General features: G+C 45.0%; 11 protein-coding genes and 1 long non-coding RNA gene across 32 annotated transcripts; 3 read left to right on the top strand and 9 right to left on the bottom strand.

The window, feature by feature from the left end:
- Nucleotides 1-38,712: 38,712 nt before the first annotated feature.
- DTD1 (D-aminoacyl-tRNA deacylase 1) lies at nt 38,713-68,238 on the bottom strand. Its single transcript, XM_087773956.1, has 6 exons — nt 68,086-68,238; nt 65,649-65,739; nt 62,544-62,779; nt 53,325-53,422; nt 41,133-41,309; nt 38,713-39,319 (listed from the first exon to the last, which is right to left on the bottom strand). The coding sequence occupies exons 1-5, from the start codon at nt 68,126-68,128 to the stop codon at nt 41,154-41,156; spliced, it is 624 nt and encodes a 207-aa protein (XP_087630082.1). The 5' UTR covers nt 68,129-68,238; the 3' UTR covers nt 38,713-39,319; nt 41,133-41,153.
- Nucleotides 68,239-69,471: 1,233 nt separating this feature from the next.
- Nucleotides 69,472-71,219, bottom strand: SMIM26 (small integral membrane protein 26). Its single transcript, XM_087773955.1, has 2 exons — nt 71,048-71,219; nt 69,472-69,886 (listed from the first exon to the last, which is right to left on the bottom strand). The coding sequence occupies exons 1-2, from the start codon at nt 71,169-71,171 to the stop codon at nt 69,702-69,704; spliced, it is 309 nt and encodes a 102-aa protein (XP_087630081.1). The 5' UTR covers nt 71,172-71,219; the 3' UTR covers nt 69,472-69,701.
- Nucleotides 71,220-71,712: 493 nt separating this feature from the next.
- On the bottom strand, nt 71,713-90,677 carry SEC23B (SEC23 homolog B, COPII component). Of its 3 annotated transcripts, none has more exons than XM_087773953.1 (20): nt 90,565-90,677; nt 88,149-88,384; nt 87,020-87,077; nt 86,327-86,413; nt 85,881-86,117; nt 85,412-85,497; nt 84,465-84,609; nt 83,754-83,912; nt 82,813-82,928; nt 81,485-81,608; nt 80,934-81,014; nt 80,512-80,601; nt 79,568-79,674; nt 79,242-79,395; nt 77,771-77,848; nt 77,312-77,473; nt 76,363-76,449; nt 74,667-74,822; nt 73,352-73,417; nt 71,713-72,161 (listed from the first exon to the last, which is right to left on the bottom strand). In XM_087773953.1, the coding sequence occupies exons 2-20, from the start codon at nt 88,367-88,369 to the stop codon at nt 72,072-72,074; spliced, it is 2,304 nt and encodes a 767-aa protein (XP_087630079.1). In that variant the 5' UTR covers nt 88,370-88,384; nt 90,565-90,677; the 3' UTR covers nt 71,713-72,071. The 3 variants fall into 3 exon arrangements, with proteins under 3 accessions (XP_087630079.1, XP_087630080.1, XP_087630078.1); XM_087773954.1 differs by having other exon boundaries at nt 90,490-90,580; XM_087773952.1 differs by lacking the exon at nt 90,565-90,677 and adding an exon at nt 89,293-90,459.
- A 3,307-nt stretch (nt 90,678-93,984) lies between these two features.
- POLR3F (RNA polymerase III subunit F) lies at nt 93,985-107,609 on the bottom strand. Of its 4 annotated transcripts, XR_015708272.1 has the most exons (11): nt 107,493-107,609; nt 106,587-106,704; nt 104,419-104,486; nt 103,299-103,366; nt 102,404-102,516; nt 100,210-100,353; nt 99,333-99,440; nt 98,418-98,609; nt 97,313-97,821; nt 95,261-95,617; nt 93,993-94,804 (listed from the first exon to the last, which is right to left on the bottom strand). XR_015708272.1 is itself a non-coding variant. In XM_087774974.1 (9 exons), the coding sequence occupies exons 1-9, from the start codon at nt 107,546-107,548 to the stop codon at nt 97,744-97,746; spliced, it is 945 nt and encodes a 314-aa protein (XP_087631100.1). In that variant the 5' UTR covers nt 107,549-107,609; the 3' UTR covers nt 97,141-97,743. The 4 variants fall into 4 exon arrangements, 1 of the variants encoding a protein (XP_087631100.1); XR_015708271.1 differs by having other exon boundaries at nt 93,989-95,617; XR_015708273.1 differs by lacking the exons at nt 106,587-106,704; nt 107,493-107,609 and adding an exon at nt 104,801-104,848 and having other exon boundaries at nt 93,985-95,617.
- A 1,259-nt stretch (nt 107,610-108,868) lies between these two features.
- DZANK1 (double zinc ribbon and ankyrin repeat domains 1) lies at nt 108,869-135,746 on the top strand. Of its 3 annotated transcripts, XM_087776377.1 has the most exons (21): nt 108,870-109,149; nt 110,138-110,262; nt 110,924-111,077; nt 112,428-112,545; nt 112,912-113,008; nt 113,775-113,899; nt 114,466-114,551; nt 115,245-115,362; nt 116,329-116,442; nt 120,530-120,622; nt 122,557-122,679; nt 123,730-123,894; nt 124,536-124,764; nt 128,129-128,232; nt 130,312-130,386; nt 131,320-131,416; nt 132,623-132,711; nt 133,960-134,040; nt 134,623-134,750; nt 135,208-135,282; nt 135,540-135,746. In XM_087776377.1, exons 2-21 carry the CDS (start codon nt 110,154-110,156, stop codon nt 135,703-135,705), a joined length of 2,346 nt encoding a protein of 781 aa, XP_087632503.1. In that variant the 5' UTR covers nt 108,870-109,149; nt 110,138-110,153; the 3' UTR covers nt 135,706-135,746. The 3 variants fall into 3 exon arrangements, with proteins under 3 accessions (XP_087632504.1, XP_087632503.1, XP_087632505.1); XM_087776378.1 differs by lacking the exon at nt 120,530-120,622 and having other exon boundaries at nt 108,869-109,149; XM_087776379.1 differs by lacking the exons at nt 135,208-135,282; nt 135,540-135,746 and having other exon boundaries at nt 133,964-134,040; nt 134,623-134,747.
- On the bottom strand, nt 111,091-132,787 carry LOC148053160 (uncharacterized). Of its 4 annotated transcripts, XR_015708638.1 has the most exons (6): nt 132,690-132,787; nt 130,960-131,117; nt 128,940-129,152; nt 121,425-121,525; nt 113,021-113,167; nt 111,091-111,344 (listed from the first exon to the last, which is right to left on the bottom strand). It is a non-coding gene; the product is annotated as an uncharacterized LOC148053160 (long non-coding RNA). The 4 variants fall into 4 exon arrangements; XR_015708641.1 differs by lacking the exon at nt 128,940-129,152; XR_015708639.1 differs by lacking the exons at nt 111,091-111,344; nt 113,021-113,167 and adding an exon at nt 117,558-120,608.
- Nucleotides 135,747-135,805: 59 nt separating the features above from the next.
- On the bottom strand, nt 135,806-137,838 carry BIRC5 (baculoviral IAP repeat containing 5). Of its 2 annotated transcripts, none has more exons than XM_087776381.1 (4): nt 137,564-137,838; nt 137,361-137,470; nt 137,081-137,192; nt 135,806-136,823 (listed from the first exon to the last, which is right to left on the bottom strand). In XM_087776381.1, the coding sequence occupies exons 1-4, from the start codon at nt 137,687-137,689 to the stop codon at nt 136,740-136,742; spliced, it is 432 nt and encodes a 143-aa protein (XP_087632507.1). In that variant the 5' UTR covers nt 137,690-137,838; the 3' UTR covers nt 135,806-136,739. The 2 variants fall into 2 exon arrangements, with proteins under 2 accessions (XP_087632507.1, XP_087632506.1); XM_087776380.1 differs by having other exon boundaries at nt 136,084-136,823; nt 137,075-137,192; nt 137,564-137,829.
- Nucleotides 137,839-140,627: 2,789 nt separating this feature from the next.
- KAT14 (lysine acetyltransferase 14) lies at nt 140,628-160,388 on the bottom strand. Of its 6 annotated transcripts, none has more exons than XM_087776575.1 (10): nt 160,049-160,388; nt 157,535-157,653; nt 155,291-155,412; nt 152,520-152,701; nt 151,540-151,959; nt 150,083-150,654; nt 149,406-149,542; nt 148,717-148,892; nt 145,312-145,502; nt 140,628-140,702 (listed from the first exon to the last, which is right to left on the bottom strand). In XM_087776575.1, the coding sequence occupies exons 1-10, from the start codon at nt 160,320-160,322 to the stop codon at nt 140,652-140,654; spliced, it is 2,244 nt and encodes a 747-aa protein (XP_087632701.1). In that variant the 5' UTR covers nt 160,323-160,388; the 3' UTR covers nt 140,628-140,651. The 6 variants fall into 6 exon arrangements, with proteins under 6 accessions (XP_087632701.1, XP_087632698.1, XP_009459820.2 ...); XM_087776572.1 differs by lacking the exon at nt 140,628-140,702 and adding an exon at nt 140,762-142,697; XM_009461545.2 differs by lacking the exon at nt 140,628-140,702 and adding an exon at nt 140,762-142,643.
- On the bottom strand, nt 160,320-166,186 carry PET117 (PET117 cytochrome c oxidase chaperone). The gene is made up of 3 exons (XM_087776577.1): nt 166,031-166,186; nt 160,554-160,725; nt 160,320-160,457 (listed from the first exon to the last, which is right to left on the bottom strand). Exons 1-2 carry the CDS (start codon nt 166,124-166,126, stop codon nt 160,576-160,578), a joined length of 246 nt encoding a protein of 81 aa, XP_087632703.1. The 5' UTR covers nt 166,127-166,186; the 3' UTR covers nt 160,320-160,457; nt 160,554-160,575.
- A 13,795-nt stretch (nt 166,187-179,981) lies between these two features.
- On the top strand, nt 179,982-188,561 carry OVOL2 (ovo like zinc finger 2). Its single transcript, XM_087776979.1, has 4 exons — nt 179,982-180,277; nt 180,949-181,139; nt 183,375-183,564; nt 187,379-188,561. Exons 1-4 carry the CDS (start codon nt 180,178-180,180, stop codon nt 187,687-187,689), a joined length of 792 nt encoding a protein of 263 aa, XP_087633105.1. The 5' UTR covers nt 179,982-180,177; the 3' UTR covers nt 187,690-188,561.
- Nucleotides 188,562-192,236: 3,675 nt separating this feature from the next.
- Nucleotides 192,237-201,731, bottom strand: MGME1 (mitochondrial genome maintenance exonuclease 1). Of its 3 annotated transcripts, XM_087776975.1 has the most exons (7): nt 201,663-201,728; nt 200,737-200,924; nt 200,114-200,299; nt 196,086-196,687; nt 194,678-194,900; nt 194,082-194,214; nt 192,237-192,829 (listed from the first exon to the last, which is right to left on the bottom strand). In XM_087776975.1, exons 4-7 carry the CDS (start codon nt 196,621-196,623, stop codon nt 192,686-192,688), a joined length of 1,038 nt encoding a protein of 345 aa, XP_087633101.1. In that variant the 5' UTR covers nt 196,624-196,687; nt 200,114-200,299; nt 200,737-200,924; nt 201,663-201,728; the 3' UTR covers nt 192,237-192,685. The 3 variants fall into 3 exon arrangements, with proteins under 3 accessions (XP_087633101.1, XP_087633102.1, XP_087633104.1); XM_087776976.1 differs by lacking the exon at nt 200,737-200,924 and having other exon boundaries at nt 201,663-201,731; XM_087776978.1 differs by lacking the exons at nt 200,114-200,299; nt 200,737-200,924 and having other exon boundaries at nt 201,663-201,697.
- Nucleotides 201,732-202,030: 299 nt separating this feature from the next.
- SNX5 (sorting nexin 5) lies at nt 202,031-219,853 on the top strand. Of its 3 annotated transcripts, XM_087775756.1 has the most exons (15): nt 202,031-202,218; nt 203,114-203,209; nt 203,947-204,046; nt 211,274-211,378; nt 211,894-212,004; nt 212,593-212,714; nt 213,046-213,169; nt 213,813-213,908; nt 214,791-214,896; nt 214,976-215,051; nt 215,889-215,928; nt 216,028-216,114; nt 217,237-217,396; nt 218,163-218,248; nt 219,278-219,853. In XM_087775756.1, the coding sequence occupies exons 3-15, from the start codon at nt 204,044-204,046 to the stop codon at nt 219,323-219,325; spliced, it is 1,164 nt and encodes a 387-aa protein (XP_087631882.1). In that variant the 5' UTR covers nt 202,031-202,218; nt 203,114-203,209; nt 203,947-204,043; the 3' UTR covers nt 219,326-219,853. The 3 variants fall into 3 exon arrangements, with proteins under 3 accessions (XP_087631882.1, XP_087631883.1, XP_087631881.1); XM_087775757.1 differs by lacking the exon at nt 203,114-203,209; XM_087775755.1 differs by lacking the exons at nt 203,114-203,209; nt 203,947-204,046 and having other exon boundaries at nt 202,032-202,218.
- Nucleotides 219,854-222,770: the final 2,917 nt, after the last annotated feature.

Below are 222,770 nucleotides of genomic sequence, written 5' to 3'. Positions count from 1 at the left end.
ACTCAGATAAGCTAAAATAGACACATTTCTTGTAATGTTGCAGGGACAGTTTTCTTCTGTCAGCAGCTGCCACACTCCTTCAAACCCTCTTCCTCACATATGTTGCTTGAAAAAGGGGGTGCAGGTGCCCTCACCTCAACTGCTGAGCTCCAAAACTCGTCCCTCCTCTCCTTGGCCAACCCAAGAAGCAGCAAATTTCTGGTCATTGTCTACCCCATGATGTGTGCAGCACAGGCATTTCTTACCATGATAACCCTAGGATGTGTGCAGCATGGAGCACATAGGCCAGTCCTTCAAACTCAGTGTCTGCTAGTGAATATGTACTCTCCTGGTTTTAAAAAGCATGGGAGCCTTACGCTGTGGGTGTTCCACACCTTGGAAAGTCAAACAATTCATTGATGTCACCTAAAAATGGGCTGAAAAATACAAAATAGGAGGTTCGGACCTGCGTGATTTGTTCAAGATCATGCAGCCAGAGATGACGCCAGAACTAGTAAAGACTATGTCCTCTTCGAAAGCACTCTTGATTTAATGAAATTGCAAGTATTTGAAAGCAGTGACCAGAGCTCAGAGTAGCAAATTATACCTACAAAGGTGCCTTTATGAGCCCATCCAGCTCCCAGAGAAATCAATAGGGTCCTGCCCATGTTTAGCTCAGACCCTTAAAGGCAGATTGCCCTCCTAGCTACGTAGAGGTGATCCTTCACACCTAAGCTGTCTGAGCAGAGAAAAGAAGGGAGAAATTATTTCTCCATCAGACATGTTCCCTGGGCCAAATGCTCTAAGGCAGTTTCTGCTACATAGTCACAGCACAGCTGCCCTCTGGTTTCCAAAAGTTTGGTGTAGGTGTGCATGCTGCAAGTTAGCACAGTTTTCACCCCAATTCAGAAAAGTGCATCCTCCTTCTCTGAAAATACGAAAGGTCAAGAAAGAGAGGCAGAAAAATATTAACCTGGCATTTAAAAAAAAATAAATAGCAGGAACTCAAAGCCATTTCAGATTTCATGGATAAGAATGAGGTGGAGAGAGTGAAAGCAATGCACAGCCGTTCTGCTTAGCCTTTTGCCCTCCTGTCTGAGTAGGTGCTAATTCTTTTTTTCCAGTAAGGAACAATGCTGAGCTCCTCACCGTTTCTAGAATTAACAGAGCTCATTAAAGTTACCTCGAGTTAATGCTGCTGATCTTTAATCCTCTCTGCTCTATTTCATAACTGCTGTTGCATGAAAGCTGTTTGAGCTGTGAGTTCATTTTTGCTGTATTCCCCTGCAGACAGGCAGTGGCCCTGTTGTGGAGAAACCTGGAATGAACTCTGAGATCCTATTAGGAGTGGCAAAACCTCCCTGGATTTTAACAGGGTAGTGAGATTTCACTCGTGCTGCTCAGGCGGCACCTTTCTGTATGGCAAACCCACTGCAGAGTTTGGAGGCTTGAGCTAAGCCCCTCCACAGAATTGGATAGGTTCCTTGCTTAAGTCCCTACCTACAAATATTTCTCCTATAAGACCTCACTTCGTTTTGCCTGCTGCAGTTTGAACACCATAGGTAAGGGCCCTGTCAGCCTGTCTCTTTGAAGATTATTTTATTGTCGCTTGTCAGGACTGAACATTGTGTTGGACACCCTGCTCTGTGCTTGCTTGCTTTCTTATAGCATATGGCGGTATGCTTTAGTCCCTTCTTCTGCCCCCAGAAATCTTTCACTTTTGACCCCACCAGCTCTTCATAGGAGATAATTAGAAGCAGAACAAAGCTGTCTGAAGGTGCCCCATCACAGCTTGACGCCAGAGTGTCAGTGACCGTGTCCCTCCCTGACCATTGCCTTTCATATGAGCATTGTAGCAGCTGCTCTGAGAGCAAAGGCCAAATCCTACAGTCTTCATTTGAGCTCAGCTTGTGGGGCAGTCAGTTACTAAGGAGGGCAGGTTACCATCAGTAGGCTTTCTTGTTTCCCTTTTGGGCCCAGCTGGGGGTATAGGAAAGACTCCCGGTGAAGTTAGCAGAGCTGAACCGAACCCTGGTTCCAGGAGGGTTTACACACAGAACAACCCCTGCCTTTTAATAACACCCCAACTATATGGGCTCGTATAAATTTTGTAGTATGCAATTTGAACAGCTAACAAGCCGTAGCATTTTTATTACTGAGACAGTAATGACAGTTTTATTAGTTTTCAATGCTCCACTGGCCGGCAGAGGACTTTCCCTTCTGCAGAGCATGTCTTGCTCACAAAGTCTAATGTCTCTGCTGATAGGTAAGTGAGAGTTGCCCAGGTTTGGAGTGATCGAAATGAAGACATTGGAGACAACAAACAAGAAAAAAGTGAAGGTAGTGTCTCGCTTCAGAAACCTGGTCCAGCCCCAAATTAACTGTGCCACCCCACAGCTTTCCCCTGCACTCCCAGAGAGGCAGGCATGGTCCCACCACAGCCCCACCGGCCCCTCAGAGCTAGAGAGATGGTACCTGAGCTTACAGTCAGTGTCAAGTGACAGCATAAATGTGGTTTCCACTCTTTTTTCTAACCCTGAAACTTCTGCTGATATGTTTATACATTGCCAGGTTGTAACATGAGACATGACTTTTAAAATTGTTCTCTTCAGGCACAGACGTCAGACTTACCTCACAGTTTCTGCAACATCAGGAAACTCTACGCAACACGCTCTGAAGGTTAAAATTCTCCCCATATGGTTTCCGCCGTTCTTCCAGTCTTCCCACCTCTTCCCAAATCTGAAGCCCATGCTAGAGGAAAGCTGCGCTCATTGCGGTTCCTCCCCAGAGTTGTACCTCATTGTAAGATGACTGCTCTGTAGTTGCAAAGTCCCTCCTAGTTTGAGATGCAAATCATCTTTTGCAGGAAGACAGCTGAAGACTGAGAGAATAAAAACTCAGGACCCTCATGAGGATTAATAACAGGCTCAGGTGGAATTCCTCTAAGGGGTATCAGTAGAAACAGATTTTGCTTTTCGTTGGCTCCATAAGGTTGATATTGTTCTTTGTGACATTTGACTAGGAATTTTGTTCACATCTGCTGCCAATGCCTGCATATATGCATGTTATTTTTTTGTTGTCTACAGTAGGGTCTCTTGTTCATGTTGCTTAGTTTCTGCAGTGCCGCTGCCTGGATCGGCTTTGTTGCTTTTCTTCAACAAGGGAAGAAACCTCTGAACGATACACTGGGTTCAAACCCCGGGCAGCTGGAGGAAGAGAACTGAGCTCCAAAGAACATAGAGTGGAAAAAGAAACCTGTCTTCTGCTGAGAAACTACACAGGACTTAGGCATAGGGTAGACAGGGTCTACCCCATCCGAGTATCTTGAGTATTTTATTTTACCATCTTACTCTCCCCCTCCCTTCATCCCTGAGTATTTTTAATACATTTGTGTGGGTGTAACTCTCTTAAGATTTTCATAAGAAGTCAAAACTAAATTCCATCATTATTCATATGGGCAACCAGCAGTGTTGAAATCTTTGGACCCATGCCACAGACCTTTACCTGCCTGAGCCTTCCTCCTGTGGTATGTCCAGCAGCTTTTGCTTGCTTGGAAAGTTTCACTGAAAAGTTTCACTGAAACGGCAGGGGAGACTCCCTGTTTTCAGTTCAGAGCCACCATAACCACAGGAAAGGTCCAGCTCTGTCCCAACCAGAACATGCTCAGTGCAGGCAGCTCTTCAGGAAATTAAGCTCCTAAAAGCTAAACAGCCTCTACGTTATATTTGCGCTAATTGTGCTATTTCAAAGGCATTTCACTTTTTACGTTCTTGAAGGGTATCTTCCTCAGAGCAGAAAATCGTCCACCTCTGACAAAAACATCATCTTCCTGCCCAGAGCAAGGAGGAGGGAGGAGCCACCAGAGACATGCCACAAAATTTCAACCATGGCAAAAAGTTGGTTTTATTCCCACTGATTAACATGACCGAAGCAGAAACACAATGCAGCAGTTACCATTTAGCAAAACCCCACAAAACGAGAAACACTAGCCCGTATGGTGCCTTTGAGGCTAATGCCCCACAAGGAAGTGCCTCGCTGTTTCCCCTGTGGAGATAAACTGCTTTCCATTGATCGAGTCCGAGTACTGAGAAGGTCAATCCAATGCTGGGGATGAAGACACAGCTCCAAGTGCCGTGGAACAATGCACAATTTTCCCCTATTTTAAGGTATATTTAAATACCTTGAGGGGGATGTTGCTGAAAGTGAGTAGTTGGTGTGTTATATCTCTCCAAATGTGTGTACAAACTCACTAGCTGGGAAGAATATACAGAAGAAAATATATCAATGACAACCAGAGCAGCTCATTGTCTGCCCTGACATTGTTAAATGTGTAAAAAAAAGGTTCTGGGTATTTCCTTCAATACAGTCTTACAAAGTGAAGTTCAATTTATTCAGCTTGTTGAAAAGGAGGTTGAGAGGTGACTCAATCATTGTGTATAGGTAATTACATATGGTAACAGTATCTGATAGCAAGGGACTTCTTAATCTCACAAAGAGCCGGCGAAGTCACGTGGCTGGAATCAGAACAAGACGGCACCAATTCAACCTTGAAGTAAAACTGCTCCAGCCATTAGCTGTGTAATGGCAATTAGGGACTGGGAAAGATTATAAGGGGAAGCTTTAGAGTCATTCACTGGAGATGTTATGAGAAGATTAGGTATCTCTCCGACAGGGAGGTGTTTTATTCAGATTCTGAGGCACATTTTATTGGCTGCATATGTGGAGTCCAGGTGCCCCATCACAGCAGCACCATTTTGTCTTGAGACTGCCTTCCTGCACAGTCTACTTCTTTATGTTGTCCCTGATGTATTTGTAATACTACCATTAAGATAACTACCACAACTTCACATTTTGGAGCATCAGACAACCTGCAGGATTTAGAAACAACATAACTTCATATCCCCCACACACTGATTCTCCACTGATGAGGCACGTTACTTTTCTTGTTTTTATATAATCTTGCTTTAAAGAAAAAAAGGATTGGACAGATCGTCAATAAACAAGATAGATACAAAACACCCAAAAAGACCAATTAGAACTGCAAAGCAGCACAAGGAACATCTGAGACACATGCCTGATGTGCAGACAAAGCTTAGACCAGCCTTGGGTAACTAGGAAGGAATAGCCAAAAGAAATTTCCCTTGCTTTTCTGGCATCATATGTGGATAGCAGCATAGTCAAACAACAGAGCAAGAAGATAAATCAATCCATGAAATAACATTGCTAGTGATATTTCACCTCACTTCATGCATCTAGTAGTCAGGCATCCCTTCAACTAAAAAGGAATACCACAAGCAGGGAGTATTTTGGTCTGTCCTCTGAGACTGAGATGTCTCTTGGTTTGCCACCTGCTAGGGGCAGACGTAAGCAACTGGCTTGAACAGAGTGTGCATCTTCCAAAGTCAGGTTGGTTGGACAGGTTTCAGAGCTGCCCCTTTTCCAGTTTGAAATGTGAGGATCATAAAGTGAAAAACTGCAATGAAATAAAAATATAGTCCATCTGATAAGAGCTCTCCAACATGATTTTTTTTTCCTCTGGCGTTGCTTATTAATCAAGTGGTTGCTAGCACAATGAAAATTCATTTATGTCAATGACTGCAGAATGAGTATTATTCACTAATAATGAAAATTTGCAGTTTGGTACAGCTTAGTACATAAGCAAATATTTAAACATACAAAATTCACAAGTTAACCAGATTTTATGCAGCAATTTATACAGAGAAGAGGATCCTATTGATTCCATAATTCATTGTCTGTTTGTGAAGGAAGCAGAAACTTTGAACCGCCTTCTTCAGCAAACAGGAACAGAAAACTAAAGGTACAAAATACACCACTCTGTAAATTCACCCATGTAGCAAGTAAAACATAAACTGCTTTCATAAGCCTGGCAGAATGTATAGTTAGTTATTCTGGGACAGCCTTTGAACAGAACAAGCCGATCTTGGAAAATTTTCATAAAGCAGCCATTATGCATCTCCCAGTGTTTGATTAGTCTCAAATATCTCCCAGGTCCTGGTTCCTAACACTGTCAGATAATTCGATATTCCATATCTCAGATCAATTGTTTTCTCTTGAAGAAAAGGAAGATGCAGATTTGGTTTCTAGTCCTGCTTTGGGGCAGTATATGTGCGCGGCTGAACAACAAGGCGTTGTCTGCAAGTGTCAAGCCTTATAATCACGTTCTACTTACTGCACTTCTGAAATTCCTGGCCTGCCATCCCTCCCTTGCCTGCCTTGCAAAGAGAGGCACAGACCACAGCTATCATGGTGGGTACTGGGAAAACAGATTTTTTCTATATGAGGAGACCAACATTTTTACAGAAGTTCCTTTTATCGCTGGTATTTGCAATATACTGCAAGTCACATTAAAATTAAGTAACAAAAATATCACTCAGGATGAAAAAGACATTTGAAACTGGGATTTAATGTGAGTTACAAGGCTTAGTTCCATTTCTCCAGTTCACAAATGCAACTCATAGAGGCTTTGCTTAGAACCATAACTACGTATTTGAGGTGCAAACTGCATTCTTTAAAAAAATATTACTCCAAATCAAAGTTGTACATTTTCTGAATGCTTTATGATGTTGATATACTAGTCACTGAGTAACAGACAACGAAACCTCTTGACTTCAAGTCATGCTGATTTATAAATAATGTTCAAATACAATGATTTGCTCTTTGGTAAGTATAAAAATGTTGACAAAAAGCAATAGTGGAGTGAAACAAGCAATAACAGACATTACTTTGACAGGGATATAAGAAATTGGCTCAGTTTTTAACCTAATCAGAATTCAGAACACATACTGCAATTGCTATGAAGTTAAAGGAAAAAAACGTATCCAAAAGATTCACTCCTGTGGGTTGAGGTTTTTTCTTTGATATAAATGTATAGAATACATGTATGTACAGGTTGACTCATTATATAGGTGCTTCACTCTTTCAAAAAGCATTTAAATATCCTTTTTTTTTTTTTTTTTTAGAATACATAACTATGAAGTCTGAAGTCATTCTGTAACACTTAAATTCTTTTGTACAATCATTCCAAAACATCATTGGAGTAATTTTTAATTCAGACACTGATATGAGCATTGTTTATTCGACTGTAGTAAACATGTAAAAAGAAACGTGGATCAGGTTTATAAGTGACATGAGTTCATGTTAGAAGGACAAAAAAATTCCTTTCAGAAATAGAAAATATTTGCGGACTTGGAAAACTAGAGCAGACTTTTTAACATGGTACAACTTGCAATGAACTTCCAGACATGGTATAAAACTGCAGCATGAGAAGACGTATTACTGCAAACGGTTATTTCCAGTAGCTCTTCCCTGGTGTCTGCAAATTGCCATAATGACATCTGCAGCCCCAGCACTGGGTGACGGGCAACTGCCAAGAACGACTTCCTCCAGCCCCCAAAAACCCACCGCCTGTGGCCCAGCGCTCACGCTCGGTAAATGCCAGCGGGGAAGGCAGTCCTGGAGGCAAGCCGGGAATGGCAGCTCCCGGGCAAACCGCTCACCTCGTCAGTGCTCACTCTCTAAAATGGACCAGATAACAAAGAGGAGACAGGGAAGCAGTAAAATAAACATTTTATCTTTCGTCAGAAAGTTTCATCCAACCAGCCTAAAACAGCCAGCTGCCTGGGGAGAGAGAAGCCCATACCACTTAATCAGAAATCAAAAATAAGTAAGTATAGAAAGAAGCAAATCAAGCAACAACCACAAAAAAAAAAAATAACATGAGGGAAGACACTTTTAGAATAAATATTAAATAATAGCCAGAGTAATCTATTATTGCTCAAGTTATTTTAACCTAACTTCTCTTGATGTATTAAAACCTGCTAAGACTCCTAATTAGATTTTTGTACAGAACATGTATAAATCATGTTAGCTTGCATGCTTCAAGGTGAAATGAGAAACCAGTCCATCGGAACCTTTTCTGTCTCGGTCTTATGATATACAATGCCAGATGTTCTCATTCCATCTAACGTTGCTAAATAATTGGGCAAAGGATACACAGTATGCTAAAAAAATACACAAACATGTCTGTAAAGCTGCATTCACTCAAAAAAAAAACCAAACCCTTTAATATTCTGGAGTTGCATATCTTAATGCAAGCTTGACATTTTTGTCTCACATATGGTCAAAGAGACCTGACAGCAGATTTAGCAAAACTTCACCAGACTACAGCCTCCAGAAGGACTTCTCTTCCACTCGCACCTTTGACTGCTTCACAGAAAAGTCTCATTTCTCACTATTTTCTATGAAGTCTCTTACTAGACATCAATGTGCCCGGCCCCCATTTACAGAGATACCTCCTTGGCAGCCCTCTGCCTGTGTAGAAGGGTTGCAGTCACCCACAATAATATTGCGCCTTTAATAACCCAAGGGTTTAAACCAAATCAGAAGGATTAGGCCAAGCCTTTTTTCCCACTTACAGCACCAATATATTTAAAGGAATATATACCAAAGCAATTGTATCAAATTCTTTCTAAATGTACCTTGTAACGTCCCAGTCAAGCCTGATAACTTTTAGAAAGTTGATTTAAATTTGACTGCAGGAAGAAAAAAAGGCTTGTTTAAAAAGGAAGGCTTGCTTAAAACTTACCTACAAAGGAGATTTCTGTTTCTTTAGATGTTATAAGTGCAATACAATAACAAAGAACATAGATTGAACTAAAGTTTGAGCAGGCTGAAAAGCATTAAAGGAATCTGCTCCAGGCTTTCTGCCAACAGCATTCAATGGCACAGAAAAAAAGGGGAACAAGAGAACCAGCAAAAGGTGTCAGGGCTACCTTTCTGGAAAAGAGAGCCTGGATATAAGAAAAGTTCAAATAAGAAGGAAAGAAACTAGAGGAGAATGCATCAAAAGTAGCAGAGGACAGCTTCTGCCTTTTCGGTGAACTGACAAAGGGGCAAGTTATGGAAGAAAAGGTTAATTTAATTAACAAAATACTCAGGTGCAGACATTACTTCATGGTGGCTGGCCATCAGGAAAATAAAAATAATTTTTGATCAGAATTGAACATAACCTTTTCATTATTAAAATGTGGTATTTCATCTTCTTGTTTGTCTATTTAGCAACTTATGATCACACACTGCATCTTCACTACCCGTTCCCCTAAACGCCTGGTCTGCGGTTACGTGGTTTCCATAAGTAATTGGCTGACCTTTATTTCAAGAACAGGAGTGCAGCAGAGCAACAAGAGCATTTATAAAATACAACAATGCATGTAATTGAGAGCTTTAATTAGAAAACAAAATTGTATATATGTCCCCTATGCCCAGATAGAATGAGCCTGAAGTCCTTTCTATCTCAGAGCAGACTCAATCTATTCCTGTCAGGGTGCAGGGGGACAGCCCCTATCGTTGTCTCCGACATACAGCACAGGAAAGTAGAATAGTTAGAATAATCTTGCCTTTGGAGTTCTTTTCCCCTTTGCCACAACCTTCCCTTTAGTCTCTCTTCCCAAGATCAACGAGAGCTACACACACGTACTACCTTGTTGATGGCCCTTGGTTTGCCTGCTTACCTGGGTGGGGAAAGCACCTCCTCCCCTGACAGTGCGACAGCCCAAGGAAGTGGTCGTTCTCAAAAATGAACCTATTTTATGTTGATCATAGCAACTACTGAACAGCCAGGAGCCAAAAGGACCTGGCTGAGGAGGAGCGAGGGGAGCAGCCGCAGGTGGTCACTGCACCCAATTCCCAAAGGAGTGCGCTAATCTCTGCATACAAGCTATCATCCTCACAAATGCTCATCTAAGACCAAAATCATATATTATTTAGCCATTTTTCCCAAAATGATAATTAAAAAGAATGATCTAAAATTAAGAAGATTGATTCCTAAAATACTACTCCAGGCACGACAAATAACTTGCACATCTGAGCAAAAACTAGAGCATATGGTATGAGTCAAGAATAAACTGGCAGTCTTTAATACATATTCTCTGTTGGAAATGGCATCTGTGGTTTCCTATATATATATATATATATATACACATGCTTTTGTTGTGCACAAGCTTGACACTACATATTTCTGAGATCCTGTTAACACCAACAACCGCTCCTGTGCCTCCAAACCCTTCTAGAATTGCTTCCCTATTTAGGTTATCCCAAAGTGATCTAAAATATTTATTGCAATCATTTCTGCCTCACTGAAGAAAAAAAAAAAATCTAGTTTACTTTTTATATGGTTCAGGCTAGAGAGGAGCCTGCTATGGTTGAGCCAGTCCTTCCTCACTGAGTCAGAAAGCTCATCCTGTGGAACGAGCACCTTCAGGTGGTGATGCTCCCACAGCAAAGAGCGATTCTCATTGCAGAAGGAAACCTGGAATCGTTGCTTTGCAGATCTTCTTTCTAAAGGAAGCAGCATTCTTTCTTTATTTACTGCATTTTTTTTTTTTTTTAGATGTTAAACATGCAATATATTGCCTATGCTGGACAATCAGTTGTTCCCAAACTTTCTTTCTGTAAGTCCATATACCTCACCCATTTCTTTGAAATTCTAATTACATAAAAGAAACTGTGGTTGTAGAGGCTGCAACCACTCCCAAGAAAAGAAAAGACAAATTCTTCTGATATCCAAACTAAGTTTACCTATTGTATTGAAAAATCTCATGGCATTTATTACATAGAATCATAGAATCATTTAGGTTGGAAAAGACCCTTAAGATCATTGAGTCCAACCGTAAATCTAACACTGCCAAATCCACCACTAAACCATGTACCTAAGCACCATGTCTACCCTTCTTTTAAATACCTCCAGGGATGGGGAGTCACCCACTTCCCTGGGCAGCCTCTTCCAGTGCCTGACTGCCCTTGCAGTGAACATGTTATATAACATTTGGTATATACAATAGATAGATCACATGAGAATAAGTATAGTTCCTAGCATCAGAGAAAATGAAAATATAAACTATAAATATGCAAAGCATGAAGAAAAACACACTTATTTCTTCAATCCATTGTTTTAAAATCGTAATTTTCAACTAAAATGGCTTCTGTGTTACAAAATATTTCTGAATTTAAGACTGGTAGAGGAAGTGTGGACAGAGTTTATCTGCAGACAACACTGTGCACTAAGAACAAGAGTTCTTGGCAAGTAATAGTTTTGTACTTTGTGGAAAAGTTTACTGTTATCTACAGCTCAATCTATGCCATCATTCGAATGATGCAGAATTTAGACTAGTCTCCCTTTTTTGATGAAAATCTTTAACATTCAACAAAGCTTGGTGGCATTGTCATTGCAAACAAAATCCAGTACATAAATTATACCCAGCCTGATTTCAACAAGAACATTTTTTATTGCTACAGAAGCCAAAACACAATCAATGCAGCTGGCCAACAGCTCATAATCATGCTCCCAGGAACTAAGGCAGGGTCCATGTCATAGATCGGGACCTTTTCTAATACATAATTGAATACAATATTGCATACAGTCTTCATATAAAATACATGTGAGAATAGCCCTTAACAGTTGGACTTGATGATCTTAAAGGTCTTTTCCAACCTAAACAATTCTGTGATTCTGTATAGGAACTATATATTATGTGCTGCACATTTAATACTATGTAATAACTACAGATAAGTACTGGTTACTTTCCCATGTTGAACGAGGGGATTAATGCCGGAACTCCCCGTGTCAAACATCAAGTCATAGCACTTATCAATAAAGTACAGAGGTCTCAGCAAGAAGCGTAGGATAATTATACTTCTATCATACTGTGAATCAAAAGCTAGGGATTTTAGCACATTCTCACCAACAAAAATGTGGCTTCTTATGGTAGTCCCCAGAAAGCACTAAAGCACTTTTGTAGCTTTGATGTTGTTTTCAAACAAAAAGGCAATAGCTTTCCAAATGTAAATCTTAGCTCCAGCCTACCACCCTAGTGACCTGCATTCAACTTTATTCGCTGCTTCTACAAAACAATTCCATTCACCCATACTTGCAGTCAAAAACATGAGTAAAGGTTTTTAGAAGTGACGTTTGCTTCACTTACTTCAATTGTAATATTCATATGTTTTACAGTATGTTTTGCGTTGTAAAGTGAAAATCCTACTTTGGACTGCAGCAGAATTCAGCTTCTTGGGAAACACTTCCATTGCGCACTTGCTATTTCATATCATAATAGCGTACTTTGAAGACAACTGCATACATATCAAATCACTAAACACAGTTGTTTTAAGGCAGAAAAGAAGTTGGAGGTTGCACTGAAACTTTTCAATTTGTTATCAAATTTCAAGTACTGTGCAGCTCAAAAGTTACACTAAATACAAAGGAAAGAGATTCACTTTTTTTCTTTTCCTGTAAGAACACAGCCTCCTCTTCCTAAAAAAGCCCAAAGTCGAGAAGAAAATCGACTCATTCTTACAAGGACAATGGTGAGCAATGTAACAGCTGCAAGAAGTCAGTATCTCCTTAAAGCAAAACTAACTTTTTTTTTTTTTTTACAATATTGTAGGGGTTCAAAGAAAAAGCTTTTCTAAAAAAAATAAATTATTATGTCACCTTTTACCCTTAAACCTCACTGAATAACCTTCAGGATAGGGAAAGGCCAATATGAAGCATAGAGCAGCATACACATGAAACAAAATGGTGTTTTCTATTATAAAGATGGGAGTTCACTTCCAGGCATCTTGATGGAGAAGCAAAATAAAAGTACTGCATCCTCTGTAGTAACTTCCTTGTATTGTAAGACAAAGATTTATTTATCATCTCTGAAGAGCAATGCTAAGAGAGTCAGACTTCAAAGAAGAAAAGGAAAATTTAACAACTAGTAATATCACAGATAAATGCCCTAAATAGCTCCTGCAAATTGAGAAATCATATTTCTGAAATATTTCACAGTTCCTTACCTTTAGAACTTGATTTTTCCCTTTTTAAAATGGTAAATAATATTCAGTTTTAAATTTGGATGATGGCTTACTCTTAAACCCCAGCTGCACCGAGTTGTCTTTGGTACATACTCCAGTGCCTGCAAGCCACAAGCAACACCTATTTACTATTAACATGGACACCATATTCCAGAAATAAAAATATATTTAAAAAATTAGGCATCAGCATCACCATTCTTCTACGGGTTACCTTACATGTACTGATCCCCAAGTGAGCAACCGGAGAAGACCTTGCTTCTGCTGCGTGACAGAGGGCGAGCATCTGGCACTGCATCTGGCTAGCTGGGATGTTTGCTAACTCCACACATGCTTGCTGAAGCAGACATTCCGGGGTAGGTCTGAAGGAGCCAGGACAGGGATGTCAGTGTCCGCCACACTCCAGAGCTAACAAGTAACACAGGATCTCTGAGCTGGCTACGTGCAGAGCCAGTGGGCTCCTTAACTTCTTGGGGGACCCACATCTCCAGGGGTCACTGCCTTCCCATCATCCTGGGTGACAGGGGCTGGGTGCCAAGCCTGGGCAGAAAAGGCTGCAACAACCTGAAGCACGTACACAGAGAGCTGCAGGCATCCTCGCTACAGCGGAGCCCAGGCTGGCCATGAGCAACTTGGTCTCAAGCTGGTGCAAGGAGCTGGTGAACAGCAGCTGCTCCTGCAGCTCCTTCAGGGGTCACGACAGCAGGCGTGCAGCTCCGTCGGGCTGTAAATCCAGTATGCTGGGGATGCACGTCAGCTGGAGGTGTGAACGCTAGTTCTTGGACGTGTCAGCTTGAACCCTTCATTTTTAATTTCCTCTGCTCAGCCACATGTTGAGTTTACCTCGACTCAAGTGCTTAGTACTTTTCAAGTGGGAAAGGCTGTATCTCGGCACGGCAGCTGGCCTGCCTACCCTCATTGCTCTTGCCTGAAGGAATTAAAAAGTGAAAACTCTTTTGACTTTGTTTCCCCAACGCCTCTCTGCCTCCTCCTCTTTGTGTTTGGTTACTGGATACTGAGCCCACTGTACAAGGAGGCAGCTGCTCATCTGCTATAATTTCAGTAAGCCTACCAAGGATGGTTCCCAAAAGCTGGGCGATACCAGCTGCCCACCACATCCTTGTTTCTCGTAGAACACATTCCTTCAAAAACGTTAATTACAGACTCACTCTCACGGCTTTTGTCCACTGAGGTGGGCGACCTGCACGCACAAAAGAGATGAATGTAAATAATCATACTTTTCACATGTAGAGTTTCAAATTGCAAAGGAAACAAAGAAAGAACCCCAATTAAATTTCCCCAAGCAACCTGCTTTGTCACTTCAGTAACTTATGCTAATTAGCATTAAATATAATATCCCAAAGAAACTCTTCTTTAATAACATTAACACAATTTAGTACCTTTCAAAGAAGAATTTTGTTAGAAATGAGTCAGTACCAAAGACATTTGAGTGCAATTTTTCAATAACACTACATAAGTTGTATTGCAAAGCCTGTATGTTAAAGTTGTTTTCTAGAGGGTGGCATCTGCAGATGAACAGCTATTGAATTTTTTTTTGGCCAACCTCATTTTGTTTATAGGAGTGACAATAAGCTGTGAATTTTTATTATGATAATTTATGTGGTTTGTATTTTGATTACTATCAAGTGCTAACGTAGCAGGATAGACACTTTGTTGGAAATACAAATCAAATTCCAAAACTAATAAACAAAGTCAGCGGGATATTGTCTAGAAAATGTAATCAAATAATATTCATTATCTTCTCTTAAATCTTCCAAGGGGCTGAACGAATCATGTTAGGAAGGTGCAGTGCTAATTGACATTCACTGCCCGTACTTTGTGTTTTCCACTTGAAATCCTCCACCTAGTTCCCGGAGTGCTTCCGCAGCAGCGCCCACCTCCCTTGGGATATCAAAGGTAGCCAATAAAGAGCAAGGCCACATCACCGTCTCCCAGTTCCTCACCTCATCTAAGCTCAGAGAATTGCACTTGGAGCATAAGTTTGTGTACGTACGCGTACAGACATGCTTACAGTACGTGCTTACAACGACACCATCCCCTGGCGTTCCCACGCACGGGGGCTCATAAGACAGTGTCTCAGTGACTTTCCACAGCATTCAGCATGGTGCACACACATTAATTTGAAGTAGACACAATCACCCATATTAAAAATACCCCCTTGAAACATGCCAAATATGAATTAAATGCCACAATGAGTGAAATGCATTCAAATATATTTTTTTCTATGAAAGGTACCTACTGTTTCTGGGCATGAAATTACTGTTGACTATTTGATTTTCTGTTAGTATTGTGCATTAGCACAAAGAGCTGTTTCTCACTTAAACTCTGGAAACCAGTGCATACAGAGGGTTTTTTTGCTGATTGTACCACTGCTGGGCACCCCAGTGACATTCTCTTTGTGGCCTGAAAGTTTTTGCTCCACAGCTGTACAGAGTCCCTCCCAGTTCATTAACTCCAGAATGAAATTAAAGGCACCCGCATTCACGGGGTAAATCCTACATAACAAAACACTCCTTTAAAATTGTAACTTTTTACACAATAGCATAAAAATAATAACAGGAACAATACATAGAAAGCTTTGCTATTTTCTAACAAATCCTTACCAATCTACATCCTAAGGACAGAAAACCATCAAAGGCAATTCAAAAGTAGTTTTGACAGCATAACCTTTACTAATGCAATTAGATCTTCCTCTGGGACTTTTTAAAAGTTAGACTGAAAGAAGAGGTATCTGCTTGCAAATGTATATGTCTCAGTAGTAGGCAGCACTCTCCTCTGCAGTATGTTGTTATTCCACCTGTAAGGTCTCCTATTACCAGGGCATTATAAGTGTTTCCATCACATTTGGAAAAGAAAAAAAAAAAAGCGCCAGATCAAGTATATTTAGATTGGCGGGTTTTTTAATATAGAATTAACCAGTGTTTCAAACTCTCCTTCCACCAGAGATTGCATTTGTACATACTCAGAAATCAGTGTGACTTACATTTCAAACCTTTACAATGTGTGAAGAACTTTTAACGATAGCTTAATTGGGTAAGTGGGTAACATAGCAGGTATGAGCAACTGTTACAGTATTATGTATGATAAAAAGCCGTGTAATTTCCCAGAATAGCTTTCTGCCTAGATGTATACATTCCTGAATTTCCATCTAAATGGAAAACTAAATGCTCTAAGTGCACAAAAATATCAGACTAGAAATCTTTAATAATTGGCTTTTTTCAAGAGATTAATGTCAAAAGTTGTTCTACGCACTTTTGGTGCGGTTTTTAAAAATTGTTTCCTTTTTCAGCGTTAAGGGACTTCATGTTTAACTGCAACCAGCAGAAAATAATTTTTTATACAATTACCAAAGAACATATAGGGGAGGGATCCGATTGCCTAGCTCTCTTTAAGCAAATGGTGATTTTCCTTTGCCACTGGAACAGCACCATTAAAATTGTCAGTGCACTAGATTGACCAGTACATGATTATACAACTGTTTTGCACAGCGAGCCAGATACAGTTAATCAGCCACGTGCATAAATGTCATTTATCATCTATAATTGTGCTGTTATTTTCCAGGACGAAATAGCCAATATTGCAGTTGAGCTTACAAAAACATCGGTTTTCTAGATTATGATGTGATAAGTACTGTTTTAAAAAGCAGATTTTTCAACAAGGCAAGCAATCTGTATAAAAGGATTTGTGGATTACAAAACAAAATATTAAAAATCATTATATATGATATAAATAGGCAGCCAGGTATGTTTGTCATGGAATTGTAATTGTGTAGTATGTTTTCTTTTGCAATTACACTTAGTCTTCTATGTATAATTATGACCTACAGAGCTAAAGATATACCAAGCTTTAAGTATGCTCCCCTAAGTACTGCTTAGAAAAGCATGAATGCCAGTGAATGACAGAATTTCACTAAAAGCAATTAAAACTACAAAGAGCATAACATCAAGCTCTTATAAACATTTTTAAATGTTACTTTTAGCTGAAAAAGGTTTTATTGAAATACATTTTGACATCTTAATGGCATCTGAAATATAAATCCATATTTAAAACTAAGTAAATCTTAAAATCCTACCCTTTTCATATAGTTAAGTAATAATTTTAATGGCATTATACATCTTAAATTATTTCGGTAAAAGCTTATAAATATGGAAGTCTAAGCATCTTTTTCATGCATAATAAAAACCAGAAAAAAATACAAATACTCCATAATTTTAAATACAAATTTAATACTATAGGGCCTAATTAAGAGCTAGACCTTACCATACAGTTATTTGTATGCAGAAAAAATACAAAAAATCAGACTGGTATTTTTGCCTTGTTCTTTTGTTTCACACAATCTCTAACCGTACACATTTCCTTCCCTCCTACCCTTGGCACAGCTTCCCTTTACTTTCTTCTCCTATCTCTTCAGATCTCTTTCTATACATTTGAAATTATTCTTGTGGTTCACCAAAATTTGGGTACTAATACAAGATGTTCAATGTAAGAACAGAGAAAGGATGCTTTTCTCCACGGTAGTAATAAAACAATTTTCATTACTGCTTTCTTCCTAAAGAGGGGGAAGAAATTTGTTTTCCTGAATCCAGCCTTCACCCATTAATTTTTTTATTCCAGATTTTCTATAACCCTCACTATGCCTCATCATGGTAACTAATTATCATGTACCATCCTTTGAAAGCACATGTTGAACTAGCCAGACAAGAGCTTTGGAGATTAGCCTACCATATTTAAATAAGCAACATAGTATTATCTGCTTACCAGAATCTGCACAGTAAATGCACCATTAAACCATCCGACAGTAGAGAAGGCAGCCGTTTCTTGTGCTGCTCATGTGCTTCAGCTGCATAACTTAAGAAGCATCAAAATAGAGCAAAACTTTTCATGTTACAAGGAATATCCTAAATTAATCCAAAGTAGGGTGATTGCATGTTTCAGGAATATATTAATTAAATAAAAGACACCTAGAAACACACGGAACAGCACGTCCTGTTGGTGCATCACAGACAGCATCTGCCACTTCAGTTCTGCTAATTATCACCGAGAAAGATAATTTCCTTTACCAAAGATTCCCCCAAACCACAGATAAACCCACCAAGCCCTCATAACTGCAGTTATTTCTAGGCAGCATCAGCTTAAAATGAAAAACTAGTTTCAAAGACTCCATTGAACACATTTGTTCTTTTTTTTTTTTTCTCCCCCCCAAAAAAAAAAAAAATTCCCTTCGGTTCCTTGCCTCTGTCAGGCTGCGGCCTCCAGCTGTGCTCAGACGGTGTCTGAGCGGGGCTGTCCAGGTGAGCTGGAGTTCCTGAAATTCCCACCCTCCGCATTGGATGTGTGGAGAAGGGAAACAACATGGAGTCCTCCTTTACTGGCAAACCTCCATGTCCATAACCGAAGGATGCTACCGCAATCGTCACCTGTTGCGGGCTTGTCTTAGACAGACAACACTGCGCCTGCTTGCTTAGATTTCACCTTAAATCTGTGTCACATGAAATATCAAAGCGCTGTGTCTCAGAATTAGGGACTATCCTAACAATGGGAACTTTTCTAGGATTTACATTCAGTTATGTTCGTTGGAGGCTCTGCAACTCGCTGAACTTTTATAAAAAAAAAATTAATTGCTATTTTTAAAAAAATTGAAATAATTGTACAGGATGCAATGAAAGTGATGGTGTTTAAGCACTCAAGAGCTGTCAAGCAGGAGGTTGATTTTTGAGTACTATTTCTTTTTACCCTCAGTTTTGTAACCAGGCCTACAGAAGAGAAGGTCATACATACCCACAAGACCACTGAATCCACAGAGTCTGTTTCAACTCACATAGTAACTCCTTCCTTTGTGCCCAATAAAAGACAGAAGAACGTTGCCAAGATAATTTGCTTTCCTGTGTCCTCATTGCAATAAGCAGCAAATCATATTTCAACATTTTGTTCATTATTCTGCATTAATTATAATACAATAATGGATGAATTTGTGTAAACAACAGTAATTTGTGTTCATTTTTAGTTAACAGTTTGACTGCACATGACTTCTATGAAGTGATTTGGAAGCTACCTGCCTCATCTATAGCATATTTTTATACAGTTATCAGGTCTCTCTTTCCTAAATTTTATCATACACTAAGAGTAGGACAGGACGTGATATCCAGGGATGTTTAAAGACACTTTCTAGGAGTTTGCAGTGAAAATCATTAACAATAAATCCTAAGCCTTCACTTCACTGCAAATGTTATATATAATTTATAGCAGATGTGGTAAAGCCCATTCTGGTTATTGTCCAGATGTGTGATTTCACATGCGCAGCTCGGGATGCAGAGGAGCTCCTGCCTCAAGCAACCCACTGCCGCTCACAGCCTGACCCCTGACGTGCTGGGCTGTAATGGGCTCAGTCAGGGGGACATGCTTCATTTTAAAAAACAAAAAGCAAAAAAAACCACACTGTCCCCTTGCTGATTTTCTGCCTTGAAATAAGCCCTTTTAGTTGAAGTAGGAGAAATTCAAGCAAAATATGACTGCAGTTTTCCCTTTAGGAAAAATTGCAAAACTGGCAGGTTATGTATTAAATTCCGATATGATCCCTAGACTGATGGCCAATATTTGGTAGAGTTTTTAAAATATTTCCTAAACCACCTGTAAGAATATGCAATCCTATTAATTACTAGCAGGTAATTCTCAAGAATATCCGAGTGAAATGCAATCACTTTGCAAACGTATTTATTTATAAGCGTTTTGTCTTATTTAACATTTGAGATCAATACAGACTCAATATCCACATCCACTAAAGAAACTTCAAAAGCAACTGAAAAATTCAGCAAAGAATATCCCAGCCACGCTAATTCTTTCTATGGCTTTCCTCAAGACCACCATTTTTAATGGGAACAGGCTTTTTGCATACCAGGTAATTTCTCAAATAGCCTCTCCACATCTACTGCATTCAGACCTCGTTCGGTTATAGGAGTCAGGTCGCAAGAGGCACTTACTTTAAATTTTAGTATTTTGGCTAAGAAGCTTTGCAGGTAAAAACGTTCTGGAATCTAATAACGGTTAAAATGTTGCGTAATTTGATTTTTCTTCCTTAAATAAAGGAAATCAGAGCCAGTCACACGTGGAAGACAAGAAGAAAAAATGAGACGCTGAAATCGGGATTCATAAATGTAAGCCAGCCCTGAGAGCTATGTTTTTGGATCAAGTGGATAACTTGGTGGTTTTTTTATAAATGGTGGATGGATTAAATTCACTGCTATCAAAGATGTTAGAATTTGAATTTAAAGAAGATTTAAAAGCCTTTATGAAGATGTTTTCCTTCATGAGGCATACTAGCCATTTGCATTGCTTCACTTCATAATGCTGATGAGAACTGTCTGTAAAGGGTGAACGAGATTAAATTCTGGCAAAATATTAAATGAAAGACAGCCAGTAGCCAAAGACAAAAAAAAAAAAAAAAATTATTTTGCAGATGTGTTCTCTACCACATGAAAGTTCTGGGTTTCTCTGTTGTTTTCCAGCATAAAGTAGACTCAGGTGCGTTGACTCAATTCTCCAATAAAATCTGTAAACTCACTGGTGCTATAGCTCTAGACAGTATGCAAAGCTCAAAATTTCCAAGAAGTGGCTGAGATTTGATCCTACATCTTGATCTGAGCTGTGACAATATTTAATCCTTTGAATAATATTTTATGCATTGAACCTGTTTGGTTGGAGGACAAGGAGAGCTCAGAGACAGTAACAATTTTATTAGAATAATACTGCACTTTGCCATGAATTAATTCCTGTAGAGTTAGGAATCTGTATTATTGAAGGAAAAGTCAACAATAAGGACTTGAAGGCAGTTCACTGACCTACCATACGTATATATGTATATTCAAGAGTAATGTTTTTATATTCTATTAATTTTCCTCTGCAATTATAGGGTTTGCATTATAAAACAACCATTATTTTATTTTCTGTTATATAGCAGGGGTGTGTGCGTCACATGCCATGCAAAAAAATTATTTGGGCCATGATCTAAAAGAATTTATCATTCAATAATTTCAAGTCCTTGTTAGAGCTATTGTGTTGAACTGAAACACAATAGGGGGGAAACTTTAGTTATAAAACTTTAGTTATAAAAGTGTGTCTAAAATTTATGTAGCTTTGTTTTCATGCACAACACATTCAGAGAAAGTAAATCAGTATTTTCCAATAATTCATCCTTACTGAAAAGGATCTAACTAATTAAGTCTATTTGATTCAATTACAGCATCAAGCCAAGTTCCCAGAAGACAGAGATGGGCTGGTGAGGCCTTTTGAAACCACAAAAACTAGACTGCAATTATGCTCTACAAGACTCATCTTCAAAAAGCCAAGCTTCCCAGAGGCGGTTTCAGCAAAGTTGTTTAGCTCCTGCACGTGACCTCAACCCCGCGCATCATCCAGGTACTAAAGGTGTAAACTCTGTCATCTCAAGAGTTAAGGAAGGAGGGCAGGAAAACTCTGCACGTCAAACTAGGGGGGGGGGTGTTACATAAAGAAAGGCCAACACAGTAATGAATAATTTCAAAATGTAAGAGGTAAACTTACTCTTTTTGGAAAGCCACACACCTGAGCATGTGATCCGCAGCCAAATGTTAGGCACTTTCAAGCATCTGGGCTGTAGCCTTCTTTAAGTAACATTTCCAAACGATTTTCGTCACTACTGCTGAACACATGGGGATCACTTCATCTACTCCTTTGTCACAGATCCCATCAGCATTAGCAACTCCAGAATGCTGCAAGTATTTAAAGTCACTAACTATTTGTGAGGCATTATGAAACAATTACATTTTAATTTTCCGGTCATTTCTCATACAGTCATTAAGAACAAACTCCTACCTTAAGAACAAAATCCTACCTATTTTTTCCACTACTGAATTTCCTTAAAAGAACAGCATTATTATATATATCATATTCAATATATCATATTCAATAATATGATCATAACAAACAGTGTGCTTTGGCACTGATTTACATCACTGACTGGCTGTATAAATTACCTTGCTGCATACAGGCTCAGGTGCCTCTAAAATCTTGTATTCCCCTATTCTAAGTAGGCAAGCAATAAATGTGTTTTAATTAGAACCAGAGAGAGGTATTTTATATTACCCAGCAATCCCTTTTACGACAATACTGAGTGCCTGTGGCATGCATTTAGATCCAGGCTTCTCTGGAGTTTGGAGAAGTGAACATGTGAGCTGCAGACAAAATGAATATTTCCTTCTGTTGAACAGCGCTCATTGAAATACTGAAGCAGAAAAAATCATCTGATTTCATAACTCATCCCTCTGACCTCCATCCTTCCCAGCTAACCAGGACTGGCGGACAAACACTGGTTCCTTTGATACTCAGATTTATCAATGTTGCCCAGAGATTGCAAGCTACGCATTGTTGGAAGGGCTGTGAAGGCAGTATTTGATTTAAAGACGTTTCCAGTACTGACAACTTCGCCAACTCATTTTTCATTCCTGTTGAAGGAAAAAAAGCAGCGCTCTCAATACCTGCTGCAGCCTGACCTCCTCATCGGTCTGAGAAGAGTCCTCAGTCTGACACACAGCTTCAGTAACAGTTCAGCTGATGATCCCCTTTTGCTCACGGTTAAGATCAAGCATCTGCTGATAATTTTGCAGTTTTAAATATCTTTAGCCTGTCTTAAATATCTTTGTTCCTAAGTGCTGCCAGCCATGTGCAAATCATGGGGTTCCCAGGAAAGGCTTTTCTGCGGTGACCTGCTACTCTGGGAATTGCTTTCCACTCTTAGTTTTCTGCTGTAAAAGCTACCTATTTCATAGGCACTGGGCAAACCTATAAATAGAGCAGAGATCTGGGAGGTCTGGATCTGCCCCTTAGCATGGCCATCCCGTGCCACAGTCCGTAGGGTGGTGGCTTCTTCCTTGGCTTGGCAGTTGATGTTTGCACTTGAAGAAACAGCCAATACCCTGCATGGTAGATCCCTACCATTGCACAGCACAAAATAAACACCAAATTCCCCTTAATTGCTAGTTAGTGACTTCACCGAGTGACCTCACCATTTAGCAGTTTACCCATAGTAATAAGGGAACCATTAGTAGGTTCCTGCTGTTCAAGCTTTACTGCCATGACATACCAGCATAGCAAGCGACCTTCCTGACTTCTGTACATGTGGCTTGTGGCAGCAGTTTTCCTCTTCTCTATACTGGAAAGAATTAACTTATCTTCAAAAAAAAACAGTATTTTAAAGGCAGCTTCGGGCTGTATACCTTCTCCAGACCAGCACAATGGTCTGCTGAAGACACACCATATTGATCACCCTGTTTTTAAGTTAATCATAACATACTAAAAAATGCAGCGCAGCAAAAAAATGTAATCCTAAGGTAGTAGTTACTTGTACTGCACTATTAAAATTGCACTAAAATAACATACTACAGAGGAGAAACACTTTATCCACTGTAGTAGGCACTGCCATTATTCAATATGCCAATGATCTTCCTCAGCTGACAGATTGTTAGGTTCATATAGCTGCAAATTACTAGAAGTGTATTGTACGTTAACAATAAAAATATGTAAGAAGCAAAACTCATGTTCATTGCTTATTAGCATCTACAATCCTACTAAAGCATTACATGTGGTTTTCTACTCCTACTGTGAAAGAAGAGAGACCAGGGGGTCACCGGTCCAGCCCCCTGAAAGAAAAACTGGCAAACACACTGGAGGAAAGGCAACAGGATGGATGGTATTTTTTTGCCGTACTGTGTGTGTGTGTATATATATATGTGTGTGTATATATATATTTTCCCCCACAGGTATTGACAGACTTGTTCGTATGATTTCTCTGGTTAGGTTAAGGCACCCTCAAGTTTAATAGCAATACATTTAATTTTGGTTGAAAGGAATAATTGCACTTAACAAGTTTTGTATGTCTGTGTGAATGAAACTATTGCTGTCACTTAAGGACCAGAGAGAGATTATCCTCACTGAAAAATATCCTATTACAAGAGCGATGTCATCAGAATCAAACCGCTTTGTTAGTGCTACTGACGGTGATTAATAATACCGTGAAATTTGGTCTTTCATCTATTCACAGGTTTGATTTCCTATTTCTTGCTATTACTTAAGGGAAAATATGTCAAATTACTGAAAGAAAAATATTTAAATATAATCAATAATTGTTTTGCATACCTGCTTACAACTAAAATTAAATTGAAAATATTGAAATTTGACATTACAATGTCCAAAAGTAGAACTAAAACTGTAAAAGCGTATCTGATGACAATTCAATGCAAGTTTAAAAACCCAAGCTAAATGAATGACGACCATTACCATGTGATAGATGTTTTCTTAAATTCTCCAGCGTAAGCAGCAACAAACAAAGGCATAATTCAGAATCATCCTCACATTCCTTGCTTGCTCCTTTCTCCAGGAGCATTTTTATTTTTTCAGTGTATCCCTAAAATAAATGGGTTTGCTCTTAAAAAACACTGGGAACTGACACAGCCTATTTTTTCCCCACACATTCAAAACAGAAATCAGAAAAATGCAATATATTCAATACTCTAAATATAAGCTGAAAAATTAATGGTGGAACAAATTAGACAAATTTAATTTAATTTTTCACATTTGCTCATTTACCCAATAAATAGAAATGGAAATTGAATTAGTTTATTAGAAACATTAAGCTAATATATTTCTGTTCTGGAAATAGGTCATATATCTCACTTATGAAGAGATACTAAACAGAACTCTTTCTCAAAAAATCTCATAACAGATTCACTTCCCAAATATAATAAGTGAACTCATAAGTACATGCAATATTTATAATACTTAAATAATTATTGCTTCCTAACAGCTGATGTATTCTCAATACACTCTTTTAGTGCATTTCAACTCCATTAGCATTTAGACTGCCTTACGGCTGTCAGGATAGGTTAGGAAAAAAATCACCTGATAACAACACAAAAAGTATACAAATTATCATTCAGAATACAGCAGTACATGGAAATGAGAAGACAGACTTACGAGTTACCTGAAATGAAGCTTGGTGTAAAGAATTTCATCCATACCAAGGATGGTGTCCATTAATATTCGCTCCAAGTTGGAACAAAAACTTTGTAATGCCTGCACGCCCAGCACCTTCGAACACAACAGGGAAAAAAATAATAATTCCTAATAAGGAGATACAATTGATATAAAGAATTCGGTGCAGAACTCAATGGTTTCATCACTAAATTCTCGCTGCAATAATCATAATTCTTCTGCTTTTAGCCTCCCCTCTCAAAACCAAAACTAATTCATCCTAAAAGATCAGATCCAGCACTGATTACCAGGATGTTTGTAGTCTGATCTAAAAATCAAACACACCCCCACACCCCTACCTTCTTTTGTGTTTCACAGAAAACAAATTATTTGCTACATTGCTTAGAGACAAGACAAAATATTGAAGACTCAGAGATGAAAATTAAGGTATGGTCAGTGAATGGAGAAAAGGCAAGTACATTCCCCTTTCTTCAGGAGGCATAGTAATAGAAATCACAGTCAAGTAAATTCATCAGTACCTAATTTCTTACCCTCAGAATTAAGGCACTTGATTTTAAAAACACTCATTACCCACATGCACAAAATTTATGTGTGGAGGTTACTGCAGATAAAGAGAAGCAATCACTTGTGCAAAGCAGTCAGAATTAGTGTTAAACTTACCATTCAATGATATTTAAGAAGTACTTAGAAGAACATTATCTGTGTGGCTTCATAAAAATGCTATTTTTCTGATTAATTAGAATTTCGTCAGACCATGTAAAAAGTAATTTGAAACTGTAGGAACTTGCTTAGGCTTAGGTGTGGGATGTAATGGTCTGAATATGTATGTGAATAACCATTCAGATCAGCCAGCTTCCTCACGTTCATTACGCCTGACCCAGATCTTGCCAATGGAAACTGCACATAACAAGGGGTTTTACTTCTGATTTACATGGTAGGTGGTGAGCACAGAATCAGTCCTATTAGCACTAGAAATAATTGTTTACCCTCGTATTAAAGAGGATGTGTAAAATGTAACTACATGTGCTTACCAATACAAATTGAGACATAAATCAACATACGAGAAAACCCTGCTGACTGTTAAGTCCCCAAAAAGCGATCACTGAAAGAAGGGGAGACCCTTCTCTCATTAGATCTACTATTGATTCACCCTATCAGACACTGTGAATGTTAAACCTCTCTGCATTTTGCAAATTTAAGATGTATTTGTTGGTGCATAAGCTTAATAAACTCTGTGCAGCTTTTCAGAAGGCCTGAAAGTGGAAAGCAACACGACTTGTAAGAAGCCCACATTGGATGTCACAGGATCACCCTGTTAAAGGCCATCTCACAAGATGTACCTTTGTCTTAAAACACTCTGAACCCCAACAATGCTAAGACAGTTATCTTTCTCGTACCTCAGCTTATCAGCATGCATTACTATCAGGGAAAGCTAATATTTAAGGATTGTTAAAATAGTTGAAAGCTAACTACAGTTTTGGTTTGGTATGATGCATTTCTGGAATTTACATAAGCACATGTTTGGAAAATAAAACCTCTAGTAGAAGTGTTTATATTAGGAAAAAAAATTCAAAGTACTGGCAGCCAAAGCAAGCAGCAAAGAATTCACCAGAAGTAGTCTGTGAGGGAAGTTAAGAAATATTTGCATGGAAGAAGCCTTGTAACTCTAAGAAGTCTCTAGGACAGGTACCAAGGAAACTTAGGTTTCACTGTGGGATCAACAGAGAAGAATTAGAAAAAAATACAAGTGTATGCATAACCATCCAGAAATTATCTAAAGTTAATGTCTCCTGACATAACATTTCTCCTTCTTCAATTTTGCTTCCAGAAGCGTCTCCTCCCGATAGCTGGAGCTCCTGCAGGTGCTCTAGTGAAGCCGCTCACCCACGTGCCTACTAATGGGAGCCTTTGTCAAACACTTGTAAACCCAAGGAACAATTAACAGCGAAAAAGAATGAAGAACTATGTCATTTTACCCAGAGGTTTGTCAAAAAACATGCCTTGTGTAACACAAGGAGTATTAACAATTGCAAACAGTGACAGACTCCCCACTCCCACAGCCGTTCAAGCTCTCATGGACCTACTAGGAAAGATTAAAAAGGCAAAACCTGAGAGCTGAGGCAAGGGATCAGACTCTGTGAAGCCACAGCCTTCTTAAAGAGTCTGATAAGACCTCTCCTAGACACTGAAGGCTTTCCCAGAGAGACCAATAAAGACTAAAGGTATCGTTCATTGCATGAAAACATCATAACCCTCAGCCCACGAGTCTAATTTGAGCCTTACTGAGATGCCTGAAGAGGCATCAGTAGACAAACGCGACTAAGCACTGATCCCAAAGCCTTATATCATCCTGGCACAGTGCTGGGTCCAACCCAGCCAGCCCTGATGAGCAGCTCAGTCCAGTAGCCAGGGTCCACCACCATGGACCACAGCCTCCTAAGGGCCCATGCAACTGTCTTGGAAAGTGAACATGCAAAAAATACCCATTTTTATATGAAAAGGGCAACTGTTTCCTCAGTCGTTTTGAATCTCTCCCTTTAATCTGTCTTGTTGAATTGGGAAAGCAAGGGACCAGCATGGTTCACAATGCAGAGTCAAAAACTGACAGCCTGCCTTAGCAATACTAGCGTTTTAATGAGTGACAACCAGAATGATTATAAAATAAAACGAGATGTCACGAACTTTGATGTGCATTGCACCCCTCAAGGAGACCAAGTTCTGGAGCCTTTGGATTGAAGGAACAAGCAAAACTGCCCTTACAGCCTCTCCGATAAATGAAGCTACTACAGCAAAACATAAAAGGCCTAAACATATTCCATATATTCTTCTTTGTTACAGAAAAGGCTATTCAGTATTTCTGTAAACAGTGCTTTTATAGATGAAAATATAGGTCTAGGTCAAAATCTCTCAGAGTGTTATTATATTATATTACATTACATTATATTATACAGTACATTTTTGGATTCTCTTTGAGAAGCAGATAAGATGGGATGAGCTGAAGCCAGTGGTCCCAAGAAGTGAGCAGTGCAACTTCAGGGAAAAACCTGCGCTGAGCAACACACCTTGGGAGACTCCAGCAAGGGTGGAAGTAAATTTTCTTTGAGAGAGGATTTTGTTGGTCAAAACAGACTGGAAAAGAGAAACAAACAGAGTGCAGCACACCGTGTGAAGCAAAAACGTGCTGGAGCTGCTCATGTCTATTATACAAGCACACCTCTAATGCAGTCAGCACAAGCTGAAGCTGCCAAGTGATCTTTAAGGTTGTTCTTAATAAGAAAGTACCGGAGTATCCCTGCCTGGAGGTGACAGATGCAGATATAGATAGATAGATAGATAGATAGATAGATAGATAGATAGATAGATAGATAGATAGATGCATCTTCCAGCAAGATCTGATAGACGGAGAAAAGTTGGCAACTCAAACCAATCACAAAGAGAAATGCTGTATGAAACCCTGCTGCCATGAGGATCCAAGAGATACCTCACATTCCGTAACCCAAGCTGATTTGACAAAGGCACAGCATAATTCCTGAATGCAAAGAGTGGCTGCAGTTTCACCAGTGTCTCTGAATTTCCCCATCAGGAGCAACATTTTCATCTTATTTAAATTAATCCTCTGCCAACCCACACTCATGAAGCAAATCTCCACTTTGCCTAGATGCTGGTGACACAAGAAAACTGGACTAAATTAATCAGATGACCAGAAGAGCTAGAAGAATCATTATCATATGAATAACACCACGGCCCAAGAGGTCTTCATCAGCATCTCCTGTGCTTTCCGAACCAGGGAACAATAGCAGAACCTGTACTGGACACTGGGGATGAAAGGTCAGGATATGTATGTTCTTCCTCATCCCTCTGGCGTCATTGAGGAGTCACCAGTTCACCACCAGATTTTTAGCCTCCATAGGAAGCATACATGTCCAAAATAAGGTTGAGGCTTGATATAAAATAGACTTAACAAGAGCAGCATAGATGGGACAGCAAACGAACCTCAGAGCTCAAATACTACACTTCAGAGACATACAGTTACTGGGGACTGACTGCTGAAAATGATTGTATTGCATTAAATTAACATTCTAGCAAGACACAAAAAAATGCTGATGCTCCAAATTCTTGCTACATGTACATTTAGAGACTAACAGATGGTCAACCTACAGATCCCACTTCAGAGATCTTCAGACCACGGGTCAATGTATTTTATGCTTTATTTACAACAGCCTTTCTGGGAACACCATTATAGTGTATTTAATCCATCTCCTACGGCCTTTACACTTGACAGTACTGGGCACGCTGCCATTAGTCTAGAAACATTAAGTTCATACACGAGGCATCTTTTACTCCACTTGGTTCCCTCCAGGGAAAAACCTCATGCATACCACTTGAGCTTCCAGCTGCTTCCCTTTCCCTTTACTCCTCATTACCCCACTGGGGCATCGAAATGATTCATGACTGCACAGGTAAGTGGCTTTTCTTCCTTCACAGAGCCTTTTATGTTATTTTTATACCCTTCTAAATATTTCCAAAACAAACACAAAAACCACTTTGCAAGCTGTGCTGGAAATTGAGCTTATACAGAAGCCCCGGTGGGATGGATCCACCTTTCAGTGTGGGATTACAATAGATGCAGCACTACGGAGGAACAGGAGCCAATCAGCTTGATCCTGGGAAAAGAAGGGATGCTGGAAGGCAAGATAAAATGTACTCAAAATCAGTGCATCTGGGACCTTCCCTATGAGGCCCTAGGCATAAAACAGGAATTAAATGTATTCTGTGTTTATCTTTACCAATACAAGTATTTCAAGTAGGAAACACTTGAAAAAAATTGTTGACTGCCCTCATATTAAGACATGCAAAATCTTTCTGCCTTTTCCAGCACAGATCAGAGGATAACCAACAGTGGTACTTGCATCAGGAGCAGCACTACTTCTCCTGGCCCGAGATCCTATTCACCCTGAAAGGTTTCTAGAGCTGGTACAGGTGAAGAAACAAGTGAAACCACATGAACGCAGAGAGCAGTTTAAACACCAATGCAAACAGCAGCAAACAATTTTCGAAGTTGAAGTTAAGAGGTTGTAGCCAAAACTTCTGGGCTAATTTTGAAACCTTTTTCTTAAACCGTGTTCATGAACATAATCAATTCCAGTTTTAATCTCAGCATTTTTACTCTTGCACAATGCAGAGCACTGCTCTTCAAGACTGTTTTCTTATCAGCATATGACTACATGCTCCATGAACTTCTCAATGATAGTTTCTCTTAGGCAGAGGACATTAGTCTAGAAATAAATACCCTGATCATTTTTCTTTATGGATTTTTGATCAATAATGCATTATATGTCACCATAATTATTTCTAGGAGCATTCTGGTTAGCTCAATATACTTTTAACAAAGGAACATAATGGAAAATACACAATTCCTCCTACTATCCATAATATTTCTGATCAGTTTTTATAGCAGAGCAACATGGATTTCCCCGAAACAGGGGTAGAGGAATGGAAATTCAGTCATAAAATTTTTGCTAGACCTGTTAAAAATTTACCTACTTTAAACTTAGAGAAAATAAAAGTGAGTTTCTCACCTGTCTCTTCCCCTTGAAACACAGAGGCAGTTTTGCAGCAGGCAGACAGCTACTCGATGGTTGCAGTGGACACCTGAGCTTATGAAGCCCACTGGCTATGCTCCAACAAATTCCCTAAAACTTAAACTTTTCATTGTTATTCTTTTTAATAAATAATAAATCATAAATAAAACATCCCCATTGCTCCAGCCTCCCTCCCCTTTCATGGAGCCCTCACTATGCGTTAGCATATCAGGAACGATTTTAGCAGGTTTGGGTTTTTTGTTCAGGTTGCTTTTTTAAGAGCATTTATCAACTACTTTGAAATTTTCCACACTGGCCAGGAGTTCCTTGGTTGGGCCAGGCTTCGCAAGGTTGCTCCCCTTACTGCTCCACTGCCCTACAACATGCCTGCTTCAGGAACAGCAAACCCCAACGTTGTGAGACCATGACAAAACATCCCAAAGAAGATAGCGATTAACTCTCCATAGAGAGAAATATTCCATCTAGCTGCCTTTTTGAAGTATTATCCTAACTTTTAAAACATGAATATATTTTAGGATTAACAAGCGCATTTGGTCTTTACATTCCTGTTCTGTATCCTCCTAACCCATGGAAAACAAAAAAAGCACTTAAAGAACACTGATTTGCAGGTATCCCAAGCTTCTCTGTACATACAAATAAAATCCATTGTACAATGAACGGCGTCTGGCTTCTGAGTAGCAAGGGCATCTCAAACAAACAAACTCTTGAGCAACAACAAAGGACGTATTTGTAGCCTAATTTAAACTGCAATGCATCTGCACAAGCAGAGGGAAAATACAATGGCCAGAGAAGATTACCTGGAACAAAGGCAACCTCCTCCCCTGACACAGAACTTGTACACATGTATTTGAGTACAAGCTTATTCTGTTTTTATTCAAAAGGCACGCTCCTGTTGTTCTAGCCAGGTAATTTGTCAGTCACAAAGAGTGGTTACGGTATTTGTAAGCATCGAACTTATCTCAGGAAAAAACACCTCCTGCCTGGAAACCCGTGCCATATACATTGGCAGTGCCAAAATCACCGCTGTCTATCTTGATGAATGCTTTAAACCAAAGACAACCCAGAGTCTAAGGCTTTCATAAGGGTAGCAGAGAAAACGCTGGCACCAGCACCACAGCAGTGTAAATTATGGTACCGGGTAGCACCAGGCGCCTCTAATCCAGTTACTGCTCGTTCCCTCTGCGGCTTCCCTGCAAGGCTGAGGGGTTTCAACAAACGTAATGCAGATCATCCTGTGAATATGCAAAAAATGATTCTATTCTACAGTTTTTGAACAGAGCAGCTATCTGGAGAAGGATACAAATCCCGCGTATAGGCAAATACACACACTCTAAACAAAACAACCATCTAATTATCGCCAAAATCATTATTTTCCTTTAAGGAAGGGGAAGGTAATGAAAACCGCCTTAATCCACTGCAGTGATTTTCGGTTTCTTAGGTGTTGCTGACACCTGGTGGCAGACAGGGAAAGAGCCTGAAAGCAATAAACATCTACGTGCTCCTGCTCCACCAGCTGCATCGTACCTTAACCTCTCTGAATAACCACTTGGCATTTCTATTACTTTCTATTACTGCAAGCCAATATACTCAAAGTTTTAGAACAACTGCCATGGAAGTCTTTTACAGGTTCAGCCTTGACATAGTAACATCTACCACACAAACTATTCGCCCCCAAGTACCTCAATCTTTTGCATACACTTGTGTTAGCTTAAAAGGATTAAAAACCAGATATATATTCGCTCCCTAGAGCCGCAAGCTTTTCAACCACCCATATGAAATGAATCCCAGTTCTTAACAGGAAAAAAAAGTTTGCCATCATACTTCAGTTGGCACTGGTTAACATCCCCCAGATAACCTAAATACAAGAGGGGGAAAAAAGCTAAATAGGCACGGATAGCAAAGTACTCTCTTACCCAAAGAGTAAATCTCCTCTCCTTAGGTCGCGACTAAGCCACACTCCCCACACACCAACATTACAATATATTCGTTATATCAACAGGAGTATTTTGTTGTCAATGCAATAAATGGAGCAACTCTAAAACATTGTGGGTATGATGTTGACTGCAAGTATTAAAGTATTTATTAAAGCAGAGGAGCTCTTTGAAACAAATTAGCATGGAAAAATAAAATATTTGAGTATTATGAAAAAATATTTACTCGGTACACAAGTGCCTTCAGTAACACTGCGGTGCATTTATTCAACAAATATTTTATAAGGATATTTGCAGTGTATTTTTGTGTGATTCTCAACAACACATCCCAGATCACAAAACAGGCACTTGCAATTCAGCAATCTCATTGAGATTTCAGCAGTATAAGGGTTTATGAGCAACTCTGACATTATTCACAAAGCTTGTTTTAAACACCAATCTCAGATTTACTTTTTCATGTATACACTAATTTTTTCATTACCACATTTCTTGACAGGGCCTCCTGTAACATCCTGATTCATCCTCAGGGTTTTGCTGCCAGCAAATCCACCAAGACACATTTCTTGTGTAAAGACAAATGCCTACGACAGTGGCTGTAACCATCCATCCACGTCCCTTCCAGAGCCCCAGAGCTCACACAGCGAGCACCCCTGGCTCGTAGCACTGGGTGTCCATCACAGAGACGTGCTGCAGCCCAGAAAACCTGACCACACACTTTTTCCTTTTATAAAATCTCTTGGCAATGCAACCCCAGGACTGTTTCTCTGGTCCAGCCTGGCCTGTGTAAGCACTTAGTGTTAATTACTGTTACCAAGCATTCCTTTAACGAGGATTAGTAGGTTAATGATAATACACGCGGAGCGTACACAAATTAGAGATCAAAAGCCTTCAGAGAATTGCGAAGAGCCAGCTTGAGAGAGCACCCTGACAAGGGCATTCCGCTTTTCTGCTTTCTTCCCCCGAAAACCCAGCGCAGGGACAGGCTGGGGGGGGGGGGGGGGGGGGGGGGCAGCCCAGCTGCCGCTGACTTGCTCATGGCCCCCGAATCACCGGCATTTCCCTCACAGATCCACTGCCTCCTTCTCCCTAAATCCTGCAGTTTCACTGATGTTATCCTGACTCAAATACCAAAGCTGTCCCTGCTGTGCTGAAATTGCACCACGTCTCTGTTGAAACACTGGAAGTGATTTGTTTGAGCAGCACGGATAAAACCTGGAAGCTTTCAAGGAAGAGCAGGGGTCCTCAGCATCGGCGGGCCTGGCAAAGGTCCTTGCAATGGGTATCATGAGCACAGAGCACTGACAGGAATGTGAGCTAACGGGGGTGCGCAGGCACGAATAATGTCAAGTTACTGAGCCCACACCAAAATTCAGGCGTCCAGCAGCACACCCCGCTCTCGAGGGGCTGCAGTGAACACACAAGGCTGCACAGGAGGGTGACAGCACACATGGAGACGTCCTGGCCTCTCCACCTGCCCCAGGCAGCACAAGCAGAGATGCTCAGACCCCCCTAAGCCACGGGCTGTCTCCAGCCCCTGGTATCTGTTATCCACCAAGGCTATGCTGCTCTGATCTCAGTCCCATTTACATTTAGGCTTCCTAAAACATCTCGTGCCAATAAATTGAATGGTGTAGTTAAGGAAAACAGGGTTTTTTTGGCTGGGTTTATACCTGCTCCATCAGTCCTTTCATGCTGGGTGTGAGAATCCAAGGCCAGCCGCAGCTCAGCATTTCCATGATCCGTTCTCAGGGACAGGGACACTGTCATCAGCCCCCCAAGCTTCAGCCTGGCTCCTCACCCCTTTAAAAGACTTCAGCTTGGAGCTATTTATGCCAGGGTGAACAAGAGAACAGGAGGCCGGTTTTCATAGGAAGGATTAGGACATTGCTCATTCACCCTCGCAAACTGTGGATCCGGGAGGAGATAGGGTGCTCTCCTCTTACGGCACTGGGAATAGCGTTACTTGTGATAAAATTGAGGTTGGCACGGAAATGAATGGGTACTCCAGAATACGGAAAAGTGACTAGCCTTAGGATTTCACGCCTTATTTCAGACAACTGGTTGGTATTTTCACACCATCTGTTCTCTTTCCTGATGGGGTCTGCCATCTCACTTTCAGTGACAACCAGATACATGCAAAAAGTTTAGGAGGCTCTTTTTTGATTGTCAGCAAACCTTTGTTGCTTGCAGGGTCCATAGTTACCTGCAGCTGAGTTGACGACTAAGCATTTCTAACCACACAAGCACAAAATCAACTGAAAATGGGTGTTTCTAAGGACAGTGTGGAAATGCTCGGTATGGACCGGCAGCCAGGGAAGAGCAGACACCTTGCACCAGCTGAAAACCTGCTCTAGGAGGCCTGGCTCCCCATTGCTGGGCAAGTGCTGCAAGATGGAAACTCCGTTAGTCAGAGTGAGGGTGCTGGGTGGCGAACGGGAACTGCCGGGCTGCTGGCAGAGCAGGTTTCCCTCTTTCTTAGAGCCCTATATTTTTCTGTACCACACCATGAAAAGGTACTTCTGCCCTCCTTCCTGTTCTGCAAACGCCGCCGCTCTCTGCTCCATCGAGAGCACTTCAATCACTGAAAGGATTGCAAATCTGCTTTAACTGCAAGGCCCTAAATGCACCCGAGTGGTTTCCCTGCACCACTATCCAGCATTTTTGGCATGCTATTGAAGCGTGGTTTGCAATGGACTGGAACTCCCCCGGTCCTGTGGAAGAACCATAGGAAGGCGTATTTTAGCAAAGTGCAGTAAATTCTGTTGAGATTGAAACCCGTCATCACACGGCCACCAGATTGGAGCAGAGAGAGGGAGCTACTGCCAACATGTTCAGACAAGGATTCTCCAGGAACTAGCATCTCTGTAAATCAGACCATTTTTAATTCATTGTCCGCACTAACTTCTAAAATGGGAAACTGTGACCTTATCCATTGAGCATTGGCATCAATAGTTCTAAGTTATTTTTCCTCTAATTCATTTGTATTTACACACCAAATTAAAATTATCCAATCATTTTTCCAAATAGCTTTGTAGGAGCATCGCTTACTCTGACTGTTCCATTCTTAAAATCCTATTTTTTAAAGCAACGTAGTCCATCGATTCAGTATCTGAATGAAGATGATGTTTGCAAAATGCCTACAAAACAGTTTTTTACTGTTATAATTGTTGTATTTTCTGGTTATAGCAGTCAATGAAAATTAGCAGTAAATTTTCAAAGGAGTGCTAGCATAATTTCTGCTTACCAGGGAGATGTTCTTGGGGAGTCTTCTGTTGAGAAAATAAGGTTGGAAGAAAAACAGGACCTGCAGTGGAGTGTCTAAGTGAGCGTTTTGATACAGAATGGTTTGCGGACACTCCCTTGTTAGCTTGTACTTTATAAACACAGTTACGGAAAATATCTGTAATCAGATTTAGATTGTCTCAGATACCTGCTGGCAATTTCAAATGGGAAAACCCAACATTACTTTCTTGCAGACCTCGCTCACATACAAACACTACCAGGTTTGCGGAAATCCTACCAAGAATATTTTCTGCAATTTTACGCACATTTGTTGTAAAGGCAGAATCGACGTTGACCACACCGTAGGCGTATAGAGACTATAAAAAAAAAAAATATTGAATTGCGTACAACTGAAGCCACAACAAAACAACAGACTAATGGAGTTTCTCTGCTTGAGGACTGTAATACTGACCCTCGCTTGTCATCTTTATTATTTTCATGGCACTCAGAGATTCCCCAGGCATTTCCGTGAAGAGGAGGACTTTTGCCCAAGTTGACGAGGCAACGCGAGGCGAAGAGACACCAGCACCAACACAGGAGGAAGCAGAGAGGAATCTGAAAGATCTGACCAGGATCCTTGAAGCACTATCACAAAGACGAATGGCCACAGGACGTTGATTTTTGGGGCGCTCCCCAAAATGTCCACCCGATAGGTTCTCCCTGCAGGACTTTAACCTGAGGGCAGCCAGCATGCAGCTGGAGATCAGACATTGCAGGGCCTCTGAATCAGGAGCTGCTGTAGTATAGCTAGCAAACATTAGATGGTTATCTTCTGACTCTAGCCCATAAATCACAAAGAAGTGAACTCTGGCAAAACCGCTCTGTGAGCTGGGACAGGAAAATGGAGAGAAGCCTATAAGCCTAAATCTGTAGAAAAGGGAATAATGGGCAGCAACTTATCATTCATTAATATCGTCCCTTAACATTTTATAAACATATGAAGCAAACACGCCTTTTTGTTAAAATAAGGTAGTTTTCAGCATTTAGGAAAAACTAAGTAACATCCCTTCCACCTAAAAAACCTCATTTATTACAAACAGACAACAAAAGCTCACCAAGGCTCTAGAAACCAACCAAGCCTAAGAAATACCAGGCAGAGGAACAGATACAGGAATTCAAGTCTCCCGGTTTTTGCTTACAGCTCACTACGAGCAGAAAAAGCCATGGGACAGATACCAAGTTTCTAAGCCATGTAATGCACTTGGAAAAAGCAGCCTTTCCCAAGTTTTGCTGCCAGTAGAAAGGGCAATAACTTTTGTTAAAGTAACCAGCACTTTTAACAAAGTGGGCTTGGCTAGTGGCTTTTTTCTTGAATCCTGAAACAAATCATGGCACGTGAAAATACACTGGGCACAGGACAACAGGAAGCATCTGTCCGAAGCACACAGCTTCCCTGGGTATTTCCAGTTCCCACACCTCCACCACCACAGGCCATGACCAAATCCCGACTTAGGGTGAACTTTTCCTCACATCTCCCACGCAAGGCAGGACAATGCTATGGATTAGAGAGACTCAGAAAGACTATGCAGTCTGGTCACTCAAAGTGTGGTTCAGCAGGGAGCCAAGCATTAGGTCACCTCATCTTTGACCAACAGCCATCACTTCTTTGCCCTTTATTCTGCTTAAACATAGCTAGAATATCACCTCTTGCCTCCCCTGAGATGTATTTACACTACTTTTTCTTTTCAACCTTTATTATTCTTTTTTTAGTTTGACTTCTACCAGCTTACCTTTTAGGATGCAAAGAGACTTCTTCACACTCTTTCACACACTTTCTTCTGGGACTTTCTTCACATCATTACCTTCTTAAGAACAAATTACAAAGGAGAAGACAAGATTTCAAACATGCTGGAGCAAGCAGGAGAATTAAGCTAGATGAGATAGGCCTGAGGTCTGGTTGGTCAACGACCATATCAACACCAGAGAGGTATCCTCCTGACTGAATTTGCCCTTCGCAGCCTGTTAAGCACTAATCTGACAGCTGCCTATCAGGCTCCAGTCCCAGGTGAGGGAGACTCTGAAGCGACCAGATAAAACACCTGTACCTGGAGGTGAAAAAGCACTGCTTGTGACAAGGCTGTGGCTTCAGGCACGCTAAATTGCATGTAATGGCCAGATGAAAAATGATGTAAATTCTTAAAGGCGAGACTAAGTGTAACATTTCAACCTAACCCAGCTACTCGCTATTCTTAATAAATGCTAGGTGTGTGGCTTGCCAAATCTTTACTTAAGCTTCATGTATTTTAAAAAGCCATGTCAGGGTGCAGTTCTGAAACTCTCCTGTCTTGGTTTGACCAATACTTTACTAAACAAGGAGTTAGAAGCAAAAAGCTAAAAGAGAAAAGTAAAAAAAAAAAAAAACCAACACAGCGGTTGCACAGTCTGCAGTATTGTAAATATGATATGCATTTGGATTAAGAACAACTATCATCAGTGAGTTAGCCCTATAATCAGGTAAAGACAACCGTGCAGTAAGCATCCTGGCTCTGATGGTGGCCACAGCAGATGGCTAGTGAAGACCACAAGGCCAAGGCTGGCCTGGAGAGTACCCTGTATAAAATGTACCACCACCACCATCTCTGAAAGAAGTCAAAGGTGTAATATCTTCAGTCTTTCATTTCCCCTGAAACTTCCTTGGCTTTAACACCCACAGGAGAGCAGTTTTGCAGCTGCTTCTCAGCTCTTGTTGTTTGCCAGCAGCTTCCAAATGCTGTTCTGCTCCTGATGAATCTGACAGAAATGTCAGCAGGTGCATGATGCAGTATGTGGAGCACCTGCTGCGGCATTCTGATGGCCACCATAAAGTAATTAAAGGACTTAGATGTGTTGGAAAGAGCAAAGATTTGAGGTCAGCAACCTGACTTCCGAACTTCCAAAGGAGAGGTGGATGAGTTACGTGACTAGGTGTTTCTTGGCTTGTAACTTTTGCTCTGTGTCACTCACACTGTTAAACGCATCGCTGTATCTTAGGAAATGCAATACACAAACACCAACAGGCACTCAGCTAGCATCAATTGTTTAATAAAGTCTTTTCTGATTTTAAAAAAGTTTACAAGACAGATGTGTTCCACATGATAAACGACTAGCGGCTGATCTTTCCTTTTAATAACTTAATCCATGCAGAAAGACTGGACTGCCTAACTTGGTGTTACGTAGCAGCTGAACAATATACCAAAATATACACAGATCTATACGCTGCCATGGAAACAGGTAGCACATGACACCATAGAGTGAGAATCAAAATACAAGCCTGCTTGATAATTTTCAGAATTCAAGTGTAAGTTTAAGGAAAAACCCTGATTTATCTTTGAAATGGAACTTATGTAGTGAATGTTCTGCTACAATCTGCCTACGGTCACCCTTTATTCAGCAGTCATGTGAAAACACATACACAAAAATGTTACAAGTCCTTGTTACTACTGATACTACACATTAACAACTGAATCTGATAGCATTGCTTTGGTTGTTTCAATACAGAATGATATAGGTTTCTAATGTCTTAGTTCTGTTTTCCCATTTTCCATTCTTTCCCAAAGTCGTTGAAGCATGGTGCTGAGGTGAATGTCTGTTGGGTCTCTCTTCAAGAATCCAGTGTAGCTTTTACATGAGAAACTGTGGAAGGCAAACAAACAGGAACATTACTGTAAGTAGGGTAGAAATAGAGTATGATTCCTTCAAATCCCATAGAGAAAAGTATCTTTACTTATTGTCACAGCCTGAAAATTAATGCTAGGTTATCAGTGTATCACATTTTAGAAATGTTCAGCTCCCTAGAATTTCAAATGCTATTAGAAAGGTCAGACTGACCAAAGCACTCCAGAAGGCCTGCAAACTCCTGCTCTGTAAAATGTTCTTATTTCAACACACAACCCAGTAACAGTGGGGGAAACCTCGTATTCCTGTAGCGTAGCAGCAAGGCCAACTGTTGCTGAGAAATAGCACACCCTTGCTTTATTTTCTAGGAACATGTTCTCCTTCCCAATGTGCCTGCTCATCTCCAGTATGAAAACAGGACGGTGCACCAAGCATAAAGCTGAAGAGAGCAGAACTCATGTGATTCCAGCTGTTGTACGATACGACAATCCACTTTTGACTGCAACCCAATTAATGAACAGGACCATTTCACACCAGTCTTGAAGCTTCTTTCCATGAGGCCAGCGTAAAAAAGCTTGTGGACTTGAAAGTTTCTTTGATCCCTTTTCCAGGTCAAATCAGCATATTTCCAGAAATCTATTCAATGCCTTATGCAAATTCATTTATATTAGTACCACACCAATAATACAAACTTCTATAGAACAGAAATCATCCCCCAATGTCTGACCACCAGGGAAATTAATGGATTTTTTTTTTTTTTTAAAAAGCAACTTTCTGAGCAATGCATGATATTGAATTGTGTAAGTCACAAACCAGACTGAACTCTAGGGATGGGAAGATGAGGGAAAGGTTAGACCTTAACTTTGCAAAGCTGTTAATAATTAAACTGCATAGCCAGCTCAGGGCTTCAGTGTGAAGATGAAGGAAATAATACTTTCTTGCAAGCTTAGACATGTTTGAAAGTTCAAAATCAGCAATGTAGCTTTTTTGGGAGGCAGGGGGGAAGGCAGGCAATGAAAGCTGTGTCCTGAAGACTTAAAACTGACTGGAAGAGTATGATCAATACATGTCTACATATGTAGATAATCCACAACAAAGGATTCAGGTCTATATTCAGTCTAATTCCATTCACTCATGTCCAGGCATGTCCCGCAGGTCAAGTGCCTGAAGGGAGAGAAAATCCCAGTTCTCATACTGAATTCAAACAGCAAGTCTGGCTCTCAATGCCCGGCCTAATGTTCTCGTGAGATGGTGAAGGGATATGAAATAGCCTGTTATCAAGTCATCCTGGGAAAGAACAAACTGAGGAGGGAGGGGTAGGAACCATAATGGGAAGTTGCAGTTCTGGCCTGTCTCCAACTTCTGAAATGTTTTCCACTTCCATTGCTGGGGACTACGTGTTATTTGGGTATTACAAATGGTGGAGGCTGTTCCAGAGTGACCTGCCTGCAAAGTAAAGACAGAGAGAGAAACACAACCGTGTATCTCTGCTCTGAAGAATACAAAGCAGGATTCTGAGTACAGTGACTGCTGTGTTAGAAGACCAAAATTTTAGATTTCCTGAGTCAACCTGGAAACAGTCGTGCTGGGCCAGACTCACAGATACACACCTCCAGCCACGCACACAGCTGGGAAGAGGTTTTCACCCACTTCCACATTCTGGTGTGGTGACTGCAGGTAGAAGCAGAGGCTACCCACCAGCAAAATTATCAGAATTTCACCCCCCAGCACTTCTAATGCAACTCTGCATGCGCTGCTTCAGTAAAGCACCCAGGGTTAAAGACTGACAAGCAGGAGGACACAGCTTTACAGAGGAGTGAAAAAGCCAAACCTGAGGCCTGCCGTGGATGAGCTAAGGCTCTCTTTCTGAAGACACATCTCCTTCTGCTCCGCTGCTTGCGCTGGGGTCATCCTTGTTACGGGGGGCATTTCTTTCTCTACTTGACTCAGAGGGCACCTTGGTTCTGGTCTTCTCTTTTCTCTGTTGCTGTTTTTCAAGTTTTGTCAGCTATTCACAAAGTAAGGAAAGCGAGAAAACACTTCATGGAATAAAATAATTTCAGAAGACTATTTCTAAAAAATTATAAATGTGAGCATTTGCATAAAACTTGCAACTCAGATTCACAACACCAATACATATATCAATAAAACAGAAAAGAAAAAAAAAAAGCCCAAGGCTTAGATTTTCAGAAATTTGGAGAAGACAGTAAATTATCATCATACACTAACATCATCACCCCCTGAGTATAAAAGAGAAGTGCACATGCTCAGAGGACCTCAGCTTTCCAGGGTTCCTCCTCCGCCTAACACAATCTGCAAACATGAAAAAGAATAAAACACAAGGACCAAAAGGGGGAGCTGGATTCCACCAAACTCCTCTTCTGTTTTGGGTCTTAAGTGGCAGTTTTGTAGTTTCAAAGTTGCTGACAACAGATGTATCCCAAGTTCGGCCATCCAGCACACGAGAATAAATTTATTTTATTCTTTATGCAGAGAAAGAGATAGATGAGCCTTAGCAGCAACTAGGATATAGGTAACCATTTCAAATCAGCTTGGACAAAACCCTTGGCTAACACTGCCTTGCCACCTCTCAGTAGAAATGCTTTCAATGCTACAAAGAGTCAAACTAAGTTGCACGGAGCTGTCACTTCTACAACTCTTTCCCATTTTTCAGAGAAGCAGGTTGCAGTAAGTTTTGGGGACGCTACATATTGATAGCCACTTAAATCACTACACTTTGTGCAGTTTATCTGTTTGGATAATTTCTGTAATCTACTGATTTTCTCTACTGCTTCCACAATTTCCCCAAGATAAAGCATGCTAGTCATAAATCATAATTTCATGGCCAGAAGATCTCTTCTGAGGTGAAATCTTCATAGAATAAAATAAGCTAGATTATGTGTGTCGATTATGAATTAGACGGGCTCATGGAAGATGCATACAAAGATGTAAATCTGAGCTCCAAGTCAGTAAGAGCTACGAGTGCAGACTGCAGAGTCTTGGCGGGATGCACAGCATCCCCTTGTACCTTATCCCACATATACACACCCTCCCTGAACACCCGCACACAGGGACTTCTAGCCTAACACAGAATATTCTCAGCTGGCTATTCCAAAACTAAAAATAGTTTATTTTTACTATGTGAAATGACAGAGTATGATGTATCTGTTTGTCTAGCATGATCCAGTCCTCAAGTCACGTGCATAGATGTAACAAATGTGTTGGGCATGATACAGGCAATATTTTAACTCGCATGTCTGACAACATGCACACTACTCTTGTGCCAACAAGCCTATATACGCAGCACATCAATATTAAAAGTAGTCGAGAAAGTGAGTGCATCTGCAGGAAAGGAAACAAAAGTTTGTGAGCCCTTATTATTAAAGGTACTCAACATTAATTAATGGTACTCCTGTGGTCTCTATGCAGTTGGGTTTTATTTTTGCAAATGGTGTTGGGGTCATCCAGCTGCTGAAATCAAAATTGAGGTTTCAATGATCTTCATGGTACAGTAAGGTACCAGATGAGGGAAGGCACACTATATTAGCTGCAGGCTGCAAAGACACGAAAGCACAGTTCTTACGTTTCAAAATATAGATTTGTACACGTTTAAATAACTACGTGAGCAGGTAGCGTATATTCATCATTCCTCACTGGCCCTCAGCCTAGCAGACAGTAATTGCGAAGCACCCCCCAACACAACTACCCCCCAACACCAAGCCAGACCACAGTCAAACCTGCAGCAATGAACGTATAGAGAGCTGTTGCAATCTGTACCCCCTTCTTTTACTGCAGCATCGAGGCTCCTAGCAGTGACCTTTTTTTGACAATAACAATGCCGAAAAAGATTTCCATTACCTTGTAGTTCTGTAACTTATAACTCCACGAAACTTCATTGTTTCTATAAATAATGTGATTACTGAATGACATGATATCCCCTCTTCTCTAACTGGCGTGTCTTATTACTTGAAAGAAGAAAAATCCTAAAACGCATAACACTGATAGTTTAAATTGAGTTACCTTTATCTTTGAGAAGGCTGTGAAATAAGCCAATAAAGCTAACCCTGGATTTTCAAAACATGAAAAACAGTAGTGTATTCATGCTGCGAACCTTGTGTTATGCAACACAGAATCCACATCCATAATGTATATTTGTTCATATATAATTTGCATATAGAGGCAGAAATGGCTCAATATATGCTAGCATGTCATATTACCATTTCAAACATGCCTACGCTGGCCATTTTCCAACATGGTCTTGGGGGCAAATAGCATGCTCACTAAGACTTCTGAAGTATATCTAGTTATATATAGTTTTATAAATACATATATATGTGTACATATAGTCTGATGGACAAGGGAACCATATTCTCTGCAGAAATAGGAGCAGCATTCATATCCTAGAGTAAACAGTATGCAAGAGATGGTCTCCGAAGTTATGACATGTATATTTATCATGAAGGACCTCATAAGTTACCTCGTTCTGTAACTAATTAGTTTGAGAACAATGTAGTGCAGAGGGCAAACAAAACAGCAGATGTGCAGAGATAAATCCAGATCCATCTTCACATCTGGCTCTGCAGCAGACCCAAAGCTCTACTCATGACTACTCAACTACTTCTCTTTCTCACAGGGCAACATCTTCAATAAAGGGAGAAAAAACAGGAGCAAGAATAACCTTGGAATATTTAGAACAACTCCCAGGTTGGCATGATCTGACAGCAGTATTCACCTAGCTCAAAGAAAAATGGCACAAAAAGTTCATTTAGATGAGGGGAGAGGATAATTTGATAAGCTGTATTTATCCATGTCTCATATGAACAGGATTTTCTTTTTTTTTTTAAATTATAACAAATTAAAGGTAAAGTTCATTTATGAACTGTTTCATCCATCTAAAACTCAAATAGTACTGAAATAGATAAGGATTTGTGTGTACCTATGGACATAAACACACACATGCCTGGTCTCCAATCTGTGCGTACACCATGATCAATCTATAAATGAAAGTTCTGACACAAAGATTAAAATGCATTTCTTTCTACTGAAAATGTAGACTCATTGTTATTACGCAGGCAACAAAAGAATTACACATCTCTTATTTTTTTCATTTCTGTGCTTATAAGGTGCTTGAGTAATTCAAAAGGATGTGTTATAGGAGTACAGTCCACCACAAAAGACCTGCCAGTGAGTTGAGAAAAGTTACAACAGTTAACTTTTTGGTATTACAGTGAATAAATCTTCAGACACACAAGTCTGGTTCAATGAAACATATCTTTAATGCTTTCCATATAAGCACAGAGTGTGTTCCATACTCATCATCTCATCTGCAGAAATATCTTGAGTTCTTTGTGGCTACTGCCTTATGATGTTTGCTGGCTAGCTGTGGAGATGGTGCACCAGTACAGAAAGTGTCTAACTCAGCTTTACACCTATAAACTAAAATTCATTCTTTTCTGCGACATCTTGGAAGGCTCCTAAGGATTCAAAGTGTGCGCATCTTACAGCAGAAGCAGCACTGTCTCATGGCAAAAGCACTGTGTGTGCCTCAGATGTAATGCTGGGCTGGTCAGCAGCGTGTAGCAGTTACATTTGCGCAAGCGTTGAAATATTCACATTTGTAACACAAGACCAGACATCCTGCACAGTGAGCTATGACATACACAGGCAAAAATTTGTGCACAGGATTAATATCAGTGCCACTCAATCCATTAAAACAGCCTTAACTATAGACATAACAGGAGTAATTAAGCCTGAAAACTCACATGGAAAATAATGGAAACCTGTACATGTCAATCCTTTTATCTCAAGCCACAGTACCCTGGAATCACTTTGTGTTACAACTTTGGCCAGAACCAAAACCCACAAACCAATCGGCTGCTCAGAAGTCCTTTATGGTCCCTGCCAGCAGTCAAAATCTGTGCTTTGGGGATCAATACCTGGTCTGACCCAACTGCTAAATTTCAGAAGCATGAAAGAAGTCAGAAAAGTCTTGAAACATCTCAAGCGTTTAAGACCATCTGCCTCATGACAACGCACAAAAATGCAGGAGTCAGTCCACAGAAGGCAACTTTTCTCCCATTGTAATACCAGTATTTTACATTGCTGATACACTACCTATGAACTAATAAACTCAAACCATATGGACATTGCTTCATCCCCAACAGACTGACCAACATGTAAAGTAATAGTTTTGAAAAAGGCCAAAATTTACATTTGGGTTGACAACTTCTTTGACAAATTCTAGCCTGATGCAATTTAATAGCACATCACAGATATGAAACTGTAAAAATTGAAAAATCACAGTGGGAAGCTAGACTGCACTGTGAAAGAAGGTTTCACCAAGGGAGAAATGTCTGCCGTTATGTCAGTTGTAATACTACATCACATCACTTTTGCAATCAATTTGCTGTAGCAACAATATGCAAACAAACTGCCACACCAAGTCCCCTGCTTGAAAATGCTAGTAATTCTCCACATTGTTTGTTTTGCTGAAGTTACTTAATTTCCCACATTCAGAAATGCTTTAGTGTCAGCCTTCCTTGAAGTTCTACCTTCTTGAATACAGAAACATAGCCACTGTTTTCCTTTTTCTCTGTGATCAGTGTGTACACAGAGGTTGATTGCTGCTTTAGAGACAGCTTTTCCTTTTGGGATAGCCACGAATAACACCAGGAAGAAGTGAATGACACCAACAAGAGAATCATTCTGTTAGCAGTCTGCTGGAAAATCAGTGGCAGTGTTCATGTTTCTGGAATCTCAAACCACAACAAGATCTGCAGATGCATATTTTAAATTTCAGTAGTGGTGTGCCAAGCTGCTACAATCTCAAATAAAAAAAAAAAAAATCACAATAACTTTAAGGACAGGTTACATTTCAGGAAGAGGCCAATCCTTCGAACTGCTGTAAGGCTTTACAAATCTAGCAGTTTAATACTAATGCCACTAAGCAAATGATAGCACTGAGATAAAATTATTATCAGAGGTCTACCGCAAAAATAAATCAATGAAAGGTCATGACAGAAGAAGGGTAGTCTTCACAATCTCTTAAGGAGATGGCAGATCATCTGACTTTTTCCTTTTCCTTTCCACATATCTATACCTTAGACTTACGATCGAAGTGTTACTAGGAGCTTTTTTCTCTTTGAGAAGAGGACACAATCCTTTTGGCCAATGAGCAGCTCAGGCAAGGAATTATATACTTCATTTTGTTCCTAGAAGAAACATGAGCAGCACACAATGCAGTTACGCTATATAGGCCCAAAGCCTGAGGTAAGAAAAGTGCTACCAGCCCTTCATCAGTTAGCCTGGTCTAACTCGCTGCCCATGGCCTTGGAAAAATTCCCTAGCCGAGCAGTTTATCAGCTGCATGGCTTCCCCACTCATTTTCCTCAACCGCTCTTCATCACGACTGATAGAGATAACCAGTTGAGCTGCCTTTGGTTCATTTTCCTCACCAAAACTTTCAGTATAAGAACATGAACTCACAGGTTTTGGACTTGTTTCTTCAAAAATAAGCTCAAAAACAGTCCAACTGGAAGAAAAGAAACATCAAAACTGGCAACACAGCATCTAGAAAAAATGTCAGCCGATGGTGCCAAGGAGAAGACTGTAGTTTATTTCTCATAATAGTGCATATGTTCGCATGGGAAGGAAGAAAAACTAGGTGACAAAAAACAAATTCAAAGACAACAGTAAAAGTCCATTCGCTGCAGATGGAGGCCCTCACTGTACAGTCATTTACCATAGTTTAATATCATAAAATATTTGACGCCAGCTGCGTCAGGACTGTGCTACTGATCACACAATTCCAAAACAATCCCCATCCCTCCCTAAAATGAAAATGCAAGCTGAAGCAATGCCATACTTGGGGAACTTAAAACACCTTCACCTACATTATATTAAAATGTTCTAACTGAAAACTGATAGAAAAGTTAAAATACTAGAGTTGGGTTTTCTTTTGGCTACACAGTTAAGAGAAGTTTTTTAAGGCATAAATAACAGAATATTCATGTGGAATTCATTTAATGGATTTTCTATAATCAAGATCCTCCTGCCATTTAAAAATGTAAGTTACTTAAATGTCAGTCTTGAGAAGTTCCTCTCTCATTCAAAACACGGACATTTCCAAGGGGCATTTCATTATTATTTACTCCTCATATCGACGAAGCGTGTGCATGCTGCTTTACAGTACTGATACAGGCAGGCTCAGTAACAAAGATCTGCTCCAATGCTTTCATTCTTCTTATCCCTCCCACTACAGTGTCCAATTCCAAAATATGGTTTAAAATACAGTGATGTAGTTTATTTCCTTCTGGACAGTAATGGAACAAATGAGCCCACAGAGATCAGTTCAGCGTCTAATTAGAATATACGCATTAAACACTGAAACTGCTACGCCACTTCCCCTAGCAGAAGAAATAAAAATGCACAGAATATTTCCAATCTGAATTCCATAATTATCCATAATGCTTTCAAAGTTCAAGGGGCTTTTTTTTGAGTTGTCACCATGTCACCTCCCCAGGCACTCTCTAAAACCTCTTCCTGCTCCATTTCTATCTGGCTAATTCTACTAGCTAAAAAATCCTACAAAAAAATTCAAAGTACATCTTCCTGACCTTCCCCAAAACAGGATAAAAACATACAAAGCATTCTGGGCATAGCTAACCTAATCTGAGCAACTATCACAACAAACTTCATCAAGACAGCACAGAAGTTTGCTACACTCTTAGCACTGACCTCTGTAATTGTCCAAATGGATGCACGTAAGTTCAAAAGGAATTATCCAAAATTGCTTCACCGGTTAAGGCTGGAAACTACAATGCTTGTGATTTGTACTAGAACATTAGGAAAAATCCTTTTGTTTTCTGCATCATAGCCAAGAGTGAAGAGCAATACTTGATCTACCCTCACTCTCAAAGACTATGTAGCAAAAGTAGTCACCGTTATTGAACTCAGAACAGAATCACCACGTGTGTATATTGACTTTCTCCCATTTCATGCCTTTGTGTTTTCACATTTGTTACCCAGCTTCTAATCCATGGCTTTATTTTGCCTGTCAAGCAAAACTTCCTGTACATCAGACTTACCAAAAGGTGCTTTAAGAGCTCAATTAAATGCCAGCTATTTTTTCTTTTTCTGTTATTCTATTCACATGTCCAAATTCCAAAATAATCACAAGTCTTCAGAAAAGGCCCAGCAATCACTAACTACTGCTGGTGTAAGAATCGTCTGATTTACTTCATACTTTCAATTCATTTGCTTTCTATTAAATCAAGACGACAACAGAACTGAACAGTTCACAACAAATTGAACTGTACTAGCTTCTCCTGCTAGGGTTTCACAAACAGCTGGGATATTCTCTGCTTTTATATATATATATATATATACACACACGCATGTATTTTTTATATATATACACACACATATGTATTTGTTGTATGAGGAGGAAATTGATTTTTTTGATTTTTTTTTATTAATTCTGTAAGTGATTTACTTCTACCTCTCTAGTACAAGGAATATAAAAATACATTTGGATTAATTAATCCAAATGTACTTTTACTAATTACATTGCTAAGGAATTATAAAGATCAGATTACCAATTACAACCACAGACAATCACTCAAAAAAAAAAGAGGTATTTCACTGTCACGTCCAATGACATAAAAGAGCTATTCGTCAGCAATTATTTGTCTAATCTCTTTCTGTTAACATCACACTAAACACTGCAGGATGGTTTATTTATCTCTTCTTGCTAAAGCAGAAAGCAAAAAGATAAAAAACACCATCTCTAAGCCTTAGTTCCCATGCTACAAGGAAATCAACAGACTGTATGACAGCAAAAAAAAAAATGCAACAGGCAGGGAAAAGAGAAGAGAATGACAAATTCAAATTGTTTCTTCCTCATCCAACGTCTTGTATGATGGGTGAGAGATGATGGCACACATCAAATAATATCAGGAAAGGATGTTTTAAGAGTGTCAGAAACAGGAGTGCTCTGACAGTGTGTGTTAAGGTCCTGATATGAGGTGGAAAAGATACGCAGTAACAGTTAAAAGAGCTGCCAATTTTCAAGTAAATGGGGTTCTTCGAAACGTGGGATAGATTAAATTCTTTGTGCATCCAAAGCGCACACGGCTGGATTGCTTTATCCACGTCTGTGCCACTGTAAGAGCTCATCCATTTCTGTGACAGACAAGACACCCCCACATCAGGACTTGCAATGAGCTGGAACTGAGGGTGGCTCATGAATTGTGTGTGGACAACACAGTTCAGAAGGAAGGTAAGCAAATTTACATTACTCTTACTCTCATATAAGGACCGTCTGGAACCCACTCAGATAGCCCACAGAAGGACCCTGTCTGTCTTCCCTTTCACAGGGTCCAGACACAGACTCAGCAAGAAGATACTTGGTGTAACCTTACCTTAGGAAAAATGACAGTGCTCTAAGCACATGCTGCACAAGAAGCCTCATCTTTGCTGATGAAGAATGAGGTTTAAGGAGGAACGGACGGCAATCAGCAGGCAAGACTGAAGAAGAATCATTCACATGAAACAGGGAATTCATACCAGACGAAGTTTGAAAACCAGCATCCTTCCCAGTCTTCAGCCCCCGTTATGGTCACCAGGAAGGCGTTGTCAGGTGGGAAAAGCAGGCAACTGTGATGGCGAAACCCTTAAACAAGCCAATGTTCCGCAACAAAGAGATGGAAACTTGCAAAATCCAGCACGCCCTGGTGATTCTTCTTGGGTTATTTTACACCCACACACGGGACAGAAGGGGTAAAAGCTCTCTCAGTGCTCTCCATTTCAGTCAAACTGCACCGTGCCACCCTTCAGTGATCTACCTACCCTTACACCAATGATTCCCACTAGGCTGCTTGAGCAAAAAAGGCTGGTCACCAGCTTTTCCCTAGAGACCAAGACACCACAGGGCTCCATCTCATAGCCACAGGCAGCAGGACAAGATGCTGCCATCCATCCTGCCACTAATGCCCTCAACTGCAGGCTACAATAAATGCTGCTATAGAAAGGACATGGCCACCTGCACCCGAGACAGAGCCATGCAAGAGCATGGAGAATTTGTGCAGTAAACATTGCTTGGTGGCATGGAGGGAACATGTCCTCCTATTCCACAACGAGCTGGTGTGGCACAAGCAGAGGGTCAATTCTGCCACAAGTACCACAACTAAACCTCAGCCTTAACAAGTCTATACCATAAACATGGCACCTGAAAACAGTGGGCCTTAACTCTCTTGAGGGTTGATGAACAGTTCAAAGGGGACATCAAAGCACTCCGCTTCTCTGCCATCCGGCTTTCTGCAAACTCTGTTTCCCAGGCAAATCAGGCAGCAGCTCAATTCCTCCAAGTAGGGATGCGAGTGCTTACATCTACAATCCTTCCTCACTCCAAAGACAGAGCTGCTGCTGCTAATTATGCACGATTTGGCCTGAGAACTCTTTGTGCTAAAGCTGTGAGGGTACAGAAAGAAAGACCAGGACCAGATGTAGTTCTTTCAGGGGCTAAAACATCACAAAAGGATACAGAACAGAATTTGGAGATGAAACGAAACCGACTCCAAACCAAGATACCTTCACTATTTAAGGCAACAAGAGATGCTTCTTTAGGCTTTCCCATGCTCTTTTCCCAGTAGGCTACAAATGCCTTTAGTATGATATTTTGAGATATGCAGAACTCCCAGGAGATGCATAATTGCCACCAATTACAACCACCAGTTACACTGCAGTTAACACAGAACCTATAAGCAGGCTTTAAAAGAGCAGGTATAAACATACATGGCTGGCTGAAAAACCCAGATGTCTTGACTTTTAATTCAGAAGAGTGATGGTCAGATGGCAACTCAAGGATTGACCCAATCAGCAAAGTGATTTTATCTTGCTGGTCAACTGGTCAGGTAATTTGGTAGGATCACTGCACATGGGACAAACTGCAGCTAGAAAGACTGAACAGAACAGAAAACAACAGAATAGAATAGACTAGAATAGAATAGAACAGTTTAGTTCCAGTTGGAAGGGACCTACAATCAAGTCCAACTGCTTGACCACTTCAGGGCTGACCAAGAGTTAAAGCATATTATCAAAGGCATTGCCCAAATGCTTCTTAAATATTGACAGGGTTGGGGCATCAACCACCCCTCTAGGAAGCCTGTTCCAGTGTTTGACCACCCTCTCAGTAAACAAATGTTTCCTTATGTCAAGTCTGAACCTCCCTTGACCCAGCTTTGAACCATTCCCCCGCATCCTATCACTGGATACCAGGGAGAAGAGATCGGCACCTCCCTCTCCACGTCCCCTCCTCAGGAAGCTGTAGGGAGCAATGAGGTCGCCCCTCAGCCTCCTTTTCTCCAAACTAGACAAGCCCAAAGTCCTTAGCTGCTCCTCACAGGACATGCCTTCCAGCCCTTTCACCAGCTTTGTTGCCCTCCTCTGGACACATTCAAGGACCTTTACATCCTTCTTAAATTGTGGGGCTGCGAACTGCACACAGTACTCAAGGTGAGGCCACACCAACACTGAATACAGTGGGATAATCACCTCTTTTGACCAGCTGGTTATGCTGTATTTAATGCACCCCATGATGCGGTTTGCCCTCTTGGCTGCCAGGGCACGCTGCTGACTCATATTGAGCCTGCTGTCGACCAGCACCCCCAGATCCCTTTCTGCAGGCTGCTCTCCAGCCACTCCTCTCCCAGTCTATACTTGTGTCCAGCGTTAGTTCATCCCAGCTGCAGAATCCAGCATTTGTTCTTGTTAAATTTCATGCCATTGATGATTGCCCAGTGCTCCAATCTATTCAGATCCTCTGCTAGGCCTCTTTTCCCTCAAGAGAATCAACAGCACCTCCCAGTTTAGTATCATCAGCAAATTTACTAATGGTGCATTCAACTCCTGCATCCCGATCATTGATAAATATATTGAACAGAACTGGCCCTAGAATTGAACCCTGATGGGTCACCGGCCAGATGTAGCCCCATTCACCACAACCCTTTGAGCTCTGCTGTTCACCCAGTGCACCACGAACTTGCTCATCCCACAGCTGGACAACTTGTCCAGAAGGATGCTGTGAGGGACAGTATCAAAAGCCTTACTAAAATCCAGAAAAACTACATCCGCTGCCTTCCCTTCATCCACTAGGCAGGTGACCTTATAGAAGGATATCAAATGAGTTAGACAGAACTTTCCCTTTCTGAACCCATGTTCACTGTGCCTGATGATTGCATTGTCCTTTAAATGCCTTTCAATAGCACGCGGTATAATCTCCTCCATAAGTACCTCCAGGTACTGAGGTTACATTAACAGGTTTGTAGCTTTCTGGTTCTTCCCTCATGCCCTTCTTATAAACTGCAATAACAATTTCAACAAGGTTAAGTGAAGTGTTATACAAATAGGATCAGTGTGGCCTCGCTGAAGCACAGCTGGTAATAACAATGCCTCCCCCTTCTCTTTCAGCCTGGAAAAGTCGGTCACTGTTGTGTTTCAAGGATGAGAAAACCGCATCACTGCATTTGGTTTTCAGCATAGCTTGTGCTGTTCCTCAGCAGAGCTAACCCTCCTCTCCACTCCAGACTTAAATTCAGGACTTAAATTTTATGTTCTCTTGTTTCTGACAAAAAGGCAGCTCTCCAGTTCCATCCAGCCACCCACACAAAAGCTCCTAAATGTCAAGAAACTTCACTAAAAAAAAGGGACGGTCCAGACACATTAAAAACATCGTTAATGAGTCATGATTAAACAGCAGCTTTAATGATGAGCAAGAATAAACTGTAAAAAATCTGTTTTGCATTACACACGCACAACCTTTACCAGGACAGCAGGCAGCTATCAACAGGCCAGGGAACTGAAGAAGACAATGCAATTATTTAACTTTTCAGAGGCTGCACAGGAAGCACAAGGTCCTCATGCCTAAGGAAAGCTATACTGCTTCATAACAGGAATGCTACAGATCTGCAGAGGTGGCACAGCCTATACATCCATCCTTTCCAGACAGACGTTCTGGCTCACTTACCTGCTTAGGGTCGACAGTGGCAGCCGGGGACTCCAATTCTATTGTTACAGGACCATCGTTCTGGATGTGTACCTGCATGTAGGCACCAAACTTGCCATCTGAAAAGGGAAGAGACAAGAAGTGCTGAGGGCTCTTGGAAAGATAACACATACCAAAATCTTTATCAAATGTGCTACTAAAAAGAAAAAAAAAATACATAAAAGGACAGCCAACTAACAAACTGCAGAAAGCTACTAAGAAAAAAACTGTGTGCACCCAGCTATGTGGTCTGACATTCAGAGACGATAAATAGGCAGCTAAGTACAGAAATGTCCACAAAACAAACCAAGTCTACAGATAACCAAGATGCTCACAGTTCAGGATAGGCAGGATAGTTCTCACAGGCAGGAGATGAAATTTTAAAGGATGTAACAGCTAAGCCCAGGGATCCAGTCCCGCTAACCAGTTGATGTATTGAAGAAATCTTATATATAAGCAAAAGATAAAAAGACCTAAAGACTACTCTGGGACATTGAATACTCTATAGCAGGGGACACTGGTGTGCAACTCAGTCTCAATCTGCTACAGCAATTTCTACATTCCTGTTTGCAACCTAGGCCATTCTTTGACAGAGTTTGGTAAAAAGGGTGGGGAAAAAAAGACAGTATCTACTCCCTCAACCCTGCCTACTTCACAGGAATACACTTCTGAAATCAGAAATGTCTCTGTCATTTGTCATCAATGGCATTTATTAGCACACCAGCTGAGGCACAGACCACATTTTTGGTAAACATTTGAGAAGTTTCCATCACAACAGACCCATGACATTTTTATGCGGTATGATCTACAAAAGCCATCCCTTTGTATGCTGTCTTCTCCTCACATCTCATTTTTCTTTGTGCAAACTTCCTTGCTCCATTTTTCTAGTCCAGCTTTCTACTCCTCAAACTCATCCCACCCCTGGCTGAGCCTACCTGACTGCTCACTTCCACATATTCTCTTCTCCTGTCCTGCACACCTGAGTAGCCTTTCTAGACCTTCCTGCAGGGACAGCAACAGGAACAGATGCTACCATATCAATACAAATGCATGGAAAAGAAAAAGGTGTACTGCAGCAAGCAGACAGCAGTTATCCAAAGACTGGAACAGTCTCACTTACTGAGAAGGCAGGCCTGGAGCCTGGTCAGCAACACAGCCAAAACCACATCCAGTACCACCTCGGACAGTGAGCAAGAACACGCTGAAAGCCGTAGGTTCAAACTTCAGCAGAGCAATCACCCACTGGGAATATTTACATGAGACTTTGTATAGCTACACAGCAGCTTTCCATGGCAACATGCGATGTCCCTGCCTGAACCGAGGTCAAACCAAACCGTCCTGGTTCTTCACGAACATGTTACTGGGGACAAATAGCTCTGGAAGAGTTTTCAGTCTTTCCCTGTCAAGTCCTTTAAGTCAGATAGAAGTCTGGTATTTGCTTAAAAGAAAAAGGAAAAAGAAAAGGCATGTTCAGGCCTGTCCAACACATATGGGCCATATCACAACAGATCTACTGCCCAACTGTGTTTTCAAAGGCTGTATGCCACAAGCCACCCCATGAGCTAGAGATATAAGCTCTGGCAAAGCCAAAAACTATCGCACTGCACAAGAGTCTGCTGGCAATGGTCCAGCAGCCAAGGAAAAGGTTCCTGGACTGATCACTGAAGAGTCACAGCAACAGAAATGCCAATGGGAAGGAGACAAGAGCATGATTTGAGGAAGTATTTCTATGAAAAGGAATGTGATTTACTGAACAAAAAGCTGCACAATTTTACCAGCTGCACTCCTCAGACGTTTTCTACCCCACAAAGGAGGTGACAAAAGGGAATGCGTGCCCAGTGTCCCAGCTCGCTGTCTCTACACAGGCTCCTTTGATCAAATCGACCTTCTTCAGCGTTTCACGTGGGCTGAGAAATGTTATGGGTGTCGAATCTAGAAACCTGACAAAGGCATGGCTGCCACAGCTGCACACCCCCAGGTCCACACAGGAGCAAGGCTGAGCATGTATTCCCAGCAGGCACACACACACATATATATATACACACAGAGCCAGCTGCACAGATACCAACACAGACACACTCAGCACTCACATGAACACAAACAGCCTCACCTTGAACCCCTCACTGGCTGATCAGGATGAAGGTCCATTAGTGGGAAATATGGACATATATACAATGTGGACCCCTCCAGCAGCTGGGCTTAGACATTCCATCTGCCCAGTAGCTGCCCACGGATCTTGGCCTCCCCAGATGCTGGCACCTGGGGATACAAGTCCCTAAGGCCGGCAGCGCTGCTCCAGCTGCTGGTACTGACCCCCTCGCACACGTGCACACACACACACATCTCACCCCAGCTCTATGGCAGTTTGCTGTGTGTCGTCGTCCCCCCCCCCCCCCCCCGTCTTACCCTTATAGACACACATACGCGCACGCACACAGGTCTCATCTGTAGAGACCCCCGGTCTCTCCAGCAGCTGGCCAGGACTCCTCTAGTCCCCCCAGGAGCCAGTTCCTCCTGTGGTCTCACACTCATAGACACACACCCAGACTCAGCTCTGGCCACCGCAGCTTCTCGCCAGCTCATCCTGCCATGTATTTGCTCACTCACCCTCACTTGCAGACACGAGCTTTGGACCCATGGTCCCACTCCCATTGCTGCACTCAGACCCCCATTCACACACATACACACAAAACAGTGGGTCCCTTACCCAGGAAAATAATCAGAAATGGACTTTAGTAAGAAGACAAGGAAGACTGTGCTGATCAGGGGCAGGGCAGGGCCACAAGCATACTGACCAGTCATTACTTACATGTGGCTGCCCCTTTTTATACCCATATCCCTTTATTTTCCCATGCTTGTTCCTGCTGAAATCACCTAGATCCATCCCTTTCCCGGCCTTTGCTTCCTCACCTAAACATCCCATAATAAGTCTTGTGCGACCCTGAAATGCTCTCCTCTTGCATGTGTCCTGTATCCCTAGGCAGTGACCCCCCTCAGTCCGAAAGGTGCTCTGGAGAGCCACTCCTGTTGACTCCCCAGGATGGGCATCACACCCGGACCACGGGAATGAGGGTCCTCCAGGACGGCCCAGGGTTTGCGATCCTCTGAGTCCAGAATTTGGGTTCCCCTGCCTGCATCTGTGCTCCTTTGTGTGTGCAGACCGGTTTTGCATCGCATAACCTAAGAAGAACTACTACAGCAGGAGTGAAAACATCTTCCCATCTGTCTACTCCACTGTAGGGTCAGTACCCTCTGGAGGGAGGGGACAACTGAGCCTGCGGTGGCACCAAAGAATGGCACATCAGAAGTTACTGGCACACCAACAGTTACTGCTGTGAAAAGGTGCAGCTGACTTGATTGGGTAAATTGGGTAAATAGAGATACCATGAAGCTGTTGGTATTTCAGGAAAGGATCAGTGTGTTCTGAATGCTAGCTAATGGTGCAGGAGAAAAAAAGAGCGTTACTAAATAATCACAGAAAATAACAGAAAATTCACAAGATGAAAGTATTACAAAGCAAGAGAAAAAAATCAAAAAGATCTGTTCTCATTTTATAAAGTTGCAGGAGCCTGGAACATGTAAAGGGTCTCACTGAGAAAAGATGTCACAGTAATCAAAAAAATTGTGATTACTATTTCCTAGCACAGTTTTCAAACTCTTTGCCACCCATGATAGATCAGAACCTGCAGAGAAAACCCAGGTAGTTTTTCCCTAAACCTGTAGCTTATGGTTTCCCTGGTGAATCATGCAGGCATACATTTTCAGAAATGCCTGTAAATGACTCTCAGTTGAGAAATAAAAGCTTGAAGAATGCTTGCTTTTGATTAGCTGTATCTGCACACCTGAAGTCTAGCTACCATAATGTGTAAGAGTCTCTTAGAGAACAAATACCGACTACAGCGCAGGAATCTCACAGAATTGTTTCCTGCACAGAAACAGACAGTTTCTGCATCTGACAAGCACAATAAAACAAGACTCTATACCTTCATGCAAACAATGAGGGAAGGATCTACTGACGTGCTTACGAAGTGGTTATATAGCTTCTTTAGGAAGATCAAACAGACACTACTTGAGCTGATGCTCCTAGAAGGGTTTTTCTTATATTTACAGTGTATATGGAAAGAGATGTACCTATATGCTGATCACATAAACCAGTGAAAACTAATGCACCTTTCTTTAACAAAATAATAATAATAAAAAAAAACATCTTAAACGTTATTAGCGGGAGCACAACTTTTCAAATAGCTCTCTACATATCATCATCCCCCTGCTGTACTTTACTCACAGAAAAGGACTGCCTTTTGCACTCCCCATACATGTATGGAACTAAAAAAAAAAAACGTAAACTTCACAGGCCCCTTTTTTCAAAGGCTGATAAAGTGGTCAAATAACCCCCCACCTTTACCAGAACACTCAAAGCGCTCCCATGTCAAAAGCATTTTCTATCTTGTTTCGGCATCAGAACTACCGCCAAGGGACATCTTTCTGTAACAGCTCCCTCCCATCCTGCTCATACTTAAACTTGCAGTATTTTGACCCAAGGTCACCCCAGGTCAAGGTAAATCACAGCTCAGGAAGTTTAAGATTTAGAACTAATGGAAATAATACTTAAAACAGAAATATCTGTTAATGCTGCCCTCCCCTATAGCCTCTCTCTTCCAGACCTTCCTCTCCAAGACAGGAAGGGTCTCAGCGCCTTGCAACCACCACAATATGAAAGGCAGTGCAGGTTTCAGTCTCAGCAACCTCATTCTCTCAAAGGATTTAAAAAGCCAACTGAGGGAGAATTTCTTCACACATTCCAAAATCCCTTTATTGGTCTTAATCCAAAATCCAAAAGCATAGTATGCACTTTCCTCATGGGACACTTCTGGATTTTTGTGCTGGCAGCTCCCTTATACAACAAAACCAAAGGGTTCTAGCAGTCCATGGGTCCTCATAGCTCTTTTCAAGAAGTTTCCTCACTGTAACACAGCTTTTTTCTCTGCAGCTTCAGGGTCTGGTCTTGCCTGAAAGAACAAGGGAAAGCTAAAACCTAGTTTCACAAGTTCTTCTTAAATCAGTGCCTAATTCCTCCTTAGGAAGAAATGCTTCTTCAGCAGAATCTCCCTGTGCTGGCTGCCTGCCTCAAAAACATGCTCCTGCCTTCCTTGCCTTGTCCCAGTGTCTACTGTAGTTTCAGTATATGGCAATTCATATAACCATTCAGAGAATGCATTTTTCCTTTGTGCGTTATGGTTTCCTGAAGAGGTAAGTTGAGAGACAAGCCTGACTCCCCTCAAACAGATTGACATCTGTGGTACCACTGCATTTTGCATCACCTAAGAGCACACGAGTGGAACACATCACCTCTGCGGCGCTGGGGCAGACAGGCTGCAAAGGAGTTGATTGTTCTGTCCTTGAATGCAATTTCTGAAACTCTGAGGCAGACAAATCCCTCTTCTGAACAGGACTGCAAGGAAACTGAAGACATCATCTCTTCCGTCTCTCTGTCCCAAGAGTCTGTCTGGATTGATTTTCATTCTTCAGTCAGGAAAGGAGGAGAAAGAATCCACCCTCCTTGGATGTTGCTTGTTACCCCAGCAACTTTGGGTAAATTTATCACATGACCCTGTACTGTCCACTAGCAACTTACTTACCCTTAAATACTATTTCTTAACCTGCTTTTTATACCACAATGCTCTTCAATATATGTAGTAAGTACCTTCCCCCACTTTAAGACTTCTTGACTGATCAAGTCACCTCCTTGCAACATCCTCTGCAATAAAATAGCATCCTGCAAGTATAATTAAAGTGACAAGTTTAGGCTGCTGGACACCCATCTCTTTGAATTCCTTTTCCCTTAGAATCTGGCACGCATGCCTTCTTCAGAGGCAAAGAAGATCTTTATCAGAGGTGAGACAGACAAGCCACATCTGAGACGTGAAGACTTGAAAATGAGATATAATTTACTTTCAGGATATTTTTTGGACATATCTCAAGCCTCATGACCTAGAAGCTTCACACTGGTTTTATTCAGAAGTTACTGCTAAGCTTGTCTACTTGGAAAGTTATTCCTAATTAGCCCCATGCAGGTACTCCTGCTCCAGATAAGAGCACGTATTCCAAAGTGACAATGCTGAAGAAGGGAATTCATCAGAGAGAATAATTCTGCCAGCAGCTTGCACCAAACCTTAATCTGAATTAAACTCCTACTTGTGGAACAGTCCTCTCATATTTACTCAGATATTGCTAGTAAAGGAGTGAGATATTTCACACTCTTTGCCATGCTAATCCTTACTGCCTCAGAAGACTAAATCCACATTCAAGACAGAGAGCGAAGGCCCTGACACACAAGGAGAAGCCTTGGTATACCCAGATTTTGGATATTAGCTTGCGCAACAGAGTCCTCAGAGTGGAGTGAGGTGTTCAGGAATGAATGTCACAACAAGAAAGCACTGAAGCAAGACAAGCAAGGATTTCCGATGCAGCCTTCTCTTTCCCAGACATAGGTGTCCATCTGCAGTCTTAAGACATCTGTGTGAAACTAGGAACCATGGCTCTGAGCCTCCTCCAAGATTTTGTTTGTCAAACGTTCCCCTGCTCTGGGTGTGAGAGAATGGTTTGTGCTTCTCTTTGGGGAACACTTACCACTCTGAGCTCCTAGCTGGCAAGCTCCAGATAGACCAGATGTCAGATGGAGGAGCTGCCTGCCCAGCACCTACAACAGTGGCACATGTAGCAGCTCAACTTCAAACAGCCAAAGTAGTCTATTGAAAAAACATAGGGACTAGAAAACACAAGGCTCTTAAGCAATATGGCGAGACATTTATTGATCTGTCTTTGACTCAGGTACACAAATTCCACTTTAATTGATGAAATGATTCTTCTAAAATGCATTAAGCAATTTGTAAGATTAAAGGGAAAGGCATCTACAGCAATCCAGAGAATCTAACTCTAATCTCCCAATAACTACAGGCCTGTAGGTACGTATGTGTATAGGTAGGGCAAACACATGAGTACAGATTTTGAAGACAGAAGGCAGAGCCTCATGCTGATACACTAAAGGCTGTTATAATAGCCCAGCAGCTCATTCATCAGTGCTCCTTCCCAGGGCCCTCCCATCACCCTTTGGAACACAGCAGCACATAGGAGAGCCCCCAGCAGGGCAGGTTCTCACCTCATTAGGACTTTTTCAGGGCAGAATTCAGTATGTTTGCGTGCCACACGAAATCACAGCCCAGGTATTACAGTTTCACCAAGTTATACTCGCACTCAAGCAGTCTTGCTCACACACGGCCTGTCAGTGTGTAAAGGCTCAGTGTTCTAATCCACCTCAGCTCAGGGAAATTGTAAACTGTTGATGCTATCCATGAAACCACTGAGCTTCAGAAACTTCGCACGCACAAAAATAAATAGATAAAACACGCAAACAAACAAAAAAGCACTGGCAAAGCAATTGGCACAACAGAAACTTCAATCGTAAGAGTCTAACAGACTTGGCAGACTAGCACAGCCTAAAAAGAAAGCAAAATGATAAATTAACAGGTGGTTCCAGTGCTGTCAGCAGTTTCGAATGCATGCGTTATCTGACATAAGAGCACTGGCAGCCACTCTTGGGTTTCTAGATCTATGTTTTCAGCATGAAAAAAAGAAAATGCAGAAGTGAAAGTTCTTTTTGCAGGAAGCACTGGCGAACAACTGCCAAAATATGGGCACTTAACAGCAGTGGCTATTCATTTCAGGTATATAACTGTTATCCACTGAAAAGAGAAGTTCAAAAAACTGCCGTCAAAATAGCAACTGATTGAAAATATTTCAGAAACAGAGCATTTTTCAAAGTCCGAGGACAAAGATGCAGATATACAGAGATATGTACATTTTTCTGCACCTCATTTAAGTGAAAGAAGCAAGGCCATACTTGCTTTTAGTTTACCTAGACATAAGGATCCAACTCAATCAAATGTTATTAGAGCAAATGTTATTCCTATAGACTTCACAGGAAGTTCTGTTATCAATTTGAGAGGCACAGAAACAGGTTCTAACTTAGCCCATAACTCAACAAAGATAAAGATTCAAAAAGCACATACTCCGAATTCATTAGAACAGAAGTCGTCTTTGATGTTACGGACCAAAAGGGATGCATGGAAGGGGTATGAGAAGTGCATTCTGTATCATCAACAAATATTGATTGGAAGAATATTTCAAGCTACTGGAAAGTTGACACAAGATGGACATTTTATGTGTGCATTTCACTGCACCTCTTTGGAAAGCACTTCATGATATGGGTACCTGAGATAATTATCTTTCATCTACTGTCAATACAGAGATTAACCTCTAAATCCTTCCCCAGCTACCAGTTTTCTGCCTTTTTTCGTCTTTTTTTTTTCCTCATAAGGAAAGTAAGGCTGACATTATCATGATCTCTGTTTTTCCACTTCAGTCTATTAACAGCCCCCATTCAAAAAATAGTCTTTTCTGGACACTTGTCTTCTGGACAAGTGTATCAAAAATTCAAGTCTAAATACGAAAACAGCCAGAAAGTAAACAGAAAAGCAAACAGAAAAGATTAAGGGCAGATAGAGCACAAATGCAAAGGGAAGCCAGGCATTTTCTGGTAAAGAGAAAACTGTTGCATACATGGCACTGAGATGAGAAAAGATCGTCTAAATCAAACGCTGTTCTCAAGTAGCACATTACGCCTCCCACTATCATCATTATAATTTAACAGAATGTAAAACTGAAGTGACAGATGGAGCTACACTGTCCATCACACACTGTCGACGCCTTCAAGGCTGACTAACCACGTATGCCTCAGAAAAAATGCTCCTCCTGGGTTAATCTAGGTACACAGCACAAAACATCCAGCCTTTGAGAGAGCCTGACCCCCGAGCTTGTTCTCATGGCTGCAGCCTCTCTGGGTTACATTGTCAGAGTCATTGCTCACATTGTACAGCCAATAACAATACCAGACCATCTACATGTCAAACTATTCCAGAGGAACACCAAGAAACGGCTTGGCAAGAGGAAAGCTGGAGCGATCACCCTGCCGGGCTGCTAGTGAAAATACCATAACATCCCCTCACCTACTGCCGTGGAAAGACAGCTCCTTTGCAACACAGACAGAAAATCACAGAATAAAGAAAGTAACAATCAGGGAAGAGCACATAGAAACAAGGTCCACTGATCACATCAAGGACCTTACCAACCTTTTGCCCTTACCTTTAATAAGCTCTGGTTTGTAGGCTTTTCTTAGCTGCTCTAGGAAGTTGTTATAAAAACACTCCGCCTGCTCTGTGGGCATTGCCATGTGGTAGTCGGGCTTGTTTCCTTTCAGGATGCACTGGAGAGTAAATTGGCTCACACATAACACTTCATACTGTTTATCCATCACACTTTTGGACCAGTGTTTCCCACTTTCATCTTCAAATACTCGCAAGTTCAAGATCTTTCGAACCCTAGGAGGAGAAAAAGATAATTCCTAATGCAGGATCAACAGGTACAAGTTAATGCCTACCACACAGGATGAGACAAAAGGGAAGGCAGATGCATATTCATTCTGCCTCCACATAACAAGATCTCCCTTTGTCCCTTCCTTCCTAAACCATAGGAATCTTGTCACGTTAGGCAGAGCCACAACCAAGAAAGCCCTTACACATAACATTGTCAGACCATTAATTAACATTGTCATTTTAGAGAGCACGAGATCAGGACAGAATACCTGCAAGTTACAGGGTGACATAAAGATGGCAGAGGAAGTAAGAAAACTTACTCTTTACTATCTGATTTTATGTGTCACAACATTATTTAACATGTGACTAGCTTCGGGAATTTTAATCCTCCCACTGCACTGGGAAATAACACTCAGTAAGAAATGAGATCATCCTAAACTATGGTTGTTTCCAAACATGATTCACATATATTCCTCCAGCTTTGTCACCTCCTGGCACTCTTTCCAAACCAGGCCCCACAAGCCAGATGAGGACAGCATTTTTTCATCAGGATCATAGAATCATAATCATAGAATGGTTTGGGTTGGAAGGGACCTTTAAAAGTCATCTAGTCCAACCCCTCTGCAATGAGCAGGAACATCTACAACTAGATCAGGTTGCTCAGAGCCCCATCCAGCCTGTCATTGAATGTTTCCAGGGACAGGGCATCCACAACTTCTCTGGGCAACCTGTTTCAGTGTTTTACCACCCCCATTGTAAAAAATTTCTTCCTTATATCTAGTCTAAATCTACCCTCTTGTAGTTTAAAACCATTACCCCTTGTCCTGTTGTTACAGGCCCTATTAAAAAGTCTGTCCCCATCTTTCTTCTAAGCCTCCTTTAAGTACTGAAAAGCCACAATAAGGTCTCCCTGGAGCCTTCTCTTCTCCAAGCTGAACAACCCCAGCTCTTTCAGCCTCTCCTCATAGCAGAGGTGCTCCATCCCTCTGATCATTTTTGTGGCCCTCCTCTGGACCCGCTCCAACAGGTCCATGTCCTTCCTGTGCTGAGGACTCCGGAGCTGGACGCAGTACTCCAGGTGGGGTCTCACCAGAGCAGAGTAGAGGGGCACAGCCACCTCCCTCGACCTGCTGGTCATGGATGAGAGGAGGAAGGCAGGGAACAGTGCAGAACTGCAGGTGGCAGCAAAGTGGTGACTGGGACTTGTTTGTATTTGTATTAAGGCTGATTTTTGGATCTGAGGGGCAGAACTGACTGGTTTGAATACTCAGTGAGGACAAGGAGACTTTCACAGATGGATCCTGAAAAGCAGCAGGCAGACTTGCAACCCAGTCTGTGGCTGGACTTTGATTGATAACAAGACTGCATGCATGCCACTCTCCTGTCTTTGGTTTCTTCTTTTAGCTTCTACAAATCTGCAGCATCTATAAACAAGGGAGCGTATCAAGTGCACAGCATTTCAACTGCAGCCATCAGCCAGACATTTTACTCCGAACCAGAGGTGAGGGAGTTAGTATGAAATAAAGCTGAGACTTTGTTATAGCCACAGAACAGAATCATAGAATCATAGAATAGTTTGGGTTGGAAGGGACCTTTAAAGGTCATCTAGTCCGGGCCCTCTGAGGCACAGTCACAAAAACCATCCTTGCCAATTTGTGCAGTCAAAGACAAACAGAACTGACTCCTGAATGAAGTGGATGGTTAAAAGGCTTGGAAGGCCCCAGCGCACAGGTTTAAATCATCGTCATTGCTGTGTTTTAATGATAAAGATGTTTGTTGTTTCATTTACAGGATTACCAAAGTTTCCTTTAATAGGACTTGAAGAGCCTGGTTAAGCTGATTTCTTTCATTCCTTTTTTTCAGATGCTGGCTTCTTGCCTTTCCTGCGTCAGTGATCCAAACAACCTGGTGCTGAGAGCACAGTCGCTACGAATCACCTGCTTGCAATATTCAGAAGCATCTTTCACATTCACCAAAGTAGGAATGAGAACCAACAACAGAGCAAATGTTACACACTGAGGAGGCAAAGAGTAAGGCAAGCCAATGGAGCATGTCAGAATAAAAACACCTTCAGCTTTGCTGCAATTCTCTACAAGTTTCATGTGTTTCTGTGAGATCTTTGGTGACCTTTAGTTCATATTCCCACTCTCTACTTTCTCTTCCACATCTGCTAAGCGTTGTTTTCACCCTCGCTCACTTTCTTCTCTCTTCACTGCCCTTCCTCTTCCTGACATCAGTTAGTTCTATTACCTATTTCTTCTTTGCCTTCCTAAAAACCGAGGTCAGCCCTAGAACAATGAACAGTCCGAAGGAGACAGAAGTCGTCCCTGGAGAACTCTCTTGCATGTGTTTGCAGGCTGAATCACAATATTTTGTGGCCATGGGACAAATGGCCAGAGCCAGCTCTCCAGGCTGCCAAAATTGATTCACTTTTAGAGAAAAGTAACTGATGAGACTATCCAGCCTTTTGGAAGAACAAAAGTTCTCATGTGCAAGCTAAAATGAGAGTATGAGGCTTCTAATACATCCCATCCCTGAAGGATGGAGTCCTTCAGGGTAAATTCATACAGGAAAAAGGACAGACATTTGAAAAAGGGAGATCAGAAAAACCCAACATGTTGATTCTTCCTTTTTGAGTCTGTTCTTGATAAAAAACACATAGACAGGGAATGGATACAGATTTTTCTCAATGGAACATAAAAAGAAAACTCTAAGAAACCTGTATTCAAGGCAAAATCTGAACAGGAACTAACAGGCAAACCTGAGTTTCCCAACAGGAGTGTCCCATTTGTTTGGCTACTGCAGAGGTATCACTGATTCAGTGTCAGAAACACACAAATAAAAGAGTGCAAGGCAAAAGGAAATATGGACTTACATGTGCTCCAGCTCTCTTTGCGTATCTTCCAAAGAAATGCCCAGCAGCACACAGAGGCCTCGTCCTATTGAACTTATTTGTTCACCACCCACTGGGGAAGCAGGGAAAAAAGAAAAGTAAGGCAAAATGCACTGTCTCGTTTTATGACACAGGTTACCTGATTTCAGCTGGCAACCGTACAACCACCAGAGAAAACATCATTCTAAACCCCTCGCTGTCTTAAGTTTGGTAGAGAGTAAAGATCACGTAGAAGCCCTCTTTCAAAAGTCTTCCCAATGTCGTGGCTTATTTGTGAGGGACTAGCTCAAGATGCTTACTCCAGCGTTTAAAAACACTGTAGAAAGATTTTTTACTACAATTGGATCAGCAGCGCTAACCAGAGAGGTGGCAGAACTCTCTCCAATCCTTGTAAAAATTATCCACCTGGTTGATACCAATAACTGTACTCCGTTTCTCTACTCCACCAGTCCCTACGTACTCTGTGTTCGTTGTGAAAAGGTGATTTCTACTTGATATAGTCCTTATAGATTTTTTGAAACGAGACTTGCAACAACCTGCAAATTCTACTCCCCTAGTTGGGAACACAACCTCTTTAATGACATTTACAATAAAACACAAACCATCGCAGATCCACTGTGTTTTCCTAAGAAATGTTTTAAATTATCTTAACATAGTTGAGCCTGAGATGACTGTAGTGAGATTTAAATGAGGTCTTAAAACTGACATAAGCACCAGCTGTTAAAACTATATCCAGGCTCATGCAACTGGGAAAAAAAGCCCCAAACATCCTGTAAAATGACAGGAGAGCAGGTCCCCAGTGAAAGCTGAAAGCTTTTATCTGTGCACCAGTGACCAGATCTGGACTATTCCCAAAGGGCAGAAGCGAACCAGGGGGGAAAACTACTCCCAAAAACTCTTCCTTTCCATCCGATATGGGTACGAGCCTTCCAGCTCAGAAATCTATCCTCCTGCTAAGCACAGCACTACCTCCCTCACAGGGGGATATCTCAAACTCTTTAACAGCCAGAAACAACAGTTTAAATTCTACCCAGAAATGTGGCAATAAGTCAGCCACAATCCCAGTGCTGATGGGGTTTGACCACTATTGTACTGGCAGTACCAGCTGTGCACAAAAGCTGTGCTCCTTACTTATTCACAGGCATCCTCTTCCAGTGCTTACTGACCAGCGACACACAAGCAGAAGCTGCTTATTTAACGTGCAGGCTATCCCGCTGCACACCACCTTGCCCCTGGGCCCCACAGCAGGCACGCTTACTGCCTCACATACAAACTGCTTGGGGATTTTAAGCATCTTGAATGCAGAAGGTCCAACCGGTGCAATAGCAGGGACATACCGTCAGGACACACCATTCTTACCAGCAGCTAAGCAAGCACCAGGGGTACCACTGGCTTCCTTGACCCACACAAGCAATGCATGGTGGCAACTGGGACAGCACCAGTGACACACGCAAGCAACGCGAAGAGGTGAGTCAGGCTGCACTGCCAACACGCCTGCAATGCAAGGAGGCGACTGCGATTGTCGTGTTGACGCATGCAAGCCATAGGAGAAGGCAACTGGGATGGCACTGCCACCACGCACAAGCAATGCAAGGAGGTGACTGCGACTGTAGTGACAGCACACGCAAGCCATGCAAGGAGGCGACTGCAACCGCACTGCCTGCGCCCACAAGCAATGCATGGAGGCAGCTCTGATTATAGTGCCAACGCATTCAAGCCATGGAAGAAGGTGACTGAAACTGCACTGCTGACACACACAGGCAACGCAAAGAGGCAACTGCGACCGCAGTGCCAGCACGCGCAAGCCATGCAAGGAGGCAACTGGGATGGCTCCACTGACACACACAAGCAAAGCGCAACAGTAATCGGGACAGCCCTGCCAACACAAGCAAGCGATGCGAGGAGATGACTGCCATTATAGTGCCAATGTATGCAAGCTATGCGAGGAGGCAACTCTCATTATAGAGACGACACATGCAAACCATGGGCGAAGGCAACTGGGATGGCGCTGCCGGCACACACGAGCAATACAAGATGACTGTAGTGCCAGCACATGCAAGCAATGCAAGGAGGCGACTGCAACTGCGCTGCCAACGCACGGCAGCAAGGCAAGGAGGCAACTCTTCTTATAGTGCCCGACACATGCAACCCATAGAAGGGGATCGCGACTGCACTGCCGACACATGCAAGCAATGCGAGATGAGTGGGAGGCTGCCAGAGAGGGAAGGCGAGGAGGGGACGGCGCTGAGGGGAAGGCGCTGAGGGACCGTTGGAGGCCGCGGCGGGGGAGCGAGGCGGGGAAGGGAGGCCCAGCCCGGGGAAGGGGGAGGCGGGGGCGGGCGGAGCGTGGCAGAGCCACGCTCCGCCCGCCCCCGCCTCCCCCTTCCCCCGGTGGCCCTCCCGGTGGCGACACACTGACCTGTGACACTGGCCTGGGCCACCCGCTGGACGATGGCCTTCATGGTGGTGGCGCGGCCGCGCAGCGCAGGCCCGGCGCCGGTGGGGAAAAAGCGGCGGCGCTAGGCAACGGCGGCCGCTCCCTGCTGGCCCGCTCCCCTCACAGCGCCCCCTGGCGGCTGGGAGGTGTTGCCGCAGCCTCCCCGCGAGAGGACCCTATGGGGACGCGGAGCGCGTATGGCATAGCATGGGCACAAGCGGTGCCTGTCGGGGCTTCCCCTATAGGAAGCCTCTATAGAAAAGGGAGGTGTGCGTAGAGGCAGGCGAGGTGTCTACACATGGTTTGCGCCTGGAGGGTCTCCCTTCAGAGGAGCCTATAGGGTCTTTGATGGGGGGGGGGGGGAGCGCCTACAGAAAGGAGCAAATACAGGTAACCTGAGCAGTGTCCTCTATAGGAATGCCTATAGGGACACGGAGGGGGTGCTCATAGAAACTAGTGGCTGAGAGGAGCCTTCTGGAAACGGAGGTGGTGGCTGCAGGGACTACAGGAGCCCACAAAGGTGGGTCTATAGGTGCATGAGGTGGGGCTCATGTGGTATAACAGCCCCTATAGAAGTTGGGGTGTGTGGACAGAGGGGCTGGAGACAGCTTCCTATACAGCAAGGTGGTGTCTGCAGGGACTGTGGGACCTTACAGAAACCAGTGGCGGGGCTGGAGGGGGGTGTCCTAAAAAGGGCTATAGGGACAGCCCCTATAGAAACAGGGAGGTATCTGCAGGGGCATGCCCCTACAGAACGGAAGGTCTGCACAGGATCTGGGGTCAGCTTCCTCTGAAGGGAGGCCGTGTCTATAGGGACTGGGGGCAGCTTTCTAGAAGCGGAAGTGGTGGCTCCAGGGAGCCCCTATAGCAACGAGGGTCAGCAGCGAGAGAGGCTGGGGGAAAAACCTATAGAAAACAGTGGCCAGGAGCAGCTTCCTGTGAAAGGAGGTGACGTCCATAAGGACTAAGGAAAACCCTATAGAATGAAAGTTAGCTGCAGCCACAGCAGCTGGCGGGCGGTACCCTACAAGGGGAGGCAGCACGTATAAGGATCAGGGAAACCCCTATAGAAACAACGGCCTGGAGCAGAAAACTTAGTAAGTCTTCAGCTTACAGTAGTATTTCTGCACTTGTAATTCGTCTCCTGTAAGCTTTTATTCGAAGGACAATTAACAACTCTCATACCCCAAAGATTAAACTACGTTCCTTTCCATTTACTAGTTGTTCTTAAAGTCTCCGTGATGGATCTGATCCGTTGAGGAGGGGATGGCAGAGCAGCCGGGTACGTCCCGCACGCCAGCTGGGAAAGCAACTTCACAGCAAGGCCGCGACGGCCAGGCACGGGACAGCAGGCAGCACGCAGATTCGTTAACGTCTCACAACCCAGTCCGCGTTTAATAATTTGAATACACGTGCAAAGAACAGCAGCGATCCGAGCAGACGAGGAGGCGTGCGAGTTCTGCGAAGTCACGTCACAGACACAGCTGTCATTTCAGCAATGCAAGAGAAAGTTTTCCACCGATGGTCTGGTGCCAGGCACCAGGATGACTTTCTCAGACAAGCCAGCTCCAGCACAAAGTCCTGAGCTTCTGGACCACTCAGTTTTCAGAAGGAGGGCTGTCATCAGAATCAAAGAATGATTTCACACGCCTGAGCAGTTGAGTAACAGGAGGTTGAACGTCCTTGTATGTTATTACCGTTGTCACTCGGAATCCTAAAGCTGTTTCTCTAGTGTATACTTCCTTGTGGGGTCCTTGCTTTGCCTGAGGATCACTTTCATTCTCTAAGGAATAGGGGGGAGTAAAGGGGAAGAAAAAAAAAAGCATAGCAATAAAAAGGTTTTATCCCTTCATCATGGTGAAACAGCATCCACGTAGGCAATTTGGTCTTCTAAGAAATAGACAGCAAAGATCTGGTGACTGTGTAGACAGAAAAAGTGATTTACTAGGGTAAGTCAGGTTGCTGCACTGGTACTGAACTAGTATCAGTACTACAGAAGCAGCAATAACAACTGGCTTCCAAGTTATCTACAGCACAGCTCGCTCCACATTCCTACACCTTAATAAGCAAGAGGCTTATTAAGGAAGAGAAAGAGGAACACAGAGAGAGAATAGAACAGAACAGAACAGAACAGAACAGAACAGAACAGAATAGAATAGAATAATTTCAGTTGGAAGAGACCTACAACAATCATCTAGTCCAACCACCTGACCGCTTCAGGGCTGACCGAAAGTTAAAGCATGTCATGAAGCGCATCATCCAAACGCCTCTTAAACACCAGCAGGCTTGGGGCATCGACCACCTCTCTAGGAAGCCTGTTCCAGTGTTTGACCACCCTCTCTGTAAAGAAATGCTTCCTAATGTCCAGTCTAAACCTCCCCTGGTGCAGCTTTGAACCATTCCCACGCTGCAAATAAAAGGAACGAGTTGGAAAGGGTCTGGACCCTGTTCTTGTCACGAGAGATAAAGCACGTGCTTTTCCCATCAACACAGGACTTCTCTTCCTTCAGGGCGAGCCCCCTCGGGCTGCCAGCAGGCTCTGCGCGCACCCCGAGGCAGCGGGAGCCCGCCCCGGCTCACCCCTCCCATGCAGAGCCCCGGCACCCAGCAGCCGCACAGCTCCGAGAGCCCCGAGAGGCCGGCACGCCGGCTGCCAGGGCGGCTCAGCGCAGGCAGCACCCGGCGCTGCCTTCCTCGGCCGAGGGAGCCGCCGGACCCGGGGCTGGGGGGACCCCACCGGTCCCCCGGGCCCTGGAGGCTGCCCAAGCCCCGCCCCCGGGCAAGCCCCGCCCCGCGGCGTAGCCCCGCCCCCAGGCTCTCCCTCAGCCAAGCCCCGCTCGCCCAGGCCCGCCCTCCGCCACGTCACGCAGCCGCCACCGCCAGCGGGCCCCGCCCAGGTGACCCCCGGCGGCGTCCGCGGACTCGGGGCCGCGTTAGCCCGTACCGGGCCCGCCGTCGCTCTCGCCGCCGCTGCCGCGGGAGCTGTAGTGGAGCATGCCCCCCAGCATGGTCCAGCCGCCCAACGAGTACAGCAGCGCCGCCCGCGCGTTCCACACCGCCGCCCGCATCGCCCTCCAGCAAGGCGCGCGCTCATTGGTCGGGCCCCGCCGCCAATCGGGCGGCAGGCAGGGCGGGGGAGCGCGCGTGTGCGCGCATGCGCCCCGCCCGCGGGGCGGGAGCCGCCGGAAGATGGCGGCGGGCAGCGTGAGCAGCGGCGCTGCGTTCCTGCCGGAGGGCACCGCGCCCGGCTGCGGTGCGAGGAGCCCGGCAGGAGCCGGGGCCAGCGGGTGGCACGGCAGCGGCCCAGAGCCGAGCTTGGGCGGGAGCTCGGCGACTGACGCGGCGGAGGGGGCGTGAGGCGATGCGGCCCGCCGGGACCGGGTTAGCAACGGCCGCATCGCCGGTTTTCCCGTCAGTTTTCAAGCCTAGTAATGCTGTGCTCAAGTGAGAGAAGGGAGGGGCTGGCGTTCAGGCCCTGCGTCACGGTGAAAAGGAAAGGAAAGGAGAAAAGGAAAGGAAAGGAGAAAAGGAAAGGAAAGGAGAAAAGGAAAGAAGGAAGGCCAAGTCCATTGTGCACACAGCTGAATTAGGGATAGCACGGAATAGTAATGCTCTTACCCAGTTTTATTTTTCATTAATACAGTCCCTGGTTGCTAAAAGACACCTTTTAAGAACACACAACATTAAAAATTAAGATAAAGACTGTTAAAATCTATATGGGCTAAAACAGCCTTTAGCTCCAATTACAATGTATGAAAAATGTAAAGTAAACAGAATATAGACAAAAGGGAATACAAATAAATTAATATCTAGAAGGGCCAAGTACAAAACTCTCCCCGAATATTTATTTCATGTCATACTTAAAAACCTTAGTCTAAAAGAGAGAGAAGGAAATGTAAATAAATTGCTCCGCTTCTGTCATCAGCATGATCGATGTACCTCTTCTGTTCTTCTCGGTTAGATCAAAGTCATGATGCACTTGAAACTGCCAGCTTTTTTAGATGGTCCATGAATACCTGGAGACTAACATCATCTGTCAAGATGGGAGAGCCCGATTCCTGCAGAAAAAGAAATAACGAGCCTAAAATAGTGTTGTTAACACTGGGGACTAACTGAAAGCAAATCAGATGTCAGCACTCTGAACTAACTGCCTGCTGAATCAGCCACCTTTTTTTCCTGCAAAGGACAGATCTAGTGGAAAGATGCTACTCTGTGGCAACAGCACTGACGCTATCCTCTAGTGCAATCTGAACTACTGGAAAAAAGAAAGTCTCTTTTTTTCTAAAGCATTAGGAATTTTGCTGCCCAAAGCTCTACACAAACAAGGTAAAGAAAGAGGATATAAAAGTCTAGTAGTCTCAGATAAATTAGGTCTGTATGTATCCATATGCTAGTTACTTTTTCCAGAATACTAAGTACACTGTGACCTAAGAGTTTTAAATCCTACTTGCAGGGAAGGGTGAAGATAAATTTCTACATCAGGTCATCTGAAACCTTTAAGAGCATATTCTACATCAAATCAGCTGCTTCCTTCAGTAGCAGCCACCATAGAAAATCCTCCTGGTCCGCCTGTGCCCCACGTGCAGCTGGGATACAGGAAGGGAGCTCAAAGGGGCAAAGCAGGGAGCTCAAGGGTCTCCTTGTGGAGACCACTCATCTCCAGCCATCAAGCTGCTGAGGTACCGAGCTGTTGTGGCAGCACCTCTATTTGGACAGCCATTCCTTGGATCCATTGAGAAAAAGCCCCGAAGTCAACTGGATTTTGCTGAAAACGTGGGGGGATTCAGTACAAGAACAGGAACACGAGTTCAGTCATCCAGTATTCTGTAACTGTATTCTGATCATCTAGTGCTCCCCACCAGTACTGTTCATCTTATCAACAACCACAGACTTGAATCAGCAGGTTGAATAAAAATCTAACCTGCCTAAGCTTTAGAGACAAGTCTAATAAATCAGTTGTGTCTTTTAAAATGCTACAATTATTGCAGTCCCAGCTGGTTAATTCCATTATCGGATCCTTTCGTACATAGAAATAAGCTTGTTTCCTTGCACTGCAAAGCGCTGTAAGATTTTCAAATCCAGTCACAAAAAAATGTCTGCACAAACGCTCTTAAGTAAGAAAGAGGACAAACGTAACCTGCTCACCGTTTGTGGCCGTATGTTGAAACAGGATGGCTACTGCATAGACAAATATATAAATGTACATTTTACAGTAATCCTGAACACGAGCAGCTCTTCCATTGCTTACCTGTCCCCACGCATAGAGGTTATTGTGGGTCTGAGAAGGGTTCACTTTAGACAAGAGGAACCGGGCCTATTAAGACAAAACATTAGAGAAGTAGTTTTGTAAAATGACAGACCTGTCTGCTCCCTCAAGACTTCTTACTGCCTTAGATACATGACTAGTGATGTTCCTCTGCTTTTGCAAGCAAGGTACGAGTTTAACTTAAATAGGTTTCAAGTCCAGAAACAGCCCTGCTCCACAATTTTTTGCTGGACTTAAAAGCAAGCATCTGCTTACTTTGAATGGTCGTGTGTTCTGCAAGGATAAGGGATACTATGACTCCGCTGTGACTCCCACAGGGCAGAGACAACAGTATTGCTTGAATGGCTTATAATTTTACAAATTGCTTTGGAAGAAACAATATTCAGGAACCTTAGAACAGAACAAGGCTGAGGAAGAAACCTTGGGGGAGGGAAAGGGGGGAATCAAGTTAAAAACTCTGGGCATCCTCCTGTCCTCTGAAAATGAGAGCAGGAATTCATGCTGGTTGCACTCCCTTCCCTGCTATTACTTTGGAGTTAGTTTACCACGAGGTGGTGGCAGTACTCTATGGGCACCTCCATTTGGAAAAGGCAAACATTATCTCCCAGCCCTCTCCAAGGGGCACGGAGTGCTCTGCTACAGCAAGGGGCGCTCGCCTGGCAGGGCAGCTCTGGCTCCAGGCGACACCGGCACGTCGCCAGCACTGTTGCATGCCCCTATCTGCTCTTCGGAAAAGAGGTCAGTGGAGAACCAGCATTAACACTGTCGCATCAGAAATTAATCCTGAATGTTTGTTTTGGAGCATCAGTTCCTGCCTCTTCACTGCTACGAACAAGCCAGACACAGACAAGCACTGCACAACTGCAATTCCAGGAAGAGGAAAACTAGGAACTATTTTATATCCTTACTCAGCATCTGAGAATAAAGGAGCAGATGGTCAATCATTCAGCATAACTTACTGTCCTAGCAAGCTAACTGCACGCCCCATCTTGGGTAAATTTAGATAAATAGCCAAATAATTTCTTTCCCAGCTGTTTGGGGAATAAAATGATAATTAAGCTGACTTTTTCAGGGTTTTTTCCATCCTCAGATTTCAAAAGCATATCAAGCGAGTGACTGACTTATTAAAAGACAATGTTGTAGTAAGAGCTCATGAGAAAATACGCAAGCTCTGTACTTTGAAGAGCTAAATTACCACTGTATTTAACTTACAGAACCATCCTTTCAGTAAAACAGAAAAAGACAGGTATTTCCTCTATTCAACAACAGAAAGCGTTCCTCGATAAAACCTCCTTACCTGACTGCCCCCATGTTCAGTGTGGACGTAACGCGGCATTGGGAATCTAGTCTGCAAGATTTCCTGGGCGTCATCCAGCGGGGCTTGCAGTAGGTGCTTGAAGTTTTCGTATTCAGGCATGTCTTGGTAACCAGCTTTCTGCCACTGTGCAATAGTCTGTTGATGGGACAGGGAGGAAATGAAACAATAGTAGAGATCTCTGCAAGCCTCCCCTTTTTAACCTGCACGTCTTAAGGCAGCAGAACGTTACATGTACTTCTGCTTACAGAGCACAGGGCAAATGCACGCTTTCACTACTCTGGCAATAACATTATTGAGTTTCTGTCTGTTCCTTAATTTAAGAACAGGCACTCAAAACAGGAGCTGGTAGCAGTTTGTGCAGTGCAAGAGCAATTCGTTGAAAGTGATCTTCAAGCCTTTATGTTTCAGCCTGCACCAACATAGAAACACAAAGCATTTATAAATCACTCGCATTTTGAATCTGACTTGGTCTTAAATGAAGCAGCCATTGCCTTATGGTACCTAACAATTGCTCTGTACCTGTGCAGATCACACGCTTAGCTCTTCCTTTGTCAGAATTTTACTGCAACAGTAGGTAGAAACTGTTTAAGTTAACTCTGGAAGATTTATTGTCATTGTTGACTCAAGCGTTCAACTCCTGTTCACATCAATCCGGTATCCCTGCTCACTTCTCAAAGGGAACGAATCCTATATGGGGTGAACTCAGGAGCTAATAATGGAGCTGCCACAAACTATCACGCCAAACTTCGAGCACTCTAATAGCAGTCGTCAAATGAAGTAGCTTAGTTCAAAAACAAAGGGAAGAGTTAAAATGCTTCCCAAAAAGTTTTCAATAGGAATATCTGACCATAAACCAAGATGGGTTTATTTAAACTACTCCAATCTGATGCCATGTTTAGGTAGAAGAAATTGGATGAGGGCCACTCCCCAAGCAGGACTACAAAGGATACGAGGGGGAAAAAGGCATCAAAGAACAGCGAGATTTCCAGGGAAAAAAGCGGAAAGCCAGCTTCCTCTTCATCCCTTACCCCGTAACTACTTTAGGGCGTGAGACACTTCCATTCTGCAGCTACAGTAGTGTACCGCTCCCTTACAAAACCTGACAGGACTGAAATACAGACATACAGGTCTACATCCTGAAGAGGCACTGGAAAGCCAAGGCTTTGGATATTGGTATAAATCTGGATGTTCAGAAGCGGCCAGTGCCTAAGCACTTACCTCAGTCATGATGGAAGGAATATAGGAACAACTGTAAAAAACGTCCAATATTTAAAAGGAAAAACTCGTAACTGATTTCTTTAAGAGCAGCAGTATTTAAGCGTCAAAACCCAGCAACCAAGTACGTCACGTATCTGAAAATCAAACTGCAGCTCTCTGCCCTGATTAGTTTCAAGTTTCTCTGTCCTTTTCCAGGCATGGTAAGGCACCATGTTCATTACCAAGCTAAAATGACAGCTATTCCTCAGTGCAGAACACATCCTTAGCAACTCCAGTAGGAATTTTTTGTTAAGTCGGTCTGTGTGGTAATTGTATTACAACTGGCAGCATGTATACGATGTCATTATGCTAGTGTGGGCTTTGCCAGCAGCCTTTTTTATACGAACAGTGACACTGTCTACATGCGTGGCAGGAGGGAGGAAGTGCAAACAGAGAAAGAGAACGTATTTCACCCTACCTCACCAAGGTAGATAACGATCTGGAAGAAAGTATCCATCAGTAGGATTCTGTCAGGAAGAATACTGCTGCTGTCCAAAAGCACTGGCTGGGGAAAACAAAGAAGAAAGTCAGATACCGCTAAGCCCCCAGAGCTGTATTAACCTTCATGGCTAGCCGAAGCTTGCTCAGCCCTGCCCGTATAGACGCGACTCCATCAACGGCTGCTCAGTCCCCGTGGACACCTTGCAGAGCGCGGTCAGCCTCCTGCAGCACCGCTGAACGGAGCGGCAGGTTATCGGCTACTGTATGAAGCGCAGGATGCGAGCGAGCAATTTCTATGGCTATCCAAGTTTAATTTGAAATGATCTGGAACAAAAGTACCTCAAGAATAATAAGGAATAACATGTGAACTCTGGCAAATGCTGCCAAGAAGGTTTCAAAGTGTTACTCCAGCAGCTCATGCATTTCCTTCCTGCCATACACACCCCTTTCAAGGAAGCTGTCGGTATAAGGGAATCGGTGTCTGTCCACTGAATACTTGCACATAGTTAAACACTGCTGCATAAACTGAAAACAAGCAGCTGGTGGGAGATTATGACCTGGAAGGGCTGAGGCTTGTTGACTTACGCAGTGGAGATGGCAGCCTCTGGCAGAGAAGCAAAAGTGATACTGACAGCCGCAATATTCACTGGATGCTGGGGGGCAGGGGCTGTGGCTTGGCAGGGAGGGGAGGTTGTTTTTTGGGGCGTTTTTTGGTCGTTTTGGTTCTGTTGTTTTTTTTTTTTTTTATCAAAGCTGTAAGCTTACTGAGAACACAATTCATATTTTACATTGCCCCATCTCATCCTTTAATAACTACCCTGATTAAAAAAAAATATATAGGGGCCTCTTTGCTGAAATAGTGTTACTCTGACGAAATACTCATTATTTTGGATTGATCCACCTCTTTCTGTTAAACAGGGACTCACCTCAGGAGGTCCATGGAAAGAGTAAGCATAAAGGATGGGCTGGATCATAATAAGAGACTGGGTCAGATCTTGCCTAGCAAAGTGGTGACGGTAATAAGAAGATTCATCTGGACTGTTATTGAAGACCTGTAGGAACGGGGAGCGTCGCAGATGGAACATGAACTGCACCAGAAAGATGAGTGAGAAGAGAAACGTCAGCAAGTTGCCAAAACTTCTGCACCCAAGTCCAATCTTTCTGAACAGCAAGTTCTTTGAAAAAAAGTCTACCCCTTAGTAAATCCTCAGAGTTCTTCCCTTATCAGTCATTTGCAGGACTGAACCACAGGACCAGCCCACCAATTTAAAAAAAAGCATCTGTTCTTCCCCTCTTGAATTTGATAAATGGCACAAGATGTTTTATCATCACTCTCACTCACCCTTGCACACTTTTCCCATGGCTGTGGGAAGTGATGTGCTTACCTGGGGATACAAAGAAAATGATTCCGACAATCTGAAGGAGTTGGGATCATCTTTGTTGTATTGTCCAAATTTCTGACACTGTTGGAAGCAAAAATGGATACTTTGGTTATCTCTTTCTTTTTTTCCTCTTTTTTTTTTTTTTTTTTTTTTTTTTTTTTTTAGAATTAACACTTTTTTTTTTTGGAAGTGTGTTCTTTTGGCTGTTTTTAAACACAGCAACCAAGACATGAAAGTGACAATAACAAGTAATGTAAAATATTTTTTTTTTTTTTAAGTCAGGGGTTTCTGCATCTTACTAGAATGAGAATGATGATTCAATCTATTTATCTATTTTTTTAAATATATATTAAATCTAGATTTGAAATTATCTAAGAAGTAGTGCTTCTAGTACTGCCCAATTTTTTCCATTAAGTCAGGGATACCACGTTATACCTAAGCTGCTTTGTATGCTATGAAACACTTCTGCAGCAACTTTGCTTCCTTCTAGAGCAGCAGCAGCCTGGCATTTCACCAACTGCTTCACTGAAAACAAGAAGCATCAATGAGTTTAGCAATTTAACTATAAATTACTCCGTAATCATTTCAGCACGCAGCATGCCCGTGTGTGTTTTGGTGCTCAAACCTTTATTTGATACTGGCCCTGTTTTTTCAGTGTCTGATGTGCCATACCTGTTAGTATCAACTCCACATGGATGTCTGGACAAAGCCAGAACCAATTTAGGCAATTCAGGCTTGTGAAATTCATAGAAAGAGACAGGACGAAGTTGCGGAAGTGATTACTACCCTGAGCTTGGCACCAGTGAGCCCACATCTGAGTGCTGTGTCCAGTCTGGGGCTCCCCAGTGCAAGACAGACATGGATATACTGGAGTGAGTTTAGCAGAGGCCACCAAGCTGGTCAGGGGCTGGAGCACCTCATGTAGAAAGAGAGGCTGAAGAAGCTGACTTTGTTCAGCCTGGTGAAGAATGGGATCAGGGAAGCATATCACTATCTACAGCTACCTGATGGGTAGCTGGAGAAATGGAAATTCTGACAGGGATGAGGGGGAGAAAAGGAATAAAAAAAAGAAATCACAGTGACTGTGATCAAACATTGGAACAGGCTGTCAAGAGAAGCAAGAGATCTTCAAAATTCAACCGAACAAGACCTGGAGCAACCTGCTCTAACTTCAAAGCTGGCCCTACTTTGAGCAGGAAGGTTGAACTAGAGACCTCCAGAGGTCTCTTCCCACCTGCATTATTCTGTGTTTCACTATCACTTCTTTAATCTCAGGTTTAACCCTTTCAGCATGATAGGAAGTTTACCTGCCCTGATCATACTGGCCGTCTGAGCTATCACATACTACAACTATGTGACCATGACCAGAGCACAAACGAAGCTAGTCAATCTGGAAAAAGAACGGTGTTTTCATTTCCAGAGACCGTTTTTACTAAAATCAAGAATGCACCCAACTGCAGTCTATTGGTCTTACCAGTCTGATCAGCTGTCTGTCCAGCCATCGCAGAACATCAGGTCCCTCCTCAGATTCAGCTCTGTACACTCCCAGTCGTGCCATCAGCACGGCAGCTGCTTCCTGGTCAAACGCAGCTTCTATATGCTGGAGTTGAGTCTGTGCATCTGCCCAGCTATAGGGTTAGTAAAGTGTTAGTGCTATGTGCATTCACCTTCAGCAAAACCCAAACCAGATTCAGCCTCCCTCTGCAGCCAATGCATGCAACAAAAAGCTATCAAAATTTCAGCACCCACTGCGGCTTAAGTTTCTGCCATTCTGCCAAAGAACTGGCATGAGATACTCACTTTCTGGCTATGGTGGTGACACGAATGCGTTTCTGCGTACTGGAGTGCTGATACTGAGTGACAAACTGCACTGCCCCTCTGCCTCCCTGAGGTATTGGTGCGTTGTGCTACAAATGAAACAAGGTTAAGCCTTCAAAATGGGGTAGCTTTTCCATAACTCTGTGCACTACAGAGAACTCCAGGGCATTATTTAAGCAATCATAAAATAAGTACAAGCTAGAGATGGACCAGAGAAGAGAGACGTATCTGATAGTGTTGTGTTTTCCAGCAGAAGAGAGACATATCTGATAGTGTTGTATTTTTCAGCAGCCCTCAGAGTCAAGCATTGCTGGGCCCATTTAATATTGTGCCGGACACTTCATCAGGTTGTCCCTTAAAGGACAACTGCAACTTATCATCTCTATAGCAATGAACATAAGAATGGCAGTACAAGGTCTAAGCTAAGGTCCTGCAAGTCCACCATCCTGTTCCCAACAGTAAGAAGCCCACACAGCAGACAAGACAGACACATATGGAATAGAATTTCTTTGGGGTGCTCTACCTAGCTTCTAGCTGCCACGTGCTCAGAAACTTCCTCAGCCAAAAGCTGCTTCTGAGCCATCAAGTTATTACAACTTGAAGGACCAATTCTCTAAGAATTTGAAGGTATTTATACTTTTATTCTCCACAGCACCTACTGGCAAAAAGACAATTTGTTCTTTCTAAATAAATACCATAGGAAGAAAACAAGGGAAGAATGCAGGTTTTGTAGAGAACAAAAATATTAGGCAATTTATGCATATGAAAACAACCTCTGAGGCTATTTCTTTGGCACAAAACACTTGGTTGCTTTGCAACCATCCATCTGCAGCGCAGGGAATGTCATTGCATTTCCTGGCCCTGTTATAAACAAATACTTTGGTGTGTAAAAAAGATGACAAAAAAAAAGCAAAGCCAGGACTGACCTGATTTACCACTTCAAAGTAAATGGCCAGAGTTGTGCTGGGATCCAGACTACAAACTTTCCATTGAGATGTTCCTCCAATTCCAAGTTCCTGCATAGAATTGAAAAGGAAGCAGAGTTTTTGTCTCTAGCAGCACATAAAACAAGCTTACATTAAATTCTGATCAGAGGTACAAGTTACAGCAGGCCTTCTAGATTTCTTATGTTTTGGGTGCGAATGAAGTTACTGGAGGACATACAGTTACAAGAAAGCCTTATGGGACAAGAATTTAGTCTAGGAAAGACTGTCTTTTCCTAGGGGTGTTTCCAAATTGTTCTTCTCCTTGAAAACTCTGACATTCTAGCTGAGCTGTAAGTCTAGACAGAAACTTTACACTGTTTATTTACTTCTTTATTAAAGACTTTTCCATGTCAGAAACTTACGTTTTCAGAGACACATGGCCCTTTAGCATTCAGGGATATGCATGGTCCAATAGCTCCTGCAATCTTCAGCTCCCTAGAGGTCTAGAACAAGGTAAAAAAAGTTGTGGTTTGTTTTTTTTAAATCAAGTCAGTCAAATAGAATACACGCAGGCTAAATCAGCTTTGATCAGATGATGCGTACACATGGCTGTCAGGGAAAGTATCTCTGAGTACTTTCCCAGATCACCTACTGCTGCAACTAGAGAACATAAGAGAATCTACATAGTCACATTTTAATAATGAAGACATATTTATAGTGACCACGAAAGAGTATGAAATGTTCCTTGCTGAGGAGAGGCTGAGCTCAGCTGCCTTTTTCAAAAACAAAACAAAACACAAACGTAATAAGCTTTCAAACAAAAATCCCTCCACTCACTCCAGTACAGTGCTTCTCCCAAAACAGGCACTATGGCTGACCTCGAATTTTCTACACCCCAGATACTTAATTGACTTTTGAATGAACAGCACTTCTATTTCCCAGTTAATGTCATCCAATGAAACTAATCTCTCACCTTCACGTCCAAACTTGCACCAAAAGCCATTCGAAATTCCCCGTTGAACCCTTTGTTAAATACCCGCTGGAAGGTCTGCTTGAAGAGAGAAGTGTTGAAGGAGTCTCCCATCACCATGTGTCCTCTGGGAAAGAAAAAACAATACAAGGGAACTGAAGCAACTGGGAACTAGAAGTAAAGCACAAAGGATACATTCCTCCAATTCTCATGCATGCAAACACATGAAGAAACTGTTTTAAAGCATGCCTTTGCATAGGTAGAATTCACATCAGGGAACGCAGATTCACGGATGCCTCCTCCAAAGCCAGACAAGTTAATGCTCCATCTTTGCCAGCTTGCTTTCTCAACTATATTTCTAGCTGCCTTAAAAAAGCTCACGTTAGAAACATCTCAACCCAGAAAAGAGCTTTGCTCAGCCTGCTTCCCCTGAGCAGGGCTGGGCACACGGCTGGAACCACCCACACTACAGACAGGATGGCTGCACCGCTGCAGCACGAGGACGGGTGCATGGGTCTGTGCTGCGCCTCCCCTGAGCGCGTTGGTAAACCCAGGCCTGATCAGATGGGGCTTAGTAACACAACCAAAGGGTCAAACAATCTCTCTTCTGCTTACTGAGGATTATGTGATTATCTACAAATACCTTGCATGTGCCCAAACCGTTCTTTGGTCCCTAGACGCAGCAGATTTTAAATGGCCAATAAAAGACATGATGAGTACCTAAAAGGCCCAGTTTAGCACACAGCCTTCCTCACAGAGACCATAAGGTTTTCATCAATATAGAACACGGACATTTACCCCTTAGAGATGTCACTTAAAACTAGATCCAGGGAAGCCAAGAATCCATGGAGAAAGTCCAAGAGAGCCGTTAAGCAGAGAAAATCTGGCCCACACAAGGAAAGCTTCTACCCACTGTGCCTGAAGCTCTGCTTTTCTGATGGCACTTCAGTCATGCACACACCACAGAGCACGGCATCTCTATCCCATCAGTTCTGGAAAGGATACTTGCTATCTCCCAAGGAGGCAGAAGGCATTCACAAAATACATGTTGCACCATGCTTTAGAATACTTTTCTCAAAGCAGGACATCGAGTTTTCTACCAGCAGTGCTAATTCACATGCTGCTTTGAGACTTCAGAAATGTGGGCTGGGATCAGAGGAGGTTTGCCATGTAATTCCTGGCAAATTCAAATCACAGTTTAGAACAGAACAATAAAAATCTCACCCTTTTGCCCTGACAGCAAACTTAACTGCTTTCTGAACTGTTCTCCCGCTCCAAAAAAGAAAAAACAAACCAGGTGCCAACTTTGTGCTCTCCTGCTACGAACATACCCGGTGAGGTTTGCACAACATTTCATCTCTAGCAGTCCAGTCTGATCCAGGGCGCAGGCATAGATGTCGATGCAATGCCCGTTGGCTGCAGTGCGATTAGCCAGAGTCTCGTAGTGCTGGGGAAAACATACACGATGTTTAGGGTGCCGCAATGGGCAATTTTTCTTCTGCTCTCCAGCTGAGGCCAATACGTGAAACACAAGGTACAAATGAAGCAATTACCAGTGCTGTAGTAAGAAAACAGCTGTTTACTCCTACTACTCTGCTGGAGCACACTTCTCTCTAGGACGTTTGCACTTGGATAAGCTTGAGTTGCATGGTGCAAATACAGGGAGTGCATGAACTGCACGGGATCTTTGTCTGTGATAACCTAGTGGAAACCCAAAGGTTCCGGGTGACAGTTAAGAGAACAGGTGTCATACTGCTTCCTCTAAGCTGACAGGGACATTTCATGACTGACATTTTAACTATTTTAACTGTTGTTTCATATGCCAGGAAGACAAAGGAGGCTTTCTGGAAGTGACCAATTCTTGGAACACAGGTTTTTCCTTCTCAGAAGGAGAAACGACGATGTTGATGAACAAACTCTCCACCCACCACCGGCTAAGAAACAACACTGAAATACTTCTTTCTCTGAGAAGGCACAAGACTGTGCTGGAGAAGTAACTAGGAGGAAGTCTTTTTTACCCTTCCCTTGACCATTCTCACAATTTAACATACACAAAAGGCTCAGGCACTTCAAGGACTACTATGCAAATATCTGGACATACTGTTCCCACATCAAGAGAATGGGATATGTTTGTTCCCTGGGGAAGGACGCTGGACAGCTGTCAACATAGCAGTGTATGTAGCTTTGTGTTATGTCCTTTCCCTCCATTTAGTGTTCTGACACAATATGCAGTTTTTGTTTTTAAAGACACCCAGCAGGCACTAGCACCTACTTTAGTGGCCTTCTTCATGAACCTTGCGTTGTCCTTCTCTATGTCGTGCCAAGAACGGATGGGTGTTTTCAGTTCATCTCCTACCACCATGCCTGGTCCTTGTGTTGGTGGCCCACCTGTAAACAGCATTATTCTGGCCCCTGTGTTTGGAAATGTGCCCTGAAATAAAAATAAATACTTATATCAGAGAGACAGTGGGGAAAAAAAAGGGGAAAGAAAAAAGGGAGAGACTGATTAAATGGCAACAAGGCTTTCTTTAGAGAAGCATCTGAATGTTTCTGCAATGTCATTAGGGATCCGTCTCTGCTAGAGGCTGCCTTGATAAATAGCGATGCATTTCCTGACAGTTACAGCATTCTTAAGTTTAGACTCGAGCTAGGTCAAGCTTCCTGTCTTCGTAACAGGAAACAAGCAGTTTCTGTTCTTTTTACTTATGTCTTAGACGACCCTCAGATAAACCCAGTGCATAGTATCACCTCCACATGGCAATACACACAAGAATCAGAGACCTTTAAACACCTGCATATTTTACCATTTAGATGTAAACTCCCAGGCCACTCTACACCAGTTAGTGCTAATTCATGTCAAATGTCAGTAGAGACAAATGGCACCCCTGCAGCCTAAGCTGGACTGACACCTGCACATGTCTCGGCAAAGACTGCCAGGTGCCTACTTTGACCAGCTCATCTCAAACAACAGCACTAAGAGTACCTCCAATAAGCCGACAGCAATGGAAAGAGCTACTCCAGTGGAACGTAAAGGCCTCTTTCCCTGGGTCACTGGCCATGGGTCCCTTTGCAGTTCTCCAAGCAGATCTGTTAAATTCATGTCAATCTTATGTACTGGTTGCAGAAACCTGCAAAAATTCAAATAAAATGTTTTCCTGCTTATAAGTCCTTTCAGTTTAGAGAAGAAAATGCCTCTTTGTTCCTGGCACACATAAATTGCACTGAGATAGTTATCAGAAGCAAAAAGTCACATGGCGTGTTCCCTTCTTATATCCAAACTTTCCAAGATAATAGGCCTGTGCAAAATAAAAAATTTTGTCAAAGCAAGACATCAGGAACTGACAAGAAGGCAAAGTCACATAAAGCATAGGAAAGAACTTCAATGGTGATTTAGTCTACCAAAATGCACAAGAGCTGCCACTGAAAAAGAGGAGCTGAGAAAGAGAAAACTATATTCAACAGAGGCAAATGCATCTTTACTGTTCAGGGGTCACTGCTTGCCTGTCAATCATTTTTTGGACTTGCTGGGTCAGGGGGTAGGAGGTGGTATGTAGGATTGTTATGCATAGACCAGACCCCTGATTGGCTGGCTGGTCAATCAAAAAGACAGGCCCTTGCTCCAAACGACTCCTGAGCAATATGCTTTCTGAAGACAGCTACTCTCTGTTTTTCAAGCAGAAATCTAGCCTGAATGGCAATCGTGTTCTTGCAACTGCAAAACCAAGATACTATAGAAGTCTAACACATTGCCTGCAGCTCTAGTAAATCCTATCCATACCTATCACTTGATGTAGGGAAATAACTGTGACAAGACAATATCATTTAAATCTTCTTACAATGACTCCTCTTGGGAAACCCAGGTTTAGAAGCGTGACCCCAAAGGGGCATAAAACATCTGCCCTGCTCTTCTGCTGTCCTGGTGCAGCTTACCTGCTTGAAATAACAGGTTGCTCTGGAGTTTGAAGAGGTCTTCCCTGCTGAATGGGGACAGCTGGCCTTGAAAGCCCAAGCATATCCTAGAGAACAGTAAAGAGAAGGCAGAGAAGATGTACTATTCACACACTAAACATTCTTTGCTGTCAAGCAATATACCCTGAGGCCTGCAGTACTGTAGCATTAAATACATTAAAACCAGTGAAATTATTAATCTTTGAACTCCCATTAGGAATGGATCAATGGGTTCATTATGTGAGATACACAAACAAACTCTATTTTGGACAAGCTTCCAAGGAATTTACAAAGGCAAAAAGACAGGATGGATATTGAGAGGGAAACAGGCTAACAGTTAAGAGCACTGAACCCTCCTTCCTCCCCGAGAGCCCAGAGCTTGAAAGACCAGCAGTGGTGTCAAGAGAGCTAACAGGAACAACCCACTGGCCTAAGAGACGGCAGAACATACCTGTATTTGCTTAGCTGTCAGGTCCTTTGTGCCCCTAAACACATAGCTCTTGGAAATCCCTTCACAGCTCAGCTCGTGAACCTGGACCATTCTGCCAAAAGTGATAAGCCCCACCAGAGCATCGGCAGGCAGCAGACTTAGGGACATCTGCAGGGACTCCTTCAGCGCCTGCAAGTCCTCCTCTTCTAAGCACGTGTCGACAACGTACAGGAAGATCAATGGCGTCTGCGGACCTCGCTAATGCGGAAAGAGATAGATTTACTAAGCATGTGCATATGCCAGGTGACACTTTATAATGCCTCCAGCCAAGGAATAAAATGAGCCCTATCTTAAGCACCTTGCAGAAATGTTATTTATTTGCATTATCTTAAGTAAATCTAATACATACATAATCTGTCACAAACAAGACAATGCTGGGGGCTTCAAACTTGCTATGATTCATTTACCTGCACTATATATTCAATTGTTGAAAACTGAGGCATAAGCTCTGCTGGTTGATTGACTTCAGATATGCCTGCATATGCTGGAGGGAACTGAAAAAGAGAACAAAAAATTAGGACAAGGAAGTTGCAGGACAGAAATGTAGGGCCCTCCTCTGCAGTACAGAGGCTGCCTTGCTCACAGTGTGGTTATTCAACTCTTTATTTACTGCCACTGCACCAACCTGACTAATTCATGACAAGAGACCCATACTGCTGTTCTCCTAAGCACAGACAACAAGTGGCCAGCAGTACAGACAGCTGCTCGATCCAGTCTAAATAAAAGGTAGGACTAAAGCAGCGACTACGCGTTAGTTAAAATTCATTTAGCCATGCGACAGTTTCTGATGGCAAAAGTCTACTCAAACCTAATGAATTTCATACTCAGCAAGAACAGTAAACGTCAAGTGCAAAAAACACACTGGAAATATATGAGAGAAAATAGCATTTTTATCTCCTTCCTATGCCCTGCATGCCGGTAAAAATCACTGGCAAAACTGAACTGAAAATAGACAAGACATCAGGTAAAGCAGACCCATTAACAAGTACTCTGGCCTGGGTTCAGCAAGAGAAAAAGGCCAAGGGAAGGAATGTAGAAGGGAGGCCATCAATAAAATGTTCACTGAAAAGATGGAAGGGCTGATGCTTTTTCCAACTTACCTGATTTCTCTGAAAACAGAAGTTACAAGCCCAGAGCTTGGCCCGATAGTCAACTTGGCTGCAAGGGAAAGATGAGGCATTAGTATAACTATAGAAGCGATTTTACAGCACAGCTTCACAATTATCTATGCTGGTTCACAGCACTGAGGAAGAAACAGAATATCAGACACTCCAACTTGAACAACAAGAGTTTTAAGGATTCAAACTCTAGTTCTATTGCCAGTAAGTCCATTAGCTCATCCAGCCCTGCTACTTCCAGGCTTGTCAGAACAACAGACCACTGACAGCTCTCCGGAGCTTAGCCTTGGGCAAAGACTTGCGTCTAATCGTTCTTCCACTATACCTGGACTTATCACAGTCATCTTATTGTTTGTACAGCTGTAGCACTCAAGTACTTCAGTTACAGAGCAGCAGGAGCCGTTCACCCAGATCCTGCGCAAACACTGAACAAACAGGCCGTTCCCTGCCCCAAAGAGTTTACTCTCCTCAGCCCATTACGACATCCTGTAACTGCTGGTGCAGTAAATCCTGGCCATATTCTTATTTCATGGGCTTGATCTCTTCTTACTTCCTCTTACTGGCCTTCCCTGCTTTTTCTCAGCCTAATGCTACGCTCTGAGTATGTATGATCATCACATGATGATCATATGATTTTGGGACCAAGATTATTCCTCTTAAATTCTCAGCAAAACTTCAGAGAAAACCTTGATGTTCATACTGGAACTGACCTACAAGCAGTAGGATGTGTAGGAAGCAGGAAACCAAGTGAACGTCACAGCCCAGAGGACAATATCGGTATAATCGGCATCTTTGTTTATTTTAATTTTCATCATTCACCACAAAATTCTCTGGGATGGTAAGAGGACTGGCCGTTTCCATATCATCTCTGCCTTAATAGCGTCCCCAAAGGCACTCCTCTCTCCTCTGTTTCTGGCAGCTCTAGTAACGGGCTGGCATTCAACGTATCTCAGTAGGCACACATGGATTTTAACAAACCCACTACATCTAAATGAAAGAGGCTGCCAGGCACCGGGCAGAGAAAAAGGGGAATAAGGAAGTAGTGAAGTTCAGATAAAAACTAGGTACGATATCCAGCCTCTCTTAACAACCCCAGCCAAGACATTCATACCAGAGTGGGTTGAGCACTGCTTTGCAAGTCGGCCTGCTACAAAGCACAGGTTCATACTGCACGGGTGGCAGGTCAAGACGCTCCTTCAGTGGGGTCAGAAGACAGGCCAGGGGGACAACCATCCTCGTGGCCTCCAGCCTGCTGGAGGGCCACACGTTCCAGCTGAAACGCACTCCATCACGCTCCTCATTTTGCTGAATGAACTCCAGATACGTCGCCATGGGACTGCAGAAGCTCTGAAAGGATATAAGCAACACGCGTTCAGACAGCGCTTGCCTGTTTGGACAACAGTCCTGCAGAAGAGGTCACCAGATCAACTACAGGTAGGCACAAGATATTGCAGGACAAAGCCAATATGTTATAATGAGTTAATCCCATTATCAAATGAACCATGTGACTACATTAATCTCTTCTGTCCAGTGCTCTCATCAACATCCCAGACAATTAAACCCCACCAAATCCAAAGAAGAAACAAGAAAATCTGACATCAAAGCCAGAATGCAAGTTTTTGCTCTTGTGATCCACATTTAACATCCCAATCCCCACTCAGCCTCAGGCTGGCCTCAAGGCAATCCTGCCTGACTCATGTCAGTAAAGGAAAACAGGTCAGATTTGCAACACATCCTGAAGCCTTCAGCTGAAACCTTGGGGGGGGAGAAAAGGAGGCCAAGTCTGAGACCAAAACACTCAGCACAAATGTCATCTGCTTGCCAGCCTGCCCTGCTTACAGATGGAAAGAAGTACATGACAAAAAAGCCAAAAAAGGTCTTTGGTGATTTTAGACACCCTCTGTGCATGGCACGGTGTCCCAGTCACAGTGAGGGAGGAATTGAGAGTCCAGCAGACTTCAGAAAAGACATGCTATTCAATGAGGGACATGCCCAACACACCAGACAAGTCACTCGCTGTATTACTAAACTCTTCAGAGTACAATGTGAAGAAGAGCTCCCAGGCCATCGTTACCTTTGATGTCTCCGAGAAAGGGAAGGACAAGCCTACCGAAAAACTCACTTGTTGAATCCAGCCCACAGACACCACACAGCACTGGCAGCAACTCACAGAGCCAAGAGCAGCAGCGCTATGACCTGGTCCAGCCGAGGAAACTCAAGAGGTTCACCTGCGGCTGCAGATGCTCCAGGATTACCTTATTGCTGGTCCTCACTGCAGGCGGGAGATTCAGGAGGGCCACAGGCATCAGAAATCAGAAGCACCACCTCCTCCAAAGGAGGAAAAGTTTTGATGTAACATTTTCCTACAAATCTCCAAACTCCTTGCCTTTTTCTTTGTCCGTGCTATTAAGGATGTAAATCAAGCTCACGGGCATTGCCCTGGATTTCCACCCCCCACCTCTGCGCGGACAAACAGAAGGGTTCAGCAACGCATCCCCACCACAAATGGGTCTGTCAGGGTAAAAGGCAGAGCTGAGCCTCCCTGTAAAAGATCCCGCACATCAGAACAGCAAGATAAACACCTGCCACCTCGGGTATGCAGTGCGACCGCAGAGCAAATTTACTCCATGTCCCTCCAAGTGCAGCCCAGCATCACTCCCGGTTGCCCAGCTGGGTTTGGCAGGGGCTATGGCCCCGCTCTGGGGTCGGGAGAGCAGGAGGAGAGGCGTCCCCACCCCAAGGAGGGCTGTGTAGGGCCGGTTTAGGGCTGGGTGCCTGCCCAATCTGCCAGCCCCCCACCAGCGCAGGGCCCTCCGGCCCCAGTCCCCCAGCAACCCCCAGGGCCCGTCCCGGCGGTGGGGAGGTCCCAGGGCCCCCGTCCAGGAGAGGACGGACCCTCCCAAAGCCCCAGCAGATGAGCCGCCGTAGCATTCCCGTCTCCACATGGGATCTGCTACGGGGCACGCTGCTGACCCGCTCCCTCCAGCAAAGCTACAGGCAACGCTGCTGCTTCCTAGCAGCGCTATAGGGAACGCCACGGATCCCCCCGCGGCTGCGCTCGGCACAGCTATAGGCGACGCCACGCGTCCCCAGCCCTCCCCCAGGGAGCACACAGAGGCCACCAGAGATGGCCAGCGAAGCCACAGGGGCCGCTCCGACCCCCACGCCCCCGACCCCCGCAGGGCCAAGCGCGGCCCCACTCCCTGCGCCGCCGCGGGTGGCACTGCCGGCCCCCGCACGGCCCCGGCGACGCGGCTCACCCCAGCTCCGCCCCGGGGGACACCGCCGGGCCCCCGCCCCGGGCAAAGCTACAGGGGAGGCCGCGGGGCCCCGCGCTGCTCCGCGGGACCCTGCCGATCCCCGCAGCGGGGACCCGCAGAGGACGCCACTCGCCCCCCAGGCCCCCCTCAGAGGGGACGCCGCCGACCCGCCAGCCCCGCCACGGGACCCACCGCCGCCCGCCGTCCCCAAGCCCGGCCGCAGGGGACGGGGACCCACGGGGACCCGCGGGGCCCCTCCGCGCCCACCTGCCCGCTCCGCTCCGCGCCGCTCTCTCCCAGCAGGCCCCGCGCGCCCGGCAAGGCCAGCTCAGCGGTACCGGGCTGCCCGCAAGCAAGATGGCGGCACCAGCACGCCCCGCCCTCCCCCGGCGAGGCTGCGCCGACATCTTGGCTAAGGGCACCCTCCCCGCCTTTCTGAAGGCGGGGAAGCGGCGTGACCCTACCAAACATGGCGAGGCGGTGGCGTCAGGGAGGCCATCTTGACTAAGGGCGCCAGGTGCGGCGTCGGAATGGAGCCAAACGGGGCGCCCCTATGGGGGGGGGGGGGGGGGGGGGGGGCGTCGCCTTCCCGCACCGGCACAGGCCGGCGAGCTGCGGGGCGGGGGAGCAGCTCGGCTCTCAGGGTGCTCGGCAGCGAGGGTCGTCTTTGTAAGCGTAGAAACTCCTGGGAAAAGGTTACCGATAACAATTTACTAATAATACGGACGCTTTTTTAAAAAAATAAACTGCGAGCCCCAAGCGGCCTCCTCTTTGCCTCCGTTCTCAGCCCCCCTCGTCAGGCCAGCCACCCTCCCCGGGCAGGCTGGCGCTGGGAAGCGCAGCAGGCCAAGCCGCGAGGAGGACCGACGCAAGGTTCACCCGGTTTGGTTCGCCCTGAGGACACGCACCCTTCGACAGCACATCTCTCGCCATTCACGTACCTGGTGTTTGCTTTCAAATACGCCTGACCCCAGTAAATTGGATTGTCCTCCCTCGCTGTTCCCAGAAAAGACGTGGGAGCCAGCTTTACCCTCACGGCTGGCTTGAGGCCACAGTGGTTCTTCGCTCCGTGAGGAAACCCCTACCCCAGCCTGCTGGGAAAACCCCAGCACCCAGACCCTCTGGGGAGGAGAGATCCGGGGGTGGCCGCAATATCCAGAAATACAACATGCTGCCTGTGGACGCGTGGCAGAGGTTTGACCGAGCCTGACTTGCCCCAGAAACTTGTCTGCGCCTTGAAACTATGCAAATATGTTCCCTCTTTCGTTGCTTCCTTCTCTTGTTGCTTCCCACGGTCTCTCCTGAAGCCAAAGAGGCAAAGCCTCTTCCTAGCGAGACCAATGACATGAATCCTCCACTGCAGCTTCATGTAATGCCGTGTAAGTGGGGTTTCTCCTGTCTTAATGTAGGCATGCAAATCCATCTCTGAACGCTGCAAACTTCTACACATACTTCTAGGGGCAAAGACATTCTAGCGAAACATCTCAACCAGCCTCTAACAGTTCGGGTGCCTGCCTTAAATTCATGTAGTGGTCAGCCTATAAATATTTCCCAGGCTTCTGTGTGAGCATCACTCCCATCTTTCCTCAAAGGAAATTAATGGCCTGTGACCAAGTTCACTCACCTATGCACTGTTAAGCTTTGGGGTTTTTTGTTTTCTCTCTTTTAAATGCAACAGAAATCTATGAATATTTTATATTTTTCTTAAAGTACTTGATTAGAAGAAAGCCTAAAGTTCATTCTGAAGTTCCTTGGTAACACTCAGCTTAAAACAACGGGAGCAACATGTTTGAAATGCTGTCCAGCAGTGTGGTCCTCCACACAGGTTTGATCCCCAGGCTCCTGTTTTTCTCAGGTATGTCAGAACTCACCCAGCTACCATGTTGGTGTCTGCCTACAGCTCTGATACGGCAGATAAAAGAACCAAGAGAGGCAGTGGTACGGAGATCTACTCATCCAGGTGGAATTGCTTCCTACCAGTTAACTAGCACAAGAAACATAAAACCTGGCCAAACTGAGCTTAGATTGCCTGTAGAGGCTCTCTGTTGTGACCAGCCGCAGGGTGATGTTCATTCTTTCTACTCTATGAGCTACGTGGGACACATCTTACATGTTTATTAGCTATATGAAGGTTTTGGTGTGGCCAACTTTGACATATACTAAGCAATCAGGAATATAAATAAATACGTTTTAAATGTTACTGTACAGTCTATGATGGAATGCTTGGCTATAAAAAAAAAAAAATAGGCAATCTCTTCTGAGCCTTCAAGCACCTGTAAAAATCTGTGACTGCTCCCAGTTCGCAATCTGTGCTAAGAGTTTGTTTATACCAGAAATAGCAAGAAGTTAAACAAACCCTTGAGGAGAGAAAGACAAGGTTCTCTGTGCCGCTCAAGGTACTTCAACAGACCCTGGCAGTGGAAGAAGATCCAATGAAACTGCCATTGGGCTATTGTAGAGTTTGGATCCATCGGCAGGCCTTCTTCCCTTCTCTGGAAAGGGCAGAAGGAATTGGCTGACAGATAATGTGGCAGAACTGCGTAAGTACAGAGAAAGGAGCTATTTTCAGAACACTGAATTCCACAGGGAGATTGGCATTATCCAGGGAATGCTTGAGGAAACTGCTTCAACCAAGAGCCATTCATTCCTTCCTCCCAGGGCAGAAAAGGTGTATTTTCTACTGAAGCAACTAACAGCGGAGACTAATGTTCCAGGTCCAAAACAAAGCAAACCAAGATGCTCTCTGAGCTGAACATTAATACTGCCTTCCCAGCTTCCTAACATAAGGCAAGTTGTCTGCTCTGCAGGGGTCAAATTCACTTGTGTAAAGTCTGAACACAAGGAGACAGATCACAAATTCAGTGGGAATAAAAAGGAAGAAGCATGCTACCTACACTTATACGCTAAAGTGTATAAAATTCAAATTACTTTTCTACTATTGTTAACATCCTCAGACCCAGGACTTGCTCTCCAAGCAGTATGAGGAAGAGACAAAGTAAATCTGCTTTTCTGGAGCTGTTACTTTATCCTTCATTTTACCTCTTCCTCACATTGCCATGTCTCAAAAGCAAAGCACAGCACCTTACTGGGACCCAGGGCTTCAAGGCCATGCTGCGCCCACCCTGCTAGCATTAGATTAATTAAAACATTGAGCAACTACTGTGGGTTTGCAAGAGGAGCAAAATCCTTAAGCCCTGTGTTTCTAGACCAAATAACTAAAGTAAAAGCTTTCCCATTCTTCTGTTTTCCTGGAACAATTGCAAGCTTGCTCAAAAAGCGCAAGAGAGGGGGAAAAACACAGGCTACGTACATGAGCCCCAACTTGTTTTGTGTTTATCAGCTGAGAGAGGAGAATGCTTTGAGCTCCGCTTCTGCTTCTCCCCACTCCCCCCAGGATCTCCTGAAGAGTTCGAAGTGCAATAATTAGCTAAAATAATAATAATAAATAAATAGGAAGTGAACATTTTCAATAAGAACATGGACATCATCCGTGGAGCTTCTCACAGTACCTTTTTGTCCCCTCCAGGCCGCAGGCTAAGCTGGGCTCAGCACAGCTGCGGGCCTGGCTACCCATTTCTCACAGATGATATGGCAGAAAGTCCCAGCCACACGAAGCGAGAGGGGAAGGTGGTCTGTGCGTGGTGGAGGACAGCCCCGTTTAAGGTGTCTATACCCTGTTTCAAAGCATGAAGTGTTTGGCAGCAATAGGAGACCCAGCTGTCCACACTCGCTGTTGTTTCTTCCCAAAAACTGCTCTGCACGCGCAGGCAAAACAGGAAACCAGAGCGGGGTTTAAGAGCTTTCTCTTTTCTTTCTTGAGCCCTCGGGTAGCCATACCAGGACGAGACAGAAGATGGCACTCGAACAGCACCAGATGAACAACCATCATGCTTAACACCTCCAACAGGGCCCAGAGTTAAGAGTACAGAAAAAAACCAAAACCAGGAAAAACTGAACAGCCACTCAGCCGGGGGGTAAATGTTTTCATTATCAAAGCTTCAAGTTTACCATTAATGTTAATGTTTTAAACTTTGGACTGTAGAGGCTAGACATGTTAAACAGTAGCTGCTAGCTGTACTCTGGCTCAGTTCACAATACAGCCTGGTACTGTAGTTAATGTTTCTCTTGGAAATAAAAAGCAATCTTGCACTTGATTCCATGTGAAAATGCCATTTGGGTGTGACCACCCTCCAACTTGCCATTGTACAGTCGGTCACCACTAGTGAGGAAACTGCGCAGAGCAGCTGGGTAGGTTCACAGCCGGGTCTGAGCTCTCCCACCCAGGAGGTCCCTTGTGGTCCTGCAGCAGCTGGACTGTGACCTCTTGTATGAGGCTTGCATGAAGAAATGAGCGGATCATCCTTCCAAGTGGTCACCCATGTTCTGAGGATTAACTTTAGCTCTCAGCTTTCTACACGTAAGTGTTTTCATATTCAGTACTGGAGCTAGTATTACAACTTCCTCGAAACGTCACATGTCGTACCGCTTTGTAAAGGGGACAGCTTTGCTAGGTATAAGAGAAGACTGAAGGAACTCAGGGAGGAAAAAAAGACTAGACTTCTAATGTTATCTTTTAGCATTTACTCCCTTTTTTAAAAAGAATTACAGGTTGATAGATTAGCCAGGTTCATGAAGAACCAGAGTTACAGAAAGATCATTCCTCTAATGTGTTTAGAAATAGATCAGACAGATTCCTATTTTACAGATAGGAAAGTGAAATAGCTTTACTTTTCTCTATAGGCACATTTTTTTCCAAATTTGAGAACTCTTGTAACAGCTGCAACACTAAGAAGCTTCAGAGACCACAAAGGTCATCTAAACCAGATAAACCCAATACAAGTAAGCCAGAATTTAGAGAGCTTAATAAACCAGCTCTCTGTTTCCTAGAGCCGTTCACTGACGACAAGCTCTCTCCTTTTTCTTATTGCCAATGAATATGGTCATACTGCATAAAGCAACATACCTGCACAATAAAGACGTGTTCTTTCCCTGAAAGCTATCTTCTAGCTGCAGTAGAGCACAAACTGTGTTATCTCTGCAGCAGCAGGATTCAGAACCCCATTGTGTTAGGTCCTCTTTGAAGGCAGGAAGACAAAGCCCCACACCTCAATGAAATCACCTTTGGCCACATAACGGATGTCTGAAGCTGAGGTTAAGGCTCCCTCCAGTGAAGTGAGCAGCGTTTTCCCCAGGCTTCAGGGTGCTGAGTGGTTAAAGGGGGCAGAGAAAGAACAAACATCTGATCGTTCCACCCCCACATCTCTTTTGTAAGAGCTCTTCTGCTCCTGTAGAGATATGCATCTCTCGCCTGGAGACAACACTGCAACAAAAAAAAAAGAGCTGTGGGTGCTCACACTAGCTAATGCAATCAACCCCCTTCCACAGACATGCCAGCTTATCAGTACTAGTTGTTTGCTCCAGTCAGAGACAGCATGCCTACTTGCAAACAAGAAGCCTTTGCCTCTGTATCTATACCGTCCCTGTATGGGGCAGGAACTTTTTTTTTTTTTTTTTAATTCTTCATACAGCACTTACCACCATTGGCCTTCTGTCCATAACCCACACTATAATTAGGAAAAGGGGAATCGAGCAAGATTTGAACACTTCTATGGGATCCAGACTGCTTCTAGAAGGTGCAAGCTCCTGGACAGCACTGAAATAGCTGATGTAAAGTCTCCTACCCTTATTAGGTAAACTGTCTTCCAAAATCTCTTTATGTTAGCCCACTGTTTACTACTTGTGGTCAGATTACCTGGCATGCTGATAACTCAGCTGTAGAGGTGCTTGACCATTGCCCTCCCAACACGGTGTCCAGGAGGGCTTATTTTCAGACAGGGAATTTTGAAAATAGCTAGATGCAACAGGTCCAGCGTTGTGCTTGACCCGCTAATTGTTTCCCAGCGCTGGGAGGCTATCACAAAGATGCTGAGTAGCTGCGTAGAGATCCAGCCTGGACGCAGCAAGGCTAAGCCGCAGGTAGCAAGTTGTACTGGGACCAGACTGCCCCTGCGCAGTTCACATTGTCTACACTACCCTGCCTGCTAGTACTTCATTCCAGCCCTCTGTTATGCTGGAGGGTGGAGAGCTGGCTGTACCATATATGCACAATATTCTTATTTATGAAAAAGGAGCTTTTTTTTTCCTAGAGGTTGCTTGATTACAGGTTAAGGAAGAGGCTGAGTAACTAATTAGCATAGCACAGTTGGTACAAAAATCTGTTTACTTCCCGAGTGGGATTTGAACCTACGTTTTCCAAAGATGGTATTACCCCTCTAATACTGCCAGATGGACATCGATAGCCAGAGGAAACTAGACACAGCTCTCTCTTAAGAGGTCTGTGGCCCAGCATACCCTGGGCATGAGGCTTACAACACCACCACAGTCTATACCTTATTGCCAGTTCATCAGAGTCACACAGAAGGAGCCAGAGAGGTCACACTTAAGAGAAACACAAATTGGCTCCACATCACAGGAAGAGAAGATTGTGCTTTTTGATGATGTGCCAGTATCATGCCTTTCTCAGACCACAAACCAAGGCCAGAGTCCATATTTATGTACAGACAACTGTCACTGGCATCTTTTTCAACCCTGAGGGTATTCAGATAATCTATAAAAATCTTCCCTGCACCATCAGGCCAGAGGAACTCTTCTTCTACTCTGGAAAACACATCTTCCCAGAATACTTCTACTCACGATTTCAGCTGACCTATCCGTGTACCTGATGCAGCTGCCAGAACATGCTACCACATTTGATGATGATCTTATTCCTTCATCTGACAGCTACAAATACAACAGATGCATCACCAGACAATGGCATCGATGGAGGAAACAAAGCACAGATGTACGTGAGAAAAATCAGGGTTTTAATGATAAATTAGCAGGTAAGAAAGATAATAAAGAATCAGCGAGTTCTGTTTGACCTATTTAGGATCTTTCCCACGTCAGATCCTCAGTCTTCAATTAGATGGTAGCTATCATGGGAGAAAAGTGTCAGCTTTAGGACTTAAGCACTCACCAGTAGCATTAGTCTGAAAGCAAAGTTTGGGATCTCATTCTTGGCAACACTCAGCAATTTTTTCTGATCGGCTAATGACTTATTTTCTCTCATTCAGAATAAGTGTCTGTGGAGTACTCAACACAGTCCTTGGAAGCGATGCATCACCACCCAGCTGTTCTATGGCAGTTTTCAAGTCACACAACCAATTTTTGGTACAAGAATGGAACTACATTTCCACTTCAGCCTTGATCTTCAGTGCTGACTCGATTTCCAGTCCACTCTCAAGACTGCTCACGCAACTGATACGTTGCTGCTTTATGTTTCATTAAAAACAAAGTCACTCCGTGTCCTGAAGTTGCTTACAAATTTAGAAGTCCACTTTTAAAAAAGCAAGCTGCTTTGTGACCTTGGCTGTGAAGCATGAATCCAGTTTACAGTTTTCTTTCACTTTAAAACTCCAGCCACTCTGTCATATAAACACAATTTGATGGAGAAATCTCACCACCTTCATGGCAATCATCAAAAACCTGCAAAAGAAAGCCCTGTGTCAGTAATTATATACACCAAGCACGATCTAACCAGAAGTAACATGCTTGCATGTTTTCTGCTCCTTCCCCAGTGGAAAAGCAGTAGTCTAACAGAGGCCAAAATCTAGGAAGTCCTACGCCAGCTCTGAGGAAGAGAAGCAAAAGAGACCCCACTGTAGTAAATGATGCAAATGGACGCACTGGCAAGTTTTACCTACATATCAGTTTACAATCCAAGCAGGAGGGACCAAAAGCTAGACAAATAAATTAGCTTGTTAAAAAACATAAATAAGCAAACTTGGGATCAGAAAATATAGAAATATAATTTGGAACAGTCTACACTTGACAGCACCCTTTCCCATACAGTCCAGTAAAGAGACAGGATGTAAGTGGGAAATGTCCTGGTCTAAACTAAAGAACCTGCCTCTTGCACCATAGCTAAGGCATCACAGATAACACTTCTAAGCGTAGTTGGCTTAGAAAGCCACGAGGATCACTCACGGGCATAACCTGGCAATGTGCTGGCTGGCTGTTCGCAGGATTGTATTCAAAATTTGCATGCACCCACCTATTCATACACAGAATTAGTTACTCACGGGGCAGAGTCCACAGGGCGTCCTGACTAATCCAGTGGGTTGTATGAGAGGACTAACGGCTCTGTACAGCTTCATCTGTCCATCCACACTGCCTACCGTCCCCTCCTTTGCAGCAATAATAGTCATCTCCACTTTTCCATCATATATTAGTGTATTTAAGATGGTTTCAATGTCTTCCATTGACAACTCTACCTAAGAAATAATTTGTAAAATAAATATTAGGAAAGACGCATGCCAATAAGTCCTGCAAGGAGGAAATGAACAAATACCATGAGTAACAAATCCTCAGAGTTCTAATCTAGCCCAGATAAAGGCACCGCTCTCACTGGGCACTTTACACGGTTGTGCAGATACAAAAGGAAAAGCAAATACCAATACCTCCTACTTCCCAAGTACTTTTGGATTACACTATCCTTGGCTTGCCAAAAAGAACTTCCCTATGCACCTCCAGCGTCTACATTACCCTAGCATGATATGTTTCCAGTTTTACAGGAAAACAATTGTGAAAGAAGACAGACAGACTACTGAAGAGATGCCTGTTGATGGTGACCAATAATTGTGGGGGTTTTTTCCTCCTTTTTTTTTCCCCTCCCCTAAAACTGCTTGAGGTGCATAGGCAAACTTGAGAGAAATTAAACCGGTTGAGATTGTTAAAGGAAAACTTACGCCAGTTCCCATCAAGAAGGATGTGAATGCTAATTCTTCTATACGCCTTTGAAAACCCACATGTACAAACTACCCTGGAGTCCCATGCAGCACCAACAACCCTCCTCAAAAAGCAATAAAGCAGCAAAGCCCACTTCCAGTGCAGTAACTGTAGCACTTATCGGGCCCTCACCAAATTTTCAGGACCCAGACTCTGCAGCTAGTCATGCACTGAGAATTTTGAGAGTAGTAAGATGAATCTGTTCTGACCTTACTGATACCCAGTTCACAGATGTATTTCCACACCTCATGGGATGAGGCAAATGAGCTGTTCCTCTGTATCATGGGGTTCTGTTTGCTTTCTCGAGCTGCTTCTGCCTGAGAAAAAGCAAAGATGAGTTATAGTCAGTACTCACTGCCAAGAGCCTCCTTCGTGGTTCAGTTTCAGGCAGACCGAAGTATAAAAGCTGATTTCCAAACCATTTCTGGGACATGTTTTTTATTTAGCATTTAAAGCTATGCCCTTAAGACTGAAGTGCATGAGACAACACAGTGCACAACCAAACACAATTTTACACTACATATGACACAAAATTTACTCAGTGATTTAGATTAATATAAAGGAATACCAGCATCTGGCATTTTTTGACAAAGAAGTTTCTGCTATACCTAGTGCCAGTTAAAATATATTTTAATTGAATAGAGAAATGTTGCAATCTGCATAGGACTCATTTAACAGAGAACAGGCTTCTCCTCCAGTTATACTAGAGAAAATTGTCTTCTAGGCAGAGCTGACTGACTAGTGCCTTTCCACCCTCTCAGAAATTAGGAGCTCTGCAGGGAAAACCGTGACTTTTGCTAGGTTTTTTGGTCCTGTGCTCCTTGCTGCCTAGCTTGTCATTGGACTTTGGAGACGGAAGGCTTTGCTCCCGTACAGGATGTGAAAATATGTGTTATTAAAATGCAACACCATCACACTTGCTGTGACAAATACAATCCAGTACAGATTTGCCAATCCAGTTATAACAATGGCCAACACTTATGGAAAACACTAGGGAAAACTTAAGCCTTGCCTGTCACTAGTTTTACAAAGACAAGAATTACTTGCACAAAACAAACAGAAGGTAACTTTCATAGCAGCACTCACCTTGCTCTGTAGAAATTTAAAACACTGTTGATTTAACACCTCCACAAATTCAGACTCAAAGTCTTGGTCACTGTACCAAGCCCCACCAGTCACTGACCGGTCAGGCTGCAGGTTATATAGCATATACACCTTCTTCTTGGATGCCTGTTAGAGAAAAGCAAACAGCTCTTAACAGCTCTAAGTCTTCCATAAGAAAGAAAGATTTTAAAAGATATCTGCAAAAGAGATAGTTCATTACTCCTAAAACCTGGGGCACAGCAATCCAGCTGACTCAAGCTATCATTAACATGTTTGACCCACAGGTAAGACAGAGATAAAGGGAAGATCAGTACATTCAGATTCCTAATAATTTTGTAACATAGTGTTGGAAGAGAGAATCCTACTAGGAATGTGCACACAATACAAACCTCACTGAAGAAGATCTTGGAGTTTAACCTATTGACTGTAATCCCCCTCCACAGTTGAAGGAGGGCAGGAAAGTGTCTTTAGAAGACAGCAAAGACAAACTTAACAGAAAAGCTTACAACCGTTTCTGCAAGAGACAACCCATGCACTGATGACAGGAGAACCCTTACATGATTAAACCCTGCAGCTAAAGTTAGCCCTTGTGAGCCCAGTCCTTACTGCCACACCTAGAGGGGGTGAATGGGAATGCTGCTTCAGTCCTGATGTTGGCAGTCAGACAGTTAAAGGACAACGGTCACCCAAAGGACTACTCAGCAACCACTGAAGCAATTTTAGCAGCGTCACATCCCCTGTATGACTAGATGAAGCCAGCATCTCTCAAAAACATGAAAAAGCTACTGCTTCTTTATGTCCAACTTCTTTATCTCCATTTTATTTTTATTTAGGAAGTTACCCTCACCTCTCACTCCCCCTCAACCCCCCCAAAAATGCACACATAAAAGCCAAGGTATTGCCCTCAAGGTGCAGATGAGACTGCCACATAGAAAAAGCACACAACATAAAACTTCCAAGAGTTCACAAACAAGTGGTCTTCCTGGTGTACCAGGCCCTGCAACAAGACAGAATCTCTGCTGGAAACCAGGAGAATGTCCAAAGACTGTGCTAATACCAATGATTTGTAATGAAGTGGGTAAAGGAAAGCAGGATGCTGCATGAGCATTACAATAGAGCGAGAAAAAGAATGGAAAAGGATAAGCCCTACTCTGGTACGTGGACTGTTTGCACATAAGATAAGAAAGTACGTGAGTAATTAGAACAAAGTAGAGGAACCAAGACTAAAACAGAATCAAATGTCTTAGAAATTGTTTAAAGTAAACAATACAAATCCAGCATGAACCAGATAACTGAAGGGAGTTTCAGGATCTCCACGGGAGAGGAACGTGGCAAGGCCACTTGCAGCTAGGTAACCATATCACTAGTCCCATATAAAAGGCTGAGATTGCTTCAGCATCAGAAATACCCAATTGTGGTACAGCAACATTGGGACAAAGAAAAAAAGTAATTGAGAAACAATTGAGAAAAAGTAATTACAGGCAGGTTGCTTATTTGGGTGGAGACTGAGCGAAGAAAGGAGAAAAGGGTGGTAGGAAAGAAAGTTAAGAAAAAAAAAAAGAGAATAAGGTATAAAAATCAGAGAACAAGAGAGGGCAGGATCTGCAGACAGCAGAAGTGTGGATGCCTATGGACAGCAGAGAAGCTGACCTGTGGACCCAAGCCCATTGGTACTCTGGAGGGAAACCCACCAGACTCTTCCCTAGGTTTATGTCCTAAAGACCAGGTATGGAAGCGCAGAGAAAATGGTGACAGAATTGCAGATTAGTAGTAAGCAGTGTAAGAGGTAACAGAAGTGAAGGGTAACAGAACTATAACAACAGTTGTGTGCAATAAAGAATTAAGAGAACTAAACCTGCAATTTGATAGCAATGGTGTGTAATTAGTAGTGGTGGGAAGAGTGATAGAACTGTATATTAATAGTGATGTGTTTATGAATTACATTATTAATCAGTTTGTTAGTAGTATGTTGATTATTTAGTAAACATTATAGCCTCCCGTATCTGTTGCACCTCAAACCTGCACACTAAAGGCAGAGAGTCAAATGCTGGTGCATAGTCAGTGTGAAAGCTGGAGGCAGAACGAGGTTTCTCTGCTCCCAGTCTCCTGTTCAAACATACACAGCATGCAGCAGACATTTGAAATGGTTTAAAAAAAAATGTCACAAAATACTCACTGCCACAGATTTTACTGCTTTAATTAGTTTCTTGCTTTCCAAGTTTTTCAGTATCTTGTTGATCTCCGTTAAAGGCAAATTACTTTTGTATCTAATGTCCCTGCTCCAAATACCTGTTTTAAAACAGAGAAGTGAATGGAAATGAATAGAAGAAACCATTTGTTTTCGTATGTACTCACAAACCAAAAGTCACATCACAACATTGCTTGACTTCCTTGCCAACATAGGATGCATCCTCGATCCTACCACTCCTGGCAAAAGGGAGGGAAGGGACAGAAGGTGATGGGACAAAAAAACAACTGACAAAACAAGAAATGCATACCACAAGTATACTGTCCTTCTGCCCTTTACCTCTCCTCCGAGAGCTCTTACAAGTGGACCCCAATTCACGGCCAACATGAATATATCACAGAAATGTTCTTGCATTTTTAGGTAACTAGTGTTTGCTTCAACAAAAATACGACAGCCCATTCTACCTGCCATCTCTCAACCACAGTGTGCAACGACTGCTGAGAAAGCCCAATTAACTAGCAGTGGTTTCTGCTGGCAGTACACTTGTTAAATCCGATATAGATATTACATTTTCTTTTAAGCGGTAAGTGTTCTGGGGATGCCTCAGCTTGACAGTCCCATAGATAAATCGTAATTCATATTCCAAATATTCTGAAAGAGCCCCCCCCAAAAGCCAACCAGGTCAGGCTGTTACTTTAAGAGAGAAATATGTCATCTTCTCTTTTGTTTTTAAAAAGTGGACACATGGAACATTAGCTACAGACCTGATATGGGGACTCTAGATTTTATATTATTCGTATTATCTGGATAAGCATTTAAAAGTTTGGACAGGAATGGTTCCATAAGTAAACACAGTACCATTCACAATCATAATTTAAAGTACCTTTGTTGCCTGCATCTTCTATAATTTGGTAAACCAGCTTCTCTTGATTGTCAGAGCCTTTCATTTTACTGTAAAATAAGACAGACATCAGGATTTTTGAAAGGTCCAAAATTTGAAAGAAGTTTGATTTGTTTTAAACTGAAAACAAGTACCATGAATAAAACAATGCACAAAGGAGAAAAAAAAACAAAAAACAAAAAAAACAAAAACAAAACCCACACAATAAGCCAGCCATTGGCAAATATAATATATGACACTAAACCTCTCTGGATCAAGCCAAGCTTGCCAGTGAGAAGCCACAGTAAAGAGAAAAGAGCACAGTATGAAAGAAAAGTGACTCAGCAGGAGTCACTCAACTTGTCATAACAATGGGGAATTTGGAGTCATGTACTAACACAACTGTGGAAGGTCAAACACAGCATGGAGCATAATTTAGGATAATCCGTCTCTAGACAGAACATCTACAAAGGGATAGTAGTGTGCTCCCCACTCTAAAACATGCCTTTTCACTGGTCTGAGAAAGCCTGAACTCAGCAATCTTTTTCTAAAGCACTTGAAAGAGGATGACACGCCTGCGCTGAGGATAATTTTGAAGGCTATTTCTTTCCAGAAGTATGTCTAAGGCATCTTTTACTCAGATTTACATAGGCATCACAAGACATGGTTTGAAGGTACATTTTAATAAATCAAAGAGCATGAGTAGCAGTTCAAGTGGCCTCCTGGAACAGCTGTAAATATGAGCGCTGATCCTGTAACAGGAGCAGTGAGGAAGACCACAGAACCACAGTTTGCAGACGGTATGCTCGGGCTTCAGCTGGATTCCACCTGAGCATATACATATATATGTGTGCACACATCACTGTGCTGTCATCTGGACCAGGAACTCTGCTAGCAAGTTAGAGCTGTAGTCCCATGGCACCCTCTGTTCAGTAGAAACCACTATATCTAAAATAGTTTTCAGGATCAGCTTGGGGGGGTTAAATGTACCCTCCTGAAACAAGCAGTTATGTTCTGTAACATCCATGTTACAGAATCCATATTACATTGCTGTCTTCTCAGCAATGCTGTACATGTTGCGGTTGTGTTCCAAATATATTTTTCCAGCAAACGCCAGGCTTACCTTGCATTTTGAGACTCTTTGATTCTATATAGGAGACCTGCATTGCTCCTGAGAAGGTCCAGTTGCCCCTAGGAGAGATGGGCACAATGCATTTAGTTTCCTTCAAATAGCTTGTTTCAGAACGTGGCAAGAATCTTCTAAACTTCTAAAATAAAAACCTTATTTCATGTTAACTGAATAAAGAAAAAGGAAAACTAACATTTCTAACCACTGGAAGCAATAATACCCTTGAGAATATTTTTCCCCTGTAAGTACAGTAATACCCTTGAGGATTTTTTTTTTCCCCTGACAAGTATCCAGTTATCATCAGCTATGAAAAATAACAAATACAGTTCCCGACCTTCCCCACAACATCTATGCACTTCCTATTATTTCTCCTAACCTTCACCATTGCACGAGGGACATCAAGTTCTTGTAAACTTTGCTCTTCCTTTCCACCAAAACACTTCTGTGCACGGCTACCCAGGAATCATGTTGGAGCTCTACTGAACAAGTTTTGAACAATTCTGAGTTCCAGTAGCAAAGTTCTACTTTTTCACTAAGTAGAGATCATTGGAAAACTGCCAGCCAGGACTGACAGTGTCTCCGAGAGGCAAATTACTGGCATTTCACACACAAAAAACATTTGTCCTCCATGACTTGACACTTGTGCCTAGGCCAGGCAAATTCTTATTTCCTATTTTGAAGAGACAAGCAATTAGACAAGCCCAAGAGCATAACTGTGTACAAGTGCATTAACTAACATTCAGTCTTTCATTGCCACCTAATCCTTTCCCCATAGTTACCGCCTTGTTTCTTATAGATTTGCATTACGTGGTTGATTGGAGCTCACACCTCAGGATGATCCCCTTCAACGCTTTTCTACAGATGAAATACTTGCAGCTTATCTCAAGTGAAGTACCCGAGCCTTATTAAGGCTGAGGTCTCACTGCAGTTTTTCCCCCATATTTGAGGTACTTACTAGATCTCCCCACGCACTCCCCAAGGCATCATATTTTAAACAAATTCTAGATACCTAACTATCTTTGAAGCCTCATTGTGAAATTTGGCCAGCCCTTTCAAAAGTTATTGAACGCACAAGCTCACATCCAATGTATTGATAAACCTCACATCTATAAACAGAAAGACCAAAAAGAGACAGATTAGATTACGTCCACTGCCACCTAAAATGGTCCAAGCTAAAAAGTTTCAATTATTAAAAAAAACCCAAAACACCACACTACTCAGTTTGGATACTTTCCAACATCCTTCTTTTTGAGAAAGCAAGTGCCCCTCTTTTCAACAGTGCTCTCTTGACTGCACCACTCAGTCTGCTTTATTTCCTGACTTCACGCGCCCATGAAGCAGCTAGCTACGGAACCAAAAGGAATCTTGATCTTTAAAGACCCTGAACATTTAGCTGATACTCAAGTTTATGCCACACTGAACCAACAAGACTAAACAGCTACTATCTATTCCTGAACACGTGGCAGAAGTAGTTACTGTGATCCTCACTCTTATCGTAGGCTGACTCCTGATACAGTAAAGTGAGATGTGGGAAATTTACAGAAGATGCAAAAAAATCCCTTGAGATGTTTCACCTGCATATTATCAGAGTAATCCACAACTTCAGGATTTTGTGAAGGGTGTGGAGAAGACCTTCGCATATAAGAGCATGGGCTAACATCCATTCTTTTATCTCTACCTAATTCGTTCCCCATCATTAATGGGCCTTGTTATCACCTGTGGCCACCTTTCCACCTGCTGAACCACTGCAACTACACTTGCACCCAACTGTTAAATTAGACCATTGTATCACATTCTGCTTTACGAAGTAATACACAGGAAAAAGAAGACCAAAGAACTCTAGACACATCAAAAAAACAAACGTGGTACTTGTCGGTGGTAGCTTCCTCACTAGAAATCCACATAGATACACACATTCATGTCAACTTTGTATTACAAAATGGAAAGAGTAAGTTGAGGTACGTTTTAATTGGTTTTGGCAATCATAAGTGCTTATGGCAACCAAAAGTAAGTCAGGCTAACTGTACATTATGGCAAATGCCGCTAAATCAAAAAGGATTAATTTGCTAGCCCTGCCCAACAGGTTGCTACCATGCAGACTGTGTGTATGAAGAGTGCTCCAGGTTGGCTGAAGTAACACGAGGAAGCTGAGACCGCCCTACCATCGAGAGCAGCCTGTTGATCGCCATGGCTCGCTGCTGGGCTTCCATGTGAGGCATGTCATTTTGAATCACCTGGTCTGTGATACCATGAGGGAACTGATGACACAGTTCAATAATCCTGGGGGAGGAGAAAAGCAAGTTTAAAATCATGTTCTACTGCATCCAAAACCAAATCAAAACAGTATTAGAGCCAGAATAGAAGAGAGAGAAAAGAACTACTCAGGGGAAAATTATCCATGAACTGCTTCGCAGTCACGTCTATTGAGGGAACTTAGCATCTACTCCCTGTGCTGACAAATATGTTTTTCCAACTGCTGGACAAACTACCTTTGCTCTTTGTGACAACACTGAACACAGTGCTCCATTTTACTTTTATGTTGCTCTTATTATTCACAACATGGATTTAGAGCTCCCTGTACAGTTCCGTTATACAAAAGGTTCTGATGGGAAGGAATTGCTAGCTAGGCAGAGAATGCAGATACTGATGAAATACCTGTTAGGAAAAAATTACTTAACACAGAAAAGCCACAATTCCCCTTTCCAAGAACAGAAAGACACCAGGGGAGCCGAAGGTAACCTGACCCCGTCCCCCACTGCTACCGAAGCACCTCTCGGCCCCAGCACGGAGCAGACAGTGCCCCCAAAACAGCACACCTCTCCTTCAGGACCGGGTTCCTGACCAGCACCCCCCGGGGCACCGGCGCGCCCTGTGCCCTGCCTGCTCCCCTCGCATCCCTGCCGCCTGTCCCCCCCAGCCCAGGACACCTCCCTCGCCTCCCTGACGGCCCCCTCACACCCCAGCGCACCCCGCCCCGCACGGCCCTCTCCCCCCCGCCCACCAGGGCCCTCACCGCCCGGCAGCCGCCCCCCAACACACACAGTGCCCCGCCGCCCCCCGCCCCGCACCTGTTCTCGATGTCCATGGGGTCGGGAACCTCCGGCTTCACCTTCACCTCCGCCATGGCGCAGCGGACCCGGGCCGGCGGCCGCGACAGCAACACGGCCCCGGCGCGACAGCGGCGCGGCGAGATGACGCCAGAGCCGCGCGGCGGAGGGGGACGGGGTCGGTTGCTAAGCAGCGGGGCGCGGGCCAATGGGCGGCCGCGCTGGCGGGGCCAGGGGAGGGAGGGCGGGGGGGCGGCCGGGCGCGCGGCGTCTGTGGTAACGGGGTGGGGGGGGCGAGGGGGATCGAGTGGGGTGGGCAAGGGGCTCAGCAGCAGGGATCGGGCGGGGTGGGCAGGGCTGTGGGGTGGGATCGAGTGGGGTGGAAAAGGAGCTCAGTAGCAGGGATCGAGAGGGGTGGGCAGGGCTGTGGGGTGGGATGGGATCGAGTGGCCTGGGGAGGGCAGGGCTGTGGGGTGGGATCGAGTGGCATGGGCAGGGCTCATATAGAGCCCCCAGAGCTCATATAGAGCTCATATAGAGCCAGGGATCGAGTGGGGTGAGCAAGGCTGTGAGATGGGATCAAGTGGGGTGGGCAAGGGGCTCAGCAGCAGGGATCGAGCGGGGTGGGCAGGGCTGTGGGGTGGGATCGAGTGGGGTGGACAAGGAGCTCAGTAGCAGGGATCGAGAGGGGTGGGCAGGGCTGTGGGATGGGATGGGATGGGATGGGATCGAGTGGGGTGGACAAGGAGCTCAGTAGCAGGGAGCAAGAGGGGTGGGCAGGGCTGTGGGATGGGATGGGATCGAGTGGGGTGGGCAAGGCTGTGGGATGCGATCAAGTGGGATGGGATCAAGTGGGGTCAGCCAGGGGCTCAGCAGCAGGGATTGAGTGGGGAGGTCAGGGCTGTGGGGTGGGATCGAGTGGGGTGGGCAAGGGGCTCAGCAGCAGGGATCGAGAGGGGTGGGCAGGGCTGTAGGATGGGATGGGATGGGATCGAGTGGGGTGGGCAAGGCTGTGGGATGCAATCAAGTGGGATGGGATCAAGTGGGGTCAGCCAGGGGCTCAGCAGCAGGGATTGAGTGGGGAGGGCAGGGCTGTGGGGTGGGATCAAGTGGGGTGGGCAAGGGCCTCGGTAGCAGGGATCGAGTGGGGTGGGCAGGGCTGTGGGGTGGAGTGAGATCAAGTGGGGTGAGCAAGGCTGTGGTTGGGATCAAGCGAGGTGGGCAGGGGCTCAGTAGCAGGGATTGAGTGGGGTGGTCAGGGCTGTGGGATGGGATCGAGCAGGGTGAGCAGGGGCTGTAGGAATGGGTGTTGAGTGGGTGGGCAAGGGTCTGCCCTGGGACCATGTGGGGTGGGCAGGGCTGTGGGACAGGATCAAGCGGGGTGGTCAGGCTCGTGCAGTGGGACCGAGTGGGGTGGCAGGGGCTGTGCAGCGGGGATGGAGTGGGGTGAGGTGGGGTGGGCTGTGCCGTGAGGGGACGGGAAGCGAGGCCTGACCTGGCAGGGTACATGCAGGCAGGGACGGAGCCCACACTGGGGCAGGGGATGTCGGCAGGACCGGTTGTGTCCCACCACTGATGGGCTCCCAGAAAGCTGAAACAGGGCACTGTGCCTTTGGTCCAGGTGTGCCAAGAGGAGGAGGGTCCTTGAGGAAAAATACTCTCTGCCCCCTCACGTCAGGTAAAGATCTGATCCACCCATCCTTGTGTCTCCTGTGCTGCTGCGTGCAGCCCAAGGGAGTTTGGCTGCGAACTGCCCGCACTCCTTAACCGCTGTGTCGGGCAACTGCCAAGGAGATGGGCAGCTGCAGGCAGCACTGTGGCATACCTTGTCACAGCCCCAGTGAGAGCATGGGCTAACGAATACCTCCCGTGCTGAATCATTACTGTTTGCATTGATGAGTAGTGTAAGAGACGTTTCTGGAGGATTGAAGGGTTGGTTACAAACCCAAATCCTCCTAGTGTAGACATGTTTCCTGGCCCTGAGTATCAATTCCCAAGATCTGGAGTACATCTTTTGGTATTGTAAAATGTTATCGTATCCAAATGCAATATTTCACTCTTGAATTGTGTGACGTGATAATGACTATGTAAATTATGATAAATCATGTTTGGCACCTGTTTTATAGGTATATGCTTAATGCATACGATAGCTGAGATAAGCTTTAGGAATAGCTGTCTTGCTTTAGCCCTTTTCAGGACATCTTGTATGTATTCAGATGGCCACAATGAAACAAGAGGCTGGTTCTTCCTGCAGAGAAAATGACAAGACATCTACCATGATTAGGGTGAAGATACTTCGCTGTTACTCACTCTTACTGTGTATCACTGATGTATGATGCTAAAGCTGTTTCACTTGAATACATGGAAATCAGACTTGCGCAAGGAAGGCCAAAGTGAAATGAAAGAGACAGTGCTCATCTCAAGCTTTATTCACAGTTCTGAAACCAGAGAATAAGTCAGAAGTGTGATGGTCATTAGGATCTTGCTCCTTTTCAATGTGAAGATCATGCAAACATTAATGAGAACTAACGGTTTAAAGAATCCAGTGTTCTCTCTTTTAAGAGAAACAAATGAAGACAAGGAATCACATTAAAAGACTGTATTTCTCAATGCATTCTTCTGTTTAGAAAAATTACTGTCTGCCTTTTTGTTTTTCTTTTTTAAAGATCACTCCTGAGAAAAATGACAGCTGGCTCTGTCTCAGTTCCTCAGGTCATACCACTTCGAATTCCTCTTCCAGGGAAGGCTAAACATGAAATCGACACAAATACTCTCATAGAAATAAAATCAGGTATGAATAAGAGCTTTAACTCTATGTAAAACCTTTTCTTATGTGTTCATTTGAAACTTTTAGCCTCTATACTTTTGTTTGCCTTTAATTATGATTTTTATGAGTGCCCACTTCCTTAAGGAACTTATAAAATTAACCAACAAGTTTTGATACACCAAATATACTTGCACTTAATTTTATGCATTCAAACAATATCACTGACATAAGTTATGTCATATATGTTAGCAGTCTTAATTGCTTCCAAGATCAAGCTCTTAAGCTGTTGCATTTCGCTTTGACTGCAAAACCAGTGCTTGAAAGTATCATGTGCCAGGCTCACCCCAAAGGTTTTCCTTACAATTTTTGAAATGCCGCCTTTCACCATGGGAGAAAATATTTTTCCTGTCACTAGAACAGACAAGCTGCTGCAATGTTTTCATACAAAACCATTGCACAGCTACTTTATGATGAGAAATACTGCTTATAATGAAATTACGTTTGTTGAGTAACTAAGTTTTCATGGGAGAAACAGCTTTGGTCCCAAACATTCAATCATTTATGGAACTGCTTTATTTTGTTTATGTGAGAAAAATCAAGCACAGTAGTGAGTACTTTGAAGCTTAGAGCTTGTTTTTCACAGATTGAATACAGTTTGTTTAATTACTTTCTCTGTGTCTTTCAGATACACCTGAGGCCTCCATTTATTACACTTTAGATGGAAGTAAACCAGAACTGATTAGGAAACCAGGCTATGGAGAGCATAACACTTTTAAGTATAAGGGTCCTATCGTATTACCAGTTGGGAAAATAATGGTCAAGGCACTGGCAGTTACAAAGTAAGTATCCTGTTTTATTTTAGTCGTATTTTGACAAGGGAGAGATATCACAGTCATGGCTTGGAGCCATGCTGTTTAAAGCACTCCATACCTCGCAAATGAGAGATGCCCCTTTCCCCAGCCAGTTTGCAATCCAAGTGATCTTCATGGGTTGCATTGACCTCACTTTCTCCTAACACTTTTTATCCATTAAGTGTCTGCACGGATGGATTCTCTCTCGGATGTTTATCTCCTGGGCTGTGGATGTAGGCCAATGGTCTGTAGAGGCTGTGGGTGAGAAAATAACGTACTATACTTAGAGCTCATCCCTTTGACTGTGATCATGAAAAATGCCAGAGGAACTGTATGGTGTTTTCTGGGGTCACCCCGTGATTCAGCAGATTTATAGAAGTTGGTCTTCCCAGGAATCTGCTTCATTTCTCCTGAAGGAGCACAGAATGCTAAACCTCACAGCTTAAATACAACGTTAGTACAAGGGTAAAGTAAAAATACTATACACAGAAAGAAAACTGGATTTTGCTGCACAGCCACTGAGTTTCTCCAAACTAACTTCATGCTTAGAGACAGAGAGAGGACACGTGCATTCTCTGTCTGTACCCTATTGTATTGTCTTTTATTTCCAAGGGAGCAGAAGCTTCTACTCCAGTTTGGGATTTGTGCTTGCTGTTCCCTGCTATTAGCACCCGCAGGTAGCCTTTGCTTGTGTCTGCACTGGAATATAACAACAGAAACCTAGGCCCATGTGTATTTTCTGATATCACTACCTGGATTAACGCTTGTTCCCAGTGTGTTTTTATTAAGACATTTTCAGGTGGGCTAAATAGATGCTCTAGAATGACAATAAATCCTAAATGAATGGTTTGGTCATTTACAGCCATCTTAATGTTACTGCTGTAATTTAATAAATGGTAGAGCATGACAGTTGTTATGTCAACTGAATGGGATGCTACCTGCTGCTTGACTGGGAAAATGAATATGTTGTTATGAATGGAAGAAAAGTCTTGCTCTCCTCTATTTTCTGCGATGCTGGCAAACAGTAGTTACCCCAGAAAGCAGATACAGGAGTATCAAGAGTTTCACATGCAGAAGATGTTGAGGGATTAAGGTATTCATACATTTTATTAGTAACTTCTTAGTGTGCACATTTTAAACTGAAAATAAATTTAAAGAAGAACAAAACAAGGCAGTAGTTACTGGGAGTATTGCCCAGGATTATACTTATTAACTGAAATAATGACTCGCAAGCTTGGAAGAGATGTACCAGCAAACGAGCCATCTTCATCAGTGATTTACTTTTTGCTGCACGTGGGTTTGTGGCATGGATATAGCTTTATGAACATTGATTTTCAGGGACTCCAGGGAGAGTACAGTTGTAACAAAGGTATTTCTGGTAGAGTACAAGCAACCAAACATCCTCTTCTCTGTTGAAGACAATGACAAGAATTTCCTAAAAAACATCGCCACACAGGCAAGTTTTAGCAAATTTAACTCCTTGTCTGAATATAAAATGTTGTGTGTATGGTATTACGTAGAGATTAAAGCTTGATTGCCTATACTTTTTATATATTTTATTACCTCTGTTTGCTCATCTTTGCTGCCTCAGTCCTTTTTGTAATACTAACATTTCAAGGGGGCAATTTTTTTTCTTCTTCCCTGGTCTTTCATTACCAGTTCAGGTCAAATATTTTTAAAATACATTTATCATTTAAGATTTTCAAATGCTTGCACTGAAAATAAGCATCTACTTTTAAAATCATAACAAATCATGATAGCAAGACAGGATTAGAGCAAACCCAAATATTTCATTTGGAATTCAAATGGAATTACTTTTTAGGAGAGGGAAGGTGGGATGTTTACTACAAAACTAAAGAAGAATGCAGTGAATGTGGAAATCAAGCCTGCCTGGAGTGAAGCACCCCAAGATTTTCAAGGTATATTATTACTTCATCAGACTGAAATAGACTTCTGTCTTAGCTGAAAATAGGCAGTATAACGTTTTCCTCTTGTATCCTTGGTAAAATATGGGTAATTTCAAAACCATCTCAGAAGACAGAACATCCTCTGGGAATTCCAATTTCAATTGCTCAACACTGCAAATAGAGAACAAAAATTAACTTCCATACATATCACATTACCTCTTAAAACATACTAAAAAGTCATTAATTTCTGAGCAACATAACAAGGCCCAGTCTGTATTTCCCTTTGTGCCAGAAAATGCTGTTAAACTGATGGGATTGCAAATCCTTTACAGAGTTCTTTACTGATGTTTGCTTGCAGTAAGATTCCAAAATAAGTACACAAAGCAGAAATGAAAGCTTGACCCAGATTTTCTCTACAGATGAAGCCTGTTATTCCATGGTAACGGCAATGGGACTGTTTAAGAGCAGGGAATCGTATTAATGTTTACTCATTAATTTAGTCTTAGGAGCTGGGGTTTCTTTGAGCATGCAGGAAGGAAGAAAACCGTAAATAGAGAAAAATACAAAAGTAAGCTCTTTCAGAGAGGAATGAGGTTTCTTCTAGTTTAATTTCCTGTAATTCCATGCAGTTGATTTGAACCCAAAATCTGGATGTCAAATACATTTTTAAATATGCTTAGCTATTGGAATTTAAAATGCAAGTATGTAATATTCACATTATGATATGTGTTAACTGCATGAAGTCAATCACAGTGGAATAACAGGATTGCAATTTTAGACTTGGAAACAGAAAGGAAGACTGCTCACAGGTCCCTGCAAGGACCACAGCTCCTTGCCAGTCATTTGGAAACAACAGAGTACAGGGAGGGAACCATCTCAGCACCACCAATAGAGTCGTTACAGGTAAGCAAAGGGGTGTTGAGGAAAACTATAAAAGGCTGTTACCAGAACTGCACTCTAAAAAAAATAAAGATGAGAAGATTTGTGATCATTCTCATATAATCTCTCAGAAATTAATGCCTTTGGCTGTATTATATCGTACTAATTTTAATTTACTGGTAATGACACAGTGGAATAGGAATGCCCAAAGCAGTGCACAGTTATCAGTAAGGACAAAACCAGGCAAAGCGAATTAATGATGCCTGCATTTCTACTAATTCTCTTCTAGTACATTACTGAAGCTGCAAGTAGCAAATAATTATTGCTATAGGTTGGCAAGTTGATATTTAAAACTTAATATTCAGGAATGCTGTCTTGGAAGTAAGTAGCAAGACATTGATTTATTTTTATTGGAAGAATCTGTGGGTCCTTAATGTAGCTAATGGGGGAATCAAGTGTAGTAGGTGTTCCTTGAAGCAATGCATTTCAGTGCAGTTTGTCTCAAATAACATCTTTAGCTGATTTTGCTACTCTTATATGCATTTTGCAAGTATCCGCTTACTAAGGCTGAAGAATTACCTTTATTTCAGTTTGCTAGTTCTTCTGTGGTGACTAGCCGGAAAAGCTTAGCAAGCACACAGGTGGCAAGGATCCAGAGGGAAACAGATTTCCTCAAGTAAGTGACTTCTCCTTTTAACATATTTGTCCTTGGAAAGTAAATGAGCAATTGCCTTTTGCCATGAAGTTGATAATACTGTGGGGCTTTATAAAAACGAGGAAAGCAAAGACAGACACCGGCTCATAACTGGAGAATGTGATCTAGACAGGGCTTTGAAAATTCTTTCTCTTACATATAGTTTTATTTACATCTCACCATACACAGTTATCACCTATCTTATCATCCTTTAAAAAAAAATCCTTACACCTGTAGGATCAGAGGAAAAGCTGTCTTTTCAGATTACATTACAGCCGTCATTGCTGTAGGTGAAAACTGCTCACGGGAGTAGTCTCACAGAACATTAGTGCTTGTCAACATTGAAAAGGTTATGTGATCTACATCAGTGGTTCCCCATGTTGCAGCAGGGAGTCCTGATACAGATTGCGTGTCAGGAGACTTGTTTACCTCACATGGTGAGGAAGGAAGTATGAAACCCCATAGCAGCCAGAGAGCTTTCTACCTTGCAAAGCTGTTTAGAGTTCAGAACCTCACATCATGGACGCTGGGGCATGGTCTGGTGGACAACCATAGCTTGGAAACTACAGCTGAGAAACGAGTAGCCCAAGTCCTGTCACAACAGGTTCCAGATTAATCATTATTATGCAGCAGTATGTACCAAAACAAGCTCAGCCAGTTTGCTCTTATTTTCAGATGTGCACGCTGTTCTGCACCTCGCCTGTCTGACCCCTTGGCTCACTTCTGTCAGGAATGTGGATCTCCTATTCCACCTGTGCCAGTACGTCGCTTCCCACCCCCTGAAGGAGCGCAGGTCAGCAAAACATCATAACAACCAACAAATCCTCTTTGGAGAAACCAACTTCCTCAGCAAATTATACATTCAATGCTAGCAAAACCATTATTTAGCCACACTTCCATTTGGGAAGCTCTGTTGTGATTGTTTTATTTTGTTCAATACCTTTAGCAATGGACTCTATGTAATTCTTAAATGATGGGCAAAATTTACCATAGATTGCTTCAAGTGCCATATATTTTAATAAGGATAACAATGAAAAAGTAAATTGTGCTTTATTTACTTGTGCTAGGAAACATCACCAAATTCAGGTTTCTCCTCATCCTGCAACAACCACCACCAGATCTTCAGGACCTCCATATGTGTCTTATTCCAGTGCTAACTAGTGCAGTTTGTTAGTTAGTAACTAGTGCTTATGTCATAGCTGTAGAAGATCCATCTAATATGCCTGAAACCTTAAACGGTGTCATGTGTGGGCATATGTAAGACCACTGAGTTTTCACAGTGATGCCTGTAACTATCTTCTCTAAGCACTTCCCAAGAGATAATAACCTGATCTAACAAGGCAATGGTGTATTTTTTTTTCCTGTATTGTCAGAAAGTTGTCTTGTCTGGGGCGATGCAGTAGTTTCAAGTGACGAATGAGAATATTCAGCACCTCTTTAGATTAGGTTCATAATTAGGAGGATTTAAACTACCTGCGCACATTTTACAGTAGCATTTTAAATTTACTGAAAATTAACTTAGTACCCTTCTGGCATATTTTTAGCAGTCAGTAAAGCATTCTCTTTCCAGTTGTCTTCATATTTTCTCAATAGCCTTTGATCTTTCGGGATCAATATCAGCATCTGTTGCTGTCAGTTGCTATGTTTCCAGTGACTTTACTGCTGATGTAGACTCTAACCAGGAAAATATTGAATCTCATTATAACCTTAATGATCTCATTATGGTCCTTAACGTGATGTGATGTGGCTTTTTCTTCAGATGGCACCATGTCTTGAATGCGGACATCTTGTGCCAATGAATACACCCACTTGCATTGTATGTGAGTCGCCAATAGCTCCACAGCTGCAGCCCCAAACCAAGAACTGCGTAAAGGTACTTGAGAATAAATATAACAAAATAGCAATTTACCTCCTGGCATGCATTTTTCTAACAGATGACTTCATCACAAATATTTTGATCCGACTTGGGTTTGTGTAATGACATTATGACAGCTTTAAGAGTTAGTAGGATTAAAAACACCTTGAATAGAAATAAACATTAAAGGTAAACCACATAAGCTCAGGAAGGCATGCTGAAGAGCACATGATGTAGCAGTCTGAATTACAGAAATGCATGCACTTGTGTTCAGTAGAGAGATATTCTATGATTCTATAATTTATAGCCTTAGTATTACTAGGCATTTTAAGTTTATTAAATATGTCCTCATTACTCTGCTTACCTCATTTGATTCTAAGTGTTTAGTACAGATGAGCTGACAGGACTGGGGCAGCGGGTGTATGCCCAAAATGTTAGAGCACAGTCTTGATCAGTGATCCAAAAGTGCTGGTGGTCTTAACTAGACAAAATTTGTCCCACAAAAATACTCCCTACACAGGGGTACGGGGACCCAAGGAGGGGCCCTCCTCGATCCACCCAGTCAGGGGAAAGGGTGTGAGGAAGAGAGGACTGATACGGCATGTCTACAATTAGTTGCAGAGCTGGCATCAGCAACAGGGTTTTGGTTTTTGTGATAGCGGGAACCTGTTTGAGGCTCAACAGCTCCTTAGGAGAGACGGGATCCACCCGACAGGGCAAAGGTATCTTCGCCAGCAGGAGAGCTGGGCTAGTAAGAAGAGTTTTAAATGAGAAATTACAGGGGAGGGAAGGTTACCAGCAGCCCTGTGAGGGAGCGATGGACAGGACTGACAAGCAAAGGGTCTTGGGTGATGTGGACAAACGGGAACACTTAATCAACAGAACAGGGCTTAAGTGAGGTCGCCTCAAGGATTTGCATGTAAGCAAGGAAGTGCCTATACGGCAGTGTCGTGGTTTAACCCCAGCTGGCAACTAAGCACCACACAGCCACTCGCTCGCTCACTCCCCACCAGTGGGATGGGGGAGAGAATTGGAAGGGTGAAAGTCAGAAAACTCGTGGGTTGAGATAAGAACAGTTTAATAATTGAAGTAAAATGAAAGAGAATAGTAGTAGTAGTAGTAGTACTAATAATAATAATATAATAATACAATAATAATATACAAAGCAAGTGATACACAATACAATTGCTCACCACCTGCTGACCTATGCCCAGCCCATCCCTGAGCACCAATCGCCGCCCCCTGGCCAACTCCCCCGTTTATATACTGAGCATGACGTCATACGGTATGGAATAGCCCTTTGGCCAGTCTGGGTCAGCCGTCCTGGCTGTGCCCCTTCCCAGCTTCTTGTGCACCCGGCAGAGCATGGGAAGCTGAAAAGTCCTTGACTAAGGACTAAGTAAGCACTACTTAGCAACAACTAAAACATCAGTGTGTTATCAACATTATTCTCATACTAAATCCAAAACATAGCACTATACCAGCTACTAGGAAGAAAAAAATCAACTCTATCCCAGCTGAAACCAGGACAGGCAGCATGATGGGGGACACCCCCCCCCCCGACCCTTTCTGTGAAATCAGCATGCTGGGGTCCCTCTCTGAAGCGCCTGTACACTAACGCAGGCAGTATAGGGAGCAAGCTCAAGGAATTAGAGATCTGTGTGCAGTTGCAGGGCTATGATCTTGATGGGACCACAGGGACATGGAGGGATGGCTCTCATGCTGTAGACCACCTGACCAGGAAGAACCAGTGGATGAGGTCTTCTGCAGACAGCTAGAAGCAGAACCATTTTTGCAGGTCCTGGTCCTCATGGGGGACTTTAAGCACCCCGATATCTGCTGGAGGAACAACGCTGCAGGGCATAAGCAATCCAGAGGTTCCTGGAAAGCATTGATGACAACTGCTTGATACAAGTGATAGAGGAGCCAGTGAGGAAGGGTGCTCTGCTGGGTCTCATGCTTACAGAGAAGGAAGGGCTTCTTGGGGATATGAAGGTCAGATGGCCTTGGCTGCAATGACCACGAGATGGTGGAGTTCAGGACCCTGAGGGGAAGGAGCAGGGGCAAAAAGCAAGGTCACGGCCCTGGACTTTAGGAGAGCAGACTTTGGTCTCTTCAGGGATCTGCTTGAAACGGTCTAATGATATCCTGGGCTGCATTTCGGAAGTGTGGTGCCAGCAGGTAAAGGGAGGTGATCCTTCCCCTCTACTCAGCACTAGTGAGGTTGTGTCTGCAGTACAGTGTTCAGTTCTGGGCTCCCCAGTACAAGAGAAACATGAACATACTAGAGAGAGCCTAACAAAGAGATGCTAAGATGATTAAGGAACTGGAGCATCTGGAGGAAAGACTGAGAGAGCTGGGACTGTCTAGCCTAGGGAAGAGAAGGCCTGGGGGAACCTCATCAACCTATATAAATATCTGAAGGGAGGATGTAAAGACGATGGAGCCAGGCTCTTTTCAGTGGTGCCCGGTGACAGGACCAGAGACAATGGGCACAAACTGAAACACAGGAGTTTCCCTCTGAACATTGGGAAACACTTTTTTACTGTGAGGGTGACTGAGCACTGGCACAGGTTGCCCAGGGAGGTTGTGGAGTCTCCATCCTTGGAGATATTCAAAAACCATCTGTTCTGGATGGCCCTGCTAGAGCAGGGTGGGGTTGGACCTCCAGAGGTCCCTTCCAACCTCAGCCATTCTGTGGTTCTGTGATAATTGCAAGGGAACATTTTTGGAAAAAGAAGGATGCTGAAAGGAAACTATTGACTGAAGACTATCAGATAACAAAGGAGATTCATAATCTGAGGCAGTTATCAGCTTGATGTCAAAGTAGGTTATACACATTGGCCCAAATTTAATGTCTTATGATAACCTTCACATAGGTGCAAAGACAAACCTGAACTAATTGGTGCCAACAATCAAAATATCAGACTTATTATTCTTAGCCCTGGTAGAAACTGACTTGTTGATAGTGACCATGCTAAGATTTTTTAGGGCACCCTCATGGTATATTATTATTATTATTATTATTATTATTATATAGTTTATATATTTATATAGTTTAATAGTAATAATCTAGACGAGATGGCCAGCACCATGTCCAGCTGAGTCTTAAACGTGTTCAGCGTAGCAGAGTCAACCACTTCCCTGGGCAGATTATTCCAATCACTGACTGTTCTCATTGTGAAAATTTACCTCTCCTGTCCAATCGGAATCTCCCTGGGAGTAACTTGTACCTATTACCCCTTGTCCTCACCATGTGACTCCTTATAAAAAGGGAGTCTCCATCTTCTTTGTAGCTCCCCTTTAAGTACTGGTACATGGTGATGAGATCACCTCTAAGCCTCCTTTTCTCAAGGCTGAACAAACCCAGCTCTCTCAGCCTATCCTCATACGGCAGGCTTCCCAGACCCTGGATCATCTTGGTGGCCCTTCTCTGGACCCCCTCCAGCCTGTCCACATCTTTTTTGTATAATGGGGACCAGAACTGTACACAGTATTCCAGGTGTGGCCTGACAAGCGCTGAGTAGAGTGGGATAATGACTTCTTTATCTCTGCTGGTGATGCCCTTTTTGATGCAACCCAGCATCCTATTGGCCTTCTTGGCCGCAGCAGCACACTGTTCACTCATGTTGAGCTTCCTGTCCACCAGGACCTCCAGGTCCCTTTCCACGGAGCTGCTCTCCAGCCAGGTGGATCCCAGTCTGAGCTGCACTCCTGGATTATGTTTTCCCAGGTGCAAGACCTTACAATTGTCATTGTTAAATTCATAAGGTTCTTGTTAGCCCACTCTTCCAGCCTATCCAGATCTTCCTGCAGGCTGGCTCTCCCTTTCAGAGTGTCTAAAATTGTATTGTATTGTATTGATGCTGGATCCCATGAGGGAACTGTACCATAGTTTAAAAAAAATTGTCACCAAGATATGTAGATTTGTGATGACCAAGTAATACAGCCTAACTAAAGTCTGAAGCCCACAGCACAGACTTGAAGGATCTCTTCTATCTGCAGGGCTGAATAACCACAGCACTTTGTAAGATCAAGTCCTCTTCTTATTGTTGTTCACAGTTTTCGAATACCATGTGAAATATATTCTTTCTCTATTTAAAAGGGTAAAGTAATTTGTCAGGCGTGTGGCACAGGAAATCCTCTTCACCATAAACACTGTGTGACTTGTGAAAGCAAACTGCCTGAAATAGAGATGGTAAGGCTTGCATCAATCACACTAATCAAATCAAAGCATAACATTCTTTTTCTTTGGAAAACTGAAGTCATATCCCTGTGTGCCTATGTTACAAAAGCAGAGAATCCCTCCCCCATGCCATATTCAAGCCCAGTACTCCTACAGATGCTCCATCACAAATGTCCAGCTAAACATAAGTGTAATGTATACCTTCAAGTTTCTCCTGTGGAGGTCAGGATTGCAAATGCCGCTGTGAAAGCTCAGAAGGCTCTGAGAAAACGGGTACTCTTGGCTCCAAGGGAGTCTTGTATGTGTTCAGGTTATTTTCAATTGCAATAGAGAACTTGAGTATATACACCAGAAAGATCATCCTTGTTAATTTCAATTATTTTGTGAAAATAAAATATTCTGTTACATTATTTTTCTTGTCTCCATTTGCTGCTTCCTCTATGTGCATACAGCTACTATGCTTGTATTTGGCTGAGACTCTGCACAGAGGTGAGAAAAGCAACAGTAAATGTTCCCCCTAATATTGCTGTCTGTTTCAACTCCCCATTTAGCATTCTCATTTGGTTCCTTAGAAGAATTTTACTTTCACTTCTGAAGAGAAAAGTCTTGTATGAAAACCTTATGGTACATTTCACTTCTCCAGGTTGTGAGAAATACAGAAATGAGAGAAGAATAATGATTTGCAAGTTAAAATCTTCTGATTATATTGGCAACATCCTAAGTTCTAATACTGTCAATAGCTAGAGGCAAAGGTCTCTTGTATAGCCACTGAGGTGTCATTTCAAAGTGAATTTCAGTAGGAATCTGTACTTACCTAAGATGAACATATGTTTAACTGCTTCACTGAATGTAGATATTAATATGTGGCTGCATATGTAGTTAGGCATATGACTTGAATGGTGAGACCTGTAGTAGCTAAAAGATAAAGTCAAATGCTTACTGAATTATTATTAATAATAATCAGAAATGTCACTAATAATACTGATTAATTAGTGATAACAATAGTAATTCCTGAATAAATAATAATTAGTAATAATGCTGATATTACTATTAATAGTTATTAAATAATTTAGATTTTTAAATGTGTTTAGACTTGTGCTCTTGTAAATTTTATCTCCCAAATGAACCCCTAAGTTACATCATTCAAATTGCAATGCAGGCCATAGATGAAAATAGGGCTATCTCCTGTTTGCTTACGTGCTGTTGTGGTGTCTGTAATCAAAATAATTTTCCTCAGGTTCTGTTCCTTATGCATATTCCTGACTTGTAGAGAAAATAAACTGCATAAGCCCTGAGCCAAAACCTAACAAAACATTTTAAGACGTATTTGTCCTAACTAGGATCTATAATCAACCGCTAGAAGTTTCAGCTGAAAAATCTTTCTTTTGCATACCCATATAAGTTACTTGTAGCAGGAAAGGTAGGTAATATATAACTTGTAGGAGGTAAGAGTGCAGCAAAATATTTACGTAGCAAATATCAAACTGAGAGAAAACTCATTGTCCGAACACATTCTCCCTGCCATACTACTACAAAGAAAGGTACAAAGAAAAATAGCTTTTGTGTTCTGAATCTGAAAATATAAGTTTATCAGCAGAGAAACCTCCCTCTTAACTTTAAGTGTATTTATACATGGGGCCATATTAATAAATAGTCAGCGTAAGAGGACATGATCGATAAGGAAATTTTTTTTTTTTGCACTCAGTGCTGCTAAAAATATTTAAAAATTAATTAATGCCACATTTTACTGTGGTTTTGTAATTAAAAAAAAAATACAGGTTAGATCCAAGTCAGTCTGTTGCTTATTCTAAGTTGAAATAATTCTTTTAGGCTGAATATTACTTTATGTTATCAAAGTAGCTTGCTTTCCTCTTTCACCTTATTTAGCTTGTGAAACTTTCTTCATAGGAAGTATTTTCTCCCTAATGCTTTTTTTGTTTTATTAGCCCATGTTTGGAGGAGACACCCCCCTGCTTTATCCCAGCCAGCAAAGGAAAACAGTTTCTTGCTCAAAATGCAATCGTGTTAACCAATGTGACGCCCGTTTCTGCGACTGGTGTGGAGCCAAGGCACGTGCTCTCGGTGTTTGTGTTGACAAATCTGTTTTTACTCATCTGTGACCTGCAGCAATTTCAAACTTATCTTTGCAAAACTCTTGTCAGTTAGTACACAGCTTATTATTATCAAAATACTTGCTTAGAGCATATAGGATTATATATAAAGAAAAATTAAAGGCTTAGGTGACATCCTGACCCCACGTCAGTCAGTGACCTAAGGGTTTAGAGATGTGAACAAATTACCATGGGTCAATAAGCATCAACTCATTGCATCAGTTGAGATGCAATAGCTATGTACTCTGCCAAAGTAACTTATCCATCAAAGGTTAAAGTATAGGCTAACCTAATGCAAGTTTTCCCATATCTACTCTGGGCTATGATCACCTATACAGGTAATCACCAGAGATGAGATGATACATGCAATTTTTTTTGGCTGAAGGCCTCATTAACTTCACTGAAGACAAGTACTTTCTCTTAACTGCTGCTCGGTAGAGCTTTTGCATGGTACAATCAATGTAAACAATATCCTCTGCCATATACTTTTATAAGTACAGTGTTTCAAGCTAAGACCACACTTGGGGAGAATTATTTTTTTTTTCTGTGAGCTGAGTCTACATAAAATTTTAAACACTCCCCTATACGCATACACAACCGTTGGTCCTGTACCGTACCAGGGGACTTGCGGTGGTGGGGGTAGTGTTAGAATTGAACAGGAAAGAATTGCAGTCAATATTCAATATCGGAGCACGCACTAGTAATGACAGGGCTTTGCCAAAGAAAAGAAATATTTTTGAAAGCATACATTAAAAAAATAACATACCAAAATGCTAGATCTGTCTGAGAAAAATGTTTGCCTCCATAGCACAGTGCTGAGATAGCTGAAGATCTACTGTCTTGCATCTGCCAGTGTGTTAGCAGTCTGGTATCCTGGTGAATATTTCTAATCTAATAGCTTTAGGTAGTGCTACCTTATTTCCTTTTAATTCATGCCACTGCTTTTATCTTTCCTGAACCATGCATCATATCTTGCTGTAGTGACAAGTGTTTCGTTCAACTTTCCAGCCTGGACCTCCTCTATCCTACTTTACTTGTGTCAAGTGTGGTACAAGCAACCGTCCATACGCTCGCTTCTGTGGGTCCTGTGGTGTTTACATAGAGCCCCCATCAAGGATGGCTTCTCAGAACGGCAGTCTCACGGATGCTGGGGACTCACTGGGGTTTTCTGAGGTACAACACACAGTATTACAAAGCCAGGCTTGAACACAGCTAAAAGGCTAGTCCACTGCGAGTGTAGATCGGCACAACTCCATTCATTTCCTCTTTGAGGCAACGTTGTGGTCTGTGAGCATGCTGAGGGCAAAACCGAGGTTATGTTTATTCTGAGAACTGCTTTCTGCCAAAAAGTAGCCTTAGCCAAAGGCCTTAATCCAGCCTTATTCTAAATAGGAAAGTGAGAAACAATCAGCTTTTCAAAAGTCTTAGCTCTTTAAGTACTTTTATCTTATTACTTGTGAATTATTTGTGTCCTGCTGATACAAAGCATTCTTCCATGCATATGTAACAGTGCTTTGAAAACTCTGTTTTAAGAATGACCATAATACTTAGCAAGGCCAGCTTTTGTCCTACAAAAGCATACACGTCGTTCTGCTGTCAGTCATGAAGAGTTTTGCTTTTGCTTGAATATTTTTGATAAGTTGCTTCATTGTTACAGACTGGTAAATAAAATCCAGAATTGTTATTGGTTCTTCCCGCTAGCTTTTTCATTCCTTTACAATTTTGTATACTGTTCTAGTTAATTTCTACTTATAAGCCATTTAATGATACCTAATTATATTACTTACGCTTTTCCTTCCCTCCACTCCCCACAGGCTAAACGATTTCAAGCTCAAGCTGCCTGGCAGCCTCTTCCTATTTCCTTGCCCAAATCAAGGGCAGAACTAAAAGAAAGAGAAGATAAAGGAACCCAAACTATTGGACTTTTCTACCCATCTAGCAAACTGTTGGAAAAGAAGGAGCTTGAGCTGATTTCACAAAAAGAAAAGCTGGAAAGGATGAGTGATCATAAGCCTCTCCTGACAGCCATTAGTCCTGGAAAAGGTTAGGAGGTTTGATTTTATGTTTTCTAAACAAAGCAGCAATGTATGACCTTGCTTTTTCTTGAAAAAATTATAGTCTATGGAATGTGGCATCAGTAGGACACTGATTTACATCTTTACAAGTCTGTCTTCCCACCAGTCACTTGTAAATGAAGTGCCTTAGAATTCAGATCACTGATCTCCATCAATAGCTAAAAGAAAGCCTATCAGCAATATAAAAATTATGATTACTGACCCCTGTGCAGCCTTACTAATTTGCTAATAGTTTGATTTCCTCAGATCCTACAAGATCAGGGGCAGGTGTCCTATATTTGACTTGGAAACCAGTGAACAGCCACCCCATTTTCCCAACCCCTTCAATGTAAAGCTCAGTTAGTACTGCGGTAGTGCCTGCTGGGAGTATTGTTAAGCAAAACTCTGAGACATGGGATCGTAGCTCTTGAAAAATATGATAAGGCTTGTCTACGTGAGGAACGTGTTTGGGGTGCTGTTGTGGAATAAATTATAGAAGTTTCGGAAGCAAAGGAAACTAAGCTAGAGAAAGGTATTAACAGGATTACAAAACATAGGGTTGGTAGAAACCTTGAGAGCTCTTGTAGGCCCCACCTTCCATCCCCGCAAAGGTATCAGTACATCTACATCGCTCATTGCAGAGACCGTCCATGCACAGACTGCTGTATCAGTACTACAAACGATTTTGTTTCACAGTCCCTGGTTTGGTCAGCTAGCTCTTTGTGGAATCACTTGACTGTTTGCTGTCATTAAAAAGTCTGCAATTTTTAGAGATTTTAGTTTTACTATCCTGGGAAAACTCCAACTTCGGCTTTCCAGATCCCAAACCCTTGAAGACAGTCCACCAGTATTAATTAGGGACGTAATAAGTGGCCCAATTTGCAAAATTGTCTTTAATCTCACAGGGCAGTCCAGAGAATAAGTTAATCCTAAATCACTACAGCATCAAACCATGGTTACTTGTTTTGATCTGCTTTCCCATCTCGAGCTCTTTTCTACAATCTGAGGGTCAACCCCTCAGGCTGTTATCAGTTATTTATCTATTGGGCAGAAAAAGTCACTAATGAATGTTAGAATTTCCTGGTTTGACTCTGTGTATAAATATACAGATGATGCACTTTTTTTTTTAAAAATTATCACTAGGGAAATCTGTTTTCCTACTCCTTTGCTCTGAAATGTGGTGTGTTGTCTTAGACATCACTGTAGGAAATACAACACTTGACTCAACATGTCAGGGAGCTTAATTTAGTCAGATATAATAAAGGATTGGCCTGGAATAGTACTGAGAAAAAAAAAAAAAAAGTTACACTGAACATTCATATATCTCTATCAGAAGTACAGCTCTTGACTTGTGAGTGAGAGCTCCTTTCACTGGGAAAGGGTGGGAAGAAATTCCGAACCACTTCTGAACTGTGTTAATTTTCATCCATTTGGCAGAGGTAACTTTGTTGAAGTTGCACTGTGTAATGTATTCTCCTTTAGACCCTGCCAAGGACTGAGGAACATATTTCATTCTATAAATCAATAAATGTCTGTTACAGTCAAGTCTTTCATGCTGTTCCCTTTCCTTGATGCTGAGCTGTATATATGGCTTGAAACTACGCGTATCAACAAGACCATATGGTATCACCCAGGAAAATCCTATTTATATATGCCAAACATGTCCATTATTTCAATTCAAATAGTATCAGACACTTGATATTAAAGTTTTTAAATATAAGTGATTAAATAAGTTGTTTGTTTGTTTTTCATTTCTTGACCTATCAGCCATTAACTAACCTTCTTTTCTTTTGTGAAGATTAAAAAAAAAACAGTTAGGATAGGGGGAAAGAACAGCAGTACCAAAATACTAATCCTCTGATGTGTACTGTATTTCTTTTTTTGCTGTACTTTTAGTGTGTTTTGAACAGAAGCCAAGTCATTTACCAGGTAAAATTTAGACAGAAGCCTCCCTTTTCTACTGTAACAAACAGTAAATTAGTGTGCTATAGGTGTAATCAACTATTGACAGCATGAATTCAAGCATTCCATCAGTGCTGCCAAAAATCCTTTTAGATGTAATAAAATGTCAAACATGCAAGAATATGTTCCCAGACATCTGGATTTTTTGAAATAAAATCTGGGGATTTAGGCTAGTTATACCAACTTCTCTGGAGGGATCACTCACCAAGTAGTAGTCTAGCTTAGGTTTTTTAATTACTATTTTCAATTTGTATTAGCTTTTGCATGTGAGACCATAGCAGGGAACAATTTATGTTGCTCTGGGGATCCTTCTTTTTATATTTCTTTAAAGCTACCTAACAAATACGACTTGCTGTTTTAGTTTGTCATAGTTTCTGCCAGTTCGATCTTGGAAGAGTCCTCCAAGCACAAAAATCCTTGTGCACTTGCCTTTTCTTGTAAAAGTCAGAGCAGCACTTTTCTTCTGACTTGGCTTCTTTTCACTTTTTTGAGCTTCACTTAACATGAAGGGAAGGATAAGGTCAGAGCAACTTCATTGTGCAAGTTAAACAAGGTTACCAAGCCTACACAATTTATTTACAACAAAATAAATCATACTCCGTACTTTCCATAAGTATGCTCAAAAATAAAATTAGCCAGATCCTGATAACAATCACTTAAGAATGAGAACAAGTTCTTTTGTTTCTTTCTCTGATGAAAATACAACATCGCTTCGGAAATACTTGGAAATACTGCAAAAACTCTAAATGGCTTAAGATGAGTTTTGAATCCAGGCGCATTGAGCCCCTCATGTTTCATGCCCTGTACCAGCATAAAGGAATTGTGTGACTCTCCCAGAGATCCTGACAGGCAAAAGAACAGGAATGCTTAAGCTTTTAATATGCTCTCCCATATATAAGTGAAAGGCATTTATTTGGGGAATAATTTATACAGACCAGAATGCTGTACAGGTTGAGTTACTATGTCTGCAATTTTCAGATTTGGCTTATTGTAACCTGTCAGTGATCTCAAATCAACTGAAAATCAGTTCAATGATGCCCAATTGCTTAGTTGTAATATTGTGGGGGTTTTTTTATGATCTGGAATAGTGCAAGATTCTCCGTCACACGGGGCCAGTTTTGATTCCAAAGGACAATTCTGAGACATGGTCTTGTTGTGAATAGAGGTGCCCTAAGAATGACTTATAACCTATGGATAAGAAAGCATTTCACCTTTTTTTAGGGTATAACTTGCTTCTCTTTTCTTGATCAGATGAATTTTCTGAAGAAAAATTTGATTTTTTTTTTGTCTCAGTGAAAATACGCTATCTTTTAAATCATCCATCACACGAGCAGAAGAAATGTTAATCATAATTTCAGGGATTTTTCTCCTGCTTAACTCTCTCTGATCAGGTTACTGGAGGAAACAGCTGGATCATGTCTGCGCTCACCTTAGAAGCTATGCTCAGAACAACGTTGAATTCAGAACACTTATTGGAGAACCTCGAATGGGAAAGGTAGGAAGGAGCTTGTGAGTAATATCTTCTTATGCAGCCTGATGAAAAGATTATTGTGGCTGCTAGATAAACACTGGAAAAATAAATGTCTCCCTTTTTGTTATACCTTGACCTGTTTGTGTGTGTAATTTGTTTTGTTTTGTTGTTCCATTTTTGCTCAGTCTTTTAGTGAAGATTTTTTTCTGCTTTCTTTCCTGTGGCAGTTTCTATTCTTCTCTCACCTCACAGCTATTAGAGAAGTGATAGAAGCCAGAAAGCTCTTGCTCGGCTGCTTTTATAGCATCCCCCAGCAGGCAATCAAGAAAAAGAAGAGATCACTGACATCTATGTAGTTGGTCAGTTAAATAAGCCCTGCTAGAAATGGGATGTAATGATATGCTTGCCTCTGCTCCAGGCTGGATTATACCAGCAGATAGCAGCAATTCTCTTTGGCTACATAGTCTACTTCTAGTATAAACTATACCAGTATGATAGGAACAGGATATTGCTTTTCTTACTGGAGATGTAGTCTTCAGGATGTCACCAAACTGCATTAAAATGATTAAAGGGGTGACAGCAAGAAGGTGGAAACTGGAGATTCTTCCTAAAGAGTCCGAGAAGATAGGGCTGGTATGACTGAGAGATCATTTGGTCCCTGTCCTGGGGGAGGATCAACTCTGCCTAAACTGTTCCTGACAGATGCTTGCCTTGAAGCTTTTCAAACTCACCAACAATGGAGATTTCACAATTGCCCCAGGCAGCTCATTTCTGCACTCAATTATCCTTGCTGTTCAGCTGCAGTACTGTATTGCTGTCTTTAGCAGTCCTGATGGGTTAAGGAGTTGCATCCCCTCACGCTGCTTCCTAGATGCTGCCAGCACAACTGCTTGTGGCAATGTTCTGTGGACTGGATTGGCGATCGACCCACGCTAAAAATAGCTCTGGAGGGAAAAAAGGGCATCAGTGCTAGTAGAAAAGTAGGTTGGCAGTGAACAGCTGGAAGTAGGATGCAGGCAGAAGTAGGGTTGGGAACTCCTTGAACTGGCATAGCTACTGGGAAGCTTTTTCCCAGTGTCTGACCTAAGTCTCCGTTGTTACAGTTCAAGCTCACTGTTTCTTAGCCTGTCCTGACTGCTGTGACATACCAGTCAAAAAAAAACAGTTTTAGCACACAGAAACAACTACAGAAAAGTTCATGAATACTGGAGGTCGGCAATCTAATTGTCATTTGGCAGATCACACTTTTGGGAGGTATTTGGAACCTATTGGGTCCAGCAATATGTTCAGAAGCTGTAGTACAAGTATAAATACAAAAGATATTGATGGAGATGAAGTACAGGTCCACTGCAACTTGTTTCCTTTGCTAGAGGATTCAAAAAGATATGCCTGAAAAAATATTAAATTGCCTAGAGGAGGCTATTCCTGCTGCTTCTTGGCCTTTTGTCATCCTATTGTCTTGAAAGCGCTGCCCCCAAAAGTAACAGAAGTGATTCAGAGTAGATGCCAACTATCTGGGTTTAATGCTGCTCTTTCGGTTTTCCTGCCGATTAGAAATATAATTAACCTTATCTCAAAATTCTCAACCTGCTGCAATATAACCCTGTCAGCTGCATTCCAATTCTTTATAATCCCCTGTGCACTTATTTATGTGTAACTTCAATAGCCTTCTTGCCAGCACTGCTGTCTCAACGAATTGATACATGGTGCCCATGTTTTACTGCAGCCTGTGCTTCTACAGACTGGTACAACTAAAGCAGCAACCAGTTCTCCTGGAGTAGGGAGTCCTAAGGACAACACAGCCTTTCAGGCAGCTGCAAAATCTGGGTGGAGAATGACTGAACTTTCATGAAAAGTAGCATTATTACATCTTTTGGATTCATTTGGCATTTCAGTGATTCTGATATTTCCAGTTACTCAAAATACCACGTGCCTCTTGCTGAGTTAGATGGGAAGTGTTGGTACAATATCACAAGTAGGCAAAGGCCACATGTGTGATTTTGTGTATTGGCTCCATAATAAACAACAACAGCAAGACTTATTCCTAAAACTATTTCTGTGTACTTTTTGCAAGAGATACTAATGGCTGCTCTTTCCCTCTAGATTAATTCTGCTACCATCCATGAGGATGACTATGAAGTCACTATTACGTTGAATTACGCCCTTGCTATTAACAAGGTCAGTTCAGGGGATGAGGCCCGCTGTTAGGCAACTGGTCTAAAGCTGTCGCTAGACCAGTCAGTGTAATGCTGATATATTTTAAATTCAGGTCTAAACAAGAAATTCTTTTGTTCAGAGGGTCTTAACTCATCACTTCAGAGGAAGCAATCTTTTTCTTTTTCTGTTGGAGCTGGCTGAACAGGTACCTTTATCTGATTAAGCCAGACTTCATGGTTATGTTGCTATCATCTTGCATTTCACTAGTTTGCTATTGATACTAACATTCTTCTTTCAGCTGATATTGTTTGATCATTCTAGCACTCGTTAGCCCTGGACCTTAGAGCCTCCTTTTCTTCAGTCTGCATATTGTGCTCCTAAGAAACAAGCTTAGTAATTTTCAATAGTTCAGAGATAACGTTTGCCAGAGCTCCTGTTAACTGTATTCAAACACTTCAAATCCCTACCTCCAGAATTACCATGTTCCAAAAACCACCCACATATTCATTTCCAGCTTTTCAAAGAGGAAAGTCTACCATTTCAAAGATCCAAAATTCAAACTGTATCTCTTGTGTAGAATCTTTAAAAGCTTACCTTGCCAAGTGGTGCCTGAAACGGTGCATCGCGTCATTTCACAAGTGAGGAGTTAATCCGATCTCTCAAGTGGTAGACGCACTTTATTTGGATGAGAATCTTCATTTCATTAAGTGAGGTTGTTTCACTTTTTTCTTTTTTTAAATCAAAACAAATACCTAAAACAAGGTTTAGGAAAAAGTGCTACATTATTTTGCCTCAAAACAGAGTCCAATTACATATAATTTGTCTTGTGCGAATTTGAGACTGATATTAAAAGCCTATATATTTTTCATATGCAATACCACTGCTTTGTGCTACTAAGATTATAATAGCATTACATGCTATCTGATTCACTGCCTACATTTGATGATTCTACAGGATATTCATACTAATAAACCAGTGAAGTTCAGCAGGCATTACCTGAATACAGTAACAGAAGTTGGAGGTGGACAGGATGGCAGCCAGACTAGTTTTGGTGAGATTTTTTTTTCCCCCTGTCTTTATGATAGACCATAAATATAGTAGTCAAGAATACAGAAGTAGTGCTTGGAAGGTCAGACACTGAGACAGGCAAACGAATGCACTGGCACATTCTGCGCCTACTTAAGTTGATCTTTGAGTTTCAAAATGTGGCTGATTTGACATTCAAGCAATGTACAGACTCTGTCAAAAGCTCCTGGGAACGCTTCACCCCTAGAGGACAGCTGGAGAGGCCAGTAAACTACAGCCACAACTCACAGCAGTGTCTTCATTATAGTGATACAACTTTAGATGCTTCGCATATTCTTTTACAACAGGAGCTATAAATGTCAATATTATCTCTACTTTTGAGCTGTGCCAGGGACTTCAGCTTTGGCACATTGGGCAAAGATAAGAAATGATGAAATACATTAATTCTAGACCTAGTTTTCAGAGATGCTTCACTTGCATCTCCCATTGGTGTCAGTAACATCTTAGGCATCTCGTATTGGACTTTGGTTTTCATTAAATCAACTAGTTGTAAAGTCAGCATTAGAATTCAGAAATTCCTGTTATATAATTTGACATACTTCAATTCACATATAGGTTTCTGCCAGTTTGTGCTTCTAATCTGGGACTTGGCAAGTGGCAGCCACAGCCCTAGGAGCTGGTTTTCAGGAGCGTCAATAACGTGGCTGTGATTCCAGGCACTCTAGTAACACCAGCTCAAAGGGTCCCCACATGCTGCACAATTTCCTTATCAGCCCTCCTGCACATCGGTAGATTACGTCTCTTAAAAATAATGGATGTGCATATCTACTCAAGGTCCTCTAGTCTTGTTCTTAAGTATTTGGGAGCTAAAGAGCATTGAAAAATTGTAAGGTTTTTTAGTCAAAACAATTAATGAATCCAAGTCAAGCCTGTTGAATAGCTGCAGCTAGTTAAAAAAAAGAATCAAACGCCCAAACTCCATATTTCATTGAATCTTCATTTCAAAATAGCAAGTTTTTAAGTCTGCCTGAGTGTAAACCTTTTGTTAAAACCAGTCTGATGTGCAACAAATATTTCATCACTTTCTCTTGTAGAAAATTGATAAATATTGCTTTCATTTCAACACAAAATAAAATATTTTTGTGGATAAATTATTTCCAGATCTCTCCCCCAAGTTCTTGTTAGGATACTGACTTTGCTTTGAATTAACACTTGTTTCCCTTTCTGGTAGGCAAAGAAGATCATAATCTTTTCTATTCGAGAGGCAAAATAAAAAGAACAAAGTCAAGAACACTTACAGAAAAAGAAGACAAGCTCCCCGTACGTATCTTCTGCCAGTACAGGAAAAACTACCTATAGAGCAGCACCAACATGAAGAAGGGCATCCAAGTGTAAAAATAGAAGGCTTTTAACACTGATTGGGGTGTGGGGGAGGAAAGGGGACAAAAGTCCAGCTTAATATAAAACTTGAAAATTGGTAGCTGACATTTATTACAGAACTGGAAATAACCAAACATTGTTGCTCCTAAGAGCTTAATTAGATTGTTGCTTGCATTTTTGGACCCATTCTGTTTTACCAACACAGCATTAGGCCTAAAGACTGTTGCAGACTGATTTTGTTACAAGTTTTTCTCAGAAGCAACATCAGATGTAGGCATTAGTGTCTTCCCTTGCCCCTTACTACTTGGTTTGACTCCATAGGACGGACCCTTGGCTGTGCTAGAACTGCTGTTCGCACAGTCAGACTGCGAACTAGATAGGGGACGGTGATCTACACAACAAGCTTTTAAGTCAATTCAGTCTTCCCATCAAGCTGAGATGTCAGCACAACTGAGAGCTAGCTTGATGCAAGAAGCCAGGCTTTATTTCCACTAGAGACCAAATATCCTGGAAGCACTGCCTACTAAATGGATTGTCAGTAACGGCATGGAAAATTTCAAAGGGGAAACATGCATTAATCTAAGCTTGGATCAGTTAGCCAACTCAACAGGTGGAAGAAGATACAGAGCTTTGTGATGAGTCCAGAGACAAAAATGCTTGGTCAAGTGATTGGCCTTTCAAAAGGGGAGAGGAAGGAGGTGGAAGGCTGGGAAGAAATAAAAGGAAAAGGTTTTAGGTTTTGTTGTTTCTTTGTTGTTTTAAGATTTAGTAAACTAACTTTAGTGAGGCAAAACATATTCATTTTTAAAATAAATTACTTCCACAAGTTCTGGAAGCTTCAAACTTCAATCCTATAGCAAAGAACTTGTGCCCATGTCTAATTTTACTGTGGTGAGCAGATCTTTGTACAGCCCTGAAGAGCTGCATTGATGTAAAGCTAATAATTTGCAGATACATTTGCTGAAGCAAGACCTCAGTAGTGAGATATTAGCCTGGGTTATCCAACACTTGCTCACATTCAGAAAGACATTCCCACAGAAGGGTCATGGATTAGTAACACTGAGGCTCAGCTACACTGCCTTCATGCCACTGTGTGCATTTTCCACCTTTACTCAAAGGCAGAATACAGCCTACCTACTTGTATTTTCACTATGTGAAACGTTACTGGCTATTTTCTGTGTTTCACAGCCAGAGTCCAGACAACTACTGGATGAACTGGGTCCAAATGGGAAAGGAAGAATCACCTTGGTAGAACAATTGCTCTGTGAAGTAAGTTATTGCTTGCTGAAGTTTCCCTTTCCAACTCTTTGACCATTTACTGCATGAATATTAGCCTGGTACGCAACTTCAACTTTATGGTTAGGAGACAACATCCTTGCAATACAACTGACTGTTTTCAGATTGAAAGAGCATTTTAAAGAAGAAACAGCCTATTTTACATTTATATAAGTTCTCCCCAAATTTCTATTTTGCCAGTGTGTAAGGCATTCTCCTCTGGGTTTGTCAAGGCCGTACAGAAAGAAAAATATATTCATTTTGTGGTTCAGGGTCAAGTCCTCTGTATAGCAAAAGCAAGCATAACCTCTACCTTTTTGCTGTGTAGTAAGGTGACTCCTGACTGTGGGATCTAGTTTGACTGCTCTTGTTATATAAATTTACTCTTGCTTTGAGCTAGGAGACGACATTTTCAGAAGAAACATGAAGGAACAATACCACACCATTTGAACATTTCTATGTCTTGAGCATGAAGTCCATTTGCCAACTTAAATGGGCATAATATTAAAGCAAGGTGGAAGCTGAAGAATCTTTATGGCTTTTAACAGCTCACCTTCCCCTTCCTGTGCGTTCTAGGGAGCTGACCCAAACTGCATCAGCAACGAGGACCGTCCTGCTCTCACGGTTGCTGTCCTTAACAAGCACGCCGAAGTGATCTCCCTTCTTGTGCAGAAAGGTGCTGACGTTGACCAGCAGTCAGGGCCGTAAGTGAGCACTGATTTTCTGCCTCAGGTCTTTTGAAATTTTACCAAAAAAGCACTTGGGCTCCAATTTTAGAGAGGGCTAATCTCCTACCCCTGCTGCACAAATCTGTAGTCGAGGAGCTCCTTTCAAAGCCAAATTTAAAAAAAAAAAAAAAAAACACACCTGCAACTGAGCAAAGATAATAGTATTCACAGTCCTTCTTTCCGTTGCCAGCTTTGAAGATTTCTCATAATTTCTGCTAGGAAAAAAGCTGTTCTGTTCAACTCCTTCCCCCATCCCCTTCAACTTAATACAATAAACCACACTAAAGCCTCCAAAAAAAAAAAAAAATCACCATGACTCCTGTATTCTATATCCTGATATTCATATTCCTTAGTTTAATTTGCTAGACCACTTCTCCATGTACCAGCACAGTTTCCTTAGGTAATAAGTACATCGCTCCTTCCTCCTATGCAGGCACAACAACACTGCTCTCCATGAGGCAGTTCTGCTCGGATCAGAGGGAGAGGAGTGCATCCGAGCCCTGTTAGGGTAAGTACTGCAGCTGGGCCTCCGGCTTAGCTACAGGCCACCCGCAGCCTGCTTGCGCAGATCTAGCTGGCAATACTGAAGGGCCAGAGCCTGCCCGAGGCTCGGCGCTCTTACCTCACAGTTGCGTCCCTGCAGGAAGAGGCACCCAGAAATTCTGAAGTTACTCTGCATCAACGTTTACCTGCAAGCCACTTCACTAATTCCAGTATTTTGGAATGAATTTAAGTAGCTTAAAACACTCTGTTCTTTATTTACAGCTGCGATGCAAGCATAAAGAAGAAGAATGCAGAAGCACTATCAGCATATGATTTGGCTGTTACAGCTGGAAATAATGAAGTTATTTCATTGTTCACAAGTAAGCTTGGACAGGGAACACTGGACAAACTTACAAAACCCAGGAACGCTGGGCTCATCAGTGTGTGATCGCAGCTGCCTTTTCCCCAAGATGGAACTGGAGGTTCTTTGAGCTTGGGAGCACCTAAGCGCACACGTCCAGTTCTGCCTGCAGACTTCACAACCCCGTACAATCAACTCGGGCCCCGTAACAGCCAGCTATTGTGTACAAGATTCCCCCATTCCTTCCCAGCAGTTCACAGCACAGTTCTTCACTGTCTGCGTTCCGTTCTGCAAGATTTCTTTTCCTTTCCAAACCTGCGCAAGGAGAGGGACCAACCAAACCTTCCAAGGCACAAGGACATTTTAAGGAGACCTGATGAACACTGCTTAAGACAGTTTGACACTTGAGCAACAGCACTACAAGCTGTACTTTGATGAGCTTATTTTCCATTTTGAAGTTAAAACTGCATTCAGTGCAGCTCATTGCATTAAAGGTCAGATTCTTTTCCTCCAGAAAACTGAATAAGATTACTTTGATGTTTTGCCTTCAACTTTTATTTATAAATGCACCAACATGAGGCAGCAGCCAGCTACAAATAGAAGTTTACAAGGATGCCAGGCACACTCAGATTTGGTATAATTAGACATTATTAGCCACAATTCTAAATCCCTGAAGGAGCTTTAAAACTCCTTCCCCCTTTTATTTCCAAAAGTATCCAAAAGCATTGGTATATTCAGTATAAAAATGGAAGTGCCTGCCAGCTCTTGCAAGAAACACAAGTTCTTGCACCAGAGCTACCAGCATCTCCAAAATGGAAACAGCTGGGTTTAAAAAAAAAAACAACAAACAAACCAACAAATAAAACCACAAGCAGTAATCCTTAATTAAACCAACAGGAAGAACAGGAGAATCCCTGCAGAAAAAAGATTATGTAGGCAGTGCATCAAACCCCAGGTACTTCCCGGACAGACTCAGGTGAGCGAAGGAGAATTCAGTCTGCTTCTCCCAGAGACGGCCATTCTGAAAGCAGTCTCAGGAAACACAGTCATTCAGTCAAACTGGCAGCGCCAGTGCACACGTACAAGACCGATGTCACCGGCAAGTGAGAGGCTACAGTAGCCTAGGAGACCAGATTCTCTATTTCACGACGCACACTCTTGGCTGCATCTTCAACCTCGGTCACTTTCTGAGAAATTTCTTTTTTCTGCAAAGAATAAAAATAATACATTAATGTCTACCACTAAGTTGAGCATTGTTCAGCTTCAAGGGGAAAGCGGGCTACATCTCCCACAAGGCAAAGGCTGAGAACCAGGAGTCAGGAAGCAACAAACCACTTTGGCAGCACTGTGAGAAGGCACCAAGAGGCCAGCTAAACAATCCCAAGACTAGAAATGAAATAACTCTTCCAGAGTCATGGGGGTGTAGGAGAACATCAGAGCACCGACATATACGTACAATTACATTTTTCATGCGTTCTTTGTCCAGCTTCAGGAACTCCTGCAGTGTCAGGTTAGTAGGATCTTTCTGAAGGGAGAGAAAAGCGCAGCCCGCAGAGTGTTTTTTGTGTTCCTCCCTGAAAAGAGGGACAAAAAAAACCAAATAGAAAGAAAAGCCGCTCACGACGAGACACACGCAGCCGTTCCTCCCTGCCAAGCACCGCGGTGGGCAGCAGCGGCTCGGCCTCTGTCGCTGCCGCCCAGCCGGTCGGGGAGGGGGCCGGGGGAACCCCCCCGCTACTCACAGCGGGTCGTCCTCGGGCTCCCAGCCCTCCAGCTCCTTGAAGCAGAAGAAGCACTGCGCCACGTCGGGGCCGTTCTCGCTGGGGCGGTGCACGAAACCCGCCGCCGCCATCTGCGGGCAGAGGGAGGGCGGGAGGGCCCGTCAGCGCCAACCGCCCCTCGCCCGGCCCCGCTCCCCCGGGCCCCGCTCCCCCGCCGGGCTCACCCGCTCGGGCGTGCAGGCGCAGCCCTCGGTGAAGGGCCAGTTGCGGAAGGTGGCGGCGCGGGTGGGGACGAGGTAGAGCCGCCATTCCTCGGGCAGCGCCGCCGCCTCCTCCGCGCCGGCCGCCATGGCTGGGTTCAAACGGCGGCGGTTGGGCGCGCGGGGCAGGGCGGGAGCGGGGCGGCCGCGGGGGCCGGCGGGAGCTGTAGTCCCGGCGGGAGCTGTAGTCCCGGGAGGGGCCCCGGCCTCCCCTCACGACCCCGCCGTCAGAGGAACCACGCCGGCCCAAACCGCCCTCAGGGCCTTACGCCTCGCCGGACCCGGGTCTGACGTGCGAGCCTTGCTCTCGGCGTCCCTGGGCTCCCCTTCCCTCCCTGCAGAGGGGGGCCGAGCCCCACCACCACAGCACCCCACACAAAGCGGCATCAGCCGGGGCGCAGCCCTCACAGCAGTGCCAGTGAGGGCAGGCGAGGAGCTCCCTTGTAATTCCCGAGGAGCTTGAGGTACGGCAGGAAAAAAGATGCTTTTTTATTTAAATCCAAGGGGAAGGAAGACAAGTTTGCCAGTTTGACCTTTTTTTTTTTTTTAAATGACACCCATAAGGGGGTGCCAGGGGTTTCCGTGTTGACAGAGCTGGTAGAGAAACGCAGCGGGAAGGGCCCTGTTGAGGCAGGACCCGCACAGAGATGCTCCCGCTGCTCTGTGGCAATGGCCGCCTGCTGTTGCCACAGGCAGCTGCCCTTCCCCTCCCGCAGGCAGCAGGAGCGGCTGAACTCACCGTCTCTGCCTGACTAACGCTGCCTGCCTGGAGAAGGAAGCGGGACCTGGCAATCTGGCTGGCTGCCACAGGGGCAGGAGGCAGCTGGTTTTGCAGGGAAGAACCAGCTACTCATCCATCACAGCGGCAGGGGCTGTTTCCCGCACTGCCTGATGTGGCAGGCAACGTTTGCTCAGTCTTCTCCAAAAAAAATGCAAGGGCTAGAGGGAAGCAACCCTGTGTACCCGGTTACCTCCTGGAACAAGCTGATGTAAGCAAAATAGTCAAGAGACAAGGGATAAAGACGGCTTAGCTCAATCACTCGCTAAGAGCTTATCATCACAGGCAGGTGGGTCTGCAAAGCACATCCTCACAGCATAGGTGGCAACGAACGGACCAGGCAGACTTTGGCTTCTTCCCCCAGACCAAATCTCAAACCTGGAAAGAAGCGTTCAACACATATGTCTGCAGCATCAGGACTCTCAGGAAAGAGACTTCTCTTTCAAAGTAAACTGCAAAGTATTACTTCTACAAAATTACTGACCACTATGCAGAATGATCCCAGTATTTACCCAGCTCAGCCACTGTAGATAAACGGGCACGATAAGCCGACCATAGTGGGCAGCTTCCTGGTTGTGAAGTATCAAAGCTCAGACAGGCACGTGGAAAGGTTCAGGCTTTGCTGCTCTATTAGAAAAGGGTGAGGTTCCACCTTTATTCTCCAGGAAAACTTTGTTCTGTTGAACTGGGCTGCGTTTGGCAACCACAATCACCGCTACAGTCACCACGCAGCTCAGGGAAGCGTGGAGTAATTGTGTCATTAAGCAGGGTGGATGCTGGCTTTCTAATCACAGCTAACATAACTCATCACACTGGTCTCCAAGGCACAAAGAGGCAAGCAGAGGGACTAAAATCACACAGTTTGTTTCACTGCGTGCCTTGGAGGAGCCTCATCCGTGGCAGGGAAAGCCACCTGTGCGTGACCACTGAAGCAGTGGCCTTAAGCTGCTATGAGCCATTCGGGCTTCTCATTATTCAACATTTTGGAGAGGAAACCTTCTGTTGAGAGGAGGCTGGAAGTGATCCCTGTGCAGCCACAAAAGAGATGGAGCTGCAGCAGCTATTTTATAGCTGCTTCAAAGGCTGCCTAATTCTGGTGCTGACCTAGTGAGGGCAGGTAGAGCTCCCTGGCAACCCTGGTGCGTTTCCCCAGGGCTGCCAGCCCCTATCAGATTGCACTCCTGATTTCACATAGTGCCTGTTACCAGGCTGGCCTCAACCTCCTGTCCTCAGAAGACTCTTGCTGAAAGTGGGGGGTGAATTCCTGCTCGCCAAACAGCACCTCTGTGCTCACCCATATAGCCAGCAGAGTAAAAGAAACTCTTACAAATAGCTTGAGTTGCCAAGAGGAAATAATATACAGATACTGTGGGCTTCACCAGTGTCCTCAGACCTGGTTTGCTGGGATCCCTTTGCGAGTCAGGAAGGTCTTCCTGAGTCATGGCTATTCATCTTTGCCCAGACCATCAACAAAGTGATCCTCGAGCCAGCCATGCTTGCACCCTGTTCTCACCAAAGCCATTAGGATCAACAGGGAAGGATCTCACAGAAAGCAGTTCAAAGCCATGCCAGATTTTCACAGCCAGCACTAAGGAACAGGGCATGGAACATCCTCCACATAACACCAAGAGATCAAAACTTAAGCCTATAGCCCGTGGAGTGCAGGGATGTAATAGGTATAGCAGTCAACTGGCTGATTTTCCAAGAAAGGTGTGCAAATTAGCAAGTAACAAGCCATGTCCACATAAATGCTGGTGAACCTGTGAAGCTGCAAAACGATTTTGTGTTTCTGCAGCCTGCAGAGCAGCAATATTGATCTCCATCCCCTGTAACCTTTAATGAGCTCATTCTTACCAGTTTCCCTGAAGAAGGCAAATGTTGGTATTTCTACCTTTCCAGGTGACAGACAGATCCAAAGTGGCTGAGGTGCAAAGGCTCAAAGGCACTTCATTGCCTTTGAGGATCTGGGGGTAAATGAACCACCTGGATACAAGTCGTCTGCAGCACAGCAGGAATCCCAGGGCTGTTCTAACACCTTCTTCACTTGGCATCCTCCCTCTGAGGGACAAAGCCACAGAGGCATAAGCACAGAACAAGCAGCTCCTCAAAATCTTCACGGCCACCTTTGAGAACATGATACAGAACTGGTCGTCTTCTTCAGACTATCTTTTGTCTCCTAATTCTGGCTGGCAAGGCAACAGCCTGCTAGGGCCTGCATGCGTGCGGCTTCTGTGTGGATGCCCAGTAGAGAAATAAGGAGTTTCTTGCCTTGCTTCACTGCCCACACACAGGCTTTGCATCCTCTATCGGCCATACTTGAGTTTGCTAGATTTCAATGGAATGAGATGATAGAGAGACACCTTAACAAACAGTATGACTACAGGTACGCTTTTCCAAGGGAAGGGCTTTAATTCTATTCATAAAGACAGATATTTTTTTCTTTCCAAGTACAGCTAACTCATAACATCAGTAACATCAAAAATTTTCACATAGTCATAAAGCAGGCAGAAATGTGCATGGATTTTAGTGCACACAGCGCTTGGATGGGTTCTTTTTCCCTCCCACTAACGCTGTTTTTGTTTTGGTGATGATGTACATTGGCTACACAAAAACATACTTTGTGCCCATCTTTCTGCTGTTACCAAAATGAAGACTCCGTTAAGGCAACTACTACTATAGCCAGGTACCCAACAGGTATACACAGCGGATTAAGAACAAAGAAGTCACATTTGTTGTGTAGCGCCGTGTGGGGCTTGATGTGTAAGGAACAGCACAGTGGATGTGATTCGTATTTAAAACGCATGGACTGACTGACCTTTGGTCAGGCAGCAAACTGCCAGCTTACTGTTCATCTGCAATAAAAGTCAGGGAGAGAGAGAAGCTGCTGAACTGCGTAAAAGGCCTAGACCCCACTACCACAGAAACTGTTTGGGGTTTGTATTTTTTTTAATTCTTGGTTATTTCTATTTATTCTTTGCTCTCCTCTTTACTTATACTTAGAGCCATGAAATCACAGCCTAGATGCTTCCAGGAATTGGAACTGGCCCACCTCTACCCTCTCCTCCCTCCAAGCTGCAAACAGATTGCTTCTACAAACCAGAGCCTGCATTTCAAACATCACCACTGACTTTTGTTCTGCGTTTCTTCTAGCCAGAGCATCTGTAGCAGGAGGAGGTGGATGCTGGAGCCTGCGAGGCTGCCTCTGTGGTTAGAGGTGTGCCCAAAGGGCTGATCTGCAGCATCAACAACTAGCAGATAAGTTGTAAGATTTCAAAGAGCTGATTTGGCAGCTGCTGTGTCCTACCTCGCCTAGCTACAAACCCACTTGACATCTTGTTCCTGAACACAAAACACTGCGCACTACAAGAACTTCACATTGAGCATAAGGTCAACGAGGGGAAAGGAAGGCAGTAGGGAAGGAGCAGAAGACAGACATCTCCTCTGAGCCTTGCATTTGGGATCACATGAGGTCACACGCTCTTCGTTATTCCTAAAACATGGTTCCAGTATTGCTGTTCTGGCATGTGTAGAGCTTTCATAACATTAGCAAGCAGCCAGATGCACCAATATCTTATTTCCCTTCACAGATTCAAGACGTGGTTCCTAACAAAGCAATCAAATCACAGACACACTGTGGATGATTTAAGTTTAGATGTTCATTTCCCATAAACAAAACAAGAAACAAACAACCTGTGACTTTTTTTGGATAGGTTTCAAAATTTGAAATCCATGGGGCCCCTCTGAAGTTACAAGTATTTTTTCGTTTGGGGTTTTTTGTTTGTTTGTTTGTCAATGAGACTCTCCAAAGTAACAGTGGCGGGAAAACTCCCCATAAAGAATTTCAGTCTTCCAGTGGTTTCAGCATGTCCCAGTTGGCATTTCCAGGCCTCTCCCCTTGGAGCGCAGGAATCAGTCCTCTTGGATTGCAGTTTCAGCACACAACATAGCACTGTTGGCATTCAAAGTCCTAGGGATGAAGGCATTGGCGCGTTCCAGCTCTCACGTGGCAGCCAACATCCTCCACTGAAAGCCGTGGTAGTTCTTTGCTTGACAGTTTGGGCTTTTTGCAGAGCCCCAGACAACTCCAACGGATCAGCGCCGCAGCCTGAGAAAGAACGCGTGCTTGCACTCCTTGCTGTCCAAGGGATAATACTTGTCATAAAAATCCAAAATGTATTCTTCAGTCTTAAATCCAAACTTTTGGTAGAGCAGCATAGCAGGGTTGCTTGCAGAGACGTGAAGGGTTACATCTTTGCCCATGCAGGTCTGCCAAGGGAGGGGGGGGAGGAAAATTATCACACCAAAAGAATGAGACAGCCTCTGGGGGAAATGCGGAGGTGAAGAGATTCATCAGTTCAGGTATTCAGGTTACTGAGGAAATGTGAGAAAATCACAGGCCTTGACACAGAAGTTACCACACATAGCAACAGCTGAAAGGTGAAGGGAACGCTGCTGTTTCTCTGAGCCTTTGTTTCTGGGAAACATGGACTCTCTGACAATGAAAGCAGGTTTTGGATTATAATTTGTCAGATTTCCCTTGCCAATTGCTAAGTAATTGTTAATTAAAAATAATCTTGGTGTACAGCACTGATCTCAAATACTTGTTAACAATGGCCTGAAGAAAAGACAAAACATGCCAGAGGATCAGGCACCACGCTCCTCCCCATCAGCAAACACAGCTGAGCTCTCTGGGACCCAGCGAGCAGCTCCAGTGCACCTCTGGGCTGTCAGGCTGGAATTCCTGTCTATCCCACCCAGCTCCTCTCCCATCCTTCAGGGCACAGCACTCACCTCCTGAGAAGACAGGGAACTCGGTTCAGACAGCAAATGGCACAGCTGAAGTTACCCTAAAGATCCCAGATTATTCTAACCACCAGCTCTCTGATAAAGATGCCCATATAATTTTTTCCTGCTTTCATCTACTGTTTTAATAGCATTCTGTTTACACTGAATGTATTGTGACTCTAAGTGGGAACAGTAACACCCTTTAGGAAATTTCCTTGGTAGATGATTCAAAGGGAAAGCTCTCACAGGGATTTAAGGAAAAAAAAAAAGTAAAATAATCTGGATTCATTTTGGGGAAAAGGAAGTTGGAATGAGATATTAAGAAGACGCAGTTTGGTCCTCTGGGTCGGATGCATTAGAGGGTAACTTCTGAAAACAAACCCGTCATCACAGCATCATTTGCATCAACACATTTTCAGTTAGATTATGTTGTTTCCAAGAATCCATCCCCAGACTCAGCTCGCTGATCCAAGAGACAGAGAATTACCCTTGATCCAAACAGTGTATGAAAGCGGCTCTAGCTACAGAGAGCAGACCCTGGTGTCAGCCCAGGCAGGCTGCGAAGCAGCACATACAACCTGGCGACTGAGGAACGGAAGGTCACAACCACCATTTCTTCTCTTCCATGACTAAATGTCTTCTACCACTGACAGATACTTGGCAATGGAAAAATAAATCTAACATGAGCCGACAATACAGTGGTGATCTCTCATTGCTAGCAAGCCTAATCAGCCTCAAACCTGCCTGGCTCTTCTCAACGTGATAATTTTACGCTAGTCTACCTGCAAGCAGAATTAGATTAATTGGCTGTGATATATCCTACAAAAAGCTGTGATGATTTTCTACAGTTGACTTGCCAACACATCCCAGCTCTGCTGGAGAAACATGAGTCCAGCTGCTGGATCCCTGCAAACCTTGGTGCATGGCTCGCGCCTGTTCTCACTAGGTGTTGACATCTCACATTGACAGACTAGAGTTCAGGGCAATTTACTTAAACACTTTACACAGAGACGCTTGGGTAATGTAAGGGGTGAATTTAAAGTAGATTGGTTAGTGGCCTGTGTCAACACGTAGACCAAAGAGAGGTGGACACTGCAGAGAGCTGTGTAGGTAGAGGAGTTACCCTCAGGTGGCCCAGAAGAGCTACCCTCAGTGTAAACTGCTTTTCCAAGGCACAGATCACTGTTCCCAAGGCTCTGCCAGCACTCCCTACCTCTCTTCAGCCAAATCAGTATGAGGAAAAAGAGTTTCAATGGCGAGTTTTTGCTAGTGCAGCTCATCTTGACTAAAACAAGTTAAGAAATGTTTCACATTGGCAGCTCTGCCAAGAGAGTTCAGGGAGTGGTAAAACTGTGGGCCCTGAAGAGGCACAGTTGGGCTCTGAAAAGGACATCTGTCTGCATCCTTACTCAAAATTAAGCTGGCTTTCCTGCAATTTAATTCAAGAAAGCAAATGGAATTAAGGCCCTGAATAACAGTATTCATTCAGAGATTTAATGAAGTTTAACTACTTTAATACCACCCGTTTAGTTAGCTCAGATTAATTTTCCCAAGTGTCCCTGTGGAACAAAGCCCAGTACAAGCTAGTTTGAACAAATTTGAATGAGGTTGCAAACACTTATTCTTTATCTTCAACTCAGCTGGATTTGAACCAGAGTATTAAAAGTGAAAGAGAATGATTAAGATCAGCAAGTGATTTAATGCAACGGCCCCAGTCACAGCATAAACCTCCAGGTGTAGCCAAGAAAGCTGCAATAGATTCTAACTGAACCTCCCCACTATTATCTCATTTTCTCCTTTAAACCCCAAATTTACAGCATTACTGTTATGTGAACTATCAACCACTGAAGAACGCAAAGTTAATCCCAGGACAGTCAAAGTCTAGAGCACCTTGCTAATTCTGGGGACCTGTCTAGTATGGTTATTCTTCTAAATACATTTTAGTTTCTGCTTTTGAAGTGATTTCCCCCCATAAAGGCTCACACAGGCTGCTGACAATCTGTGCAGGTGTGTAAGCAAAGAAAGGGCAAGGGGAAAGAGACAGAAAGGAGGAATGCAACACTACTCACTTTCTAACATTTGCATGTGTGCACACAAGGAAGAAGGGAGAGGTAGTTCTTTAGCAGAGACGTGGGATTTTTTTCATTACCTGGATAAGATGGTAAATCATGAAGGTTGCAATCCCAGCTCTTCTCCACTCAGGGTGAACTAACAGAAAAGAGATGTATGCTTCATTGTATTTCACGTCTGGCACCATAAAGCCAAAGGCAATAATAACTTTCTTGTAAAGGACGACAACGCTGAAGTCTGGATACTGCAGGCATTCTGACAAATCAATTCCTACGGAGAAAGAAAGAAACAGCAGTTGAAAGCACTGCAAACCAAAAGTGTCACCCTTGCACAGAAATTCAGAATTTTAAGGCCTTTTAGAAACACTGACTTGATCCCTTCCTTTTACCTTTATTTCAAAGCTCTGATATCGAGAGATGCTTCAACGAAACACACAGACAAAATGAGACCTCCTTACGAGTGGGGATTCTTGCATGGAGAAATTAACAAAGCTGATTCCCTCCCAGATGACTCGAGGATGAAACTAAAACTCAAAAAGCATGTTCTCTAAAACAGGATGGGTTAAAAAAAAAAAAAAAAAAAAAAAAATCATCACATGATCTCACCACCCAGCTAATCTTTCCTTGGTTTGTATTCTGAGCCCTATCAGCAAACTCTGCTAAGGACCCAGTTATAAATATGCGTGTGGATAAAGATCCTTGCATGTGCAAGTGTTTGCTGGATTGGGTCCTAGTAAGTTTGCGCCCCTTGCCCAGGGCTCCTAAGGGCTGCAGTAACGTTAACGGATAAGTGTTTGCTTCATTTCACCTAGGCTGGGCCAGCACCAGGTTGGCGTACACCATTCTGATTCCAGTCAGCAAATGCCAAGGACCTGCCTGCAGACAAGCGAAAGGGGGCAGTTTAGAGTGTATCAGCCTGATACACTGGGTGAACCATCCCATTCCTCCTGCAAACTCTCTCCAGATGCAGCAAACATGAAACTGGGCTTCAGCTTTGGTAGCCTTACCTGCCTAAGGTTCCTATCTCTTTTCTCCACCTGTCCTTGAGCTCCTGCCGCTTCCTCTTGTGCTTACTCAGCGGTTTGTGGAGCTGCGCTGCGAACCTGACCACAGCTTTCAACAAAACGTTTGCTTTTAGCATGCAAATTCCCTAATCTGGGGCGTGAAGGAGCCTCTCAGGCAGTGGTGCTTCTGTGAGTCAGAGGCTGGACAGAAATGCCTGAGGCTGGTGACTTCTGAGTGGAGTTTGTTACCTTGCCTAATCGCATTGCTGCTGCAGCCTAAGAGGATCCACACAGCATGTTAGGGCCAAGCAGTGCCGTTCAAGGCACAGAAGACTGCTTGGTAATTTGTGTGGACAGGCCCTAAATGAGGTGCAAGACATAGCGGAGCTGTGCCATAAACGTTAGTTTCAGCCTCAAATTGGCAATCACAGATATGTTTGGAACGTGGGATAACAAAATAGCAGAGTATGTGTTCCAGTAATGTTTATCACTCTTGATGAGATGCAAGACTTCATAAGGCACCAGGCATAAATAAACGGGTGAATTATTTTCTTGCTCGAGAGTAAGCTGGGTGGAGTAACACGTGGGAGGAATCGATTGGCAATAGGGAGCCGTGTTAATTATCTCAAGGCTGCAATTGACTGTGAAGTGCCTTACAGCATGTCTGTGCAGGAACGCTACATTGCCCTGAGCACACTGGCGTCGATGAAATGGTGCCGTCCCCTCAGCACGCAGTTATTCCTGTAGGAAGATGCTTAGCTCAGTATGGTTTACCACTCGTCTGCTCAGGAGATGTTTCCCGTTAGGACATGAAGGCACAAGATACCGTGAGAGGCAACAAGGGGGAATCTTGCTTCACATTTGCGAATCTTGGCTCATTTGCGGTAACTACCTGCAAACTTGTTTCTGCCTTGTGAGAAACAAGAAGAGCTCTGATGGTAAGGATTTGGAGAGCCGGAAGAACTAGGGCCTGGACTCACCCCACCCAGTGAAGTGCCTAAAACTTAAGAATTCAGTCAACGAGAGCATCGCTATTAGAAGGCAACTGAGAACACCTAAGATGGCATTTACTGATGATAGCATCCCCCAAGCACACATGCTTTGGATGCTTAAACTTAGGCGGAATTACAGCTATTTCTCTGAACAACAGTGCTAGCTTAATGATGCCCTCCCAGCTGCATATCCCAGCCCCTCCTCAGCTGTACCAGCCTGTTCTGAAGCTAAACCCTTTGCGACCACAGAGACACTGCGCTTTATCTCCTGAAGTATCACCTCCTCGCTTACCTCTCCTGCTAAAACAGAAGCAAGGTGCAATAAATCCTATAATCCCAGCCTCAGAAAATTTACACCATGGAAGAGATTTTGATTCCTGTTTTGGAGACTGATGGGAGTGTCAGCTTTCTGATTTCATGATGAGCAGTTCACAGTCGGGTGGAACACACCCACGCTCCTTAGGCTAAATAGAACAGGCTGAAGAACTTAATGAAGGTGTGACCCAACTTGGCCAGAACTTCAAATGCATTAGCAGAAGAGGACAAAGGGGTTCATCCTCTGTTGGGACTGCAAGTGTCTCTCATGAGCTCCAAAACAGCTTGTGAAAGGGAAGGTATGCCACGTTATCTCCCCACCCCCACCCCCCGCCCCGAATGGTACAATTTGGACAATGAGTCGCAGAAATAGCTCCGATCCTGACTGCAGCATATGAGCACTGCTGAACTACAAACCCTGTTGAATCACTATCTGCAAATCAAAACATAAAGCAAACAGTTACTTGGAATAAAGGTGTGTACTGTTTGTACTGGGCTTTTCTAAATTAGTATGCTGCATTGTTTGCTGATCAGAAGCTGATCTATGCAGTAGACTAACATCGCTATTATTATTACTTCAGAAGAACTAAAGACTACAACCTCGTAACTGTCCGCTTAAAGGGCAGCCACTGTCCGCAAAGAGCCTACAGTTCAAGAAATGATACATAAAAATTGATACCCAAGCTTTCCCATACCTTGCAAATACTGAGGCTTGAAGAAATAAGACATCACAGTGAAGCTTGCAGTTGTAATTGCAATTCCCAAATTTCACTCCAACATATCCAGCTTATCGCTGCTAGGAAGAAACTTTCTCATGAAGCTAATGAGCAGTAGATCTCTGGTATAAAACTGTTTACTTCAGTCCCTGATTCTAGAAAACGTTTCACTGTATGCTTAATTTTAGTAACTCCTATTGGCATCAATGGTGTTACCCAAAACAACCTATTTCTTTAAGCGCTGTGCTAATTAGGGCCTAATTGCCCAGTTCTACATGATCTCAAAAGACAAAGACACCAAACCCATGTCTCCATCTCAACTGCATTCCTATGACATCAGATAATGGTTTTCTAAGAACTGAGCCAGACACCAACTGAAGAAAAATTTGGCCTAAGAATATTTTTTTCTGAACAAAACCACTTCCTTCTTAGAAAACCAAGTGCTGAAGCAATCTTACCAGGCCAGAAGAATTCATGGCACATGGAGTTTATAGTGGGGATGTGATTAGGGCGAACGTAGCAGTAATCAATGGGTGCTTCTGGCTCAGCCTTCCAGTTGAGATCATTCCTGTGTGGATACGCCCGGATTTCTGCCAGCAGCCTGAGTTTTGGGGGCTTTGTCTCATAATCGCGCCTGCCAGTAACATGAAAAGCAAACACAAAAGGCGAGTGAGCAACAATAACTACCGCTGCAGCTGAATGGGTACTGCCCATGAAATATTTTCTGACATCCTCATCTTGGAACGAAAGAACAGAGTCTTCCATTCATGTGGGAAAACAGCATGCAGCTCAGCAAAAACACCCTTGTGTCAGGGGCCAGGATGCTTCCCGGATCCACAGCATGCCAAGCCAACCTCTTCTTACAGCGGGAGCAAGGAAATCACGGTTCTGACCCAAGAGCAGGTGCAACTTGCATTGAATGACTACGGTGATTCCCTCTCTGACCTGCCCTGTCTTGGAGATTCCCCTTCCCAATGCAGAGCCAGTTTAACTACTCAGCTAAATAAAACACTGTCCCTTCAGGGTTACCATAGTACACTGGGTTGTACTTCAAGGATGAGTGAGGAGCACTGCCCAAGAAAGGTGTCCTCTCCGTGGGCTGTCGGTTCACAAGCCAAGAGCAAATTCAACCTCTGACCGTGTGTACCTGATGTAAGGTTTCAGGACACGGGATGTGTAAGGACTGACAATGCTGTGGTCTGTCAGTAGGTCTTCTGAGCCTACCAGTCGATACAGAAACTTCGTTGTCTGCTGTCGATATCCCTTCATGGCAGGCAGCATTGTCTATATGTACAAAAAATGCAGAACATTTCAGGAAGATTAGTCAATGACTTAACACAGGGGAATCATATCAACAGAGGGAGAATAAGGGCCTTTCAATCTGACAGGATGGACTGGACCCACAGCATGACGGTTCCACCTCAGAGGACTCTGCTGTGCACTCTCAGATTTAGTGCCCAAACCTGTGAGCCACACATATCACTCAGAGAAGTGCTGCAGGTGATCTCCCTCCTACGTAGCATGAAAGAGCAGCCACCTATTTGGGTACTTCCAGGCCTCCACCATCAGTGTTTGGGCAGGGCTGGAGTACATAGACATTTGTGCTGCTGACACTGATAAACAGCTGTGCTGTACGAGCATGTCCCAAGAAGAAATGGGCTTGTGAGGGCATTGGTGGGGACACAGCCCCAAGTCAAAATGAGTCTTGTTCACATAATCCTTTTCACTTTGGGAGTCAGATAACCTCAGCATGACACCGCTGTCTGCAGGAAAAGCTCTAAAATACTCAGTGCCAAAAGCTCACTTAGATTTGGAAATGCTCACCTGGTATCTGTCCAAGATCCTGAAGTCCTGGCTAGTAGTTCTGTATGTTGCTTGCCCTACTGGGGACCTGGAAACACCTCCTTCTTTGGCTCCATAAATCCCATCAACCAAGAGCAATGCAGCATTCACAACTTGGTCCAAGTCAAAGAGCGGCAGTCCTCTTTCCCTCTTGGCCTGCCTGACTATCAGCTTGCGCCTCAGCCTCCGGGCCTCGGGGGTCATGCTCATGGCATTGGGACAGGCTTCCAGCCTCTTCAGCAGCAGCTTTTCCTCATAGATGCTAACAGAGGTATGCTTGGGAGCTCTGGGTTTAGCATCCTTCTCCAACTGTGGCTTCCTCTTGTCTCGCCCCCTCACCTGCAGCGATGCGTTTGACTCTTCAGGATCTTCACTGTCACCTTCCATCCTTTCTGTTTTTTCCTCTTCACTCTCCACCTCTTGCTTGATCTGCTCAGCCGTCTTCACTTTTTTTCTACTTGCTATCACAGTGCCAGCACCGGCTGTCCCACTGGGAGGGGGCACATACTCTATTCCTGGGTCTATGACTCCATCTCCTTCCATCTCCTCATCATCTGTTCAACAGATCAAAATAATCCAGGAAAAAAATGTAAACATCAAAACCCCATTTCAAAAAGGGTTGTCACAGGACTTTTCTGCTAAGGAGAAATAATGCGGGTTTACCCAACACACTCCATTTTCTGTATACTTCTGGACCCCCTCATTTTTGACAGAAGAGGAGTCAGGAGAGGCAGTAAGGAGTCCAATTTCAGGACACAGAATCAATCCTGCTCCTAAGGTGTCTTGCAGTTTGGCATCCAAAAACACAGCACCCGCGAGCTGCAAGCTCATGCTCTTTGACACGTGTTAAATTGTTGAAAATTCCTGAAGACTGGGGATCAAATGGTCAAGCTGGTAAGCTATATCTTCAGCTAGCATACCCTGGAGAACTTCCCTAACTAGATTGAGGTCTGGCTCCTTAAGGAACTAAAAGCATTCAGCCTGCATCACTGCTTTGCAACCTGACTGAAATGTAACATTTGTTAATTGGGATGTTTGAACTTATAAAACTACTGGAACATTACCCCAAGAATTAAATTTCTCCCATTTAAGAAACAGTTGAGGCAAAATTAGAGTTGCTATCTAACAGCGTAATCTGTGTTGCAGTGAAGTGTTTATGCTGAGTGTTGCAGCAGTTGCTAGGTGAAATCTTCTACTCACTGTTTATTCAGGATCCCTCAGAAGATGATAATGGTCGTTCCTTCTGGCCTTAGAAGCTGGCAATACAACTATGGAAAACTAATCAAGATTTACACGCAACTAAGACAAACAGAATTTTACCAGTTACTTTCCATCTTATCTTGAAACGATCCTGCAGCTCATTGGGGCTTTTTTTTTAAACATCTTCCTTAACAACTATGTATGGCTTATTATTAAAGAAAAAACATGGCATCTCTTACCATGAAACAGAGCCTGTGGCGGCATGACATCTGGGATGAGATCTGCTTCTGAGAGCAGGCTGGGAGTAGCTGAATGTGAGGCTGGAGTGCCAGGAGCAGAGAAGTCCAGAGATGGGGAAGGAGAAGGGCTTGTCAGAGGAGTGCGATCTGAAGAGCTCAAGGAGGAGAAGTCAATCACCTCTCCTTTCTCAAGGACGATATCGGGACGACGGCCTCGACTGGTGAATTTAACGGGAGTGGAGGAAGTACTTCGGTCCAGGAAGCCAGCTGCCTCCTTCTGGGCTCTCCGAATATCCTTGGCTTCCTGAGTGCGAGATCTCTTCTCCTTCAGCTCCATGGCCGATTCGACTGGATTGCGGCTTACCCGCTTCCTGAGTCCTTCCACAGTAATGATGGGATCCAGAGGTGGCTTTGAAGCTGCTAAAGAAGTAGTTTGCTTATTCTAACGGACACTGAGCTCCTGCAGTCACTGGATACGTACTATGCAGTCAGAAAAACGCGTTGACTACAAATCTTAGAAGATGTATTTTCAAAATATACAAGGAATTCACTCCAGGACATGTAGCCAATGCACTACTAAAGCCTCATTTAAGCCCCAATTTTGCTCCTCTGCACAGAAGGGAATTTGCATCTAGTGTGAACAAAACATAAAACAACCCTCCCCGAGGTAAAGAGGAGCAGAGAAATTGTAGATTTCAGATACAAAAAAACCTGAACAAATCTCAAAAGCCTTTAAATCGGTTAGCACAATGCAAAAAGGCAATAAAATATAACAGGCTTCTCATACTACAGCATATGCAACATAGTCCTCTTAAATCAAGCATTACAGCAGAGCTAAACTAAGGAAAAAAAAAAAAATGCATGCCCTGTAACTGTCCATACACACAACCACATTGTTTTAAGTAAACTTTTCTCATGTCTTCCAGCTCTGTCAGCTCTGGCCCAGATGGGAACCTACACACCACTGGGGAAAGAGTTACCTTTTGCCTTCAGTGCAGAGGCAGACAACTTCTCTCCTTCAGGTTTCATTGTTGGGGGTTTATTATGAACCAGTTTCCACCACCCCGGTTCTCCAAATTCCTGTGCCCCTGAGCGGAAAAACAAGGGGCTCCCCACAGAGAGACAGCCAGCAACGGTGCTCCACCATGTTGAGGTCTTTTTCCTATGGTGGGAGAGGGAAAAACAAGTGTTAGGTCCCCACTCGCCAGCTGTGCTTTCATCCTGAAGCCTCCGCCCTCCACCGAGACGGAAAGGGCAGAGTGCTTCTGCCACTGGCACTGATGCAGAGGGGTGATGTCCTCCCTACACCCCCATCCTCAAAGAGGCTAAAGATTAATTGATTTCTTCTCAAACAGAACCGCTCTGAAGGGCAAGCTACAATGTACTGGTGAGCTCTGATGCACAAAGCGCTGCATATATATGCTCCATAAATGCCATGCAAATGCGGCACGGCGAGACACAATTTTTCTTTTGTGAATGAGCCGCCACATGCCAAGCCTACAGAGGAGAGGTCTACCCTGCCACTGGAACACCCAAGCTTTCAAATGCTGATGTTGCTACCTTTGTTAACAATCTGACGATACAAGAACGGGAACAGGATCCCAGTGATAGCTGTGTTGACCTGACACTGCAGAGCCATACTCCATTACTGAAGATGGCAAACAGGACTCTGGGTGTACAGGATGGGAGAGGCAAGGGAAAGGTAGTGATAAAGGTGTCACTTCACACAGAAGGAAAGACAAACTTAATTTAAATGCCTGCCTTGACTACTTTGAGATTTCATTTAGCAAAGCGCGCTCCCAGACCTGTAGGACAGGATCCCTAAGGCTGAATTCGTAAAGAGAGTTGGGATCTGACCACTCTGCCCTCCATAGCTGCAGCCTTGTCAGGCACTGCAGAGAAGCAGCGTTAGGGGTCTGAGAAATAAATCACCGAGGACAACGGGGCTGCAGGAAGCAGCAAGGTAACAGAGTATGTATGCTTGTCCCACAGACACATGCATGCAATATATGCTGGAGCCCTATCTCTGCTTTGGGATTTCTGCCATAAAACTTCTCCTGCAGCATGGGGAAGAGGATCCCTACTAATCAACATACCAGTCAGCCACACTTACTGAACTATTTTTGAAGCACATTTTTGGCCACTTGGAGGCAGGGAGCTGCAGGCAGGGAGCTGCATTTAAGCCTTTCACTCTGCAGGGCAATGTACTCTACTGGACATCTGAGCACTTTTTGTTCCTCTAAGAACCGGTCACAGGGTTAACTAAAATGTTGTTTAGGGAAGAAGTGAGAAGAAATATTAAAAAATTGCCCCTGTAGCTAATAACTGAGGTACTCCCTTGGCTACTGGAGAATCAGGTTCATGGGATAGAGTCTAAACCCTTATTTGCACAGGATCTCGGGACTCCTCCTTGCCTTTGCACACCTCCACTCGCAAAAACTTCAGTGGTCGGGCTAGGCTTGGCCAAGCAGGTATTCACCGCTGTCTGAGGGTTGCCCATTACACACCTCAGGGTACTGACCCTCAGATGTGGGGGATTAAACTCAAGTGCCCCAGATCAGAGTCCGGAGCGTTACAGTAAGTCTGGATAAGCTGTGCTTTAATATGCCAAGGAAGTAAAGCACGTCACACCGTGAACCGCTACACACACGGTTCAGCTGTCCCTGCTCCATCAGTGGCTTGTCCCGGCAAGTGGGGAGACTATGTCTGAGGCCAGTAACCACTTCATCTGAATTTAATCAGAACAAGGAGCGCCCAGTTCCCAAGGCAGGTCTCAAAAGGCAGCAGCAAACCCTGGGAGGCGATGGCTCCCTGAGCGAGGGACAATGGGCCATCAGCTGCCTTCCTGTCAGGGTCTCCCGTTGCTTCCCAAGGGGACAAATACTAACATGTCTGAGAACAGAGCAAGGAGGCACAGACAAGCAATAAAAGCAAAGCCAAAGAGCCAATCTGGTTAGGGGGAAAGGCCAGATGTTACAACAGAGAAATCCCTCGGGAAGAAAAGAAGCTGTGAAGTCAATCAAATCTACAGCTTCGGAGACTTGCTCAGTTCCTTTCCTGCCTCCATAGCACGTGTTAACAGAGAGACTTGAGTTTGACAGCTTCAGCACGCTTATAAAAAATGCACCATTCACCTATACAGCACACAACTCGTCATGCCACGAAGGCTGCCCTTTACACGAAGGGTTCTTACTCTGACAGCTTCTTTCTTTACACACACTGAAAAACATTTCAGTGGTTTGTAATGCCTGCTATGTAAATGCTATTTTATTAAGATCCAAAACAAGCTAACAGACAAGGCACAATTTTCCTTTTTGGAGAACTGGGTCCATGCAAGCTGTATAGCCAAGTAACATGGTACTTTGCTGGACGACTTTTTTTTTTTTTTTCTTTAAAGCCCAGTGACATCAGGACTAGCCCATCCATTGTGTCTATTTAGAAATACCCAAAGGCTTTGCAGGTTCATACGCTACCTACAGGAAGATAAGAAATAACCCAAAATATATGCATTTACATTGCTTTTGTGTGACATTCTTGGGGTTGTTTTTTCCCGCTAAGAAATGCTTATTCTTTCTCAAGAGTACCCCTCATGCCTGTATTCAGGTTCTCAATATTAAATTCTCCAATTTTCTCACTAGTGAGGCTCAATAGAGACATCACCAAATGAACCAGGGTTCTTGTCCATCTGTATAATAGGTTTTAATTCCTTTGGCTCACCAACCAGACCTTCAGGGAAACATCACACCTTTACCTGTTCCCTAATAAGAAAGTCCAGTGTTTCTCAATAAAAGCACAAATATCTTCTTTCCATCTGAAGTACCCCTGACGGCCCGTTCCTTCCAGAGACAAATTGTACATTGCCAGCATGACAACCTGGAACAGAAAGTGTTGGATACAAGTGAATCTTTTCTGTTTCATCTGAACTGCCCCCCACAGCCACCACACACACACAAATCTTTGCTCCCTCATAAATATCTTGGTTTTGCAACGTCTCATAGGCAACTTCTGCAATCCATCTTCCTGCTTTCACGCTGCCCATTCTCGTCTTTCTATTGTTAGATGCACATTCTCCCAGAGATTTCTCCATCCCAGGGGAATAACAAGCTGCCTCGTTATGCAGGTTTATGCTGAGATGATACAAGCTTTTGCAGCAGTTGTACAAGTGAATTATATCACAACTGGGATCTCAATGTAGTGTGGAGGTAGGGAAAAAGTCTTTCAAAAAAATGGTCACAAGTAATCCCACTATCTAATTCATCTAGTGACAATGGTCCTTCTAAGTACTCACTGTTACATTTCAAACTGAACAGACTGTAATCTTTCTGTAAAATTACATGATATCTACTAATTGTTCTGGGTATACAAGAATTAAGTTTGTCTCCAGGTCATCTTCATTAAACACAATCCATTTACAGCTCATTCACGTGCTTCACAACCAAATTCAGTCTGACCTATGACATGCCTAAACTAAAGGGCAGGTTTGAAAAATATCGCACCTCTTTGTAAGTAAATCCTAGGTGAACAACTGTTAATTACATTTACCCAATTCATTTGAATACACCTAAAATCAGCTGGGCTGGGACCATCTTTCAACAATCACACAGCCTTGGTTGGATACTACTTCCAATAGGGACTTGATCTTCACTTTCAGACAAGTTTGAAATGTATTTTTCTTAGGGAGATGGGTCTCCTCGCAGTGGGCCATAGCTTTCTGGAATGGATTGCTGAAGATGCCAAACTGAGGAAATACAGACAGCCTTAATGTCCCCTCTACCCTATTTCTGCCTTGCAACCCCTCTTAGCTTGATAACTATTTATATAGGGGTTTCTGTTTTTTAAGTCAGGTGGGACAGTGTCTCAAGACTTCAAAAACAATTCTTTTTTCAACTGGCTGAAGATAAGGATCTGTTGAGGCCGCATACTCTGAAAAAAATCCAGAAATCACTGTCCCTGTTTTTCCTACTTCAGATGAGTTGATTTGACCACTTCCCTCAATTCGACTTACCCAGCAGCAGCAGCAGCTCTGGCTGCTAGAAGCCCAAGGAGATAGTCTCTTCACTAGTCAACTTTATTCCTCACCCATTTTGATTTTGTCTGTCCCTTCCCCATGCCACTCTGAAGAGACCTGGGTGCAACGCTAGCAGCCTTTGCTCTCCAGATCTGTAACATGCTGAAACTCTGCCGGTCTGCGAGCCACAGGCTGCTATGCCAACCTTTTCTCCTGCACAGCGCTGCACTGGGCACCATAAGAAAGCACTGTCGGAGTTACAACTGATGTTTTAAATTATCTATTATGAGACAACACACCACTACTGTCCCAAAGGATGCAAATAGATATCTCGCACATACTGCCCCATGCTCAGCATGTGGAAACACTTAATGCTGAGCAACAGCTACCGCCTGATCAAACTCATTTTATGCAGAGGCAGCCAGCACTGCCTGCCTGCCCCTCCAGCGCCCTGCTTAGAGCAAGATGATGTGCATCAGTCTACCCATACGGTGGTTGCCATATAATGCAAATTATTTTGATTGCTCAGGTGTGCAAATGACTGAAATAGCAAATTCCAGCAAGGACTGTTGCTAGTGAGTAAGCAGCCAGTAGGAGCTTTGCGTTCAGGGAGCTGGCAAGCTTTCTGTTTGTGTGTTGCCACCTCACTAGTTTTACATTTGCTCATATACACAAAAAACTGTTCATGCCTAGCAGCCAAATTGCATTCATTTTGCTTTTCCAAACCTGCCTGAAGCCATGAATTCATGAGTAACATAAAGAAAGAAAAAAAAAAAAAAAAAGGAATGTGGTTTGTATGATTATCTTTCAATTTACCTGCCAAATGCCGAAGTTTTAATATGCAGGCAATCCTAGGCTAATTAATTTCTGAAATTCATGCATACGTTTCTTTGTTACCTGTACCTGATCCTCCTTTTCTAGGTAGGACATAAACAACAATTTTAGAAAGTCCTGTGGTTGTTCTGCTGGCACAAACATTTTACTTACTTGTTGCCACGTTAATCTCAGCCGTTCAAATTGCTCCTTCCCATCTTCTGAGCAATCGGAGCAAGTAAATCTGAAAAAGTTATCTCCTTTGAGGTAGCTGAGCTGTTCTCTCAGTTGACCTAAAATGAATAGGCAAAAATCAATTCCTTGGTTCTTTTACAGGAAAAAGTACTGCAAAGGAGATTTGGATTTCCTGCAATATCAGGCAGAAAAGTCCTTTTTGCCTTTTTCCCCCAGAGTCCAGATACCCAGACATTTCCCAGGAAGCATCAGAACTCACTGCGATGGAAAGCACAGATTCATTTCACGGTTGCAGCAGCCATCAGTGACCAAATGAAAAGATTTCCTTGTTTCCTCTGCGTTTCTCATTCCTTCTTCTTTCCCCAGGATAACCTATATACTTCAATAAATACCTGTTTTCCCACTCTACTTTAAAAAAAAGCTGACCTGTTAAAAAAAGGTATGCTGCTGCAAAGGCTATCAGAATATACAATGATGTATATCTTCCATGTCATCTTTCCACTCACTGCTACATGTCGTTACAGCTCTCTCTTTCCCTGCCCACAAACTGTCACTAAAGTAAGGTCGTCAGTCCCTGTTTACAGCAGACATGGTCTGAAGCTTTAAGGTATTTATTTCTCCTATCAGGGGAAGATCTTCTTTCCTTGAGACTGAGAGCCAAAAGAGCGGGCCAACGTTATCAGGAAACACTTCTTCTTTACTGCAGTTGATGCATTAGATCCCAAATCAGCAAAGCACTTCAGCATATGCTTTGCTGTGTAAAGCTAACCCTGCATAAATGTTTGTCTGAACAAAAGCAATCTGCTGGGATAGAGCCACCTGTAAAACCCCACGCATCCGAAGTTACAGACTCTAATTCTGTGTTTCTGCAGCAGAGAAAAAAAAAAAGTCATATGAATCAGGACTTCTAAACTCACCAGAGGTTAATTTACACAAGTATGAAAAATTAAAAAATAAAATCACAGGACAGGGAAACAGTTAAGACTACAGCATTCCTGCAAATTCACACACGAAAGGTCTTTCTCTAAAAGTATGACATCTCTTTTACTGTATAACGACACTAGATCAAGCATTTGCAGTATATGGATGCTCTGCTTCCGTAGTGAACTGCAGAATCTAGCTATTAAAGTTGCACCTGTGTCTGATGGGGAACACCCCCCCCACTTAGTAGATGAACAGAATTTCTAGATGGCAATTAAACGTAAAAAGTGATCATTTGTCTGAGCATGTGGGTGACTTTCACAAGTGACAACTGATACCCGTACAACTGAACAGTTAGCAAAAAGAGCGGCATTTCCCTTTTCCAGCTCGTTTACTTTGCACATCGATATCTAGTTACTGTTGCTCTATGATTGGCCTTTCCTGCTCTTTGGATTTGTTCCACAGCAACGAGAGAAAGGAACATCTTTGTAAAATAAAACAAACTGAATGTTAAATGAAGTGCCCTAAGATGAGATAGCTCATGCTACCTTTAAGTCAGCTCCTTTTTTTTTTTAGTAATACATTTCAAGTTAATATGTCCCTTTAACTGCATACTACCTTAATAGTACGATGTTGGTTCCATTACATTAATATCAAAAGACTCACTAACACGCCTTGAGAGGAGATTTCTACACCGTAACTTGTGGCAAATTCTAAGATGGCAAAAAGGGCAGCTCTGACATATCTGCAAGGCAGGTGCCACCTGAAGAGTTCACTATTTCTAGCCACAAACAAACAAAAAACAAACAAACAAAAAACCCCAAAAACCCAAATTAAAAAAAAACAAAAACCAACCAGTGCTTAGCAATATCTAGCTTTTGGATCTAATAATAGATCCGATAATCCAGAATTTAGAAAGTAAAGTCTAGTCTGTTACGTTGCTAACGGCATATATCTTATGTCGAGCAGCAGTAGCAGAGGGATCAAGTTCTGCAGCTTGCTCCAAACACCTCCCAGAGCTAGCTGCTACAGGCTGGACACGCTTCTGTGAAAGCTAAATTAAATTCACATTATCAGGAAACCACTAAGGTCGAGATTTAGCCATATGCTCCACAGATGTGACAAACTGACCAGGGGAAAAAAAAAAAATTAAAAAAAGTAACGCTATCCCAAAGCCCTTTTCCTGCACAGGAAGAGCTTTACAGCAAGGGTCGTTATCTTTATCTGAGTGAGCAGAGAGGCCAAGCTGCGTGGCCAAAGTCCCCTAAACACACCAGCAGCAAGACTCGGGAGGGCGTGCATGTTTCTGAAGTCATACCCTTGTTCTTTACTAATTAAAGACAATCCCATTTCTTTATGGGGAATGCCAGCTTTGGACACCCATACAGTTCATGGATCAAAGTGCCTAACGCAGGCCACTGGCATCAGGCTGCTGCGCTCCAGGCAGCGCCGAGACAGCCTTTCTCCTCCAACATAGGATGGGATACAGCTAAACAAGGGCTGCCCCGTAAAACAGGTATGCAACACAGCGTAACCACCTCGCAAACAACACAACACAACCGGCAGGCTTACTTGCTGGAATCCACTTCTGGCACTTCTCGCAGTAATAGGACATCTCCTCCATCCAGGACGCGTCACCTTCGTCGCTGTTCAGAGAGTCCCCGCTCTGGTCGTGCGATAAATCCACCGAAGCCTGATCCTCAGACTCGACGATCAGGAGGGTCTCCCCTTCCACCTCGCCCTCCTCCAGGCCCTCCGAGGTGGAGGTCCTCGTGGCTTCGTCATCGTGGCGGCTCAGCAGCCCACTCATGTGAACGTTATTAGCCATCCTAGATGGCGTTTGCATAACAAGGAGCTACTCCTCCCCACATTGACAAGTCCATCCACACTGGATGTGCTGGCCAAGTCTTCACAGTCAAAGTACCGATGACAGAGGAAATATTTTGTGTCCGCCCTACAGCTTCTGGGACTGGATTATAACCTGTACAAAAGAAACAGTCTTTTACAATTACCTCTGTTAGCTGAAACACTTGCAAGTAGTTAGATACCGATGACCTCCAAATGCCTTTAATCAAACCTCTAATGCCTCAGGGCTGTGCCTAGGACTGCTGGGACCCTTCTTCCATTAGCGCCTTGTCTCTTTCTTCCATAAGCTGCTTTGTCAAAGCAATCTGCTCTTCTAGCAGGCGAATGTTCTCCTTTTTCTGATTTTGACGCTCAAGGTCTCTGAGAACTCCACTGTGCAGCCTCTGGAAACACAAGAGACAGAGTTCACCACAGCCTGTTGGATGCTGAATGCCACTAACACCCACCCAGCTGTAATCCCTCCCGCAGGGCTGTTCACCATGCTGCCTTTGCAAGTCCTCTGCCACCACCTGTAGCCACAGCCACTTAACATGGTTTGAATCTAAAATGACAAGAGGTGATATCCAATACCAGTAAGCTAACTGTACTACACCAAAAAGTGCTTTATTTGTACTCACTTCAGATGGGTGGCTTTACTAAGAGGTAAAGCTATCAAGCACGTAAATGCTATGCGCCCGTAACTCCCGTGCTGTGCAGGATGGACATGATCTATAAAATCCTATTACCTCTACCCTAAATCTTTACTAAATCAAACTAATCTCCCCCAAACTTCTCCTCTGCTTGGAGAGAATTTGGTGGCAAATTGGAAATGATTTTAAGAAAAACTGCCATGTGTCTTCATCTGCTTCTTTCTGCTCATGTCTTACTCTTAAAAAAATACCTTGTAAACTCTTGCTGCAAGGCTGACAAACTCCCACAGCCAACTTATGCCAAGCTCTTGAAAAAGCAAGGCACTTCATTCAAAAAACATTCCCTTTACCTAAAATGTTCATTATAAATAAAATGTGCAATGCAAACCAGCAGTTTTCAGACTGGTGGGTAAGCCCCTTAATGGGTGTAAAAAGCCTTAAGATAATCCCAGCTGGCTTTTGTTTCCTCCTTACTCTTCTCTCTCTCTCTTTCTCTCTCTGGTACCTGGAAGGTTTTTTCACTCCGATCATTAGGTGAAATATTTAACCTTTACCTCTCACCAGGGGAACACAAAATAAGTGAAACCAAAACTGGTGACACGGATTGGGATGTGGAAAAGGAGGGGAGGGACTAGCTGGGAACCAGCTGCTCGACTCCAGGTGTGCACCTCTGGGGACAGGTGAGGCAGCAGAGCGATGTGAGCGGCGGGGTGATGAGATCAGACACGGGATGGAGGAGACGGCGAGGCTGACGCTAACTCTGGAAGGAAACGGGGACCATGTGAAGCGTTTAATCGGTTGTGCACGTGAGATACAGCTGATAGAGAGAGACGGTTGAGCTGAGACACAGTGCCAGCGGAAAGGAGAACATGGGACGCCCAGTCCACTTTGGTGGTTTGGCGTGAACTCCCAGGGCAGGCGATACGCTTTTAGATACTCAGACACTTACTAGATTTCAAAGCAATAGTCACAAGCTTATCAGAAAATATGATGCATGAGGGCAAAAATATTATAAATTAGTAAAAATCATGAAATTATTGTTGAGAGCCAACCCTGGCTCACATCTAAATTGAGCCATGTGATCGCAGTCGTGGTTTAGCCCAACTAAAGATTAGAATCTTTAGCTGAAGTTAAGGTTTAGTTAAAGCGTTATCCACCTGCCTCATTTACCAACTCATGCTCAGCATGGACTCAGGAATGAGAAAGTTTCACAGGTACCAAGGTTAGCCATTGGATACTGGAGATATGAATAAATTATTTAGCCTAATGGCAAAAAAGATGAATAATTTGTTTGACCTGTTTGAATGATGCTAAAATGCACCTGCAAATAATTTATTTGAAAGCTGACCCTGAAGCCATTTTAGATGTTTGTGATTATTATTTGACAAGTTCTCACAGGGTTTTATTCTTCATCTAGAATGCCGATAACTGCACATTTCAAAGGCCATTATTTCTCCTGTCAAGATTAAAATAGCAAGGTTTTGTTTAAGAAATAACTTATCTTGTTAAGGATAATTTATCTTGTTAAGGATGTGTCTTGCACAGACACATGTCAGCCAATAATCAAAACTCTCTCTGGAAATCAGTCTAATAAAACCAGTTCCTTCCCATTGGCTTCAAACTGAACTCAGGTTACAAATTAGTAATCACTAAAGACAAAGTTTGTAACTATGATGTGGGGAGATGGACTGTAACTGAACAATTACATCAAGAATGTGATTCTTTTTCCTTCACAAAACACAGCTATTCTGCAATCTTTCAGATGGTGAATGCATTTACTTCGAAAATGCACAGTTTGCAAAAGAGACCTTTATAATTTGAGTACCACGAGTGACAAAGAGCTATGAAAAAGTTCATTTTCTCACCTTCCTCTGTTCTCAGAAGTTAGGCCTGCTTGTCTGCTGCATCAGTTTAGATAAACGTGCGCAACCTCACGTCACTTTGTGCCTGGCATATCAATTTATAAAAGTCAAAGGTTTATGAATTTGCATAAAGATAAATGTGAAATAATCCCTACGCTGGGGCTGCAGAATATCCACATTACTTATTTCCATTATATTATCTAAATAACTGGGTTCTTTAAACCTGAAGCCATTATTCCCTGAGTTGAAGATGAAGAATTATAAAGAGAAAATCTCAGATTTCATTTATAACAGATAAGCTTTGAGCCTTAGTGCTTCTGAATAGCGAGTTAAGCTGCTGGAAAAAAAGAATTGATCATTTTGGCTTTGCTTCTGCAGCAGCAGCATCTTGAGGAATGCTAATATCCCTGCAAACATATACAGACTAGCATCAAATCAAGCTTTTGGGGAGATCACTTCTAATTCTAGAGGACTGGTTTGCGAACCCGTCCCCATAGGTACAGGTCCAGGCACCTCTGAAGTCATGAGTTCCCTACGCAGCGTTCTCAGGCTCTGCCCACACCTGGGTGTTAGGACAGATAGCAAAGAATAGACACTGGATTTGTCCCCCAAAAGGTTTTGTCGCTGACCAACTGGATCCTTTGACCCCTCCACCTCTAGGACACTCAGTAAAACTGCCCATCTGCCGGCAGCCTGACAGCAGTGTCGCTGGTGCCCTCCACAGCAGTGGTTGCTTCCAGCTGTGGAAACATAAGTTAAAACAGACCCAGGGGGAGAAAGCTGCCCCCCGTTGTCTCATTTGGGAAACCTGGGATCTCCCCAGGCAGAAGCTTGCAGCAGCAACCTCAGGTGTGACAACCAAAGCAATTTAACATTATTTTGCAAACCAAGCAACAACTACAGCACAGAGCAACAGGAACAGGCAAAAGGCAGCAAGTCCCTATTTTTCTTCCCGGTATCATTAGAAATATATGAAACAACCAGAGGGCATTAACCATGGGCTCACTGGCTGATCCACCACTCCTTTTACTAGAGACGTATTTCATACACCATAAACTTGCAGTTGTGCCCTTAATTTACCCGTGTTTTGCACATGAGTTACGATGCGGTCTCTACATACCAGGGAACTGCTGTCTTGCTCAGTGCTCAGCACGGATCCTGACCGGGTACTCAGTGTTTAGTTTCACATTCCTTGCTCAGCCTGTTGCCCAAGGCGTTACTTACTTCATGATACACAGATCCCGCTTCGGCGGTGGCATTACTCATTTACCTGTAGACTGTTCTATGCCTGTTGTCCCTATAGAATATGAACGTTTCGTAAACGCTAATTTATTTTCACAGTCTCTCTGTGAGACGAAGGAGAGATATTAGCCAAAGACCAAGGTCAAGAACATCCATTAAGTTTAGGTGTCTCACTGAAACACCCAAGGGTGCTTTTTTTCAGAGCAAGTGTTGTCCTGCAGCACATGTTCAAAGTACAGCTCCCATTTATTTCAGCTGTAGTTTAGGAGCATTTAGCACATATTCCTGCCAGGCCTTCGGTGGCTCAAGGCAGGCACACTCAATTAGCTAGCAACCACCTACCAAAATCTGAGCTTAAGTCATCTACCCAGCATGTGTGTCAGCTCTGGCAAATGCAGAGCCATTACCCATTGCCAGGCCAAGAGAGCAGCCTTCCTCTTCTTGCTACTGCCCGTGCCATTCACTGTGTTTTCCAACTTCTGCAGCAAATTAACCTGCCTCTGTCCTTAGCCAGATCAGTCTCATTCTCCAAGATCCATCATTCTCAAGCACTGACAGAGAAAATCCCTCGAGGGGAAAAAATGTAATCCTGTAATTACGGACTGCATCGTAAAGCCCATGCAACAGGCAAGTGAGCTGAGGTATGGACCAGCAACTTGAACCCTGGTGTTCTGTAACTTCTGACCGCTTCAGACCTTTAACAACGGTCGTTTAACATAGGCTTTTTTTGTGTTTTGTGTGCATTTTCTAGATTTTTTTGTAAATAAGGGGGAAAAATCAGATGTGTGCCCTCGTATCAGTACCCATTGGGCTCATCAGCAGGGTCTCAACCTGCACACTCACTGCCCAAAATTCTGCCACGCGCAACTTACCCGTTCTGCAATCACACCACTTTTAGTCCCGGGCAGGATTTCTTTGTATACAGACTCACCATCGTCTGACCTGACACTTTTGGCTGCAGGGCTCTCTTACACACAGGGTGCCTGCCAGGAATTACCTGATTTTTGTAAAGGCAGCGCAGAAAACTTCCCTGTTTAATTATCGCGTGGTATTTCTGTTAGCGTGCGCTCTGCCTGTCCCCTCAGGAGGAGAAGGGAGCCGGGGCTGGCTGCACGGCACAGAGCGGCGTTCGTGGAGCTCAGGAAAAGCAGAGCAGGAGCACTGCCAGAGGGCAGGTGCACTGCCAGAGGGACAAGAGCCAGCGGGACAGAGGGGCCGGACCGGGGAGAGCCCTGGGAGCGCAGCCAGGGCGGCGCCCTTGGGCCCGGGGGGGTGCAGGATGACACCCTTCCCGCATCCCACCAGCCCCGGCTGCTGCAGCGGGTGGGGAAGGCTGCCCCGCTGAGCCTGCCCTGCCTCTCCCTGCAGCTCCCACCTGCTACCTGCCCTACGGGAGCACGGAAAGACGGGGAAAAGCGGGGACGGGGCAGCTGGTGGAGAGAGAAACACGGGGGGCAGCGCGGGCAGGCAGGGCTGGGCGGGCTGGGCAGGGCAGGGCAGGGGAGGCAGGGCTCTGGCCGCTTCAGGCAGGGGCTCGGGAGGTGCCAAGGCGCTGGGGACCCGGCTCGCTGCCGGGCACAAGAGGCCCGTCTCCAGGCGCGGGCAGGGGTACGGGCAGGGGCGGGTAGGGGTACGGGCAGGAGGCAGAAGCACCCGGAGAAGCTGCGGGGTCGGAGCGGGCTGGGGGCAAGGGGCGGGGCTTGAGGCAGGCAGGGGCGGGGCGCCAGGAGGGGGCGGGGCTCCGACCCGAGCCCGCAGGTGAGGGGCGGGGCCTTAGCCCGGCGCCGCGGGCCAGGCCTGCAGGTGAGGGGGCGGGGCTGGGGCGCCAGGGGCGGGGCCGCGGGGGCGGGGCCTGCCCTGCCGGTGGGCGCGGCGGCGGGCGCCGGGGCCGCCGTGGAGGCGGGGCGGGGCCCCCCCCCCCCCCCCCCCCCCCCCCCCCGCCCCGGGCCACTCACCTCCCGCTCCCGCCGCTGCTGGACGTGCACGGCCACCACGGTGGCGGCGGAGAGCAGGGCGGAGGCGGCCAGCACCGCCCGGGAGCTCCTCGACATCGCCGCCGGCGGGGCTGGCAGCGCGTGCCGGAGCCGCCTGCTCGCCGCGGGGGGAAGGGCTGGGACGGGCGGGGGGGGAGAGGAGGCGCGCCCCGCCCCCAGCCGAGCGCCGAGCGCGTCGAGCCAGGCCGGAGCAACGGACCGCCGATGCGGGACTGGGCCGAGCGGCGCCCCCGCCCCCGTCCCCGCCGGGCGGGCGGGAGGGGAAGGGCCGTGCCGCGCCTCGGGGCGGTGGGAGAGGGGAAAGCGGCCGCTCCCGGCCGCCTGCCCCGCACGTGGAGCGGCCCCCGGGGCTCCCCGGCTTTTCCCGCCGGGGTTCGGGGTGCCCCGGCGCCCCACGGGCTGAACACCGGGACCGGGGAGCAGGCCGCGGCCTCCTGCCGCCCGCCTGAGGGACGGGCAGCGGCACCTCGGCCTCGTCACGGCCGGACGACGGCGGGAGCGGCGCCCCGCAGCCAGCGCTCGCCCGAGCTGCCCCTCGCCGGCTGGCCGGGCTCTCGGCGGCCGGTCGCCAGCCGCCGTGGCCGGGCCCTCGCACCCTTCCCGCCCGAAGCGCCCCGGCGGGCGGCTGAAAAGGGGGCTTTGCCCCGTCGACGCCGCTACTGGGGAGAGCCCCCCGCAGCGGGGAGGGCGGCCGGCCGGGCCGGGCCCGCCTTTCCGCAGGGGGTGTTCGCCGGGGCTTGCTGCTGGCCTGCGCTTGCACTTCCAGTGCGGTTGCCGCTCTGAAAAGCAAACAAAAGGAGATTTCTTCTGAGTTGCAGAAAGATTTTTGCTTTTGTTGCATGAAGACCTCCAGTTCTGCACTTTCCTTGCCCAGAAAACCCAGATTGCACAGGACAAGCAGTTGGAGAAAGCAGCTCTTCAATTGTTTGGTTTCTCCTCATTGTTCAGTGTGTGGCCTTAGCCTCGTGTTTGGCAGTTTTTCGTGCTCCGAAGACAGCATTATTCCTCTCCCTGGGGGCTTTTCCCTGGCACCTCCTCACTAGAGTATCCGAGTGCTTTACAGGCAGAAAAAAATTTATGTTCCCAGTGCTCCCGTGTGAGGGCAACAGATGGCTATCGTGAATGACTTTGATCCGCCATGTTCGGATGCGCTTCAGGCTTCAGTTGGAGGACTTCAGCCTTTCAGGGCACTTTCACCCTCTAACACTTTAAAGCAAACTTCCCCCTGGCTACTGTGGAGCCAACAGAGACTCAAGTCGCGCTCCCGAAAAGCAGGGAACTTGTCAGCAGTCACTATCATCTGCTGTGTTACCACCCGAATGAGCACATCAGAGGTGCGGAAGACTGACTCTTACGAATGTATCAAACAAAAGCATGTCTGGTGGGGAGGTGGGATGTACCCCGAGGTCTATAAAACCCTGAGGGAGGTCAGGGAACAATCATTCACCGTTTCCCACAGTCCAGGGGTAACCGGTGGGCGTGTGGGAAGCAAGCTTAAACCAAGCAAAAAGAAGGTCGCACCACATGCGAGCGAGTTGTGGTAGTCATTGCCCCTGGTGCTACAGGAGCTGAACTTACCTGTGGATTCAGAAAGGAACTTTTCAAATTCCCGGAGTGCCCTTGATGTCTGGATGCTGCTTTTGTCTCATGAACTCCTTAAACCACAAATGAACGGGCAGGTGGGAGGTTTGTTGTGAAAGGTGTAGGCTTATTCCCGACTCCTTCCTGTACTTTTTTTCTCCAAGCATCTGCCGCAGCTCGCTGCCAGGCAGGGTGGCGGGGCACAAGGAATCCCAGCCGCAGCAGGTACCACAGTCCCTGTCTCAAAACCAGGCTCGGATCTTTCCAGGTAGAGCATAGACGAGTTACAGAGCTGTTGCTGAGAGAGGATGGCGGGGTCGCATCCCCAGCCCCGTCCAGAGTGAAAGAGGAAAACCAAACGTGTGAAGCCAGTCCCTGCTCGTTATAATCTTTTTCATCTGTCTGCTGAATGAATGTGATTAAAATGAAAGGCAAAATTAGTGGGAATGATAATATTTCAATTGAGTCTAATAGTTTTGCTCACATCGGTGTGTTTACTGTTATTAAGACTTATGCATAAGTGCTTGTAACGCGTCCAAGGCCACTGGAGTGCCAAGAACAGGGTCGGGCCAGATGCAGGGCGGATGTGAGCCAGCGCAGCGCCCTCGGCACTGTGGAAGGGCGCAGCTCACCCCCGCTGGAAGCCGAGCGCCTCTACCCGAGCCTGGCATTAATCACTTGAGGGACTAAAACCCTGGGCGGGGAACATTCAGGCTGCGCTTTCACAGCCCCAGTTTCTTCCACGGTAGTTCAGGTGTGCCGGCTCTCCCCCCTTGCCCTCCCGAGGGCTAGGTCTTGCTGAAGTGCTCGCCTTCCCTGCCGTGGCCCTGCTCTTGTGCTTTGGGTGGTTGCCCCTTCCCATGCTCGTTCAGTGAGGCAACCTTCTGGAAAGCCCAGCCATGGACTAGGTTAGCAGCCGGGTCTGGCTTAAAACCCTGCAGCAACAACAATGTGGAAAAGCCCATTTTCCTTTTTTTTGAGACTCTTTTCCAGCTGGGTGGGGTAGGCCCGGCCAGAGGCACGCTGCAGAGGCCGGGAGGTGGGGGTGATGGAGGAGGGAGGCAGGGGTGCCCAGCGCTGATACGGCTGGGGAAAGCCTGTTTGGCTGGCCGTTGGCAGAAGGACAAGAGAGAAGGAGATTTCAGAGTTCCCCCCGAGGAACACAACCTTGACCGCCCCAGCCCCGTTGCAGAGGCGTCTCGCGGGGCCGACGGGGTGTGTGTGTGGCTGGCGAAGCGATGGTAACTCCTTGCAAGGAGATGAGCTGCGTTGCTGACACTCTCAAACAGAGAGTGAGGCAGAGGATGAGCTTCTGCTGAGGGAAACGTGACTCAGGAGGGCCTCTTCTGCTGGCTCTGCTGGTTGCTCTCCACGTGAGGTTTCCTCAAACAATCGCCTTGGCTGCCAGTAGCTGGTTCCTGGTGTGCTATGCCCATACCTTTCTTTGATGGCCTCTTTCCCGTGCCTTGGTTCCTCCTTTGCTGGCCTGGGCGTAGTGGCACGCGTCCTCTCATGGAGGTGGGGCTGAGCAGCAGTCAGGGAAGGGCTGGCTCACGCGTGAAGCAGACTGTGGAAAGCTGAAGGCCATTTTTCCCCAGGGCAAACCGCTCAGATCTCTGTGGTGATCTTGGATAACATGTCTGAAGTCAATGCTTAGCGGGCATTTTTATCCTGGTTTCCGAAGAAAATGAAGCTTGTGCAACCTCTGTGCCTCATCCGCCCCCTCCCTCCCCTCCGTGTTCTTACACGGGCATTTGCCAGCTGCCTTGCTAGGGCTTCATTGCAGGTCCTGTCTCAGTAAGACTTCTACGTTTATTTGCCCATTCCAACCATTTGATGGATGTGGAGGAGTTCTGGCTAAGCTTTGTGTAATGGGTGGTTACGCTGAGCAGGGCAGCATCCCATGAAGGGAAGGGGTGGCAGTGTCAGCTCAACCCGATATTAGCCACCAGAGAATCCACAAAACAGGACGCTCAGTCGTGGCGTGCCTTAGAGGGTCACCAGTAGCACTAAAGCCTAAGGAAAACCCTGCAAAGTCTGGCAGGGGATGGAGATAAAGTTTGAACTGAGCCCATTTCCAGGTTCATGGCCTGAACCACAGCCCCTCTCCCGCTCCATTTCTCCCGTGTAACGTGAGGAACCAATCTCTCTTATCAAACTGCAAACAAACAAATAATTAAAAAAAAATAAAATCCCAAAGGTGTGTTTTCAGAAAGCTTTCAGGGTTTTTTTTCCGGTGGTTTTGGTGAGCTAGCTGTCCTTCCCTCTTTGCAGAGCCAGCTCTTGCTCCCTCCCAGGCGGGCGCGCACGTGTGGGCACGTGTGCTCGCGCGGGTGAGTTTGCACGCACCCGGAGCGCTCCACCGAGACACAACGGCTCGGCTACCTCAACTGGAAAGAAGACCAAAAAAAAACCAAACCCCGAACCCAACCTAAACCAAGCTCCCATCTGCTCCGCGAAGCCGCTGGAGGAGGTTGCCGGCGCTGCCGTTAGGAATTCGCCCCGGAGATCCCAGCCCAGCCCAGCCCAGCCCTCCCCGGGCGCTGCGAGGGGAGCTGCGCCTGGCGCCTGGCCACCCTCTCTCGCACGCTTGGCCCCGGGCTCGGGGGGGATCTGGGCGCGCGGCCGGTGAGCGCGGGTGTGCGTGCGTGTGCCTGCACGCCCTCGGCCAGAGGTCTCGGGGTAGATACGGAGCTGAGCGCGCGGGAGAGCCTGCCGAGGAGGGGAGCACGCTGTGCCTGTTGTTACTAGCATTGATTTTCTTCTTATGGCAGTGCTAATAATAGCAGCAAAAAAAAATCTCATTGCTGACTTGCCGGCACTTTTTTCTCACCGTGATCCCTTTTCCACTTTGAGAAACGTAATTATACCCCCCTCCCCCCCCCCCCATAGGTGCAGACCTGCTTGTGGCAGCGTAGGCATTGTCCAGGTGCAGCCGCCCCGGCCAGGCAGTAAATGTTTCTATCGGTCAGGTTTGCTGGGGGGGTGTCTTGGTGTTGGTATTCAAAAACTTGAAAAATGCAGAGGCAAAAATGGAAATGTGTTAAAGTTCTTGTGTCCTCCCTCTGTAACTAAGAGGTAGGGTTGCTGAGGGCTTCTCTGCGTGCAAGGGCTCAAAAAATAATTCAAATTAATGAAATGTATGTATTCAAAATGCCTTATTTCAACCGGGTTAGCCTCCTCGCCAGGCAGGCAGAGGTATGCCTGACTTGAGCGAGTTTTTTTTTTCTGCCAGGCACGAATGAAGTGAAAGCCCCCGTAGCTCATCCCCGCAACGTTTGTACGTGGGCTTCACGAGCCTCTGACCTGCTCTCACCATCAATTCAGATGAATTCTGCTGCTCGTCCCCTGCGGACAAGCCCTGGGTCCCCAACAGATCTTCTCAGGGAGCCGGAGGGAAGTGACTCTGATCCTCCTGAAATTTTAATGACGGAGAAAAGGGAAAACTGGGGAGGGGGAACCCTTCTTTTACTCCCTTGCCAGCAAGGGAGCAAGGAAGCTTCCCTCCCCTTTGCAGGGCAGCCTGCAAAACAGTTACTTTTGATTTTAATTTCCCGGTGCACTTCCTCCTTCCAGCGGGGAGGGCAGAAACCCGGGGCAGCCTTCTCGAGCCCTGACGGTTTTATAGCGGGGCGATGTGTGGTTACACGTTAGCCAGCCAGCCCGGGGGGCGGCCGCGCCAACGGGTCACCTCCAGGTAAATAAACTAAGGTGTGGGCTCCGCCACTGCTGTTCGCCCCATCGTGGCCTCGTTTCGCCCCGGCCAGAGGGTGCGAAGGGGCCTCCCGTGGCCCTAGCCACCCCGGGCTCCTTCCCCAGCATCCCTGGGACAGGGGGAAAGTGAGGAGGGCGGTCTGGGTGCTGCCTGCCCCCCACATCTCGTCCTGCTTTTCCCACGGCACGGCTTGTCTGTGTCCTTTGTTTTGGGGCACCGCAGCGGGTACCCGACCCGGGGAGCTGCACCCCGGCTCCCTCCCTCCCGCGCTTCCCCCGAGCGGGAACGGGCGGTTGAAATGCAGGCGGAGGCCAAAGTCTACCCGCACGGCAGCGAGAGGAGGATGTAAACCCAGCACTTTATAATTATTTTGGCGGCAATCACACAGACCCTTGCCCGCGGACGGCGGGAGGCAGTGCTGTTAGGAGTCCAGGGCAGAGACACTTATGGGTGTGGGGTTGGTTTTTTTTTTTTTTCCTGGCAAACATTGTAAAAGGCACCAGGAGATAAAAACCCTTGTGCAAAAAAAAAAAAAAAACAAACGTTGGCAGAGCAATTCTGCAAGCAATCACCCCACAGCTTGCATGGCAAAGGTAACCCTTCCCCAGCACCGGGGCCACTGCAAGGCAGGGAGTTGTGTGTGGGTCCCCAGCCCCCAAAGCGGGGTGAGCCCTGCAGGGTGCTGGATCCCCGGCTTCTACCTTCCTGGGGCTCCCCGAGGAGGAGGAGGAGGGCTTCTTGGGCCACGGCATGCAGCCGTGTGGGGAGCAGGGAGAGGAGGGCTAAAGTCGGGGTCTGGCCTCCGCTGGGTGTGTGGGGAGGGGGCAGAGGCGCCCACGGGTGCTGCAGCCAGCACTGAGCCCCCCCGGCCGTCAGACCGCAGCTGTAGGGAAGGGAGCCCGGCTGGAAGCGGCACCGCTGAGCTCCCTGGGCGATTTCGTAGGCAGCGGGTGCGTATCCTGATGCTTAACTCATCCTGGGCGTGTTGGAGCACATGTGCTGCCTCGGCGCAGGCGGGGCGGGCAGGGACGGCAGCGGCACTGGGTCCCCGCTGGGAGCCAGCCCTCCCCGTGCACCCGCGGCACCAGGACGGGGGGCGGGAAAGGTCCATCGCTAACACGGCAGCGTTTGAAGAGGGCTTGGGGACATCCTGACCCGTCCCCTGGCCTGGCTTGCAGCAGACTTGTGCTCGGGCTGGCATCAGCAGTGCCGATGGCCGAGGCTGTCCTGGCGGTCCTCCTTGTTGGAGAGGAGCCAAGAGGAGACCAGATGGACCTCATCTTCTCTTTCTGCCGCCGCCAAAACCACCAGGGAGCTGCACTGCAAGGGTGCTTGGCCAGGGCTGGCAGCGGCGGGACCGTCCCCGAGCACCCAGCTTGAGACAGTTATTCCTTCCTCCAGCTCATTGCTGAGCCTCTACGCCCTTACCACTGCTCCCTCACACTATTAATCTTCCCATTCCCCCCTAAAAGGAGAGGGATGGCAGGGACAGCACCTACCACCCAGCCTGCCCCTCTCTTTACCATTGCCTCTTGAAATGGTAAAGAAATGCGTAACCCCATACGCATACAATAGGGTTTATGGCGGCGGTCATCCGGCAGGAATGAGGAAGCCTCGGGGGCCCCACAGGTGCCATTTGTCCTTGGGGAGGGGACAGGGGATTTTCTGCCACTGAGGTTTGAGCTCAGAGGCCGACGGCAGAGCTGGCAGGGCTTGCGGGAGGGGGGAAGCGCAGCCCCCAGCCGCTGCAGCAGCTTATCGGCCTGTGCCAGCTGCGGGAAGCGGGGATTTTAAAGGCGATTCAAAAGCGCTCTCGTTATTTTTAGGAACCTGGGAAGGGACTGACTGGGTCAGACCCCAGCTGTGGCTCCTCCAGCTTTTTTCAACCAGCACCAGCCGACACCTGCTTTTTCAGGGAGAGCTTTCCCAAGCGAGCTGGGTGACTGCTGGCTCCCCAACCCCCGATAAAAGGCTGTGGTCCCAGGCAGCTAACGGGACGGGCTGGCCTTGCGCGGCAGCCGGGCTTCGCACTCCTTGCGTGAACTCTCAGCCTCCGTGAGCACGTGCAGCGCATCTTGATGTCCATCCAGTGCATCCCGACAGCAGCGCATCCCAATGTGCAGCACATCCTGACAGCAACGCATCCCAACAGCAGCACATCCCAACAGCAGCGCATCCTGACGGCAGCGCATCCCGACGTGCAGCGCATCCCAATGGCAGGGAAAATGCGTCTTTTCCAGGGCGATGCCTCGCGTTTGCATGGGTCACCCTGCCGAAGCAGGCGCCGGCTGGGCAGCAAAATGGGAACATGGAGACATGGTGATGCTGAGAGTCGAGCATAATGCGGGGAGGGAAAACATCTCTCTCAAGGATAAAGCCAGGGCGTGGGGTTTCAGCAGACCACCCTCGGTAGCCTTCCCACTGCATTTGAGCAGTTGGTGTCCCCTCAGGAGATGGAATTGGGCTCAGACAGGGAAGCTGCTCATCTTCGTGGGTATCAACACCCACTCTGGCCGGACCCACCTGGCCGAAGCTTTCCGCAACCTCCTGCCAGAGAGAACCCAAGATCCAAACCGCCGGTCAAAAAGGACGAGTGGCTGCCACCCTGTTTCTTCGCTGTTCACGCAGCTGTTGGGTTTGGTGCGTAGAGAAATGTCTCTTGTGAAAACATCAGAGAAACTCCAGGGTTTGAGGACTGCCACCACCAGCGACTGGTTGCTGGAGGAGCTGGAGGGGCTCTGACTTGCGTGGATGTGGCTTTTGGAGGTTAGAGCCCATGTGGATTCACTGGTGTCTAATACAGGTTGTGCATGATGTATTTTTAAGCACAGCAGGAATATTAAAAGGGAGTAGCTTTCTGTCCTCTATTTAGCTACCGATTTGCAGGAAACTCCTGGGATTTCATTACCTTTGCAGCCTCTGCTGCTGTATCAGGTTTGGTAGGAACGCACTGAAGTTCCCGGGGAGGAAACACTGGGCAGACAGTGGGATTGCAGGAAACCAAGCAACCAAAAAATGTTAGGCAGCGCAGGCAAAACTGGGGAAGGGGCTTCAGAGGGCCTCCAGAGACAGATGCTCACACAGTCGTGTTTCTGCAGCAAAGTCTACAAGCTCAGGGCTCTGCTGACCACTTTGTGAGAGCGGACGCCTCTCCAAGGGGGTCACCCCGTCCTCCCAGAGTGGTGCTGGACCATGTGGCGGGGATGTGGTGGGCGCGGGTCCTCTGCCAGCCTCTTCCCCCAAGCCTTAGGGCCGTGGGTGCCACCGAGAAGGATGCTCGGGGGGTGCCGCTGGGGTCTGACTCCAGGCACGAGTTTCGCGGGCACGGCTGGGTGCCACTTCCACGGGGAGGGGAGCAGGACTCAAAGGCTCGTCGAGGAGCAGCAAGGCAACCTGGGGTGACGCCGGGCACCCCGAGGGAGCGGAGCCGCAGCGAGTGGGCGGCTGGAGAGACAGCGCCGAGCTGGCGGGGGGGAGCGGGAAGGAAGCGGAGGGATCGGTGGAGAAAGACAGGGAGACGCTGGGAGTGGCGGGGGCCGTGGGAGGCAGGGAGACGGGAGCCCGGTGAGTCAGCCTGGTGGGGTGCTTTGAAAGCCGGCGGGGAAGCACAGGCAGGGCAGGTTCTGCTGCAGCCTGGGGAGCCATCTTCCCCCGGCTGGCACCTTCTCCATCCCTCCTTCCCTCCTCAGCCAAGGAAAGCAGATTGCCCTCCAAACCAGGGCAGCTTGTGGAGCCGCTGCTCTCTCCTTCCGAGATAACGCTGGCGTGGAGCCACCCTGGCTCCATCCGCTGCGGTGAAGTGGTTCCTCATCTAACCAGGAGAGCTGCCAAAACCTGGCTTGGAAGCAGAGCTTTCTGGCGGTTGGGCTTGGCCCCACGGCCAGCGGCACGGGGGTTGTTGTGCAGGCGTGACCAGGGCAGTAGCTTTGCTCTGGCAGCCTGTGCCACCTGCAGCCATTCTCACATCCCCCTGACCACCGGGGGACCATGGGCTGGTACTCACCCAAATGTCGGCACTGGAGATGCCACGTTTTGGGTGGGAACCTGCCCTCGGAGGCAATGGCAACCCCTCCGGCAACACACGGTGTGTGCGTGCAGGCGGCTGCCGAAACCCAGCTGAGTCACCCCTGGTGCTGCAGGTGTGCGATGGGGCGCGGGGCGGGGTGGAGGGAGCATCCCCAAGAGCACGTCCGCTCTTCGCCCGCAGATGCTGGGCAGGGAGACCAAGGGCAGACGTCTGGGTGGAAGGAAGGTTGGGGCTGGAAGAAATGTGCCCTGGGTGAGGTGCTTTTTTTTAAAGCAGGGGACTTTTCCTCTGTGCTCCACTGCAAGCTTTCAAGCCGTGGTCCTCAGAGGTCCCCACGATCCTTCTGGGAAGAACCTATGGCATGCCGGACCTCCACCAGATAATCCAGGGAGGAAGCAGGTTGGGAAAGGCTACAGAGGAGATACCCTCCCTTCTTCCCAGCTTGCCTTGGCTGCAATGGGAGCATCTTCCTTCTGCAAACCCTCTCCCTGTAATGTGGCCGGGATGCGAGCCTGGGGCTCCTGGTGGCCTTGTGGCACCTGTTCCTGGGTGCTGGTGCAGGCTCCGTGCTCACCATCCCACCTCACCTGGGGAAACGTGGAGCTTTTCATGGAAGGGCTGTCAAAATGGGATGCCTCTCGCAGAAGACTGGGTAATGTTTTGACACCCAGCCTCTTCCCTGACTCTCCCAAAATGCCTCTGGGAGCAGCGTGGGGGTTTGCCAGCCAGGGGCGTGTCAGCTGGGCATTTGGGTGACTTGCAGCAGCCCAGATGTCCCAGCCCTGGTGTTTCAGGCACACTGCAGACCCCAGAAGATGAAGGTTCATCTTCCCAAGGATATGAAGCTGTGGCCTCTCTTGCATGGTCAGTAAACTCAGATAAATCCCCCCATGTGAGCTCTGCTGGGAGCCAGAGACCCAAGGCTGTGCTGTTGCATTGCCGGGCTCCTGTACCAGCCAGGCTCTCATCTCCATCCAGCCCAGTTTGGCTCAAAATTGTGAGAAATCAATGGAAAAGGGGCTCTGGGTGACTGCGCTCTCAGCCTTGTGGGCAGAGCATCCCCATGCAGCCCCTGCAGCTGTACCTGCCCCTGTCCCTCCGATTCCGTGCCGGAGGGGTGATGGCTGGGGGCAAGGTCCCACGGGGGGCTGAGCGTGAAGGTCCCTTCACTGGACTCAATGGTAAAGGCACAGCTCGAAGACATCGCCACGGCATTGCCGAGGGACTGTGCCTTTCGGCGGTGTTCAGCTCTGCCTGGCTGTACGATCAAACCCTCGTCCCTGCCCAGGCCACGTCCCTCCACCACGCAGGCACGTGCCTGCTTCTGCAGCCGCACGGTGCAGATCGAGGTGAAACGTAGCCCAGGCAAGAAGAAGAAAGGGCACGGCTCCCTGGGGTCACTGGGCAGCTAAAATAGTCCCTGGTCACAGAAAAAATTGAGTTGCCATCCCCTGAGCAGTGGACATATGCCTTTGCTTACACCTCCTTTACTGAGCATCTCTTCCTCCGCTCTGTTTTGAAGCCCAGCTCCTTCCCTCGCTCCCTACACCCAGGTCTTGCCCCCCAGCACGCTTTCCCCACTCCCTTCTAGGTGCTGTATCAACCGGGGCGAGGCTGGCGGTGAGAGGGAGTCCTCCAGAAGGGACGAGTGCCCCATGCCCCTCGCACATGGCCATTGATCCGTCCCCCACCTGGGGTGGGTTGGGGAAGCGGGGAGGGTGCGACTGCGACAGCGACACAGGGCTGATGCACTGTTTGATCCAATCCCTCCCCCAAATGGTTCGAGTCAAATGAAACACATTTTAGTAGTCAAATCTGTAAGGGTGGGTCCCATTGTGCTTTGACCCTACAGGGCATTTTGTACATTTAATTTGATTTACACCCAAAATGTTAATTTAACGTACTGATTTTCTCCCACACCCAACTAACGCTGCAAATTAAACAAGATCCTACAGAAAGGTTTGTGTGCCATTATCTCGTTAGCGTTGTTATTTGTTGAGTAATTACAGCGCTCGGGCTGTACGTGCAGCGTTGCTCCGGCGGGCGGATGGAGAAGGACGCCGGCCGCCCGGTGACGTGTCTGTGGGCTGCCTCGCTGACGACGGGGTGGCCCCAAGGACGCCGCTTCACGGCGCCGCGTGCGGCTCCTTGCAACCGTGTTGGTGGGGCCATGCTGTGAGCACGCTCCTTTGGGTTAAAAAATACCAAGGAATGGTATTTTTAGGAAAGGCGGCATCATTTTCTTCTGGACTATGGCCAAGCAACACCAAGGCTTGGTCAGCAGTCTGTATTTCCACCCGCTAGCTCAAGGGGAAGGCAGCCCGCCACTGCTGAGATGCTCTGCTTTGCGTAGGTGGTGCCTGTCCATCCAGCTCCTCGTGCCTCGCCGGCGGCTGCAGGACCTCCCCTTCACCCTGTGCCTCCGACGGCGCTGGGCTCGCCACAGCTCTGACCACTCGTGTCAGGCCTCCAGAGCTGATAATAATAATAATTTAGTTCCTGATTCAGCTGTGCGTGTAAGTGCACGTCTGACTTGGAGCGCCCAATTAAAGTGAAGTGTGTGCTCCAGGACCTTGCTAAATGGGAACCTCAAAGCAGGATTTGAAAAAGCCAAGGAGACATTAAAGTAGTCACAGCAAACTCTTGGTTCAGGAGTGTTGTGATTAATGTCATTTGCTACCTCTTTTGGCTTAAAAGACAAGGAGTGGTTAAAATAAAAGAAACCTCAAGTTGAAAGCATTGCAAAAAATCAATTAAAACCCATGTAGCTGCATTTTGACCCGGAGCAAAATCTCAGACATAACAGAGAAATTACATAGCCTTAAAGAGAAAGAAAGAAAGAGAAGGTTTTACGTGTGGTATTGCTGAGGTATTGCCTGAAGCTGTGCTGAGGTGGCTTCTCCCCCGGTACCTGCGGAGACTGTAACCTCCCTGCAGGAGCAGGGGGAGCGGGTGGGTGCCCCGGCCCTCGCCGTCGCTCCCGGGCCCTGTCCCGTGGGTGAGCGGTCAGGGCTGAAAAGCCTTCCTGGAGGACCAAGCGCTGGGTGGTGGGATAACTCCTCCACTGCTTCAGCCTACGGGACGGAGATGTCTGCGCCGGGGCATCGCTCCGCTAGGCCCTAACGAAACGGGGGACAGCGGGTAGGGCTGCTGCGGCTCCCGGCTGGGATTTCCTGGCTGGAAAAACGGATTGCTTTGGGATGCTCAGCCTGGAGGACCCCTCCAGCGGTGCGGCACCTGATGCGGGGCTCGGGGCTGGGGCTCCTCCCTTCCAACACCCTCCTGGGGCTCCAGCCGCTCCCACGCCCCCAGGGCTCAGACCCCCTCAAGAGCTCGCACCAGTTTGACCCTGGATAAAGCCCCCAACAGCCCCACACTGGTTGTCCTTGGCCCAGAGAACCCAGGTGGAACAACTGGGGATGTGCGTTAAGCCGAGCTCTTTCATTTGGCTGCTGTGTTTGAAGGCGCGTCCCTTCCAGAAGCTCCAGGTCTGTCCCCTGAAGTTAAATCTTCATCTTGATGAAATCGACGGTGAAACTCCCGTCAATTCCTCCTGGCCTGCTCTTTGCTCTTCGGGAGGAAAGCGGTGGCCGTAGGGACAAGCGATGCCATTTGAAAGGCCTCTTCAGGCGGGGAAACAGCTCTTGGTGCTCAGCCCCACAACTACCCCAGCCCGGTGCCGCCTCCCTGTGAGGATGTGCGCCGGGAGGAAGGCAGCCAGCGCGCTTCCGCTGCGTTTAATAAAAAAGCAGACTGAATAGCAGGCGCGAGGCGGGAGAAGGCACCCCTGAACGCTGTTAAATACCCGAGGACACGCCACGCTGTGCTCGGAGACCGAACGCAGTTTTGTGGGTTTTCTTCTGTTTCTTTTGCTTCCTTTCCCCCCACCCCGTCCTCTTCTCTTTTGTTTCATTTCCACTTCGGGAAGAGGGGGAGAGGACAAGAGGCAAATTAAGAAAAAAAGAAGGAGGGGGAGAGAAAAGGCTGAGGCCGTGACACGTTTTTCATTTTAAATAAATGACTGAAACAGAATAAATCCCTTTTTTCAACAGAAGGAAGGCTTGTCATTAAGAAAAATAACAACAACCACCACAACTTTCTCTGCCTGCTGCTGCCCCGAGGGCAGCTCAGCCTCTTCCCCGGCGCCCCGGGGAGCCCCCCCGCCGCCCGCCGCCCCGGGGGCCCTCAGCGCAGCCCCCCGTGGGCGGCGGGACCCGCACCCGCGGGTGGGGAGCACCCCCGGCACCCCCGGCCGGCCCGGCGGCGGCGGCGGCGGCGGCCCGGGCCCCGCCGGGGTCCCCGGCAGCGGGGCGGCGGCGGCGGCGGGGCTCCCCTCCTCTGCTGTTTTTTTTTGTTTTTTTTTTAATTTTCAGACGTTAAATTCTTTTGCAAACATTCATGCCTTAGGAAGGGCTGGAACAAAGCTCAGCTGCTCCAACCGGTCGGACAGGTAAGCAGACTTGTTGACACCGTTATGTTTGCAGCACGCATGCTCCTTCCCAAGTTTCCTGGTGCATTTTTCTATTCCACCTTATGAAACTTTCCTCCCCCCCCACGCCCCTTCCCCTCCCCTCCCCTTCCCCTCCCCGCTCCTCGGCGGCTCTGCCCGGTGCCTTGCGGTCCCGCTCCCCGCGGACGCCAGCCCAGCGCCCCGCCGGGCTGCGGGCGGCCGGCGGGGTGAGCCGCCGCTCCGCTCCGCTCCGCTCCGCTCCGCTCCGCCGCGCCGCTCCCAGCCGCTCCGTGCCCGGCCGTGCCGTGCCCAGCCGTGCCCCCCCTGCCCTCGCCATGCCCAGAGCCTTCCTGGTGAAGCGCCGGAGCCCGCAGCCGGCGGTGCGCAGCTGGGATGGGCTGCCCGACGAGGAGAGAGCCGACACCTACATCCCAGGTACGGCACCGACGGGCTCCCTCCCCCGGCACCGCTCGCCGCCGGGAGGGAGAAGGAAGGGAGAAGGGAGAAGGGAGGGAGGGAGGGGGGTCCCCGCCGGACCCCAGCCCTCGCCCCGCTCCCCGCGGGCTGCGGAGGGGGCTGTGCCGGGCCCGGGGAGCCCCGAGGGGGCGGGCGGCGGGACGGGGAGGGCCGGGGGAGCCTCCCCGGCCGGCGGCGGGGGCGCCGGGTCCGGGCGATGCCGCCCCGGTGCCTGGCACCATCTCCCACCCCGGGGGTGGGCGTGCGTGTGTGTGCGTGTGCGTGCGTGTGCGTGTGTGGCGGGGAAGGTGGGAAACCTCGTTTGCATGAGAAAGGTGGCGGGGGGGAGGAGAAGAAAGGACCCGGGGCGGGGGGGTGATGCCCTCCTGGCCTCCTCCTCCTCCTCCCTCCTCCTGCCCTTGCCCGGGGTATAACGGGAAGGCGGCGGAGCTGGCTTGTTTGAACTTTGGGACCGTTCGTGTTTGAGTTTCCGATTGCAGCGGGAGCCGGGGGATCCTCCCCCGCCGCCCGCGGCCCGCCCGCAGGTTAAACACCGGGGCTCGCCGCCTCCCGCCGCCGCCGCCGCCTCCCCTCCCCGGGCCGCGGCTCCCGGGCCCCCCCTCTTGATCGCATCCCCCTCCCCGCTGCAGGCGGGGTCGGCTGCGTGCTGCTGGGCTACGAGGACAGCTGCAGCCTGGAGAGCAGCGGGAGCAGCGGCACCCGGGACGCGGAGCCCAGCGACCCCCCGACGCCCCAGCCCGCCCCCGGCGACCTGGGGACGGCCGGGGGGATGCTGCTGGACCTGGCCGTCAAGCGCCCCGTGGTCAGGTCGAAAATCAAGGTAACGGCCCGCCCCCCTGCGTTCTCTTCCCCGGGGATGGGGTGACCCCACGTCGAGGGGACGGCGGGTGACAACAGCCCCTTGGGCTCTCTCTGCTGGAGGTGACAGCTCCCGTCCCACAGGCCGAGACGGAGGCCCGCGAGAGCGGCTGGCGGTGGGATGGCAGCGGCAGGGCAAGCCTCATAAGCGATGTACCGTAATCTTCCAGTGCCCTTTGCCTTCCCTTATCCCCGCCTGGGACATGCTGCCCCTGACCTGCTTGGCTCGAGTCCCGCAGGAGCTCTGAACCCAGCCAAGAAGGACCAGCCCTGGCAGCAAGGAGTCATGCCCCACGGTGCGTGGGTGGATCTCGTTCCTTAACGTGGGGCCTCCTTAAAAGGCCGCCTTCTAGGCTGTAGTCAGAGCCTTCGCCAAGGGAGGCTGTGGTGAATCTTCTCAACGCCCCCCTGCCCTCGTCACTTATCGAGATAGCAGCTAGGAAAAGGTCCTTCTCCAGAGTTGTGAAAGGCCATTGCCACCTTGAGATGGGCCTGCAGGCTTGGGTGAAATGAAGCAGTTATCTGTCCATTAACTTGGCTGAAGAGCCTCTCCGCTGCACAGGCAGGAGCTGGTACTGACTGGGTGACCCCCAGCAGAGCAGAGCGGTGGTTTCAGTCTCCAGGCTGAGAAGATGAATCGCTCATGGGCTTCTCCGGGTACTGGAGAACCCAAGACCGAGCTCCCAAAGCTCGGTGGTGATGCAGATGGGGTGGGAGGACCACGTCCATCTCTGAACATCCAGGGTTCCCCTCAGCAGAGGTGGAGCCAGGCCACCCCAGTGCTAGGAAGGAGGAGATGTGTTTACCGGTGGCTAGTTAACACCTCGTTAAACCCTGGGCTGTTGCTTTGCCGGATGGAGCTGTAAAAACTCCCACCGTCTCTGCTGGAATGACAGCCTTTCGGCCACTGTGTTATTAATCTCATGATTAACGCTGGGTTTTCACCCTGCTTATGTGCCGCCACATGAGGTGGAGCCCTACCTGTTGCCCAACAGATACTTCCCAGCCGGCTCCCCCTCTAGTTTCACACCTCGTAGTTTCGCAGCTGCCTTTTTTTAAACGTTTCTTTACAATTTCAGGTAGGGTTGCTTCAGTAGTAAGTGAAGGAGGAGGATGGGAAAAGTGAGTGGCTCTTCGGGGGAAAAAGAAACCCCAAACGTATTCTTCTCTTTATGAAGAGCTTGCCTTGCTGCTGTTTGACCTTAACCTACTTTGTATAATTTAACCTGGGCCATTAGCTACAGTCACAGCGAAACCTCGTTTCGGCAGAGTTGGGTTTTCTCAGCGTGCCACAGAAACTCCCCAAAAGCACCACGAGAGCCGATGGACGTGTGTGCGCGGGGCCGCCTGCTCCGCTGGCTCTCCTCCGTCCCGAGCGGCTGGTGGCGAGCACGTCTGCTCCCCCGCCAATAATTAAACTAATAGCGAAGTATTTGCATCTTCCAGACATTAAGCCTTCCTTCTGAGGAACGCTCTTCCCAAGAGCTGAATCATCAGTGTCTCCCTTAGTCAAGTTAGGTCATGGTGTTGGCGCAATATTTTTGGTGTTAGGAGCGGGAATGAGGAGATTAACCCCTAATGACACTCTGCTGTAAATTAACGAGCCCAGGAGACCAACGGGAGGAGATTAGTGCCATTGTTTCAGTCTCTGCTGAGTCAGCGCAATGCGCCTTGGTTTATCTGGCCAAACCTACCTTCTTTTTCACCGCTGGCCAGTTTTTGAGGGACCCACAGCAGCTGGAAGCATGATTAGCGAAGGCGCCGTGTGGGTATGACTTTTCTCATGCCAGGGAGGGCCTCCCGCCTCTGACAAGGAGTCTGAATGCAGGAGTAAACACATGTGCGGCCCCACGGAGAGGTGCTCGTAGCCTTATGTGTGTGCTTACGGGTGTAGCTGGACGAGGGTCCCTGCCTCTGGGAGGTATATCCAGCGCACAGGCTTTGGTTTAACTCCTGGAGCCAAGCTGGCCAGCGTTGCATCAGTCCCAAACCGTGCGCGTTAAGTCACCCACTTGATTGCAAGGGAAGCGTGAAGGTTTCACCTGGCAAGAATCTCCCAAACGCTTTCACTTTTCATTTTGAATATATCCCAAGAATTTTTTAATGCCACAGTAAGCCATCCCTCCTTATTTTGTTTGTTTTCTGTTGGTCTTTGTCATCTCGATGCCTACTCACCCTGTCCTCTTCCATTCCTCAGTTCACCACTGGCACCTGTAATGATGCTACGGTGCATAGCTGCGAGCTGTGCGGCAAAGGCTTTCGCTTGCAGCGGATGCTGAACCGTCACATCAAGTGTCACAGCCAGGTGAAGAGACACTTGTGCACCTTCTGCGGAAAAGGCTTCAACGACACCTTTGATCTGAAAAGACATGTCCGGACCCATACCGGTGAGGACGCGCTGCCCGGCGGCTTGTGGATGGCTCTGGGTAGCGGGAGGTGGGAGAAGGGGTGAGACGGGATGGGGACGGGGCGGAGGGTAACCCAGCAAGACAATAATACAAAGCCCAGGTAAACAACATTTGCAAAAAACCAGCGTGGATTTGCAAAAAATAGTGGTGGAGGAAAGGGAAAAATGTGAGTGTGGACAGATAAAAGCCCCGGGACTAATGAAATCTGAGGAGAACTAATGAAATCCGTGTGAGGCAGCGTGGGTGCGTGAGCTGCCATCCAGGGCCAGTGGAGATGTGGACGCGTGCTGCTGTGCCTGGGTCAGCGAGGCCGGGGTGACCCACCCGGGATAGCCCACCCGGGGTAACCCACCCGGGGTAACTCACCGCACGTTATTGCGAGTCCAGCGTGTACCGGCGAGCGCGGGCGGGCCGTGGATGAAAATGCTTTGCCCTCTAGAGGCAAGGAGCAGCAGTTTCTTGGGTTTTTTGCGAACCTTCCCCGCTGGCCATCCCACGGGATGGGGTTATGGCTTGATTTTGGCACTGTCTGGAGAAACCAGAGCGTGGTTTGTGCTGTGCCTCCGGTTTCCTTAGGATAACTAGGCAACACATCTGACTTCTGCTAACCCTGCGTGCTGCATTCCCGCCTGCTTCGGGCTACCAGCTCCCCTTTCGGAGCTGTCTCCCTCTGCATATCCAGCCACCCAGATCAGTTTGGCCACCGGGCTAAACCGTCTCTGCTCACTTACCGTGCGGGTCACAGCATGGGTTGAAAATCAGAGGCAGCGGGTTGAAAATCTCCTGACAGTGGTTCCTGCTCTGGATTAAGGGGGAATAAAAAAGTTGCCTGTAACCTGGGCTACTCCCTGCTTGCGTCTACACCAGATGTACAGGCATAAACCGAGACCGCTGTGATTTAAGCCTGGGATGGCACTGGAAGAAAGAAAAATCGTCCCTTTCCCTTCTCTGCGCACTCTTGCTCCCCAGTCGCTGCCCCGGGCCAGGGGGATGCACTTTCTGTGGCTGCTCTGCAGTGGGGTTGGTTCCTGAGCCCACCCCAAACAGCAGCGGTTGTGTTTCTTTGAATCGGACCGGTTGCCTCAGGTCCAGCTTACTGGTCACAGAACCAGCGCTTATCCTAACCTGGAGCAGGGAGAAGGCCACCTTTTTGTTTCTGTTTCTTCTTCTTAGTGGAAGTGATGGCTTAAATACCTACCAACCCTGTCCTCACCAAGCAAGACGCTTTCTGGCAGGCCAAGCTGGCTGTGCTTGGGAGGCTCTGAATTTGCGCTGTAGGGCACCCAGAAGATGCATCCACCGCATCTGCTGGGCATGTTCCAGCTTTCCACATTTGTGTCGCTTACGGGACCTGCCGATTATTTGGGCTCGCTCTGCAACGTCCCTTTTTTGGCTTAGGCACTGCTAACCAGGTGCCCTGCTAGAGGTGACGCAAGTATGTTGGTGGGCAGGAGTTGTTTCTTAGCAGTAGAGCTCACAAAAACAATGCTGCCCGTTTCGATGGGAAAGCGTTGGCCGGAGCCAACGTTTTGGACTGTTTTGGTTTGTTTGCAAAGCTTTCATGTGGAAAGGAAAGCCGCTGGCTGCGAGCAGGGAGCTGCCGCTGGGGTATGGCTGAAGTGTGGAGTCGGTGCTTCGGAAAGAAGTCATTTTTCAACCTGTCCCCTCATCCTTTGAGATTCAGAAACTAATGCCGAGAGGGTCTCTGTTCAGAAGCTAAAAATATATCTACGCTGCGGCAGGTAGGGTTGAACTCGCTATGCGGGAATGGAGCCAATTTTGCAAAACTCTGGAAGGGAGGAAAGATCTTTGTACTGGACAGGAGTGAAAAAACACTGTCCTGGAAATGTGAATCTTATGGTTAGATTGTCCCCAAATTTACTAGAAGAAATCTGGCATCACTATTTCTCCTCTCTCACATATATTGTATTTGCCTGGTGCCTTGGGTCATGGCGGGGATGAAGGCTGGCTGCAGCAGCGGTACCGATAGCGTTTTGGCATGTATCTTTTCCAGGCTGAAATATGGCATCTCTAAAAGAGGTGGCCTTTTTTATGTCAAAGCGGATTGCTGTCAGGAAAGCTGGGCTATATTTGAATGTTAAAAAGAAACCAGCTAAGCTGGAAGTGGTAGCATTGGCTTTATTTTGTAGCTAAGGGTGCTCATCTACATGTGCTTTACTGAATTGTGGTGTTCCAGTGGAAATTGTCGTGCAGTGTTTGTAACCAGACTGTGCAACAGCAGGGTAGTGTCAGGCAAAGTGAAAGCCATAACGTCCCAGTCTAGCTTCACGGCATGAGCAGGCTTAAACATTAAAAAGTAACTAATATACACAGTAATATCAAATTTTAAAATGATTCCTGAGTAACGAAGAAGTTCCCGCAGCGCCAATGGGCTGTGCCACCCTGGCACTACCCCTCTTGCGCTCGCACTCGTGCCTGTGGAGCACTGTGGGCATCAGAAACCAAGGACGGTGAAGGTTTAAATTGCCTTCGGATGAGCATGAAACGGCACCCAAAATACTGTTTGCAAAAGGTACGGTTTTGTGTGTGAATTCGTATGGAGATTTGGAGTTTCCTTCCAATTAATGTTTAACGTAACTGAAGCAGCCTCACAGCAGTAGGCGTTGGGAAACCTTAGTCTTGCCAGTTGAAGCCAGTGCACTGGGATAACCTCTTTTTACAAGACTTGCAAAAATGCAATCGAGATGCTGCTTATTGGAACTTCTAATCAGTTTGGATTTCTGCTAGAAAGATCAGCGACCGAGAGGTGAACTTGACCCAATCCGATCACAAAGGTACAGCTGTCTGCACGAACACGGGCGCTTTGCCCCTTTTTGCTGGGCTGTTACTCGCCACAGGTCCAATCCTCCACACACTCGCGTTTCACCTTTCGTCAGGAAAAGAGAGGGGTTTAGGTAACTCAGTTTTAAGGCTGGCCTTTGCCTGAAAACTTATGGAGCCAGTCTAGTAAGTAAAATCACAACTTTTTTAGTTTTTGCAAGTGTCGATAGACCCTCAGCTATCTGTCGTTCAGGTACTGGGAGGCTGTTGTTGTTAGATCAGCGCTGATTGGTGTGAAAATGGATACTCTTTACGGCTCAGTATTTTTTATAACGTTGGTTGTCTGTACTGACCAAAACTGCTCGGGCATTCAAATCACAAGCCAGCCCCTTCTCCCTCCTCTGGAGACACCTGTAATACCTATTTCTTTCATCTTGATGCACTTCTCCTCTAGAACTCAAGCTTGTGATCTCAGTCGTCACATCTGCATTCTGTGAAAACGCTCCCACTCGTCTGAAGTGCTGTGATTGCTCTATGTTCGCGTTGGGCTGCCGTTCACTGAAGCCTCGTTAAGCTTTGCTCACTAAAAGAGAAAAATTAACCGAGATACAAGATTTCATTCCTTATAAAAGCCAAAAGGAAAGGTTGGCTGAAACCGATAGTTTTACTTAATCACAGGACTTCAAAAAGTCGGGGCTCTAAAGGAGTCAGTTTTACAAGAGCTGAAAAGAGCTGCTTCTTTAGGACCAAAGCGCCGCTGGGCACCTGTTATCCTCAGCATCTGCCTACGTCTTCTCTAACTGTTTCTAGGTTTTCTATTCCTAAATCTATCAACCCATTCCTGAAAATTTTAGCCCAAAAGTAAGATGTTTACTTAGTTAGTTCCTCGGGCTAGTAGCTGGCTGCTGCTAGGTATTTGCTCAGTAGGCCAGAGCCTTGCTCTTAGCCAGTCCCTTAGCCGGCTGTAAGAAACGCAAATCCGAACGGTAATCGCTGTCTTTTAACCTTGCAGGAATTCGCCCTTACAAATGTGAGGTTTGCAACAAAGCCTTCACCCAGCGCTGCTCCCTGGAGTCCCACCTTAAGAAGATTCACGGCGTGCAGCAGCAGTACGCCTACAAACAGAGGCGAGATAAACTTTACGTGTGCGAAGACTGCGGCTACACGGGCCCCACGCAGGAGGACCTGTACCTACACGTTAGCGACGTTCACCCCGGAAGCGCTTTCCTGAAAAAAACCTCAAAAAAACTCGCAGCGGTTTTGCAAAACAAACTGAGCCCTGTCCTGCAGAGGAACTCCAAAGATGACGACAAAGATGAGTAACGCGGTGGATTACAGCGGTCGAAAGGAATGAAGTTTACATGTAGGACTATATATATATTATTTTTTTAAAAACAATTTTGAAAGAAATCCCTGAAATGAAAGGGATGCTTTTGTTAATGGGACTCTCTTCATGTCGGTAGAACCTCAACTTGAAAGAAATATTCCCATATACGATGCAAACATGACTTTTTTTTTTTATCTGGCCAAAAGAAAAAAGGAAAGCTTGGAAGAGGCCATCACCTCTCGGATAGAGTATTTACTGAACTGACAATCGGGCAACCTGTTTTCTGTTTCAGCTCTACCACACGTCCCAGTGGCCACTTACAAATAAGTTCACCTTTCCCCAGCGTATTTTGTAAAGATAATAACCGTTACCGCCCGTACAAATTATTTTTGAGAGGTCTGGGTGAAAAGTGCCATGTAAGAGCAGCTACTAGTACATTGTTCTATGCAAAATGAATTAAAATGGTCTTAAGAGCGGGAGTACGCTGTATCGGTAAATAAGATAAAATGTGCAAATAACCTTAACTCTGCCCCCCCCGCGCAGTAAACTAACGATTTATGGAAGCGTGATCCAAGGCGAGCTGAAACTTTTTTTAAAGGATGCAGAACTTTTTCCTCTCAAACTTTCTTTACTAGCAAATGGCATTACTCCAGGGCAGACTTACGGTCGTGTTTTAGGTACTTTAAGCTGTGAACTTATTTTATCATGTTTAGATTTAAGTGGAACCTTAACTCTGATGTTCCTGGATTTGTCACGCTCACTTTGGGGATTATTACTACGTCCTTTTAACATACATCACTATCAACCCAGAAACCCAAAGAAAACACTTTAATGACTTGAAGATATGTATTTTTCTGTCATGATGAAATGCAGTGTTTTGTGTATTTTTATGGTGTGTATGTGTGCGTGTGTGTTCGCTTAGGGATTTATTTTCTTTTTAATGATCAGGCGCCTGTTCACTAACACAACCGAGCGGTGCAGTGCAGTGAAGGGGGGGACTTAGCCTGTCTCTGCCTCTCGAGACCAGCGCAAAGCTGTAGGCACGAACCTGGCCTCGGGTCTGCAACCACTGTCAGTGTAGAAGGCTCCTCGTGAGACTGATGCTACAAGGGAAGGAGGTGGCGATGATGATGATGAGGGACTGGTACTACGTCTCTGTGCATTTAGGACCCCCCTCTATCCTGCTCCGGCTCCTGTTGACCCAGGGCAACCGAGCGGGTAGCCTATAGGGACTAGCGAGTGTAAATTTAGGGATTTTAAAAAAAAAAAAAAAAGGGGAGAGGGATGCCCATATAACTCGTGTCGCTGAAACCGCCTGACACTTTAAGACTCTTCAGAAGCTGCTGCAGCCTTCCCTGGGAATTTGGGTGTCTACCTTAGGAGCGACAGGGCGGGGTGGTAACTTCCCCGGCAACCAGAAGGTGCTCTGGTCCACGCACGGGTTATTCATCTGTCTCTTAACTTAATGGACACGGCCGCTAAACAGGTTTTACATCAATTTAAACGCATAGCGATTAATGTATTTCATTTGTAAACTCCAAAAATTCATTTCGTGCTCAAAATAAAGCTGTACGTTTGGGGAGGATGCGCTGTATTCTATATACATTGAAACAACAGCCGAAAAGTAACCCACCTAAAATACAGAGTTGTAGCCAGGACCTTCATAGTCATTACTACTAAAATGACAGATTCTGAGCGTCTCTGCAAGAATCATAAAAATCATCTCAGTCTGCCTCAGTTTTGTACAGGCATCTGCTTAGGTTTTTGTGGGGAAAAGCTTCCAGGGGCTTTAAAGCATTTCTAATAATATTAATACTTTATTCAGCCCAATTGTCGGTGCTTGGGACCTTGAAAACGAGGATAATAAAGTGACACTACTGTGTAAAGAACAAACTTGTCATCCTGTATAACGGGAAAGTTCGCAGAATACTTTAATAAATGGAAAGTCCATGGAAAAAACATCTGAGGTAGATAGATAAAAGAGATCCTTACTTTGCAAAAAGAGCTAAAGCCCACGCAGCGATCCCCAGTCATTCTGAGATCGTGCCATCAAAACTGAAGAGGATAAGCGGAAGGTCGCTCACTCTGCGCACCGCTTGCGTGCTTGCAAATACATCGACACTTGCCTGGCGAAGAAAAGCGTTAACAGCTGGATCAGCCCCTTGCGCTGGCGACGCTCCCCTGTGACCCGCGCAGCGAGGGCTCCGTCGTGAACCTGAGCTCTCGAGTTCAGCGCGGAGGCGGGACTGTTGTAGAGTCCATCGGAGCAAAGCGACTAGCGTTCCCCTGACTGCCCAGGACTCGCGTGCTCAGCTCCGCTGAAACCTCAGCCCTTGCGCTGGAGCCGTGGGGCTGCAGCGGAACCCTCCCTATCTAGCTGGAGACACATTTTGTGCGTGTGCGTGCATGTTGGGTTTTTTTTCCCCCCGTCCTGTAGCTCGCATTGCTTTTGATTTCCCTCCAATATCTCTGCCAAAGCATGTCCCTGCTGAAAAAAAACGCAGACACGTGAAGGTGGTCCATCAATGTCAGAGAAAGTGTTCACTGCAGCAGAGAAAAGAAGCAGGTAACAGTACGCAGAAGAAAAACCGCTCTGGATGGAGAGCAAAGCTCTGACAAGCTGGATGCTGTAGCTGGAGTAACTGCCCTGATCGTCTGGCTGGTTTTTCTGCAGAGGACAGATCCGCCCTGTAGCAGATGCCTTGGGCATGTCAATTTAGCAGTCTGGCAAGTTAGTTTAAACTGGTCACAAAGCGGGTTTGAGTTTGCATGATGTTGGCAACGGCCAGTTCTGTTACGGGACGAAACTGGCCCTAGCGCGTGCCTCTACGGAAGTGTTGCAGAGCTGATGCAGGGATGCCGGAGGCAGCCAGACTTTCAGACGTGCCAGGCACCAGTAGCTTCCACCGCTACTCTTTGAAGGCTGCCTGCCTTCTGCTGGTGCTCCGATGGTACAGGCTCATCCGAGACTTAAAGACAGGTTTACAAACTAAGATTGCTAGTGACGCTGGCAGCCTTCCTCAGACACAAGGCTTTGGTTAAACAAATGAACACGGGGAAGCCAACAGGCGCCCGTGCTGCCCAGGCTCCAGCCTCGTCCTTATTCACTCAGAGGCGGGATGAGGCTGACATCTTACGTGGTTCAGAGACATCTCATGGCTGTATGATGTGCTAATGAAGGTGGCAATCCCACCCAAACGCTGCCCAGCTCTTCCACGCTCTCTCGATTTATCCAATCCCAATCAACACAGGGAATTTGCTACATTTCATCACCTCCTGCTTCTGCCCAGGGCATCTTACCTCTTGCTTATGCCCAACCTCTTTGTATCCACAGACGTATCTTTTACAGAAAATTGACCGTGTTCAGTGACGTTGAACCACCCACTCGCTAAAATTCTGTGATGTGGGAAGATACTTGTAAAACAGGTAGAACTTCTGAGCGCTCACGCAGCGCCATCGTGGTTAGTCATCTCTGAACCCAGTTTCTCAGTCTCCCTGTTTGTCTTTTTAGATAGAAATCTAATTAAGCACAGAGTAATCATACCATCACCAGACTAAGTTTGAATAAGCAAGTACCACTATAACTAAGTTCTACTGCACAGGTTTCCACAGTTCAGTACCCTGAAGGAGCAGAGATTAAGCACTATAGAGGTTTAAGTTTCTTCAGCAGAAAGCCTGCACATTGGTTTTTTTAGGTACGGTTCTGGCTGATGTTCTTGAAGCTTATGGGTTGGTCGTATTTTTATTTGTAATCTGCAGGGTTGCTATGAAAGCTCATACATACAATTCACAGAAAACAAAGAGAATGAGGAAAAAAGCTTTCCAGGTGTGCAACACACAAAGCAATATCGCCTGACATCATCAGGGCTTATTCATAAAATCAAGTCTATAGACAGAGAAACAAGCTTCAAAAATAACTCTTCTGTGAACATTTATTCACAAACCTATTTAAAAAAAACCCAAACAACCCCACACCTAAAAAAAAACCCCAAACCCCAAGCCGCAGTTCTTCATTCCTCAGAAGGCCCTGCTTCAAAGTCACAAGCCTTTTATAAAGACACTTCCTCACACTGGCAAAGGCTGTAACTCAGCACAAGATGGTTCCACGTGGGCAGGCTCCCTGTGGGCTCAGACCCACAGCAGAGTCAGGAGAGCCCAAGACAGTTGCAGACCTGGCCTGCACAGAGCCTCACGACCCAAGGTACAAAGCCCCTTTACACTCTCACAGTTCCCTTACGCGGGCCGCGCAGCCTGTTACGAAACCTGCAGGAGGAGCCACTAGAAGTTGTCAAACTTCCCACCTTTCCGAACACTTGCTGGAAATTTCTAAGTGCATCGGTTACAATTCTGCTCCTCTTTCACTAAGCCACTTCTGTTAAATGATCACTTTGCCGTAGCATTTTAAATAAGTGCTTATGAGAACTTTGGTTATAATTCTTAGCGCAGTTTTTCCAGTTGTTGCTGTAAGAAAAACCACAAATAGTAACAAGCCTGTTAATAGATACCTTTGAGATGAGCAAGAACTAAGCTGACTGAAACCCAGTCTACTATATTCATTTGTTTATTGTTTGCATTTCTCTCAGCTCAGACAATGCAGATGTCATTTTGCTTTAGTTCACCAACTTCGTTTTCAAAGTCTCAGTTCTGCAACAGTTTTCTTCTCCAAAATGACAGAAGAAGGATGATTTAATTGAACAGTCTTACTTGATAATAGAAACTTTCCTATCAACCTCAGGTTGTATAAACAATGTGGGGAAAAACAGAGATTAATTAAGTCGGCTTTGTCCTGCCAGGTCCACTGAAGTCACCTATAACGTAACCAAATACACATTCCCCACTCCGATTTTTCTTTCTTTTTCTTTGGGAGGGGGAAACCACTGATATCAAGAAATTAGCCAAAGTTACTCAAAAAAGAATATGTATTAAAATGGAAGGTTTAAACAAAGGATTCTTGCTTTGGCGCTGTGCTCAGACCACTTGCCTCTGCGTAGCTTAGTTTGGGTCGTTTCTGTCCATGTACTCTTCAAGGCGCAAAAGCCACTTATTCCAGTACTGCGAGCACAGATTGGGATCCATGAAATGCGGATGCGCAGGGGAGCCATTCTTATAGGCAACCACAATGAGTCCACAGCTAACCTACAGTTAAAAACAGAAGGCTGTCAGAAATTTCAATGTTAACAGGCAACTTCAGTCAGCAATTCTGAATGCTAAACCTCACTGCAAAACATCATCCTTAACATGTATGTACCTTAAATAAGAAACGGGGAACAAAAAGAGCAATAATTTACCATAAAATACTTGGAGACTAACATTCTTAATGCTGAGAGTTCAAAGCTCTGACTGACCGGTGAAAACTGGAGGACTCAAACTCTGAGTATCAGAGTGATAGGGTCTATTTAAACCTTCCAGATGCTGGTAAAATTCCCAGAGACTGACGAGGTTTTGCCTGGGGTCATATAACCAGACTGATGCCATTCTCCAGCATCAGCCTGAATGGAAATGGTTACTTAGGTGTGTTCTGGCATCTTTCATACCTGACAAACAGCTCTGATCCAAACCCCACACAGCTGCTGGGGTGAAGAGAAAGCGGTGGGGGACAGGAGGCTAATAGCAGAATCCTAGAACTACTGCCTATATTTCACTCTGTAAGGACCATGTCTGTTAAGTGCTTGTGTTTACTGATCTTTATAATATTCTAGAAAGTCCTCTGAAGAAACTAATTACCCTGCTCTCTTCTGCTTTCTATTTTCCCCCTTCAACGCTTTGTATTGAAATAACAGTCCTTCAGGCCAAGCAGGACTGGCTAGAATTGCGTTTGGAGTCTTTAAAAACATTATTCCACTGTCTTCTGATTAAGCGATTGACAACACACTGCTTTCCTCTGAGGAAACACTGTACAGCTTCCAAACACTCTAAGTAAATCACTTAGTCCCTCGTTCGCTAGTGGGATACAGCAACACATGATGTGAGCAACGCCCTCTCACCCCATTTGCCTGTTTGCACGCTCTTTTCCTTTACTCCCTCTCCTCCCCCTTCCTACTCGACACAAGCAAAAACCACACAGAACAAAGCACTGGGGGCTGCCCAGATGCCAAGTCACTGTGAGTTCATCTGACCTCCTAAGACGCTGAGCATCCCTGGGTCCCACTGAGCAGTTCCTGAAAACCACTGAAAATATACTGCTGACAGGCAAAGGCAGCAGGAATAGCAAGAGTAGTGGAATTATTTCACAGTATCTCAGCTTAACCTGATCTAAGACTGGGCTGTTTTGTTACAAATCCTACCAAGAGTAACATGCTGGACAGCAGGTGCTAAAGGCAGTAAGTGGGGAGAAACGAAAATAACGTGGGCGCTGCTGCTTGTCTTGGCAGGCAGCAGGCCTACTGACCTGGAAGTCATAATTGGCATCGTGATTTATGGCTCCAATATATGCTGCAACCTGTAATGGGTTGTCAAAAGTATTCTTCAGGGATGGCTTTGGTTTCTCTGAAGTTTTCCAGTCAATCACACACAACTGGCCTCTGCATAAGAGAACAAGACAGGACAATGTTTTAAACTTCAGTTTAGCCATAGTAAGAAACAAGGGATGGGACAGCAAAGAAAATCGTATCACTTTCAGCCTGTTTCACCCTGATGTCATGTTGCTCATTATTACGTCTAAGTAAGTCCCGTCCACACTGGTAGTTTAGATCTCAAAAAATCAAGACTTACTAATGTCTGCTGCAGTTCCTGGTAACTGCTGAGGAGCGCTTAACCCTGCCCCGCTTACGCCCTGCTCCATTAAGGAATCCTCCACAAGAAATACCAGAACTTCTGTCATCGGGTTCACCTCCAAGTCCGTTTTGCCGCCCTTATAGATCTGTCCAGCTTCCCCCCAACAGCTCAGCAACACACCTGCCCCAGCCTGGGACGCAGCCTCCCATGCGCCACGGAGCGCCACCCAACGCTGGCATTACCAGGTTTCTTAGAGAACCAGTACCTCACCGATACTTAGCCACGCAGTCTACCAGGCCCAGGTACTGAAGAGCCTCATGCTGAACTGCACTTTCCAGAGCTTTCACTTCGCTGATATCTTTTAAGACATGTTGCACACTTGATAAGTAGCCAGAAATAGTGATGTCTTCTCTCTGCTCCTTAGTTGCCATCTCTTCAGACAGGAATATAGATTCCAAAGCTGCATGAAAGAGCTCTCCTTGGAGGAAAAGATCTAAGAAAAATGTGAAAAAAACCCCACATTTTAGACACTACTCATAATACCCGGTGGACTGGTGTTCTAGATATTATACAACATAGCTCTTAAACCCGTCCTGTTTTTTGTACTGAAAGCTTGAGGATGTGGCGAGGAGACGGGAATGATACAGAAAAATAAATTGTCAACAGTGAAATTAGTATCTCTTATATTAATGCTTACTTTACTTTTTTAGTCTCACTAATTACTCAGAAACAAAATATGATTTTTAATTTATTGTTTATCCACAGGCATGTGTGAATTGCTATGAATTAAGAATACTATGCTAGGCTGCATTTGCTTCTTTTGCTCTATTGGTTCACTTGAATGGAACTAATTTCCTCCTGAATGGGTGGGCATATTCTAGGAGTAAGGGCTTCTCTCAGAAATGATTGAAAGAAAGATAAATTTTAAATAGTTATGCAAGGTTTGTTATGCCACCTTATTCACTGATGTGGTTAGTAACTCAAAAAGCATAAACATGGGATATTTAGTTTTAAAAGCATAGTAATTCATGTAAGGAGTGCTTGGGTGTTTATCAACCTTGCTACAAGAGGCTATCTACTATCCCCCAGGTCCTCCCAGATCCCCTTCAGTCCTACAGCTTGGAGGAAGTCACATTTGTAGGTCTTATGAAACAAAAACCTCTAAATGCATGGCAATTTCATAGAAGAGGCTATATATACTGGATAAACAAAATAGTCACTGAAGAACTTCAACATAAACAGCAAGACACATAGGTTTTTAAACATGCAAGATGATATGATTTCAAAATGCTTATTTCCATCTCGTTACAAAGTAGCTTTGTATCTGCAAACAGGCTCAATAACATCAGCTGGAAAATATCTACTTGTAAATAGATACTAGCAAATAGAGAAATAAAGGAGAGGCAGATAGGATTGAGCAAAGAATGTCTACAGTCTAATTCTTGTTTCCCACACATTTCTAAATCCATTTTAGCGGTCCTAGAACAAATATCAGAGCTTAGATTCATTGCTAACAGGTGTGCTCATAATATGCTCTCGCCCCTTGAAATGGAAACAACTTGACGGATTTCCAAAGCACTTGACTTGTAGGGCCAGATACTGCAGCTACGCTAGCACGTCCCAGCCAGCTATCCAGACTATCGCTTCTACTTTGCAATCACACTGTGGTTAGACTTACTTTTAGTATACTCTGCAAAACCATCTTTTCCAAGTTCCAGTATCATTTTCTGCTTCCATCTTTCTAGATAAAAGGCTTGCTGCGGAGAAATGGTCTGTTGAAGAATACGGGTAACACTGGGCATTTTTTGTTTTTGTAAAGCGATTTTCATGGGGAGGTTTGAATCGCTGTTGAGAAGGGGAATTCTCTTGTTGGGGTTTATTAAAGGAACCCAGTTCTTGGGAGCTTTTGTTTCAGCTTTAACTGGAGGTCTGTGTTTATCCGGTGGCCCATATAACAAATTGTCTTCTTCAAATATTGTCTCTGGCGTTTGGGCACTGGTTTTGTAAGATGTAACAGAGTAGACCAAGTTCTTGTATTTTTCTTGGTCAACTTGTTCATAACTGTTCACTTTTTTCTTCTTGCTGTAAAGACACGCAGATGTAGCCAGACACATATATGGGAATTGCTTTTGGCAAAAAGGTATTTGAAAAAGCATTTCCAGTTTCCCCGGTTTCCTGGACAGTAGCTGTAGGAATTTCATTCTGACAAGAAGCATTTGTGGGTAGTTAGAATTTTCTTTCTTCTGTTAGGAACAGCCTGTAGGTTACCATATTTTCCCCCTGTGGAAAAAGAAGTTTATGATTTCCACAGTCATAAAACTCTACCATCAACCATTTTTGCCCTTTGCCAAAAAAAGAACTGCTATGGTCATAAAGTGTCTTCATACACTTTATGCCACCAAAACTCCTTTAGATAAATAATGCAATAAAAGAACCAATAAGCAGTGAAAAGGGGAAATGATCCTGAAAAGACTCAGTGCTGGTCCGCAAAATCTGAAACGGGGCAAACGCATAAAGATGTTGCAAGTAGCAAAAGCTGCAGCAGAGGATGCTCTTACAGCAACAGGATCAGAACTGTCCTGAAAGTAGACACAAAAACCTGATGTGCAACAAACAACCTCCCAGAAGAGGGAGGGGGAAATGAAAAAAAAAAGGGCTATGCAGAAGAGAATGAAGCAAATCCATTGTTGTGAGGTATTAAAAATATCTAAGTTTATAGTGGATGCCCAGCTTAAGGGGACTGTAGGAAGAGTTTTTTGGAGACTAAAAACATATTTTTCTTTTGTATACCTAGGACAAAGCAGACAGCAGCAGCACATGCATTCTGAAATTGGGAGACCCAAGACTGGGAAAGCCAAAGAGAAACCAGATGTACTGCAAGTATCTTCAGATTCAAATAAATCTTTTAAAGATCAGAGTAAAATATAAGAGTATTTTTCTAAACTGAGTTTCAAACATAGCTGTGTTCTAAGACACTTAGGAAGTTTAAAAGCAAAACCAGTATACCAGTTACTGTTCACAGCATAGCTTTCAAAACTCCATTGTAACTGCAGTGCTGAGTCCTAGGAAAGTTTATGCACATGGATAAAATGTAAGCACTTGAATAGTGGCACTTAAATCAACACTAAATACTTGCAGAATTGAGGCCTGATTCTCCTACTCAAAGTTATCTGCTTACCATTACAAAGTTCCCTTCCATCCACTGCAAACAAAGAATACAGGCAATGCACACTGCCAACTAACATCAGCATTTTGTTCGTGAAAACACTTCAACGTTACTCTTTTCTTTCCCCACACTCCTTACGCAGGACTTCATACACTGCCCAAACCGTAGGCGCCACAGAAAACAAAAATGGAGGAGGAGGAGTTATTTTGTACGGACAGATCCTGCGCTCATGCAGAACTGCAGTGACACCAACGTGTGGGTGCAGGCATCTGTCACACAGAACAGTTTGCAAAAATGGGGCTGGATCAGCTGCAGCTGATGAGATCAAGGCATCTTGTAACAAGAGGCTGAGACCTTGGACTCGGGTTCCGTAAATATTGTTCTTCAACTGTGAAGGACAAAACCCTCCATCTGTAGACGTTTAATCAGGAGTCAGCAGACACACTGCTTTTTTTCTTTACTGGCTTTACATTTTCACGCTGACTTTGCATGGTTTGGGCAAATAGTAACTGTTCTGTAACCTGATGGCATGTAACTGATACAAAATTAACGTGTGAAAAGCAAATCTGAACCAGAAAAACACACTTAGGTTGGATCAGAACTTTGCATCACACAGCAGTGGCATTTCGGACCCAGTACCAGGTGCCCTACAGCCAGATTTGCCACACTGTTGTCAGATGGTCTCACTCCGTCTTTAGTAAGGGTTTCCTACAATTACAATGTATGTCAATCAAAATAGTTAATGATTTTAAAACTGCTTCATGGTCCATAAGAGAGTAATAGAGGAAAACAATGAAAGTACCAGATGGTTAATTCTGCTACTGATTTTTTTTACAGTCTGATTAGATATAAAGCAAGCCACTTACAAGGGAAACCTTACCATTTAAGATACTTTGAATGTGTCACTTCCCTTTTTTAATAATTAACGTTATACTTAATATCGAATCAAATCTAAATTTGCTTTCCTTATCCAGCAGAACTGGGCTAGGTGGAGTTGCACTTGTTTTCTCATTTTCCAGCGTTCAACAGCAAGAACGGACATGACTCTCACGCTGAGCATCCTCTGACCTTCAGATTCCTGTCAAAACTACTCTCCTGCCTCCACATGAGAAAAGCGCAGTCAGGTGCATTACGAAAGGACAAGCCAGACAATTTCTACCAATTTAATGCCACAAAAGTATGCAAGTTTCGCCAAAAAATAGAACAACCCGCTTTAGACAGGTTACACAGCAGCAAGAAATTGAACTATGTTCTGTAACTTAAGTTCTGCCCTGCTTCACTTCGTGAACATGTGAGGAAGTTTTACAAATTTAGGTGAAACAACCAAATTTTTTGTTACCTCTCATTTCTTATATGATGTCAAAAAGCTGTTTCTACAGCTTGCTAGAAATTTGTAACAGCATAAAGAGGTACTTTTTATGAAGTATACATGTTTCAATTTTTCAGTTCTCCTTGGGTTTTCAGTCAGCGAGTTTTGTACATCTTCACTATTACTACCAATTGTTCTAATAAATTTACTTTTAAGAAGGTCCCCATGTTTTGTCATTTGACTATCATAAAGCAGCTCACTTCTGCAAAGCTGCTATGCCAGCATTTACAGTAACTCATTCTTCTCAGAAGACAATCACATTTTTTAATAGATTTTTTGGTGTTGGAATGGGGTCAGTTACCTGATAGAATCTGCCCCTTGCTGAAAAAGAAATAATGAGCAATGTTAGCCCATTACAACAGGTGTCAGTTTGCTGCAGGAAGTTACAAAAAAACAGTAAAAGCAGCAAGGGATACATAAAGGTCAGACTTTAATACCATAAGCAAATTGCTTCACCAGATTTTTCCATCATAAAAAGCAGTGCAGAAAAATTAATCTCTCCTCTCTTGGGGTTTACCTCTAAATAGAGCTGCTGAAGCTGGAATTTAAAAGAAAACAGGAAAAAAAACCCCTCTCATTCCAGTGTAATAGTATCCAAGCTTGTAGTTTCTCAGGCTATTGTTTGATGACCATTAATATGCTTACCCAAGTGCATTAATCAGAACAGAATAAATGCTGGGTCAATGACTGTGTATTTGTTACATTAGCCAGAGAACAAAAGAAAAAGTTTATTCTGGCTTTGTGTCAGCTGCAGGAAGTAAGATGATACCTGATCGAGTATAAAGTTCACTTCTAGTAAGCTGCCCCCTCAGTATTTTTTAAGGAATAAATTTATACCAGGTCAGTGCTTTGAATCATAGGGCTATTAAAATATGCAATATTATGAGCCCTAGAGCTAATTTACTATAACACTGATGCAGTGTTTCAGTAGTGTCTAGTACGAATTTTAAATTAACAGCCTATTTTGTTCTGGAGTAATATCTGTGGAAACATTTGTGCACTCTGTGAACTGAACCACTGGGAAAGGGAGAGTTTGTCAGCTGCTGTCCTGTTCTACAAAAGGAAAGAGGTTCTAGGATTGCTAAGAAATAGAGAACGCTTGTATCTAGCAGAATAAAGAATCATGTGTTTTTCAATAAATCACAGTGGCATTTCTGTACAAATAACTTACAAGAAAGAAACGGAGTTGGAGTGGTCTGGATCTATTCCCATACATGAAGAACAGAATTTAATCGGTATTTCTCTCAGGGGAAGTGTCTCCCTTCTCTCTGAAACAGTTTGTGTTCAAAGACTGGTAGAATTGCTTCAAGTATTGCATGATGAGCCACACTGAAGAACTGAACACAAATAAAACAACCTGGGGGAGGAAAAAAAAAAAAAGACGACTTCTCTTAAGTTCTCCAAGCCAGTTGACTTTGCAGCTCCAACAACAACTGCACTAACATAACTGAGAAAGTTTTTCCAGGATAGGAATGAGTGGCCTAAGTGAGGGAAACAAAAAGGATTACTTAAGAACATGTTCACATCCATAAAAAGCTTCCTCCAACTATGATTTCAGACAATAATGAGTATAGACCTTTCTCCACTGTCACCTATCAAGCAAACAAAAGCCCTAGTTTACTTCAGAGATAATAAGAAAGAGCACTGCTAAACATAGGTACAGATCTGTTGCCCTGTGTCCCTAATTTGAGGGGAGCAAATCCACTGATGAAGGTATAATTTTAAGTTAACATCACAGGCTTTTCTCTGGGAAGAAGTATTACTATTTGATGTAGAAAGACAACAGTAACCTACCTTCTTGGTCGGAATGATCACTTTCTCTTTTTTCTGGTTACAGCTTAATAATGCAGGGCTTTGACAGCTATATCACTTCTAGGACTTTGCACATTTGCCCATTTCCTGCCCCCAGCCTCTCTTCCTTGGTTCCTTGCAGTTTGTAAGCTAAATCGCTGAACCTATCCAGGTTAAAAATACACTTCCCTCTTTTGGGAAGTTGAGGGCATGGGGAGAAAAAGGAGATTTAAATTTAGCAACCCAGTTTAAAGCAGAAACCCACAGAGCTACACTAGACCAAAGGGACAAGAAGCTTCAGCACTGGGAAGGGAATTGCAGGGAAACAGGGTTGCAAAGTCTGCGTTTTTGGCAAAGCAATCTGTGAAAGCACTGGCCTAATATTGGTGACCAGCAAGTGCCCTCCAGCAGACAGACAGCCTTTCTGCAGAGGCACCAGGCACCTGAAAATCACAGATAGTACTGGACAGCCTACGCTTATGTGGGGCTTCCCTCTCACTCCCTCAGAGATAAGTCATTCTGGACAAGAAGCCCTGCTGGACGCCGGCCTGCCCCACTGCCTCAGCGGGCATGCCCACCCAGCCACGGGCAGCCCTGCCATGAGGCCCGCTCGGTTACAGACCCGGGGGCAGGGGTGGGCACACGTTTGCCTGGCTGGGGTGCAGGGATAAGACACGGGAGCAGGGAGCTGGAGGCTCAGCAGCCGGGGCTGGCTGCTGCTCTCCCTCAGCTAACCCAGGCCTGGCGGAGAGGCCGGCGTTAAGGAAGCGCCCTTTCGCCTCACCACCACAGCTACCAGCGGCCGGACAGCCCCAGCCCGCCTTCCCTTCCCCTCTCCACGCTGCGGAGCGGGGCAGGTGCCCGCCGAGGTGGCCCCAGCCCCCTCACGAACAGCACCCCCGAAGCGGGAAACCCGGTGCCACCGTTACCTCAGCGCCGCGCTTCCCGCCACCGCCACGGCCGCCTCTGCGCAGGCGCGCTCCGGCCGCCGCCAGCGCCCTCACCGCGCCGCGCCCCGCGGCCTGACGGGATTTGTAGTTCTCCGCCCCCCCCCGCCGCCGGCCCCGGCCCCTTCTCCGCACTGCGGCCTGCGGGAGCTCGGTGCTGGAGCCCCCGAGAGCGGCGGTGAGGGGAGCGTGCCTTCTCCATTTCGCTTTTTTTGAGTGTTCTTTAAAAAACCTCTAATCTTTAAAACCAAGGAAAAAAAGGAAAAAAAATTAAACCATTACTCCACCATCTTGGATGAAGGCAAGCAGCACCTTGCCCTTACCCAAGATGGCCGCCGCCCCGAGGAGAGGGGCACCGCGGCCTCCATCGGGAGCGGGGACCGCCGGGAGGGCGGGGGCGTGGCGCTGGCGGCGTGAGGCGGCCGCGGCTCCGCCCCGGGCTATATGAGGCGGCGGCGGCGGCGGTGGCGAAGAGGGCGGTGAGCGGCTGGTCGCGTTGGGCGACATGGCTTTGCTCCGGGAGGACGCGCAGAGCAAGGTGAGGGCGGCGGCCCGGGACCGGCTGAGGCGGGCTGTGGGGGTGTGGCCGTGCCCCGCCGGGCTGAGGGCCGCGCTCAGCCCCGGGCTGGCCCTGCGGGGTGTGAGGGAGCTTCCTGCCCTCTCTCCTTCCCCCCCGGTAGCACCGGGGCAGTGACAGGCTTTTATTTTTGTTAAGGTTTGTATTTCAGTTATTAGGGTTCTTAGTCCTTGCGCTGCCTGCTCCCTGCACCCAGGGTCCTCCGAGGGCAGGTGATCAGGGCGCAGCTGCCCAGGGTGAGTGCGGGGTGCTGCCCTGAAGGAAGAGGTGCCTAGAGAGTGATAAAAAGGGGAAAAAAAAAAAAAAAGGAAAATAAAACCAGCATGGGAAGGAGAAGAAGGAGAGGGCTCCGCAGCTGCCACAAGGCAGCGCGGGCTGTGAGCGGAGCACCTGATTTGTGGCGGGAGCCGGGTGACAAGCACGGCCTTGGAGCTGCAGGAGCTGGGCCTGCTGGGGGGATGCTGGAGCTGGAGCCGCGGGCCAGGACCTGCGGCTGGGCGCTGGCCGTGAAGTGCTGTAGGCGCTTCTGCTAGAGGCGTTCAAACTTGGCCTTCCTCGGGGGGTCTGCCTTGTGTGTCTGTGGCCAGCCTTCCTGGTTGTGTGGCCTCTGTTAATTAGTCTGTCGGCTGTCACTTCAGCTGTGACGCCTCTTTCCTTTGGTTGTCACATCAGTAGCTGACTTGGATTTCTTTTCTTTGTAGCAGTGTTGAGGCTTTAAGTGCCAAGGAGGCTTTTGTCTGGTCTTTGAGGGAGCATGGGGTGTTACCCAATGTTAAGACTCTCAACTTCTCAGAGGAAATGCAAATTAAATGCTAAAACAGGAACTTCGTGTATTCGTGTGTGTGTGTGTAATCAGTGCTTGGAATTATTTTGCATACTGGACAAGCTGCCTGGCTTAACCTACCTAGTCTACCTGGTTTAAAAACCACCCCCAACACACCTTGAACAGAAGGTAAGACAGCCCTTTAACAGTCTGTGAGCTGCCTATTTGACTTTCATACTGTTGCATCTGAGTGTAGTCTCCCATTGTGACTAAGCTTAAACTTGCAGGAAGATGACTTGTGTTTTAAGCTGTTAAGGGTGCTGAAGTCCTTTCAGTCTGTGTCTTCTCTAGCCTTTTGGAAGATGTATATTAGCTGACTTGAGGGCTAGAAATACACCTGCCTTGAATAAGTTTTTTTAGATAACTTGCTTTCATCTGCTTCTCTTGCATATGAATCTTCTAAAACACTCTTGATCCAGCAGAACAGGCAAAAGTTTGTTGAACAAGTGTTCTCTAGTTATTTGCTTTGAGCTGTGAACTAGCCAGTGCTTTCACCTTTTTCTGCTGCATGTGAAACTGTTAGTATTAAAGCGTCTGCCATTTGAGAATACTGAGTGAAAATCTTTATAGGCTTTATAGATGAAAGGCTCGCAGGACCTGCAGGTGGTGGGTGGAGGGGAAGGTAAAATATCAACTGTCTCACAGCAATTGGTAACTGCGAGTGTTTATATGCCCTTTCTAACTTAGCAGGCAGGAATATTGGGGGGAGGGGAAAATGTTCCCACGGGTGAGGGCTGGAGTAGCTTTAAACTCTAATGCTAAATGGACAAAGATTAACTAGCTTGTTTCAGGTAGTAGGGCTGTCTTGGGATTCCAGCAGCAGGGGGGAGGATAGAAATACTCCTATCTTGTCTGTTCCTGTTTAGGTAAGGAAACAGCAACATGGAACTGGTGTGTGGCCAGTAGATAAAGCCTGTGCCTATAAAGGAAGCTTCATTAGGTATTAACCTTGAATAGGAATCAATGGTAAGTATAAACTAAAAACTGACCCTGAGGTGGCAAAGCAGGAGGGGATCAGGATATGTAGGAAGAGGAAGGGAGGGTAGGATAAGGGTGATTGGAAGTGCAGTGGGAAAGATGGTGTAATCTGTCATGGGGAGGAAAAGGCATTTCGGAAAGTAAAACGAGTACTGGGACTGCCAAGCCAAGTGTGTGCAAATAACCTGCTATTTCTTAATGTCAATGGCTTGATAGTATTTTAAAGGCTCCAGTCTGCAGTTGAACTGTTCTAGGTCAAAATACTGAGAGTATTGTAGCCCCTCTTTCTCAGAACAGTGAGTGGAAGACAAAATGACTTGCTGTTATCACTCCTGAACAGTGGTTCTTGGTGCTAGACAACTTCTCTACATGTTCTGGAAAGAATGAGGGCCTACTAGATCTTATGTTTTGCAAGAAAACTGCTTCTGCATGCTGCTGCGCCCAAAAACAAGTAGGGAGATGAACTGCTAGCAAGGGGAAAGCTACTGGATAAGGATATATAGCCTCCATGAAGCTGGCCTAGCAGTTTGGGCTGATGACACAATTTCAAATCCATGGGAGGTGAAGAGAGCACGGTGAGGCTGTATTGCTGAGACTCCCTACCACCAGCTCTGGCCTTGCTGCGGGAGGCCAGCAAAACATTCTTGTAGCTACTGACTGCAGCTTAGGGGTTTGCTTCTGTTGCACAACTTTCACTTTAGCTGGGCATGCTTCATGTTACAGATGGCATATGGGCTAAAAGCGCTTAGCCATAGGCTGTGCTCTGTAGGCAGATGCAGCAGGGTGGATTTGACTTGCACTGCCAGAGGTGTTGCTCGACCCCTCGAGCTGAGGAAGCAGTGGGTTAGGTGGAGCTGTCCTGTGTGCTGCTAGGTGGAACAAGGTGAGCTAGAGAGGCTTTTGCTCAGAATTTGGGATCCTTGAATGCTGATAATGTCCTTTACCACAGCTCCCTCCCTCTGTAAGGAGGTGTGTGACCACTTGGTTTCTGCAGAGAGTGATGCAGAGATCCCTCTGACAGGAGAGCTAAGTGATCAAGCTAGCTTATTATTGCACAGCCAGTGGCAACAGGTGCTCTGGCTATAGAGGCTGCCTTCTGCTTACTTGGCAAGCACTGCACTTGGTGAGGGATGCCGTTTCAATGTGACTAAATTGAGCTATTATTCCCTCTTTATCTTTATTTTAAGCAAAATAATTAAACCATTGCATCACTGGAGTTCTACAGTCAAAGACACAAATTTGCTATAGCATCAGTAGCAACATGAAGACTGTGTGCAAGAAAACTGGTTCAGTTTTCCTGGTTATATGTAACTTGGAGTACTTCAGGACTGTTTCAGCTGAATGTCGGAGAGCTAACAGCAAGTCTATCACGAAGGCTGCAAAATCAAAGTTTCACATCTACTGTATTGGCTCTTTACTGCTGCATGCATGCAGGGTACTTTCAGACATATTTTTAGTATCTTGATTAAAGGGAAACTTAAGCTACTTGTGCTGAATATGACTGAAATGTAGTTCCAGCAACTAATGCCACTGATATCTGCTGGCCAGATAATCTGGAAGTCTGCTGGTTAACCCCTGGGTGTTGAAACAAGGCCCTCTGGAACTGAGGACTCTGTATAAACTGCCAGAAAACATCATGATCTTTTGGTGCTCTCTGGAGAGCACTTAAACTGGTTTAATTAGAAAGACTAATCTGTAAAAAGTAATGGATGCTGGGTAGTGGCAGATGTAATTACCACTGAAGTCTTGTTTGTGGCTGTTGCTTGAATGACAGCAGGGAGGTGATCAGTAAGAGGAGGGTTTTTATAAGGTAGCTGACAATAAGCAGAAAGCTCTGTGACATGTAAACTCGTGTGGAAAGGCTCCTTGCTCCTTCTGAGAGCCTGGCTATGTGGAAAACCCCTGGATTAATCTGACTTTGAGAACAAATATGGATTCTTATTTTGCTAGGAATCGGATGTTGTACACAGTTGCTTGCACTGGCAGATTCTTTTGTTAGAATGCAGAAGTAACCCTGAGTCATCTAGAACTGATGCTAAAACTGCAAAGGGTGTAACTTTAAAAGCAGCAGTTCAGGCCACTCAACAGAACTAAGGGGCTTCAGTGGCTGAGGGCATTGCCTTCCACTGGATGCTTGCAAGCATGAAGATGTGTTTGCATTGGGTGACATCTGCTCAGAAACTTATGTCTATCAAGTTAGAAGCCTGGTTAGCTGATAGTCATCGCTGGATTGTATTTAAATAATCCAGCTCTTTTGTTTGGCGGGGGGAGGTTTGTAACATCTCTAAGCAATAAAAAAAAAAAGGAAGTGCTGTAAAACTCTACCTGAATTGGTCAGAGTAATGCCCTGTACTGTCTCTTCTCTTGAGCTTCCAGATCAGGTGAGTGTCATACTGCCCTAATTAGTACCATAATAGCTATTTTTAGTCTTCTGGTCCCAAATCTAGAAACGTTAATCAATATGATGACTGACTGTTATGCTGGAGGGCTCTGCTTGATGTCTTGTTCTAATTTCCAGGTCAGACAGGTGTGGTGGACAGTATCTTTTCTGAACAGGGAAAAGTTTTTCTTGAACCCTCACAAAACCCTGGGGATCCCAATACAAGTCACTGAAGAGGCCTGAGCCTAGAAGTGGAGGGCATCAGAGCAGCTGTAACAGTTGCTTCATCATTGCAAACCAGAAGTCTCTAAGCTGTTTCTGAGAAAGGGAAATGAGAGGTGAAAGTGCTGGGTTTGGGTGAGTGTTTCAGTTTGCAGCCCAACCCAACTCTTTCCCTGCTGTGCTGCTCCAGGAGTCACTATCCTCTGTGCTTCTTTGGGCATATGCTGCAAGTGGGGAATAATCTCTCACCAGCTGCTGAGCTTGGATTATATTCCCCTCCTGCCCTGAGGGTGTTGGGGGACAGACCAGTTTCTGGTAATTGGGATAGGGAAACTTAAGTTCTCTTGCCTGCTGCCTTGAGTGCAGGGAGGAAGCAATGATGTCCTAGCAAAGAAATGCCTCCAGATACAAAGGAGCTACCAGGCACGGCAGGACAGAGAGCTAAAATGGAGTAGTTTCCTGGGAAGGTCATGGGCTGGGTGCCTGCTGTGCTAAAGGAACAAGTCTGGGGCTTGGAGATGAAAGTTTAGTTCTTCTGCTCTGCACAGCTTTCATGTGACCATAAGCAAATTGGTCCTCATTCCTACTTGTAGGATGGGTATAGGAGGGATGGTGGAATGAAAGGTCCTGAATGATGAGCTGCTAATGCTGCAGGAGCAAGTGCTTGTGGTGATCAGGGGTTGGTGTGGAACATCTGCTCTGGGTGCACTGGGTTAATGCCTTATAGAGCTGTGGTAAGACGAGGGGGGGCTTCTTGCTTCCAGTTCATTGGAGAAATGCTGCCCCAGCACTTTCTGTAGGGAAACAAAGCGCTCTGTCCCCCTCAAGTCAGACAGTGTGAATGCTCTCTTTGTAGTCTGAGCCTTGCTGCTGTGATTGTGCAATTCTAAAGGTCTCTGGCCTGGAGTTAGGAGCCCACAGTGACCTTCACAGGACTAGAGCAGACCAGTGGTTTTATAATCCTCTGTTTCATGTGCCTCCAGGTCCTTCACTGAAGACCAGACTCCTGAAGGGTAGAGGTGATAATCCTGTGCTGTCTTCAAACAGTCATACTCTTGATGTTTGAGCTTGCAGTGGCCTTTAAGTATAGGCTGCATCATGTAAATTTACAGTAGATGTTTACGGTAGGAGAGGTACACGATTTTTTTTAGCAAGTGGCTTCATGTAGTCCTGAGGGGCAGAATCCCACCACTGTATATAGGGGTGTTCTAGACTCTTGTCCTGTTTCAGGGCTGATCTCGCACTTCAGGCCCTATGTATAGTACATACTGCTCTAAAGTGCACAGCTGAGCACTGCTGCTGACTCCCAGTTGCTTCTGTGTAAATAAGGCCCTGCTGGCGCAATAAGCTCTCCTGCAGTAGCATTCTTGGGGATTGTTGAAGCTGTAAGTTACATATTCTTGCTCCATTGCCTTGCAGTTTATGGTGCTAGTCCAGGGGAGAAACACTCGTGACGTGAACTGCTTTAATCGGACAAAGCAGTACCATCTTGTGTCCATACCTCCCCATCTCTTGTACAGGCAACTGCTAGGCATGGAGGGGTGTGTGGACAGCATCTAATCACGGGTTACTTTCTCCACAACAGTTAATAAGAAAGTTCACAAATTCAGGAGTGGCTGATTTGTGTAATCCTTTCCTTAGCTTAGCTGAGAGGAAGCGGTTTCCTTTGGCTTATCATACTTTCCAGACTCAGCAGTTCTTGTTGTTAGCATTGCTGATCCTGTTTGGACAGTAAAGATAAGTAAGCAGGATGCAAAACACTGGGGTCTGCATCTCGCTGCTTTGGCTGCTAGTGTTATTTGGCTGGGAAGCACGGACCAACTTGCCTTTCGTTCAGTTGGTAACAGACAGTGAGCCTTGCTCTCAGTGAAACTAATGTCTGAACGGTGGCCTTCTACCTGTCCTTCCTCTAGTGCTTGAGTGGGGTAGCGTCTGCCTAAACCAGTGTCAGTGACCCCTGAGCCATGCGCCTTTGTGCTGTTTGGTCTGTGCCTTCTTAGTGAGTCCCAGAATCGCATACCTGTAGGGGGATATAATAATCTGTCCCATAAGGTAGCTGGAGAGAAGCAACTGTTCTCTTGGAGTCCCTGTAGTGTTTGGAGTCCTGCTATGTCCATTTGTGCGTAAGCAGTGCTGGGACTGTTAAGAACTGTGTTCCAGGGCGTGCTCTGTAAGCTCAACGTCCTCGCTTGCTGCCAAGGCAATACTCAGAATGGGATAAAAGCCTTCTGTCCTGCGGAAGTCGGAATGGGAAGCTCAGTGTGCTGCATACAAGGCCTTTCCATAGTCATAAAGCTTAAAAAGGTGTATCTCTTACCTACCTCCTTCTAACTCTAGCTAACAGCTAGTGTGCAGCAGATAGAAGTCTTTTTAGCAAGGCTGGAAGGATGAGGGCCAGTGACTGGGGTATCCCTCACTGATGCATGACAGCCTGGTCGTAGATTATAGCAGTAACCATCAGTGGTAGAGGAAGTCTAGGCAGGGGCAGGCTGGATAGAGGCAAATGCCTGCTAGCCTGACAGCTGTGTCCTCTGCAGGCAGCCAGAGAGACTTGAGGGCTACCAGACCTGGGCTGCAGTACACAGATGGCCAGACTAGGGGGAGGGAGCTTCCAAAGCTTTTGGAAGCAAAACTTTACCTTTTAAAGGGCAACCTCTCAACCGTTCTTGTGCAGCTTTGCAGAAGCTTAAGGCAGCATTCAAGCTATCTGTGATAAAACAGGATTGCTCAGATGCTGTCTGGCACGGTTTGCTTGTGGGCTTTGGCACTGAAACTTGCGCTTAGCGGGTGGTTGGGGCAAGCTCCTGGCTGGTGGGGTCTGTCTGTACCCTAGTGTGCTGCAGGGTGGTGAAACAATATCAGCTGTGGCCCAGTTCTCTGGCTTGCTTTCCTGGGAAGGCATTCGGAATTATCTCTATAAAGGATAACCTTGGGATTCAGCCTGGGTCTGACGGTGGCTCTTCAGCAAACTTCCTGTGTTGTGACCTTGATCTCTGGCAGTTTCTCCCTTATGTAGAAAATAAGAATGATTTGTTAGGCTGTAGCACTGAAGGGACGGCCTCTTAGAAGACCTGTTTCATAGCACAGGAACCACCATAATGTGATAGGCTAAGGTTCCTGCATGCTTCTGGAATACAGATGACTGAAGCTGGTGATCAGTAGTGTCTAATAGCTTGCAAAAGTCGATTCCTTGGTATCTAAATATATGATTCTACTTGATGTAAGAACTGGATGTATGCATTAATCTTAATAATCTATGCTGGATGTGCCTGAACATTTTTTTGCTTGCTTCTGAGGTCCTATAGGGAATTGAAGCCATTTGTCTTCAATGGTTGGGTACAAGCAGTGAAGTACAAGTTGGTAAAGGAAATTTAAATCGTAAACCAGAGGGAGAAATGGGCCGGGGGCTATGCTGAATCTTACTGCTATTGAGTGCAGCCTGGCCACTTCCCTGGCTTCCCAGAACAGGATGGCGTGCTGAGCATCAAGGCCTCGTCTGCTCTCAGTCAGAAAGCGGTGTCCTTGTAAGGAATTTGAGTAGGACTATGACTTGATGATGTTAGTGGTGTATAACCTAGAGCATCTTCCACTGAGAAGGCTATTTCACTGCTCTAGAAAAGTTTAAATATGGTTGAAATTGTCTTCTGTGTGTAGGCTGTTGGAATGAAGAAATAAGTCCCCAAAGGAAGATGCTGGTTCTGTTTAAGGTGTGTCTGAAGCACCGGGAAGGCAAGTCTGGTCTCTATTGAACCTGGTATGCTCTGAGGCCTCCTGTAAAGGGTTCCTCACATAGCATGCTCAGAAACCTCTTCTGAGCTGCTCTGAGTGGAAGCAAATAGCATTAAAATGTTGCCAGGCACAAAGCTCTGTCCAGAAACGATAAGACAAGACCTGGATTTAGGAGGGGAAGAGACTTGCAGTTACAAGCAGTACATAGCTTTTTGCAAAGCAAAGTTCAGATATCTTTGAGGCTGGTTCTTGTACCAGCTTACTGGGCCTTTTTCTTTTAACAGCAAATGTGCGTTCTAGCAGCAATGAATAACATGATGACAGGTATCCTGAAAATAAGATTAAACAGGTGTAGTGTTAGTGCCACAATGTTCTTGGGTTTTCGTCCTGTTTCTGGCAGACAGTTGGCTCTTAGACTTTATGGGAGCCTAAAGAGGTTTCATGCCCCACTTTTCCCAAAGGTCAGCTGTTCTGCCACGTATTGTGGAGGCACAGGGTAATGAAGAGAGAACTATGAGGGTTGTTGCTATCTTTGAACTGGCATAATAGGCTTTGGCTTAATATGCTCCAAGTAAACAAGCTGGAGAATACTGGAAGGAGGATGCTTCTTTTCAAAGACTTCCCAAATACCTCTAGTGTGAGCTCTAACAATCAGTTCTTCAGACTTCAAGCTAACAAGGCTTTTTCCTTTCCTGTGTTTGGAAGGGAAGGCTTGTCACAGTGATGTGCAGGTAGTGTTGAGGCTGTCATGCTTGTCCATATGTGCTGTTCCTGGAGGCAGTGGTTTAGTGTAACATGGTTCTTGTTGACAGCTGATGACCAGTCTAACTTCACTAAACCTACTTGATGCTTGACTAAGGCCTATACTGTGAATTCTGTTGCAGCTGAGGTCTGTATCTGTGGACCTGAACGTTGATCCCTCTCTTCAAATTGATATACCTGATGCCCTAAGTGAAAAGGACAGAGTGAAGTTCACTGTGCATACTAAGGTAAGATCATGGAGTAGAAAGTAGTCTTTATAAATGTTATGCAAGTAATATGTGTATTTGCAATACACATACCTGTAAAAATGGTCTTGGCAATGAAGGAAATCTAATTAGATGGAGCTTTTCCACTTAAAGGTGGCCTGAGGGTGTATATATATGCAGAAACTTAAGATTTCCTAAGACTTGAACACTCTCTAAATAGAGACAAGTTAGCTGATACACTAGATTGGCTTTGCTGAGGAATCCTAGCTTGACACCAGAAGGCTGGGGGGTGGGGGTGGGGAAACCAGCTACTGTGAAGCTTCACAAAATAAACTGCATTAATGCTGTTCCACAACAGTGCATTTTCTTTAAATAGTCTCCTTAATAGTAAGGCTCTCAAATGAGTGCCAGCTCAGCTAAAAGGGAGTAGGCAAAAGACTCTTACTAGGCAAAATAGCTTCCTTTGGAAACAGACAGAACTGTTTCTAAAAGCACTAATTTACAAAACAGTAGGGCTTCTATATCTTCTCTTCCAGACTACACTGCCAGCTTTTCAAAGCTCTGAGTTTTCAGTTACAAGGCAGCATGAAGACTTTGTGTGGCTCCATGATACACTGACTGAAACCGAAGAGTATGCAGGACTCATTGTAAGTACTTCCTAAAAAACGTAATTCTAAACTAAAGACTATGGTGATATAAAGTGCATACTAGTAAGGGCATGAAGTCTGCTTTACCAGTGTTACCAGTGTTTCATGACTCTGGTATTCCCTATGCTTCCTTTTGCCTTAATTTCCAAACAACTTCAGTGGTATGGCTTTGTGTGCACTTTCCGTATAGCTTGGAGCAGCAAAAATAGCTCGATGCTCTGAGAATTGCTGATTCTGTGGTGGTATTAATATCTGCCTGAAGATAACACAGTGAAATACTCTATTAAATATACTCTTTCTTTTCTGTCATGACTCTTTAGGAGGCCCTGTGGGCCACAGGAGATGGCTGGCTACAGGGTGGATTATAGAGGCTGTTCCTCTCGGTTGGTTTCCCTCCTGGGGCAGGGGTAGCACAGAGCTGGGAGGCGCAAACAGGGTCCTAGACATCAATGTGCCTCTAAATTCCTGTGTGCGGAGCCTTGCTGGCTTGCCATGACCAGGCAAAAAGGCCTCCTTACAGAGAATGCTAGAAGTGATTTTGGAAAACTTTATTTGCTAGCATCTATTGCTAACCAATTCCTTGGCTAGATACCTCCAGCACCTTCAAAGCCTGACTTTGATGGTCCCAGAGAGAAGATGCAGAAGCTAGGGGAAGGAGAAGTGTCTATGACAAAAGAAGAGTTTGCCAAAATGAAGCAAGAGCTAGAAGCGTAAGTAGAATTAATCTACTGCCAAAAGCTGCACTTAGAGAAGCCTTCTGGGAGAGCAACTTATTTGGTGGGAACTGATCTTGAGTGTGACTATTTTGAAGGGTGTCTGCTGCTGCATAATCTTTAAAATCCTGGAGCTGTGGTGTTGCCAAAAGTTTCTCTCAAACTGGAAAACTTCCTAGCTAAAAGGATTGGAAAATAGCATTGCTATCACTAGCTAGCTATTTCAGAACAGGCTGTTGAATATTTTCACTGAATAAACTTAAAGCAATTCTTTGTATATTGAAGAAGGCAGTACCAGAGGGGATCTCAGTCTGTTCTTTCCTTTCAGTGAATACCTCGCTGTCTTCAAGAAGACCGTATCATCACACGAAATCTTCCTTCAGCGGATTTCTTCTCATCCTGTGCTCAGCAAAGATCGCAATTTTCATGTTTTCCTGGAGTATGACCAGGATGTAAGACATGTTTTTTTTTCTCCTTTCAGAGTGAGGCCAGGTATTAGGAGTGCTGTCACTTCTCTGGGCACAGTCAGGATGTTATGTAAATCTCTGTGCAGCGTCAGCAAGCAGATATTGCCAGTATTTCTGTGAGATGGTTAAGGGACAAAAGCCTGACCTTTAGACCTTTTTCTGCTATAAATCTCATAGTGTTTCTTAATCCTAGTCAAGTTGGTTAGGAACCCAACTTTGTATGTCTTGACATTTGAGGAACAAGTATGGTTCAGGTGTACCTGTCCTGTGTGTGGCATGGTCCTAAAATGGAAGGATGGAGGTGTATTAAAGTTAGTACTGCATCTGTTTTTTTGTTATACCTAATTATGAGTAGTGAATGCTGATACAAGATATGTAAGGAGAAACTGAGCTGTTTCTGGGAATGGGAAAAATCTGTGGCACAGAGTAGTTGAACAAGTTCAAGTCAAGCCATTTCTTACATGAGCCATCTTTGTACAGCTTATACGGGTATTACGGAGAGCTTGGAAATCAGCCTGCTCTGACATATGCTAGATATAAATGATGTTACAACACTGCAAGTGTCAAAATAGTCACTTTTTTCCCCCCTCGGGATGACTTTAAAGCTGTCCTGCCCTCTCTGTTGCAGCTGAGTGTTCGGAGGAAAAACACAAAAGAGATGTTTGGTGGCTTTTTAAAAAGTGTAGTAAAGAGTGCTGATGAAGTCCTCTTCTCTGGAGTCAAGGTAAGGTAGTTGGTTTACCTTTTACTTAGCCTAGTCTTGATTGTTTCTTGCTTCCTGCTCCAGGGAAGTTAAGTTATGTCTGCTTCAGGCTTGATGTGTGTGAGGCTCAGTTACTAATGCTAACCTTCCTTGTTACTGCTGTCCTGAGTTGGGTGGAATAGCCTATATTAATTTTGACTTCTATAGAAAAAGGCATCGAAGCTATAGGCTGTTAAAAATTTAAGTGTATATTTAAAGTTTCTGGTGGATGCGTAAGAGTTGCCTTAACACCTGATACTGGTGGGAAGGAAGGAATTACACCTTCAGCAAATGTGCTTGTGGCTTTTGTCTACTTTGGAGCTCCGAACAAACATGATTTATGGGTTTCTGCTTGCACTAGATGAGATCAAATACCAAAGACTCCTGTAACTGGTCCAGCTTCAGCTTTTCTGCCATGTTGCCATGGTAGCTCTTTCTAGTAGACTTGCTGTCCTAAACACAATGTCCTGAAACATCACAGTACACATAATGTTTGATGTGCACGTGAAGCAAGCTTGTAAACTGCTTACTGCTTAGCTACTGTGTTGCAGCAGGTCCAGGAAATAAAATTCCAACAGTTGGTAGCCCTCTGATACCAACTTACTGGTTGCTTCAGGCAACCTGCAGTGTTGAATAGTTGAGTGTCAAGTCCATCTTCACTTCATCATGAAGAAGAAACTTGCCAAATGGCTTGGCTTGTCAAACCATTGGTTCAGGGCCTTGTCTTGAACTCTGCTCTTCAGTAGAGATTGATGGGCATAATGCTTAGGTGGCTATGGTTATTTCTTTGGCCCTTCCCAAAACAGGGAAGAGCTTGTATTTTGCAGTAATGTAACCGACTTAACAGGTCATACTCTCTTTCAGGAAGTAGAAGACTTTTTTGAGCAAGAGAAGACTTTTCTTGTAAACTACTACAACAGAATCAAGGATGCATGTGCAAAAGCAGATAAGATGACAAGATCTCACAAAAGTGAATCTTTTCAAAGACCTTTGTAAAGACCTTGCAGTCTTGCTGATTTCAGCCTGAAAACCTTGTCTTGTTCTTGCAGATGTTGCAGATGACTATATTTATACTTCAGCTTGCTTGAACAGCCTGGCATTAGAAGAACCTACAGTTATCAAAAAGTAAGCAATTCTAACTGTTCATAAACATATCCTGAGTCTGGGAATATCAAATTCCTTCTGTAAAATCCAGGGGACTGAGTCATAGCTGGTTTGAGTTATTGAATTTCAAGCAAGTGGCATTGAAACTTTTTCTCTGATGCTCCTGGTGTGACAGACTTAAAATTGTCAATTGCATCTGACTCTTAACTAGCTGATCTTTTGCCAGTTGTGCCCTAGAGCTGAATCATGCTGGTCATCAAAGCTCCTTCTAAACAGAAGTCTCCTTGAATTTTTTTGAGGTCACAAATTCCCAGAGAATATGGGAGAAAGGGTTATGCATCTGTGTTCTAATGTGCTGTTAAATACAACCACAACTTGCACTATGCCTGTATGATCTTCTGGACTTTTAAAGTTCCAGAATAGTAGGGGTTTTTTAAGCTATGGAAGCCTAGTCACCTTTTCAGAGGTGAATTCTTCCACTTCTCTAAACTTGGCTATCAATTTACCAAGACCTTGTTAAAACAGATTATATAGCTGAATAAACAAGACTGTTCACCCCACTTGGAGAGTAACAGTGGGGAAATTCTCCACAAGACTTTTCTGATCTAGAGATCAGCGTTGTTATTTTAAATGATGTCTAGCTGCTCAACTGTACTAGTCTGTTAGGCTGGAATTGGCACCTCTTGCATTGAACTTTTTGTCCGGGTGTTTGCCTAGACCTGAGTTCTTCTCAAGCTGTTGTCTGTGTCTGTATGGAGGAGTAAACTCCAGCCTTCAACTTTTTGGTTTCGTCAGTTGATCTGGGCATTTATCAGACTAAGACGTATCTGAAACTTATTTATGCAATTTTTCCCCTAGGTACTTGTTGAAAGTTGCTGAGCTCTTTGAGAAACTCAGGGTAAGAGAAGCTTGGGGAGGCAGGGGGGGGGGGAAGAATCTCTGAATCTAGATGTTGCTGCCTCCTGTTACATACCAACTATCTGATTTTTTTCTGTAGAAGGTAGAGAATAGAGTTTCGTCTGATGAAGACTTAAAGCTCTCTGAACTGTTGAGGTACTACATGCTCAATATAGAAGCTGCTAAGGTGAGAACAGTTTTCTTTTTGAAGCTTAGTTTTATGATGGGCACCGTGACTCACTCATGGTATTCTTTGTGCTTTAAGAAGACAGGAAGCTGGACCCTTGTTTTTTGCCTAAGAAACCTGGCACTCCTAAACCACAGCAGAATACAGAAACTAAATATTGGCTAGCTGCAGTCCAGCCCGCCTACAGAAGGGCTGTTTAAGATCTCCAACCAGTTTTTCTTTGGCATGTAGAGAGGAAGAACTCATTAGATTTCTGTAAGTTAGTGCAAACTGAATTTGAGTCTGCAGCAGCATTCTAACCCTTCCCCTGCCTAAGTTGTCACGACTTGTCCCTAAAACCAATGATAACTAATTAAAAATCCTGAAGTAAATCCCAACCACTAAAGTACTTCATCATGAATATGTGGTAACATGTGAAGGCTATTGGAGCCTGGACTTCCAAGAGGGGTTTGCTAAACTGATGTGACTGCAAAAGCCTTGCCAGCAACTCTTTTCTAGCCAATACTTGACTTGGCAAGGGGGTGACTATGCTGAGAAGTAGTATCTAGGTATAACTTGATGGGCCTCTTCATCTAGTGTCATACCTCTAATGTCATGTACCCTGGAACATTCACTACAGGCTCCCTTTGTGTGGTGTACTGCTATTTAGATGTCAAGACTATACTGCTGCTAATTAGAAGGGAATTGGCACAGAGACCTGTACTGCTTCTCGCGTCTGGGTTAGTACAGTGCTTCAGTCAAACTGTCAGATCTCCAATCAATTAAATGATAGTGTATCCCTTACTGGAAGTAGACTGAGGGAATTTGGGAAGTGCTATTACTCCTTAGTGGAGAGGCCCACCTTATAGAAGGATAAAGCTACTTTAAGGGAAGAGGCGATGCCTTCAGTAGCCCTCAGACTTCCTTGACAAAGGCACAAGTGGCAGTCCTGAATACTTGATACTGCACTGGTGAAAGGCTCCGGTTGCTATGCTAAGAGCATAGCGGGTTATAATAGCTTGTTGGCAGAAGCGGAATCTGGTGCTGAAAGAAGTGAAACCTCCTGCTGCTAAGGTAGTTGTAACCTCAGTTTGGGAAGTAGTCCTCTTAAGGCTTTGATGCACTATTCCTATCTACTTTCAGGATCTTCTGTACAGACGTACAAGGGCTCTTGTCGACTATGAAAACTCGAACAAAGCTCTAGATAAAGCCAGACTAAAGAGCAAGGACGTCAGGCTGGCTGAGGCACACCAACAGGATTGTTGTCAGAAGTTTGAAAAGATTTCAGAATCTGCAAAACAAGGTAAAACAAGCTTTGCTGTATTAATGCTGAAGGGAGATCTTAATGCAGTCCAGGTGCAATGCAATCTGACCTTCAGCTACTGAAGGCTTCTGAAATGCTTTCCTGAAGCAAGTAGTCTGGACATCCCAAGGGCAGTATAGATGCCTGTAAAACTAATGCATCTAAATATTTTTAAGAATGATTGTCTGAAGCAGAGCAATGTCAGTACTAGACCAGCCTTCATTATAAGCCCCTAGTATTTGTCTTCCAGACTGCACTCTGCTTCTCAGTCTCCACCTGAAGGTAACTACTCAGGCTTCTGATTATCTCAATTAGTGTGTAAACAGGCTTTTGCTCTGTTCCAGTACAGCTGAGTGCCTCATACAGAGTTGCAAACACTGGTTCTTAGTAGATGCCTTTGAACAATATAAAACAGAGGAAACATGCTTTCATGGTACACACACTACTCCTTTAATGTTCTTGGTTTTTAAATGTTCTGTGTTCTCACAGAGCTTGTGTGGCTTGCTTCTGTTTTATACCAGTTGTCTTCCTGTAAAGCCTTTCTGTCTTAGACAAGGTGTCCATTTCCTCACCAAGATGTCAGTTAGTCATGCAATGAATGCATCTTCTGGCTAGAAACAGCAAGACTAACTCTTGAACCTTTTTGTGGTCAAATACCGTAACTAGAGCTGTACAACAGAATTAATGAAACATAAGGGGCTTTACTGAAACTTCAATCACACTTTGTACATCTGTCTTATCTTTGTTTGTTCTTTCTTTCCTGCAGAACTGATGAGCTTCAAACAGAAGAGAATAGCAGCATTCCGCAAAAACCTAATTGAAATGGCAGAACTGGAAATAAAACACGCAAAGGTGTGTTCCTTTTGGAATTTAACAGGCGTAGCTTGAGAGAAGCGAGTACTGTGTAACTTGGAGGATTTTCTGGGTTGCCTTTAAAACTAGGAAGTGTGAAATAGAACAGCTGGGCCCTTTAGTTGAGATCTGAAGAGGAGAAGGAGAGAAGCATAAAGGTGTAGTACATACAAAAAACAAATGCTGACAGTCTTACCTGTCCCATGCAGAAAGCCTGTTTTCAACTGGTCACTCCTAGGACACCAGCCTATTGCACTGCAAGTGAGAAGCCTCAGTTTTGCAGGTAGTACACAACAGCTCACCTAACTTCCCATGAAGCAGCCTCAGCCCACAGGGTTTGATCCCTCCTGCATCTAGAGGCAGCTGCTGCTTCAAGTGTTCCTGAGTGCTGTGAGAGCACATCCTGCAGCTTGTGATCTAGCTGTCAACCTTTCTCACTTGGCTTGTCAGTGAAGGGGGACACCGGCTTTGTAGCAGCCTCTGCCACGCTTTACTGAGCAGGCTTGAAGTCTGCTGCAGAGACCGCACCGTGTACTGCCAGCTTAAGCCAGGAAAGTGGACACAGGTTGCAGGGTGTGCTAATTTAGTGTAGAGAACAAAGCAGTAAGCCTCAGGAAGAGGTAACTGTCCATCCTCTGCTTCTTTTGAAGAAGGAAAGTCTAATTTGCCACTCTGAGAGTCCTCTGAGAGTTCATCACAGAGGACTTCATTGCTGAGCTTGAATGTGACACACAAAAGGCTTGACAATGCTGCTCAGTTTGGCCCACTTTAAAAACTTACTGTTCTGTCTCCTGCCCACAAACTGAGTCATGGTTGCAGGCCTGCAGGAAGAGGCAGATTGCAGACGGTATGATCTGGTTTTGATGCTTTACTGCTTGGATGCTTGTCTTAGCAGTATAAGCTCTTCAGCATTGTCATAGGCTACAAAATCCTGGGATGGACCTACTATTTTGGAAGCTACTTCATTGTGGAAGGCAGGATTTAAATTATCAGTCATACTCATCTGAAACTAATTCTCTTCCTTTCCAGAACAATGTCTCTCTCCTGCAAAGCTGTATTGACTTGTTCAAGAACTAAGGTGCCTTATTCTGAAAATGTGAAAAAAGCATCAATTGCACTCAATGGCCAGGGGCAACTTATTGGCTTGACTTCATTAGCTTAAAATAAATATTGTCACAGAGATTCTGTTTGACTAATACTTAAATATGTTGATAGTGATACATTGACTTTCTTGGTATAAATGAGAGCTGAATTGTGTATGAATTGTCTGGATGTAGCTAACATCCTGTTGGCTGATAACTCAAAATGAGTCAAATGTAAGAAATTGATTTGCTATTGACTGACTTCATCTAGCAGAAAATGTTTTCTGAGGAGAACTCCTTTTTTGCAGGGTCATAAAGTAATCTGTCTCTTCATAGCCCTGATATATTTAAAACTTGCAAGTGGGAGTGACTTCTATAAGTGTAGTAATTTTATAAAGTAAATATCTTAACATTCCACTTCCCAGACAGATTTCTACTACAATATATTTTGAATTTCTATAACTACATTCAGTATTTGTACACTTGGACAATACAGCAAATAAAGATGTCTGATACAACAAGCTGTTGTATGGCAAGACTTTTTGTGGGATATCAAATAACAAACTGAGGTTTCAGGCACAGGCCTATCACAAATTACTCATCACTTGGAGCTCTTCATTCAGAGCACTAGAGATAAATATTTGACTCTAGGATTGTTCTTGGAATGGGTGTTGGCATGAAATGTGAGGACTTCATGTCATGTTGCTGTTTGAGTAGCTCTCAAACTTTTACTTCCTATATGCTGCACACCAAGGAAACCGAGCCTTTCAAAAGCATTGATATGTATAGGTGGCTTAGACGCCTTCAGGCTACTTTACAATGCTTCATATTTTGCAAATCTTTACACCTTCTGCTAGCAACAAGAGGCTATTTAAAACTTCAGGGCTTCTGGAAGCACAGCCCTTACCAGTCTTGTGTAAGACAAACCTCTTTAAACTTCGTATGGCCAACTGGGTGTACGCTGCTGTAGCTGAGGCGACTCAGCCTATAAACCCCAGGGTCATCTTTCTATGGGTTGGCTGTCATTTGGCATATGTGGATATAGGTCAGCGAGCCCTACCCTTCTAAAGGCAGCTTTCTGAGGAAGAAGAGTATCTGAGCCTTGCTTAATTTCTTGTGACTGAACGTCTAACCATGCCTAAAGTAGGCTATGTGGCTATGCTCTGGGCAGACTGCCTGAAGCAGCTTCAACCAGGGAAGCTCTGAGAATGGGCAGCTCAGCAGCAGTATCTAAGGGTTGTTCGACAGTTTACTCTTCCATGACCTACTGCTTTTTGGTTTTGGTACCCCATGAAAACTGTGCAGCTCTTCCCAGCCACACAATCCTGCAGCAGTCTAGCTGAAAAAATGTCTGAATTCAGTCCCCTTTTACCTTTGTTCGACAGGAACAGTTTCAACTTGTGGTTGATTAAGGTTTCTGGAGTTCATGCTCAGCTTCTGCCTGAATAGCTGCCACATAAGTATATTGCTTGTGGATACGTGTCCCCTCTATAGAAGAGAGCTGATGGGTAGCATTGCTGTCACCTATGCCAGAGATGTCATTTAAACTCCTAGCCAGTTGTCCTGGGGCAACTAGTGGCCCCAAGCTGGGCAATTCATGCTGGCAAAGGTTTGGCTTTTCCTAAAAATGCATGCTGTGCCTCTTGCCCTCGCTTCTGGCTGCTTCATCCTAGGCTCTGCTGGTGTGCCAGCTGTGCCAGGATGAGCTTCTCCTCGTGTGCCGTGGCTCTCGGGTGCTGTGGTTGCTTTATGCCCTTTTGCACCTCTTGCCTATGGCATAGAAGAAGTAGCATCTTGCTTATGCTGTTTTGTGGTAAAATACTGTTATATGCTGGGTCCTTCTGAACCTAGCTCCAGTAGCTGGGTGGTCTTTGTGAATCGAAGTCAGTAGCCAGGAACTTGCAGCCTATACCTAACTGCCTTTGGGCTGAGTCTGGAGAAGCTGAGCTCTGACTGTGTCTATCCTAAGCTACTTCAACTCAGTTCAAAGGCCTTTCTTATTTTCCCCAGGGAAAGGCTGTAGCTACTGTCAACATGACAAACAACACTTTGTGTCCCCTCCAGAAGCAGTCTAGACTATTGTGGGCTTCATGCACTGCCAGTAACAGTGTGTTTGAAGCTTTAAGTGAGACACCTTTTTTTTTTTTAAAAAAAAAAGTTCTTTTAGAGCTTTTCTATGAGACGTTTGCACTCTAAATTCTTGACATAGCTTGACTTGGATTAAAGTATTAATCCGATCAGATTAAAAGAATGCAAAAGACTTCGAGTGGATATAATTATGGCTTTATACTGATGATGTAGATATTGTAGTTATAGTTAATTTACAATAACTGCAAGAAATGGTAGCTATAAGGAAGTCTCTGCCAATGACGCTGTTGCTCTGAGGGAAGCTGTTTTGTGTCAGCTATGCCAGTAGAGTGCATTGCAGTCAGCTTCAATATTTCAAACCTGTTGACTTGGAAAATACTAGTCACAGCACAGATCACGTTCCTGGAGGCCAGTGGGTGGCAGGCTGGGACAGCTGCTGATAACTAATATGTTTACCCTCAGACTGAGTCGTAATGAAGTACTGGAAAGGCTGCTGCATGCCCCAGTTTCCTACCTGGCAGCTGGACATATGTTGATATATAAGAGAAATTAGTTGTGTATGCGAGTAGTCTGCTCATAAGGAAGGACAGAAATCTTTCTTTAACTAATGTAATATGACTGGACCTGACTTTCCCTGTAGCAGGGCCTTGAATAAAGCCTTAGCAGAACAAAGATCAGCACAGGCAAGTCAGTGTGATAAGGCAGGTTATCATCAATGTGAAAATAAGTTTTTAGAAATATTGCTGAGACTTAATTGAAAAGGCTGGTTGGAGGGGATGAGAGCAGAGTTTCGTAGATTGACTCTAGTGTAGACGTCATGATCACATCTGTAAAGCAGTTTACCTTTAAAAGCTTGTTGCTCTGGTTTATGGATTGCAAACTGGCTTTGGAGAACAGGCACAAGCCTCATCGCTGTGATGGTAACTGTGGTATGTGGCTTTTCACATCAGATGTCAGTTCCTCTCTGTCCATTTGGATGAGGTCAGAGGGAAAACTAAAGTTTTTTCAAGTTTACTAAGGTTTGTTAGACATCCAGCTCTGGTGTTGTTGATGAAGGCAGATGCTGCTGTGACCTGGAGGTAAGCATGCCCCTGGCCTGCAGCACAAGTGCTTAGGTTAGTTCTGTGCAATCCCCTCCAGCCATGTTCCCTCTAAGAATTTAAATAGCAGGTCTCTGCTAATCCAGCTTGCGTTGCCTGAAGTGGGCTAGGGGCTCTCCCAGTAGCAGCTCAGCAGGTACAAATCTCCAGCCTGCAGTCGAGGATATGTTCTCTTAACACAGCTGGTAGCAGAGGCGCATCCCCTTGTACCTTGGTGCTGTGCTCGTGGCCTGCGTTACGGGAGATAACGTA

This window comes from Nipponia nippon, unplaced genomic scaffold, assembly GCF_047370975.1.
Source record: "Nipponia nippon isolate SJK-2023a ecotype South Korea unplaced genomic scaffold, ASM4737097v1 scaffold_4, whole genome shotgun sequence".
Classification (NCBI taxonomy): domain Eukaryota; kingdom Metazoa; phylum Chordata; class Aves; order Pelecaniformes; family Threskiornithidae; genus Nipponia; species Nipponia nippon.
Note: the sequence above shows the minus strand (reverse complement) of the source record. Positions and strands in the feature narration are given on the sequence as shown.

Bases quoted from the DNA above. Each gene is read 5' to 3' on its own strand.
- DTD1 (XM_087773956.1), bottom strand. From the start codon at position 68,128: ATGAAGGCCATCGTCCAGCGGGTGGCCCAGGCCAGTGTCACAG. The intron at 65,740-68,085 runs GTCAGTGTGTCG...CTGCTTCCCCAG, and splicing joins GGCCCAGGCCAGTGTCACAG to TGGGTGGTGAACAAATAAGT. The intron at 53,423-62,543 runs GTAAGGGCAAAA...TTCCCTTTTCAG, and splicing joins CAAACCAGAGCTTATTAAAG to ATGGCAAGTTTGGTGCCTAC.
- SMIM26 (XM_087773955.1), bottom strand. From the start codon at position 71,171: ATGCGGGCGGCGGTGTGGAACGCGCGGGCGGCGCTGCTGTACTCGTTG. The intron at 69,887-71,047 runs GTACGGGCTAAC...CCTATTCCTTAG, and splicing joins CGAGAGCGACGGCGGGCCCG to AGAATGAAAGTGATCCTCAG.
- SEC23B (XM_087773952.1), bottom strand. From the start codon at position 89,343: ATGCCTGTGGCCCTCCTGAATCTCCCGCCTGCAGTGAGGACCAGCAAT. The intron at 86,118-86,326 runs GTAAATGAATCA...TTTCCGCATTAG, and splicing joins CAATTGAATATATAGTGCAG to CGAGGTCCGCAGACGCCATT. The intron at 79,396-79,567 runs GTGAGTATCTCA...CTAACCCTATAG, and splicing joins GTCACCACCATAGCCAGAAA to CTGGGCAGATGCACAGACTC.
- POLR3F (XM_087774974.1), bottom strand. From the start codon at position 107,548: ATGGCGGAGGTGAAGGTGAAGCCGGAGGTTCCCGACCCCATGGACATC. The intron at 106,705-107,492 runs GTGCGGGGCGGG...CTCCTCCCCCAG, and splicing joins CCCATGGACATCGAGAACAG to GATTATTGAACTGTGTCATC. The intron at 103,367-104,418 runs GTAAGCCTGGCG...CTTATTTTACAG, and splicing joins AAAGAGTCTCAAAATGCAAG to TAAAATGAAAGGCTCTGACA.
- DZANK1 (XM_087776377.1), top strand. From the start codon at position 110,154: ATGACAGCTGGCTCTGTCTCAGTTCCTCAGGTCATACCACTTCGAATT. The intron at 128,233-130,311 runs GTAGGAAGGAGC...CTTTCCCTCTAG, and splicing joins GAGAACCTCGAATGGGAAAG to ATTAATTCTGCTACCATCCA. The intron at 130,387-131,319 runs GTCAGTTCAGGG...ATGATTCTACAG, and splicing joins ACGCCCTTGCTATTAACAAG to GATATTCATACTAATAAACC.
- BIRC5 (XM_087776380.1), bottom strand. From the start codon at position 137,689: ATGGCGGCCGGCGCGGAGGAGGCGGCGGCGCTGCCCGAGGAATGGCGG. The intron at 137,471-137,563 runs GTGAGCCCGGCG...CTCTGCCCGCAG, and splicing joins GCGCCTGCACGCCCGAGCGG to ATGGCGGCGGCGGGTTTCGT. The intron at 136,824-137,074 runs GTACGTATATGT...TATTCTTTGCAG, and splicing joins AACGCATGAAAAATGTAATT to AAAAAAGAAATTTCTCAGAA.
- KAT14 (XM_087776572.1), bottom strand. From the start codon at position 160,322: ATGCAAACGCCATCTAGGATGGCTAATAACGTTCACATGAGTGGGCTG. The intron at 151,960-152,519 runs GTAACTCTTTCC...CTACTTCTTTAG, and splicing joins CTCTGCACTGAAGGCAAAAG to CAGCTTCAAAGCCACCTCTG. The intron at 142,698-145,311 runs GTAATGAAAAAA...CATTTCCCCCAG, and splicing joins TGATTTACCATCTTATCCAG to AGGCTGTCTCATTCTTTTGG.
- PET117 (XM_087776577.1), bottom strand. From the start codon at position 166,126: ATGTCGAGGAGCTCCCGGGCGGTGCTGGCCGCCTCCGCCCTGCTCTCC. The intron at 160,726-166,030 runs GTGAGTGGCCCG...TTGTGTTTCCAG, and splicing joins AGCAGCGGCGGGAGCGGGAG to AGGCTGCACAGTGGAGTTCT.
- OVOL2 (XM_087776979.1), top strand. From the start codon at position 180,178: ATGCCCAGAGCCTTCCTGGTGAAGCGCCGGAGCCCGCAGCCGGCGGTG. The intron at 180,278-180,948 runs GTACGGCACCGA...TCCCCGCTGCAG, and splicing joins AGCCGACACCTACATCCCAG to GCGGGGTCGGCTGCGTGCTG. The intron at 183,565-187,378 runs GTGAGGACGCGC...TTAACCTTGCAG, and splicing joins ACATGTCCGGACCCATACCG to GAATTCGCCCTTACAAATGT.
- MGME1 (XM_087776976.1), bottom strand. From the start codon at position 196,623: ATGCTTCTTGTCAGAATGAAATTCCTACAGCTACTGTCCAGGAAACCG. The intron at 194,901-196,085 runs GTAAGTCTAACC...CATTTTTCTTAG, and splicing joins TTTTGCAGAGTATACTAAAA to ATCTTTTCCTCCAAGGAGAG. The intron at 194,215-194,677 runs GTGAGGTACTGG...TCTCTTATGCAG, and splicing joins GACTGCGTGGCTAAGTATCG to AGGCCAGTTGTGTGTGATTG.
- SNX5 (XM_087775755.1), top strand. From the start codon at position 202,186: ATGGCTTTGCTCCGGGAGGACGCGCAGAGCAAG. The intron at 213,909-214,790 runs GTAAGGTAGTTG...ACTCTCTTTCAG, and splicing joins TCCTCTTCTCTGGAGTCAAG to GAAGTAGAAGACTTTTTTGA. The intron at 216,115-217,236 runs GTGAGAACAGTT...ATCTACTTTCAG, and splicing joins TCAATATAGAAGCTGCTAAG to GATCTTCTGTACAGACGTAC.